This window comes from Panthera leo, chromosome C2, assembly GCF_018350215.1.
Source record: "Panthera leo isolate Ple1 chromosome C2, P.leo_Ple1_pat1.1, whole genome shotgun sequence".
In the NCBI taxonomy this organism is placed as follows: domain Eukaryota; kingdom Metazoa; phylum Chordata; class Mammalia; order Carnivora; family Felidae; genus Panthera; species Panthera leo.
Genome location: NC_056687.1, coordinates 98,130,906 through 98,419,263, shown reverse-complemented (window position 1 = coordinate 98,419,263; position 288,358 = coordinate 98,130,906). Strand labels below are relative to the sequence as shown.

At 37.0% G+C, this 288,358-nt stretch overlaps 1 protein-coding gene and 2 pseudogenes across 3 annotated transcripts; 1 reads left to right on the top strand and 2 right to left on the bottom strand.

Moving 5' to 3' along the window:
- Positions 1-102,822: 102,822 nt before the first annotated feature.
- On the bottom strand, positions 102,823-104,082 carry LOC122198497 (annotated as a pseudogene).
- Positions 104,083-137,075: 32,993 nt separating this feature from the next.
- On the bottom strand, positions 137,076-257,257 carry ZBBX (zinc finger B-box domain containing). 3 transcript variants are annotated; one of them, XM_042956166.1, is made up of 21 exons: positions 257,176-257,257; positions 255,713-255,793; positions 250,194-250,331; positions 245,352-245,465; positions 242,915-243,005; positions 235,833-235,881; positions 234,576-234,685; positions 225,547-225,642; positions 192,768-192,926; positions 187,044-187,218; positions 182,710-182,830; positions 175,332-175,441; positions 174,610-174,707; positions 173,361-173,440; positions 171,108-171,247; positions 165,384-165,691; positions 161,879-162,032; positions 160,977-161,093; positions 153,420-153,674; positions 139,152-139,290; positions 137,076-137,371 (listed from the first exon to the last, which is right to left on the bottom strand). In XM_042956166.1, exons 3-21 carry the CDS (start codon positions 250,259-250,261, stop codon positions 137,257-137,259), a joined length of 2,499 nt encoding a protein of 832 aa, XP_042812100.1. In that variant the 5' UTR covers positions 250,262-250,331; positions 255,713-255,793; positions 257,176-257,257; the 3' UTR covers positions 137,076-137,256. The 3 variants fall into 3 exon arrangements, with proteins under 3 accessions (XP_042812100.1, XP_042812102.1, XP_042812103.1); XM_042956168.1 differs by having other exon boundaries at positions 165,384-165,688; XM_042956169.1 differs by lacking the exons at positions 242,915-243,005; positions 245,352-245,465; positions 250,194-250,331; positions 255,713-255,793; positions 257,176-257,257 and adding an exon at positions 238,106-238,432.
- Positions 257,258-282,798: 25,541 nt separating this feature from the next.
- Positions 282,799-283,377, top strand: LOC122229315 (annotated as a pseudogene).
- Positions 283,378-288,358: the final 4,981 nt, after the last annotated feature.

Sequence of the window (288,358 nt, the reverse complement as noted above, 5' to 3'; positions counted from 1 at the left end):
GAGCCCAGTCATTCAACCAACTGAGCCATCCAGGCGCCCCCCCCCCCGCCACAACTCTTTTTATATTGCATGAGAGAAGGGAAGAAATGGGATTCATTATTCATCAGCTGTCCCAGCATATTAAATATCTCTCCAGAGCAAATAATTATTTTTGATATTTACTTAAAAATCTACCAGTAGTACAAGTGCAGGAACTAGAGGCATCATCAGATCCATTTTACAATTTTACATAAATCCTAAAGTGTTTGATATATGAAACAAAATCAAAACCATCTCCTTTCCTTTTACTATCCCTGAAGATAAAAACTATTTTGCATATAAATTATCAAAACTCAATCAAAATCGTTATTTCCCCAGCCTACATATGTAAGTCAGTTGAGAGGTTTCGGCCAGAAACATATTATCATCTAGATAATTTACTTGATTTAAAGCATGTTATTGATTTTTAGACCGTACAAAAGCATTGGAGACCAACCCAGATCATTCTAAAAAGGTTTCTAAATTTATCAGACTGTATTCATGGTTTTTTTGGTATGATATTTAATAACACTTTGTATCAATTTGCAGCTCATTTGCAGAGGTCATTTTGTTACTTTAATTATTAGAGAAGAATAATTGTTCTGTTGGTTTACTTACTTTTGGAGGTGGGATGGATAGTCAGAAGACCTTTATCCTTCTTTGTTACTCACTCTCAGAAAGGCCCACCAGGGGTCAGCAAACTTTTTCCGTAAAAGGTGAGTAGTAAATATCTTAGGCTTTGAGGCTGGAAAGGGAAAATAAAAAATATATGTAGGTGCTTATATGACCATTTAAATGTAACCATTTACAAATGTAAACACAATTGTTAGCTTTCAGGTACAGAAGTCCACTGGGAGCCCTCTCTTTTCAGGATGCCATTGCAGGATTGTTTCAACCAGCCTGCAAGACTCAGACAAAGGAATTCAGACTACCACTACACATATTAAGGTCTTCTAAGAAATCTCTAGTCCAGCATTGATGGTAATAAGAAGCAGGTCTGAACTGGAGGGCCTATCTGTATATCCCCTGACCTGGGTCTGAGTACAGGAAAAGTTCCCATACCATTCCCCAAGGCACCCTCTACTCCTAAATATCCCCTTCAAAGAAATCACCTCTGGCCTATGAACTTTTCATCTTCTCTAACTCAGACTGCACATGGTGATTATGGATCCACCTTATTGGTTTTTACTAAATCCGATGGGGATCCATGACTTTGTGACTCTGTGTCTCCTTTTTAGAGAGAGAGGGTAAGAGTATCTGCATTTGCCATAGGGTAGTTCCATCCTGCTAGGCAGGAACTGAGTGTGATCACTACAGTTATACTGAAATTCAGCTATCTATAGAAGGATAATTATGGGTGTTCCGTAACCAATGTTTGACCATATTATTCATTAACCTCTTATGTCTCAGCTCTAAATCCACCACTCTAGACTATGCTTTGTTAGTCTGGGGATGGGACTCTGACAATCATATTTTTCTTTGGACTGCTAGCTTTCAGTCAACTGGTGGGTACCAGAGGGAAAAGTGAAGGCAATGGCAACACTTGACTTCATCCTGCAGCCTCTTTTGGACTCAGAGCCAGCCTCACTGCATGCCTTCCAACAGAGGAGTAGTGGCAAAACCCTTCCTCAAAAGTCTGAATTCCTGTTTCATTGGGCCCCTGCCCCAAGATACCAGGTTCTGAGCAATCCAATCTCTTCCCTGGGGTGACGGCCGCTTTCTACTGTTATTACCCAAAAGTCCCTTTTCATTTTTTCAGAACCTCCATACCTATGTTCCTACAGCTCTTTCTATCAAAGTCATTTGTTAAAATGTTCAGTGTAGCTTTTAATTTTCTTGTCAGAATCCTAGAAGATGTAGAGGAGAGGCTAGATTGCAAATTTTGGCTAAAATTGATTTTTTACATTGATTTCTTAACTGATTTAACAAATTAATTGTTAAATTGAGGTTGTGAAGAGATTACTAATGGAAAAAATCAAGACAGCATATATTTTGAAAGTAGAGCAGAAGGCAAGTAGTAATAATCATAATTTCAAAAACAGGAGCTACACTGTTGAGTGTCTACCGATGGCCAACATTGTGGTAAGAGCTTTATGTTTATCAAATCCTCACAAAAGCACTGCAAGGCAGAATCACTATCTCCACAGGTGAGGAAACTGAGCATCAGAGAGTTAAATGATTTGCACAAAATCACAGAGAAAGTACATGGCAGGGTCAAAACTGAAGTCCTGTTCTATTTGATTCCAAATTATGCCACTCTACCTACCAAGGAAGATACCATTAGGAGGACAGACAGAAGGGTTATGAATGTGCCTAGTAAATGATACCACATAGCTAAGTAGGGACAAAAGAATAAAAAGAAATATTGATTAAAGGTTTGCTTCTTTGGCAGTCAATATATGTAACAAGTTTGGAGAAAGCAAGTAATGTATCAGTTGGACTATGAGAATAGAAAGTCCGGAAATACAAGAAACATGCTTGAGATCAAAGGGACATGCTCTATTGGGGACACTTACTTGAGTCAATTTGAAGAAGTAATTTTAATTTTAATACTGACTACCTGGGGAAAATTCACTTAAAGCCATATACCCATGTTCTGTTACAAAGACTAGAGTAGAAAAATTTAATTTTTAAGGGATTTTCTCCCACTTACTCACATGCCAGATTCTTTGTAGTTGGTCAAAAAAAAGCTCAATTAATTAAGGGAGGGATGTAATTCCAAATCTGGGATCAAGGACTTGAAACCAAAGGGCAGAATATGGGCATTCTTGGTTGTGGTGGCAATAGTAGGAGAACCAGCCTGGACATGGACTGAGAACAGTAATGTCTGTGGAAAAGATATTGCAGGACCACTGGAAAGGAAATGGATCCGGGCATTTTCCATAAGAGCATTGAATGGCAGCATTTGTGACATTAAGCATTTGGCTATTCAAATAGCTGTTGTGGATCACAAGATATGATATAAGGTAAATTATTCTAGAGTATAGATGAGGTCTGTTTCTACTGCTACACACCCTACATTCTGGATATATCTGGATAATTATCCAATGCATCATGGGCTTACCTTTAAGCACTCTCTAAACAGAATGCTGTAACCAAATCCTGTATCTGATAAACGTTTACTCATCTCTCATATCAAATAAAATTTTATCTATTTGTTATAATTGTCTTAGGTACTGTTCGTTGTTTCTCTGTGGTCCCTTAGTAGTTTGTCAAAAATCCCCTTAATTCTATATACCGTGTTGTACATAGATAATTATTCCTAGATTTTCCCCCAACACTCTAGCTATGAATAGGAAATTTGCCTTCTTCATTTTCTAAACCGTCTAAAATAGTGTCTTGCAAAAGATAGTTACAAAATGAACTAGTCTTCCCTCACCAATAAATATTGTTGAATAAATTAATAGAAGTGTTAATAAATTAAGTACACAAATATAAGTTGGCTACCTATTAAAAAGAACAAACTATTCTCCTGCCAATTAAATATAAAGACAAATACACAGAGGAATGAGTAATCACAAAAACCAGAAACAATTACTCTAAATGCCATAATTTTATCATTTTAAAATATAACCAATTAAAGCAGTGCCATACATTAATGATTTCTAGTAAATTAAGAAACTTGGGTATTCAACCATGCTATTTAATTACCTGTGTCCTTAAGTGTTACCAATTATGTATCTCTTTCATATGAAAAAATATGGCTGTAAGTCAGTAAAGCATCACTCCTTCTGGACAAGGAAAGTGAGTAGTTAATTAGTGAAGAAGATAAAACGGCTTCCTCTGGGATAAGCAAAGTAATACTCAGGAATACCTGGAGCATGGACTGAGACATGAGTAATTTTAGGTAAAATTTCTTGAACTAGTGATTTCTACAAATTAACACCAAAAAATTTAGGCTAACATATATTCTGGCAGGATGTGGACAGTGCAGGAAATTGAAAAATCCTCAACTAGATCTAGTTTAGTTGTATGGCTTTTGCTACAACCGAATTTCCTTTCTTCCAAGTTTTCAACATTAGTGTAATTAGTGTTCAAGTAGGAATACTACTGTTCTGAGTACTCCAAGGGACGAATGTATCTGATCCATGACCTTCATTCAGTGACATTTATTCAGTTAATCCTTCTTCAGTTTTGAGTACTTCGGTCCTCTTCACATGCCTAGTAATACTTTACCCTTTTCTTAAAGCTCAAACTGTTCAGTTGATCAAACAAAGAGATTGAAAAAGTAACCTTTTTTGGTTAAAGAGCCTAAGTCTTATACTATAAAAATCCTTTCTTCCTTGTCATACTCCTGTATCCTAATCTTTTGGTTTCTGACTTGGCAGTGGAGACAAGTGTGTTCTTTTCATGATAACGATGGTTGAATGAAGAGATACATATTCCTGAAAACTAGTTACTCCCTGGTGCTAGGCTAGAACCACAAGATCTTCAGATAGAATTAAACTCTCTGCCTCTAGCCCTTGACTAATGATTCATCCAGGCATCAAGATTTTGTTGAGCATCTAAAAAGCTTAAGAGCCAGTCCTTTCCAGAAAGGAGCAGCATGGTAGTACAAGAGCAGGCATGAAGTAGCAGAAAGCACCGAATGTGGGCTGAGGACAATAAAGTTGTAGAATTATATAACCTCTCCAGTAATGTTTGTTTCATCATCTAAAAATAAGAATATTAACATCGGGTTTATATAACGTGTTGTCAGTGCTAAATATGATAATTTTTGTAAAACATTTGGTTTGGCAGAGATTGCAATTTACCATAGCAACCATTTCCTCCTGGGCAAACTATATTTCCCAGCCTTCTATAGAGTAAGTTCTGGCCACACGCCTATGTTCTAGCCAATAAAGTTCACCAGAAATATTATGTGTGATTTATGGGAAGTATCCTTCCAGGGGGTACACTCATCTTTTCTTTCTGAGTATTGTTGGCTGGAATGTGCTATTCATGTTCGGTATAGCTCAAGTAGCCATCTTGAATCATGGGGTAGCTCATGAAGGAGAGTAGAGCAGCAATACAGAATCCATCCAAGTCTCTATTCACAATGTTCTTCTCCTCCCTCCTTCAGGACTACTTCCATGTGCAAGTAATAAAAACTACCTTTGTTTTATTTTGTGTGCTTGTTTGTTTCTTTGTTCCTATACATTCAGCACAACCTAGAACAAACTTATACAACTTACGTAGTCAATTTCTTACAATTTCTATAACCTCAGGGTGATTTTAGAAGCACAGAAATGGAAGGAAAGGATACCAGATAAAAGACTGTTACCTAAATGCAAAAAAAAAAAAAAAAAAAAATATTGTAGAGGTAGAATAGACAGGTAACACATTGGTCTTTAAAGATGGAGCGATATATGACTGAGACTTTACACAGAGTTGCAAGAAATATATGGTAATATTAACCGGAATAGGGAATTGACAGTAATAAAGCTATTGTGGAATAGAAGAATAAGTTGGGTTTCAGACATATTGAGTTGGGTGTGTTGGCATAGTGTCTTGATGAAAGTGTGAAGCAAATATCACAGTTTTATACTTCTGTATGGTGTAAATTCAGATTGCAGCGGATTTATTTTAATTACTAATTCATTCAAAAGTTTCTCTCAAGCACCTATTTTGTTCCAGGCACCATTTGGGGCCTTGGGATACACCAGTATTCTTGTCCTCAAGAAGGCTCACTGTCACAAAAAGCACATTTAATTTTCTTCTAGGACATGAAGATGGTAACTTCATTTTGCAGATTCTTCATTGTTACGGTAGCACAGTGATTGCGTTGATACCTTGGCATTATCCAATATCTTAGCCAAAACTTTACTTTTTCATGTAATTTCATCACATTCAATTTATTGTGTGGTACCACAAAGGAGCTAGTTGCTTAACCTTGAAATTTTCAACATGAAAGAGTAATAGAAATAAGTTTCAGGATGGAAACTAACGGAAAACAGTCTTACACATTCCACTGATTTTAAGCAATAATTTCCTGAGTAAAATCTGGAGCACACTTGGAAATTGTAGACATTAATAAAGCCTATTTCTTCCCCTTGCTAGCAATTTGGAGAGTGTACCTGTATTATTGCAAGCATAAATTCAGCCACAGAACCATGTAAACAGCTCTGTTAATATTTATTACCTCCTTTCTTTGTTTCATGAGGTTTCAGCAAAGGTCTTTATTTTGGTCATGGGAAAAAAATACTTAAATCCATATAATTTTGAGACTTCTGAAAAGTAAATGATTATTCTTCAGTAAAAAGCATATGTTTGTATTGGTTTTATTGGTTTATACTGGTTTTATTAATCACCTCAAACCATTTTTTACATTCTTTAACTATATTTTAGCAACACAGAACTCTTCAAACTGAAAATCAGTAATACTTCATTGCTGCAATTGTATAAGAGAAATATTAAACTATACTTTAGGACTAGCTTCTGACTAGATAAATGGTTTTGAACCAAGTCATAAACTTCAGATGACTGAGCAGCTCAGTTCACTAAAATATTTATGTCTGGCTTTAAACATTCCATAAAAATACCAACTTTGGTTCCCTGAACTCTTCTAACATTTGAAAGGTTTACATACCAGTTGCTTTGGGAGGATTTCAGTAAACTTTTTTAATAACTACCTAAGTTGCTTATTTTACACAGAAACCATAGGTCACAAATTCACACAAACTGACATAACACTGCCAGTGCACCAAGTTGCTTGTTGTGGGTTTAAATAATTAGGAAGGAAGCATTAATTTAAGCATTAAGATCAATAGGCTATTATTCACTCATTCAAATTGGCTGCCAATCTCATCATTTTTTGAAGGACATCACATGAGCTTGAGGATAAGTATTAATTTTAATTGCAATACCTGCCATTTATGCATTTCAGAGTGCTTCATCATTTTCAACCCCACAACATTGTGAGAGGCAACATTTAAAGAAAGTCAACAGTCATGGATACAGTTGAGAATATTTTTTTTTATGTTAAAGTCTTGATCACCATATTTCACATTACTTATGGAAATGAATGTGTAGCACCTGCTATTTTGTACTTAAAATATGTTTTCTTGGATACATTATTTATGTTATAATGTTCAGCTATGCCTACCTGATATGCCTATTCAGCAGTTAGTGGCTGTAAAAAACATGTATAAAATATGCATAGGTAATATTAATTTTTTTAGAAAACTTCAAGAAACAGGATCACAAGTTACAAACCACTAATTTATGTATATATGTGTTTAATATTGATTTGTTTTTTAATAATTTATTGAATTTGAAGAGGCATGTTTATGATAGACTAGATGTACTTTATGAAGTCTGAAAACAGATCAGCAGCTGAGTCAGACTGAGGTCAATGTGACATTTACCAGAGAAGACATGAGATGAAGGGCTGGACATTGTGGTCCAACTCCCAGCTTTGCCATTTAGTAGCTTAATGACCTTGAATAATCTTTCCATAGTTAAGACTATCAGTTTACTTCTTTGAAAATATATTCCTGCCAATATCACTCGAAAAATATGGGACTCAACTATGACAATTTATATCAAAGCTCTTTACATTCCAAGCACATGAAAAAATGCAAGTTATTAATAATAGCGCCCTGTTGTTGCCACTTTTTATGGATCACTGGAGAGTAATCATATGCCATATGTTCCAGAAAGGACAGTCAAGCTCATCTCTACTAATTACCTTGTGAACTTAATTTCTTCATCCATGACATCTGATTCTATTTATCTTCTGTCCACTGCTAGTGTGTCCTCATAGTACTTGTCAGGAAGATGACAAGTTAGTTGACTGTGATGGCTCACATAGTGATTTTAACCCAAAACTTCAGTTCTGAGAAACTGGGTGGTGCTCCCTGAGCTGATCCCTGGAATACATTCTTTAGCATCCTATCAGGGAAATAACAAATATACCTAAAAACGGAGATGGAATTATAACCCAGCTGTGACTCACCATCTCCATTTATCTTTTTCTACCTTCATCTTCTATTACTGATAGAAGGTTCCATTTCTACTGCCATCATTCTCTAATACAGGCCTGTGCTTGAGTTAATCCTAAAGTAGAAGTTAAGACATTCATGAATTCTGAATACGTTCCACTCATTATTCATCTCAGTACCTTTGCCATAAAAAAAATAATCATTTCAAGAGAACTAACCAACAGTGTTAAAAGACATTTGGTTAACTTCATATTTATTAGGAATGTGGCTTTGCCCAACTTCCTTTTTCCTCATCTTCATGGTTGAGAAATATCAGAATTTGAGGTCCTACTCAAATGTTAATATCTTACATTTTCCAAGATGCCCCTGTTGAGGCTTTCTCCAAAGGATGGGTTCATCAGTTAATTGTTTAAGAAGTTAATAAACCTTGATATAAACAATTTATGAAATAATCTTTTCAGTTACATCTTCTTGATCCCTAACAATGTATCTTTTCTTACATGTCTTTTTTTTTCTTCCTCAAATTTTTCCCTACTCAACTCTTTTTCCAAAACAAGAATCTTCTTAAACTGATTCCAGTGCCTCTATTATTATCATTTTCCTCGGGCCTTGTATTCAAGATGGCAATAACTATTTAAAAAAATAATAAAAATGTACAGTATATAAAACTTTTCCTTATTAGTACTAAAATAATTTGGGAATGCTGACATAAAAGGCTGATTTGCAAATTTTCAGATATTTCTATGATCATATTCTTTTATAAGCATACTATGTTTGCTATGTATCTATTTCAAGAAAGGCAAAAACTACTCATTTAATCTTTTCATAACAGTTATGAAACACTTGCCAGCTTTATAGAGGTATACTACATAGGGGCAAAATTGCAAAATACAATCTTTGCCATTTGAGAATACACAATATAAATGAATAAATTATACAAACACAATCACTCCCCATTGGCTACAGTTAATGACTTTTTGTTTACTACTTCTTTACAGGGTGCCTAACACATAACAAATACCCAGTAAAGATTCTGAATGAGCACATTCATAAATTATGTAACCAAAAGAGTGGGGTTAATTGTATATGGTCTGCAAAGAAAGAAAAAGGAAGATAGTCATATGAATTGGAGCCAAAAAATACCACATAGAGAAGAAGAGACAGAGAGTATTGATAACATTTGTCTAGGTGCAAAATGGCAAAATGCGTTTCAAGTAGAAATTATTTCAGAATGTTGCAAGATGGGAAAGTATTTCTATAGCTATTTAGGTCCACCAGTGAAGTTTTACCCCAGACTCTTACCCCAAACAAAGTTCTGAAAAAACCTCTCTTATACCCCATTTACTCCCACTTCCCATTGCCTGGACCTTCTGCTGCACTCTCTGGAATTCACAGCCAAATCCCTTCTATTCCCTTCACCTTCCCTGAATGTTTCCTTCACAGTCTTCCTGTAATAAACCGGGCTTTTTCATAGAAAAAGAAACCTTCTCAGGTGGTTTCTGATTTTCTTCCCTCATCACTCATACTAGTGAGCTTAGAGATGAGATAGAAATCAACCTTGGGGTACCTGGGTGGCTCAGTTGGTTAAGTGTCCAACTTCAGCTCAGGTCATGATCTCATGGTTTGTGAGTTTGAACCCCACACTGGGCTCTTTGCTGCCAGTGCAGAACCCTCTTTGAATCATCTGTCCCTCTCTCTCTGTCCCTCCCCCACTCACATGCTCCCATACTCTCTCACTCTCTCTCAAAAATGAATAACCATTAGGGGTGCCTGGGTGGCTCAGTTGGTTAAGTGACCAATTTTGGCTCAGGTCATGATCTCACGGTTTGTGGGTTCAAGCACCGCATCAGGCTCTGTGCTGACAGCTCGGAGTCTGGAGCCTGCTTTGGATTCTGTGTCTCCCTCTCTCTCTGCCCATCTCTACTTGTACTCTTTCTCTGTCTCTCAAAAATAACTAAATGTTAAAAAAATTAAATGAATAACCATTAAAAATAAACAAAACTTATTTCCCATGCTACTTCTAGATTTTCTTCTAGGCTTAGAAAAGAAAAAAGAGAGGAGAGGAGAGGAGAGGAGAGGAGAGGAGAGGAGAGGAGAGGAGAGGAGAGGAGAGGAGAGGAGAGGAGAGGAGAGGAGAGGAGAGGAGAAAAAAGAAAAAAAGCTTTTAATCTAATGTCTTAACATCATATTGCTACAACCTCTCCCTGTTGCAATCACTACGGACACCTTAGATCACATCTACAAAGATTTTTAGCTCCAATGTCATGGTTGGTTTATTTGGCAAAGTTCTCATAATTCTTAGTCATTCTAATATTCACACAGATTATATATTCAGTATCCTGGGTTCTGAGCTCACTGATGTCTTCCTTTCTAATAAAATAGTTCTTAACTTTTTCTTAGCTTCTCACTCTCATTAATGAGAGAACAAAGTTAATACCTTCATAGTCTCAATTTCTATTATTCTGTGTTCTCCTCACTCACTGTCTAATCCTTCTCATTGTCTTTTCTGGTTGATCCTCATGTTCTTGAGGTCTAGATGCCAAAATGCCCACCTAGCACATGGTCCTCATATACATTATCTTGTCTCTGTATGCTTACTTTTCAGATAATTTTATCCAATTTCAAAGCTCTTAATACTAATCCAAACACGACAATCCTAATAGCCAAAATGTTGACACTTTTACATGAACATCTAATATTTCAGTGTCAACGTGTCCAGAACAAGACTTCTGATTTTTTTCATTCAGACCTTTTCCTCCTCCAATGTTTCCTATCTTAATAAAAGTAAAATAATCTTTCCAGTTGCTTAGCCAAAAACAGTGAAGTTATTCTTGATTCTTCTCTTTCTCTCAAACTCTTCATTCAGCTATTAAACTCCACGGTCAAACTATACTGTATAAAATATTAATATATATTAATATGATATATAAAAATTATATCTAAGTGTTAGTTATTTTATAATTGTATTTATATATTTCATAACTATATATAAATATATATTCCAAAAACTTTCCCCATTGCTACTATCCTGATCTAAGACATCTTTCGCCTATACCATAAGCTCCTAAGTGGTGTCTCTGTTCCTGTCTTCACTGCTCTGCTCTGTAGACTAGTATCCAGAATGATCCTTTCAAAACTTAAGCCAGATCATGTTATTATTCTGCTTCAAACAATCCAATTTTTTCCTATTACACTCAGAATAAAAACCAAAATTCTTACAAAAATCTATAGGGTCCTGAATTTTTCTAGTTTCCCTATTGTTTATATGACTTGGTTGACTAATAGCTGACTAACTGCCCACTCCATTCTAACCAAAGTAGATTCGTGGCTGTTCTTCAATCATGCCAGGCCCCCTTCTACCTTAGGGTCTTTTCATTTGTTATTTTTTTTTTCCTGTAATACTACTTCCCTAGATATCTACATGTCTCACCCTAACAAGTTTCGCCAGGCTTCAGGCATCTGCTCAAAAGTCCCCTGGCGATATCTCATCTTCTTCTCCATGAGACCTTGCCTACCAACTATCTGAAACTCTACTTCCCCAGCACTTCCTAATCCCCTTCCCTGCTCTTTATTTCTTCATAAAATTTATCACCTTTGACATAATATACATACTATTTATTATATTTATTGTCTTTTTCTTCCCTGTTGAAATGTAAACATTTTGATAGAAGGAATTTTTACCTATTTTTTTCTCCTGCTATATCACCACTGCCTAATACAGAATCTGGCATATAGTAGATGTTCTTTGTTGAATGAATGAATGAATGAACAGAAGAATAATGAATGGTTAAAGATTAGGATTAGAGCAAAGTACAGACAACCTTCCTTACCAAATTAAAGAACTAAGATTTTGTATCTTATAAAGCTATCTACTCCCCTAGCTCTAGCGTTTTCATAATTTCTTATTCCTAAAATTGTCTCCAGGCTTTTTTTTTCTTTCAACTACCACAAACTACCAAAGCCATTTTATTTCTAAAATAGAATGTTTCCATGCCACTTACATTCTTAAAGCCTTTCGTTGGTTTCCTATTTCCCAGTGGAAATTAAACCCAGATTCCTTCTGGCACTTCAAGACAGAAATAAGACTATGTAAGGCAACATACCAGAAAGGTATTTTATTTTTACCAAGGCTGTCACTAGCACACACTAGAATAGTTACTGTATTCATTAGGAAACTCTACCTGGTCTAGTTAATACATAATGGTACCCTAATCTGTTAACTCAATTGTATGCAATAAAATTTTAATTGAGATTAATATTATGGGATTCAAGTTCTATGTAACTCTACATAGCTAACTGCATAATTATTAAAAAAAAACCACTTGTATTATACTATACAGTTCTCATATTAATTATAAGAAAGTGATGCAAATGTATAGTTAAGTGTGGCTAAGGAAAATTTCTATTCTACTCACAGTAGATTTTCTTCTTTCCCTTGCTTCCTTCTTGCTTTCCTTCCTTTTGGCATTCTTCTTGAGTGTGTCCTGTGCCCTTACTCTCTTCTGGCCCCATTGTACTCTGTCTAGAGGTGTATTCTTTGTATCAGTATTCTTATATCTATTTCTGTAATAATCTAAATCTTTACTATAAGATATAGCCTTTTAAAATTGTTCTGTTGAAGAAGATACTTTCTTTCAATGCCAATCATAAAAAAATTTTGCCACCTAGAATAGCTAAAATTTTATTGACCACCTAGAATAGCTCTTATAATTACATGATGCTTCAGCGCTAATTTTCCTCTGTTTAATTTTAATTCGTATTTCCTCATACATACTTCCATATCATCCCTGATAGAACCCTTGTCTCAAGGACACTACTCATCTTTTCTAAGACACTGGACAATACCACACTTCATTACCATCACAGGTGATTTTTCTTAATGTATACTATACTTGATCCTTTATGCTCAATTTCATTAGAAAAAAAAAAATCATGCTTAATACCCAGCTTGCACCATTCTTGCATTTACTTGTATTATTCAATAACTATATGTTCATACTATTAGGGATTATATATATTAGTCTCTAGTACTTAGCACCATACCAAACACATAATAAGCACCTCAAAAATATTTGAATTCCTGTAGAAAGTAAGAAGTGTGGGGGCGCCTGGGTGGCTCAGTCGGTTAAGCGTCTGACTTCGGCTCAGGTCATGATCTTGCGGTCCGTGAGTTCGAGCCCCGCATCGGGCTCTGTGCTGACAGCTCAGAGCCTGGAGCCTGTTTCAGATTCTGTGTCTCCCTCTCTCTGACCCTCCCCCGTTCATGCTCTGTCTCTCTCTATCTCAAAAATAAATAAACATTTTAAAAAAAATTTAAAAAAAAAAAAAAGAAAGTAAGAAGTGTGGAGTTTCTGTTACCACTATTGGTTGACTACGTAATTGAGACCAACATTCCCACTAAGGACAATTACAAAAGATCCGCAAAAAAAGAAAGCAAGATTAAATGCACAAGAGTACTAAGTACAAGGTGACTGAGCCAAAGGGTTAGAGACCTGTTTTTCCATGGGGGTATATGCTGATTCAGGAGGGTGAAGCTGACGGGTCAAGAAATTGAGCAGTTTCTTACCTAGTCATAGGACTAAGCCAACTGAAAAAGGTGTATAAGGCCTGCCAAGGTGGATAGAGATACTGTAGGCAACAGACTAAAATGGTCATATCACAAAAGAAATTATTTACATTGCCTTTCATCATAAGGACAAAATTATTTTTCCTTTTTTCTTTGTTCTTTTATTTTTAGTGTATCTATATGAAAAGATGGATGTCAGTTGGACCTGTTGTTGCAATCAGTTCATACTATATGTAAATCAAACCATCATTCTGTATATCTTACACTTATACAATGAAGTATGTCAATTATTTCTCAATGAAACTGGGGAAAAACAGTCACAAAAGAACATATTCTATATCATTCTATTTATTGAATTTTCAAGTATCAGACAAAACTAAATTATAGTGTTTAGGAATGCAATCAAAGAAATAATAACTATAAAGTCAAAATAGTGTCACCTTCATGGGTGGGAACTGGGGAGATGTCAAGGTTGCAGGAAAGAGACTTCTGGCATGCAGAAAAACTTTTAGTTTCTGAAATACCGATAGTTACAGAGTGCTTGCCTTGTAACGTTTTTGTTTTATGAACTCTTATATGTGCTTTATACTTTACCTCAAATAATTATTTATGAAAAAGAAAGTGATGAGCCATTGCACTATGTTATTAAAGGCAATTACATATTGTAGAGACAAAGAATAGCAACTAATTTTAAAAGACCATTAACAATGCCCAGGCAATCATGAGAGTATGATCCTTGTTTTCTTGGACTTCACTCTATTCTTTTCATGAAGAAGGAAGCAAGCAAGCAAGCAAGGAAAACATTCTTAAAGCACATGAAATCCTGTGTCTAGTGATCTTAGTCGCAAGTGTGGCATGAGAATGGGAAAAGAAGTTATATTCAGAAATGTGTTAGAACTGTCAAAAAAGATATGAGCTACATTGTGAAACAGATGTTATAATTCTGTGTTTTGTTATGCTGATGAAATTGCTATTCTCCCTTAAAAATAGAATATTTCAAAGAAAAGATTTGTGTGGGGGAGTGAGGAGATTGTGGTGGGCTAACTTGTAGAGAAAAACAACACAGCCAAGCATATGTTTTCTGTGTCTGCACCCTCACACTGACCCATACCTACCTTGCAAACTAATTTTTTTATAAACGCTATGCCTATATTTTATTTTTGTTCTTTCTCTGTTTCTTTTTAACTTAAATTCTAGTTAGTTACATACAGTGCAATAATGGTTTCAGGAGTAGAATTCAGTGCTTCATTACTTACCACACCCAGCGCTCATCACAACAAGTACCCTCCTTAATGGCCATCACCCACCTAGCCCATCCCCCACCTGTCTCCAGATACCCTCAGTTTATTCTCTATCATTGAGTCTCTCATGGTTTGTTTCTTTCTCTTCTTCCCCCCTTCCCATATGTTAGTCTGTTTTCTTTTTTAAATTTCACATATGAGTGAAATTATATGGTATTTGTTTTTCTCTGACTTATTTCACTTAGCATAATACATTCTAGCTCCATTGATGTCATTGCAAATGGCAAGATTTCATTCTTTTGGTGGCTGTGCCTTTATTTTAAATACAAAATACTTTCCCTGACATGACCTGCATGACATTTTGGTGTAATCCAGATTGTCTATCCCACAGAAAAGTCTGTCAGAGCCAAGAAGAAGAGTCCCATGTGTTGCTAGATACTCCTTTTTAAAGTAGGAAGTGTGACTGACATAATAGGCTATAATCCATATATTTATTTCTCCAAAGACTACATGTAAACCAATAGCTAAAACATAAGAATTTGAAGAAAAATATGCAGACATTACTTAATTGGTCCTTTCCTTAATTCAAACTCCCAAGTATTACTGCTTAAAAATCATTCTATTTAAAATGTGTACTTAAGGTTGGTATCATCAGAGAGTAAAACATAGTGGCCATAAAAACTCAGTGATTATTCTTATCTCAATTTCCTTCTGCAGCTGTGAAAAATAATATTGCTCGAAGATAATTCATGTCACAATCACAGCAAGATATCGAAGTCCTTAATTTTCACTTCTTCTGTCATAGCAGAACTTTAATAATATGAGATAAATAATAATCTCTAAATATTGTTATGCCTCTAATGTAAGTCATGTGTAGATAAAACTCTTCTCACTCACAACAAAAGCACTGTAAATATCCCATGCCAAAAAAATAACAAACAATTTATGCAGATACTTTATCCTTAAAGAAGGAGAACATAAATCCCTATTCTAATTGTGGGCTATGTATAGTGGCTTTCTTCCAAAAAGTATAGTATAGGGAGGAAGGAAAAAAGGCATACTTTACAACAGAGAGACTGGCAAATGCTCTGCCAGCCAGGTGATTATGTTGACAATCGGTAGTCACACAGACACATGCACCCTTGATTTAATGTAATAAGAATGGCACTTCATCTTTGTGGTCTTCCTTCCAAAAACATATACTCTAGTCTAACCATGAAAAAAAACATTTAGAAAATTCCCCATTGAGGGATATCCTACAAAATTCCTTACCAGAGTCCTCAAAACTGTCAAGGTCATCAGAAACAAAGAATATCTACAAAACCATCCCAACCAAGACAAGCCCAAGGAGACATGATTAGTAAATGTCATGTGGTATCCTAAATAGAATCCTCAAATAGAAAAAGGAGATCAGGGAAAAACTGAGGAAATCTCAATAAAGCATAGGTTAATAACAAAACATTAATAATCATAATCCCAATAATAATAATAATAATGTATCAATATTTTCCCATTAAATGTGACAAAGATACTGTATTAATATAAAATGTCATTAACAGGAGAATCTGGGTTTAGAGTATTCAAGAACTCTTTGCACTATTTTTGCAATAATTCTAAAAGCAAGAAAAGTTCTAAAATTAAAAGTTTATTTTAAGGGGCAACTGGGTGTTTCAGTTAGTTAAGTGTCCAACTCTCCCTTTTGACGCAGGTCATGATCTTACAGTTCATGAAATCGAGCCACACGCTGGTCTCTGTGTTGACAGAGTGGAGACTGCTTGGGATTTTCTCTCTCCCTCTCCCTCTACTCCTCCCCCACTCATGCTCTCTTTCTCAAAATAAATAAATAAGCATTTTTTAAATTTGTTTTAAAAATTGGGGGAGTTTATCCCAAGCTCAAGCTATTATGATAAATGGTCTAGAAACAGGCATATGAAGGATGTGTTCTTTGAATATCTGAATATTAGATTATTTGAGGATAGGTTATGTTTGAGGAATCACCAGTATATCCAAATGAGAGTTCCAGGACAAAATTAATAAATTAGGAGTGATAATTAAAATAGGGGTCATTGGGGCACCTGGGTGGCTCAGTCGGTTAAGCGTCTGACTTCGGCTCAGGTCATGATCTCATGGTCTGTGAGTTTGAGCCCCGCGTTGGGTTGTGTGCTGACAGCTCAGAGCCTGGAGCCTGTTTCAGATTCTGTGTCACCCTCCTCTCTGACCCTCCCCCTGTTCATGCTCTGTCTCTCTCTGTCTCAAAAATAAATGTTAAAAAAGAAAAAAAAAAAAAGAAATAAAATAAAATAGAGGTCATTATTTGAGATATAGAATCTGATATATTCAGAATAGAGAAGAATTAGGGTTAAGTAAGAAGAAAAAGGAGCTCAGTGAGCAAAGAAAAGGTGACTGACAAAGCTTCAATATGGCTTCCATTGGGCCAGTAGAAGAAAGAAGAGAAACCCAGAAAGAGTCCAGAAAACGGAGGAAAGAAAGGTACAACTAGAATGATACAAAGACATGGAAGGCAAGAAGGGAAGAGAGCTTAAAGACAAGGGGATGCTAATGACAGTCATGAAATGAGTGAGCAAGTAATTATGACAAGGATTATGAAAAGCTGGTAGTACAAAGGTCACTGCATGTTCAGTAAATTGGTAAAATGGAAGCTTGAGGCAAAGAACTGAGGAGTGAAAAGAAAATGGGGAAAATTGGTCAGTAATTTGGTAAAGTGCTGTCTTAGTTGATGCTACTATAACAAAATATCATTGATTAGGTAGCCTACACAACAGACATTTATTTCTCATGGTTCTGGAAATTGAGAGGTCCAAGATCATGAAGCTGGCAGATTCGGTGTCTGGCTGAATCTTCTCGCTCTATCCTCACATGAAGGAGACAGAAAGATCTTGTGTCTCTTCCACTTTTTATAAAAACAATAATCCCATGGCAGGGCCTACTCTCATGACCTAATTTAACCCTAATGACCTCCCAAAGGCCTTATCACCAAAACCATCACCTTGAGGATTAGGACTTGAACAAACTTTGGAGAGACAAAAACTTCAGTCCATAACAAGTGTTTCGTAAAATATAATTTGAAGTTTTCCTATTCAAAGAGTATCCTGGACCAGCTGCAACATCATTACCTGGGAGCCTGTTGGAAATGTGAAAATGCAGGCCTACCCCAGACATATTTAATCAATATGTGCATTTTAATTTTAGCACGATGCGCTGCTTATCTCAATGAACTTTAAAGTTTGAGGAACACTAGGTAATACTATTTAGCAACAGCAGGGAAGAAAAAAATACCTAATAACCTTAGAAATGGATTTTAGAATTTTTTTTATTAGATGAGAGGACACACAAGAATATTTGTAGATGAGAGAAAGAAACAAATGGGTAGGCAAAGACATAAAAGAAATAAACAAAGGGAATATAAGACTGCCCATAAGACTACTCATTATAACTGTTTTTTTCCCATCATTATTCAACTATCTCATGCCTGTTTCCCTGGGGCTTTTTTATTTACAGTAAGTGGAAGGGAGGATTCTAAGAGAAAGGGGGATTCACTGAACCTCTTGGCCTAGGATCATCCAAGGTCTTCTGTAAATTCTCTGAAACTCTGACTTATCCTTCACTCTCCTAAAAATAAGGATCCTGAGCAAGTGTCTGTATAAGGAATTAAAAATTCAGTAAAAAATGTTTTCTAACTTTGAAGACACCTAGGTAGCGTTAAATAGGAAGGTATTAAAAAAATACAGCTATTCCATTTGATCTTCCCTCCTAGAATGTACTTTACAATATGACTTTCCCAACTAATTGTTAACTTTTTTATGAGTCTCCACAGACTGACAGACCTGTCCTAATCTGCTAATTAGGAGGCCAGCAATGTGCCACTAGGTTTTTGTTGTTGTTGTTTTGGGGTTTTTTTGAGTACTTTCCCTAAGGAAGTATTTACTACCAAGTGTTTCTCTTTGAATGATCTGTAAATAAATTTTAATGAACAAGATATTATTCATAATGCTCCTAGGGAGACTTCATGAGCACTAGGACAGTTTAATAAAAAGCACATTTTCATTGACATCCACTGACATGAAGTAGAAAAAGGAACAAGAATCACTGCACTGGGAACTTGGAAATCAAAGTGATCAGCTGAATTCTATGACTTTGGCCTTCTGATTTCTTCTCTTGTAGTCAATGTTTTTATCAAAAGAAATAGGGAGACTGAACTAAATATGAATTAGCAAACTGGGAGTACTGAGGTCAGATTTGTCTCACATGAGTATTTTAACTTGTAGTACTTTACATTTGAGCAAATATTTAAAATAGGTAGATTTAACTCAATAATCTGAATTACATGATTTTTTTTTGAACACTGGAAAATATGGTATTATCTGCTTCATTTTTGCGTGTGACAATAATGAGACAAAAGTGATTAGCACCACAGGGGATTTGATGATGCGCTGCTCAGATCCCCTCTCCAGAGCAAACATAACCCTCCCTACACCACCATACCCATTCAGCTTGAACCCATATTCTACTAGGAAAATCAACTGCTGACAAGCTCATAATTGTGTTCATCTTTGAGAATTGCCCTTGGCCAGATGCAAGAAACTATCTAACTCAAGACCATATCCCCTCTCAGCAAGGGCTCTTAGCCATTGACCTGGTCTGGCTCCTTTTCTTCAATTGAGGACAATTCCTAAGGGCCATCCCAGCTCTGGAGATCCACATGAGATCAGATGAGTCTTTACTCAAATTTACCTTCTTCACTTTCTTACAAATGCATCTCCAAAGAGCACATCCCAGTAAGGGTACAAGTCATTCTCTTCTTCGAAGTCTGTTTTCAGGGACACAATGTAAGGCACATGTCTCCAATTTGCCCAGTTGTCATCACAAATTTTTTCCTAGTTATGTAAGCTAAAATTCTATCTCTATTTATCAACACTCTGCCACTGCTCTTTACCTCAGTAAAGAACGATTTACCTGTACTCATGTCTCTATCACATACGGGAAAAACTAAAGACATGAGGGTCACAGGACTAATATGCATCATTTTTTTATTCATGCCTCCCTAGAAATTAGAATTTATGATCCCAGGACTGGATGTTTTCTTTTTTTAAGTCTTATTAATTTATTTTGAGAGAAAACACGGGCACAAGCAGGGGGAGAGGTGGGGGGTGGAGAGACAGGCGAGACAGAGACAGAGAGAGAGAAAGAGAGAGAGAGAGAAAGAAAGAAAGAAAGAAAGAAAGAAAGAAAGAAAGAAAGAGTGAGCCCCAAGCAGGCTCTGTGCTGTCAGCACAGAACCTGATGCAGGGCTCCATCACACAAACAGTGAGATCAGAACCTGAACTGAAATCAAGAGTTAGACGCTTAACCAACTGAGCCACCCAGGCGCCCCAGGACTGGATATTTTCTAAGATCCTTTGCAGGGCCAATATTCTGTGGTATAAGACCCCACACCATTTCTCTATTGCAAAGAAGAGCAACTGTAGTACAAAGAAGTGACTGTAACTATGAAATTTCAACAGTCAGAAAGAGGCAATTGTATGCTCCAGCTAAGAGCAGAGTCAAGGTTTAGCAGTAACAACCAGGACCATAAAGAATAAACACAGGGGATATTCTATATGACAATTGTTTCAGGACTAATTATCTAGTGCAGCTGGAACATGTTTTTCCCTTTCTTCTAGATTATATAATAACCAGCGAAAAAGAACAAATGACCTAGTAATATATTCCCAGGATAGAGACCCTTGCTATTTCCAGTAAGTAGGTCTCTAGCCCATTAGCACTTACCAACATCTTTACAAATAACTTTCAAATACGAATGTTCATTTCGACAACAGCCCTGTCAAGAAGATATTTTTAGCCTCATTTACAGACAAAAAACCAGAAATTGGGAGAAATCATATCTTTTGCTCAGTTGGTAAATACAGAGCAGGGGCTGTGCATGCAGATTCCAAACTTAGACTATTTGACTTCTTCTTAATCATGGAAAATATAATCCATGAGATGTTAGTGTTTATCAGAATCACTCTGCAGTTGGCAGAATTTTCCAGACTCAGTGGCAATATCGAGGTAACCAAATAGACCTCATGGCAAATCTTGTGCTTATATGCTTTCATTTCTCCTCTACATATCCAGTCTAGTACACACAGACGTTTAGTTAGCCATGTAAGATTTGTTTTGTGAACTCTACAGTACTGTTCCAATATAAGGTATTGTCGTTACCACTATTTCTAATCAGCTCAAAAAAGATAAATAAAAGTCAGCCCCAAGAATAATTTATTCTAGGAGTGAACTCATTGCCTGGAAACAGTACTATTTTCCCTGTATCTTCAGCAAGATTTACAGGAAAAAAAACTGGACTGAAAAAGCATGCAGGGAGAAACTATACAATAAAACATATATAATTATTTTGAGAATTTCCAATTGAATATCTACATTTTTATCATGTATACATATGTGTGTGTATATGTGTGTATATGTGTTGTGTGTATATATATATGTATATATATATATATATATACATATATATATACGTTTCTGTATGCACAAATCAGATTACATAGTGCTACCCTCAAAAATGTTTATCACAGTTTTATCCAAGCAGTGACAAACATAAAATGATTCAAATGTTCAACATAAGAGAATCAGTTTGGTAGATATGTCACACCCACAAAATGGAACGTCATGTAGCCCTTAAAATTATAATTATGAATAAAGCTTCATGACACAAGCAAAGAGGAAATAGTACGAGAAAAAAAAAAAGCAGGATGAAATGTGTGCGAACTATGTGCTTTCAACTTGTTTAAAGAACAATTCACATAAAGCTGGAAAAAAATGTACTTATATAATGGACTCTGATAACCTCAGTATCCTTACCTTTAAAGTATTATAAAAACCTATTTCACTGGGCTGCTGAGAGAACCAAATGAGCCAGGGAAGCAATACAGCACAGTGGATGTATCTTGAGAGTCCTAACAGGAAACAGATGGCACTCTCAAATTGGGTATTTGGAGATAATTTGATAAAGGAACTATTTACCAAAATGTGGCAAGGGTATAAGAAAACATCGCAGAAAGTGGAATAATGCAGGACTTGTAAAAATCAGAGTACAAATCTCTCTCTTGGCTATGAGGGGGCAGCTTCCAAATTCCAGAAGAAGAGATATTTGTATTAAGAGGATTGGTCCACAGAAGCTTTGACCTTCTGTTGAGGATGGCAGCCAGTCTATGGCAACCCAACAGAAAGGAAGTCAGGACACAAGTACTCTAATAGCCTTCTCTTCCTTCCCTCCATACAGCCATATAGCTCTGCCTTCAGGTACAGAACAGAATGGAGAAGGGTGGAAGGGAGTCTGGGAGGATGAATGGAAGCTATTTCACATAGTTTCTATTTGTTGCTCTTTTGCATCCACTTTGGTCCTTCAATCAGTGAAAATGTGTGTCCCCATCACAGGGATCATACAAGGCCCCATCAACTACATCTTTGTGAGATCTGTTGTTTGAGATCCAAGATGAAGGATAAATTATCTTGTATGCTTATACTGGAAGAAACCCTGTGGACAGAAAGACATTTTATACCTGAAATATATGTCTACCCCTAAAAGCTTCCAGTAAAATCAATATGTCACCGATTGTTCTCTAGAAATGTGGAGGGGCACTGGGTGGCTCAGTCGGTTAAGTGTCCAACTTCAGCTCAGGTCATGATCTCACGATTCGTGGGTTCGAGTCCCACGTTGGGCTCTGTGCTGACAGCTCAGAACCTCGAGCCTGCTTCAGATTCTGTGTCTCCCTCTCCCTCTCTGTTCCTCCCCCACTCACACTCTCTCAAAACTGAATACACATCAAAACATTTTTAATAAAATAAAAAGGTGGGGGGAGAAAGCGATGAGGGGGTGTGAAGCAAGGAGAGGCGCGAGCTGCTCTGACATTCCCAATAAGATTGGTGTAGGATGGCTCAGTTCCTTGACCTAAGGCCTCAGGCCCCGTCAGGCAGCTTTACCTACTCAGCTCTCTCAGTTTCCAGGTTCCAATAACCACCTTTTTTCCTTATCTCTTCAGCCCTGGGGATGACATGCATCATCTCAGATGACAGTAAACAGACATTTTATTACACTCTCCTCAAATTACCCAATTTAAGTTTAACATCTGATATATTTTCTAGTACTAATAGGATAATTGGAACTGATCCATGGCCTCAGGAAAGATATTGTCAAAATAAAGCCCTGGCACTGAGTTACTTATATATTTGAGGAGTAGAGGGATAATCCCTGTGGCAGAAGGAAGTGAGTAATGGGTAATCCATGGCAGGTGGTAGTATTACAATAATTCAAATAATTTAAATTCCCCTTGCTGGAGACTTGCTATCTTAGCCAGTTTGGCTGCCACAATAAAGTATTAGATGTTAAAGACTAGATGTTAAACTTCCTGGAAACGGGAAGTCCATGATCACAGTGTCAGCATGATCGATTTCTGGTGACAGCTCTTTTCTTCTAGACAGCCACTTCTCACCATGTGCTTGCATTGCCTTTCCTTGGTGTGTGAATGTGGAAAGACCATGAGTTTTGGTAGCTTTTCCTCTTCTTATAAGGGCACCAGTCCTATTGGATTAGGGTTTATGACCTCATTTAATCTTTATCGCCTCCTCATAGGCCTTATCTTCAAATACAGTCACATTAGGGGTTAGAGCGTCACCGTATGAATTTTGGGAGGATGCAAGCTGTGAGATCACAGAAAATATATATATTGGTCTCTGCCCGCAAAGCTAAAACCTTCATAATTTCCCAAATGATCAGTTCATCGGAAGCATATCTTGCTCAAATATTGTCTTTGACCCCGTCCCTGGCATAGGGCTCCTAAAACCCTTGTAAATTCCTAAATGATAAAAATCTCAGGAACACCTTTTGTTCTATTGAGGTGACTGTGGGTGGGTTCTTGAATGGGAGCGGGTCACCAGAGAAACCAAACCACGATTAGAATCTTGGAATTTTTGTCTCTCCCCCATCCTCCAGAAAGGGGAAAGGCTCAAAACAGAGCTCATAATTGATCATACCTCAGTGAGGGAGCCTACATAAAATCCCAAAAGTGTGGAGCCTACATAAAATCCCAAAAGGCTGGCAAACAAACACATCCACACCAGAAGGGTGATGCACCCCGATTCCAGTGGAACAAGAGCTCCTGAGCTCAGGACCCTCCCAGACCTCACCCTATGTATCTCTTCATCTGGCTGCTCATTTCTGTCATTTATCAAATCTTTTAATAAACTGGTGAACACAAGTAAATGTCTCCCAGAGTTCTGGGAATTACTCTAGTAATCAAACAAAGTAGGAGGATCATTAGAACCTCTGACCCATAGCAGTTGGTCAGAAGCACAGGTGATAATCTGTGCTGTAACTGGTATCTTTAAGTGTGCTATGGGTGGTGTTGGGGGCAATCTTGCGGAACTGACCCCTTAACAGATCCCCCCCCCCGTGTTGTCTGACATTATCTCTGTATAGACAATGTCAGAATTTTGAGTTAAATTGTAGGACCCCCAGCTGGTGTCACAGAGAATAGTTTGGTGTGGGGGAAAAAACCTCCACACATTTAATGACCAGAGTAAAATGTTTTATGTGAGTAGTTAAGGAGACTCAGAAGGAAGAAACACACAGGAGAGAAGAACTGGGGTTTTCCCCCACAGAAGGAGGAAAACTGAGGTTTTTCCTTCTTTACACACATTCAGTCCATAACACAGAATGAAGAAGAGAAGGCAGGAAGAGCTCATGTAGCTATGGCACTGATAATAATGACCAAATACTGATTACAAAAGATGGTGGCATGATCTAACTTTTGAAGTCCTGGAACATGCAGCAAGAAGGAAAAGGAGAAATTAAGATATGTGACTATGAAGGTAGACAATAATAAAGCTTCTTTGGGAGCTTTGAAGAAGCTTTCATCTCTTAGTGCTGGAAGCAGAACAGGCTAGGAAGCAGGCCCAAGACCTAATCATAATGATTAAGCTGCAGTGCCAATTAAATGTTCCATCAGCTAACTAAGGGCATTGGTAGCAATGAGCAGGATGCTGAGACAGAGAAAAACATGTGAGCAATCATAGACAAGGGTGAAAACTTTGAAATTATAAATCATCTTGAGGCTCCCTTGTCAGCTGAAGTATAACCAGTCACCCTTTCTTTGTGATGGAACCAGCATTTCCTGAAATAAAAATCTTTCAATGTTTGTGATTGGGACAGTTGACTCATTGTCTCCAGACCCATAACTGGAATCAGATTCCTGAATAGCCCAGACACAGAAGTACAAAACTTGACCCAGCAAGAAAGAGCCTCTGTTAAGAAAGAACCACAGGAATTCATGAATCTGTACGGGCAGCAGTAAATAGAGTATGTGGGGAGTGGCATACATGAAACAAGATGAAATAAAAATCTTGATTGGTAACTTAATTGCCAAGAGTGGGCTCATCCAAAATTCAAGGTTCAGTGTGTTGACTCGAGTATTAAAAGTCTACTAGGTAAGGGGGGCCTGGGTGACTCAGCTGGTTAAGCATCTGACTCTTGATTTCGGCTCAGGTAACGATCTTATGGTTCGTGGGTCCAAGCCCCACATCGGGCTCTGTGCTCATAGTACGGAACCTGCTTGAGATTCCTTCTCTCCCTCTCTCTGGCCTTCCCCTGCTCATGCTCATGCTCTCTGTCTCTCTCTCTCTCTCATTCTCAAAATAAATAAATAATCAAAATAAATAAATAAACATTAAAAAAAAAAAGTCTACTAGGTTGGCTTAATAAAGCCTGGACTCAATAGTGGCCTATGGTTAATGAGAATGAAATTCCAGAACATTGGTTCATAGTGTAGTCTTCCTGTTTAAAGTGCTGTACAAAAATCAGTAGCATAAACATCACCTGAGAGCTTGTTAAAAGTTCAGAATCCTTGTCCCCAAACTACATCTCTGAATCAAGATCTGCATTCTAACAAGATCTCCATGTGACTTCTATGCACCTTAAAATTCAAGAAGTACTTCAGGTAAAGAAAATAATCCAAAGGCTCAACCTAAGAAAATTCCTCAGCTAACCATAGCCCTACTGAGAGACAATTTCCTGTCACTCTCTTGCACTTCTGCATGTCTTCTGAGCAGAAACACTGGCTGCTTTTGTTCTGAAATATTTTTGTAAGGATGTCTGTAGAGTGAACAGTGTTGGAAGATAGAGATAGTGCTCCTTCTGGAGAAAAAATCAGAAATGTTTACCATACAGTATATTAAAGTTAATGTCTCTTGTCATGGCAAAATACAGGCAAAATTGGTGCCAAAAATGATTTATGTTCCCTAACTTCAGAGGCCCTCTCCTATACCTCAAACCGCTACATGAGCAGGTATCATTTGTGCCTCTTCCCATCACCAAGGAACTAGAATAAGAAAATGCTAATGTTCTGATTATTGCTATTGCTATAAGTAATAAAGCCTTTTGTGTCTGCTATAAAAGTTTCATGTCTTCTGCCAGCATCCATGAGCAGGCTAACTTGTAAGCTTGCAAGCAGGGTAAAATATTAGACCCTTCCAAGTTCTAGACAGTTTTATCAACAAGGATCAACAAGGAGGAGATGCTGACAGAAGCACAGTTTTCTGGAAAGGAAAAACGAGGCCCTTTCAAGTCAATAAATGAAATTTGAACAAGTCTGTGAGATTGGTAGTGACTATGTTGACTAAATCATGCAACCAGACAATAAACAGTCTTCCAATTTATTGCTTGTTAATGAGGAAAAATTGGGAAGGTTACTGTAAGTACACTTGACCCTAGAAAAATGGAGCGGTATGTCAAAAACCCACATATAATTTTGGATTCTCCAAAAACGTAACTACAAATAGCCCACCACTGACTAGAAGCCTTACTGATAACATAGTCAATTAACATGTGTTTTGTGCATTATATGTCTTATATACTTTATTCTTACAACAAAATAAGCTAGAGAAAAGAAAATCTTACTAAGAATAAGGAAAATATACTTAAAGTACTATAGTGTATTTATCCCCCCAAAATTAGCATATAAGTGGAGCCCTGCAGTTCAAACCCCTGTGGTTCAAGCCTCAACTACAAGTAAATGGGTTCAGACAGCTGACCTAGCTGTTGTTAACTCTCCTGCAGGTGGCAGTATGTCCTCACCAATATGGTGATCAGTCTCGGAACTACTCCACTGTAATAATGAGTACTAAGATCTGTCCTGGATGGCAGCCTGGAGAAAACAAGTTACAGAGAAACCCACCTAAACCAAGAGCGCAAGCAGGGAAATCTCTGACCAGTATTGGCGGAAACCAGGTGAATCATCAGAATTTTGGGTGGTTTGCTTGGGAGGACATGGGGGTGGAACATGAAGTGTTTGTTAAGAAAGAAAGCAACTGCTAGGCAATCTTAGGATTCAACCCTTCCTGGAGTCTACCATGTTAACCTTCAATCCACTAGAAGACAGTAAAAGTTCGGCAAGACTTTTGCAGTAGGTATCGACTGTTTTAGAGAAGCCCTGGCCTTCACATTTCCCTGGAACAAACCCCATGGTATACCACAGATGGAGCATTGAATAGTATGCGAGCTCTTATTGCTCCAGATTGAGTTTAACTGCAGATGAAGATGACCCACTGGAGAATGAGAAACTGACTCAAAGAAATCTAGATAAATGTTTGCTGTCAGTCTCGCCATGTTGGGAAAGTTTCCTGGCCCTTGTGCTAAAAAGAGGGAGTAACTTAAGTGATGTTCTCATGACAACAGGAAAGAAAATGCCTTGGATTTTAAGATGGACTGCTTTTTAAAAATAACCATTGTGCAAATCAAGCCCCAGACAGCCAACTAACAAAGCCCCAGAGCCCCGGCCAGAAAGCAATGTGACTTTGGATGCTGAGTCAGTGTCCCCAAAGTAACTGACTGGCCTATATGGAGCTGTGAGTGGACAGAAAATATCGGTAGTCTGGTTGAGTTACTAGCAGCAGCAATACTGCTAAAAATCAAAGGTAAATGTGCCTTGCTCACTGGTGAAAGCCCCTCTCTCCCTCCCAAGCTCAGTGAATTTTAAAAGTAAGATGATTAATTTAAAAAGAAGGATGATTAAGGGGTGAGGCTGAAGTCTCCTGTCCCAAAAGGAACCAGAGTCTCTAAGCATCCATTTGAATATGCTTGGCAATTCTGATGAAGGGAGGAATTGAAATTTAACTTTCCACCACAATACAGGTTGGAGAAACCATGATTTTCTTGATATTTAACATGGTATTTAAGCTTGGGCTTTAGAATCAATCAGATCTTTAGCTTTTTGACCATGTGTAAGAAGTTAAACCTTTCTTTTTTTTTTAAAGTGTATTTATTTTGAAAGAGAGAGACAGAATGAATGAATGAATGAATGAATGAATGAATGAGGAAGAGCAGGGAGAGGCATAGAGAGAGGGAGACAGAGAATCCTAAGCAGGCTCTGTGTAGTCAGCGCAGAGCCCTATGTGGGCTCGAATTCATGAACCATGAATCAAGAGTTGGATGCTTAACCTGAACTACCCAGGTGCCCCACTATGTCTCACTTTTCCTCATTTTAAATTGAAAATCCTAGTAGTACCTATTTAATAAGATTATCTGTTCTCAGTCATTAGCCATCATTGTCATGTATATAAAATGTACTATAGATACAGTATTATAACATTGCCATTGAAAAATTAGAATAAAGTGCCCTACCATTGCTATAGTAAAAATACAATTTGTACCACAAATTATAAAATTAGTATGAATATAAACTCCAAAGATTTAATGCATTATTTTTACTGGTTTACATATGAATATAAATTTAGAGCACCTGAGAATTAAAATTTATAACACAGACCAATGTATATTGATGTAAAAAGATAACTAGGAAGCATTGCATAGGAGGAGAATAGCAAACTGCAAATTTGCAAGGATAATACGATCACATTAATACACATAGAAGCATAGAAAGAGAGAAATGGCACATGTCTGCATATGTGTGTAGAAAGTAATCTAGAAAAAGATACTATAGATACATCTGAAGATGAAATTAAGAAATATTTGTATTTTCTTTTTTAATTCTTATAATTGTTTAAATACTTTAAAACAAGCATGGTTTATACACACACACACACACACACACACACACACACACACACACACAGAGTCCATGTAATGTTTTATTTACCATAGAAAAAATAAATCTTTATTGCACATCTCTGAAAATCAAAAGTAATTGGGATATGTGCACAATATATAATCCTTCTATATTTTCTATTATTTTTTCACATTTCTCATACATAACTCTCCAAATCCTTCTGAAAATACAGAACAAAATCCCAATTTAACAGATAAAGAAATGACTCAGAAATATTTATTCCACTATCATTATTTTATGTAGTCCTCAAAAAACATCAAAGCTTTTTAGTAACACACAAAAGGTCAGGACAAGCACAAGGATTCCTGTTCTTAAATGCCTGTCCAATACTTTTCCCATTCTTCACAAGGATCAGCTTATTTGAGATTTACATGAAGGTACAGTGAGAAGAACTGAAGGAAACTGACATATCTATATGCCAGTAACTACATTCAGCTTCTGTTAAATAGAAGATATAGGGAAGAAAGAGTTAAAGCAGCTGTGATCCATTCATTTCCTGTACTGGTGGTTTACTCCTGTGGAAAATCCAAGAAGGCAGGACATCTAAGCTGATATCCTTGCCAACGATTTTCCAAACTGCTAGGTAATTAGAATAATGATATTTACTAAGTGGGGGATCTTTATCCATGGAATGTTCTTTATAGGATTTCCATGGCTTAGGAGTGTGGCGTTTAATGAACCACGGAATCTCTAGACATACAAAGCTTGGCTCTGAGGACAATGTTACATAAGCTACAGTATAAAATGGGGAGAACTAAAATCGTTCTGCTACATGAGAGACTATGTCTACTCTGGGTCAGGGAGTATACATCCTAGACAGGAAAGAAGAACGTAGGAAGTTGTCCTCCATGTTGGAGACATCTTCCTACTGCATCTGAGCCTCTCAATTGCCTTTAAGATTAATAACAGGCAGTATTTTTGATTCACATGAGACAGATTTGAAAATACAACTCTTCGTGTTAACTCAAAAAGAGGGTTAAAAAAGAACAAAAAAACCCCACACTTAACAGTACATTTCTCTAGATAACAGGCGTGACTTAAAAGTGTAAGGGGAAATGAATATATATGTAGAATCGACCATGAGCCAGGAGCTTTCAATATCTTACTTCCCTATATTACCTACCATGTGAGATAAGAAAAATTATTTCTGTTCATATAAAATAATAAGACAAATTTTTTTTAATGTGCAATCTTAGTGATTAGCCGGTTATCTGGCATGCCAAGCTAGATCCAATGCTCCACTGGTTACTGTTGTCTCTTTCAACCTTTTCCATGGGTTAAACTCAAAACCCAATTCATTACTTCCAAATCCTATGTGAAATCCCAAATGTATTAGAAGGAAATACTTTCTAGGTTTTGCAGCCCTGTCCTAATTCCCTTCTAAGCTTCATATGTCCAACAACTAACTCATTGCCCTTGGGGAGATGCTCACTGCTAGTTTCCATGACTCAGGAAGATGAAATGATTTTTCATCTAATAAAAGTCCCTTTGATGGCACTCAGCGCCCACTCGTGAAAAAGTCACTTTTAATTATACTTTGACATTTATTTTACGTTACACATACATACATACGTACATACATACATAAACCTCATGACTTTTAATGAAATAGATAGACATGGGTTTTGCCCTGGTAGTAGGTCAAATTGAAAGAGGTCATCTATAAAGCTTTTGAAAGTGTTTGAATGAAATTATCTCATGTTTCTTCATCTAAAAATAAAGTGATTCTTCTGTGCTCCATAGGTGGAAATTTTTCTTCTATTTTGACATATGATCCAGGGGGACTTATAATGATTCTGTAGAAAAATGAACTCTAGAGAGGCTAAGATGATGAATAATTATAAGGAACAGAGTTCTCTTCTTTTGATGTTGTTATTCCCAGTTACCTCTAATTCTGAATAAATAAATATTTCTGGGAACAAAAGGGCAGTTGAGGAGTAGGCACAGGTAAGAGTATACCATGTTATGCAACTCCAGGATTCATCTGCACGTGGGCATTATGCCATGAGGGAGAAATCCACAGGTGAACAGATGGCATCAATCTATATACAAGGTCATTTGGGCCACATTTTTATAATTACACTTAAAATAACCTAATTCGGGGCGCCTGGGTGGCGCAGTCGGTTAAGCGTCCGACTTCAGCCAGGTCACGATCTCGCGGTCCGTGAGTTCGAGCCCCGCGTCAGGCTCTGGGCTGATGGCTCGGAGCCTGGAGCCTGTTTCCGATTCTGTGTCTCCCTCTCTCTCTGCCCCTCCCCCGTTCATGCTCTGTCTCTCTCTGTCCCAAAAATAAATAAAAAAATGTAAAAAAAAAAAAATAACCTAATTCGTAGAAAAAAAGATAAATCTCTTGTTCCATGATTTACACTATTATCCAGCATTCACAGAACTTATTAGTGTTTAAATTAAAAAAAAAAGAAAGAAAGAAAAAAGAAAACCACACAGTCAACATACCACAAATGTTAATATGCTTAAAATGTTAAGTGCTTAATATACCAAGTTACAAAATGATGGAGAATGATACACTGCCCATATTTATGTCAATAGATGTGAAGTGAGGAAAAGTGTACATACACCTATATCTGCATCACATATGTATGATACAAAATGAAGACAGGAAGAAAATCTTCTTGTTTCTAATATACTAGTCAAAGTAGATTTGCCTCTTTCATGCAAAGTCACCTCATTCTCTCTAAGCACTTTTTGTTGAAATACAGCTAGCATAAAACCTATTTATCTTTTCTCTAGAGCCTACATCCTCTCCAGTTATCCCAATCCAATGAAAGCCATAACCATTTACTCAGACAGCCAATAGATGCTGGAAATCTCTACTCTTTCTCTGACTGCTTTCTCTCCATTTAACATCCAATCACCAAATAAGTCCAGAGTGGCTGTTTTATATTTAAACATATTTATTGTCAAGTTAGCTGACATACAATGTGTAGAGCTGACATACTCTTGGCTTCAGGAGTAGATTCCCGTGATTCATCACTCATATACAACACCCAGTGCTCATCCCAACAAGTACCCTCCTCAATGCCCATCGTCTATTTTCCCTCCCGCCCCCCTCCCCAACTCCCATCAACCCTCAGTTTGTTCCCTGTATTTAAGAGTCTCTTATGGTTTGCCTCCCTCTATGTTTGTAACACTTTTTTTCTTTCCCTTCCCCCATGGTCTTCTGTTAAGTTTCTCCACTTCCACTATGAGTGAAAACATATGATGTCTCTTTCTCTGACTGATTTATTTCACTTAGCGTAATACCCTCCAGTTCCATCTATGTTGTTGCAAATGGCAATATTTCATTCTTTTTCATCACCAGGTACTGTTCCACTGTGTATATACCACATCTTTTTTATCCATTCACCAGTTGATGGACATTTTGGCTCTTTCCATGATTTGGCTATTGGTGATAGCGCTGCTATAAACATTGGGGTACATGTGCTCCTATGAATCAGCACTCCTGTTTCCTTTGGATAAATTCCTAGCAGTGCTATTGCTGGGTCATAGGGTAATTCTATTTTTAATTTTTTGAGGAACCTCCACACTGTTTTCCAAAGTGCCTGCACCAGTCTGCATTCCCACCAACAATGCAAGAGGGTTCCTCTTTCTCCACATCCTTGCCAACATCTGTTGTTTCCTGGATTGTTAATTTTTGCCACTCTGACCGGTGTGAGATGGTATCTCAATGTGGTTTTGATTTGTATTTCCCTGATGATAAGCAATGTCCAGCATCTTTCCATATGTCTGTTAGCGATCTGGATATCTTCTTTGGAAAAGTGTCTATTCATGTCTTCTGCCCATTTCTTCACTGGATTATTTGGTTTTCAGGTGTTGAGTTTGGTAAGTTCTTTACAGATTTTGGATACTAACCCTTTATCTGATATGTCTTATGCAAATATCTTTTCCCATTCTATTGGTTGCCTTTTAGTTTTGTTGATTGTTTCCTTTGCTGTGCAGAAGCTTTTTATTTTGATGAGATCGTTCATTTTTGCTTTTATTTCCCTTGCCTTCGGAGACATGTCAGGTAAGAAGTTGCTGCAGCTGAAGTCAAACAGGTTGCTGCCTGTTTTCTAGGATTTTGATGGTTTGTTGTTTCACATTTCGGTTGCTCATCCATTTTGAATTTACTTTTGTGTATGATGTAAAAAAGTGGTCCAGTTTCATTCTTCTGCATGCTGCTGTGCAGTTGTTCCAGCACCATTTGCTAAAGAGACTATCTTTTTTCCATTGGATACTCTCCTGCTTTGTCAAAGATTAGTTGGCCATACATTGGTGGGCCCAGTTCCGGATGCTCAATTCTATTCCACTGGTCTATGTGTCTGTTTTTGTGCCAATTACATACTGTCTTGATGATTACAGCTTTGTAGTACAGGCTAAAGTCTGGTATTGTGATGGCTCCAGCTTTGGTTTTCTTTTTCAACATTTCTTTGGCTATTCAGAGTCATTTGTGCTTCCATACAAATTTTAGGATTGCTTTTTCTATCTCCGAGAAGAATGTTGGTGCTATTTTGACTGGGATTGCATTGAATGTGTAGATTGCTTTGGGTAGTATTGATATTTTAACAGTATTTGTTCTTCTAATCCATGAGCATGGAATGTTTTTCCATTTCTTTGTTTCTTGTTCAATTTTTTTCATAAGATTTCTATAGATTTTAGTGTATGAATATTTTACCTATTTGGTTAGGTGTATTCCTAAGTATTTATTGTTCTTGGTACAATTGTAAATGGGACTGATTCCTTAATATCTCTTTCTTGCTTCATTATTTTCCCCTTTCAACTCCCACAGCATCAAATGTCTTTTAATACTTATCATTTCTCAACTGGAAAAAAAGCAGCCTCTCAACAGGTACCTCTGTATCTCCCTAATCCCTCCTCCTCTTGGTTGCCAGAATGATTTTTCTAAAATCATATTCTGTGACTCCTTGTTTGAAATAAATTAGAAGTATTGGAGGCATTATATGCCAAAAATGCAGGTTTCTTATGTGATATACATTATTTTCTGGGCTCTGCCTATACTCACAGGCTCCATTCTGGGGGTAGGGGTGGGGATATCAATCTTAATTCTTAGGTTTTGAACAAATGAACATTATAAAAAAAGTTAACTCAATATGTGAATATTATCCCTCTCTCACAGGTCATATGAAATGTATTGTGGTACTCTAAGATTTTCATGGAGCAGGTATCAGGGATGTGGAAACAATATCTGTGAAGGATGAATTGGACAGAAGGAAAGGTTCAACTATGAAGCTACTGCAATACAGCCTTCGCCAATCCTATGCTGAGCTTTAAAGCAGATATTGCCTTCAGAGTTTTCCATATTGGGAGTGAGGGGCCAAGTTTTTGCCCCCACCCCCAACCCCCAAGTACCAATCATGAATATTATTGGCTGCGCCTGGAGAGAGGCACGACCTGACCTGAGTGAACAAGCTTCCTCCCAGTGAGGACAATTCCTGTAAAAGAATTTAGCTTTGAGTCTAACCTGTCAATACTAACCACCACTGGAAGAATGAATACCTAGGTCCCAAAGGGGCCTCTGGGTAGAGTATCCCACTGGCCACTATCTCTTACCAGAACTGCTTTATTTCAGTAGTTACTACGATTTAAAACTGCCCCCAGTATGACATTAACGAGAGCCAAATTCTAAATTTAAAAGGAGGATAAATGCTAATGATGATCATCCTGAAGCGGTAAACAGGTTGACCATGATTTCCAACACAAACATTAAGAAAATAAAAGTGAAATTTTTTTAAAGTTTATTTTTATGTATTTATTTTAAAAGAGAGAAAGTGCGAACAGGGGAGGGGCAGAAAGAGAGACAGAGAGAGAGAATCCCAAGCAGACTCCATGCTGTCAGCACAGAGCCCAACGCAGGACTCGATCCCACAAACCATAAGATCATAACCTGAGCCAAAATCAGGAGCCAGACACTTAACCTACTGAGCCACCCAGGTGCCCCAAAAGTGAAAATTGAAGAAACCATTCATGTCCAGTTGTACTGACTTACAGAGATAAATTGTTATTAGGGTGGATTTTTAGATTTCCTCTTTTCCCAGGATTTCTATAAATGAAGAGTGAGAACTTTGGCTTTCAAAGAGAACTCAAGAAACTGAACCATCCTTGACTTTTGGTCAATCCCATTAACATCACATACCTGCATTACGGCTCTCTACAAGAGATTTTCTGACATAGCTGTTACATTTTAATTACAGACCTCAATCAAAATGTTAAACTTTATTTCAGATTTATTTTCTATGCTGAAACCCTGGCTGAAAATATACAAATAAATATGATCAATTATTTTAATTAAACTAATTTTAATTAAATATTTTAAATAAGTTCATTTTAATTGAATATTAATTATTATAGTAACTATTATCATGTCCTATTTAATAAAACGCAATTAGGATTTAGGGGTGCCTGGGTGGCTCAGACGGTTAAGCATCCGACTTCGGCTCAGGTCATAATCTCACGGTTTGTGAGTTTGAGCCCCGCATCAGGCTCTGTGCTGACAGCTCAGAGCCTGGAGTCTGCTTCAGATTCTGTGTCTCCCTCTCTCTGCTCCTCCTCCACTCACACTATTTCAAAAATAAATAAAAACGTTAAAAAAATTTTTTAAAAATGCAATTAGGATTTAGGTAGAATTAATTTACATATCTTACGCCAAACATGCCTACAAACAAAGAATGCAGACAATTGTCTCTAAACGATTGTGTGAGAAACAATGTGAATGAGGGACATTTCCCTCCCAACATACACACACATTCCTCCACAAAGAGGAAATAGTCAGGGGCACCTGGGTGGCTCAGTCGGTTAAGCGTCCAGCTTCAGCTCAGGTCATGATCTCATGGTTCTTGAGTTTGAGCCCTGTGTTGAGCTCTGTGCTGATATCTCAGAGCCTGGAGCCTGTTTCAGATTCTGTCTTCTCTCTCTCTGCCCCTCCCCTGTTTGCACTCTGTCTCTGTCTCTCTCAAAAATAAACAAACATGAAAAAAAATTTTTTAAAAAGAAAAGAGGAAATTGTCAGTTGCCCTGCACTCTAAGTGCGTGGGAGAAAAAGACACTCCATAGGCTATACATGCAAACACACCCACTAAGGAAATGGAGTGCAATAAAACCACAGCAAGGGAATTTCGGAAAGCACAAGGAGTATGCAAATTGTTTAAAGTACTGAAATCACAGTTGACATGATATTCTCAAACTTTTAAGTAATGACAAGAAAATACTTTTCATTTTTTGACCTCTAAGAATAACACAATAAAAGCTACATTTTCTTAGCAATGTTCTATCTCTTGGTCTCTCTCATGCTTGTTCAAAGCTCACTAAAGCTGCTCAAAGATCACCAGTGATTATCTAACTTGCAAATCCAATAAACTTTTCTCTATCCTCATCTTATTTTCCCTCTCTGCTGAATTCAGAGCTGTGAATATATATATGTAAACACACATGCCTGCATACATACATGCATGTATTTTTGGTTTGGGAGTTTTTTCTTTGTTTTTAAGTTGAAGCAGTTATTTAATCATACATGGTAAAAAAAATGACTGAAAATAACATAATTAAAATCAATTGTAGTACAGCATATATGTATTTTTGGAAGAACATAAGACAATGGGACTTTTAAATTCAATTTAACTGCGAAGCTTGAACATGCTCTACTTCTGTAATTTAAAAAATTAAAAAGGAACCAGATTTCAAACCCTGAAAAAATGTGATAAACTCATGGTCTCCACTGAGGGCTGAGCCGGTTTATTACCCTATTTAGTTTGAGCTGACCCCCCATCTTTCATGATTGGATCAAACTTTCAAAGAAGCCTACATCACAGTCACTAATAAAAAGAGAGAGAGAGAGAGAGAGAGAGAGAGAGAGAGAGGGAGAGAGAGAGAGAGAGAGAAAGCCACTACATTTGATGTTATGTACCCAGAAGTCCGTATTCACTCTATGGATCACTGACCAAAGGCCACAAAATTTCCAAATTGAAACCATGAATGAGAAGAAATGTTAGCCGCTGACTGAGGCACCTTTGTCCTGTTTCACAGCAGCCCATGCCTCTCTGGTTTGATGTGCCTCAGCAATGTTATTTTGGGTTAGTTACTAGGCAACCCTGTCTGTGAGTCATGGGAGAGCACTCGGCAGCACCATCATCCGTGTCATGTTTCAATAGACTTAACATAATAGCTAAACACCAGTCACCTTTTTTCCACAAAAGCCCATGTCAGAAATCAGGAAGCTGGGTTGTGTAGGATGGTTTCATGTTGCAGGATTCATAATTGGCTTTCATGTAACTTCAGAAATAAATATCATTTAAGCTATTATGGAAACAAATGGCTTACTAAAATGGAGTCAATAAGGACTATGAAGTAAAAATAAATAGAAATTCCTAAGGTGGGATGGTCAATAAATAAGACTCCCTGGGAAGATTATTATCTCCTTCAAGTCTCAAGGATACAGCTTGGGAAACTGGCTACTGTTTTCGGTGCGCTGAAACAGCCAATCTGATTCTTCCCTTCCTGGTGTTTAGGACAATATACTCTGTAATCTTAGTACAGACAAAAGCCTTCTGTTACCTTTAAACAGGTCCAGTTATTCCTTTTGCTTAAAATTCTGTCCCATCCTAAAATAGAAAAGTTACTAGGGATTGTGGATTGGGGGCCTGAGAGGGAACAGATGGGTATGATAATAAAGGCAGATTTCTCACAGGCAGATCTTCAACTGCCCAATGGACACTGCCTGATCAACATGCCCCAATTGACTTTCAACATTTCACTCTGCTCCTCTACCAATTTTCTCCCTATGGGTACCTACCACCATCTATCCCATTCATGCTGGAAATAATCCTCATCTCTTCCCCTTCCTTCATCAGGGCCAGCTTCCTGTGCACATGAGCTGTGCAGGTTCACAGGGTCCCGTTCACAAAAGGGCCCCACACTTGGTCAAATACTCTGATGTCACCACAAGAAATTATGTTTTTTTCTTCTTAAAGTTATTTGTTTGTTTGAGAGAGCCTGTGAACAGGGGAAGGGCAGAAAGAGGGAGAGAGAGAGAGAATCCCAAAGAGACTCCACACTGTCAGCACAGAGCCCAGTGCAGGGCTTGAACCCACAAACCATAAGATCATGACCTGAGCTGAAATCAAGAGTGGGATACTTAACCAAATGAGCCACCCAAGTGCCTCACCATTTGGAATTCTTAATAGTTTAAAAATAATGTGCCCTCTGTTTTCATTTTTCACTGGACCCCATAAAATATTTAGCCCTTCATTCCTCACTTGAAATTAGCTGCCAATTCTATCCATTCTAGCTCCTAAACTAACCTAAAAACGTATCCGTTCTTTGGCATCCTAACACAGGAACCTGTCTGTGACAGATTTTAGGGAAAGTGTCTCCTTGGAAGTGAACAGTTATGACTAGGAAGTAGCAGAGAAGAGTAGGGGAAAGAACAGTCCAGGCAGTTGAAACAGCAATAGATAGTTCTGAGGTAGGAAAAAAAGAGGGCAGCTGGATAGAAGGGGCTCATAAACCCCGGATACTTTTGCTTGACTCCTTCTCCACTTCTCTCAGTCTCTCTCTGCATGTTAGCCAGATCTTGGACTTCTGGTTAGAATCCCATCCTCCTGGCCCCATGTACATCTGAATCTAAAAAAGATTTTACTGTTATTGTTCTGATCTGTGATACTGTGGCTTACAATTAGGACTTATCCCTGGAATCTCTACCCATCAAAATGCTCCACTGTTAGGGCTATCCTAATCCCTAAAGTAGGGGGTGGAGGTCAGAGCTTTATCTTTTAGCAATTTTACATGCATTACCCAAATATGAAACAAATTATTATTATCCAACCAGGAAAAAAAAAAAAAAAAAACACTATGCTTCTCTTTGGAACACAGGCTTCTCTCCTGGACTGCAACTCCCTACAAGCTGTTTATTTCTATATTACCACTATCATCGCGGAAAGGCTGAATTTTGGATAGAGTCCTTCCTTCTCTGTGTTCATGTAACCAGCTTGTATACTTCTACTTCAGGACCAGCCACATTCAGTGGATGTTTAGAAGGAGGAAGGAAGAGAAAGAGGAAGAAACCAGAATTCTGGACTCCTAGGGAGAAGGTCTGCAAATTATCAAGTGAAGATATTTGAAACAAAAACACCACCATAGTCACCAAAGACAGCTCACCTACTTCTATACAGTTCCCCCATATCTTTTCCCCACCAGAAATTGCCAGCACTTCCCTAAATGAGTTGGTGCCAGTCTTAATCAGGCCAATGTTTCTCCGGAGAAAAGCCTGGGCACTCTCCCTCCAGCTCTATGAGAGAAAATTAACCAAATTCAGCAAGATCAGCCACCCCAGCTTTCTGTGTGTCTATCTGCTCCCTGCATGGATAAAGGAAAATCTCAGTTATTCCTTCCTTTCCCACTGGAATTGACATATTGGCATTTATGCTGGTTCACTGATTCTAAAAGGTCAGGACAAGGGAACCACAACTCTCTCCAATTACCCAGAATAGCTGAACTCAGCAGACACTGGAAGAGTCCCTCCACGGACTCTTTTATAAGGAGCCAGTTGTAATCCAGTCATCTATGTATGTATGAGAGACTAAAAGACTAAGTCATTCTCAAAAATAAAAAGTAGATCACAAATGAAAGATCTCCCGGCTACCTCCTCCTCTCCAAGGAAAGTAATTCCAACTGGATAAGATGTTCTAGAATCAGGAATTCAAATGTATAATTACCACCCCAAAATAAAATGTTATAAATTCACTCAGCAAAAGACAATGCATTCATGTTTTTAACTGTACTCAAATTAGACTATGAAAGAAAAATAATTTTGCATTATTTTTGCATTTTAGCTCCTAGCTTACCATAATGAGAATGTTCGTAATATCACTAGGAACAATGTGGGGAAGAAAAGAAGGAAATCACCCCTCTCCATTACCCATGTAACCTTTACTCTGAATGCATTAATATATAATGTTAATAAATTTGGCAAATTAAAAGTTAATGTCAGTAATAACATTAACTGATTTGTTATTCGCATTTGCCTTTTTGTTTTGATGACATTTTCAAGGTTTTTTTTTTTTCCTTTTTTCTCTTTTGAGTTTAAATTTTTTGATTCTCATTTCCTATTTTTAATTTGATACCTTTGTGAAACTTTTTTTTAAATTTCTAAACCATGGAATTCTGTACAGAATAGGGATAACAACAAGAAGCCAATTTTATCTTTCAGACATGAAGATGTTTATCACCACACACACACACACCTGATCACATTACCCTTTGTTTTTATGGTCACACTACTTTTGACAATGCAAAGTGCATTAAAATTCATTTGCATTACACTGAACCATTAATGACTTAATATTAGAAATGTATTCCAAGGAAGCAGGAATACCTTACTCAAGGGCAACTGCTTTTGAAATTCCCTTGGCATTGAACATGTACTTGTGATATCTGTAGAGAGTATCTGTGCACTACATGTAACAGCATCACCTACTCTGGATGAGCGAGATAAACCCATCTGTGCCATTCCATGCTCATTGCCTAATGATGTGTGTCTTGTATTCCCTCCCACCTTATCCATATAGACGAGCGTAATATCTGTATTTTCTAAATTCTCCTAAAATGAATACTGGGTTTAATTACAGCTTAACATTTTTTGTAGAAAGCTAGCACTCATATAATGTATAAAGTTAGATTTACAGAACTGAGATGTAAATTTTATATTCTTATTTGCTATTTACACGACCATGCAGAAAAATGACTTCGGTATCACTTCTTTTCACTAATATCCTTATTACTAGTGTTACTTAAGTCTATCCACAGTGCCGTAAGCCCAAAGCCTATTAATTTTGCCTTTATTTTACTTAGAATGCTAAAATTAATTCTCAAGTATATAGAAATATATATATATTTCTTATATAGAAATAAGATGATAACAACAGTAACAATAACATTATAGCAACTAACATTTAAACAGTATTTGCTATTGGTCAGGTATTTACATAAATAAACCTTTTATAGGGGCGCCTGGGTGACTTGGTTGGTTAAGCTTCTGACTTTGGCTCAGGTCATGATCTCAGGGTTCGTGGATTTGAGCCCCGCATAGATTTCTGTGCTGAGAGCTCAGAGCCTGGAGCCTGCTTCGAATTCTGTCTCCCTCTCTCTCTCGCTGCCCCTCCCCCACTCGCTTGCTCTTGCGCGCATGCTCTTTCTCAAAAATAAAAAAGATATTTTTTTAAATACGCCTTTTATATACATTAGCTCATTTACTCCTATAAAGTTGGTACTACAGACCTTAACAGAATCTTCTGTTCAAATTTAATTCTTTGTGAAACAGTTGAAAGCTTACAGCAACGTAGGCTCCGCTATTTCTTCCATGATCTCCCTGCTTAAAGCAATGCCTACAATAGAGGCTTCAAAGAGCTCTGCAGTTCTAAGAAGGTATCATCTATGTGTGGCCTTAACAGTGTCATTTCCTACTAGCTAAGGGCTAATTGCACTGGTACTGCTCTCACACCCTATGTAGCACTCCCCAGGCAAACACTACTTCAAATGCATACGGCTACTTCCACTAAGACTGCAGTCCCTGCCAGGTATCAGTGCCCCTGCGCTGGCATTGCTGGCTCCATCAGAACATTAGCAGGGGTATATCACATGCGGCTACGTGAACTGCTGGAATTCATATGTCGAACGTGTCTAATTATATATCTGCATGGATGTTATTCTGGACATAGGATTTATTACTTTTACCAAAGGTTAAGGGTAATTACAGAATTACATGGCAAAGCGGGTAGAATCTTCTTCTCCTGTTCTGCATTGCTCTCCCTCACAGCAGGAATCCAAAGCATTGTAGCTTGTGCCCTAATACTTTGTAGGGTGTTGACATAAAAGAGCTTTTATTGATTTCTCTTTATACTTCTCCCTCCTTCCTACAAATCATGAGTTCAAAACTCTTCTCAAAACTGAGAAGACATATCTGAGGAGCAATCCCCCATTCTTCTTTTTTTTTTTTTTTTTTTTGCCCCATTCTTCTTCTAGAAGCTCATCTTTGGGAATCAAAGATTTCCTTTTTGGGCCAAATTTGTAGACTTAATCCCTCTTTTCTTAGGATAAGTTCCTTTTCACAAGGAACCTTTTCACAAGTCTCCCAGGTCCTTTAGAAAATATCATTCCAACTGACCTATGTCATTAGTTCAGAGTGTATGACGAGCCATCTTATCCAAGAAGTAACTATAAATTAGGTCAGATAATTTCACTGCATCAAGATAATCACTGCTGATTATTGGCAAAATGGTTTTCTCAAAAGCAATACAATCTATAACTAAGAATTAAGGGTTAACTTAACGTTTAATGACCATTCACGGCATAAACTATGGTGCTCACAAAACATACCTCCTGCTCCCCATCATTTCCTTGTTCTCTTGCATTTAAGCTCAGACATTTAATTAATTCTGGACAAGGATATAAGTGGAAGCCAATGCATAAAAAAGTAACACACACCCTCCCAGCTGTTTCCTCTCTGCCGTGACTGAGGTACCATGGTGCATGTATAATATGGTAGAACTTCTATCAGCCTAAAATCGAGATTTTTACCATGCACCGATTTCTATGATGTGAATATTCCCAACATGGCCAATTTCAAACTATTAATGTGAAGTTACTTAATGAGAACTTGGGAATATATGAACATAATTGGCTCTTAACCAGTTTAACTATGCCTCACAGACTACCATAAGTTCCAAAAGAAGAAGACATACTTGTAATTTAGGGAGAGAGGCAGAAAACATAGCCCTGCAAAATAAAGTAATAAATAATATTCAATATAGACTTGGTTGAGCTTAGACATCTGCATAGGTAACACTGTCTAAAGAACTGAAAACATATGAAAGTATGTTGCATTTGAGATAGTTAGCCTATCATGGAGAGAAGATTTCATTAATACATTAAAGATAATAGAATGTCTCCCATATCCACCCATAACAGTGGTCAGAGTGAACACAGATTCAATCAACATTTTACTAAATGCACATTATTTGTCAGGAGTAATGCTAGTGGTTTTTATATACCTTACCCCATTTCATCACAAAACCCATTATTTTATCCCTATTTTGCAGATTAAAAAATGAGGCATAGACAATTAGCAAGATATACAAAAGAGATTTGAATCCAAGTCCTCTGCCTCCAACCTCAATATGCTACATCTGGGATCACACTGTCTCTATGGTCTCAAACAAAAACAAAAACAACAACAACAAAAAAGAGGATACAAAGTTTTATTCTCCCAAAGCGTATCATAACATTCTTCAACAACTGGGTAATCACAACCAAAGAAGTCAGACACCAAAAAAAAAGTACAGAAAAGGTTTTGGAGTTCTTCATTTTTCTCCCTAACTTCAGTGCAATCAGTAAACGTTTAAGAAGCTCCTAAATGTTACTTTCTCCATATAAGCAAGGGAGTGGACTCTAAAAAAACAGTATTTGTTATTAATTAAAAATGTCTTTAGCATAAAGAATGATTTTTTTTTCTAGTTAACACAGTTTAATATTAGTTTCAGGTATAGAATTTAGGGATTCATCACTTACAAGAGCACCCAGTGCTCATCACAACAAATGCCCTCCTTCATACCTATCACCTGCTTTAAACCCATCACTCTGCCTGCCTCCCCTCCAGCAACCCTCAGTTTGTAGTCTGAAAACAACATTCCTTTTATAAAATCTCCATTTGCTCTTTGTCCATTCTAAACTCATGGGTTCACAAGACAGAAGGGAGATTTCTTTAGCAAGTGTCAAATATTGGTAATCTTGTAAAATATATGTCTCATTACAATCTTTTTTATTCATCATTTTTTTTTAATTTTAAATTTTAGGTGGTTAATATACAATTCAATATTGATTTCAGGAGTAGAACTTAGTGATTCATCACTTACATACAACACCCACTGCTCATCACAAGTGCCCTCCTTAGTGCCCAGCACCCAACTAACCCATCCCCACCCACCTGCCTCCATCAACCCATAGTTTGTTCTCTATCATTGAGGGTGTCTTGTGGTTTCTCTCTTTTCTTCCCCTTTTTTCTTCTTTGTTTCCTAAATTCCACATATGGGTGAAGTCATATGGCATTTGTCTTTCTCTGATTGACTTATTTCACTTAGCACAATACATTCTAGCTCCATCTATTACAATATAATAATTTGACACCCTATAAATCAGTCTCTATAGGATATTCTTACTGTGTAAGCCCTTAAGAAATTGATACTATGTAGAATCCTTAAATAAAATATATGCTCTGTTGCTGCAAACTGGGGACCCAGTTTCTGGAACCATGGTGGCCTACCAAAGGTCTCTCTTTTTCAATACATATTATTATAGTTTAACGATATTTAATTTTGGATATTAACCACATATATATATATATATATATATATATATATATAGCATATATATATAGCATATATATATAGCATATATATACAAATGAAGATGCTAAAAGTTCATTTAAATTTAATTATTTCTTTATTTTTAGGTTAAACATAACTAAAGAATTTAATTGACACCTTAAATTTTCTGAAAGAACAGTTGATTTTATCCTCACATGGTATTAGAGACATTTTTTACAATGTCTACCAAGAGCATCATTTTACAATTTGCAGAAGTGGCCTGCATTAGTTTCATTTTCAATGCAAACAGAGTAAGTTTTCTTATTCCTAAAACTCTCTTCAACTTCAGCACACCAAACAGCATATTAGTCTCACCTATGGGTAAGAAGACAGGATACGCAGTGGAAAGTTCATTACACTGTTCATTTGGAAGGTCTTCAGGGTGAAGGGTACGTAAGGCTGCCTGAAGAGGGTACAACTTGGCATAAGGTTGAAAATGCACTTAACAAATGAGTTACAGAAATCCCTCTTCTCTCTCTTCAGAATTTTTATCAGATGTTGTCACTTCTCTGAGTCTTCTTTCCAAAATTTTTTTCAGGCTTTAGGCATGCCAATCGGCAATGCCTTTCATAAAGTTATTGTCCTAAGTAAATGTTTCATTTTGGGATAGTTACTTACCCTCTTTCTATACACTGCCCTCTGGTACTTCTTAGACCAATAAACAAGTGGTCTAGAATAAAACTGACATTCAGCCCCTTAGATTCCTAGCCAAATACATCTTAACATCTCATCTTGACCAGAAGAAAAATAGCTTTAATAGCTTCTAATCGCTTAAATAGCTTTTAAATAGCTTTTAACAATACCCAATGACATCAGAGCAACAATTCTCCTACTGTCAAGCCGCCCAAGAAGGTAATGCATAAATGAGAACATAATATACCTTCCAAATGGAGTTAGTCTTGAGACTATTGAAATATTGGTATTTACAAGCAGTAGTTAATTTTTAGATTTAGCTTTGCACCATTATTCCCGTAGTTTATGTAATCCAATCATCTAAGACTCAGTTTCCTGAGATGGAAAATAAGAAGGCGGAACTGAAGTTCCTTTCATATTTGAAATGCTAGCAGTTAAAAATGATAAAGAAGGAACAGATGATACATCTAGGAGTAAATGAGACCAAAGAATTCAACAACTGAGAAAGATCACCAGCTACTATTCTGCTCCTCTCCCATCAGAAAATGCCGATTGATGCACTCCAATGGCTCATACCAAGCTCATAGTCACCTCACATTCAATGAAAAGGTCCCAAAGAGAAACAAACCACCATGCTGCACAGGAAAATCTCACACATACTAATCCACCTCATTCATCATAATCAGAAATATAATGGACAAAAAAAAAAAAACAAAACAACACTGGACATTTGAAGAAAATCATATTAGTGAAAGACTAAGATGAACAAACACAATTCATGATACTGAAGGAAGCAATGCTAATTCAGGGAGATTTTTAACAAATTTTAGTTTAATGACCTTAAAGAAATTAGACATTATATTTACAAAAGCATAAAAATTTTTAAAGGGTATCATATAAAAGACGCAATTCATTTAAACAAAGAATTATTTTCTCCCTCTCTTCCACCTCCTTTGCTTCCCCCAAAATAATTTTTTCCACCTAGTTTTGAATATTTGGTAAATATGTCTTAAATCCCTACTGGATATCAATCTCTAGGGATGTTTTCCTACACATCATTTTTTACCTCATCTTCAATCTCCAACACCAGCAAACAGCAAAAATTTAAGCTATAAGTGAAAGTATTCAATTAATGATAATTAAATCATTTTTTAAAAATGTTTAGAACCAAAAAGGACACATTCAGATTGATTAAGACCACCTAGTACCAGACAGAATAGATGAGGAGAAAAAAACAAAACAAAAGCAAAGGGGAGCCTGGATGGCTCAGTCAGTTAAGCATCTGGACTCTTGATTTTGGCTGGCTCCTCAGTTCCAGCCCAGCATGGGGCTCTGCTCTGTGCTTTACAGAACCTGCTTGGGATTTTCTCTGTCCCTCTCACTGCCCCTCCCCTGCTCACACATTCATTCTCAAATGTCTCTCTCTGTCTCTCTCTCTCTCTCTCTCAAATAAAGGTTGTTTTCTTGTTTTGTTTTGTTTTTTAAAGCAGAGATATTGGGGCACCTGTGTGGCTCAGTTGGTTGAGTGTCCCACTTTGCCTCTGGTCAGGATCTAGCAATTTCATGAGTTCCAGGCCCAGAAACCGGCTCACTGCTGTCGGCCTATCAGTGCAGAGCCTCCCCTCCCCCTTCCCCCACTTGCGCTCTCCCAAGAATAAATAAATACATACAAAAAGCAAAAATATGGCAGGAAATATTCTGGTAAAATTTCATAATTAAAAGTACAAAACTTTTTAGGGCACCTGAGTGGCTCAGTAGGTTAAGGGTCCAACTACGGCTCAGGTCATGATCACGCGGTTTGTGAATTCGAGCTTGGTGTGGGGCTCTGTGCTGAGGGTTTGGAGCCTGGAGCCTGCTTCAGATTCTGTGTCTCATCCTCTCTGTACCCCTCCCATGCTCATGCTCTGTCTCTCAACAATAAATAAACGTTAAAAAAAAATTTAAGTACAAAACTTTTTAAATAATTAACTGACCTTACCAGATATCCCACTAACAACATTCAAAATGATAAGTAAAATCAATTTTGTCAGTAGAACTCTATACCAGGGAAATTATGAAGTATACATGAGAGGGCATTTTCAGGCATGCAAAATAATCCTAAAATTCCCTGTAATGATAAATTGCTCAAAGAGATGCTTCAGAATAAAGAACAAGAATTCAAGACTGGACATGACATGAGACACAAGAGTCAGCGGCAATATGACACTGAATAAATGTAGAAAGTTTCTTTCTTTGGAATTCTTTCTTCTTGTCAACAGATCCTGTTAGAACAATACTTAAAATATTATTTTGAAGAAAAAATTAATAGCACAGGAATTCATTTTCTTACATGTGTACCAAATTGTTCTTATTAGAGTGAATGATATTTATAGAATCATACCATTATAAATGATGTATTGGAGTTTTCTGTTTTTACAATCTACCTATTGACAAAGGACAGGATAATTACGTTACAGAACAGAATGCATTGTCTTCAACTCTGACCATGTGAAAGCAATAATGTAACAAAAACCAGAATGGGAAGCGGAAAAAGTGGAAAGAGAAATATTTTAGAACAGAAGTCAATACAGACTGTCTAAATTTGATAATTCAAGAAACAGATTTATGAAAGATCATGTAAACAACCACAAAACCCTAAAAGTAAAAATATAATTATCAAAAATCATGCAGTGAGGAGGAATACAAGACATAATATGAAGGTACCAAATTTCTCATACTTAATGATGAGTCAATAGATATGATCAAAGTTAATCAATATAGGTACAGGTATAACATTAAATCAATTATAAGTCACTAGAAGAACCAAATTCAGAAATTCTTCATCGTTTTAAAAAATTTTTTAACGTTTTCATTTTTATTTTTTAAAAAGAGAGAACATGCACCTGTGTGGGGGAGGGGCATAGAGAGAGGGGGGACAGGATCAGAAGCAGGCTCTGGGCTGACAGCAGTGAGCTACAGAGAGCTCAAAGTGGGACTCAAATTCAGGAACCATGAGATCATTACCTGAGCAGAAGTCTGATGCTTAACAAACTGACTGAGCCCCCAGCCACCCCCCAAATTCAGAAATTCTTAATGGTTGCCGCTGAGCACCTGGGAAGAGGAATTATGAATGGGAGATTAAGGAGTGAGACTGTTATTATTTATACACTTTTATACCATTTGATATTTCTTTAACACACCTTATTCCATATTTGTAAATGAATACCTATGATAGGGGAATAAATTTAAAATGATAAAAAATATTAATAGCTTATATTGGTGAATTACTTTATAAAAATATACTTACACAAATTGTCTTATTTATGCTTAGCAAGTCTTAAGTAAGTAAGATTTTGATCACCAATTCCCTGTGGGGTCGTTTGGGGGGGGGGGTCCCACACCACCAAGCAACTGTCTAACATTAGCTGGTTGTGCTACAATTCAACTCAATTCTGACACTATCTACAAACAGATAACATCAGATCTCTCAGGTTGAGGGCTCTGACCTACAAGAATTCCTCCCCCCCCCCCAACCCAACTTTAACAGCCAATTACAAATCCAAGTTATCACTTCTGCTTCTGTCCAACCAGCTATAGACTAGAGGCTCCAATCCTTCTTGGGTTTGGTTAATTTCCTAGAGTGGCTCACAGAAATCAGGAAACCAGTTTATTCACCAGATCACCAGTTTACTACAAAGAATACCAAAGGATATGAATCAACAGCTAGATGAAGAGATACACAGGGTGAGGTCCAAAACAAGGAAGCTTCTGTCCTCATCGAGTTTGGGGACCAGAATGTTGTTACCTGTGCTCTGGTTCACTAATCTGGAAGCTCTGCCCTTTTGGGTTTTCATAAAGGCTTCATTACATAAGCATGATTAAATCATGACCTTTGGTGGTTGGTTCCACCTCCAGTCCCTCATCCCTTCCCTGAAATCAGGAAATGGGAGTGAAAGTTCCAACTTCCTTTCATTTGGTTCCCTTGGCAACCAGCTCCCACCCTTAGGTGCTTTCCTAGTCACTAATTAATATAAGAAAAGACATCTTTACTGCTCTCCCCTGGGAAATTCCAAGGGTTTTAGAAGCTCTGTGCCAGAAACAGGGACAAAGACACACAGTGACAAACAGAAAGATTCTACTATTCTTGTCGACAACTGAAGAAAAAAAAAAAAACAGTTAAAAAATGTTAGTGAAAACATGGAGAAATTAGAACACTTGTGCACTACTGATGGGAACGTAAAATGATGCAGCTTCTGTAAAAAGAGAATCTGGGTCTATATCCAAAGGAGCTGAAATCAGAATCTCAGAGAGACAACTGCACTCTCCTATTCACTGCATCTTCATTCACAACAGTCAAGGCATGGAAACATCCCAAGTGTCCATCAACAGATGAGTGGATAAGGAAAATGTAAGATATATGTACAATGGAATATCATTCACCCTTAAGAGACAAGGAAAGCCTGCTATACACAACAACATGGATGAATCTGCTAAAGGGAATCTGTAAGGACATTATCCGAAGTGAAGTAAGTCAAATACAGAAGAACAAATACTGCATGATTCCACTTATATGAGGATTCAAAAATAGTCAAGTTCATAGAAACAGAGTAGGATGGTGGTTACCAAGAGCTGAGGGGAGAGGGAAACAGGGAGTTTGTTGCTGTTCAAAGGATATAAAGTTTCAGTTATGTAACATGAATAAATTGTAGAGATCTGCTGTACAACACTGTGCCTACTGTTAACATAACTATATCTTCCACTTAAAAATTTGTTAAGAGGGTAAATCTCATCTTGTGTTCTTAACAACAGTTTAAAGAAAATGAAAGAATTAAGGACATATGGAAACAAAAAAGATTCGAGGGGGGGAAAAATAGGCAGCTAATTGACAATGCAGAGGCACAAACTCAGGTCCCCTGTTGTCAGTTTCTGTTGTTGTTTGCAATTTTTCTGGAAAAAAAAAAGCACCCTTTAAAGTTTTATTGTGTTTGTTGTTTTGTTTCAAGTTCATAACATAATTTGTAATAACTCTATCTTAAGCGATTCTCCGAGAACCAGTTTTAGAGACAAGATTCTAGTAGAAGTAGTTTCTTAGGGAAAAGATTACAGAAAACAGCAATACTGAACAGCAGTGCTGAGAAAGGGAAAAGAAGGAAATAAAAGGTATGCTATCAAGCAAGTTACAATTGCAGAAACCTGGAGTGGACTTTTGGGGGCACCCAGGAAAGAGCATGAAATACACACCTCAGAGTTACTCTACCAACTGGTAAAGAAGCTTGACTATTTCTCTACTAAATGCTCTTGATGAGGGGACATTAGGTTGGGGATGTTTATTACTTGGCTTTTCCTGCCAGCCTTACAAATAGGACAGGCTTCAGTGGCTCCAAATGGAAGCTGGGCCTGAAGTACAGATGTGGCATTGGGAAGGACATACGGGCAGATATCTGTTACAAACTCCCAACTAAATTGTAACATTCCTTGTCAGCAGAATCCAGATCTTGCTCTTTATCTCTACCACCTAGCACGGGACCAACAGTGAATAAACACGGCATAATTCACTGGATTAAGAAAACCCAAGCATTCTGAACTCATCACTGGCTTGACGGACTTATTTTACCAAAAGTAGAAAAGCTTTGTATATAGCCTGTCACCAATGCAAAGATTTTCCTTATGGCATGGATTCCTAGATGCTGTTTTATAACAAGCACTGGTCTAGAAATAAGTTTTTACCAATCTGTGGTAAAATAAGAAAAAAAAATAGTAATTTCAAAATTTTGTGAAAATTATACACGTTGGATTAAAGAATGTGATGAGAATTTAACTCCATCCTGTATTTTTGGTATTTTCTTATGAAATTACAGTCAGAGTAAATGATATTCTCTTTTTCCCTTTCAATGCCTATATGCTCCTCTTATTTTCCTTTAATATCCCGGGGCAAAATTTTTCTAAGTGTGATCACACATTGTGTAAATCAATTTTTAATTAAAATCACACTACTTTATAATATAAAAAAATCTAGAAACCACTGATATATAGACTATTCCTTAATAAGATTTTTGTGAACTCATATTACCTTATGAGTTCTTTTCCAAGACTAAAATAGCTTTAAAATCATTGATGTGATTTCTTAAGGTAAATATGGTTACCAGCACCTTTAAAAATAATATAAAATTTGTTTACTCATAAAGGAACAAAAAATTGAACATTTGCTTAGCTATTTTAAAATTACATAACCAAAACTTATAAGTTTATTTATTTTGAAAAAGAGAGGGAGAGAGGGAGAGAGAGAGACAGTCATGAGCAGGGGATGGACAGAGAGAGAGAGGGAGAGAGAGAGAGAATCCCAAGCAGGTGCCACAATGTCAGCACAAGCCCAACTCGGGGCTTGGACTCAGGAACCATGAGATCATGACTGAGCAGAAATGAGAGTTGGATGCTTAACCGACTGGGCCACCTAGGCATCCCATGGGTGAAAATTTATGTTGAGTTTAATTTTGTGATTATCTTTACTTCTATAGTATGTAAATAAAGTGTTTCATTTTAAACATGATACATAGGAATTTGTTGAAATGATTTACAAAGTAAGATATGTACATTTATTTGAAGAAAAATAATTATAGTCTTATTTAAAATCCTGGTGTATGCAAGATTAAAATGGTCATATTTTCTAAGTATAAGAAGATATTCAATGACCGTGAATATGTTTCTGAGATCATATCCTCCTCAACTCTTTTTTTTTTAAAAAAACATTTATTTATTTTTGAGACAGAGAGAGACAGAGCATGAACGGGGGAGGGTCAGAGAGAGAAGGAGACACAGAATCCGAAACAGGCTCCAGGCTCTGAGCTGTCAGCACAGAGCCCGACGCGGGGCTTGAACTCACAGACCGCGAGATCATGACCTGAGCTGAAGTCAGCCACTTAACCAACTGAGCCACCCAGATAACCCCCTCCTTAACTCTTTAAAACAAGAACTCTTTGTAGGCAAAAATGTGGTTTTGTCCAATTTCATGGATCTTCCTATATATAAAGTTGAAGTCCTGTCCAGTTTCTTTTCACGTATGGAATGTTGAGTATGATGTAAATAATATAGTTGAAAGACTTGGAAAAATGGCTAGCAACAATCCACAATATTTGGGAATCTGGCAGAGCTCTCCCAAAGTGATGGAGCCAGAGCCATCTGGAGACATTGGTAGATCACACTGTGAGGCTTTAGCCAAACACGTGCAGGCAGAAACAGGTTAAAGTGAACACACATACACAAACTTTCAACGAATAAGAAAGTTGGGGCGTCTGGGTGCTCAGTTGGTTGAGCGTCTGACTTTGGCTCAGGTCATGATCTCATGGTTCATGGGTTCAAGCCTCATGTCAGGCTCTGTGCTGACAGCTTAGAGTCTGGAGCCTGGTTTGGATTCTGTGTCTCCTTCTCTCTCTGCCCCTCCCCTGCTTGTGCATGTACTCTCTCCCTCTCTCTCTTTCTCTCTCTCATAAATGAATAAACATAAAAAACAAATCAGTGCAGAGCAATTTATAGCTTGGGACTAGGTCTTACTGCTGCTCCAACAGCTGCTCCAACTTTGCGTTTTTAAAGGGACATACTCAAAATCTCCTTTCCATTCATAGGTAATATTCTTGATTCACTACTTAGCAAATTCCAGGTTTTCTTGTTTTTTAGCAGCTCTGTTTTGGAACTTTATTCACTTTCTTCTATGTCTCTATAAGTTAAGTCTTCATGAAGCAGTGAGCCAAGACCCTTCCTTTCTCAGGAAGAGTATTAAGAGCGTATCATCACATGGCATCACCTCTGTTTATATTTCTCAGATACGTGGCACTCCTTTTCCTCATAATCAGCTGAATATGTCAGAGGCTGACAAAAAGGTCACTAAACCTTGTTTCTAAGCCACTTCCACATAATATTGTAAGTATTATGAATCCATTTATGGCCCTGCTTTTATGGTGGGGGGGGGGGGGTGCATAGAAATCACTATTACTATTAATCCCATATTAACTGGCAAAGTCACCTAAAAGGTTTCATTATATTCCTAACATATAACTTACTACCAAAGATTAAGAATTTAGAGCCCATTTAGTTTTGAAATAATGGATTTTAAACCACAAAAGGTACTTGAATAAATAGATATTTCTTATGAATATTCTAATAAGAAATTATGCTAATGGCAATTGCTAAAGCTAAAAATGGTTGAGAAGGAGACTAATTACTTATATGCCATGAGCAATGTGGGACAAAAATAGATGATTCTTCAATCTTTAATGTTCAGATATTTCATTGATATATTCTTGATGAGAAAGGAAACAAAGATTAACCTACAGGTTTAGAAAAATATTTCAAGAAGTAACAAAAATGTTTCAGTATATGCATAAATGTTATGGTTTTAACAAGTTTTATACAACCAATAGATGCTTTTATGAAAAATAATGACTTGGTTTTAAGTCACTAACCTTAAGAAACAGAGGATATCAAGACTTATTATAAAAGTAATATGTATGATATTGTTCCAAAGATAAAGCAATAGCAATAAATAAATAAATAAATAGCAATAAATAGCAATAAATAGCAATAAAACAAAAAAGCCCCAAAATACACTCACACACACGTACAGGTTCTTGATGACAAAGGTAATATAAAAATTGAAAAAGCAACGGCAAAAAATTTCCCTTTCAAAATATGGTATTTGGACAATTGTATATCCACATGTAAAAGAATAAATAAAATTGATCCTTCTTTCAGACATGCCAAAAAGTTAATTCCAGATGGACTGTCATTCTAAATGTAATATAAACATTAGGGGTGCCTGGGTGGCTCAGTTGGTTGAATGTCCGGCTTCGGCTCAGGTCATGGCTCGCCATTCACAGGTTCAAGCTCCACATCAGGCTCTGTGCTAACCAACAGCTCAGAGCCTGGAGGCTGCTTCAGATTCATTTGCATTCTCTCATTCTCTCCTCTCCCTTTCTCTCTCTCTCTCTCTCTCTCTCTCTCTCCCTCTCCCTCTCCCTCTCCCTCTCCCCCCCTCTCCCTCTCCCTCTCCCCCCCCTCCCCTGCTCATGCTCTGCCTCTGTCTCTCAAAAATAAATAAATGTTAAACATTAAATGAGGCACCTGGGTGACTCAGCCAATTAAACATCCAACTTCGGCTCAGGTCAAGATCTCACATTTTGTGGATTCAAGCTCCCCGTTGGGCTCTGTACTCAGATTCTGTGTCTCCCTCTCTCTCTGCTTCCTCTGTTTTTCTCTCTCTCTCAAAAATAAATAAACATTAAAAAAACTTTTTAAGGAAAGAAAATATTGGCAATGGTTAACACTGTCCAAATTTCTGTTTATCTAAAAACACCATGAAGAAAGAGAAAATGCAAAACACAGAGTGGCAGAAAATATTAACAACACATATAAATAGCAAAGTGCTTGTATATAATATATATATATATATTAGAAAAAATGTATAAGCCAATTAGGCAAAAAATCCAATAAAATGAGTAAAAGACTTGAACAGGCGTTTCACAAAAGAAGATATTCAAATGGCCAATAATATAAAAATGTGATGTCCATCAAGGATATGCAAATTAAAATCACAGCTATGGACCATTATATATATACCAAAATGATTAAAATTTAAAACTCTCAAAATACTCAAGTGTTGGAAAAGCTGAAATCAGCATTGTGATACAATGGACAAGTGAGTAGAGAAGGAGGAAGGTGAATTCTCGAAACCACTATATAGAGTTTTTTGGTAATATTGATTCTTATTTAACAAACATAAACCCTAGGGACCAAAGATTCTAATCCAAATTAAATATCCCAAATCGTATGCATGTGCTGCCAGTCACACACACACACACACACACACACACACACACACACACACAAGAAATGTTCATAGCATCATTATTTGTAATAGTCAAAAACCAGAAACAACCCACATATACTTCATTTGAAAAATAAATGAATAAATAAATAAATTACAGCATTTCCATACAATGAAATACAATAAGAGTAAAAATATGACATGGATGCATTTAATGATAAAGTTAATTTTTTTAAGCTCAAGCCTTTGACTTTTGCCTCCAGCGAAACTATAGCAACAGGAATGGTATTTACCCTTACACCTGAAGCAAAACAAATAAATAAAATCTAATTAAATATGTGAAACAATTTTCAAAGCACTACACTGAAGAACAGTAATCTCGGAAAGACAGAAAACAAATAAAGTGGGCCTTGCAATTGCCCCCAGCTTACTGACTAAAACAGGCTTCCAAGAAAAGGAAAACACCGCAGATGCCCTGAGCTGAAGAGACAAAGCTGAGAGTATGAAGGGATGCAAGATGGCTAGAATGTGCATCCAGAATACTAGAGAGAAGAGAAGGTAGAAAAACAAAAACACAGAGATCTGCAGCATAGCGCCCACTAGAGTATGCCACAGAGTATGGACTGATGCAAGTTTGTGAAAAAACTACCCAAGGCCAGGAAAAGAACCACCTCTAAAGATTAGAGTTCACAGTACCCAGAGGTCACAAAGGGCCAGCCAGGAACAGTGCCTGATCTAAGCAGTCAGAATGGAAAATCTCATAATTCATTAATACTGTAGAGTTTTCAAAAAGGTCTTGCCTAATTAGTGGAGAATAATTATCCCTATGGTAAATACTATTTTTATTCCCCCTAAGAAGTCTTAGAAGAAAAATCCAAGAGGATCAAACTGTTTCCAAGTCACTTTAACTACGTCCCAGAACAAATCTCAAGAAAATTTATAAAACTATGATAACAGTAGTAAGCCATGTAAAAAATGCAAAAAGTCTGGCATTCAATCAGAGATTATCAGCCACGCAAAGAAACAGTAATGCAACTCATTATGGAGAGAAAAAGTAATCAACGGAAACCATTCAGGACTGATCCAGATGTTAGAATTAGCAGACAAGGACATGAGAATAGTCATTGTATTCTATAGGTTCAAACAGGTAAGCAAAGACATGGAAGATATAGAACAGACACAAATTGAACTTCATTATATGAAAGTTACAATGTCTGAGATGAAAAATACAATGGCCAGGATAGAATTAAGAATAGATTAGATGGGAGAAGAAAGTATTAGTGAACTTGAGGACACACAACAGAAACTATCCAAAATGAAACAGAGAAAAATGAATGATAAAAGAAAGAAGGAAAGGGGGTGGGGAATGAGCAAAATGGGTGAAGGGAAGTGGGAGATACAGGTTTCCAGTTAAGGAATGAATAAGTCACAGGGATAAAAGGCACAGCATAGGGAATAGAGTCCATAGTGTTGTAATAACATTGTATGGTAACAGATGGTAGCTACAGCTGTCATGTGGGCAACATAATGTACAGACTGGTCAAATCACTATGCTGTACACCTGAAACTAATGTAACATTGTGTGTCAACTATAATTCAATTAAAAAAAGAAAGGGGCGCCTGGGTGGCTCAGTCGGTTAAGCGGCCGGCTTCGGCTCAGGTCATGATTTCACGGCCCGTGAGTTCGAGCCCCGCGTTGGGCTCTGTGCTGACAGCTCGGAGCCTGGAGCCTGTTTCGGATTCGGTGTCTCCCTCTCTCTGACCCTCCCCCATTCATGCTCTGTCTCTCTCTGTCTCAAAAATAAATAAACATTAAAAATAATAATAATAATAAAAATAATAATAAAAAAATTAAAAAAGAAAGAAAAAATTCACCATTGGCCTGTGGGACAACTTCAAGCCTTATAAAAAATGTGTAATTGGGAGTAGCCAAAAGAGGCAGATACAAAAAAATATACACATACAGAAATAAACACTAACATTTTTCCAAATTTGAAAAAAAATTATAAACCCACAGATGCCAGAAGCTCAATGGTTCTCTAGCATAAGAAATAGGGAGAAAACTACAATAAGGCATATCACACTGAAGTTGTTCAAAACCAGTGATAAAGAGAATATTCTAAAAACAGTCATAAAAATAAGACATGTATATACAGAAGAACAAAGATAAGAATGACTACATATTTCTTGTCATAAAAAAATGCAAAAAAGATGGTGGAGCCTAATACCTAAGGGGGAAAAAATGTTCAACTTAGAATTATATAAATGACAAAAATATCTTTCAGCAAAGGGCAAAATAAAGACATTCAGACTAACAAAGTCTGAAAGAATTAATCATGAGCAGATATACACTACAAGAAATGTCAAAGAAAGACCTTCCAACATAGGGAAAGTAGCGTAAGAGAAAAATATGGATCTACACAAAGGAATTATAAAAAAGGGAAACAGTAAGTAATGACGTGGGTAAATGTATAGGCTTCTTTTCTTTATTAAAATACAAAATATAAAAATGAGAGATTTTTCTTACTATTTAAGGCTCTTTAAAAGACCAGATACCCAAGAGAACTGAAATCATATATCAACCAAACTTGCACATAGATGCTTCTATAATAACTAAAATGAGGAAACCCAGATTTCCATCAACTGATGAATAAAAATGTATTTCCATACAATGGACTGTTTTCAGCAATAAAAAAAGAATAAAAATCTGATTCATACTACAACATGGATGAATCTTAAGAATACTATGCTAAATAAAGAAGACAAACACAGAAAGTCACATATCATATGATCATAATGTATGACATATCCAAAAAAGGCAAATCCATAGAGACAGTAAATAGTGCTTGCCAGGAGTCAGGATTTGGAGGAATAAAAAAGGACTGCTAATGGATACTGGGTCTCTTTTTAAGGTTCTGAATTAGATAATGTTTGCACAACTTTGTGACTATTCCAAAACTCATTGTATTGTACACTTTTGAAGGGTGAATTTTATGGTATGTAAACTACGGTGGGTCAATAGTGCCCCCCGCCCAACACTTTTTTTAAGAACCAACCCCTAGTACCTGTGAATGTGACTTTATCTGGAAGTAGAGTCTTTGCAGATGTAACCAGTTAAGGATCTCAAGATAAGATTATTCTGGATCTACAGTGGGCCCTAAATCTAATGACTAGGGTCTTTACATGAGAGAGGAGAAAGACATTTGAGACACTCAGACACACAGGAGAAGGCCATCTAAAAATGCAGCCAGAGACTGGACTTATGCCACCACAGGCCAAGGAATGCCAACGTATGTCAGCAGTCACTTGAAGCTACAAGTGTGAAACAGGTTCTCTGAAGAGTCTACAAAAGGAAACAACACTGTTTCGCGACAGTTTATTAGTTTCTGACTTTCAGAACTATGACAGAATACACTTCTATTGTTTTAAGCAACCCAGTTTGTGACAAAATGTTATAGCACTCCTAGAAAACTAAAGCATAATCTCTGTATCAATTTAAATGACTATGTTTGGAAACAAAGACAATTGTTTCCATAAAAATGACAACAAAGGACTGTTAGATAACATATATGAAAGTAAATGTATGAAAACAATAGCACAAAGTTTTATAGGATATAAAAACTAAGGTTTTTTAAAGTTTATTTTTATTTATTTTGGGAGCGAGAATGAGAGCAAGTGGGGGGGGGGGGGGGCGGGCAGAAAGAGGAAAACAGAATCCCAAGCAGGTTCCGTGACCTCAGCACAGAGTCCAACATGGGGCTCGAACTCACGAACGTGAGACCATGACCTGAACCAAAGTCAAGAGTGGACGCTTAACTGACTGAGCCACCCAGGTGCCCCAAAAGAAGTAGAGAATTGCAAGGTTCTTGTATTGGCTTGGATCGTGTTCCCAAAATTTCATGTCCTTCCTGGAACCTCAGAATACGACCTTATTTGGAAATAAGTCTATTACAGATTTAATCAGTCAATATAAAATGAGGTTATACTGGAGTAGCATAGGCCCTTAACCCAGTAGGACTGCTTTGCTTGTGAGAAGAGAGGAGACACAGAGACAGCCACACAGGAAAAATGCCATGTGACAACACAGGCAGAAACTGTAATGATGCAGTAAGCAACACCAAGGATTGCCAGTCACCAGCAGAAAAAAGCTAAGAAGAGTCAGGGAAGGTTTCTGACCAGACCATTATGGGGAACATGGCCCTACTGACACCTTGGCTTGGACTCCTGGACTCCAGAAGTGTGAGAAAAGAAACTTCTAATGTTTTAAGTCACACAATTTGTGGTATTCTATTACAACACCCCTAGGAAACTAAATACAGTTCTCACACTAGATGTGGAATCCTATATCATGAGGGAGACTGTGTTAAGTTAAAGATGCACATTGTAAATCCTTAAGGCATCACTAAAAAAGCACTCAACAAAATCCAATACCCATTTTTGTTAAAAACCCTCATAAAACTAGGAATGGAATGAAACTTCCTCAATCTAATAAAGGGCATCCATGATAAACCTATTGCTAACAACACATTTAATGGTGAAAGACGGAAAACTTTCCCCCTATGAGTAGAGTGGGAACAAGATAAAGTTATCTGCTATCAGGGCACCTGGGTGGCTCAGTCGGTTAAACATCTGACTCTTGATTTCGGCTCAGGTCATGGTCTCATGGTTCGTGAGTTCAAGCCCTGCATCAGACTCTGCGTGGACATTGTGGAGCCGGCTTAGGATTCTCTCTCTCCCTCTTCCCCACTCACACTCTTCCTCTCTCTTTCGCTCTCTCTCAAAATAAATAACTTAAAAACTTAAAAAAAAAGATTTAAAAAATATATCTGCTATCACCACTTCTCATCAACAGCATACCAGGGGAGCCAGCCAGGGAAATAGGTCACAAAATAGAAATAAGAGACCCTACTTATATAAATAAAGAATTAAAAATGTCTTTATTCACAGACAACATGATCATGTGTGTGTGGAAAAATGATAAAAGCCACCCAAAAAAAAAAGAGACACTTAAGCTAATAACTAAGTTAGCAATATTTGTTGAGCAAGGTTCATTGAGCTTCCTGCTTCCAGATATAGGATCAATATACAACAATTATCTGCATTTCTATATAATAATGATGAACAACTGATATTAAAGTTAAAATAAAATAATACCATTTAAAATAGCACCAAAAGCATGAAATACTTAGGGATAAATTGAACAAAATATGTTAAAGAACTGTATACTGAAAAATACAAAATATTGCTGAGAGAAGATAAAAATGCAAGTAAATAGAGAAATAACACCTGCTATGGGGTACATCAATCTCCACCAATATATTAATATTAGTACTACTAATTAATACTACTATTAATTCCACTAATAAACTCAATATTAAAGTCAGTCCCTCCCAAACTGACTACAGATTATAATTATAAAATCAGGAAGTGCTATATTGGCATTAAGATAGGTGTGTCAATGTACAATGAGCAAACCTTTTAGAATCTCTAAAAGCTAGAAGGAGAATTTTATTTGAGCCCCAGTTAGGACAGCTGCTGGGGAAACATACTCTTGACAGGGATGCAAGTACTCTAGAGAATGGATAGTTTTTATAGGGCTGTATACTTTCTACATCTTGTAAAACTCCAAAGTTTATAGATTAGCATATAGGCAGGAATCACAAATTTTATCACAGAGGAATCCAGGGAGGAACTCTGATCCATATCTCAAGGACAAGACGGTTTTCCTTTAGGTTATTCATTCACAAAGCAGATATACAATGTCCCTGTGGTGGGCCATAAATCAGGCTTTGGTTTGAACAAATTTATACACAGTCGTGTTGACTTAGAAATCAAAAATGGTTTTCCTTATATATCAGGCCTTTAAAAAGTTTTTCTCTCATCAGGTGTCTGGCGTCCAAAAAATCAAGGAAACAAAATACAGATATGGACAGCTGATTTCTGACAGAAAGAAAGGCACTTCAGTGGAAAAAGAACATTTTTTTCAACAAAAGGTGCTGGAATAATTGACATGCATAAGCAAAAAAAATTAACTTTGAGCCATATTTATATGATAAAAAAATTAACTCAAAGGTGACCATAGTTTTAAATAAAAAATAAAACAGGGGCACCTGGGTGGCTCAGTCAGCTGGGTGTCCAACTTCGGCTCAGGTCATGATCTCAGGGTTCGTGAGTTCCAGTCCCACGCCGGGCTCTGTGTTGACAGCTCAGAGCCTGGATCCTGCTTCAAATTCTGTGTCTCCCTCTCTCTCTGCCCTTCCCCCGTTCACACTCTGTCTCTCTGTGTCTCTCAAAAATGAATAAACGTTAAAAAATTTTTAACTAAATAAAGCTTCTAAAAGAAAAAAAGAAAATTCTTGTGAATTTGAGTTGGACACTATAAGCACAATCCATAAAAGAAAATAATTGATAAATAGTACTACACCACTTTTAAGAGACTGAAATGACAAACCAAGGAGAGGAAACAAAAATCTTAAAAGCATATATCTTTAAAAAAAATGACTGAATCCTAGAGCATACAAAGAACTTCAGAGTATATAAAAAGCTTTTAAGACATCAATCCTAAAACAAGACAACCCATTTTTTTAGAAGATAAAAAAATTTGGACACTTCACCAAAGAATATATACTGATGACCAATAAGCACATGAAAAGATGCTTAAAAATCATTAGTGATTAGAGAAATGAAAATTAGAACCCTAATGAGATGTCATCACCTACTTATTATACATAATCAGTAGGTAATGAAATATATATAAATATACATAAATATAAATATACATTTATATGTGTGTGTGTATGTAGATAGATAGATAGATAGATAGATAGATAGATAGAATCACTAACATTAAAACCCTGGCAAGTATATGGAACAATTGAAACTACTCATGGGACTATAACTGGACATAACTGCTTTGGAAAATAATTTAGCAGTTTCTTATAAGTTAAACATACGGGTGCCCAGGTGGCTCAGACAATTAACCAACTCTTGGTTTCGACTCAGGTCACGATCCCAGGTCATGGGATTGAGCTCCGTGTCAAGCTCTGTGCTCAGCATAGAGACTGCTTCAGATTCATTTTCTCTCTCTCTCTTTCTCTCTCTTTCCCTGCCTCTCCCTCTGCTTCTCTTCCCCACTTGCATGCACTCTCTCTCTAAAAAAAAACAAAAAACAAAAAAAAAGTTAAATATATAACTACTTCATGACCCATCCTTTCCCAGGTATTTCTTTACTCAAGAGAAATTAAATCAGATGTCTACATAAAGACATATACATGAATGTCCATAGAAGCTTTATTGGTAAAAAAGAAAAAAAGAAAAGAAAAAAAAATCTGCAACTGGAAACAACCCAAATGTCCACAAACAGGTGACTGAATAAACTGGTACACCCATACAGTGGAATGGCACTCAGTAATAAAAAGTGATCAATACATACTACAACACAGATGAGTCTCAAATAATTATGATGTTTAAAAAGGCAAAAAAGTCTCTTATTCAATGGATGGGATCTTCCAGAAATGCAAACTACACTTTAATGACAGAAAGTAGATCAGTGGTTACCTAGTCAAGGAGGGAAGAGGAGGAAGGAATTACAAAGAAGCATGAGAAAACTTTCGGTGATCAGTATGTCTACCATTCTTATTGAGGTGACGTTTTCATGGGTGCATATAGAAGTCAAAACACATTAAACTATATGATTTAAACAGGGAGAGTTTGGTGTATGTCTATTCTACCTCAGTTTTAAAAAGTCTTTGTACCTTTCTAAGTTATCTCTATGTGACAGCTGTGTATATAGTCTCCAGGGCTGGCTTGTTGGCCAGGACCACATCTCCGGACGCTATTCAGCTGCAGAAGATGTTCTTATTTGCAGCTGCATTCTGCTTCAATCAGGAATGAGTAGTTTCCTCTCCAGTCAGAACCACCCAGGAAAAACCAACCTGACACCCTGATCTTGGACTTCCAGCCTCCAGAACTGTGAGAAAATAAATTTCTGTTAAGCCCTCCATTCTGTGGTATTTTGTTATGCACCTCTAGCAAAATATCTAAGTGTTGTCCTGAATGAACTACATAGAAAAAGTTTAATGGATTTTATTATGCAATGTTTTAAAACACTTTTATGTAAAAAAATAAATAAAAGCAGAAGTTTAAAAAAAACACTGATCAAATTAGGCTCCTATCAATATGTAACTGAAATATCTGGATTGGGAATGTTATTATCAGGCCCCTTGCTCTCTATTCTCAACATTTATACATGCTATCTACTCTTGTCTCTTAGTGGGAATAAATTACTCAATCTGAGAGAAAGTCCAGGTAATAGAATGGACATCACATCCAGCAACCAAGACTCCCCATTTCCTCACCTTCATTTATTAAGTGACGATGGACAGTCCTTAACCTCTCAGAGTCTTGGCCACATACTAAAAATATCAGGACACGAATTCCTGTCAGAACTACTGCTAAAGCAAATGATTTGTTGGGAACACTTTCAGTCTGAATAGCCACACCACTATGTATGTTACCAAAATTTAAAATCAGACTTTATAATAACTCAAGATCATATAAATGATTTTTATAATGACTTATAATAAACATATTATGTCAAGATCTGTAAGAAATACTTTCTATTTAAGAAATATCTTTCTTTGAAAGACTACAGTTTCTGTTAATGTTTGATTTTATGCATCTTTCAATAAAGTTATATGGACAATATATGCATTTTTAAAATAGTGATTTAGAAATTCTCCTTAGTAATATTTCTAAAAACCACCATTCTCCATTCTAACCACAAAATACACACACAGTTAGCAAACACTGTCAGTGGATATTCAAAGATTTTATAGCATTTGGGGGCAGAAAGGACTTTTGAGAGCATGCTGTTTTAACCTTAAAATAGAAAAAATAAATAAATAAATTCCGGGGGATGGGGGGCAGCAAATGACAAATCAGAGATATTCTGCTATACAAAAGAACTTAGTGTGATGTTCTAATCTACAGAGAATTCATAGAGCAGTGAAAAACCGTATTTGTCATGAGAAAATGTTCAGATAAAGATGTTCAATTCTTACTGCCTCTAAAATAAAGAATTGTCATACAGAAATTATCAAAATAGACTTTTTCCTTTGGTCATATTTTTTCCATTCAATAGAATTCACATTTGAAACATAGCATTTGGTGTTGTACCTGACCAAACACAGGTGTTTTTCTAAAGGCATCATTTTCACTTTTGTCATCGTGAACAGTGTAAGTCCCATCCATTGTCATGTATGAGAACAGAAAGATAGCACCCATATCGATCCTATACAGGCAGATAATCTTTTAAACTAATAATCTCCATTTTTATCCAGTACTATTTCATGTGTTTCCTGGAAGCTGTTAGTAATTACAGTATTTTATTCTGTCGCATGGGAAAAGCATTGAGTACAAACACTAAATGTATTAATGTGCAGTAAAATACGAGGATTGATAGCTAGTTCATTTTTCCAAGAATACACTTATATTTCTGATTAATGACTCTAACCTGACTAGTACTTAATGCCTTGGTGGGATGAACAGAGATGAAGTAATCATGAAAAACCATTCATTTCTCGGTTACTTCCAAGAAAAAGAAAAATTAAGTTCCGTGAATCACTGCTTCTCATAAATTTAGGTGGGGAAAAAAAAAAAAAAACCTCTAGCTCAAATGCAGTATATAATGCAAGATCAGTTTTTTTTTTCCCCATATAAATGTTACTTATTTCCTAACCCCTTAGAAATATTTGTGTCCATTAAATATTGGGTAATCCAGGAGACATTGTCTTTTCATTGCTCTGTGCAAACGTAACTACATACCTCAAAGATCTTAATATATCACTTTCTGGAGGTTTGTCTGTTTCTTTCTGTGTTCGACGAGAGGAAAACCCCTGATAATTGGAGGGGAAATGGTCTCCTCCTGAGTACCTTGAAAATCATCTGGCTCCATCAGGCATGATGTGATTTGATTTGCCAGTGATTCACTATAAAATCTACTGCAATGAAACAATGTTCACCAACAACTGTGTTGTATTCGTAGGCAAACATTCCACATGACCACCATAATCATTTAAGTCTACAGAAAGCCTAGATTTCAAAACCCAACTGAACTTAAAGAATATAATAATGTACACTGACATTTTCATAAAGAATAAATCTATTTTATATTACCATAGTTATATCAGTGTACAGAGGAATTTCTGAGGCCAGATGGGCAGTTTTTCTTAGTCTACTATTCTTTTAATATCCGATCCTACTCTGAAGTAATATATAAGCCAAACTGTTTAAATTTTTTCTCTTCCCTTAGTTTATTTTTCAGAATTTATATACCATGTTAAAATAAACAGATTTCTCTAATACAAGTTTTTCTATTATTCTATCCATTCAAAAATTCTATAAGGTTTTAAAATGCATATGCTCTTATTTCTGAGAACTATGATTCCCTCTCAGGCTGGGTTTCCTCAGGCATTATTACAACTTTGCTTCTGTTGTGTCATACTTATAAGTACGTTAATCTCACTCCTGCTCCCATATACTTTACAAACAAACCATTATAAGTTTCCTTGGAATCTGTAAATGACTAGGTCCCTATTGAGAGATGAGAAAGGGTTGGCTTAGAGGGAGGAAGAAGTGACCCCACACAGATACACTGATTTGGAAAGAAAAAACCACCTGACATTTGGGGGAAGATAGGAACCTTTCAGGTAAAAAAACAAACCTACTTTATGTCTCAATTATTGGGATTGTGTATTAGTGGTAGCACAGTTCCCAGTAAAAGACCTCTATCCATTTAGACAAAGGTATATATTCTCGCCCTGAGTGGAAAAAACTTCCCTTAGAAATTCAGATTCTAAAAAAAAAAAAAAAATTAAAAAAAAAAAAAAAAAAAGAGGGCGCCTGGGTGGCTCAGTTGGTTAAGCGTCCGACTTCGGCTCAGGTCATGACCTCGCGGTCCGTGAGTTCGAGCCCCGCGTCGGGCTCTGTGCTGACAGCTCAGAGCCTGGAGCCTGTTTCAGATTCTGTGTCTCCCTCTCTCTCTGACCCTCCCCCATTCATGCTCTCTCTCTGTCTCAAAAATAAACGTTAAAAAAAATTAAAAAAAAAAAAAAAAGAAATCCAGATTCTATGGAGGAAATCATACAGGAATGCTAGAGAAAAAGGGTAGGGGTGAAATTAAAAACAATTTATATATTAGTATTATCACTCATCTCTTAACCATGACTAGCGTATGCCACATTTAAGTGGAATAGAACCTCACTAGGTGCCATTTCTAAGATGTTTTATTTAACTTTTTTAAGGTATATGCACTTGCCTTTGATAAAACGCAGACCATGTGACTGCAGGTTCAGTCATGCTCAAATAATTCTTTTGTTTAGTGTGTTCTCCAAATCTTTGACATATTGCCATCAGTGGATATCAGGACTGAATGCATTAAAACCTAAAAATGTTAGATTCTGGCACTCAGAGTAAGTAAAGGCAGGTAAAGGGAACCCTAAACTAAAAAGCAAAGGAAAATGATATTTAAAAGTCTATTATATTTCATGAATTATACAAATTGGCAACATTTATACAAGAGTTCTAATCAGCTCTGCTGTAATCTGCCTCAATGACTCAGAAGGCCACAGATGTGTAGAAAGAAAAAATCACCAGCAATAACCAAACTATTGCAATTTCAAGCAAGTGTTTTTTCAATCTATGGTCTATGAACCACTTGTATAAGAATCTGGAACTGCCCTGTTTTTGTTTTGTTTTTAAATGAAGAGTCTTAGGCTTCATTCCCAGAGATCTCAAGTTTACCTAGGAAGATGCTCAGGAATCTGCTATTTTAACCAGCTCAACAGATGATTGTTAGGTACTTTAAAGTTTAAGGCTCTGTACCCACCTAGTTGAAAGACCTCCCTATGAAAATATAGACAGCATCTTCTAGTTAAGACTACACAGCTTCCGTGACACTTATTTTAAAAAACCATCTAAAACAACCTTCCAACTCTATGCCCACCCCTCTCTCTCTAACCTAGTATTCTGTTTTTCTTCCTCTACAGCAATTATTCTTATCAAGTCTTTTCTAACTAAAAGCTAAAGTTCAGGCTGGCAGAGTCATGCCTGACTCAGTCACCTATATACCCAGTAACCAGTAGAGCAGGTACTCAAAAGTTAGTTGTTGACTGAAGAAATGAATACATCAACAGAAAGGACAACAGGATCCACTGAGCATAACTGAAATGAGTCCCATAACATGCATTTTATTATGGAGTTAAACTAGATGTTTGTGTGTGTGTGTGTGTGTGTATGTGTGCGCGCGCGCACGCGTGCGCACCATGCACATGCACGTCCAATTATAAATGACATCTTCACTTTGTGGATGAGAAAACTGAAATACAAAAACGTTGCGTGGTTAATTCTACTTCATTCTGCGAAGATGGCAGCCTTCCAAGGTGCCATTTCCACTGAGGATTTAGGATGCAATCAACTCCCTCATGACTCAAACCTCAGGAATAAGGATGGCCTTGGTGTCCCTTTCCCTTTCTGTTAAGAAACAGAAATAAAAAAGTTTGGTAATTTAGAAGAGAAACATAATCAGTAAACAACAGAGAAAGAAGGAACACACATCGGAATTCGTTCCCAAACACTTGCAGAACTTTTCACTAACTCATGGAACCATCCCGCAGAGTCCCAGCGCTGCTGCGAAATCCCATTACATTTCCTTCCTGTAGCACCAATAGGGCAATCATACACTTTTGGCCACATATTGTTCTTTACAGATGGTGTTCTCCGTAAATAAACTATAAGCTGCTACAGGAGTGAAGCAGCATATTTTACTTATCAGAATGTCACTTTTCCTGCCCACCAGAGTTTAAGACCATGTTAGGTTAGTCGTTAGCTTTCAAGAAATATTTATTGAACAAAAGAATTACAAACTGGACTATGCTGGGCTTAGGTAGGCAAAAAGAAACACCAAGCAAATGGTCCAGAAAAGAGTTAGAAATGAGAAAGAACTACGGGCAGCCTGGGTGGCTAGGTCAGTTAAGTGTCCAACTTGGGCTCAGGTCATGATCTCATGGTTCGTGGGTTTGAGCCCCGCGTCAGGCTCTGTGCTGACAGCTCAGAGCCTGGAGCCTGCTTCAGATTCTGTGTCTCCTTCTCTTTCTGCCCCTCCCCAACTCATGTTCTGTTTCTCTCTCAAAAATAAAAATAATAAATAATAAAAATAAAATAAAATACAAACAAATAAATAACAAGAACTATATTTCCTTCTGTTAAATGTTTCAACTGAATCAGGCTAATTATAGACAGAAAAGACCGTATCTGCTCAAAACTATGTTTTACTTTCTATTTTATTTTTTCTATATTAATGCTGTGTAAATAAAAGCTCTGCTTCTTGAAAGCAACAAATTTACAAGGACAACATGTAAAATGTCATATTCATAAACCTTGGTAATAATAGTAACTTATCCTCTCCACATTTCCTTAATTCACACTTGCATGATTTTCCTAGAATTTCTTCCCCCCGACCCCCAGGAGCTAATGCATTTTACTGTAAGGCATCGGGCCTTCATTTTTTGTAGGCATGAACATTCCTAAGGATCCACTGAAATTAGATTTCTCCATGATAAACTGCACCCCTACACACAACTGTTTATACAATCTATGATCATTTTCTGATCTCTTTGATCCTCGAATTAAGATTCCCACTCTGTCTTAGGAAAACTATTCAACTACAATTGCCAAATCAGGGTGGTTCATCATGTTCTATTGGAGGCCAAATGGGCCCTCTTTTGAAGTTTCTCTTTTCTCTGGTTCCCTGTCCCTACCTGCTTTAACATCGCTGCCAGGCTACCAGCTCAACTTTGACCGGAACCTCATTCATAGTATTTATCTGTATGTCTTGAAAATTCTCTTTTTCATCCATCATTGCCCATGATTCCACATGACTCAGAGGCAGGACTTTTTTATTCACTATGACAAATTATTTGCCTTGGAAATTTCAATCTCTTAGTCACTTTCCCTTTTAAAACAAAGATTATGTGTCAGTGACTGGTGAATGGGCATAGGCCAACTACTCAAGCTCTCCTGGGTGTAAAATTCTAAAATATCCACGTAGCATAGTCAGAATGGGAATTCCCACTTCATCTGAAAACAGCCATCTCATTGGCCAACCAGAACATTCTGAAGGGCATACACGCTGAATGGCATGGGCGTAAGGCGATAGTTGCCTAGCCACAGCAGAAAATATTAGAGATGGAAGACTGTATCAACAGCAGCTTCTCTTTGGTCCAGAAATTTATTTTCAAAATGACAGAGTTTCCTTTAAGTGACACCAAGAATAACATTCATGCCTTTAGATTTACTGGGGTTTTTTTTCCCTGCCAGCAAAATGAATCATCAAAGAAAATTAATTGCCGCACCATCAGTGTCTTATCCCATCTGTTTTATTGAACTTATTTTACTATCGGAAAGCTCGTATTTAAAAAAAAACACATATTAAAACATAACAATAAATTCCTGGTGTTAAAATATTCCTGCCTTTGCTATGAAACAGTCTGTGATTACTGGAATGTAAATTTGCTTATTTTTCACAAACCTCTGTCTCTCAGATTAAAGGAAAATGACAACTTTGAGCTTCAAAAATATGATATTTTAACTTTCTTCTGCGTCAATTTTAACAATGAATAAACATGGGAACATTCATGAAGAGGAGCAAATCTTAAACCACTTATACAATGAAGAATAAACGTAAGTGGTTCCAAGCATGAGAAAGTTGGCAGCCATCCATCCCTTCATCCAACCTGCACAGAAAAATGCATGTCTTTTCTTGCTTCAGAACACTTAAGTTCTAGGTAGATTTAGTAATAAACTGGAAGAAAGCATTCAGAGGCACCTGGGTGGGTCAGCTGGTTAAGCATCTGACTCTTGATTTTGACTCTGGTCATGACCTCACACAGTTCATGAGATTGAGCTCCACATCAGGCTCTGTGCTGACAGCATGGAGCCTGCTTGGGATTCGCTCTGTCCCTTCTCTCTGCCCCTCCCCCACCAAAAAAAAAATAAACCTTTTCTTTCAAAAGGCATTTGGTGTATCCATTCAGCATTCTAGACTTCAGCTTCTTCACCTGCACTGTAGAAATGTTATAGGCCCTTGTTACACAATGTGTGGCCTAAAAATTAGCACCACGGACATTACCTGAGAGCTTGTTAGAAGCCAGAATTTTCAGGCCCCAGACCTTCCTAAGAACTTCCAAATCAGAATACACCTTATAACAAGATCCCTGGGGGATTGGTATATATATTCAAGTTTGACAAGCACTGATCAAGATGGTTTCACCATTACCAAAAGGAAAACATACTGGAAAAAGAAAAAAAAAAAAAAAAAGAAAAGAAAAACAAGAAACTCTCCTGTATTTTCAAGTCTTCCACCTATTTCAAAAAAGTAATTATAGATCCAGGTTCTCTATTTATGGGAAAGCACATGTGGCCACTTGTAAGTTCAATCAAGAAATCAAAGACATAGCTTTACAAAAATTTTTATATAAAAATGGCAAATGACAATAAAAAAGGTTTAGGCTCAATAAGGTTCTTCAAAAATTTGTCCATTTGTTTCCTGTGACAGGAGAAGACAAAAACAGATGGACTTCTCCAGGAAGATAATAGGGAAAATTTGCCTAAGAGCATGCTATTGAAAATAAGATATAGAAGCAATGAAGTAGAGCATCGACAGGTAACAAGAAAACAAGCACAGCATAGGAAGGGCGTTTATTGTAATGCCTGGGTATATGCAGAATTGTCATAAATCTCAAAATTGATTTTCCTTTCTTCCAAGGAAACGGTGACTTGAATAAAACAAAGTAAAAAGGAAGAAAACGCCCATAGTCTAAAGTTGGACTAAGATGCAGAAGCGGCACGACTTGGAAACCGTGTTACAAGCATAACAATATTAGGACAATGTCATTGGAAGGGAGAAATATTCTCCTTCCACTTGCTGACTCTCTGAATTGTCTATAAGGTTATAAAAGATGTTAGTAATAATGGAGCAGATGCATCTGAATTGGTCAGAGAAAATGTCCCACCACATAGAGCCCAGAAAATTATAGCTATATATTTGTCAAATGTTTCAAATAGGAATATCCAGTTGATGGCTGTGGTTTGCTTAGGAATTTTTCAATGTAAGTGCTTTTTCTCGATTCTTTGGCTATGAACAGCCTATGGGTTTTTGCAAGAAATAATGTTTCCAGAAAAACCAAAGAAAGTGAGAGGGGAAAAAAAAGCACGCTTGGCAAAGCAAAGGAAAAAAGGATACTTTCTATAGGCAGCAACGATGCTTGCCATCGACAAACAGGTCTGTGGTAGACGGATATAAAATACCTTGTGCCGAGACTGTGTGGCAAGTTTTTGCCTCCCTTGCCTAAGCTGAGGGGTTTGGCATATCAGTTTGTTTGTTTTCATACCATCAGCAATTTCGGCAAATCAAAAGTCTTGGAGAAAGTTCTCACAAAAGATAACAGGGTCGGGGGAGGGGGCGGGGGATTCTAGCTCTCTTACATTCAGGTCAGGCTTTTCCCAAATAGAGACATAAGCAACTCAAAAACAGCAGTGAAAATGTTTAAGCCACACAAAGATGTTTGGGGAATATGGACTGTGAATGTCTAACAAGTTTCTAACATCCCCAGGGCAACTGTATAAAAAAAATCAATTCTTCATTTTTTTAAAAAAATGTTTATTTTTGAGAGAGAGACAGAGTGCAAGCAGGGGAGGAGCAGAGAGAGGGAGACACAGAATCTGAAGCAGGCTCCAGGCTCAGAGCTGTCAGCACAGAGCCTGATATGGGGCTTGAACTCACGAACCGCGAGATCATGACCCGAGCCGAGGTTGGACGCTTAACCAACTGAGCCTCCCAGGCGCCCCTCAATTCTTCATTTTTTAATATGTTCAGTAACTTTCTGGAAGTCTCTTTAGGAACTGACACAGGCCATTTGCATATGTAGAAAATGCGAAGGATGTGTATGAATTCTAATAGAATGAGCATCAAGGTTCTAGGGGGTCATTCTGTAGGATGTTTACAGGGCACATAGTGAGGCTGCATATGTCAGCCTCTTTGAAGACTCAATTTGGAACAACTTTACACAAATCATGGTATAGACCCCAGAAACCAATTATTGAAAATATCTAAACATGAAACAACAATGGTTCCTTGTAAGCAGCAAATCTTCATTAAGTCTTTTGGCATTGATTACATTCACATGATTCATTTTGAACTCTTCTTAGTAATGTGAATTTAATGCATAATTTCTGTGTAATGACTTTTTTTAATTACCACATAATCACAGTGAAAAAAAAAAGTATCTTCCATTTGGTCCATTTTATGAGGCTAAGCACATAAATCTATAAAATAATTTATTCTGCTAGTTGCTTGGAAACCTTATTGTTGATATGACAACCCCTGGCATAATAAATCAAATCACCACCTTTTTTTTTCATTTGCATGTATAAGTCCTAGATTTTTAGAAGTCCCCTTTCTTTTTGCTATGCTACAGTGACATCTACAGAAAGGAATGGAAAAAAAAAATGGAATGAAAAGAGCTTTCTTGCTTGTTTAAAAAAAAAAATACTTTATTATAAAGTACACTTAAACTCCCAGCTTTAAGAAAGAAGTTTAATGTTTCCAACACAGAATCTTTTATAAGTACCCTAAAAATCTCAGAGGGCCTAATTTATAGAAGCTTATAACTTGTGCCTCCTGAAAATCTAGCTAATAGCAATTTTTCAAGCAAAGTTAGTCATGATAATTCCAAAAAGAATTATTTCCTTCGTGAAGATTAGTAATACTGAATTTTTAGAAGATCAGCATTTGTAGTCAAGAATAACCACTTATCTTTGCAATTTTTTAAAATGCTTCATCATACATTTTGTAATATATAAATACAAATTATAATTTTTAAAATTTTCTTATCCATTTAAAAATAATTTGAACAAGTAAGCCTTTGTGTTTAAAGGGGGTGGAGGGAAGGAAGAACAATTTGAGTACCAATCTCTATATCAAATAGACTATGAGACTTTCTTTTATTTTTAATCCACCAAATACCTATCTCTTCTGACTACTCTCTTCTGACTTAGATCAAATGGAGAAGAAAATTATCTTAATTCCTATGTTCTAGTGTCCATAAGTTATTCCAACTGCACCTCGTTAGAAAGAACGAGAATAGAAATAATCCTTTTTCGTCAGGATCACTACCACAACACAGATGTTCAAGAGAAAAATGTCACTTTGAGGAGAACCCTTGAAACATCTCCCTTTCTTGCACGGCTTCACCATGTCCCACAATGACAGATCTCAATGTGACTTCTAAAAGGTAGTTATGCAAAGCAGTATAGCAAGGGCTTTCGTATTCAGGGAAAGGAATTTTTCAAAGAGTCCTTGTCATCAATACCTTCTCATTGACTAGATTTCCTTTACAAGTCAAATCAAGGGGAAAAGGATTTGTCGTGGTTCTTTGTCATCATCGTGCTGTTATGTACAGAAGAGCATGTACGTGCATGAGATGTTAGTGATTTATAGGGTAGTAAGAGGAGGCTGGCAAGTGTGGGGGGAATCAGCAGAGAAAGGAGAAGAATTGCAGTTCAAGAAAACAAACTAAATTAACTCAACTGACAAAACATCTGCTATGTACCAGGCTCTGTGTTCACCAGCAGAGGTACAAAGGAAAGTGGAAATGAGATGTTTAAAAACATGGAAATTATTCCCTTGAATGGTGATCCTAGAGGATTCAGTACAGATTTGTGTATGTGCCATATATATATATACATATACATACATATATATATATGTATATATATATACATACATATATATATATATATATATATATATATATACACACACAAGATAGCTAGCTAGCTAGACATTTTTCCTCCGCCAAGGAAGCATTATTGTTGTCTTTTGTATTTAGCTTTGCAGAAACAGATTTCTTAGAAACAGGTATGATTCATATTGTTTTATTATTTTAAACGCACAGAATTGGTATTTATTAGGGAGACTGTTGTCTCACCAAAAGCAACACTTCTGCTTTTCTGCCCCTGGCATCCCACATTTCAAAAGCATATGATTCAATATGTCAGAGGCTCTTTCTTTTGAAGAAAATCTCTTAATCCTGCCTTCATTTAAGAGGCAACGTGCTGATTCCAGTAAACCCTCTGGAGTATTCTGCACAGTATAAAAAGAAGTCCCCATGTCACGCAGCACTTCCACTCAACCTTCAGCACTGGTCACAATAAAGATCCCAATGCAACCCTAAGAAAATGCTTATGAAAATACTAGATGAAGTCAGAATCATGGAACACTGATGAGGGTGGAAGTCAGGGATGGATACGGGAGAGGTCCATTACAGTATACACAAAAGTATATTAAAGTTTTTTAAAGGAACATTCACATCACAAAAGTGATTAAAATTCTGACTTCATGATAATTGATCTATTTCACTTTCACTACAAAATTTAATGAATTTATACCACTCTTTTTAAGTTTATTTATTTCAAAAAAGTGTGTGTGCATGGGGGAGGGGCAGAGAGAGAGAATCCCAAGCACGCTATGCAAGGTCAACGTGGAGCCCACTGCTCAAACTCACAAACTGTGAGATCATAACCTCAGCCAAAAATCAAGATTCAGATGCTCAACTGACTGAATCACCCAGGTGCCCCTACACCATTTGTTTTTCAAAGATTGCTACATAATAAATCCAATCTGACATTCTATATTGGGTTTATACCTATGAGAGAGGAGCTGGGAAATCATGAAATTAGAAATGAGGAAATTAGGAATTATCTATGTTGTCGAACTTCTCTTTTTCAATGACTATCTGGCATAACCTAGAAAATGGGCTCTAGCACATGGTTGAGAGATCCTTGAAGTCTGAGCTTGGCAGTATGTAGCAGGCCAAGATCTAGGATAACCCAAGGAAACAAAACCAAAATCTTAAATTTAAAAGCTTTCCAAAACCCAACCATGCCTGCCTTTTCCCACTGACTATATTTCGACCCCTATTTCCTTATTTCTTCACCTCTCTCTCTTCTGGAACCCAGTTGGTCAGTTATTCTGACTCTTGTGCTTCTTGAAGTATTTTGTCATTTATCGATTGACCCTACATCCATGCTTCATGCTTAGATTTGTGCTAGCTCAGGGGTTCCTGGGGGCCCCCTCTCTCAACAGCCTTCTCTTCTTGCATTTCTCTGGAGTAAGGCCCTACTTTCTGGGATCTTCTCCAGCCGTGGCTCAGGCCACAGTGGTAGAGCTCTAACAAGCAGTATTCTCTCTGCCGGGGGCTGCATAAATCAACAATGTTAACCCGGGGAGATCTGAGTTGTCCTCTCATCTCTGCCCCTGTACATTGTTGGTTTATCTGGCAAAGTCGACAAAGCCCTCTGAACATCAGACATGCAGCTGTGATCCAAAAAAAATCCATTTTACTGATACTTTGTAGATATTCAAGGCATAAGAGAGCTGTTAGGAAAAATCACATAAGCAATTCCAAGTTACCACAGTAGACACTGTAGAAGGCCAGTGTTGATCTCCTAAAGAGTTCCCGTTTGGTTTGTGGGATGGTTATGGCCTCTAACTTCACTTATTTATTCCTCAGTTTGAGGATTAAAAAGCCTAAGTACTATGTGATAGTGTGCAATTATTCAAAACACTAGCACATTCAGGTATTCACCAAAATTAATTTGGATTCTGGAATTCATTCATACAGTTATTCAACAAATACTTCCTCAGTGCCAATTATCTGTTGGGCCCTGTGTGCTAGGCATCTTTGGATAACAAAGTGAACAAGACAGACACAGTCTCTGCCTTAATGAAGCTTACTGTCTTATACAGGAGAGTGGAAAATAGACTATGATAAAATGATCACCTGGTATACACTTTCAAAAAAAGATAATTACTATGAGGGAAAATTAGAAGGAGCCATAGGCTAGGATAAGGAGATACAATCTTGTCTAAGGTCATTTAAAAGGGCTTTCTAGGGAAAGTAACATTTTTGCTGAGATCTGAAAGGTGAGCAGGATTTAATTAGGTAGGGATAACAATGCATAGGAGAGAGATTTTCCTAGCAGGGGAGATTAACATGTGGAAAAGCACCAAAGGAGTAATAGGCCTTTGAGGAACTTAAAGAAGACCGGGGTGGCTAGAACACCAAAGATGAAGAGGAGATTTCATGAAGGATACAAATGCCCAGCAGAAGGGCTACAAAAATGGCAGAATGATCAAAGAAGCACTGGTTGGAAGGTAGTGGCAACTATGCCTATGTATGTGACTCATTTTTTTTTTTATATCTCTCCTATTCTAGCATCTACATGTATACCAGGTTAAATTAGGTCAGTTCATTTGTCTATGAGCAAAATCATTTTCTTGTTCATTTTGTTACTGATTTCCAAAAATCACCTTGAACTGACTGAAGAATATTCCACCCTATGTACTTCCTTGATCGTAATTTGCAAGTTTTCTAGTTATCAGTAATCAACACCATTCACTCATCCCCCACAGGTTCCTTGATTTATTGGCAAGACTTAACAGCATTTTAGTCACTGAAGTAAAATTGGTTATTATCCAGCAAGTAAAATGCTACTGATATTAGCTAACAATATCAGAAATATCTTTTTGTTAGAAACTGTAATAAGTACTCTGAGTGAACTTCTCACAGCCAAAAACGGATCCTAGGTATTCTGATGGTCAATTCAGTGGTCTTACTACCATTCCATGTTCCTCTCTCCACCATTAACCACGGTGAGATACATACAGTATTTAACAGGACAGGAACATGTCCCAGACCTAGGGATTGGTTTGGAACCCTCTTGTGTGAATGTCATGTATAAAGCAAATAGCCACAGGTACAAATTTATTGGTGAGGAAGACTTCTTGGGGCAGTACACTTGGCCTACTGTGTTCTATTTAGGACCACCAGAAAGAAATTCTAGAAAAAGAAAGGAAATGCATCCCCTGAAAAATAAAACTGAATTTCACCATGGCTGTCAGGATCCCAGGAGACTTCCCAAAAAATATATTCCTTCTTAAAAGGCAGGAAAAATCATTATTCAGGATTATTTAGTAAGTTTAATTATCTAAAGCATGCTTGACAAGACTGACCAAAAGAGCTTACATGCACACAAGCCAAGGTAAATGATTCTTCAAAGTAACTTTTCAAACTCTCCAAAGAGATGAAGTCACTGGTTACCAATAGTGACATTTTTGCTCTGTGATATAAAGCAAGGGATAGGAAGGAAATCAATGCCATATGGTCTCTGTTACAAAGGGATACCACATTCCATTGGACTTAAGAAAGGAGGGGTATATTTATTCAAGCAATAAACCAGATCTTCTACAGAGGGAAGGTATTTTATATGTATTGCACAGTTGGTATCTGCATTATCATGTGTGTTTCAGATACAATCAGCAATACAATTCCCATAAAACAGAACACCAAATACGAAGCATTTTCTGTCTGCACCTCATGACAGTTTGGAGAGAATATGAAAATGGGCTATAATCATGTCATTACACCTTCATCAAGCATTTGGAGAGAGAGAGGGTTTTTCCTAAACAGTCAACATGCCCTAACCACTGCCTATAGATTGTAGCTGATAAGCAAACAATTTAGCTTCCTCTTCTGGCCTAGCTACATCATCTGAAAAACAGAATTGTTTTTAAAGAGGTTCTTCCCAAGTCATATGTTTACTGAATCACTTGTATAATTACTGTGCTATGATCCCATGTACATTTTATTCAGGCATACCATATTACATATGGTTCTATTCATTTATTCGTTCATTTTTCAAACAATGTTTTCAAGTAACTGAGTAGGCAGTAGAGACACAGTTATCACAGAGCTTAGAATCAAGAGTAGGATTAAAGATATTCACTAAATTAAGTGCTCATGCAAATAAACTTCAATTCACGACCATGGCAAGTATTTTCAAGTGTTAAAAATGAAAGATTTTGAGGTAAGAGATTGGACTTTCTCAAGGAGGCCAGAAGACAACTTTATCTTGTGATACGCAGGAGTGGAGAAGGAAATGTTTCCAGTGGAAGAAAGGAGGCTAAAGGCAATTATGAAAGATTGAGAGGTCCAAGTGGGTTGTAAAGGGAAGAGGAAGAGCAGAGACAGTCTAGTTAGAGAGGAGATGGAGAAGAAAGTAGGAGGAGACCATTTGGGGCTTTGTAAACCATGATAATGGGGTTTGTTTTACCCCAAGGGAAACAGGTGAGTAACATAATCAGATCTGCATTTTCAAAACTCAGCTTCTCTGCATGTAGAATATTAACTGGATGTAGGCCAGAGTAGGTGCAAGGAGAATAATGGTCGGTTGAACCAGAGTGGTTCGTCCCATGACAAGAGAATAGAAATCAACAAAAATCTGTTTTGGTGATTTAGGAATTTCTGTATCATGTCACATAAACTAGTATATTGTGATCTCTCAGAAATTCTTGAAATATGCCTGGGCCACCACGCATTCCTGTATCAGCTTACATTGGAACTCTCAGCCCAAAGAGGTGGCTACCCTGAGCTTACCCTGAGGACAAAATTCTTTCTGGTTGGAATTATGTAATTCAAACTGTAGGTGCTATAACTACTTTGCCAAATTGAATGTCAGCACTCCCCTGGGGCTGGAGTGCACTTGATTTGAATTTCCAAACCCATCAATGACTTTTCTCTAATTCCATTTACTACACACTACAGCATCCCCAGTGCAGGTAAGAGAAAGATCAGAGCAGCTAGATTTTTAACACCACGTGTTGATGACTTTTTTACACTGGAATTTGGTTTGTCCTTGTCCTCTATGTGATATGTAAGTACAAAATTCTCTTAAAGTTATAGTGTCAAAAATAATAGGTTTCCTTCTTTCTCTGGTTTTTATTTGCTTTTTTTGCCTTGTTAGGAAATACATTTCTTAATGATTAATTGCACGATTCATTTTAAGTGCCTTACCTTTTTTCCATATATGTTAACACATGCTAAATACCTCCATGAAGGCAACTTCAAACAGTACAAACTCACCCCTTCCCAAAAAAGTGAATGTTAAGGGGCGCCTGGGTGGTTCAGTCTGTTAAACATTCAACTTCAGTTCAGGTCATGATCTCAGGGTTCTTGGGTCCAAGCCCCGCGTCTGGCTCTGTGCCGACAGGTCAGAGCCTCGAGCCTGCTTCGGATTCTGTCTCCCTCTTCTCTCTGTCCCTCCCCCAGCTCATGCTCTGTCTCTCAAAAATAATAAATAAACGTTAAAAAAAAAAGAATTTATTAAAAAAAAAGTGAACATTAAACAACTCTTGTCTCACTAAGGACCTCAAAAAAGTCACTTCATTTCTATGAGTTACGATTGCCATTATGTTCAAATTATTGCCATGTGGAATTCACAATCTTGCTTACATATGCATATTTTTTAAATTTAAATTTTAATTATTTAACATAGGACAAGACTGAGTCTTGCCAGGATATTTCAAAAGCATCCTCTCCTCAACAATGTTTTGTAATTCATTTACTTAGGAAATCATAGCTCAGATGCAGCATCTGGTTTTCAGTGAGTTTTGGCTTTTTCCCCATTTTTCCATCTGGATTGACTGAGGTACAAGTCAATCAAGTGTGGAGCCAAAGGTCTCACAGCAAGATACAATTTGGTCTAGCAATAAAGTCCAAGAAATTTCCTTACAAGCAGTGTAGCACTAGCCAATGATCCTTATGTATAGATCCCTTTTTATATATAGATGTTGTTTCACCAATTCTATTTTTAAAGTGTGGATTACTGCAGCCCAGCCACTGTTAAAACTGCACATTTGACTAAAGATCGCAGTCATAATAGCCATCATTTTAGAGCATCTGTCACATCGCACGTCCAAGTTAGCAGTTTTAATATTCTGCAGCATGGCTTTCTTTGGTAAGCATACATCCTGTCTAGAAGACCTCATTGTTGAACCTACCACTAAAAAAATGACCAGCAAATGTATCCTTCATAAAGAATAAAGTACAATATTTTGAGGAAGAGGGCCTAAGTTTCAGATCGAGTTCTAGCTCTGTGATCTGAGCAGAATTTTTAACCCCTCCTGGTTTCTTCTACAAAACAGGCGAAAATAATACTGTTATTCAAAGAAGTGTTATGAGAGAATAAAATTTAAATTGTGTTTAATAGACATAAAAATTCTTTAAATATCATATGCAGACAATGGCAATTTGTTACAATGGACTAGCTTTATGATTTTGCTGAAAATAGAAGAGATAAAAGATCATTGGCTAGTGATTATACCCAGTTCTTACTTAAGTGATTACATATGGAATTTAGATTGGTACCAGAACATACCATTAAAAATACGGTGGCATGACCTTTGTCATTTCTGATGGAGAGAGCATTTTATACCAAATGTTCTATGGACTCTTTCAACATTTCCTAGTTGTTTTTTTTTTTAATATTTATTTATTTTTGACGGACAGAGAGAGACAGGAACAGAGAGGGGGCAGGGAGGAACAGACAGAGAGAGTGAGACACGGAATCTGAGCCTTCAGCATAGAAGCCAACTCAGGCTTGAACTCACCAACCGCAAGTTCGTGACCTGAACCGAAGTCAGACACTTAACCACCCTGAGACACCCAGGCACCCTTTTATTTTTTCCAATTTTTTAAAAATCTTTATTTATTTTTAAATGGGGGGGGGGTAGCTTTCTTGCAGTTAGGTAAATCTTTGTGACTAATTCTGTAAAAGGGCTTTAAGTAGACATGACCTTTGTCATTTCCAAGTGGCAACATTTAGGTCCTGGAACACAATGTTCCAGTAACCTCTTCCCTTATTGTATTAGTTATCTAGTACTTCATAACAAATCACCCCTAAACTTAGCAGCATTAAACAACACACATTTCTATCTTGCCCAGTCTCTGTGGGTCAGGAACACCCCTGAAGCTAGGGCTTTTGCTTCAGGGTTTTCACAAAGCTGCAATAAAGAAGTCAAATGGAACTAGGATCTCAACTTAAAGCTCAACCGGTGATGGATCCACTGCTAATCCCACTTATGTGGTTGTTGGCAAGTTTCAGCTCCCTGAGGGTTGTTGAAACAAGGCTTCCGTTCTTTGCTGGGTCACTGGCTGCAGGCCACCCTTGCCATGTGGATCTCTCAACACGGCAGCTTGCTTCATCAAAGGCAGTAAGAGAGGAAGTCTGCTAGTAAGAAGCTACATTTCATAACCCAACATAAAAGTGGCATGCCTTCCACATTGTCATAGTCTACTGATCAGAGGCAAGCTAATCAAGGGGAGCCAGGAATATCAGAAAACAGGTGTCCTAGCAGGCCATCGTAGAAGCTGCCTGCCACACCCGCCAGAAGATGAAATAGCCCATGCCTGCTTGATCCTGCAAGGACTGTGGACAGAGCCTCCACTCACCTGTGCTGAATATGCCCTTCTTGCTTAGAAAACATAGTATTTGAATCTAAACCTATTCCTCTCAAACATTATCAGCCTGGCAGCGATCCTAAACTGTCCTATGTTTATGCCGTGTGAACACATACAAAACTATTTCCGTCCAAGCATGTGTTTTTACTCATGCATCCCATGTGGCCAGGCGCGGAGTGCTAAATGAGTGAAACTGGCATTCTGTGGCACATGAGTCAGGTTATTATCCATTCTCTCAGGGAGAAGGTGAAATGGCTTTGTAGGGCTAATCTGGTATGTTAGTCTGTTTTCAAGCAGAATCAGAGCTTTAAGAATGGTAAATGGCTACCCGTTGACAGATAAGAATCTATCCTGCTCTTGAAACTTCCAGTCAAGGAGATTCCTTTTTGTACTACAATACCCTTTAAGAGAAAAGTACACTATTTACATAACTCACTGAAAATGATGCCCATGATTTCCTCTTCAATAATTAGCAATCCCTATGTAATATTCTTTCATAAATGGTAACGTGAAAACACAATAAGTAACTAGCAATATTTAATGTGTCTATTATTTGCAGAAGCCATACGAAGAATTTTATACGTGTTATCTCCTTCAATCTCCAAAATGTATTCTTTAAAGAAAATGTTATTGGAGGAATCCAGACTGAGAAGTTAGACAAACTGTCCAAGGTCAAAAACACAGCTTTTATACAGGACTAGGATTCGATCACAAATTTCTAATTCCAAGTCCTTAGTTGCTCTAATACTTTCTTTTGAGTAAGATATACATTCAAATTTCATGACATTTCCAAAAATATTAGAGCCAGACTAATTTTGTCAGCTCAGGGCAGGTCACATGTTAGAGCTCTCCCTGCTTCACCCTTGCAAAGCTGTAGCTATCGTCAATTCATCAGCGCGGATGATCCTTTTACACATAACTCAGATCATGTCACTTCTCTGCTCCCATGTTTCCAAGGTCTTCTCCTTAAGCCTACAAAAGTCCCTAAAATGTCCTCCAAAGCTCAACCCAGTCTGCTCCCCCTCTTCTACCATGCTCTCTGATCTCGTCTTCTGCCCCTACCTTCCTTCACTCCACAGACCCATGCTCATCTTCCTTTTTTCTTGAACATGCCTTCCCCCTGCAGGGCCTTTGAATTTGCTGTTCCCTTGGACTGAAATGCCTTTAGGTTGTGATCACGTGGCCTGATATTCCAACTCCTGAAGGTTTTTGCTAAAATATCTTTCCCAATAAAATATTCTCTGAGCCCCTTTTAAAATGGTAACCGCTGTCTGACTTTGCTTGGCACTCACTGTGCCCCTTCTACAGCACGTAACCACCATCTGACCTATATTTTATTTATTCTGTGTCTCTCTCCACAAAAAAGTAAGATCCTCAAGAAAAGGGACTAATTTTTTGTCAATTTTGTTTGGTATTGAATCCCTAGTGCCTGGTATACAGAAGGTGCCAAACATCTGTTGAGATAGAAGAGAACAAATGAGAGAATGGTATTTGCAAGGCCATAATGCACGTCATAATACAAGTCTCGGCTATATTCTATCAGCAAACTCAGGAAAAACATGTATTTGAACTGTAAATTGGAACTATGATCTACAAAGTAAAAATGAACAAATTACTCCAGGGTAATTTTAAATAAAAAAGGAAAGATCTCTTGAAGCCACATTTTTAATTTTTAAATGGACAGATTGAGAGCTTACAGACGAACAAAGATGTAAGATGAGCCACCCAGATACCTCGAATATGAAGTGCTCCAAATAGAGCAACTAATAAAGTTACCAACACAAAATGTCATGTTCAGAAAAAAGAAGGAAAAAAAAAAAAAATCAAGATTTCAGTGTCATGAGTTCATTGTTCCTGTCAATTGAGAAGTGTAGGAAATGAAGCAAAATTTAACCAGTGACACCAGTGAACGAAGTGACAAGAAGACAAGGGAATAATAGCTCCACAGTAATGACTCATGAGCACTTCAACTCACGCTTGCTCTTTACCAATTTCATATTAAAACCTGATAAAGAAAAGAGTGCAATACAGTCACACAAGACCTTTAGGAGCTTTTAATATGAGCATCAGAGAGATCAGAAGTCAGAATCAGGAGTGATCCTTAAGTAATTTTTGAACAGTCATTAATTCCTCATGCTGCCAGAATTAGAAAAGAAGGCGAACCAAGACTGAGCTGGAGCTAGAATAACATTTTTGAAGGAGCATCACATTCCCAAACACTCGACCTGCTTTTTAACTACCTTTCCTTGGCACTCAAACCAGCCACACTTTGTGAATTTGGCTATCTCACCAGATGGAGTGTTCTCAAGTTCCTCTCTGCCACTATCTTCTCCAAGTAGAGTTGAAAAGGAAAAAAAAAAAAAAAAAAAAAAAAAAAAATCCAAAAGCTCGGCAGAGGGAACCATTCTTTTTATTTTGGCAGTGATGTGCAGCTCCTTGGCAGGCAGCACTGTTAGTTAACGTAGTTAGCACTCTGGAATTGTCTATGACTTTTGTCATGTGTTTAAGCTGATTAGCCCCCTGGGTGACTTTGGCTTTCCAGGCAGCATTTCTTTTGACAGCTTGCTGAGGGTACAGATGTCTGGACAGCAGATAAAGTTCTTAACCCTTATTTCTCATTTGGTTTCTGCTCAACTATTTTAACAGCGCCTGTGGACTTATAAACAGAAGGCAATGGTTTAAAATGTTTTAAGATGTTCACTTACGGGCTAACAACTATCCGCTACGGCAAGTTTGCATCAGTAGAGGCACAGTAAAATGTGACTTCCTTCACACTTGAACTTCTTTCACAGGCTAAACTCCAGAGTTCTACCTCTGCAATCTCAAATTGACTCCAGCCCTTTTAATCCTCATTGCCACTACCGTTTCTCCCAGCCCTATTACTTATGCCTGATAACAGAACTAGGCTACTGAGTTCTTCACGATACGAGCTCATCTTCAGGTTTGTATTCTATTGTTTCCCTGGAAATGATCAATGCTCCTTCCGAACTACAATATTTTCCTGGTTATGCCCACTGCATTCCAGGCTGTGCTTCTGTTCATGATTAATTCACCTCATATTTTTATATAATTTATTGTTCAAAAATCAATGTTTTACCATAGCTACCCATTTGTAAAATATCTATATCCTCATAATCTTACCAACTTTAATATATCAAGTCCTAGTTCTGTTTTTCAAATGCCTTAAAAATTTCATATAAAATATATATATATTTTATATATTTTTTCACCATCAAATTAGTTGTACACACTGCTAATGAAATTCATCTTCCAGAAGGACAAATCTTGATCGGCTATAAAATAAAATTCTAACCCAAATTCACTTAGGCTGTAATCACTGTAATTAACCCGTTATTTCCATAATACTTGTGGTGGCTCTGTTTTTCTACTTGAACTATGACTGATATAAATCCAAAGTTTAATAGCACAAATTCTTCAACTATTTCTCTTGTATTTATCTATTAGAAAAAGCAATCCATTTGCGTACACAAAGAAAATGGGTAGTATTGCTCAGTGTTTCACTGTAAGAGCAAAAATTAGAAAACACAGGACTATCTACCAATTAATGAAGTGGTTAAATGCATTATGAAACATTCTTATGTCATGGAATACGATGCAGCAATTAAAAATGTCTATATCTGCCAGTTGTAGTCACCAACATAGAAAATGTATCAATATATACAAGAAGTGAAAAATAACAAATTGCAAAAACTGCATACTACGTTCTATAACACTTAATAGAGATAAATGCATTGAAAAAAGTCTGGGAGATTTTGCCATGAACTGTTACTTCTTGAGAAGGATGTATATTTGAATAATGGGATTAAAAGGGACTTTTTCTTTTTTACTCAACTTACCTTTGTATTGTTTGAATTATTGAAAAGAGAATGTATCCAAATATTATGTACTTATTTAAAACAATATACACAATGACAAAAATCTGGCCTCAGGGTGGATTGCTTAATGGAGACCTGATGTTTATTTATCTATTAGATTATTTATGTTTGCTTATTTTTTACTTCACAACCACAACAGAGAAAACAGGTTATTAGAGCTGGCTAGAATGTTAATGTAATAGAAAGATATCCTCAAGCAGCACTGGTCAAATCCTGTATATGGTATAATCCTCAATTTTGGGTGCCACATTTCATGAGGGAAATTCATAACCAATGGAACTCTGGAGTATTCAATGCGATGGTTCATCTTACGTGTCAATTTGACTAAGCTAAGGGATACCCAAGTAGCTGGTAAGGCATTTCTGAGTGTGTCTGTAAGGGTATTTCTGGAAGAGATTAGCATTTGAATTAGTAGACAAAGAAGAACCCCACCCCCCACCTCGCAATGCGGCTGGGCTTTATCCTATCTGTTGAGGGTATGAACAGAACGAAAAATATCAGAGGAAGGGCAAATTGGCTCTCTGCTTAAGCTAGGACATATGTCTTCTCCAACTTGCAGATGTCAGCACTCCTGCTTTTTGGGCCTTTGGCCTCAGACACGGACTTATACCCTTGGTTCTCAGGACTGAATTTGGCCTGGAACTCCAACACCAGCTTTCCTGGACCTCTATCTTGCAGACAGCGTATGGAGGGACTTCTCAGCCTCCATAATTGCATGAGTCAATCCCTCATAATATACATCTTTCTGTACATCTCTTTCTATATACCTTACTATTTCTCCTAATAGTCACTGCAATAGACTATAACTAATACAGTCAGGAGCTAGAATCCACATGATATTAACAACCTTAAATGTGGAGAATATTTACAACGAACAAGAGAAGGTTCTATCATTTAGGAAGACATTAGCTGAAAAGCTGGAAAGCACCATAAACAAACTTCTCATGTGACGAGAGTACATGGTAAGCACTTTCAGGATGAATTACTTCATCTATGATTTTTCTTTCATTGTTGTAAAATGACCCCAAGAATCATGTGCTCTTATGGAAATATTAAAGGCCAGGAAGAAGAAAGGGAGGGGTCATTTTTCCTGCATCATTGACTAAGTGTCATCAATCAGAACCTCTACCTGTCTACAGTCAGCCACATGGAAAGAAGGCACATGGTGATAATATATAAACTAAAAATTTCTAAAACCTACTCAACTCTAAGACTTTAGACTCTCCAAATATCTCCACAAATTTACTAATCCACAAAAGAGAAGCCACCACCATCCACACTGTTGGAGAAATAGAATAACCCTATTTTGGAAGAACCAAAATCCAAAACCTGAAGTCAGGTTATCTAGTTAGTTGTTTGTTTGTTTGTTTGTTTGTTTCAAATAGCAGGTATATGCAGTTATGGAATCAAAATATTTTATCTATATATTAAACCACTTGTAATAACAGTGATGTTATTCTCAAGGTAAAAAAAAAATGTGTATGCTTTACAAATGTCATTTAGAAATCAGAAAATTAGTAAGTCATTACTTCCCATGTATGAAAAACCAATCTAAATGTACTATTATTAAAGCCTAAGGATATTATTATACCCTAAGATACAAGTGTTCCCTCATGGGAACATTTTTTAATTACTATTTTAGATTCTCATCTTTACAATTCAGTACCTTTTTCCCAGCTTCTATTATTTTTCCATGTACCCAGCCAATTCCTTTCTGTCACCATTATCTACTAGGCTTCCTCACTATGTGGAACTCATCATTATTTCCAATTCACATCCCCTGAGAAGATGGATTTAGGAGTTAGACAGTGATTCTACCATAGTAATTTATAAAGGTCTTCTTAGAATTGGTCCATTTTACATGTGCTAATGACCAGCCCACTGAGTTTGACATTATCCACTATTACTAAACCTGCAGAGATACTTCACAGGGTTTCAGCCTTAATAACGACAAAAAGGCAGATGGAAGGACCTATTCATAAAACCTCAACATCTAGTTTATTTACTAAGCAGTAAGTACTGACCATTACAATGATTCACTCCCCTTCACTCTACCAAACTCCCAAGGCTATTTAATAGGTTCTTCGGTATTTGCTTATTAATTTTAAATCCAAGCATTAGATTTATGCTGCATTATTACCACCTCTTAAATCTTAAAGGCTTGATTTATATCTTTTTATCTTCTCTATTGACATAGGCCTTATCCATCAGCTGTAAATTGTCATTCAATTTCAAATACATTCTCTATGAAGTTTGACCAGCTTTCATCTAAAAAGAGACACATCTTTCCCTCAGACATTGACAATAATCAACAGCTAGCCAACGACAAGAGGCTTGACTTCAATGGAGTTTCTAAATGATATATGGAGAATATGTTGAGATGAAAACCATTCCTTTGAGATCTAATTTGAGGTCCTGCTAACAAAATGTGATTCATATCATAATTTTAATTATATTTTTAAATTTAAATGAATTTTATTCATTTAATTTATTCATAAGACCTCATCCAAAAGTCTCTATCACTGAATGCATCTTTGTTCTTGAGTTTTCATTATTAAATCAAGATTGGGTTCAGGGCATGCAATGAATTCTGATACCAGCTACCCAGTATTAGGCCAATTTCACAGGCTAGGGGCACAATCCTCCATAAGACTGCCATTACTTCAGATACCAGCTGCAGGTTTGGGAGTCCCCAGGCCATCTTCACTTACGACCTGCAGGCTAAAAATTCAGGGTTCTCATCATCCCCTCAGATTTGATAATTCACTAGAAAGACTCACAGAACTCAGCAAAGCACTCTACTTACTATTATAGTTTTATTATTGCAAAAAGATAGAAATCAAAACAAGCCAAAGGGAAAGAGATATAGTGTGAGGTATGAGAGGGCTCTCAAAATGAAGCTTTCATGGTCCCCAGAGATGCATTTCCTGCCTAGCACAAAGATACGTGATAATATGCAGAGTACTATCAACCAGGAAAGCTCACCTGAGCCTCAGTGTCTATGGTTTTTATTGGAGTTTGATTATGTAGACATAATTGATTGAATCAATGGCCACTTGGCAGAACTCAATCTCCAGCAGGCTGACAGCACATGACTCAAAGCTTCAACTCTCCAAGTACGTGTTTGGTCTTTCCTGATGGCCAGCACTCATCTTGAGTCATCTTGTTAACATGAACAAGGCGTTCACCATGAGTCATCTCATTAGCATAAACTACCAGGTATAGTTCAAGAAGCACACCATGAATAACAAAGACAGCCCTATCACTTAGGAAATTCCAAGAACTTAGAAGCCATCCCCCAAGAACTGGGAACACAGTCCAACAAAATTCTCTATTCCTAGGACTTATAGGTTACTTTCCAGGAACCAGGGACAAAGGCTAACCAAATCCTTTATCACAAAGAATGGGGGTGGGGGGGAGGGAGGGAGATTTTGTTATGTTCATAGTTGTCTATTTCATATGAAATTCAAAATTTCTTAAATCCAGAGAAAACTCAGCACAGTACACCAAAAACAATAGAATAGACTTGATGTTCAACACTGACCACTTTGTTCTCTTCTACCACCTATCTTTCAATAGCCAGTGCCTCAGTGGGGAAAATGAATGTTAAAGGGAGGCTGTGTCCAACATGCATCTATCAGTTAGTTGAAAAGCCAGCAAGGCACAATTTCAGCCCACCACGTATCAAACCACAAAAAATTTCTTTCTACTGACTTAGTCAACCTAGCACTTTTCAGGACTTATGCTTTGATGTACATGAAGGTTTTTCCTATTGTAACAATAGACTAATGTTTTTATCTCATTGTACGATAGATTTCCACTTTTTTTCCCTTAGTTTTGGTTTTCATTTAATGTATTTTCTTTTTAATTTATGTAAACCTTTGAAGCACGCCTATTCCAAATAGAACAGCCCCTTTCTCCTGACAGAATCGTCCCCCCAAAAAAACACCATCAAAATTACTAGGAAAAAATAATACTCCAAATAAACTACATAACTTCCAAAAAATATACCTACCACTATTTTTTTCAAGAATATTATGGAGCTGTGATTTTTGCATACAGTTTTGTTCCCTAAAAGTGCACCCTACATTTTGGAGAATGCTTTCAATAAAGCTAAGAACCAGATACCGAAAACCCTGGAGATTATTTAGCCAGAAGCTCTTGGTAGCTGAGCTGGGTGAATTAGCAAGTGTTTCTACAATTTCAGGGATAAAGACAAAGCCAACAAATAATGTATGTGCTTTTTCCGTGGAATATCCATATTTTGCAATCAACCAAAGAACTTGGAGGTTAATCTAACTCCAAAATTAAACCATCTATAAAAAGGATTAAGAGTGAAATTAAGTATGTTACATGAGCTTTTCCACTGAAATGTAATCACTTAATTAAGGGAGGTAGTTCAAAAATCTGCATGCTTTTTTTCTTCTTGAAAACGAAGCCCCAATCTTAACAGAGTCAGCAAGACAAAGACTCTTATCTGAGGGACTGAGACCCACACCACCACCATCTCCTCCTCCACACACACAGACCTCTATCAGGCAAATGCATTAATATGCTTCCTTAATTGCCATCTTATATTCATCACGAAGGACTCGTCAGTTATTCGAATTTACAATGTCACTTTCAAGACGGATAAGGTAATGTTCTTACTGAATTCTTCGCATAAAGTCAATTCTAAATAAAGTCATATATGTTTAGGTCAAATCTCAAATTGGAATAAATCCTCCAAATTTTCCTTTGAGGGTGATTACTCTCATTACCTACCACCAATAGATCTATAATCTATTTTTGACTTAGAATGTTTTTGCTGGTTTTTTCATCCTAAAGTCCAAGAGTATAATGAATGTTATGGTGATTTATAAAAGCAAATAGAATACTATAGTTGTTTAATAAACCACAAAAATCAACTAAGTATGGTCAACATCATTACAATTATAGAACCAAATATCTTCCAGGTGTAGAAAACTCATCATTCACAATGCACAGTGGGTAAAGTGATTTTGCCTTTCAAAACAGACACATTTCATTCAGCATATGAAATTTAAGTTGGCAATTCTTACGTAAGTTGGGAGAATTTTAATTTGTATTCAAAAATGAGTGGCACTTGCAAACAAGCTGGTATATTGAAGTTGTGTACATCATAACTGTCTTTTATTGTCAGGAATGCACTTCTTGAGAATTACCCAGAGTAATGTGTAACAATTACTTTTATATTAGGTCTTGATCAATTGTACAGCATATTTTCTCAAAATTATCAGTCATAAAGAAAAGCCTTCAGCAATGATAGCCTAAAAATAGTTTATTGCAGTCACATTTACTCAATTCATTTATGTTTTTCATTCCTCTATATTCAGATGGTTTTTTTGCCCTCATTTTCTACATTGTCTCTAAAGCAATATACCTGCACATTCTTGATGTTTTACTCAATTTTTGTAACACAAAGTTTTCAATACTGAACACAGATAGGTAATTATCTAAAAGATATCTTTGCATTTATTTGCCAAAAGTCATTTTTCAGAAGTGCTTTGTTGTTGCAAATGATAGCTTATTGGAATACTATTTCCTCTTAATTAAAGAGCAGCCTGATTCCTGTGAGACTTTATGATAAGCAGAAGTAAAATAAGACTATCTAAAACCTTTCTCAGCCACACTGGTGGAAATATACTTAAAACTATGAAAGATCAAAAATTGTGATGGAGCACCTAGGTGGCTAAGTCAGTTAAGCATCCGACTTTGGCTCAGGTCGTGATCTCACAGTTTGGGAGTTCAAGCCCCAGGTCAGGCTCTGTGTTGACAGCTCGGAGCCTGGAGCCTGAAACCTGCTTCGGATGCTGTGTCTCTTCTGCCCCTTCTGTGCTCACGCTCTGTCTCTCCCTCTTTCAAAAATAAATAAACATTAAAAAAATGTTTTTTAAATTGTGCCCAGGGATGGAGGTATCAGTTTTGTGGAGCTAAAATTTATACAATGGTGTGGGTGGGGGGCATGAGGCAGGGGAGGCTCTATAAAAATAATTACAAATACAAGATTAGGCCAAGGAAGAAGTCAGTGAGGGACCGTAGAGCTTAGTATTCATTAGCTTCATGACAAACTCACTCTATTCACTAAAAACATATCTCTATACTTATTTTTAAACTGGTAAAATCACTAAATCTACATTAAATCTTCTATCACATTTCTACAGATTGAGAATTAAGAATTAAAATCAATTCCAATATGGAAAATAGGCCAAGTGGCTGCCAGAGATAAATGTTATGCTGATAAATAAAGCTATATTATGAAAAAAAAAATTGCTAAGCATGGAGATAAAACCTGATCATTATAAAATTCTAACCGTCACCTCCCCCTCTGCAATCCTTATGAGAGTGAAGACCAAACGGCAATTTTTCTTCGTTTTGTTGGCTGTTGTTTTTGCTTTGTTTTAAATCCAGCCAAAAAAATTAAAATCCACCAGCTCTTCCAAGAGTCAATAAATCTATGATCATACAGTGAAATCTGAGGTTATACAAACTTTGAAGGTGAAAGAAAATAAAGGTCATTTTTTGGAGCTAAACTTAAAGTCATATTAGGATTCTACCTCTCACTCCATTACCTGAGGATATAATTTAATTTTCCTAAGATTGAGTTTGTTCATCTGTAGCAGGTGGGCCATAACCCCTACCTGAAAGTAATGTTGTAACAATTAGAGTTGCTATATGTGAAATTTTTAACATGTGGGAGATTACATAAATAGCAGTTTCTAACACTAAACTGTCAGCAGTACTATCTTCTAAATTGTCTATAGGGAGTTTTGCTTAAAAAATACATTTATTAAAAATTGTGGATGTGGTGGGTCACCTGGGTGGCTCAGTCGGTTAAGCGTCCGACTTCGGCCCAGGTCATGATCTCACGGTTCATGAGTTCCAGCCCCGCTTCGGGCTCTGTGCTGACAGCTCGAAGACTGGAGCCTGCTTCGGATTCTGTGTCCCTTTCTCTCTGCCCCTCCCCAGCTCATGCTTGCACTCTGTCTCTGTCAAAAATAAATAAACTTAAAAGAAAAAACTGGGAGGGGCACCTGGGTGGCTCAGTCGGTTAAGCAGCTGACTTCGGCTCAGGTCATGATCTCATGCTCCGTGAGTTCGAGCCCCGCGTCGGGCTCTGTGCTGACAGCTCAGAGCCTGGAGCCTGTTTCAGATTCTGTGTCTCCCTCTCTCTGACCCTCCCCCGTTCATGCTCTGTCTCTCTCTGTCTCAAAAATAAATAAACGTTAGAAAAAAAATTAAATAAAATAAAATAAAAATTGGGGACGTGAAGCAGATAGCAGAGAAAACAAAGGGAAAGAGAAATATACAAAGGGAGCTAAAGAGGAGGAGAGAATGGGGAAAAAAACATGGCACAAAACTTGCAAGAATAAAGGGGCTCAGTATAAAATTTCTGCTGGTGGAATCTAATGACCAATGTCTAACGATTTACATCAAATTATGTTTTGCCTCTGTTGCATACCTCCTGCCCCCTCCTCAGGCTTCAAGACTGACCAATGTGATTTTTACTGTGGTCACATTGAAGGAAATGAAAGAAAGGAGCATCAAAAAGAGGTGTGGTACATCTTTCCATTTACATAAGTCTTCTTTTGGTTGCTTTCATTAATGTTTTGTATATGAATCCTAAACGTTCTTGTTAAATTCGTATCAAATTACTTTTTATGGCTTTTAAGAATTTCAAATTCCAGTTGTTCATTGCAGTTAACTTTTGTATATTGAGAGTGTATCCTGTGACCTTGCTAAACTCCCCTATTAGTTTCAGAGAGTTTTTGTAGATTCTTCGGGATTATCAGCATACACAACCACACTATCTGTGAATAAAGGTGGTTTTATTTTTTCTTTCCAAAAAAAAAAAATTTATACATATATATATGTGTGTGTATATATATATTTATGCACAACTGACCGATGCAACTTGACCAGATATAACTCGCTCTTACCCTTATTGTTACAGATGAAGTGTTTCGGGCTATGATTTTGCCCAGGATTCAAACCTGTCAGTTTGGCTAGACAGCTTAATCCAAAAATCACATTCAAGTGAAAGTTGGAATCCTACTCAAACATTTTGCCACACCCTAGAAGAAACCAGAGAAACTTGTGATTTCTGTTTAAAACACAGAAAGCTGGGAAGCACGTTGCTTCACCATTACAACCAAAACAACCACAAATGCCAGGCAATCAACAAATTCAAAACTTTCTTGAACCCATGAGAGAGATAAGGTCTCAGAGCCAATCACTGACCTGAAAAGTAAGGAGAAAAGCAGTCTCCAAGACGAAAAAGGATACAAGAACTTGCATACCCAGGGGGAGAATCTGCCTGTTGCCACAGGACAATAGGCCAAATTCAGGTAAAATTTTTAATCCATTTCTAAATTCCAAGTGAGGACAGGAATGAGAATACAGAATCCCTGGGAACCACAGACACAAGCTGCATTCAGAACTCCTCACCCATTCTTCAAAAACCCTACCCGAGCTCCACAGAAAAAGACTGGGTCAGGACATGAGGCCCAAGAGAACCTCCATTCCCGTCCAAGTGGCAGAGAGGTAAACAGCTGTGGCAAAGCACAAAGCCCTGCCCACACGCTTCTCATCTACCCCTCCCACAGAAAAAAAGGCTTAAGCATCTGGGGTTAGGGCAGCAAAAGATTGTTGCCTTTCAAGTACTTTAAAGAACTACAGCTGGGGGAAGGGAACAGAAAAATAATTTACACCTGGAGCTGCCTGCTGAGGCCCACACCATTAGCTATCTCAGCAGGGTTGTTGTTACTTCTTATCTTTTTTGTTTGTTTTTTGTATATATCCACAAGGTAATCTTAAGTTTTTTATGAGAAAATAAGTGAATTGAATTAGCTAAAAGAATTTTGGAAAAGGAGAACCAAGTTTGAGGTTCACAGTAACTGATATCTACAAACAAAGCAGTAGCCAAGACAGTTCAGGGCTGGAGAAAGGATAGACCCGGCGGCCCAATGGGACTGGATGGAGGGTTCAGAAAATGAAACACACCGGCACATATACAGGGGATCCTTGCCCAATATGGAGGGGAGGAGGTGGGTGTGGGAGTTAGGGGTGCCAATCCCCAGGTAGTGGAAAATCCACCTATTACTTTTTTTTTTTTTTTTTTATTTTACAGATAGAAAGTGAGTGTGAGCAGGGTAGAAGGGCAGAGGGAAAGAGAGACAGAATCTTAAGCAGGTTCCATGCTCACCAAGGAGCCTACGAGGGGCTGGATCCCATGACTCTGGGATCATGACCTGAGCCAAAATCAGGAGTCCGACGCTCAACTGACTGAGCCACCAAGGCATCCCTCCACTTATAACTTCTGAGTTATAGGCATCCCTCCAAGTATAACATCCCTCCACCTATAACTCCCCAAAGCTTAACTACAAATAGCCTAATGTTGATGAGGAAGCCTTACCAACAACATAAAACAGTCTAGTGGCACACATTTTGTATGTTATATGTATTAAATGCTCTATTCTTACAATAAAGCTAGAGAAAAACAATGTTGAGAAAATATATTTACAGTACTCTGCTGTAAAAAATACTCATATAGGCAGGGTGCCTGGGGATCCCCAAGATCTATCACTTGCTTCAAAAGTGTTTAGAATGGAGGAATGCCCCTTCTTGCAATTTCTTTTCCCGTTGCAACCTTGGAAGCCATTGTCTCAGCCACCCTCTGCTTCCGGGACCAACCAACACGGTTTTGTTTTCTTTAGCTTAGCTTCTAATGCCAATCAACCATAAACTCCCAGATTCCTCAGAATTATTCCTGTCAGGTGGAAGCTGCCGTCAACCACTTGATCAACATGCATCTGCAGGCCTCTACACTTACCTTTCTCTGAGCTTCTATTTCCACCAGGACGTTGACGTGGCTCTCGAAGGCATGGCACACTTCTGCGGGTTGCCGAAGCGCAAGGGCTCCCAAGCGTCTCTGGAAGATGCAAAACCAGCGCGGCGGCAGCATGCTCTTCCAGGACGTGCAGAGCCATCCCAGGGTGAGGGGAGTAAAACTGGACACTTGAGAAGCTGCCTCGGCGCTGGGGAAAGACCTGAAGTGGACCCTTTTGTATCTGCTTGCCGTAGGCTCTGCCTGCGCCGTATGAGTTCCTAGAGAACCACTTCCGGGAGGAACAGGTGAAACTCACCAGGAAGATGGCGACCACGTGACGAATTCTGCAGGCTGGCCGCCAGGCTAGGCTGGGCAAGTTAGGCTCACTCTCAAGCTTGAGTAGGAGCCTCCAGAACACAGAGTCTGTTGAGAATTCCCTCAGACATCCCCCTGACGTCAGGACTGCTGCCTGAACCTCTCCCTTCAGCTACTAGGCCGCTGTTTAACCACCTTGGAGTCTTCTTAAAAGCTGTGGACCAACTGGAAACAATAAAGCTTTTTGCAGGGCTGAGTGGGGGGATCTGACTACACGTGAATGCGCGCAAGTTCAAACCCATATTGTTCAAAGCTCAACTGCATGTTCAATTGATTTTCAGTAAACATGGAAGGAGATTCAATGAGTAAAGAATAGTCTTTCCAACAAATGGTGCTAGAAAAATTGGATATCCATAAGCAAAACAATAAGGAACCTTCACTCATGCATCTTGCCTTATATAAAAATTAAATGCAACTTGATCATAAAAATGATCCATTAAAGAACAGATTGATAGATTTAGACTTCATCAAAACTTAAAACATCAGCTTTTCAAAAGACAAGGTTAAATAGTGAAAAGACAAGCCATAAAATAGAGGAAGTATTTGCAAGCCATTGATAGAGGGCTTATATCCAAATTATATTAAGAACTCTCAAAAGCAAATAAGAATAGAATTATAAGAAATGGGTAAAAGACTTGAAAAGGAATTTTACCAAAAAATGTAGAAGGATGTAAAACAAGCACATCATCTAAATGATACTTAATATCATTAGGAAATAGGGAAGTACAAATTAAAAACAAAATGAGATACCACTATCCTTGTGATGGTTCAACTAAAAAAAATAAGAAGTGCTGGTGAGGGGGCAGACCCACTAGAACTCTCATAGATTTCTGGTCAGATAATAGTATACCACTTTCGAAAGCATTTTTTTAGTTTCTTATGAAACTAAACATATATTTGCCATATGACCAGGAAATCTTACTCCTTGGTATATATTTACCCAAGTGAAATGAAAACCTGTCTTCACACAAAAACCTATAAATAAGGGGGTAGGAAGGCAGAAGTGTCAAAAGGGCACCAGTTACATTTCAAACAGCCAGGTCCAGGTAACTCCCAGGGCCCTGAGATCCCTCTGCCTATCCAGAGACACCCAGTGACCTGGCCTGGGCAAAGCTCTTCTACCTCCACAGGCAGCACCAGCAGGAACTAGCAGGAGTCCCAGTGGCAACAGGCAAATCAAGAATCCAAAACAACATGGCAAGGCTCTAAGGATGACACTGTCTTTGGAAACACAGCCCACAATAGGCCAAGACCTGCATGCTAAACCTAATAGAGTAAGTGCTTGCTAAAATAAAAGATTCAAATAGGACCCAGAATCATTGCAAATATACTGGCCGTCCTACTATACAATAGTTTAGCAAAACATTACCATTAGGGGAAACACAAGATCTCTTTGTATTATTTCGTACCGTGCACGCAAACAATATTATCTCGATTACAATATACATGACAAAAGGGGCATTTGGGTGGCTTAGTCGATTCAGTATCTGACTCTTGATTTCTGCTCAGGTCATGATCTCAAGGTTCATGAGTTCAAGCCCAATGCCGGGCTTTGTGCTGAAAGTGTAGAGCCTGCTTGGGATTCTCTCTCTCCCTCTCTCTCTGCCAATCCCCTGCTCATGACTCTCTCTCTCTTTCTCTTTCTCAAAATAAATAAATAAACATTTAAAAAACATACACAAAAAAAGAAAACTTATACATAAATGCTTATGTAGCAACTTTATTTGTGATTGTCCCAAACTGGAACCAACCCATATATCCCTCCACTGGGAAGCAGATAAAATAATGGTGGTACATTTACATAACAGGAAACCAATCAGCAGTAAGAAAGAACTACTGATACATACAACAGTCTTTTTAAATCTCAAAAGCATTATGCTTAGTGAAATAAGCCAGAGTCAAAAAGATACATATTCTGTAATTCCACTTATGTTACATTCTCTCAGAGGCAAAATATGGGGGAATAAAAACCAAGGCTGGGGATCCGGTAGTTAGTAGTTAACTATCAGGGGTAAGTTGAATTTTGGAGGATGGAACTTTTTCAATATTTTGTTCTATATCTGGGTTGTGATTGTGGTTTCATGACTGTATGTTTTGGTTTTTTTCAAAAGCATACAATTTTAGAGGCTGGAACTTTTTCAATATTTTGTTTTATATCTAGATTTTGGTTATGGTTTCATGACCATATGCTGTTTACAAAAAACACTCAGAACTGTACAACAAAAGGATGAAATAAAAAACTTAAAAAAAAGGGTAAATTTTACAGGATGTAAATTTTACCTTAAATAAAGAAAATGGGAAAAAAAGAAAAAACACATTAGTTTGACCCCTGAATATTCAAGACTGATTATGACTATAAAAAGTGAGTGGTGCTGGGTGGCTCAGTCTGTTAAGTGTCCAACTCTTGGTTTCAGCTCAGGTCATGATCTCATGTTCATGAGTTCAAGACCCATGTTGGTCTCTGCACTGGCATTGCGGAGCTTACTTGGGACTCTCTCTCTCTCTTCCTCTCTTTCTGTCTCTGTTCCTCCCCACCCCCCTTGTGCTCTCTCTTTCTCAAAATAAATAAACTTAAAAAATTTTTAAATTAAAAACAGTGAGCCTATTATATAACCCATAAAAGTATTAAAACTGCAATTAAAGCATTTTTTAAAATCATCCATAGTCCTGCCATCCCGAGATGTCACATTCTTTTATGTAGTGTCTATGTACACATTTTAAACAGAAACATATCCATAATCATTTTACATTTGTACATTATTCCATTTAACTAAAGTATAACTGACTTAACCTTTCCTTATTAATGGACATTTGGACCACATTATAATGTTTTAGCATGATAAGCAAAACTCCATTCAACATCTTGATATACATACTCATTTTTTCTTTTGATTTTTTTCACTTGGGCTAAATTTCAATGCATGGAATTACAGCAAGGAGCACTTAATTTTTCTTCACCAGTTTGATCATTTTTCCAAAAAGATTTTTGCTTATTTTCCACCCCGATAACAGAAATTAGTGCAATTTTATAATATCTCATATCCACTAATATATATGTTATATATGTAAAATTTTCAACTTAATATATGTAAAATGTGGTATTTTGCTTTAATTTCCATTGTTCATTTGTATCACTGATTACATTATTTCAAAGGTTTGTTTCAAATTTCAAATCCATGTGAGACATAGTTTATCCGTATCCTCTGTGCATATATACTTTTAATATATATGAACATAGCAATTTTGCCATGGATAAGTGGTATTTTCCTAATGTTTCCTAAATGTTCCTTCCAGATTCATGAAAAATTATACAGGAATCTCTAAGTAAAAGGAAGCCTTTTGTATCACTGATTACATTATTTCAAAGGTTTGTTTCAAATTTCAAATCCATGTGAGACATAGTTTATCCGTATCCTCTGTGCATATATACTTTTAATATATATGAACATAGCAATTTTGCCATGGATAAGTGGTATTTTCCTAATGTTTCCTAAATGTTCCTTCCAGATTCATGAAAAATTATACAGGAATCTCTAAGTAAAAGGAAGCCAGGGACCATTGGTTTCATGGTGGCCACCATATGCTAATACTAGATGCTTAAAACTATTTGTTGGAAGGAGAGGAAGGAAAGAAGGGAAAGGAACTTACTCCCTCTATAAAGAGCCATTATAAACAAGGAGTAATCATCTTAACAGGGAGGTTCATGAGAAGTCTCTCTGTCTTTTTCTTCTCGGAATTAGGACACTTTGCCATACTTTTTCCCTTTTAAAACTTTTGCTTATTCAATTTTAAAATATACGTTTATTTCTAAGGTGAAGGTGAAGTATCATCTGTTAACTGGAATACTGGATTTCTCTTCAGGAAGATGTGACAACTCTCAATGTACTTGGTTTTGAGGGTTTCGATTGTTTATTTTGCAGAAAGGAAACAGTGCTTAAAATAGGCGAGGTTTTGCTATTATAAACCCAAACGGCCGTTTTGTTTTGATTTGTTTTTTAAACTTCCCCTCTCCTGTCATCTTACTGTGTGTGACACCAATCTTAGTCAAATGAGGTATTTTTGTTTGTCAAGTGAGATGGCAAATGTAACAGGTACATTTCTGGCAGAATAGCGGGAATAGTATTAAATCTATCTTTGACAAGGAGTAGCGACATCACAGACTGGTGGTTCCATATGAATTGTCCTACACAAAATCATCCTAACCCACCCCCTGCAGAATAGCTCATGAGATACTGGTGGTCCATCTGGAGCCCTCAGAGCCAATTCTACTAATGCAGGAGGATGGTGTGTACGTGAGTGCATGGCTGGGATAATCCTGGGTCACGATCATTGGTGATGAACAGTGAAGGTTTTCAGAGAGGCCAGAATCAAAAAACGCCTCCCTTTTCACGATGACACAGAGCTCTGTATGCCATTGTCACACTAAATCCCCACATACTACATGTGCAGTAACTTAATAAAATGAAAGCAAACACTATTTGGAAGATTAGCTATAAGTCACACAGAATTTGGCAGCTCCAATTTGCATTTGAATAATAAACTGTAATAAGCCCACCACATACCAAGTTTGCAGCAGACTAATAGTGGAAAATATATACTTAAGGATATTGCAATCCAGGTGACAAAGGATACAAATGAATGTTGGAGTTGGGCGTAAAACTGTCCCATGTTTTATTTGTCGATATTTATGAAAATGTGTAACTGGTTCACGATTTCCATTTCCTGCACTGAATTACACAACAGGAACTTATCAGAGAAACCAATTAATATCGACAGTATATTCCACTGTCACAATAACTGGTGGAACGGCTCAAAATAGCAAGTAGCCCTCTTGAATCTCAGGGATCTCCAGAATGACATACTTTCCAAACTTAACCTCAAAGGTAAAGGAGAAAACAAATTGGGATTACAGGAAAGCAATCACAATAGAGAAAAAAAAATCTGAGATTAAAGGCAATGTGGCTAAAGTCTGTGGGATCAATGGTACTACCTTTAAAGAAGTTACTTGGAGGGAAAGCATGGGGAAGAGATGCAGGGATTTTTTTTTTGACATAAGTAGTGGATATTGGGAAAGATTTAGTTCATTCATGCACAGATTCATTTATTAAAACATTCATTGAATAGCTGCTGCTTCTGAGCCCTCTGGTAAGATCCTGAGATACAAAGATAAATACTATAAAAGATACATTTTGAAAAGACCTTACAAGTCAGTGGGAAAGACGATGTGTAGAGAGATGTTGTAAAATACGAAAGCCCTATAATAGAATTATGTACAAGGAAAACGTTTATAAGACTTTAAGACGGGCACCACACTCTTCTGGTTGGCTGTGCTACCTAAACTAAACCTTAAGGATGAATACATTTTGTAAACGTGATCATTTTGTTACTAGCATCGGGAAAACAATTCACAGTGTATTTATAAACGTTCTTTATTTTAGCCCTGAGAGTCAATCACACATTCAATATTTGTGACAAAAACTATTAAGAGCACAAACATTTCCTCTTCCGTGGGCTGACTCTGAAGACCTGAACTTCGATTGACCTTTCACTGACACAATCACTTTCCTTTGTTCATTTACTGCCCAGCTGTTTGAATTGGAAGACCTGAATAAACAAGCCTGATTCTTCACCTTGGACCAGGTTAGAGCCTCCAGATAACAAGGCTCTAGTGGAAAAGGCAAAGCATGCGTGCTTCATGTTCTCAGGATTTTAAGGTCAGGGCTGGTGATTTTTGGCAACCTCCCCCCAAAAAGAGTGTTAAGGAACTCGTTGAAATTATAAAGGACAAAATAAGAACTTTTTGGACAAAGGCTACCAGTGATTTTCACACTTTATTCTCTCAACCTTATAAAGATTATTGGTACTTTTTTGGGTTGAGAGATGTATTAAAGCAATGGTCGTGAAGTTGAAAATTACTACAATTGGAGAAATCACGACATATTCAAGAAGGCCTCTTTTTCAATTATTTTTGGTATAGGGTATTGTGTGATATGCAAGTGTCAAGTTGTGAATCCAATTAAATTGCCAAAAATCCTGGCAAGACAAAGTCCCTGTCTCAGATTACATAATTCCAGAAGACTGAAAGTCATAGAAAAGGCTGAGGTTTTAGAAGAGAAAACAGATTCCTGTGCAGCAACTTGAGAAAATTTCTGTCTACATGTTGGCATCTAGACAGTCTTCCTTATACTCGCCTAGTTAATATGAAAATATATGTCTCCCAAACCAACGAATGTCAATAAGGAATGTATCCTACTCTTCAGAGGTTTCAAAAATAAAACATTTTTAAAAATAAAAATTACCCAGGACACCTGGGTGGCTCAGTCAGTTAAGCATCCGACTCTTGGTTTCCGCTCAGGTCATGATCTCACAGTTTGTGGGTCCGAGCCCTGCCTTAGGGATCCACGCTGCCAGCACAGAGCCTGCTTGGGATTCTCTCTCTCCCCCTTTCTCTGCCCTTCCCCACTAGAGCTCTCTATATCAAAATTTAAAAAATAAATAAATAAACTAAAAAAATATAGATACACTCTTATGTGGATCCTGAGAAACTTAACAGAAACCCATGGGGGAGGGGAAGGAAAAAAAAAAAAAGAGGTTAAAGTGGGAGAGAGCCAAAGCATAAGAGACTCTTAAAAACTAAGAACAAATGAGGGTTGATGGGGGGTAGGAGGGAGGAGAGGGTGGGTGATGGGTATTGAAGAGGGCACCTTTTGGGATGAGCACTGGGTGTTGTATGGAAACCAATTTGACAATAAATTTCATATATTGAAAAAATATATAGAGAGAGAGATAAAAATCACCCATTACTTCACCACAAATTTGAAGTATACTAACAAGTGAATTCCAAACACACACACATGCACACATGCACTGAATCACCCTGAATTACACATCTCACAGCAACAACTATAAATAGGTGCAAATATTTCCAGAATATTGTCCATTTTATACAGGTATGCACTTGAAAAAAATGGACTTTATAAAGCATAGGTCTAAATAGGTCCATCTAGACCTACCTTACTTTCTGGTTATGTACTTTACTTTGAAATCCTTTAATGATAAACAATTTTTTTTAGTCTATTTTTTTTTATCACAAACAAGAGTCTAACATTTTATCACAAACAAGAGTCTATTGCCATTTCACGTACAAACTTCTGGAGATCACATGTATAATGTCTAGGTAATATAGAGAAAAGATCATAGTCTTTAGAGTCATAAAACATTTTATTTCAATTAGTTATATCATTTGCAATTTAAACAATTTTGGCCAAGTAGAACCAAACTTTCATCAATAGATAGGTGGCAATAATAATCCTTTTACAGGACTGTGAAGATGGGATGAGATAAAACATACAAAATCTATTTTTTTGAAACAAAATACTAAATTTATTCAAAATGGATGAAATAGAATAATTTCAGCTATGGTTTCCATTCCATCAAAACCTATTAAAACCTTCCAAAATTTTCATAATTCAGTCCTAGAAATTCTTGGAGCTGTGAGAATTTCCTGTTAGAAATGTGACCTCTACGAAAGCTCCCAGGAAATTTCAGAAAAATATAATCTTCTGTTTTAAAAGTTGATTGATTTGCCAAATGATACAGCCAAGTTTGCTTCTCTAAATGCTTCTGATAAGGTCGGGTGCGCATGGCAGACTCTAGCTATATCTTCACAGGATGCTCCTTACTCCAACGCAAGAGTAGCTTCATTTATCATTTCACCAGCACCTGACCCGAGAATATGTGTTCCCCGTACCCTGTCCATGGATTTCTCTCCCAGAGTCTTCACCAGGCTGTCTGTGTCGGCATTGGTCTTTGCCCTGCTGTTGGCAGCAAAGGGGAACTTCCCAACTTTGTACTCTATACCCTCTTCTTTCAACTGCTCTTCTGATTTTCCAACCCAAGCAACTTCGGGGTGCATGTAAATCACAGATGGGACACAATTGTAGTCAATGTGCACAGCACCACCAGCCACTCCTTCAACACAGATAATGCCTCCATCCTCCACTTTGTGAGCCAGCATTGGACCAGCAACCACATCGCCAATAGCATAGATATTTGGAATTTTAGTCTGGAATCTGGCATTGACTGGAATTCTACCTCCAGGCTTTAGTTCAATTCCAAACTCTTCTAGTCCCAAATTCTTAGTAAAGGGTCTTTGGTCAATGCAAACCAAGAGCACATCACACGTGATAACTTCAGTTTTACCACCAGAAGCACCTTAATAGAAACATCATTTTTTCCATCTGATACCTTGGTAGCACCAGTAACTTTTGTATTCAATTTAAATTTAAATCCTTGTTTTTGAAGGATGCTTTGAAAGTTTTTAGATATTTCCATATCAATTTTAACTCCACCAACATGACCTAAAAACTCAACTGCTGTCCCCAAGTCTTTGCCAAACTGAACCCAATTCTACACCTATTACTCCTGCACCAATGACAACCATCTATTCTGGAACTTATTTTTTAAAGATAAAGCACCTGTAGATGACACTATTGTATCTTCATCAATCGTGATTCCAGGAATAGGAGTAACTTCTGAACCTGTAGTTATAAGAATGTTCTTGGTATCGATAACTTGAGTGCTGCCATTGGCTTTTGTAGCGGTGACCTGATTTTTGACCATTATCTTTCCATATCCATTTATGTGAACAACCTTATTCTGTTTGAATAAGTGGGCAATTCCACCAGTTAAAGCTTTTACCACTGTACTCTTCTGCTTGATCATCTTCTCTAAATTCAAGTGAACTTCAGACATTTCAAATCCCCTAGATGCAAAATCTTTTCCATTGGTCATATGGTAATAATGACAGTTATTTAATAAAGACTTACAAGGAATACAACCAACGTTCAAGCACGTTACACCAAGTGTTAAAAACTGACAACCTTCTTTGGATATGTGAGACTTGGAGTATAACTGTCTCTGGATAGCATGTTAGGTGAATGTAAAGGTAAATGCCAACTATTTGAGGTACTTATTCCTTTATGTTAACCATTCTTATATTGCTATAGCATGTGTTTCAGATGCTAGGCCCTGGCCAGTCTCCTGGAAATGTTTTTAGCTCTTGCTGAGTTTGTCACCTGGTACTCATATTCGGACTAAATATAATTTCAGGTCCCATTCTCTGCACTTTGTCCAGACACAGTTATCAGGGCTTTCTTTTCAGACATGAAAGTGTTTTGGCTATCTATTGCTGTGTAATAAAGCACCTCGAGGATAAATGGTTTAAAACAATAACAATTTTATCTTTGATATTTCTGTGGGCTTGCTGTGCTCAGCTGGGTGATTGTTTCTGTGTCATGAAACATGGGCTGGGCTATAGTCATCTGCGGGCTTGGTTAGGCTGGACCACCTGAGATGGTTGATCACATGACTGGCAGTAGAGGCGGGATCCCAGCAAAAACAAGTAGCCCATCTGGCCTATCAACCAGAGCACCCTCACATGGGCTCTACCTGGGTGCTCACAGTGTGGTGTCCAGCATCTAAGAAATGTTTCAAGAGTGTCATTTCAAGGTAAAGTCTTCATAAATCTAAGCCTGTAACTGGCACAGCATCTATTCTGCCATATTCTATTAATTAAGGAACTCAGTGGCCAGCTCAGAATGGGCAATCAAGTCAACCCGTCAATGGAAAGAGTGACAAAGAATTTGTGGCCATTTTTAATCCACCATGCATGGATATATAATAGCCAGATTGCAAAAATATATCATTAAAGTCCCAGATAGTGGTTGTTATATAAAGTCATTGGCTTTTAGGCGGGTATTTTTCCTCTTTTGTACATTTGTCTTTGAATTCTGCCTGAAATTGTGTAATCTTAGGATGGATTAAATCAGAGTAGATTTCCCTCTACTCCAGGACACTTTGATGACTCTTTATCCTCTTAGATCTATTTCTCCTGTCTAACACAGCATTATTTTCCTAATGAGAAAAGAAAACTGTTAGGAATAAAGTTTATCAATATCATTGAATGTAAATTCATTATTAACTCTTAGATTAATCATCCAAATTGACTTGGACCCTATCAATAAGAGACTGATGTTGGCCACTCTGCTTTAGAGTAACTATGGACCTAAGGCTTCCTTCCCATCTGAAATAATATGTACAATCCAAAAAAAAAAAAATCATTGAATGTTCTTCATAACTTGGAAACCTATGCCAAACTAATTCCTTACCAAATATTTTACAAAGAAATTTAAGATCCATGGCTCTTCAAATGCATACATGTAATCTGCATCAGTTCTAATCAAACTGAAATTTGATAAAACAAATTTTCTTCCTGGTAGATGTAGTAATTCTTATATTGCAGAGTCACACCATCTGTTGTAACAACATCATTTTGGGGATTTCTTGGAGAACATATTTACAAAATCACCCTATATGCTATTAAAATGGAAGCCACAATGGTAGAATTTAAATGCATCAAATTTGATGTTTATCATTGCCTAAAGAAAGCCTCAAGCCATCTCTATCTGCCAAAGGAACTAAAGCAGTGGTTTCTAATATAAATTAATCAAGAGCTGTCACAGAGTCTATACCATCTGTCATCACATAACCCCAAGTCTTCACTTAGCACTGAAGCTCAGGAGTTTTACTCTCTCTAGATTAACTCATTTTGGGATTCCATAGTGTATGCAATCAGTAAAAACTGATACATGCACACTGCAACACTCATATTATGTCTGATATCAACAAAGCCATTCCCAAATATTATCTCACTCTGCTAATTGTTAAAGGTACTATGGCTGTTATACATTCTTCCACTTGACACCGATCACATAGCGATATCATTAAAACTGTCCTGATGAGCATTGCCTTCCCACAGGTTGTTTCTTCAGCCATTGAAAAAACCCATTTTGTTTGTGGTATGACCAAGAGAACAGCTCATAAGAGACACCTGGGCACCTGTTCACTACAGTTCCAGATAAGAATCTGGAAACTAACACAGAGATTCAGTTCTATTTCATCAAGATTCAGACATTACACTGATTGTTAAAGTCAAAAATGTAATTTCTGGAGCAAGAAGAAAACTGAAAACCAGTCTAATCATTTTGTAAAAAGTCCATTTACTGTGTAAGCAGTTCAACATACCACATCAGTTTACTAGTTATCAGAGACACTACTTAGTTAAGATTTCACCCTCATGTATTTAAAATCACCTGCAAAGCTTTTAATAAAATAGGTACTTGGGATTTATATCCCCTGTGTTTCTGATTTAAGCATAAGATTTGAAAGTAAATATATAACTTAAGCAGACCCTTAGCCACAGGGTAAGTGTATCAACAATTAATAATTACCAGGGTGGCGATATCAGGGATAGTAAAGTGACTTTCATTCATTCAGTAATAATTCAATTTTAGCATCACCCATTTGCTAACCCTGTTGATAGAAGAAGCTCCTATGGTATCAGGATTTAATTTATGCTAGAATATTTTAATCACCAGCTTATCAGAAGGCAAACTTACTTAAAACTCATTTAAAACTTTTCTTTAAGTTTATTTATGTTTATTTGGAGAGGACAGAGATAGCACAAGTGGGGAAGAGGCAGAGAGAGGAACCCAAGCATGCTCCCTGCTGCCAGCATAGAGCCCATCATGGGCTCGAACTCACAAAACCACAAGATCACGACCTGTGTGGAAACCAAGAGTTGGATGCTTAACCGACTGAGCTACCCACACACCCCAAAACTTATTTAAAACTTAAAGAAGTTATGCTTGGGTACCTAAATTTTATTTTTTAACAGGAAATTATCACTTTCTAAGGCTAACAAATCGATACTATTAGATTTGCACAGCAAAAGAGTCTTTGTCAAAATGGCTCCAAAATAAGAATAGCCATCCCAAACCTTCCTAAGTTTATACAATTTCTATCACTGTTTTTTCCTTGAAAGACAACCACAGCAAAGCCATTTCATTGACTATTGTCATTATAAGAAAATGCCAAAACATCAATCAGGTATTAACATACAGTATAAGAGCAAAAGCTGCTAGCATATTGAAATACATGCAATGCACTATTTTTTTTTTAACCAGTGATGCTTTCCTTGTGATGCAAGAGAAGCAATTAGCCAAAGACTACCTGATGGCACTAGATGTACACTATTAAAGAAAAATGGTATCTACAGAATTGAATTATACAAAGATGGGCATAAGAGCACTCCTTTTTAAGGAGTTGGAATGTCCACAGTCAGAGCTACAATTCAGCCTTTCAAATCACTATAGAATGCAAGCCTTTTTGTGATGTACTTTCTAAATTTTTTTACACTTCTTGAAGCATAGTTGATCTACAGTAACCTATTAGTTTCAGGTGTACATCATAGTGATCCAGTATTTTTATATTTTACAAAATGATTCCCATGAGAAGTCTAGTTACCATAATTATGTCACCACCTATACACTGCTAGAATTTACTGCCCTGTATTTGTGACCACATGCTCTCCCTCATACTTGGAAGAACAGTCTCTAAGATTCTAATGTTGAATCTTGATTCTTCTATCCTTTGGTTGTTTCCAGATCATGCTGTAGCAAGTTCCATGGAAGATCTAACTCATCACTTTCAGCCTGTAAAATTACGTAGTTAGCTCCATGGAACCCTAGACTGACAGGTAACAATGAGAGTATATGCAATAGGAAAAATTCCAAAGAATTATGTTCTATTGACAAGCTGTCAAAACAAATGATATCCCCCCAAAAGATTACACTTTAAAAAATTAAGTTGTTATTAAGGATAATAATCATCAAGTCTTGCTGTACTATGAGCATTGCATTATAATATTGTTTGCATGAAAATTGTAGGAAATAATACTGACATGTAAGGATTACAGTAAGTGTCCAGATATACGATATAACAAGTTACATAGTCCCTGTTTCTGTATAGAAAATAGGTAAAATGCCTTAGTTATTTATCCATATTAATTTTCAAGGAACTTATCAAAGAAAAACTTTTTTATGCCATTATTTTCTTTGATAGCCACATGTTAAACAAGGGAGTCAAGTAATATCAGTAGAGTTTTTATACTTTTTAATATAAATTTCTATTTTCAGGTTTCTCTCAGACTTATCTATGAAATCATTAATTTTTTTAACGTATGTGTGGGCAAATATATTTCATCATGATTAATTTCATTTCCTTGGTCTTGGACCAACATTCTAGCTAAGTTAACTCTGTTTTCCATCTCTTTAAAAATGTATCTTTCACTATATTTTTATTAAAAAATTTTTTCTTTCAGTTTTATTAAAATAATGACATATAGTACTGTATAAGTTTAGTGACAGCATAACTTGACTTATGTATATTACAAAATGATTACAATGAGTTTAGTTAATATCCATCATCTCATATAGATATATTTAGAAGGTAATTTTTTTTCCTCGTGATGAGAACTTTTAGTATCTACTTAGCAATTTTCAAATGACCATACGGCCGTGTTAACTATTATCATCTGTTGTACATTACATCTGCAGTAGGTATTTATCTTATAACTAGAAGAATAAAAGAATTTCTATCTTTTCTTAATATTTATTCTTGAGAGAGAGAGTGTGAGCAGGGGAGGGGCAGAGAGAGGGAGACACAGAATGTGAAGCAGGGTCCAGGCTCTAAGCTCTCAGCACAGAGCCCAATGTGGGGCTCAAACTCACAAACCGTGAGATCGTGACCTGAGCCAAAGTCAGATGCTTAATCAACTGAGCCACCTAGGTGCCCCATAGGATTTCTATCTTTTTATCACCTTCATCCAATTCTTCCAAACCCCACCCCCACCTCTGGTAACCACAAATCTGATTTCTGCAAGGAAAACTTCTTGAGTTTAACATTTTATGGTTTTGTACATATCATTATTTCTAATAACACTACCTTTGCCCTACTTAAAATAAGGATTTCTTTTACATGAGAAATCCTACATGAACTATCACCATCAAGACTCATTTACCTAAGATAAGGCACTTGTTGGATGAAATAATAAGAATGATCATTTCTCCATCTCTCAACATGCCATTCTTTGACCAATTATCCTAATCAGTACTACTGAATTACTAATCAAATGATACCTCAATATTTTCCTCAATCATCTTTACCCAGACTGACTGGCCTTAGAAGATATGTATAAACATGTACATGCACACACACACACACAAACACACACACACACACAAATACAAACAACACACATAATCTAGATGTTTCTGTCTCTAACTCCTGTCATAATCATTTTTACCATAAGGGTTCGTCTTTTCTGGTTCTCTAGGACTGATGGAGCTGGACTAAGGTAAATGTCTGTATCCATAGCACAAGTATTGCAGCACAATCTGTAAGTACCATATAAGTTTCAGTGTATTTATGCTATTTTAGAAAAATCTTGCTAATCAACCTTGAAGGTATTATTTCCAGGAATAATTGCTTGATAAAAACAGGGCCATTTGAAGGATCTGTTCTAGAAGATTGACATTGATTTTTCTGTAATATTATTAGAGAATTAACCAAGACCCAAAAGGGAAGGAAAACATAATAAGCCTTTTCCAGGCATCTTAGTTACTTGAAGAGGACATATATCTGGCATGACAAAAATAAATTTTCAGAATTGCTTTCCCTTTGGTTTGCTCTATTTATTTACATGATTTAATGAATGTGAATATAAGGGCTTTATTAATCCTAAAGAGAGAGAGACCTCCTTTTTCTTATCTGTTTTGTTACAGACACATGAATATCCTATTATGATAGTGTAAAACTTTTATTTATAACATTCTTGAAACACTGGGGGTGGAGGCAAGAAATTTAACAGTAATTTTACTTATTAGATTTGAAGGTGGAAAAAACAGATTTGAAGGTGGAATATCTCCTTTAAAGGGCAATTAAAAATTTGTCTAGATCCTGTGACTATAAGGAATGTTCAAAAAGTGAAAACCATAAAATAACAGAGGTTATGTTTTAGGAATTGGAAGCTTAAATGAAAAGAATCTTGTCTAAATGGCCCCGTTTAAAATTATGTCAGGTTTCCAGCCAAATAGTAGAAATAAAAATACTTATCTGATCTGAATGGAAACACAAAGCTTTAAAACTCACTGGGCAAAAGCATGACTGGTTTTTGAGTTAGGTATTTTGAGCAATTCATTAAAACTTCAGCCACTGGAATTATTAATGACAAAATGTACCTTCAAAAGTATTCTAGCCCTATCTGGCTGCCAGGGGTTATCTCTGTCACACAGGATTCAGAAGTTTGGGCAAGTCTTTCACTTGGTTAAAAAAATGAAAGTAAAGATCATTTAGTAGGAGTGCAGGCAGATTCAATCTTTCTGGAAAGCAATTTAATGGTATTTATTTTAAAACATAAAGCTTTTTAAGTGTGTGTTCACTTTGATTTTGTTTGGGTTTTCCAAAATGAAGAGAGAGAAAGAAAAAAAATACTGAGACAAAGTTTCAGACACTGTCTGGTATGTGATTTCAGGAAGCACATAAGAGACTGGGGAAGCGAGATGGGAGGCAAGGGAAGCCAGGGTGTGTTGATGAGTAGGTTACCTCTGTGGGCAACTGGGATTTAGTCTCACTGGGGACCATCTGAGAGACTGGAATGTACCTCATTATACCACTGAGAACTCATGAAGTTGGCAGATTTACCTACCATCTCTCATTCTTTGTGGATTGAGGGTCACTCCAATGAAATAAAGTCTCTGGTTCATCTGGCTCTATGATGCCAAGTAGGCTAATTACCACATTGACTCTTAGGCCACAAGACTCAGGATATCCTCACACTGCATGGGAATTATATGCAGATGGCCACCTGGGTAGACAAAGAAGACATGAGTACGGTTGTCTGCTATGCCCTTTGACCCAGAAAATCACTTGTAGAAATTTGCTCTTCCATCATGCCTCTCACAGTGAGAGATGAATCCTAGCAAAATTTCAAATAGGCTTTGTTATAGGCACATGGTTATGTAAGAAGTCAGTGGATTTTTGTTTAATGTTAGATTCTGTCAAGAAGACATTTCGTCCTACAATCAATTCAAATTTCTATCAAAATTATGGTCTATTAACTAATCTGTTTTATGAACATATAATCACAGCACATCCTGCTATCATGTGATGCCTGACAATATGACCAAATGAATATTCTTAGGAAACTGAAGAGAATCTCCACAGAGTTGCCAGATTTAGCAAATAAAAACTGTGGGACACTCAGTGTACTGTTTTCCCGGGCTACTATATCAAAGTGCCACACAGTAGGTTCCTTAAAACAAAAATTTATTTTTTCACAGTTCTGAAGACTGAAAGTTTGAAATCAACATGTCTCTGTCTCTCTATGCAGCCTTCAGAGAAGGATCCTTCCTCGATTCTTCCATCTTCTAGTGGTTGCTGGCAATCCTTGGTGTTCCTTAGCTTATAGATGCATCATTCTAATCTCTGCCTCCACCTTACATGATCTTCTCCTCTCTATATCTCTGTGTCTGTTCTTCTTATAAGGACATCAGTGATTAAAGGCCCACCATCATTCAGGATGACCTCATCTTAACTTGATTACGTATGCAAAAGCTTATTTCCAAATAAGGTCACATTCACAGGCACAAATTTTGATGAAACCTATCTCAACACTGTACACCCAGTTAAATTAGAATTTTAGGTAAACAATGGATATTGCCCCCAAATATTGCATGGGGCATACTTATATTAAAATTTTTTGTTTACCTAAATTTTAAATTTAATTTGATTTTTTTTGGGGGGGTGGAGAGAGAGCACACACATATGTGCATGTGCACGTGAGTAGGGGAGGAGCAGGAAGAGGGGTAAGAGAGAGTCTTAAGCAGGCTAAGTAGGCTCCATAGTCAGCAAAGAGTCCAACACAGGGCTCAATCCCATGACCCAGGAATCATGACCAGAGCCAAAATCAAGTCGGATCCTCAACCAACTGAGCCACCCAGGTGCCCCTAATTTGATGTTTTGTATTTTTATCTGGAAAACTTACTCATAAAGAGTATTCAGACTCTTCAGCATTACCTCATTTCTACATGGCTTTTGAACAGACTGTTTCTGAAACTGGAGCTTGAAATTAATAAAAAGCATCAAAGATTCTCAGGTTATCCTGAGGCTTGAAGTCTAATCCACTTTCTTTAAATAATTACATAAGTATACGGATTAGTCTTATTTGTTGTTTGCCCCATTTTCCATTGGAGTCTGAAGTTTTGATGAATTCCGCTTAATAAGTATTGAGCTATTCACAATATATAAACATAAGTGTGAATATTGAGTATGGGCACTCAGTCAGATGGTAGAAAAAGAGAAGATGTGCTTCCTGCCCCCAGAGAACTTACAAGTTAGTTCTACAATTTGATTTTTTAATTTTTATTATTTTTTTTAAGTAGGCTCCGTGTCCAGCACAGAGCCCAACACGGGGCTTGAGCTCATGACCCTGAGATCAAGACCCTGGGATCAAGACCTGAGCTGAGATCAAGAGTCAGACACTTAACCAACTGAGCCACACAGGTGCCCCACAAGATAGCTCCAGTGGTAAGGAAGTCACCTTCCAAACTGCTGCCAAGACAGAGTATGTACCACCAAAGGTGTATAAGCAAAGTAGAAGGAACCTCAACTAATTGCTTCTGCTCTGGAAGGCTCAGGTCAGATTTCATGGAGAGATAACTTTGGAATTAGGCCTTAGAAGATCAATAGGACAGAAATGTGAAGTTGGATGGAAGATAATATCCTCAGTAGAGAGAATAACTTGACCAAACATCGGAATCTGTTTAAGGATAAATGAGTTATCTAATTCAGTGGTTCTTAAAGTTTATTGTCTATCAGAGTCCCCAGTATCCTGAATTCCTGGAGTTCCATCTCAAAGAATGCTAATTCAGTAGGTCCAGGATCGTTCATTTTCTTAAAAAAAAAATTCCCCAGGAATTAAAAAGTGTAATATAGACCCAAATGGGCAATATCTCAAACACAAAGTTTATATTTGGTTCACATCACAGTCCTAGGTCAATTTGGTAGGCTAGGGTCAGATTTGGTAGGAGTATATTGGCAGAGGAAATCTATTTTGTATTTCCATAACATAAGTTATTTTTAGATCCACTCAATGATGTGAGAACTTTTTTAGCCAAGATGATTTTTCATTAATACAAGTACCTTCTTTCCTTCTTTTCATAAATAGTTAAAAAAAAAAAAAAATTTCCTGTTACTCATTCCCCATGAAACAGTTAAAAAGTCAAAGAATAATTCCCATTCCAAACTAATTTGTAAATGCCCCATTACTGATGGTTTCCAATTAGTAACACAAAATGAAGAAGACCTAATGTCCTCAGTTCTAAAACACGAACAAAACTGTGCTAATTGGTTATTTATTTTAGCTTACTGATAGAAACGAGTCAGGAGCACATGAGGTAAGTTGCACTAAAATAGAGAAACTGGCTAACTTTTTATGTAAACCACTTAAAAAAGTGTCTAAAAATAAGTGTAAATCACTAAAAATACCAGTGTGAGTCAAACTCCAGGAAATGCAGACTGTTGCTTGTTGTGTCTCTGCATTTCAAATGATGTTTAGGAGAAGAAAAAAAAACCTACTTCTCAAAAAAGACAAAATATGCAACTCTACACATAGGAATGTGAACTTTTAGAGAGATGTTTCCTGACACCATGGAAATGCTGAAGGTGTCTAACTAGAAGATTTCTTGTTCTCTTGATTTTAAAAAGGTCTCACTGCATTTGTATGCCATGCATCATTTTCTCATAAGCAGAACACCAAGAATGTATTAGTCTGAAAAGGTCAATGAACTACCTCTCATCTACACACTTGGTAATGATAACTACCAGTGCCTGCCCTGTTGCCTTTGGTCCCTAATAATTGTGATGGATGGAGAGGGATGGGGCCTATTGTTAGCAGTACCTCTACTATATTGGTAACCAGTCTGACACTTAAGAATGTCACTGGAGATATCCAAGGTCACAAGGCTTCCTAGTGAGAGAAGCATGGCTTGAACCTGATTTGCAATCCTGATTAATACTCCCTTGGTCTTCTTATCACTCTATAAAGTTCCAAATTATTTCAGGAAAAGCTTATCCTCAGGAAATAATGTACCAAGTAGAGAATAGGCAATTGTTCTATTTGCTTCAGATTTGTGAGAAGTATTATTGGGTTGGATTATTTGTGAGAAGTAGTATTAGATGTGGGTTAAATAGCTGAGAAGCAGTTATTGAAGATATGCAACCATTGTTAGGATTTAATATCTCTGTGGTTTTGTTTTAAAATACTTAGTAAGCTGAACTAATCAATATGATCAAGTAACAGTCTATGAAATTCTATTTTAAAGCAAAGCTGTTAAAGAATCCAAAGATAAAATCAGAAACTAGGAAGCCCCTGCTAGTAATCCCCTTTATCATGTTAATGAAATTCAAACCAAATCATGATGAACATTCAGAAATGAAGGGTTTAAAAAGGAAAATGTGAAAATTGACTCTGCAGAGTTTCATTGAAAATCAAGTCTTAATAGCTATGTTTTAAGATCATGAAAATGGAGGGTTATTGGACAGGCTTTTAACCATCATAGCAATAACAAGGTATCACTGTCATCAAGTAACATTGTTTGCAGTGAAAAGTGTGATGCATATTTTACCATTCTTAGTTGAAATAAACTGTCAGTATTATTATGCCTCATAGAATCAACCCGATAGCTTCCTATTCAGACCATCTTAAGGAACCTGTGGCTTCAATAATTCTCAACTTTGAAGGTTCTTCAGCAAACAGACACAAAAGCTGAATTTCTAACAATAGGGAATAGTTAATTGGATTATGATGTTTCCTTACACTGGCATATTATCTCATGAAGAGTTTTTATCGACAAGGCAAAAATGCTCATGATCTAATATTAACCGCAGAAAAATCATAAGAATTGAATTAGTTTGTGAGGGCTGCCATAGCAAAACAACATAGACTGGCCTAAACAAAAGAAATTAATTACCAGTTCTGGAGGTTAGAAGTCAAGATCGAGGGGTCAGCAGGCTTGGCTTCTTTAAGGTTTGGGCCTGCAGATGATCACCTTCTTGCTGTGTCCTCACATGGCTTTTCCTCTGTGTGGGCTCACACCTGCTGTCTCTTCCTCTGCATATAAGAGCACCAGTCCTACTGGATTAGAGCCCCCTTCTAACAGCCTCATTTCAATTTAATCACACCTTTAAAGACTTTGTCTCCAAATAAGGTCACATTCTGAGGTACTACGGGTTGGGACTTTGCCACATCAATTTTGGGGGAGACAAAATTTAGTCCATAACACCAATTATATATAGAAAGGTTTTTCTCAAGTTATATGTGTGTATATTTTATGATAAAAACTAAAAGGAAATACAGCAAAAACTTAACAGAATTAAATGAGTAGGGAGAGGATTTTTTTTCTAATTTACATCCAAGTTAGTTAACATATAGTGTAATAATGGTTTCAGGAATAGAAGTCAGTGATTCATCACTTACATATAACACCCAGTGCTCATTCCAGCAAGGGTCCTCCCTAAAGCTTCTTGTCCACTTAGCCCATCTCCTCATCCAACACCCCGCCAGCAACCCTCAGTTTGTTCTCTGTATTTAAGAGTCTTTTCTGGTGTGCCTCTCATTCTGTTTTTATACTATTTTTGCTTCCCTTCCCTTATGTTCATCTGTTTGTATCTTAAATTCCACATATGAGTGAAGTCATATGATATTTGTCTTCCTCTGACTTATTTCACTTAACATAATACCCACTAGTACCATCCATGTTGTTGCAAATGGCAACACTTCATTCTTTTTGAAGGACAAGGTTAATATTATTTTCATCCTTATATTCTTCTGAATTTTAAAGCAATGCATGCTTATTTAAAGAGGAATGACCACTTTCTCACACCATTCACAAAAATAAACTCAAAATGGATAAAGGACCTGAATGTGAGACAGGAAACCATCAAAACCCTAGAGGAGAAAGCAGGAAAAGACCTCTCTGACCTCAGCCCTAGCAATCTCTTACTCGACACATCCCCAAAGGCAAGGGAATTAAAAGCAAAAGTGAATTACTGGGACCTTATGAAGATAAAAAGCTTCTGCACAGCAAAGGAAACAACCAACAAAACTAAAAGGCAACCAACGGAATGGGAAAAGATATTTGCAAATGACATATCGGACAAAGGGCTAGTTTCCAAAATCTATAAAGAGCTCACCAAACTCCACACCCGAAAAACAAATAACCCAGTGAAGAAATGGGCAGAAAACATGAATAGACACTTCTCTAAAGAAGACATCCGGATGGCCAACAGGCACATGAAAAGATGCTCAACGTCGCTCCTCATCAGGGAAATACAAATCAAAACCACACTCAGATATCACCTCACGCCAGTCAGAGTGGCCAAAATGAACAAATCAGGAGACTATAGATGCTGGAGAGGATATGGAGAAATGGGAATCCTCTTGCACTGTTGGTGGGAATGCAAACTGGTGCAGCCACTCTGGAAAACAGTGTGGAGGTTCCTCAGAAAATTAAAAATAGACCTACCCTATGACCCAGCAATAGCACTGCTAGGAATTTACCCAAGGGATACAGGAGTACTGATGCATAGGGGCACTTGTACCCCAATGTTTATAGCAGCACTCTCAACAATAGCCAAATTGTGGAAAGAGCCTAAATGTCCATCAACTGGTGAATGGATAAAGAAATTGTGGTTTATATACACAATGGAATACTACATGGCAATGAGAAAGAATGAAATATGGCCCTTTGTAGCAACGTGGATGGAACTGGAGAGTGTGATGCTAAGTGAAATAAGCCATACAGAGAAAGACAGATACCATATGTTTTCACTCTTATGTGGATCCTGAGAAACTTAACAGAAACCCATGGGGGAGGGGAAGGAAAAAAAAAAAAAGAGGTTAGAGTGGGAGAGAGCCAAAGCATAAGAGACTCTTAAAAACTGAGAACAAACTGAGGGTTGATGGGGGGTGGGAGGGAGGGGAGGGTGGGTGATGGGTATTGAGGAGGGCACCTTTTGGGATGAGCACTGGGTGTTGTATGGAAACCAATTTGACAATAAATTTCATATATTGAAAAAAAAAAACAAAAAAAAAATGAAAAAAAAATAAAGAGGAATGAATCAAATTACTATTTGAATCAATTACAAATGAATCATTAAAAATAGCAGGATTATCTGATTAGAGGAATACTGTTAACGGTAAACCAAAGGACTTCCATACTAACCTATCTATATCAATGATTATCTTTCTTTTTTTTCTTTCATTTCTTTTTTTTTTTTTTAACTATGAACTATTTCTTCAACAAAAGTCTTAGGCAGTAGCTCAAGATATAATATTGGCAAAAGGAGAACTACTCTAGTTGATGCAAGGTCATTTTCTTTGTAAACTATAAAGAATTCTGTTGACCACAGTAAATTTTTAAGTACTTTGAGGGCATAGACTAAATCTTACTCATCTTTGAAATTTTAGTCCCTAGCATAGTGCCTTCAACTGAATGTGTACTCAATAAATGTATCAAAAGACAAGACACTCAACTATCTCATAACTATTCTTTAAATAAGAAGACAACAGAAAGTATACTAGATTTGAGTCAAAGTAATTTTGTTCAAGCACTTGTTCTGCTAAATATCACATGGGTAACTTTCAGCAATCCACATAAGTTCTCTGTGCTTTGGTTTCCTCATGTATTGGTAACAAAGAAGAAAAATCAATTTTCTTAGCTGGTCTAGGTTCAGGGAGAGAATTGCCTTTGTTTAGCAAAGGTCTGTGATAAGACACTAAGACACTTGGGATAAAAGATAAGATTCTAAGAACAGGAGCCAAGACAGGAAAAAAAAGGAAAAAAAAAAAAGAAGGCTTAGTTTCTTTGCACAAGAAAATGAGATAAATAGATAAATTTGGTTGTTTGGCTCTTACTATTGAAGGGACACTGTGAAGAGAAAAAAAAAAAGTCAAAGAAGAAATAGAAAGGGGAAGAGAGAGAGATGACAGCAAGATGGTGAGAGTGTGGGGGAAATGTGAGATATTCCAAGCATTAGAAATCTCTGTGGCAAGCAGGAGAAAGGTTTAATGTACAATTTTAAGTTGTTTGCTATGTAAGATGCAATTCTCTTACACTGGAGAGCTCTCTGTTATTGTTGATGGTAAACATTGGGAGATGTGGAAGAAGAAGGGATGACTCATGAGAAAGAGCAAGTCCATCTCCAGAGTGGAGAAAAAGAACTAAGGCAACCAGGAGAAGGCAAGGCAGGAAGAATTTACAAAAAAACACTTTAGGAAGGACTTTGGACTTCCACAAACCTGAATCGATCTTGTAAAATCTTAAGTGGTTTTGAGTTCTGAAGTGATAGCCTGGGTCATATGTTAAATGGGATCATTAGGTACTACTGCTGACTTTATAGATTTACTTTATCAATCAAATGAGATAATAACAGCTGGTATTTATACAGGACTTACTATATATGCTAAGCACTTTTGTAAGTGCTGTAAATATTTTTATTCTTTTGCCCCTCACAATGTCATAAGGCTCCTATTGCACATTTTTTTCTGCACTTTATAGGACAGTAGAAGTAACCTGCCCCAGTTCACGTAGCTAATAAGTAATTGATAGAGGCAGCATTCAAAATCTGTACTAACTACACTGTTATAGCCCAGAGTAATACAATAATGTGTGTAAACTGAACTATACTGTAAGTAATGCAAAGCATCTGTCTGGCACTTAGATTGAGCAATCCCAGCTAGGAAGAGAAAGAGTGGGAGAAGTATATAGGAATTGTGCCACCTGCCTTAGTAATCACCTCACAGGTGTAAGTTGTATAGGCTTTCCTAGGATGGCTTGAAACATCCTTCTGCTTAATGTCATGGAGATTGTGCCTGACATCAGAATTCAGCCACAAGGAGTGATTGGAGTTGAAATCCAGTATCCAAGCCACATGCCCATTGGGCTAAGCTACTCAAAGGGAACACTTTTGTAAATCTCACACCTTTGTAGTTTAACAGTGGGTCCTGCTTCTTCTCCCTCCTGACCTAACCAGCAGCTACCCATTATTAGAGATTCCCCTTCAACCCCCAGGGTCTCTCTACTTCCCCTTAGGCTCCTTACCCCATGCTCATACTGACATTCTGCTTGAGTTCACCCTATCATATACCATCTCTCCCTCCCCACCCGCTCGTTGTGTGTAAGTCTCTTAAAGCCAAGAGCTTTTTGTTTCCCAAGCCCAAAATGCCCAGAAAACTGCTAGGAGCACAGGTCTTCAGAAAAAGTGGGTTTTTTTTTGTTTTTTGTTTTTTTTATTTCAATAAAGGAATGAAGAACCAAATAGATTCTCCTTGTGAGCAATGTGCTTGGCAACTGTAAGTCACATAGCCTGGAAGTGATTTTGTGTGAAAATCCTGAGCTGAAATTTAGTTTTAGCCCTGACTCTAACTAGCTTGATAACTTTGGGCAAGTTACTTAACCTTGCTGGCCCTCAAGTTTCCTTATAAAATCATTGGTTTGGGTTAAATTGATCTTTCAGGTCAATTCTAGCTCTTAACCTTCTATTAGCACTGTTTCTCCTCTGTCATAAGTTTGATTAATGAACACACAACCCTTATAACTCATTGGTCTACTAGGAAACTCAGGCAAAATGTTTGCCTTAAAATCATTATTTTTGTTTGTTTTTCTTGGTCCAAGTTCAAATATTTACAGTCCTAAGGCATTAATAACTTCTTTTCTATTATACTCTCACTAAATGTGTTCTTAGCCCCATGATCCAGCTTGTATGTCCTTATTACTAATGGCTCCACATACAAACTATGTGGCATTAAAAAAGAATGATTTTTCTATGATAGCTAATTGCTCCAACATTTCTTTTTTGAAATACTAAAAAAAAATAGTAATAGATGAGAGTGAAATGGCTGGAGATTTTAATGCCTTAAGCACTTTAACCTTATCCAACAGCTCAGGTCGATCTGCTTGGCAGACGTGCCAACAGGAGGGAACATAGCGGGTGGGAAACAAGATATTAACAGGCTCAAATGCATGGCAATTAGCAGTCCATTATCTCCACATCAGGGCTAGATTGGTTTCCCAATAAGCCTCTGAATTAACCAGCCATCACATTCCAATGCAAATCAATTAAAGACATTTTACTGTATCATTTTCAGATTTCTTATAAGTAAATTTATTTATATTTGCTTAATTCCATGTATCTTTGATAAACTGGCATATTTAAAGGTCTTGTACAGATATGATATATATCATTTCTGGGTGATTTCAAATCACAGAAGAAAAACAGTATGAATTTCCGCTTAACCTAATTTCATAGTTAATAATAATAAAAGTTAAAAATAGCTGTTGATAGTGGTAGTATATAGTTTTAAGCCTGGCAAATATATATTTGGGAAATATTACAGCATAAATTACATATATAATCATATAAAATGTTCCTTTTGAAGTCTGTCACTTGTTATAACATTTCTGTAAATGACAGCACCATCTTCCCATTTGATTTAAAACTTGAGAGCCATGTGCCACTGTTCTCTCTCGTCCATGACATTCAAGCTATTGCCAGTACAGACTAATATTCCTTTCTTTCCACCACTAGAGACATGATGTCCTCTACTATGTTTACAACTTCCTTTCCACCCCCACAAAGTCTTCAGCAAAGGGGAAACTTTGAATATACATCTGGATCCTTCCCTTGGAAGCAGTGTCGTTCTTCTGCAGTTACAACTGAGCAAGTACAACTGAAAACAACGTGTGTTGCTATGGAATAGGCACAAAGAGAAGGATGAGACAAGGCAGAAAGAGGGTGGATTGGGATTTAGACCAAGTTAAAGCACATATCAGAGGGCCAGAGAGCCCCAGCTGAAAACTGAGTTTCACGATGTGATTACAACTGCTTCTTTGCCTCTGCATTGCTATTACCACCACTGCTTAATTTTTTAATGCCTGCTACATATTGAACACTTTGAAAAACCCTATGCAAACAGTACCTCTTAGCTGTACCTCACAAATGATAGGAATAACTGTTCGTATATTGCATATGGGATAAAAAAGGATAAGAGAGAGTAAGATGGCTCCAACATATTCCCTGCCTCCAGCCTTGATACAGGTATTGAAGCCCCTTGCTAACGGGCTCTCCTTGTTTTGTACCTGCTGAATAACACAGAAGCTAAGCCCTGACAATGTGATAAATAAATGGGAGATTAATCCAGCTTGGGCCATAACACACCACTAGCCAGCAAGACTGATTTGACTATCTGGGTGTCTCAAATTTTCTTTCGTCTCTCTCTGCACGATGCATCTTCCTACTCAAACTACAGCCTCAGTCAAGACCACTTTCATCAAGGCATCTGGCATTCTATTCAGTTTTGTAAGCCACATGAACAGAGAGTCACTCTATGCATCCCCATGGTACCTCATCAGCTGGATCCTCTTCCACGAATTGAGGATCCAGAAAACACATTAGGGATTTGGACACCAGAGGTTGTTGGGTGCTTTGTTATAGATACCAGGTGTTGTTACCTGAGTTTAGGGGAACAGAGTCCTAATTACCTACAAGCCACCTTTCAATGTAAAGAGCTATCCAGGTGGATGTAGATACCTCATAAGGGGATACAGCTTGCCAAACAGAGTGCAAGCTGGATTTTATCTCACATTCATCCCCTTGATCTGGCACAACTGCACACCCATACATAGCAACCCTGACAGTGAACTTGGTGAAAATCCCACTGGAGGGGCCAAGCATTGCTAAATAACAGTAATAAATAATAATAATAATAATAATAATAATAAATTTGAACCAAATTTTCAAAGGCTTCCTGGTTTTCAATGTGAGATGCCTTTCTGCAATAGCTGTATGGCCAAGCCAAGATCTGGATATAGACAGAGGATAGATAGATAGATAGATAGATAATAGATGATAGATGATAGATGATAGATAGATAGAATTAGAGATTTGTAATCTCCACATACATACCTTTTTTTCATAAGGGTAGTAAAATGCCATCATAGCATTTTTCTGGACTCTTGTGAATAATCAAGTGATGACATGATGTGTTTCTCATGGTTAGTAGGCAAAGGCAAAGGGTAATTAATCTATAAAGTTGTGACAAAGCCCATCTCCTGAGACTCATGTGACCCAAGAAAACCTGGAAGCATTGTTACACCTTACTGGTGAAGACTATTGGGCAGACCTAGCATTTACTATCCATAATCTCTTGTCAAATTATTAGAAAACATGCTGAGAATAATGGATATAATCTTGTACTATATGTCATCTCTCTCTCTCTCTCTCTCTCTCTCTCTCTCTCTCTCAAACACACACACACACACACACACACACACACACTAGATTATAAGATTCTTGAGGAAAACAAAGTGGTTTTCTACACCTTTGATTATCTGTGTCCAGCATAAACCTCAGACATCTTAGGCATTCAGAACACAGTGGGTAAATGAGTGAATGGATGACATAATAAATTAATAAGGGCCATGGTATAAATTAAAAAAAGAAAAGAAAAAGAAAAGAAAAGAGTTTATAGGACTATCTTAGCCCACCCACCCCACATTCCATAGATAGAACCCCCTTATCTCTATTACTTCTTGTTTATTGGCAATAACTTACAACAACAAGAGTAAATCCCAGGAGCAACACTTCTGTAAGCTACTCAGTGTCCGAGAAATAGGATTACAGATAGGTTGTATGTGAGAATTGGGAATGCAGACCTGCCAGGGTTTAGAAATGGTTGTCTAGAGAGATTATTGCAACCGTTCTTGGATTTAACCAAGGGCCATAACATTTTAAATAAACAAAGTAGCCCAACTGTTTTAGTGGAGAACTGGTAAAGCCCCTATTGCCTTTTCCCTGGACTAGCACAGACATATAGACTCAAAACCATTCTTCCCACTAACATCCTTGCTCCACAATAATACATTCTCCACAGAGAAGCAAGAATGAACTTTTTGAACCTTAAATTCAATTTTGTCCCTAGACTCCTTAAAACCTCACGATAGCCAACAATTGCACTTAAAAATGCAAATACCAGCCTATCTTTCTGCTCTCATTTTCAACCAGTCTCCTCCACTTTCCATTATTTTCAGATGACACATATCTTCCGTATGTTTCTAGAAAATTCCAAGCTCACTCTTGTCCATGTATATTGTTCTGACTAGCAGCGTCTTCCCCTCCTCATTTCATTCCCTTATTCACGTGGCCTGCTTTTTTTTTTCTATCCTTTAGATCTCAACTCAAATATCACCTCTTCATAAAGGACTTTCTTGACTACCTAAAGCAACTGCTCAACTATTCTTTATCTTTCTTTAACCAAAGAAATATGAGTGGAAGTGGCATGTGTCACCTATGGTCAGAAGTTTAAAGAGGGGCGGCTATATGATTATCTCATTCTTTTTTCTTATGCTACAGTAACTGATAATGTTCCAGATGGGAGAGATTTCATCAGACTACATCTCTGAATGACGATGATGTGGAACAAAGCCTCAGTGAACTGACCATGATATATGGCAGGAGTTGTATTAACTCACTAATTTTAGTAGGATGTTTGCTACCGTAGCATAACACAGTCTATCCTAACTAATACAATCTCAGAACCCTGCTTATTTCTTTTATATCTCTAACCACAATTTATAGTTACTTATCTTTTTTATAGTTGAACTACCCTACTAGAATGTAAGCTTCATGAGAGCTAGAGTCCATTACATGCCTACACAAGATCAATACACTGTAGGAGCTAAGAATTTGATGAATCCAGGTCCTGTACACTATACATGTTGCTCACTGGAAGGGATGCTTACAGATCTCCACTGATGAGTCTGCAAGTGGCACTTTCTGTTAATTGCCCAAACTCTTGCTCTAGAGAGAAGACTTCAGGAAGGACAAAGTGGAATTTCCTTTAACTGTCTCCAAAGCAGGGGCTAGCCAATCCTCTGGTAGGCTGACTCCTGTACACATTCTGGGGTTCCTTCCTGTCCTTCTTCGGGAAGTAGTTTGCTATTCAGATATCTCAGCACCAAGTCCTCTTGGCCCTAGTCCAGTATAACTTCGGATCCCACGCAACAATTCTGAAACTTTTTCATAAGTGGACTTCTTTAAAACTCCGTAGCAGCCATGGACTCTTTCCACAGTACAAAATTATGTAAGTTTACAAGTTCATAGTACTCAAAAGTTCTCTGGAATTTCTTCGGGGACACATTCGCCCATATTCTAGAGACATCGAGCTAAGAAATGGACTTCAACCTAATTCTCTAACCAGGTCTCCACATATCCCATTGTTTCTGGGCCCTGTTTTGATGATCTCTTCAATATTTTTGATCTTCTCTTGCTGGGGTCCTACCTTGATCTTACTCCACCTTCTGTTCTAAATACAGAACAGCTCAGCTAACTGCTATGCCCTTTTATTTCCAGTATGTCTGTAGAGGTTGCCTGTAGCTGGGTGATGGCCCTTCTCTCAGCTCCAGTGCTTGTTCCACTAAGGAAACACATGTTCCATCTAGGTCCTGGACTTTCCTGCTTTCTACACTTCCACTCCAAATACATCTTCAAACACTCTAAAACTAGAAAAAAGCCTCTGATATTGAGTATTTCTTAAATTAAAAAAAATCCATTTGTTCAGCTTCTTACAACTGTGAATGAAAATAGGTTGTAGAGTCACTTCACACATTGAGAGGTTTCCTCAAACTCTTTTCAGCAAAACTAGAAGCTACAGACTTAAAGTCCTTCTTAAATTGATGAAATAAAGTGCATCATCAGAACAATGACTCAGCTTCTGAGTCAAGCTGAGCTTTTCGAAAACAAGGTGCTCGGCAGTCTATTTTATGGATTTGTGCATTATGCGGCACTAAGCGTGTACACAGTACTATTCCACTCAATTAAAATAGTCATAAGAAGGATTCATTTCTCACTATAGAGCACTTAGAATTAGAACAGTTGCTTTTTAAACATTTTAGATGAGAAATCTTCGGTGACAAAAAAATCTTACATAAAAGAGTGACAGAAGTAGAGATTCTGTTGCTGAAACTAGGGTAGGGGTCACAACCTTGCCCCCTGATGCCCTCCATGCTCAGCGGTCTTCTTGAAACCACCAATTCTCCATGTAGCAGAGTTTGAGCCACGTTGACATGAAAATGTTTCTTTCCATGTTGCTTTCTGTGCTAAGCTGCATATGACAATGCAGGAGATAAATACCTCAACAAACAGCGCACTTAATGCTTTCCATCTTCCACTAAATCAAAAGGAAGACAGCCCATGACCCCATCACTCATTTTGCTGGAGGTCCCTGGTGATGACAGTTTTTCCAGGAATTCGAGAAGACAAATAAGTGCATGGCTGTTGTGCTGAGTGCCACACTCCTGCCATCTATGGCTGGCTTCAGCTTGTCCCCATGTATCATGGGAATCCCCCTTGCTCTTTTTCCATCCTGTCATCATTATTTAATATATAACTTGAAAAATACTCTATTGCTTCCTGTCCCTTTAGGACAGAATATCAAGTCGCCAGAGCTTAGGAGAATACACTGTTTCCTAATGTCAAACCTTAAGATAATGTTAGCATGTAGTAATTCAGAATCTTCCGTCTTCGGGCTATAAATTGCCTGGATACAGAACTGAATGATAGTTAATGAACTTACTAATGAGAAAACCCAAAAGACAATTGTTTCCCTCTATATGTGGGCTATTTCTGCCACATAAGTTTTGCCAGGAATGCTTTTCATCCCCCTCCCAGCTACCCTGGTTGAAATGACAAATTCTAACTCATTCTCAAGGTTCAAATTAAATATCATTTCTGCGAAGCCTTTCTTAATGCAAATCTCACAGATGTGAGGTCAATCTACATTCATTAGTACAATTACGTATGTGTCTATCCTCCCTATCAGACCATAAATTCCTTGAGGCAGGATTCATACTTTATTCATTTATGCCCCAAAGGCTACTTCAGGGCCTAGCACATAATGGATTGTCAAAAATGTTTATTAGGCTGATAATACTGACTATTGTTATAAATGAGATGCCTCACAGAATTGTTTTGTGAGCAAGTATACTCAGAAAATCTGATGATCCAAGTGGTACCTGATCCTATAGTCAAGGAGAGAAAGGACACACAGTAACTTTAGCCTCCTGACTACCACCTCCCGATCACTGACAAACTACACTTTTGGAAGAAAAATAAACCCTGTAACTCTAAGAGTATAAATTTATCACATGTCTAGACTTTGGTTTTGATATTTTGTTCATCGAAGACTTATTGAATGTCTACTAGTTTCAATGTAGAAGATTAAAAAAAAATTAAGAGAAACACATTTTTAAGAATTAAATTATGACTTCACTATAATAAAACTATGTTCAGATATTTTACTAAGGAAACCTTAGGTTTAATCCTAGTACCTAAAGTTAAAATTTATTCCATAAATCAATAGTAAACTATCTTTTAAAAGTTCACTGAAGGAGAAAGAAGTAGAAAGGAAGTATTGTACACATGGGTACATTTAGACTCTGGAATTGGAAGGCCTATATTTGTAATTTAGCATTCTCACCAGCCCTGTAACCCTGGACACATTATTTAACTATTTTTGTGCTTCTGTTTCTTCATATGTAAAATGAGGACTAATAATAGTACTTACCACCTGAGGTTGCTATGAGGTGATGAAAAATGCTTACAATACATGATAGATGCTCGATATATGTTAGGAAATTACTATAGAATGTTTCTTCTTTCAGCTGCCTACCTTACACCTTGCAAAAAACAGAACAGACCAAAAGTTTTTCACTTGATCAATACTCACGAATGAATAATGATATTCACTAATGAATATTCCTTGTGCCAGACACACACCAATAACATAGTTAGGAATGGAACAGCCATTCAGCTGTTATAACTTATATTAAAGTTAAAGCTTATATTAGAATATAAGCTTTCAGGAAGTTTATATTCTAATGGAGGGTGCTATTTATATTCTAATGAAGGATGCTAGTAAAAAAGGTGAATAAAGGCTTCCTGTAGTAAAGGTCAGGAAGAAATTCATGTGCAAGGGGAAGAATGAAGAGGTGTATGGATCCTTCAGATACAATGACCAGTGAAACTTCTCTGAGAGATATTTAAGCTGAGACCTGAACCTGAAGAAGGAAAACCATACAAGAATCTAGGGGACCTAGGAGTATTACAGAAAGGAGAGTCCTAAAGCTAGAACCTTCTTGAGTTCAAACAGCAGCAAGCAGGCCAGTGTGTGCAGAACAGGGTGAGTTCAAGGAAAAGCAGTAGGTTATGAGGCCCTAGAGTCAAGCAGGGGCCTAATCACAAAAGGGCTTGATGGCCACCGGGAAACTCTGACTTAGGTTTTGTAACTGTGATACAAGGCCAGTGGGGGAGTTGGCACTGGGGAGGAATATGATCTGATTTTCACTTTTAAAAGATAATTCTGGCCGTTTTGCAAAGTAGAGATGTTGGGTGAGATGGGTAAACTGGGTCAGGTGGGAGTGGCGGAGGCAATTAGAAGACGTAACGTTCAAGGCATATTTTAAGTTGGAGTTAACAGCACTTACTGCAAAATGGATGTGAGCCTGAAAGGAAAGGGGAGATTCAAAGGTCACTCCCAGTGTCCTTGGCTGGAGCAGTTAGATGAACACTGCTGCCATTTACAAAATGGGGAAGACCAAAGAAATCAATTTGCAAAGAAAAGTCCACAACTCTGTTTTTGGCATGTCAGTATCCTAATCTGGAGTTAAGGGTGACTATTAAGGTGACCTTGTATATTTCAGGTTGGATAGGGTCACTAAGAGAGAGTGTAGATATGTAAGAGTTTACAAGATTGGGCCTTGAACACATTGACATTTCAGAAGCTGGGAAAAGAAGGCATTCCAGACAACACTGTGAAGTAGCAGTGAGAGAAAAAGAAAATCATGAGAGTGTGGTGCCCTCAAGGACATGCAAAGAACAGTTTCAAAGACTATGGAGTCGTCAACCACATCAAATGAGGCTGAGAGGCTATGGAGAGCTCTGAGGAATATAGAGGTCACCATTGACAAGAGCATTATGATCAAATGGTGAGAACAAAAGCCAAACTTCATGGTCAAAAGGGACACAGGAAATGAAAATGGTATTTAGACATCCCTTTCAAGGAATTTTACCATGGAGGGAGCAAAAACTATTGTGAGGGGATTGACTAATGATATAGGTTCAGAGAAATCTATTTTTCATTGGAGATATAATAGCATGCTGTCCCCTCTTTAAGGAACTTTCTGGATTGAGCCAAGAATGGGAATTTTATCTCCTTTATAAACAAATCTCCCACCACATTTGTGGTGGGTAGTTCAAAGATTATCCATTTCAAGAAATTAGATGCTTCACCTGGATTTGAACTCTGTACAGCTGGGGTTCCATAAAGAAAATTGAAAAACAGTTTTCTTCTTCTGCGGTAGCATTCATGCTGACTGCTGCTGTAACATCAAGTGGAATAATTTCTCTAAACATAATTTTAAAAACTGAAGCATTTCTATTTCTACATTCTAAAACAGGAAATACCATAAAATGAAACACTGACCATTTGGTATGACTGTAGTCTATCATTATTGTTTATAGAAAAGGAAAATAAAATTCCATCTATTTCAAAGAAGTGTCAGTAAATCAGATGCTTTAATTCATGAGAAGATAAGGAATATTTTTTTTAGAAATATGGATTTTTAGAAAATTAGATTGAGACTGCTTTTGACTACCTTGATGTCAAAATTGTCTTTTACACAACAGTGCTGTGAACTATGTTTCACTAATACCAACTAAATGTGTTTTTAATGATGTTATAATAAACCTAAAATCTTGAGAGGAGAGTGATGCTGTCAAAGTATAATTGTTTCAAACTTGGAAAATAAACCATCTACCCCCAGGGCAAGGTTTATTTGCAGATAAATGGCTTGTTTTCACCTTGGCATTTATCCGATAGCAGGAGGAGACATATCCTTGGTAAAAGTTCTGTTATCATTATCTTTTATTTTAATCACAAGCATCTGGTTGAGGTTTAGTTCCTCCCTTATAAAGAAGAAAATGGGGCCATTTCAAGAATCAATAAAGGGGAATCTGTGAGACAGGCTTGAGCTCCCGTCAGAATCATCTGGCCCCGGATGCCAGACAAGCCAAGGGAAGGCACCTGCCACATTTGTAATATTGCTTTTGAAAGTCTGCTGAGACCTCTAGAGAACATTCTGCTCCGAGGGGAATTCAGTGTGAAATTTCACTTCATAGTTGTCAAGTAGATCAGTCCTGGGAATGAAAAAGTGTCTATGATGAGGATATTAGAGAACAAAATTAGAATGAAGCTCCAGGTTACTCATTTCCAGTACTGGCTCTTCGAGCAAAGAGTACTATTGACACGTGAGTCACAAGTGAGAGGATGGCCTTGAGGAGGCCTGGTAAGAGCTTGAAGCTGACAGTACTACCTGCACAGTTCCCACACCATCAGGGTGATCCTGAGGGAGCATTAGCCCTTAACACCCTTTCTTTTCTGTCCCTCTCCTCACACCCACCCCAACATCATAACTCTGTCCTACAGACTTCTCTCTTTGACACTCCACTCCTTTCCTGAGGGTTTTTCAGAGAATTCCATGGCATACCAGACCCACCTCACTTTTGAAATCACAGCTCCTGGACTGCTGAGAGGCAGAGACCATTTTTAAAACAAATTGTCGGGGCGCCTGGGTGGCGCAGTCGGTTAAGCATCCGACTTCAGCCAGGTCACGATCTCGCGGTCCGTGAGTTCGAGCCCCGCGTCAGGCTCTGGGCTGATGGCTCGGAGCCTGGAGCCTGTTTCAGATTCTGTGTCTCCCTCTCTCTCTGCCCCTCCCCCGTTCATGCTCTGTCTCTCTCTGTCCCAAAAATAAATAAAAAACGTTGAAAAAAAAAATTTAAAAAAAAAAAAAAAACAAATTGTCCTTTCTTCTCTCCACTCCCTCTCACCACGGCCTGGTGACAATTGTTGGACTCTGACCCAGCCCTGAGCCCTCCTTAGGCAACTTTGTTGTCTGGCTTGAAAATATAAACCAGACCAATCTAACATCTCTCTCTGGATTTGGAATTGAAAAACCAATTCAAGACTGAAGTAGCTGTCTGAGTGAAACTGAGAGGGAAACCATGAGACAGAGGCCTTGAATGAACCATAATAAGTTAAATCCTTGAGCAGAAGCAGAAAGGATGAGTGAACAGAAGCAGCCAGTCAGTAGGGAAACATAGAGCTAATGTGCCCCCCGAAAGTAGGAACCCATGAGTGACCAAGGCCACCTCTTCTAAAGCTCCTGTTCTTAGATTTCCATACAATTCAATTTCTTAGTAAAATAAACCCACTCTACTTTCAGTATCTTGATTAGGTTTCTGTACTTGAAGAAACACACATCTAACTAGAAGTCAGTGAGCAATGTAGCCAATTGCTTGAAGTTGGATAATTTTTTAATAGCTTTCAGTGAATTGAGAAAGAGAACCTATCTTCCTTCATGGTTCTCTGGAGTCTGGTCTTACAGCAAAAAAGATGTAAATCCAGCCAAACATCTTAACAACATATAACATTCTGTGACAATATAAATCGTAGAACACCAGCCTGAGAAGGGCCCAGAGATTTGGGACTCTAGGCCATAGATCTCTAACTTTTGTGGCAAAATTCTTTCTTCTATCTCATAGAGACTCCCTTTACATAAAAAGTATCCTGGCAGAGATGCTTTTGTTGAAGAACCCAGTCCTCCTTCATACTCCTCCCCCCAAATCAAGAAACCTTATGAGTCCCCAGAATTTGGCTTGAAAGCCTTTAATCTCTCATTTGATATGTCAACTACAAAAGATTTAAGCACTGCTTTATGTGAACATCTGTAATCTCTGGCTCTCCTATACTAGTATTCAATATTCCTATAAGAAGAAACTATTTCATATTTGTTCTCTGTGTATTGTCATAAAAATTTCCATCATAGGTTTCAAAATATCCTTATATTGGAACATCCATTTGAGACAAATATTTCATATCACAGTATTTTTTAACAGAGTGCATTGAAAGTCCTTGCCAAAGCAGATTGGATTTGGGCATCAGCCCAAAGACTGAACTTTAAAGAGATGTGGAATGTGTTTCAAGAAGTCCTAAGGTGAAAACCTGAAGTTGAATAATGATGAGGTCTCTGTTTGTGTAACTAAAGCATGTCTTTCGGACTAAAAGAGAGGTATGGTTTATACATGAACTTGAGTGATTTAAGTATAGGAGTGTCTCTTAAATTTGATTTGTTTAAATCTCAAAAGGTTGGTTTCTGCCACATATTTCAAACCACATCAACTGCAAAATGCATATATTCTGAAAGTGAGCTGTGGTGGACCAGTAATGAAAGTAACACTAGAGGCTGTGACAGACAGCCAGGTGCCTTCAATATCCACCTTCCCCTGTAACGCAAGCCCAATTTTCTTCTGGGTAGCAATGTGCCCACTTAAGCGACTACATTTCCAAATTCCCTAGCATCTGATGTGGCTAAGTTCTGGCCAATAATGCGCAAGTGGAAATGTTGTGTGAGCTTTCCAGGAAGTTAAAGGAAGTTACCTCAGTTAGGGGGTGTCTATTTCACGCTCCCCACTTTCCCACTTCTTGACGCCTTGAACTCAGATTCTGACGGCTAGATATCTGCCCCCGTCTTGAACGACAAGGTGACCTTGAGGATAGAAACAACACAGTCAGATATAGTTGCCACACCAGCGTTACACTGCCTATTCCCTGACTTTACATACAACAGAATCATCTATGCTAGTCTACTGTTATTTGGAGTTTCCTGTGATATAAAATTAAGCCAAATCCTGATTGATTCAATGGCCTAACTTACCAGGGTTTCTTTCAGGGCTGTGGTGTAGGTGAGAGGAGAAAGTAAATGGGGTAATTACTTTTGAAAACTTGAATGTGCATCTGTTCATCTCCTGCCTGCACTTGCCACTTTCACTTTTTAAGTATAGAAGCTGTTGACGAAATCTACTGTCACTTGGATGAACGACAAAATGTTATACTATAAAAATATGACCATTAACTAAAAAAAATGTGAAATGATATCAAAATTTACCCTAAAACATCTCTTTCATACTTAACTTATGAATAAATAAGACTTAATTATAAAATAGGGATGAAGTACATTTCCCCTTTTGGAAATGTTCCTAAGCATTTGTATCTAGAATAATGTATATTTGTTTTCTGGATAGAAAGAGTGCTTCCTTCTGGCAGAAGCAAGAGCATAGAGATGCTGAGAACTGTTTCCATAACTGTTATTGCATATTACATTTAGTTGAAAAAAGAAATACAAGCTAACCCCATCAATCAATTAATTCTTCTCATTTTAAACATAACTGTCACCTCATGGAGAACATTAAAAATATCCTCTCCTTTTCCTTAACTATGGAAGACATTTGCATTAAAAAGGGAGGATTTTATTTCCTTAGAGTTCATCTATGCCTGCTGGTTATTCCCCAGCTAAAGTCATAATCCTGTTTGCAACATCATAATCATTTACCCAGCAAACAATCAGGGTGTCACTAACAAAGAAATATGACTTTAGGTGGGGGATAAACTACAGGCACAGATGAACTCTGAGGAAATAAAGATTGTTTTCATGAAAATGTGGCTAGTAATAAATAACCAGGGATGAAAACTATGATGAAACAGAATATCCTATAAAAACAGATTTGGGGAGGTATAAATGGTATGTTTTTACAATTTATCCTCTCTGAAAGTATGATGATCAGAGTGTTTATAATAAAAGTACCAGTGCAATTTTAATATTTAAAAATTCTGAACTTACACATGACGGAAGAAACCTAAACATAGGAGATGTTTCAAAAATAATATCAATAAAATAAATTTAGATATTTAGCTTTCAACATAAACAACTTTATATCAGTCAAATTGTCCAACTCACTGAAAACTTTCGCCACTTTAGATATTACATTGAGTGACTTTTGTGTATCATTAACTTGATCCTAATTCACTAACTGATCCATCCATTAATGTGCCTGTATATTCAATGTGTAGAATTAAGTCGTGAAAAGTGATGGTAATAATCATGAGAGTGCTTTCCAATTTCGAAAGTGTTTCCGCATTCACTACTACATTTGTTTCTCACAATGTTCTTCTGAACTAAGTATCTTTTTTTTCTTCCATTTTGTGATGTAGAAACACATTCGAATAAATGATCTGCCATCTAGTAAATATATAACCTGCTAACCTGTGTTTCTCTCATGAGATGTATATGTGTGTATGTGTATACTGTATACACATACATACATATACTGTCTCCCCTTGGGAAAAATTAGGGACTAAGATGGTTTATCATTGGATCTGGCATGTTCATTCATTCATTCATTCATTCATTACTGATGACCAGTAGTGAGAGCTAGGCATATGCTAGAGGTTAAGTGCATAGTGGTGAGCAAAATGGATATAATCCATGTTTAGTTGAAATGTAAGGTCTACTTGACATACATTCAAAATTCACACCAATACATTATTGTGCTATGAGGCGCTATGAAGGGAAAAGTAGGATGCTATGAGAAAGAATAAAGAGAAAGAGAAAGGAACACGGGGACTTACTTTAGACAGAAATTAGAAAAAGTCTCATTCAGAAGTACATTTTGAGGGGCGCTTGGGTGGCTCAGTCGGTTAAACGTCCAACTTTGGCTTAGGTCATAATCCCGCGGTTCGTGAGTTTGAGCCCCGCTTTGGGCTCTGGGCTGATACTGCGGAGCTTGCTTGGGATTCTCCTTCTCTCCCTCTCTCTCTTCCCCTCCCCTGCTCACACTCTCTCTCTGTCTCTCAAAATCAATAAAATTAAAGGAAAAAAAAAAAAAAGATGAGATAAGCATTGCTCAAGATCTTTCCAACCACTGAATCATAGGGACATAGAGACCTGTTTTTTTCTGAATCAAGAAATTACTTAAAATATCTGAGTGCCCTATTACAGAGATGGAGTCATTTTGTAACAGTCATTTGTTCAAGAGAGGTTTTCTTTGCACTTTACATATAAGGCACAGCACTGAGTGGTCTTAAAGGGTAGTGCACCCCATTGGCCTGTCTAGCGTGACACACTCAGAGTGTACTAGATGTGAATGACAGTAAATATCAAACAATATATTTAAGCTACCAAATATAACTTAATGTCAATTTGTTTCCATTCTGTGTATCTCCAGAGTGATAAAATTATAGAATTTCCTATTACTATTACACCTCGAGGCATGTCTGAGTCTAAATCCCAACGTGCATACAAAACCGTGTGATCATTTGTCCAGTGGTTGCTAGAGGCACACTGTGGTAACTCTAGTATTGGGAGTATGGTTGTGATTCTTCTTGAATGTCTGTAACTCTCTGGATTCCACAGTCAAAACTAGGTGTGTGCCTTTAACAGTGATTCTAAGCCTGAGCTTCAAAATGAGAGAACACATTGAAACTGCTTCAGGCAAAGGCTCTAATCTTATTTAGTTTTTATTTCCTCATTAGACTAATGGCAAAGGAATTAAGGAACTTTTCTAAATGTGTGGATATGGGAAGCAAATAAAGGCAGAAGGGAGCCTGCTCTGCCACCGAGGACCCTCATGTTTAATTTCAATGTCATATTGGAAGTCAAATGACAAAGTCAACGGTCTATGCATTATCTCAAGTTCTGGCCAGAAATGCATTCATGACAATTCTCAGATTTATTTTTATTTAAAAATTTTTACATTGTAAAAGGTAACAGTATCTTATAAAATCTCTTTCTGAGCTAGTTTATAAAAGACTCAAACCAAGACTCAAGACAGAAGGAATAGCAGTGGTCCTTCTTCCTTAATGAGAATAAGACAACACCTCCTTCCACGTTGAGAGAAACACTGGACTTTTATAAATTGCACCTAGGGAGCAATTTTCTTCTTCATCAGAGGAATGAAGATGTCCCACAGCAAAGGAGGGTAGGGAGAGTAGAGAAATTTTAAACCTGAGCAGACATGCTAAAAACAAAAATAATGTATTTTCCTTCCCATTTTAACTGATGAACAGTTAACTTCAAATACAAAAAGTCAGAGAGCTATCAGCCTCAGGACAAGATGACAGAAGGGCCTTTAACATAAACGACGCAGATTTGAAGGTGACTCACTGTTAACTCCCTGGGATGGGGACAGAGGAAGTGCTAACAGGAGAGTGAACACTTTGGAGGAGTCACACTCTTCATTTTAAGATACTAATTTCTTTCAGGAAATTTAATTTTGATAGTATGAGTGGATTTCCTTATTGTTTATTGTTCATTTATGTGAACCACTTTAATGAAGTGCATTTTTATATTGAAAGGCATAGAAATAGGTGTCTTCACCATTTTCTATCCTGCTAGTAGATGACCAGTACAATGTATTGATCCCATGGAAAAATTATCAGAGAAATTACACTAAACAATCATCACTCTTCTATAAGGGGCTATTACCCAGAATCATAGGGAAGAAAAAAAGAATCTGAACCTTGAGATACAGTTAATGCTGTGATGATGGCATAGCCAACCTGCAGGTATGTTTTCCTGATGTCAACAATCTCTTTAAGGGGAAACTGTCCTAAAGCGTCACAAAGTGACAACCATGAAACTATCCCTCCCCACGTCTCCTTCTGCTCTTTTCTTAAACCCTTGAATTATAAGATCAAGTAAAGCACTGGACACCCACCAACCCCAAGATCTACTACTACTAAGACTAGCAAAACACCTCTGCATGTGTTATTTTCTCTGGGTGTCACAACAGTCCTACAGATATATTTGTATTAGTCAGGGTTGTCTAGGGAAATAGAATCAATTGTGACAGCTAGCAAATCCAACATCTACAGAGCAGGCCAGATGGCTGGAGACCCAGGAAAGAGCTAATGTTGCAGTTTGAGCTCAACCTGAAGGCAGCGTTCCCTCTTCCATGGAGGACCTGAGTCTTTTTTCTCTTAAGACTTTCAAGTTGGGGCGCCTGGGAGGCTCAGTCGGTTGAGCGACTGACTTTGGCTCAGGTCATGATCTTACAGCTCGTGAGTTCGGGCCCCGTGTCGGGCTCTGTGCCGACAGCTCGGAGCCTGAAGCCTGGTTCAGATTCTGTGTCTCCCTCTCTCTCTGCCCCTAATCCATTTGCATTCTGTCTCTGTCTCTCTCAAAAATAAACAAACATTAAAAAAAAATTAAAAAAGAAAAGACTTTCAAGCTGATTAGATGACATCCACACACACCACTATGACTAATCAGCTTTACTCAAAGTCTATTGATTTAAATGTTGATCTCACCTCAAAAATGCGTTCACAGAAACATCCAGAATAAAGTTTTAGCAAATATCTGGGTACCACAGTGTGGCCAAATTGACAAAAAATTAACCATCACAGTGACCCGCCCAAAGTAAGATGTTTGTGGGAGGTGGTGGGGGCGGGTTCTGTGTTTTCTAGTATAAGTTTTTGTGTCATACTAGAATGACAAGTGTTATGTCTGCTTTATTTTGGGTCTTCTTTTTTCTCTTCTGGCAGCAACTTTTGAAGCTACCAGAACTTGTGTGAATTTCAAAAACCCTAACCGAAACAAAACGAAACATAACAAAACGAAACAGTAATTACCAAAGCAAAACACGGATTCCAGGCTCAATTAATGCTATGGCCATCAAATGTATGCTCTTACTGATGACATAATTGTTTAAAATATAATTCAACCATCCAATATTACTTTAAATGCAATCATGTTCTAACCTATAATAGGTTCTAGAGACACAATTATAACTGTTCGTTTTTAAAATTCACCAAATTTTACTAATATTGTGTGTAATATAGATCAGCGTTTGACATACAATAAATCGTTTGGAAGAAAAAGCCCTTGAACTTACAATTTCACTGATTTTTATTAGTCTGCCAATCTTGAAATATCAGAAACATTAACAATCAAATCTCCAGCACCGGGGACAAGTAATCACTTGGTCACTTTTTTCAGCTGTTTGCTTTACTCTGGGTACCAAATGGAAAACGTAATGAACAAATGATCATTATCATTAGGCACTCTTTGATTATGGGAGTGTGATGACGTGTTGCCGGTCAAGAAAATCCTCTTCCTCCTCCTCCTCCGTGCTGCTTTCAGAAAGTGTCAGCAAAGACTGAATTTCAGTATCTTTTTCAGAAGAGCTGGAAATACATTAAAAGATCAATACACAATATACAGAACCAGGTTTCAACTCTTCATTCATCTTCTGATCAATACTACATGCATTGAAGTCATTGGAGGCAGGCAGATGTGAGGGGGCTGTCTCCGACTGGGGCCATAATTTTCAATGTGCCCAATATACCAAGCCTCCTTTTAATGAGAAATTCTCATCATTCTCCCTCTCCCGAGAAATAAAGCCACAGTGGAACCAAGGGGAGACGATTTTATGCTCTCTGGTTGTGTCTTTCACTGATGATTCAGAAGGCACTTCAGAAACTTGCCAAGCCTCAGGTCATCATTAAGAACATTCATCATTACATTGGCTGTGCAATAGAATCCCAACGAATAGATTGCCAAATAAATCACCTCTTTTGCGTACTGTAAATTAGGACTATGTGGATAGCCAATCAAGATATGCCAAAACCAAACTTAATGGCAGCAATTATTTAGTTATTTTATCTTGTTACATTTTACTGTGGAGACGAACTGGTAGAAAGTCTAGTATACAGGTGTCAGGTCTAGGGAAGGAAGTAGTGTGGGGGAGCAGAAAGGAGTTTGTGTAATTCAGATTTTTTTTGTCCAAGTTATCTAGAATTTCAGCCCATGCTATGCCACTAAATAATATAAAATACTTCATCCTGTGATAGGTATCTTTTTGGATTCTTTTTTATGACCCACAGAGGCTAAATCAGCAAGTTCCTAAACTCTGATCTGTGGGCTAGGGCAGATCTGACTGAGATAAAAATTTTCACTGGTCTAAGAAGGGAAAATAAGGACAAGGTAAGGACTTTTTCATGACATTTTTAATTTTAAAGTACTGCTTTATTCTGTTTGTGCCCCTTATATTTTTAGTATTAAATGTCCTTTCTTTTATGAAATGATGCCGAGGGTATGTGGCAGGTTTAGTTACTTTGTTTTAAAAGAGCTTTTTAGGGAAAAAATGGCAACTTTATATTGATCTCTCTTTTTAAAAATGGAAGTGGTGTTAGAAATGCAAAAATCCAAGGGCCACAGCTAAATGATTCTCTCCTTTAGAAAGATGGAATAATAATGGACTCTTGATTCCCTTTTAATGCAATATTAGACTTCAAACCAATCAAAGGAATTTACAGTTCAAGGGACTTTCTATTTTACATTTATCTTAATCCTTCTACAAGGATCCTTCCTCCCTTTTCAAGAAATTCCAGCACGTCAGTAATAGACTGACATGATAAACTACTTTTTTGAAGCATTTATTAGTATAACCTATGTTCTTTACAAACTGATCAACCCTAAATGTTTTTCATGTGAGGAAAGAATGAAATGACTTAATTTAAAATATGCTATCATTAACAATCTTGACCTAATTTCAAGAAAGAATCTTCTCGACATTCTATTCTAAAAGTTTTATTCACATTGAGTAAGATTCTATTAGTGCAAATTGTTTGAATTTATTAAGTTAATTAATGCAAGTAAAGCAACTGTTTTTCAATATAAGGAGAAATGCTGAAGGATTATAAAATTCCCAATATCTTTTCGTTTTTCTGACATACATTGTCCAGCAGAGAATTATCTCTTCACATTAAAGCAACAACTTCATAAGCCTTCTACTAAATCCTGATAATACGTCGACCAAGGACCCAAACATTTTACAGAGAATGGCCATATAAAGCACCCACGTGAGCGCAATCTTTTTTCATATAGTAAAGATAACTATTTGGGGCTTGTCAAAAATTTCACCATGTATGCTGTCATTACATATGAGCTGCCGGCTTGACCTACCTCTGTTCCTCAACTCCCCAGAGGCCTCCGGCACTTGAGCTTTTAAGGAAATCTCCAGTAGTCTGACTTATGTCCAGCAAGTGGTTGTTGAAGGCTGGTAACTCTTCTGAGGTTAGACTGTAAAGTTTTTCTGAAGGATCTGAAACATTTTATGTCAGCACATAAATTCAAGACACAAACACAGCATATGGTGCTGAAAGTTTACCCAGCATAAACTATAAGCATTACAAAGAAGGTCAGTACAGATTTTTAATCACCTCAATTTTCTAGTATATGCGGGATGAGCAGAATATGAAGGAAGTTTGCTCTAAGCTTCTAAATTAGGGCATGGGTATCAAGTCACCTTAATCAGATGGATTATGTTTTTGTTTTTGTTTTTTTTGGGGGGGGGATTGCCCCAATTTGTTTTTAATTTATTGAGAAATAATTGACATGTAACATGGTGTAATTTTAAGGTGTACAATATGTTGATTGGAACATTTATATATTGCAAAATGATTACCACCATAGTGTTAGCTAACACATTTAAGATCTACTCTCTTAGCAACCTTCAGGTATCTAATATTATTAGCTATAATCACCATGCTGCACATTACATTGCAGAATTTGTTCATCTTTTAACCAAAAGTTTACACTGTTTGACCAATATTTCCCCATTTCTTCCACCCCCTAGCCCCTGGTAACCACTATTCTAGTCTCTGTCTCTGTGAGTTTGGGTTTTTTAGATTCCATATGTAAGTGATATTATATAGTATTTGTCTTTCTCTGAGTTATTTCAACTAACCTAATTGATTTTTAAATATATACTACACTTAAGAAAGTGTTAAATGTCCTCAGAATTTACAAAATTGCAAAGAAAGTCACAGGATCCTCTTTTAAGGCTAGAATATCGTGCAACTCCTCAATTTGCCAGAACGTTAAACACCTTATTGTTTATTTTTGTCTTCTAAGAAATAAAAGCTTTACCCCCATACAGTCTGAGGTGAAGGTTACTTTTGGCAAAGCTGCCCTTTCTTTTTCTGCTTCCTTTCTTTTCTGCTACCCTTTCTACTTTCTGCTTTGTTTGGATAGATAATAACCATTTGTATGTGAAAGGGGAGAAGACTTAAATCTTTTTTTTTTTTATTTTTTTTTTAACATTTATTTATTTTTGAGACAGAGAGAGACAGAGCATGAACAGGGGAGGGTCAGAGAGAGGGAGACATAGAATCTGAAACAGGCTCCAGGCTCTGAGCTGTCAGCACAGAGCCCGACGCGGGGCTCGAACTCACAGCCCTCACGGACCGCGAGATCATGACCTGAGCCGAAGTCGGCCGCTCAACCTACTGAGCCACCCAGGCACCCCAAGACTTAAATCTTTTACATGAAGCAGGCCTATGATTTAGCTCATGTAAGGGCAAACAGTGCAAGTTAAATAAGCAAATGCATAAGCAAACATATTTTATATAAACTACCAAAAAGTCAAGTACAAAAATAAGTATGATTACTGTATTAGAAAGACCATGATGCCTTCTTTTCGTCATTGATGAAGTTGGAAGAGCCATCTAACTTTTACCTAAGGTTATGGTAGCATGACTTTTAAAACTGTTAAAATTACCGGGTGCTACTTTTCCCCTTACTCTGATGAAAGTGCAAGCAAATATTCTCCTGATCACAAGGACCACACTCCAAACTATGTGTAACATTCACCTGGACTGAGAGAATTATTCTATGGTTATGATTATGATTATTTCTTGGATAGTATTTACTTGAAGTTTTTGAGCAAGCAGACATTCCCCTGCTGGAAGAAACTTCGATTATTCCTGCTGCAAGACAGTCCTCAATACCTTTACAACTGGAAATGTCCTTAAAATTATTTAGCCCAGTGACTTTCAAATTATGATACCTGGAGAAATACAGTAGTCTTGGGGCTGAGGCTCCTGTTCCACAACCCCAAAATCATCCAAATGGCTTTACTCGGTCTGATTTAAATTTGGAGCTCTGTAGAAGACTAATTTTGAGAAAAACAAAAAGATTCTTCAGCTAGAATTTTTATTCCCTCCCCAGTTGTTGGAGATTAGGAAACCGAAGGTCCCCGAGACACTGGTTGCTTGTTGGAAGTCACACAACCAGAGAAGAAGAAATGCAATTAGCCCTAAGCTCTTCTAGCTCAGCAACGTCAGAAATCTCTATATCTCAGAATCTCATTCTTTAGCGTGGACTTCTATTTTTCTCTTCTCTTTTTCCACAAGGTAAAAAAGACAGGTATGCATAGCACCCTCACTTGCCCCAGTGATAGGGACTGTTACCCATGAGAAAGCAATCAATTCAGGATTTGCAACTGGTGCAACTACAGAACTGAAACCCAATAACGACTCTTAGATCTAAAGAACACCACCAGGAGAGGTACCCGACCTCTGCAGGGCAGTTCAGTCCTGACTGAGCAGAGCTAATTCGGATGGTGTAGACAGAATGGGCCTACTTTTATATAATTGTTCATTCTCAAAATGATATTTCCAAGTACCATGTGAAGTTAAGAGGGGCAAAGGTGACATCACCTGATTTTCAGGGCAGGGAAAAATAAAACTGCCTATGAAAACTCTATTGTGGGTTAGTGTTAAATCTAAAAGATCAATTATACAAAAACCTAAGATTTTCTAATATAAAACCAGGGAAGACTGGATTGACATTTATAGTGGAAATTCAGCTGTTATGAATTTACTTTATAACTGTCTAGAAAGTGGACTATTGAGGAATGGATTGAAGTTAAGCCTTTTTCTATCCCTGGAGTAATAGTGTATGTTCTCTGATCATTGAAGAACCTCTTAAATTTGATAATAAAGAATGGCAAAGGGGAAAAAAATGACTAAATATAAAGTTTTAAGGTGTATTTCTAAAACTCAAGTCATTTAAAATATACACATAAAACTTTATTCTACAGGGAAATGAACATTTAGATGAGTAAAAGAAATGAAGGAAAGAAAAGTGGGAACAAAGAGACAGGATAAAAACTTCAAAGAATAGACACAAAGCAGACAGGTTACGTTCCTATAAGGAACCCAAATCACCACCACCACCACCATCTAAAGGACTATTAGCAGAGATACCAGTGACATCCCCGTGTTTAGGAGGCTGTGACAACCAGGACACTTACCCTGTAGCCTGTGAGCCCCCTCCCCAAACCTTCAGACTTTGGTTTTTCTCTCTCTCCATCTTTTCCCTTCTGCCATTGTGTCTCGCCTTGTTTATCCCTTCTTACCTTCTTCCTTTTACCTTCTCCCTGCCCACACCCTCTGCCTCTTATGCAGTCACAATACTGATTAGGAGTAAGGATTTGACATTAGTTAAGTGCACTGTGGTAGGGTGGTGAGACAAAGGAATGTGGGGCAGACTTGCCCAGGTTCGCGCCTGGTCTCTTCTGAGCACCCAAGGGAGACCCTGGGTAATTATTACGTCACCTAGAGCCTCAGTTACTGTATCCACGAAGGGGAGATTAAAAATCATACCTGCTTCATTTGCCTTCACAGAGTTGTTATAAAGATCAAATGAAGCAAAATTACATATAAAAACAAGTAGTGATTATTACTCATTGAATGGCTTCATATTCCTTATGTCAGAATTTTAAAAAATATGTTGACTTTCATTTATAGGTGGCACTCATTTTTTTTCTTGAAATTGAAAGGTGACCCAAAGCAAAAAGATTGCCATTCCAGTCCATCTTAACCTCTCTTTACAAGGGTTACTTACTTAATCTGCTAACTATAAACCCTGATTAGCCCCCATACAGTGTAATATCTTACTTGATGGTCAACTTATGAACAGAGGTTCCAATTATTCACTATCTCACTATTTTTTTCTCCAACAGTATAGCTACATCAGTTAGTATCAGGTAGATTTTTAGTCTTTCTTATTTAAGAAAATTACTTTCCTCTTTTTAATTGCTTGGCTCAGTTAACTACTGTGGACTTATACAAACATAGGATTGCCATGGGAATTTAAGTCTTAAAGTACAAACCCTTAAACCACAAGTCAGAATAATTTTGAACAAATGAATTATTTTTAACTAATGAAAACATGAATGCCTTAATGTGCATTATTACTGATACTTTCTCATACTGCATATCTTCTGATGTTTCCCAAATTTCTTCAGGCTATGACAATATTCAAAAGTTGACAAAGTGACTTGGCAAGTAAGTTATATGGTCATGTTGAACCTACTAAGGAAGTGATGATAGCTTTATTTACAAAGATATTTGTGGAGGAAATAATTATATGGAATGAGCTAAAGCTATCACCCTCACGGTGGCCAGAAGAAAACATCATTGTAGAATGAAAACAGCTTTTAGATGTTTTTGACTAAAAATTAGACTTACCAAGAGAACCTTACCTATATTGTATGTGGAAAGTACCAACCACTGGTTCCTTAAACAATTTAAGTTTCTTTTTCAGGATTTACTATGTGCTAAGCAATTAACTCTTAAGAGAGAATGTGTGTGTGTGTATGTGTGTGTGTGTAGAGAGAGAGAAAGAGAAAGAAAATTTTCATAAATATAATATTTAATATATCATTAAATTCAATCATTGAACAATTTTATGATAGGGCCTATTGTAGCCATCTTTCATACACAGAAACTGATGCAAAGTGAGATTGTGAAAGTCATTTGCCCAATGTCATGAAGCTAGGAGTTAGAGGTTTCAAATTTCAAAACCAGGCTCCTGGACCCAGAGCCTGGCTCAAAACTGCCCGGCTTTCCTGCCCCCATCTCCTGATTCAGCAGGAAGTTGGTCTGCAACCTGTACACCTGCCCTCTACCCCCGCCCGCCCATTCGCCTGCCCTGCCTGCTTCTGAAAGGGCTCTCATATCAGCCACAGCAATCTGAATGGGGAAATATTTCACTGAATATAGTTATTTGCTGTCTTTTCTTCTCCCAGTTGCCTGGCGCAGTTGTTTTCCATAGAACTTAGAGGAAATGGATGTATCCTAGAGCTAAGAGAAAACAAGTCACGTTTGCTGCTCACAAAATGTCAGCTTTCACAGGCATGTGAACACATTTACATTTGTATAAGAGTCAAATTGTGTAGCTGTGCGTCTGTGCAACCAAACCTCATACGGAGTTTTTCCAGGCTGCACCATAAGTAGTGAAATGTGGGTGGAATTTTTCTGCCCATTGATGCTAAACAGAATACAAAAGCCTTGTACAGAAACCGTGAATTTTCTGGAATAGCAGCTGATGACACCACAGCATCTATCACCTCACTGACTGTTTTGTTGGGTCTGATGTGCCACCCTCTTCCTTCCTAAGCTCCAGGTGAATGTCTCCAAAGCTGTGCATTCATCCAAAGCCAATCTTCCCAAACATAAAGAGAGCTGTCCATGGGTCAAGTGTGTGTAAGTGATTTAGTTCTGCTCCTGGACCATCAGCAAAGCCCTGGTGGTTCACAGGCCATGCAGTGTATGCTGCCTTCATATACGAAAAGTTACGCGCTCTAGTGAAAATACTGGCATCAGTGTATGGAAAAATGAGTGGCAGAGGGAAAAAGTGAAGTATGTAAGAACAAAAGTGATAAAGGAAATAGGGAAGCTGGTGGTTAGAAACAAACACAAGAGACTACTGCTTGTTAAGTCTGGTGTTTCATTTGTAAATAATGGAACTCACCAATTTATCAAAATAAGAAACCCTTCATTTTCTGATTAAAAGCTGTATAGTTATCCTTTTAGATCTAGTTCAGGCCTGTCATGCTTCATTTAAGAATTAGTCTTTAACGTGAGAATTACCTCCAAGGAGACTGACATTTGATTTTTAGTATTTTAGAGGAAAGCAAATGGATTGGGTACAGATGGATCACAGACTCTCATCCCTCAACCCATAATGAAATTAATAGGAAAAGCAGAAGAACTAAACTAAAATAAAATCATAAAAGGAATCGGACAAAGAAAGGAATGTAAGTCCACATAATAAATTTCAACAAGGGACAACCAAATAAAGACTCTCTGTGGTGTAGCTGGGTGCCACTGCCATCTATTCACTTTCTTCCCCAGCCGATATGAACACTAAACTAGTAACAGGAAAAGGAGAGTCATCGAAAGCACTGACAAGTCTCACCAATACCACACCAATTTGGAGAAAAGTAGGTGAAGGGGAAAGAAGAAGAAATAATTTGAAATATTTGTAAAACCCCTAAGTACCCACTGGAAGATCTTAGCAGAGGCAAGAAAATTACAAACCTGCAGGTGTCCCCACAGGGACAGAACACAGCTGAAACCAGGTGCAATGAAATTTAACGTAATCAAGAAGAAGACTAGCGAGCCCAGGCCTTCCAATAAAGGAGGATAAGCTCCCCAGCCCTTCATCGATCCTCCCATGCCTTTGAGCTGGCAAGATACAGAAAACAATGCAATAACCAATCCACAAATAGTAGCTCCAAAGAGAAGACTGACATACCTTGGTACAGGTGGACAGCATTTTAGGGAAAATGTAATCTCACTATATCAGAAAAGAACATATGAGCAAAGCTGCCCACAATAAGTATGAACACATAAGATACAAAGAAATGACAGCAACTAGCTATGCAGATGAACAAACTAGAATCCAAGAATCCATGGCATGCAAAGAATGATAAAATAAAAGATCAATCTGGTAGAAAACAGACAAAGACCACAAGAAAATTCCCCCATGAGTCCTTTAGCTACAAAGGAAAGAATGAAAATGATATATATTTTTTAAAGTGTAAAACTGGGGCACCTGAGTGGCTCAGTCGGTTAAGCATCCAACTCCTGATTTTGGCTCATGAGTTGGGGCCCTGCACTGAGCTTGTGCTGTCAGTGCAGAGCCTGCTTTGCATTTTCTCTCTCCCTTTCTTTCTGCCCTTCCCCAGCTCATGCTCTCTTTCTCTCAAAAATAAATAAGTTTAAGAACAGTGTAAAATTGTTAAGGAGCCAGTCTAACATGGTGGTGTAAGAAGACCCTGAACTCACCTCCTCCCATGAACTCACTGAATCTACAGCTACACAATTCCTCCCAAAGAACTGAGGGCTGAATGAAGAGCTTTTGCACAATAAATAAGAGGGAGACCACACACAGGAGGGCAGGAGATAGGGATATAGTCATGAAGGGAACCCCATCCCCAGTGTGGCAACCTGCAGTGGGGAGGAATATCTCTGAGGGGTCCATGTACATACTCTCTCACCTTGGAACACATGGAAAAATAGTGGTTTAAAGGGCAATGTGACTGCAAGTGAAAGAAATCTATTTACTAACCTTAGTGCATCTGCTAAATGGTGGGAAACTTCTAGAAATCACTCTGGGGTTGAAAGGACCAGCAAGTGCCATTTTTTTAACGTTTATTTATTTTGAGAGAGAGAGCACACATACGTGGGGGATGGGTGGAGAGAAGGAGAGACAGAATCCCAAGGAGGCTCCATGTTGTCAGCGCAGAGCCCAATGCAGAGCTTGAACCCACAAACCATGAGATCTTGACCTGAGCCAAGATCAAGTATCAGACACTTAACTGACTGAGCCAACCAGGTGCCCTGAAAGTGCCATTTTTTATGTCCCCCCTCCACCTTGATAGCACAGACAAAAGCAAGGTCCAGGTACTATAGTTGGCCTGCTCGAACTGACCCAACAAGCCCGGGCCCCTAGCTTAGAACAGCTGCAGCCATTTCCCGAAGACAACCCCACCGTGGTACACCCTGGGCCAACTCCACTCATGGGTATGGAAGAAATGCACCTCAACATAAGAAAGATCGTATATGACAAACCCAAATGTTAACATTATACTCAACCATGAAAAGCTTAAGATCAGAACAAGGATGCCCACTGTTACCACTTTTATTGAACTTTCATGTTTCATTCAACATATTCAACATTGGAAGTCCTAATCACAGCAAATAGGCAAGAAAAAGAAAAAAAAGTCACCCACATTGGAAAGGAAGAAGTAAAATGCTCACTATTTGCAGATGGCATGACACTGAATATAGAAGAACCAGGATTCAACCAAAAAACTCTAAGAACTAATAAATGAATTCAGTATAGTCACAGGATACAAAATTAATATACAGAAATCAGTTGCATTTCTATACATAGTAAAAAGATATCGAAAAGAGAAATAAAAAATAACCCCCATTTACAATTTCATCAAAAAGAATAAAGTACCTAGAAATAAATTTAAGGAGGTGAAAGACCTGTATTCTGAAAACTGTAGGATACTTATGGAAGAAGACAGCATAAATAAATGGAAAGATACAACATGCTCATGGATTAGAAGAATAAATACTGCTAAAATGTCCACTCTACCCAAAGCAATCCAAAGATTCAATGCAATCTCCATAAAAATACCAATGGCATATTTATAAAACTAGAACAAAGAATCCTAAAATTTGTATGGAACCACAAAAGATCCCAGATAGCCAAAGCATCTTGAGAGAAAAGAGCAATGCTTCAGGTGTCACACCTTTTGATTTCAAACTACACTACAAAGCATGGAAACAATAGATCAATAGAAGAGAACAGAAAGCTTAACATATACATGGTTAATTGAACTATGACAAAAAAGACAAGAATATACAATGGGGAAAAGACAGTCTCTACAATAAATGGTACTGGGCAGACAGCTACACACAGAAGAATCAAACTGCACCACTATCTTATACCACATATAAAAATAGATTAAAAATGGATTAAAGACCGGGGCGCCTGGGTGGCTCAGTCGGTTGAGCGGCCGACTTCGGCTCAGGTCATGATCTCGCAGTCCGTGAGTTCGAGCCCCGCGTCGGGCTCTGTGCTGACGGCTCGGAGCCTGGAGCCTGTTTCAGATTCTGTGTCTCCCTCTCTCTCTGACCCGCCCCCGTTCATGCTCTGTCTCTCTCTGTCTCAAAAATAAATAAACGTTAAAAAAAAAAAATGGATTAAAGACTTGAATGTTAACACCTAAAATCATAAGGCTCATACAAGAAACCATAGGCAGTAAACTCTTTTACACTGGTCTTGGCAATATATTTTTGGACTAGTATCCTCAGGCAAGGGCAAGAAAAGCTAAAATGAACAAATGAGATTATATCAAACTAAATGGCATTTGTACAGCAAAGGAAACCATTAACAAAATGGAAAGGCAACCTACTGAATGGGAGAAGAATATTTGCAAGTCATACAGCCAATAATGGATTAATATTCAAACTACAAAAAGAACTTACACAACTTAGTATCAAAAAAGCAAACAACATGGGTGGCTTAGTCAGTTAATCATCCAGCTCTTGGTTTTGGCTCAGGTCATGATCTCATAGTTCGTGGGATGGAGCCCTGCATCAGGCTCTGTGCTGACAGTGTAGAGCCTGCTTGGAATTCTCTGTCTGCCTCTCTCTCTGCTCCTTTCCCACTCTCTTTCTCATAAACAAACAAACAAACATTTTTTAATTAAAAAAAAAAAGCAATGCATTTAAAAAATGAGCAGGCCTGAACAGACATTTCTCAGAAGACAAACAGAAGGACAACAATCACATGAAACGATATGCTCCATATCACTAACCATCAGGTAAAGGCAAACCAAAACCACAATGATATACCACCCATCAGATTGGTTATTATCAAAAAGACAAAAAAAAAAAAAAACAAGTGTTGGTGGGGACATGGAAAAAAGGAAACCCTCGGACACTGTTGGTAAGAATGTAAATTGGAGCAGCTACTATGGAAAACAATACGGAGGTTCCTCAAAATAAGTGAAAATATAACTACCATACAATCCAGCAATTCCATTTCTGGATATTTACCCGAATAAAATGAAAACACCAGTTCAAAGAGATTATCTGCACCAATATGTTCATTGCATTATTGCAATTATTTACAATATTTATTTACAAATATTTATTGCACCATTATTTACAATAGCCAGGATATAGAAGCAACCTGAGTGTCCATGAATATATGAATGCATAAAGATGTGAGATACACACACACACACACACACACACATGCACACACACCAGAATATTACTCAGCCATAAAAAAAGGAATGAAACCTTGCCATTTACGACAACATGGAGGGCAAATACCACATGATTTCGCTTATATGTGGAATCTAAAAAAAACAAAACAAATGCATAAAACAAAACAGAAACAGTTTCATAGATATAGGAAACAAACTGTTGGTTACCAGAGAGGAAAGGAGTGGGAGGAGTGAGCTAAACATGTGAAGGGGATTAAGAGGTACAAACTTCCAGTTATAAAATAAACAAGTCATAGAGATATAATGTACTGCATAGGGGATATAGTCAATAATGTTGTAATAACTGTGTGTGGTGACAGATGATGGTAAGTGAACTTACTATGGGGATTATTTCATAATGTATAAACACACTGAATCACTATTATGTACCGCTGAAACTAAAAGGTTATGGTAAGTCAATCACATTTCAATTAAAAATTAATTAATTAAAAACAGCAAAACTAATCTCAAAGATCAAACGTCATGTCAGATGTTAACAAGAAAAAAATTTTTCAATGATCACCTGTTCCTGGATAGGATCCGATACCAGAAAAAAACAAGCTATAATGAACACTACTGAGACAAGTTTTAAAAATTAGATAGGCACTGTGGACTAGAGTAGAGGATCATATTGTATCAATGTTAAATTTCCTGATTTTTGATCATTGTATTATGATCCTTGAAAAAATGTCCTGTTCGTGGGTAACACACACTGACTGATGTATTTTTTTACACTCAAGTATTTTTTTTGATCAAGCCTCATAATGTTTATAACCTCCTCTCAAATGATTCACAAAAAAGTACAGTGTGCGTGTGTGTACGTGTATACATATATCCAAATAGCACAAAAGACAAGTAGTGAACTCGGTAAAGAGTATACAGTAATTCCTTCTACTATTCTCTCTCCTTTTTAAATTTTTTAATATTTATTTTTGAGAGAGAGAGAGAGAGAGAGAAGACAGAGCATGAGTGGGGGTGGGGAAGTAAGAGAGGGAGACACAGAACATGAAGCAGGCTCCAGGCTCTGAACTGTCAGCACAGAGCCTGATGTGGGGCTTGAACTCATGAACCATGAGATCATGACCTCAGCTGAAGTCAGACACTCAACTGACTGAGCCACCCAAGCGCCCCTCCTTGTACTATTCTTGCATTCTTGAAAATTTTCCATAAGTTTATAATACATCAAAGTAAAAATTTACAAAAAGAAATCAAAGAATACCTTTAGAAAGCTAATGTATTAAATCAGTCAATAAAGAACGGATTATAACTGTAGCTGAAAATTAAAATCCCAACATAGAAGACAAGCTGAAGGTAAAGCAGTAAATGCAAAGGAAAATAAAACTGGTTAAAAGAGTTGACAAAAATGTAAGTACATTGTACAAAGAAGATCCAACACAGACAAAATAGGTTCGTCAGCAGGATAATCCCATATGGAACAGAAAAGCAATTCAAATATATAACAGCAGAAAATATCTCTGAAAATAAGGAGCAATTTTTCTATAGATAGAAAGAGAGCCCACTGCTTTAAGAAATGCTGAATTATTGATATTGAAACACATTCCTGGTCCCGTTATTGAATTTCAAAGATTAAGAAAAAATTCTTCAAACATCCATTCAGGAAAGAAGCCTGTCACATGCAAGAGAGAGAGTGAGGAAAAAAATAAAGGTGACCTCAAACTACTTCATAACAGAATTCAGACACAGATAACAATGAGTCAGCATATACAAGGTTTACAAGAAAAATGCCTCAACTATATTACCTTCAGTCAATTTGCCGTTTAAATATAAAGGAAGCACTCATTCTCAAACATGAAAGAACTTGAGTAATAGAGCTACAATTAAATTCAACCAAACAAAAGTAAATGGAAAAACTGTGCTAAGTACCAACTTGCATCAAAATGAGGCACAGAAGACAGTGGAGAAATGTCTACTAAATGCAGAGGGAAAAAAGTGTGATCCACTAGATTAATCTAGCTAATTTGCCATTCAGCCGTAAAGATGAAACAAATTCTCAAGAATGTCACAATCGAATCTTCTAGAGCTGAATCAAAATAAAAGGCTCAAGGGGTGCCTGGGTGGCTCAGTCGGTTAAGTGTCCAACTTCAGCTTAGCTCATGATCTCACAGTTCATGGGTTTGAACCTCCAGTTGGGCTCTGTGCTGACAGAGCGGAGCCTGGAGCCTGCTTCAGATTCTGTGTCTCCCTCTCTCTCTGCCTCTCCCCTGCTCATGCTCGCTCTCTCTCTTTCTCTCTCTCTCTCTCTCTGAAAAATAAAATAAAACATTAAAAAATATATTTAAAATAAAGGCTCAAAATTGGAAAGCCAAAATAAAAATGCTGGTACTGATCATCTAATCTTTATGAATTTTCACTAAGAAAAAGGAAATAAAAGGAAACCTTAAAAAAATGAAAAATTGTAACTATAATAGCAATATATTCAATAGTATTTATAATCACATGTGGCTAAAAAACACAACAAATAAGTCCTCATCTTTATTATAGGGATTTCATCATTATTGTATAAAACTAAATCATAGATAATTATAAATGGTCTTGATTGCTTACTATTTCTTTTTTACCTTTTTCTTAATTTTTAAAGGGATATTTACATAAAAGTACAAGACAGACTATATAAAATTGCCAATATCCCACTGTTTCTTGTCTACAAAAAGCAATTTCATATAGTTCAACTTAATATTTTTGTGATGAAAAAGTACCTGAAATCTATAATTTCCATTAGTTTCATTTCTATTTATCTTTTGTTTTAATTGAGTAAATATGTAACCATTTAAAAATACGTAGAGCCTAAATTTATTTTTTATAAAATGACTACTGTCTTTCCTTCAATCTATTCATCCTTCTAACTATGTATTTTTATATGTATACTCATGACATAAGCAGATGTTTAAAATATTAATACTTGCTCATCAAATAAGATGGTTGTTTTCATATAAAGGATTTCATATTAAGGATTAAGGATTAAGATTTTGTGAGGATTTTGGCTTCCCTTTTAGTATTTTTTGGTATTTCTTGAATTTTTCAAAGCCAAGATATGTTCTTTTTATGCAAATAGAAAAGTTTTTTATTCTGAGGTGAACAGAGGAGGATATCACTAAAAACCAACCAACCAAACAAACAAACAAACAAACAAACACAAACCAAAAAGCAAGCACATGTGGAAGTTTCTGGCCTGCTTCTTGGATGTGCGGCAGGAACAACTGCATGAACAACTTCCTGATGAAAAGAGGACTGATTCCCCTGGGGTCTGTTACTGAACCAGACCCTTGTATGTTCACGAATATGGTTATGATTTGCTAGACTACAATCACTGAGATTTTAGGAAAGGGAATGCAGCAGTCTAATTTCTCCTCAAACTGGTATGCCAGTCAGCAGCACTGGCATCAAATGGGTACTGGTCAGATGTGCAGAATCCTGGGCCCCATCCCAGAATCTGCATTTCAGTGCATTGGCACTGAAGCTTGCCAAATACTGCTTTAAAAGATCTAACAGCTCAATCCTCCAACAAGGGTGTTGGGCAGTAGCTTTAATAAAGCTACAGAGATTAGCCACTCAGCAGGTTTGTAGAAAGAAGAAAAAATATATATTTCGTCCACATGAAGTTCCTTATGCCACATTTTTTTTTAAACAGAGACAGAGCATGAGCAGAGGAGTGGCAGAGAGAGAGGGAGACACAGAATTTGAAGCAGGCTCCAGGCTCTGAGCTGTCAGCACAGAGCTCAACGCGGGGCTTGAACTCATGAACCACAAAATCGACCTGAGCCGAAGTTGGACACGTAACCAACTGAGCCACCCAGGAGCCCCTCCTTATTCCATTTTAACTGTGTATTATGTAGGCTAAGGGGGCCATCTCTGGTGTGGGCATCCACCCATTTGGTAACATTCTCAGGGAGATGTCAGAGGATATCCAAGGAAACAAATACAAAGGTTAACAGTTATATGAGGGAAAAAGGGAAAGCCTTGTTTTCTTGGAGGATGTTATAAAGAATCAAGCAGAGGGGCGCCTGGGTGGCTCAGTCGGTTGAGCGTCCGGCTTCGGCTCAGGTCATGATCTCACAGTCTGTGAGTTTGAGCCCCGCGTCGGGCTCTGGGCTGACAACTCAGAGCCTGGAGCCTGCTTCGGATTCTGTGTCTCCCTCTCTCTCTGCCCCTCCCCTGCTCATGCTCTGCCTCTCTCTGTCTCAAAAATAAATAAAAACATTAAAAAAAAATTAAAAAAAAAAAGAATCAAGCAGAAGGCAGAGTTAACATTGTCTACAGTAAAAAAAAAAAAAAAAAAATAGCATTACCTGCAAGATTTCCCAGCACATTTAATTCTTTTTCCAAATTGTCTAAGGTTTGCTTATCAGCAGTGTCATCTAAGAAAGGCTCAGTGTGGTCAGTAATATCAATGTATTCAATTTCTGAAATTTCAGAAGCAGCTCTAGATAACGATCGAACAGCTGCACTTCTTGATCGAGGGTGGGAGAAGAGGCAACCGGAGCTTTTTTTAACAGAGTTGGAGAGGGGTATATGTGCTGTTGAAGGTCTCTGTGATATCTCCCCTAAAATGAAAAATAAAAAAATTTTAATCAACTGTTTTAAAATTTCTGAATGAATGCTTAAAGATACAAAATACCATCCCTTTGAACCTAGAGCAGTTAATGCCAAGTTACTTTCCCTACATCATAAAGAACACTTTGGGGTTATTTTGCTCTTTTTTTTTTTTCTTACATTCAGAAAAAGACAAGTTAATTTTAATATTAACTGAAGCAAAACTTCTGTGAACGAAGTCAATTCCAGAACAATTCAATATCCAATTTTATAATCTACCCGATAGCCATCCAAACTGTGCCGTTTCTTTTTTTCTTTTCTTAAATATGTGTCCTGTTTCTTAAATTCTAGGATTATACCAAACTCTGCCTTTTAAGAGAAAAAAAAAACCCATAGAATAGACATGGTACCACTTCCTAGTGAACCTAGTGAATTTTATTTGATGGTGCTTAACATTCTTCTACTAAAACAAATATGGACACAAAATATTAGTATGAAAACGCTTTTAGAAAAATATAGGCTTTAAAGAAATTGAGATCATATTTCTTATTTTCCTAAATATGAGTTCACTCTCTGTTGCTTTATAGGGCAATTAGTGGAAAAGTTTCAGAAACATAGATCTACCTCAGGTTTATTACTTTGTTCCACTAAGGCAGTCACAACTTTGTCCTGACCTATTTCAAAGGCTGATTTAGTTGGTTTCTTCAACATGTGTGTTTCTTTCATAGTAAGAAAAAAATCCTTTTAAATCTTACACTAATATAAATTAATTATAGATAGATAATATAGATAGATATCTATAGATACATGTATCTATAGATATCTATACATATAGATACATACAGATATATATAAATATAGATATAAATAGATATAAATATAAATAGCATATATATATATATATATATAGGCACATATCTATATCTATGTATAGATACATAGATGTAGATAGATATAGATATCTTTTGGTACTGTTCACAAGATTCTTTAATGAAGGCCAAAGGAATATTCAAAGTACAAATTTAGAAATTCATAGTACAGGTATATTTTTATATGTAATGAATCACTATTTAGATTTAAATAAATATATTTATGTTAAATATAAATAATTTCTAAGATAACCTTGTATTCCCTTAATACAAATTGGTTTTGGGTAAAAATTGGGTTCTTTAAAGAAGTGCTATTATCATTATCATGAAAATCATGATTTGACTGAACATATGCCATTATAACATTATGTCCACTCGAGTCAAAGGAAAATGTAAGATTCAGAAGAGTAACTACAGGCAGTTGCCATGTATCAAACGTTTACTGACTACTGAGTTTGTCTTTTTCTTAAACTTAAAAATCTACTTGGAATGTAGCTAGTACCCCAAGAAGCATCCTAATGCAGTGTGTAATTATATAAGCAATTAAAACTGACTAAGGTAAGTCCCAAAGGGCACCAATTTTAATGAACATTTCAGAAATCAATTTTGAAAACATTTTTTGTTGGAATGAAATTATGAATAAATTAAAATAAGAGTCTGACCTTTTTGTGTCTATGCACACAGAGACAATTCTAAAGAAAATGTATTGACAAAAGTGTGTTTATGTTTTAAGACAAATAAATGTAAATATCCCTGTGGATTACTTTAATGACTAGAATTTGGAAATAATTTCCTCTATTACCTATAATCCATAAAAGTACATAATACATAAAGTACACAAATACATAACAATACATAATACAAAAAAAAAAAAAGCAAACTTGCCATTCCTATATAAGAAAGCAGTAGTTAAGAACGGCAATCGTGGAAGCACAGGCCAATGAGCATAAAGTAATTCAACTGTACGCACTGAAACTTCTACATCTATGGAGAAACTCCACCTTCCTATGTATATTGTGCTGTGTCCCAGTCAAGTAAAATTCAGAGGAATGAAGAATTCTGATTAAAATAAAACAAATAGGGTTGCCTGGGTGGCTCAGTTGATTAAGCATCCAACTTCAGCTCAGGTCATGATCTCACGGGTTTGTGAGTTGGAGCTCTGTGTGAGGCTCTATGCTGACAACTCAGAGCCTGGAGCCTGCTTCAGATTCTGTGTCTCCCTCTCTCTGCCCCAACCTCACTTGCACTGTGTGTGTGTGTGTGTGTGTGTGTCTCTCTCTCTCAAAAATAAATAAACATTAAAAATTAAATAAAATAAATGGAAGATGTTACGAGGAAGAACTGGACTTCTGCCAACACAGGTAAATGTGAGTTGAAAAAATTTAACATAACATAGATGCCCTTCAGAAAATTCAGAAGAACACAAACATTTGCCAAACTCTTGTAACAACATCTGGTTGCCACAGTATTAGAAGTTAATTGATGCCAACTGAGAAAAAAAAAAAAAAGTACACTGGGAGTGGGTCAGATTTATGCTTAGCACGCAGCAAACAGACAATTTTTTCCTATGGAAAATATGTTTAAAGTGTAATTTAAAGTACCTGAAACACAGTGACAGAGGAAGCTTCAATCTGATCCTTAATTTTATTCCTTTTTTGTTGTTTATTTAGGTGAGTACATCATTCTTTCCACAAGCTTATTAACATACAAGCTTATTAATGTTATTGCCAGGATTAAGATTTGAAACACCGTTAAGACTGGCACTAACGATGGGGTGACTAGGAGGTTCAGTCACTTAAGCGTCCAACTCTTGGTTTCAACTCAGGTAATGATTTCACACTTTGTGAGTTCAACCCCTGCGTCAGGCTCCGCACTGACAGAGCAGAGCCTGCTTGGGATTCTCCCTCTCCCTCTCTCTTTCCCCTCCCTCACTTGCTCTCTCTGTGTCTCTCTCTCTCAAAATAAACAAATAAACTTAAAAAGAAAAAAGACTGGCACCAATGGAAAATGCCATGATTGAAAGGATCATTCCATGATTTTTTTTTAAAGTCTAGTTTGTAGATTACACACATCAGAAATTCCTTTTTGAAGCAACTTGTGCCATTACTGGCAGTGTAATCTTAGGAAACTAGAAATTACCACTGACCACAGTTATACTCTAAAAATAACTAGAGAAATTGTCCTTGGTATTAGCGAAAGAATATATATGCTGTATGATCACTAATGAGACCAGCCCAAATATTGGAAAGATAAAAGAGAAGGATGCTTTGTGCTCTATCAACGGGCATAAGAATGCTGACACAGATATGAAAGCATGAATCACTCACTGAAAACTATCTAACCAATAATCGTCATTGTTATTCTAAGTTAAAACATTAGAACTGGATGAAACATGAGTAGAGCAACACGATTTCTGTATAGTGTTTCAATTACAAATAACATCTGAGCAAAGAGCCACTATTTTATTCCCGAATAAAGTGTGCAAAACATCATTGTCTTTTGCTATTCTTGTTCCACTGTGTAAATTACTAAGAATTTATACATAAAATATAAAAATGTATTTTCTACGAGTTCTCACACCTATACGTACATTTTATTTAGCAGCATGGGTTAATAGAAAGAAGGCTAAAGTGGGAAGCACTTGTCTAATCTCACTCAATTAGAAATCACCTTGTGACCTGAGATATGCAAATGCATATTTCACCTGAAAATTTAGGAGCTGGACAGAATGATGCCCTAAATCCCCTCTAACTCTGAGAACCTATGAATTAATACCTAATCTAATTAAATTACAAAATCTTTTCTCAAATCCTAAAACTGCCAGGCACTGTGTCAGGATCAGAGGACTCAAAATTGAAGGAGACACTGCTCCTACCCTCCAATTGTACTCCAGACTAACACAACTGATAGCAGTCCAGTCTAACACAACAGGATAGCAGGATAGTCCTGCTATCCTGCTTCGCTCATGCAGACACACTTCCTGAGTGCTGACAAAATGCCAGGCTGTGTTCTATCGCTGAGGATACACCAATGAGAAGGACAGGGTAGGTCCTTGCTTTCTTTCCAACCAAACATAGGATGAGCAGAAAATTAACAAGTAAAATGATTTCACCTAGTAATAGGTTCTATGAGAAGGACAAAAGAAGGCAAAGGTGATTGGGGGTCTCAAGGGACTAGGTAAAGGGGGGTTCAGAAGGCCTCTCTAAGGAGGCAGCATCTGGGCTGAGATGGAAAAATGAGAAAGAATCAGTCATATGAAAAAGGGGGGGAAGTTGGAGAAAGAGGCTGCGGACCATCCCAGGTTAGATGGGAGAGCAAATTCCGAAGCTAACAAGCAAGAGAGAGCGTGGCCTGTGTGAGAACAAAAAGAGAGCCAGCGTAGCTGCATTGTGGGAGAAGACGTGGTTAGGGGAGACAGGCAGGACCAACTCAGTGCCGCTGTGTGATGTCTGGTAAGAAACAGTTTTGTCCTGCTGTCTATGAAACTATAAGATGCTTTTAAGCAGGAGACTGACAAGATGCAATTTATGATTTAAGTTTACAGAAAATGTGATCAGCTCCCTCTAAACTATAAACAAGCTTATGACTATAAACAATTCACCCACTGACTATAAACAGTAGAATTTGATGGAAATTAATTATGGAAACTTGTTTTCAGGAAAGGCAAAAAGTTAAATTGAGAGACAAATGAGGGATGATGGACAACTGGCTTGGGCTCATCTTGGGCAACTGTGGTAGAAGCGGTTAGATTCAGGATCAGTATTAGAGCTGAAATCAGCAGACTCTAGGGATGAAGAGGCTGCGGTGGGCAGACGGAGGCAAGATGGCTCCTGACCTGGACACTTCCTGATGCCTATATGGTTGTGCGGAGACAAGAAGATGGGGTGGGGGAGGAGGAGGTCTGGGCAGGGGCGGGGGATGATCAGGGGGCTTGCTGCTAAACACCGCTGTATTTCACAGCTCTCAGAGTTTTACGTTCACAAACTTAAAAATCTTACAGAAGAATTCCTTTATACGTTGGCATCAGTTTAGAAAATATGATTTTGGTAATTCATAGCTTAGCCAAGAAATTTTTAGTTTTATGTCAGCCTACTGCTTCTGTTCAGAAAGTCATTTCCCTCTGCCCCTAACTGGTAAATCTTATTCATTTTTTAAGATTCAGCTGAAATATCACCTAGTCCCTAACACTTTGGTGATCTACCCTTTTCAACGGCAAAGCAATTACTTTACCATTTCTATTCCTAAAAGGCTGCACATGTACTACCTCTATCATAACTGATCACATATGCTATTATTAATCGCCTGTTGGTCTCCAAAAGTATGTCACCTGTAGTCCTTTTATAAGATGTGTACTTTATATGCGGTCATTTATGTGTTTACGTTTCTGTATAGCAGTTTTCCCTCAGTATGGTTTTTGGACTGTGTACATCAGCATAACATGGAATTGTTGATGAAATAAGTGCAAATTCCTAGACCTTATCTCAGCTTTAATAAATCAGAATCTTAAGAATGAGGTCGAGGGGCCCCTGGGCGGCCCAGTCGGTTAGGCGTCCAACTTTGGCCCAAGTCATGCTCTCTCTCATGGTTCGTGGGTTCAAGCTCCATATCTGGCTCTGTGCTGACAGAGCCTGGAGCCTGCTTTGGATTCTGTGTCTTCCTCTCTCTCTGCCCCTCCTCGTCTTGTGCTCTGTCTCTCAAAAATAAATGTTAAAAGAATTAAAAAAAAAAAAGAATGAGGTCAAGAAATCTATATTACAAGAGGTTTCCCAGGTGATCATGTTCAAACTAACATTTGAGAACCTCTGCACTAGACTCTAAGCTCTTGGACTGCAGGGACCAGGGTATATTTTGTATCACCAGTATCTGGCAGTGTCCGGCCTAAAGTAAGTACTCCTACAAATGTTTTTGATAGTAAATTATTGATTTCAACAGAGCACTCCAAATTGATACTTAAAGGCATTTGGCTACTTATTTACAAAGATTTGTCTTGGTAACAAATTCCTCATAGCATGCATGTGAATTTGTTAAAACAGTTCCTTTGACTGCCTCAGAAGGAAGCAACTAGAATTTTTGAAGCTGCTCAAGGCTTTGATGTGAGAATAGGTACCTAAATACAGAGTCAGAAAAAACATTTATCATAAATGGATGGTTTTTCCAAAAAAAACAAACCCAAAAACAACTTTTAAATCTGACAGATTCTCAACATAAGTGCATATGAAAAGGATCTAAGCTAGCCAAGGAGTTTTAGTCATAGGATTTAGGGCAAGAGAGGCATATCGATTTTGCATTTTTGGACAAATCACGTGTAATTAAATTTCTGGCTCGAAGATGGCCTCAAACGAAGGTAAATAACCCATTTTGTTCCTCCCAAACCTGTGAGCCCCCAAAAATGAGGAAACATGACTCATGCAACTCTTTTCCCTCGGGGCCCGGCTCCATGCCAACATACTCAACACATGTCTACAGAAAGTGTCTTAATTCATCAGTCATCGACAGCAACTGCACATGACATTGAGCCTAAAGCAAACTTATTGCAGCAGGTATTACTGGATGCCAATAATGAGCTAATAAAACTACTGATTTTAATGATGTCAAAATTCTCTGCATACACGCCCTAGGAAAATATTACCATGAGACTCAACACGTCAAAAGCGTTATCCTATAGACAATCTTGCAGTTGTTTTGGTTAGAGAATGGAGTTGAACTGAAATCAAGATTCCAGGGTTAACACATTCAGCACTAGGTTTAGAACACAGGTATCTTAACCACAGCTACAAGCGGCAATCTTAACTTAAACCATTCCTTTCACAAATGGCTGTGTCCGATTATAGTATGAACTAAGTGGGGTGCCTGGGTGGCTCAGACAGTTAAGCATCTGACTCTTGGTTTGGGCTCAGGTCATGATCTCATGACTCACGAGTTCAAGCCCCACACCAGGCTCTGCACAACCTGTGAAAAGCCTGCTTGGAATTATGTCTCCCTCGCTCTCTGTACCATTCCTGCTTGTGCTCTGTCTCTCTGTCTCAAAAATAAATACATGTTTAAAAATAACAATAATAATATGAACCAAGTGAATGATATGCAAAATCTAGTATAAATACAGTTTCCTGAGAGTGTAACAAAACCAAGTATGTATTTTACAAGGATTGCTCAAAATACACAACATACCCTGAGCTACACTTAAAAAAATATTATTCACTAATACATTGTTACAAAAATAACTAAAGTTAACTCATGTCTTTGAGAAGAATCAGGACCACTCTTGGTTTTTTGGTTTTGGAGACAAAATGTAAGACAGCCACTTAAAATGAATAAGTTTACATTATGAAACTGCAAAGACGAATTTTCAGGTACCTAGTAAAGTGCTGAGACAAACTAAAAAAAAAACAAGAACAAAAACAGTGAGCCATCAATATGGCGCTGTGGCCTTCAGGCTGTCCTTACCCCTCTTTCGCTGTGTTCTGCTCGTGGACAGGTTCAGGGCAGTCTGCACAACACCCAAGACAACTGCGTGATCAGCCGAGGCACTTATGCTGTGGCCTGGCATCCACTCTCGGTCTCCTGATATGGGAAAATGGTAAACTAATTTCAATATTGAAAAGGAGGAAAATTCATGTTATTGCTTTATTTTATTTATTGTCTTCCTGGATAATATTTAGCTAAGCAAGGACCATTCATAACAGTGAGGCATATATTATAAGAGACAGAATCTCATAATGATACAATAAACAACATTAGATTTGCATAGCTTAACAAAAAGAAGCAAACTCTAAATTGCAAACATATTAGACACACACACGCGCACACACACACACACACACACACGTTTGAATAGAAACAAGTATTTTTTCAAGTATGTAACAAGATAACTTAAAGTATAATAGTTTCTACATGAATAAATACATTTGAATTCTTAGGAAACCTAAGAATATTGGTAACTTTCAGAAGGAAACTACAGATATGTCTCCGAAATCTCACAGATCCTGAGATTTGGAGATTTGCTTTTAAGATGGTATTTAGGAATCATCATACAATACTTAACAGTTAATGAAGTGATTCAAAGAATTTCTCTTTCACTATTTAGTAAGGGCTACATTCTAAATTCTAAAAATAATCTTTCCTCAACCTCATTATAGTTATGTCCTCTCACATTCTGATAATGGCCTCAAACACAAATATGCAGCAACTCACACAGGGTTAATAATTTCAACTGGAGAAGAAAATGACTTTATTCATTGAACAGAATTACCCAGTATTTCCCAAAATGAGGATGAACTGTTTTAAAAAAAGTGTCATAAAACCGTTAGGTTGGTCCACAGGCCATCTGATTTCGTGTCTGAATTTACCTGCAGTTGTAATCCTAGTACTGGAATAGCTGCATTCTAAGCTATGAGAAGGAAGTAAGTTGAGTCTCTCATTTTTATCAAAAACAAAGAATCTTTCAAGTCCTTGATATTGTTCAGTTATAGGCTTACTTCTGAGGGCTATTTCTCGTAACAACTAGGAAACAAAATATTCAACAAAATTAAGTTTGCTTTATCTCATCAACACAAAGCAGCACATTCATTCATTGAGCACCTACTTCATTCGTGGCACAGATTCCAGCCCCATCAAATTTAGGGTCTAGTAGTGAAGACATAGACAATAACACAGCATTTATATATAGTAAAAGTTGTGAAAAACATCTAAACCACGACATAGTAATTATCTGAAAGTTCCACCGACCCAAGGAAGACAGAAGTTGACAAAACAAAATAAAGGGTTTTTTTTTTCTCCTTTCTTATATTTTATTCCCTTAGTGTCTTCATGTATAAGTTACTCTGGAAAACAGAATGCCCCCTATATGCTGTGCTTTTGCATTAGTATCTTTGCCTGTACAGAAACTAATTTCAAAGATGAAAGCAGAATACTGAGGAAACAAATCTGGTCATAGACAAAATCTAAGTTAACAAAATACTTATTGTGAAGCAAATATGCATGTAGGAAACTGCGGTAAGAGCGAGCGAAGTAACTTGAGAAGTTTATACAGCTAGAAATTAGCAGAATTAGGTTCTGGCTGATTTGAAGCCTGGGATTATTCCCCCACCCTATGAATTCATTTTACGACATGCTTTCATTCTAGGAAAGAATATTAATGGGACTAAAACATACATGAGTCTAGTTAAGAAACAGATTAGAGATTCAGAAGTGAGACTCTAGATGGGCTTAAAATATAATCAGAGTGCTCTCAGTATTTAACAGCTCCCTAAAGGATCTAATTAATGCCCAAGCACAGCCTGTTTGAAGGGAGTAAACAACACAAAATGTATTATAACGTTATCCAAATTTATAAGTCGTATAAATGACAAAATATTACAAAACAAAGATAGTGACCGATGAAGCATCTCCTTCAAAGACAAGTCCAAGTTGGCTCTGCTCATGACATCTCCCTTGGCCCTCCCAGACACTGATTACCAGTTTACAGCACCCTTCAGCTTTAGTGCAGCTCTTAATTGGATTAGACAACTGCCACTCTGGAACAGTTTTTTTAAAGCACCAGTGACCAGATAAGAACAAAGAAAGGGGGGTTGCTTGCTTGTTTCCCAAACTCAGAGAGTTAACTACTGGTTGGTGGTTTCCAAGCCAGAACCAAGAGCTCCCAACTAGACCTTGTTCTTCCTGGCAGCCTATCCCACCCCACTGCTGCTGCCCTACAACTTGGTACTTCATTCCATAGATTCCACCTTTATGAAGGACTCAATATCTGAAAACTGACGTGCAGATTCAACTATCTTGCACCCAAGTGGAAGTCAAGAAATTCTACTACTAAAAACTGCCCCTATTGCTCACTCTTAAGTTTTCGACTCCAGCAAAAAAAATTTTAAAGTAGTCTCTTTAAGTAGCTTAAGGAATGGTTTCTTCTAGAGCAGGAAGAAAAATTAAAACAGTTCGTGTCTAGTCATCAGGGATGAAAATAAAGTTGATTCTACCACTGTGTATAAGGCACCATTCTCTATGACATGATCATTTACCAGTTTTTTTTTTTTTTTACAAATGTAGTAGAAGGGATAAAAATATGAGTAGTAGCTTTTTAACATTTCAATTTTAATTATGAAATACTCTAAATATGTAGATATGTAATAGAACATGACTTGATCACACAGTTTAATATCAGTAATTTAAAATTTTGCTTTAGCTATCCATACCAAAAAAATCAGTCTTTAGAGTGAATTGTATTATTGCATTGAAGTGGACATACTCTATTCCAATGCATGTTTTTGACTATTATTATGCCTGAACGTATCCATGAAAAATTACATTTGTCTTCAATGTTTCAAAACATATTGACTTAACTCTACGTGTCCTTTTATATTTAAATTTTAATCTCATATTTTTGAGATGTATCCATGTAAATAAAAACAGTTCTATTTCATTCATTTTAACTGCTAGATTGCTTTCCATTATACAAATTACCACAGATTACATATCTGTGAGTTTGGCCCAAATGCCTTTTATTAGGTTACGGAAGACAAGGTCTCCCCCTGGGGCAAAGATCAGGCAGGCTTGCACCCAGTATACAAGAACTGGGGTCCATATGCTCAGGATTCCTCTCCCACAGCATAGGACACTGCACACGCAGGTGGACATCAGAAAATTAGAGTTCTGTTCCAGAAATTCACTCTATGATTGCTTTTCCTCATTGTGGGAGGTGGAAGAAACGCTCATCTCTGATGAGGCTTTACTTTTGAGAATCTATTATTGGCTAAGTTGTGGGGATGTCTTCTAGAAGGGATTGGATTTCTTTTGGCAGACATATGAGGGCTTCGATAGACACGGATTAAAATTAATGTTAATTTGTTGACTTGGGGCTTCTAAGTAAGAAATGTATACTTAAACTGTAAACCTACACTCAAAGAAAGCCCAAGATTTCCGTTTTTCAGGGAAGATATTTCTGGACCTGGCCCAGATCCTCTGCAGAAATCAGTTGCCCTTCATCTTGTTGCATCTGTGAGTACATCTCCCAGGGTAGTCCTTCAGTGACTGAGGAGACTTCTAGGGATTACAAGTTTTTGCAAAGATCTCAGCTCAGTTTTGCACTTCAGCAGGGAAGAAGGCCCATCACAAAGTGGGCACAAAAATCCAATCCCCCCAGCAGAAGTGGCAGCAGCTCAACATTCCTTCTTCTATGTCGTTGGTCCCCCCACTTCAGTTTAGGCACCGCGGAGATTCATTTCAAATGACTTTGAAGGGTTGTTCAAATGTCTGACTTGCCTAATTTCCAAAAAATGTATTAGGTAATCATGATTACCTAAGATTTTTAATATATAGAACAGAAATTCAAATACAGTTTCCAAACTTGGCAATAATGCAACAATGAGCTACTTTACTTTTCCTCTAAGATGAAATACAAACTAAACCCATATATCTTTATTAGCCATGTTTTTGAAGGAATTACCTTTAAAACCTTATACTTACATTAAGCCACAAAAACTGGTTCTATCTACATATCTGCATTTAATTCATTTAAACCCGGGACTATACAGTAAAAAGCTAAAAGGATTTCTTGTACTAAATTATTCATAATAATAAATTTCATTTAGAAAAGTAACAGCTCTCTTACTATGGTGCATGAGGTGGGCCTTAGAGTGTTATTTGTCATAGAAAACCCGTTTGTTATCATGGCATTTACCATATTAGAATTTGTCCTGTAAGTAATTAGCATTCTTTCCCATATGAGTCGTTCTTCAACTATCTCACGATAATATAAGGTAGCACATTGTAACTTCAATAGGTAGTAATGTTTAAGAATGTATTGCGTCTTATGACATTTCTTACAGTATTTTTTATATAATAAACATAATAGAGACTTACCAGTGGTGACTCTGTAGTTTTAGAATCTTCAGGGTTTGGCCTCTCATGCAGATTGCTAAATTCCAAGGATTCTTTGATGTCTTGAGATAATTGCTCCTTAATGGAAGGTTTTTCTAAACCTCTGCTTGGCAAAGAATCCTTGCTCTCAAGTGATATGCAGGAATCATCAGACTTTTGATTACTTTCCATATCTATAGTTTTCTCCTTGAAATTTCTTTCAAAAAAGCTGCTTTCCCCCAACTTTTCAGTGGCAGGAGAATAAACATCAGGATCCACAATGGTGTCAAATTTTGTATCTGAAGTTACTGCTGTTGAAAACAATTATTTACTAAGTTAAATACATTGATTAAACTGTCAATAAATGAAAACTTCTATGGTGTAAACTCTTATCAATAAGCACTATTTTGTCAACATCTCTTTACTGACATATCAGTGTTAAAATACTTTTACTCTGCTTATGTTCATGAATGATAATCATAATTTACTGACACATTCAAACCTTGATGAGCTAGACTAATGGAAGGAGGCATGATTTTATTTTGTAATGAAAATTTGAAATTGATGCACATTTTTATTTCAGCCTGTGGCTCAATTCCCACTTTCCTACATCCTCTCTCGGCCAAGTTTTACAATAGCAATTTATGAAAAATAATACAGAGAGAACCTTATTTCCACATTTTGCTTCTCTTCCTTAGAATGGTTAGTGATAAGGTGAGGGCAAAGGGAAATGTGCCAGATGCAAGAGCAGTACCAGTTAGGGGACAAAAAAACCTTTAAGCTGGGACACCTGCCTCTGGAAAGCTACAAAATGAGCAAGATTATATTAGTCACCACCTCATTATGTCTGCTTTAAGTAAACGACTTGGTTTAGAGCATTGGTTTTCAACCTGGGTGCACAATGGAATCATCTGAAGGTACTCTTTAAAATTGTCAACGTATGGACCTGACCCCAACCAATTAAATCAGACACTGGAAGTGGCATTCAAGCACTGTTTCTGTCTCCCCCCATCCCACCCCCACCCTGCCAAATTCTTCAGGTGATCATAATGTGTAGCCAGGACTGTGAAACACTGGTCTAAATTTTATGAAAAATAAAAATTATTTAATAATTTTTATATCATACTGCATTCATTTTAAATAAAAATATGTATATCATTAGCCAGATTGAATATAGCTTCATCTGATTGTCCCTATACTCTTTCCAATATAAATATCTTATCTCTATAAATAGATGGTATAAAATAGTAAAGGCTATGACTAAAATACTCTCCAGTGATGTAAATTCTGCCTTGCTGCTCAAAGGACTTACTCGTTGCAATCAAATGTTTGTATAGCTGGGCAATCACACATAGTATTTAGAACTTCCATTTCCAACAACTATCACTTCTTAAATCACACAATTACTACAAGAAAGGCAGTTACTTATACAACACAGAAATACTTTTACAAGAAAAATTTTATAAAGGCTCTTCAATTTAATGAAACTTGCACAATAATGCTGTATTTTCCTTGAAAACTTGAATAGAAATTAGTTGATTTTATGGTACAAAGAGATGCCATTTTCTATATGTAAATGTCTACAACTAACCTCTGTAATATTTTTGCAAGATTGCATAATTCCACTACTGCTGAAGAGGTAACAAAGCAGCCTTTTTATTAATCTTTAAAATCTGATGCAAAAAATAGAGGTGTGATTTAATTTAGTGTATTCAATGGAAGTCCCATTAAGTCATAAAAACTAGACATCTTGGTTCAACATTTGAAAATTAATCTAATCTGTCACATCAACAGGCTAAAGAATAAAAATCACAAGATCATATCAATAGATCCAAACCAGAAATAAAAGGGAACTTCCTCAACTTGATAAAGACTACCTATAAAAAAGCCCTATAGTTAACATCATACTTAATGATGATAAACTAGATGCTTTAACCCTAAGATCAGGAACAAGTCAAGGATATCCCCTCTTACAACTCCTTTCCAAAATCCTTCTAGAAGTTCTACCTAATGCAATAAAACAAGGAAATAAGTATACGGATTGGGAAGCAAGAAAAAAATCTAATCTCATTCACAGATGACATGATTGTTTATGTACAGAATCTGAACAAATCCACAAAAAAACTTCTGGCACTAATAAGTGATTATTTCAAGGTTGTAGGATACAAGGTCAAGATACAACAGTCAATCACTTTCCTATATACCAACATGAATAAGTGGAATTTGAAATTAACAACACAATACCATTAGCACACAAAAATGAAATACTTAAAAGAATGAACTTAACAAAATATGTAAGATCTATATGAGGGGAAACTAGAAATCTCTGATAAAAGTAATCAAAGAACTAAATAAATGGAGAGATAGTCCATGTTCACAGCTAGAAGACTCAATATTGCAAAAATGTCAGTTCTTCCCAACTTGATCTATAGGTTCAATGCAATCCCAATTAAAATCCCAGCAAATTATTTTGTGGATATTGATAAACTAATCCTAAAGTTTATATGAAGAGGCAAGAGACCCAGAAAAGCCAACACATTGGCTTTTGAAGGAGAAGAAGGATAAGAATTGAAGGAGAAGGACAATGTCAAAGACCAACACTACACAACTTCAAGAATTACCGTGCAATTATAGTACCCAAGACAATGTGGTACTGGTAAAAGTATAGAAAAACATATCAATGGTACAGAACTGAGAACCCATAGATAGCCCCACATAGATATAGTCAACTGATGGAGACAATGGAAAACAATGGAGAACAGTGTTTTCAACAAATGGTGCTAGAACTGGACATTTGCATGCCTGCACATTAATCTGGAACAGATCTTTCTCCCTTCGCAAAAATTAGCTCAAAAGAATGGTAGACCTAAATGTGAAATGCAAAACTTTAAAACTCTTAAAACATAAAAATCTAGATGATCTTGGGTATGGTGATGACTTTTTAAGACACACACCAAGGGCAGGATCCATGAAAGAAACAATTGATAAGCTGAATTTCATTAAAATTAAAAATCTGTTCTGTAAAAGACACTGTCAAGAGAATGAGAAGACAAGCCACAGACTCAGGATTTGCAAAACACATATTTGATAAAGTAGTTATCCAAAACATTAAAAAATCTAAAATCTGAACAATAAGAAAATGGGCCAACGAACTTAATAGACACTTCATCAAAGAAGATAAATAGATGGCAAACAAGCATATGAAAAGATGCTCAACATCATATGCCTTTAGGGAATTGTAAGTTGTTGAAACAACAATGAAATCCACTCCACTATTGCTGGAATGACAAAAATCCAAAACACTGACAATACCAAATGCTGGCAAGGATGCAGAGAACAGGAAGTCTCATTCACTGCTGGTGGGAATGCAAAATGGTACAGCCACTTTGGAAGACAGCTTGGTGATTTCTTACAAAACTAAACATGTTCTTGCCATACGATCTAACAATTGCGGTCCTTGGTATTTACCCAGATGAGTTGAGAATTATGTTCAAAAAAAAAACTCACACATGGATGTTTATATTTATAGCAGCTTTATTCATAATTGCCAAAACTTAGAATTAACCAAGTTGTTCTTCAGTAAGTGAATGTATAAATAAATTGTGGTATTTCCAGACAATAAAATATTACTTAGCACACATAGACACACACACACACACACACACACACACACACACACACACACACACAAAAGGATCAAGGCTCCTGGGTGGCTCAATCAGTCAAGCCTCTGACTTCCACCCAGGTCATGATCTCACAGTTCGTGGGTTGGAGCCCTGCATCTGGCTCTGTGCTGACAGGTCAGAGCTTGGAGCCTGCTTTGGATTCTATGTCTCCCTCTCTCTCTGCCCCTCCCCCCACTCAGGCTCTCTCTCTCTGTCTCTCTCTCTCTCTGAAAAGTAAACATTTTTTAAAAAGGATCAATCAAGTCACGAAAAGACATGGAATCACCTTTAAGTGTATATTACTAAGTGAAAAAAAACAATCTGAAAAGATCACATGTTGTATCATTCCAGCTATGTGACATTCTGGAAAAGGCTTAATCATAAAGATAGTAAAAATATCAGTGGTTGCCGGAATTAGGTGGGAGGGAGGTAATATAAAAAGGCAGGGCACAGAGTATTTTAAAGGTACTAAAACTATTTCTTTATGATACTATAATGATGAATACAGGTTATTATAAATTTGTCCAAATCCACAGAATGTGCAACACCAAGAGGGAACCCTTGTGAACTATGGACTTTTGGTGATAATGGTGTGTCAATGCATGTTTATTGATTGTAACAAATGTACTACTCTGGTTGGGACATTGATTGTGAGAGAAGCTATGAGTTTGAGAAGGCAGAGTGTGTGTGTCTGTGTGTGTCTGTGTGTGTGTATCGGAACAATCTGTATTTCCTGCTAAATTTTGCTGTGAACCTAAAATTTCTCTAAAAAATAAAGTCTATAAATAAATCAAGCATCTTTAAAGTCACACTTTTTTTTAAATGTTTATTTTTGAGAGAGAGGCAGAGAGACAGAGCAGGGGTGGGGAGGTGCAGAGAGAGAGAGAGACAGAATCCGAAGCAGGCTCCACGCTCTGAGCTGTCAGCACAGACCCCAAGGTGGGGCTCGAACCCACGGACCACGAGATCATGACCTGAACTGAAGTTGGATATTTAACCGAATGAGCCACGCAGGCTCCCCTAAAGCAACACTTAATGGGTATTTATATTCAGCATTTCCCCAAAGGTAACTGGGACACAACGTTCCACGTAGATCAAAAAATATCTTCTGGACTAGGTCTGGAGCCCTGTAAAGTCCTAAATTCCCATGTGGATATAGCTCATAGTTGGTCATAATAATTTATAGGCTTATTGGCTGAAGATGTCAAGTCCAGCAGGATGACCACAAATCACAGTTCTCTACCATCTACTACCCAATCAGAAGGGAATCATCAGTTTTATAACTAGTTATTTTAAATAATGCTCTCAAGTATCTCTCAAGTCCTTCACACAAGATATATTTATTAGTTTTTCTGAAAATACTAAATAGATTAGAAATAATATTTGAAAAGCAGATTAGAAGTAATCTAACCCCTATGTTTTAGGTTAGGAAAATGCGATCTAAGAAAGCAGTGACATGTTCAAGGTCACACAATGATTTAAGGCAGAAATGGAAATGAAATCTGACTTCCAAGCCAGGATAATTTACTGTGACTATCTTTAAATGGTGCTCTCACCATCTGGAAATTGAAACCAGACATTTGCACACAGCATCCTAATCTATAAATTCTAAGGCAACTACTAGTAATAATGTAGATATATAAACAGGATGGTTTGTTTTGGTTTGGTTTTATCACTTATGTAAAACTTTACATCAAAACTGAATATTTGGGGAGAAGATTTAACACAAGGGAGGGCAACAGGATGCCAATTAGATTTTTGTCACTAAAGGCATATCCATGTAATCTTTTAAATGCTGCTTTCTCAGTCCATAATAACTTTTTTCTTCTGGATACACTGGCAGTTTTTTTCTTCTGGATACACTGTTGTCCACTGACTGAAAAGGGTATTTGCTAGAAGACTATATATTTTCAACCAAGGTTTTCTAAGCACCAAATTTTGTGGGGTTTAAATGAACAGCAGAATAGGTAAAGCTTTTACATAGTGAAATACCTACCTGGTTTTATTAAATTACCAACATTCATTGTTAATCATGTTGATCCATAAGAAAAAAAAAAGTTACCTTTTGAGTTATTTTTACAGGAGGAAGAGCTGTTGTTCAGATGAAGATGTAAGAGGTCTGCTTTTCCCTTGGTGAAAACATGACGTTGATGAATGTCATTTTCATATAGAAAAGTATTCTGATAATTATGAAACGTGCAACTTTCATGTTTAGGGACAGCAAAAGAAAAGAGTTGAAAGAAAGGATAAAAAAAGAAAGTAAAAAGTCCCAGCTTATTAAAACAAATACAATACAACCTTTAAGGAATAGGTTTGTTTACATTAATTTAATATTTTTTTTAACCTTACTGTGGACACATTCTAAACCACAAGTAACTAAATAGTATTTGGGTTTAAAGACACAGGCAACTGGACCAAATCAGATTTAACTGAACAATGTCAACAATGTCAATTAAGAGCTTCCTTAAAAAAATATTCTAGGGCACCTGGTGGTTCAGTCAGTTGAGCATCTAATGCTTGATTTCAGCTCAGGTCATGATCGCAGGGTCAGAGGATCGAGCTCCTCATGTCAGGCTCTGTGCTGAGTGTGGAGCCTGCTTAAGATTCTCTCTCTCTTCCCCCCTCTGCCCCTCTCCCCCTGCTTGCGTACACACACACACACACACACACACTCTCTCTCTCTCTCTCTCTCTCTCTCTCTCTCTTTAAAACAAACATTCTGAAATATGTTTGGTTCCTTATATTCTTTCTTCTAACAATGGAGAGTTACCTTTTCAGGCTCATTGAAATCTGATGAAATCAAGGTTTTAGTACTTACATAAACTTTTCATTTGAACTATCAGAGTCAAATTTTCAGTTTTTAATGATGATTACTATATACTAACATATGTACAATTTAAAATTTTTTTTAACATTTATTCATTTTTGAGACAGAGAGAGACAGAGCATGAGTGGGGGAGGGTCAGAGAGAGAGGGAGACACAGAATCTGAAACAGGCTCCAGGCTCTGAGCAGTCAGCACAGAGCCCGACGCGGGGCTCATCTCACGGACCGTGAGATCATGACCTGAGCCAAAGTCGGACGCTTAACCAATGAGCCACCCAGGCGCCCCTAACATATGTACAATTTAAACATTTTCTATAAATTGAATAATATATTTAATAATACCCGATATTTATGTAAGCTTTACATAGCACCACCATAAAAGCTCCTGGATTATGCTCCTGTGCCACTTATGATCCTTTATGATTCTTCTTAGGAAAGAAGAAACTCCACGGACACCTCCAAACCCAAAGTGCAAAACTATTGCCAAACCATCATCAGTAACTTTCTCTGGCTTCTACAACATGGAGGTCAAAGCAGAACTTGTAATAGGATATATAAAGGAATCAAATTAGCATAAATGTCATTCATTTCCTTAGGGATACAGTAATCCATACAAATCTCTTATCTACTGACCAAAAGGTTGTCTCCTGCCAAAAGCACATTTGCTTCTAGATATGTGAGTCTATGTGTTCAAACATGGGGCTTTTCAGGTCCAAGAGCATCACTTAGGCCCACTGCTACTCCAAAATGCTGACAGACTCTAAGTTGATCTGAACATACAAACAAAAAATGGGGTTGGGGCTACTTAGTAGGAACTTCACTCTGCTGTTTGCCCAAATTAAAACTTTGTAGTCAAAATACATGAAACTCTAGCTAAGATTTCAGCAGCAAAGGAGACTTGGAGTACTTTTTAACATTACTAACAGAGCTAGATGTTATTTTTCACTTGGAAATGACAAAATTATAAAAATAGTTACAAAGTGAACTGTTACGCTTCATGCTTCATTTATTTAATTCATCACATAGTAAACTCTACCTAGAAAGTAATCTATAGACTGGGACATCTTTTTATCTCTCAAACTAATCATTAATATATCTGTTTTTATTTAGGGTTCATAGAAAATGGAAATACAAAGAAAGCTCATACGAAATATATCATCCTTGGTAAGCCATTTCAAATAATAATGCTAAATTTAGAAGTATCTATTAAATAATCCAGATATTAGGTCAGAGTATACACATATCATTATAGTCACTTTTCTAATTATTGAATATTGGCAAATGTTAGAAATATTGTGCACAAATTTAAACATGGCTTTAGTAAAATATATTCTAATATCGAAGTCATGTTTTTTTACACCATGAATTTCTCATTTAAAGAGATAGTTGAATCGCTTCTTGGCCTTTTGGCTAAGATCAAGTGTAAAGAGATAGTTGATTTCTTGGGTAGGTTTTTAATAAACATCAAAAGCGATTTAGAAAGATCTTACCTTTGTTGACTGTCTACATCTGCTAACTCAACTTTGTAGGGCACTGTGTTTCCTGGTTCTTCAAATTCCTCTTCATAAGTCTTATTAAATGTATGTAGTATAATATTAGTATGTTCAATAAATGTATTATATATTAACCATCTAACTTGTACATAATATTTAGAGAATTTTCTCCCTACAAGCAATGTCACGTGCTTTCTGACTATGTACCATAGAACAATTCCAGGAGAACTAATGCAATAAATATTTGTTGGGGGCATTGGCTGTGTCAGTCATGTCATTACTACTATCACACCTAGAAACAACAGTTAACAGGTGTTTTACTATGTAACTACTGAGTGCAAAGTAGGCTAGTGACTGAGGTGTTTTTAGTTCTCTGGCCAGCATATTACAAGGTTACTCTGTGCATCAACTAATTAATGCCAAGAACACACACACATATGTAAGCATGTGTGCTTATTTGTTCAGTATCTTAACAATTTATCCAGAGGGGAAATAAAAATGTGGTTAGGAGCGTGCGTGCATACACACACACACACACACACACACAGAGAGAGCAGAAGCTATTAACCTGAAGAAGAAAGTAGTATTTAGAGAGGTACTTCCTCCCTTCTAGCCTTTTTCTGTGACAATCACAGGAAGAGGAATATCGAGGACAAGTAGTACATTCAGCTACTAGATGACTGGAAAATCAGAAATGTGCTGAGTTTGTCCCAACTTAAACCTTCATCCTAAAGCTCCAGCTCTGACTGGCTCAACTTTCAGGTGATTCTATTTTGTGTCTTCTAGAGGTTTGTATTCAAGTTATTACACTAAATCCCTTAAATCTTAGTACTATTTTTTCTTTAAATAAAAAACAATACTAGATGACATTCAAGAAACTACATATATACAAATTATATTAAATAGACACCATATAAAGAGACTAATTTTTGTTTAAAAGACTGATAACATAAAGGGCTAAATAAAACAAGCACTAAACTACATTTCTATAAGTTAAGAAAATAAAATGTCTTCTCATCTCCCACACTACATGTTTCCAAAAATAGCACAATATCAATTCAGCTCACAAATTTACTGCCTACATTAAAAACAATACCATTTTATTCCTATCAGCATGTTTAAATTCAAACTCTTGTAGATTTTTCCCCAACAATGCTTAATTAAAAAAAATTGTTGAAAATAATATGTAGTTATATGTTTTGAATTTCTTGTTTGCTCAGTAATAGGGTAGTCATTATGCACTTACATCATCCAGTTCAACTATATTTAGAGATGGCTCGGGTCTCTCTATGTTAAATTCTTCTACTGGCAGAAAAAGTGCTGGGTATTGTTTGGTCTCCTCAACTAGGAAATAAGATTAGGAAATAATGTCATTAAAGGATATACTTCACCTGATAATTCCCTATCTTCAAATAACATAGTCAACAATAAGAGAATAATGTTCTCTTGTGCACCCACACTAATACATATATGCTGTCAGTTTCCCGAGCTCAAGTAAAACACACATTTTCTTAACATTCAACGTTTAAGTACAACCACTTAGGGATGCCTGGGTGGCTGAGTCAATTAAGCATCTGACTCCTGATTTCAGCTCAGGTCATGATCTCACAGTCGGAGACTGAGCCCTGCATTGAGCTCCGTGCTCCACCAGGCACGGAGGAATTCTCTGGCTAGGGATTCTCTCTCTCCCTCTTTCTCTGCCCCTCCCCTGCTCACACTTTCTCTCAAAATAAATAAACAAACTTAAAAAAAACCCAACTATTTAATTTAAGGCAAAGTAGATCTATCAAATGGGAAGGAGAGTGTGCTTGATTTTGAGCTACAGACAAAGGGTGCAGAGTCCAGTTGAGGCTAATATAGTAAAACGAAACAAAACAAAACAAAACAAAAAAGCAGATGCTAACAAATGCTTAGTGTTTGAAATTTGAAATAATAAATTAGAAAATATCGAATCAAGACTGAACTAACCATCACTGTCTTCATCACGTTCATTCTGGGAACACTGTGCCTCACCAGCAGTGTTACATTGAGGTATGAATGCATCTGGCAGCATGTTTCGAAGTTGCTCCTGTGGAGTTCTACAGAACGAGAAGCAATTAAAAGACTAAAATACATTACCTGAAACTTTCCCAGGCAAGATCTTGATTTATTTCACAAATGAATGAGTATGCAAAACTAATGATGAAACCAAAGCTATACTTCTGATTCATGGCAGAAAAGTATGATTGTGTAACAGAGTCTTCATCTATTAAAATAATTTCGTAAATCAAATTAACATCATACAAGAGTTTTCAATTGCATGTCCTACTGCTTTTCATTTAGGATGAAAATCAAAGTTAAGACAAAAGTTAAGTGTTCCTACAAGCCACATGGAGGCCCTGACATACCACACTATTCAAAAAGTTAATTTATGAATGTGTGTTGTGCATCACCGCTTAGGTATTATGTTGATAGGTCCCAAGGCAAACTAAAGACATTTTCCTGAACTTTAACCAAGCCAGCAGGGTGATAAAATATGCTTTCCCAATATCAGTGTAGTGTGCTCCAGCTATGGCATCTATCACCCAGTTAAGGAAGTTTGATATGGCCCATCTCATATAGAAGGCAACAAAACACAGGAATTCTCAGAGGTCAGGATTATGCATTGGTTTCATAGGCTATTCCCCAATTCCTGGTAAGGTGGCACCTTTTAGTCAAGAATATAAATAGCTACAGCCCTTCCAGACCACGCCAGTTCATGGAGTCCCCGTGTAAAAGTCAGGACCTTCTTAATGATATTAACAGGTAGCATCGACACAAAGCTTAAAATGTACGAGGCTCTGTTCTAACTAACCTGGGGTATGAAAGATTAACAGCTATATTAATTAGGCACGCGTATTATCTTAATTTTACGTATGACAAAACTGAGGCACGAAGAAGTAAACCAACTTGTATAATCATTTAGGTAGTAAATACAGAAGAGGATTTGAACCCAAGGAGTGTGCCTCCCCAAGTCAATGTTCTTAACCATTACTCTGTATGGCCTCTCTCACAATTTGCAAAGGCAGTAAAATTTGATAATCTGACAATCTATGGCTATGTGAATTTTCCCAATATATATAATGTATATATCAGCACACTCCAAAATATTTATATATTACTCAGCTTTGTGTCTTGACAAATTTCATGAGCGTACCATCTTACATCTATAATTTAATTAAGTAATGGAAAATATAAAGAGTAAAGGTCAAAACAAACTGGCACGTGGCCACCAGGAACCTGTTTCCAGTTTGACACGGATATAGTATACAAAAAGTTCAATCATAGATGCACGTAAGTTTACTATTATTCAGATACTCCTTCTTCGTGAAGTAAAAATTTATTTAATTTCATGAGCAAAGCCCTGAACCAAAGGCTTATAGAATCTAGACAACAGAGTACTGGAACTATTGACTGTTTATTCTAAATTCAGTATTTTGCAGATGAGAAAACATAGACCAAGAGAGTTTAAATGATCTGCCCATGAACAAACAACTAGTTACTCAATGAAATAGGTCTGTATTCTGGATATTGGGACCCTGGCACCAGTGCTTGCTCGAAAGATCATGCCATGTAAATAAAAGGATGAAACGTCTCTTAGAGTAAGACTCCCTCACCAGATTTTCCTGAAAATGTAAACAAGTATTTATTGAACGCAGACTAACTGACAGGTACACACTAATGAGCTTCAGACCTAAAAGACTGGTATGGGCATGACACTTTATAAGAGCTATAGACAGCTTGGACAGCAGTTCCATAGGAATAAGTAGACTAGAACAGTATATGAATGAACCATAGGCCACAACGGGATACAACCATACACCTCGAAAAATGACCAGCACCAAACAAACAAACAAACAAAAAGCCCCAAAGATACCAGGCACTGGCAAAGATGGAGGGCAACTAGAACTCATACATTGCAGGAAGGTGTGGAAGCTGTGCAGTCACTTTGCAGACAGCGTCTGGCGGTATATTTATAAAGATAAATATACACATAGCAATCTAGCCAGCCCGGCCCCAGGTATTTACCCAAGGAATTAAAAACTGATATTCAAACAAAAACCCATTTGCAAATGTTTCTAACAGATTTAGTCGTAATTGTCAAAAGCTAGAAATCAGCAGGATGTTCTTCAACAGATTAATGGATAAACTGTACATCAGGATGATGAAATTCTGGCCCACAATAAAAAGGAATGGATTTTGATTCACCAAAGAGCACGGATGGCTCTTACATGTATTTTGCTAAATAAAGGACACACAAGGCTACATTATTGCATGATCTCACTTACATGACATTCAGAAAAAGGCAAACGTATAAGGACAGAAATGGATCAATGGTTGCCTTGTGTTGGAGAAGAAGTGTTGACTATAAAGGGGAAGCAAGAGGGAATTTGGAGCTGATGGAACTGTGCTGTTTGGTGCTATGATGAATATTTGACTCCAGGCATTTGTAAAAATCCATAGAACTGTACACAAGTTTATGCTATTCAATTTTTTAAAAGTACTCAGGATGTGGACATAACCCAGGGAATGGCAGAGCTACTCTAATGGAGGTAGGAAAGAAATGAGCACCATGGCCTCAGAAACTTTGGAGAAAAAGTTTTTGACTAGATACTGTAGTCTAAAGATAAAAAACACTACATACAAATAATGCACTCTAGTTGGTAAATTTGTTTCTCACAGTAATATTAGTTTGAAATTCTGGAACAACTGTACACACACACACACACACACGGACTGATAAATGAGTAAATATATCATAGATAATGAGAGTCAGGATTCTCATTGTAGGTGAAAGTAACCACAAATAAGCAAAGAAAGGATGTGATGCTGGTTTGGAGTCAAGTAGGAGTGTACTTCATGTTTACCTCAATGGATACCCAGGTATATAGATACAGAAATAAATTTGGCTATATGAGTATAGTGGTAAGTACACATACATATATTTCCTACATGTTCTCTGAGATGACCTAGGCTCTGTGGTACCTGTGTAGCCATGAGCACCTCTATAATCTAGATCTTGGTTTCTTAATACCATTTTCAAAAAAAAAGGAATCAAGATTACTTGGAGAAGTTATTTCTGGGCTAGGGCACAGAAATGCATGTTGGGTGCCAGAAAATGAAGGTATATTAAAAGCAAACAAATCAACAAACAAAAAAGGATGAGGATGCATTGAAAGAAGAGGGGAGTCAACCTGAAACAGCTCTCAGGGGTCAAGGCAGGAACTATTTGAGTCACAAAATAAATAACAATAGTGTTCAATATTAATTAAAAAATGCATATCCATGAGTCCACACAAATAAACAACTGAATAAACAAATGAAAGGGGAAGTAGGGATATTCTTCCTTGAAGAATTCTAATTAATAAATATAGAAGAAATGAAGGAAATAGAAAATCACTAGTTATTCTGCTGCTGGAAAATTCCACAGGTAAATACTAAAATTAGTAGAGGAGAATTTAGGTAAAAAGAAGATTTTGTATCATCTCAAGGCATCTCCCCTAAAACATTTATTAATCACTCTGATATGAATGTTTGTGCCCCCTCTCAAAATTCATGTGTGAAAATCCCAATACATAATGTGATGGCATTAAGGGTGGGGTCTGTGGGAGGTAATTAGGTCATGAAGGCACAGCCCCCATGTGGGACTGATGCCCTTATAGAAGAGTTCCGAAAGAGCCATGTGAGGACACAGCCAAATAGATGCCTCCAGGAAGCAGGTTATCACTAGGCTCTGAGTCAGCCAGTGTCTTGACCTTGGACTTCCGACCTCCAGAATTCTAAGAAATACATTTGTTGTTTACAAGGCATCCAGTTTATGTTATTCCATTGCAACATCCCAAATGGACTAAGAAAGAAGCTGGTACCAGAAGTGGGGTGCTGCTAAAAATGTGGAAGCAGCTTTGGAACTGACTGACTGATGATGGGTAGAAGCTGAAAAGGGTTTAAAGTTCATACTAAAAAAACCTTATATAGCTGTGAAAGAAACTTTAAAGGCAATTCCAGTGAGGACTCAAAAAAGAGGAGAACTGAGGAAAAGCCTCAATCTTCTTACAGAATATCTAAGTAATCCTGAACAGAGTATCAGTAGAAATAGGATGGTAAACACCATTCAGCTGAGGTTTCAAATGTAAATAAGGAACATGTTATTGGACAGTGGAGGAAAGGCAATTTTAATTAATAAAGTTTCAAAGAACTTGGCTGAATTGTGTTTGTGTCCTAGTGTTTTATGTAAGATAGAACTTAAGAGGGATGAAATTAGTTATGTGGCTAAGGCAACTTCTAAGCAAAGTATTGAAGGAAAGGCTTGGATTCTCTTGACTGCTCATAGTAAAACGCAAGGGTGAAATGACTTAAAGACAGAATTATTAGTCAAAAGAGAAACAAAACTTAAATATTTGGAATATTATCAGAATTTACACATTGAAAAGAATGAGAGGGCCTATTCAGGAGAGAATAGGAAGTGTATGGCCAAATGGTCATCTGATAGGAAGATTAGCCATCTAAATAGAAGCCACATTTTCCACTGTCAGAGACAATGGAAAAATGACCTCCAAAGGCAATTCAAAAATCATCGGGGCTATACCTCCCATCCCAGGCAGAGAAAGCTGCAGGCCACACAGCAGGGAGACCCCATTAGAGCAATGCCCAGTGAACCTCTAGGGGCAAGGATGCCCCTGTAACACCAAGCTAGCCAAGCCACATGATTCCCACCCAAGAAAGTCACAAGCATGTGACCCCACACAGAACCATCATAGGAATGGGGCCACCCAAAGCCATGGGGGCAAAGCCACCCAGAGCCTTGGGGTCCCAGCCTTGCCTAGTAAAGCTGTGGGGGCACTGCCTCAGTGTGTGTGAAAGGTAGGACCCCTGCTCTAGTGTGTCTGGAAGGTGGGACCTCTATCTCAGTGGGCCCTGGAGTGCAGAGCATCAATGGAGAGGCTAATTCTCAAGACTTAAGGTTAAATAGAATTTGCTTTATTGGGTTTTAGACTTGCTTAGAATCTGCTACTCCTTTCTTCTTTCCTATTTCTCTCATTTGGAATGGAAATATCTATCCCATGCCTGTCCCACCATTGTACTTTAGAAGCAAATAACGTGTTTGATTTCATAATTTCACAGTTAGAGAACAATTTGCCTCAGAATGAATAATACATTGAAACTCACTCATATCTGACTTAGATGATATTTAGATGAGACTATGAACTTTAGACTTGAGATGATGCTACAATAAGTGAAAATCTGGGGCTCTTAGAATGGAATGAACATATTTTGCATATGAGAAGTTCATGAACCTTGTTGGGGCCAGGGCAGAAAGCTCTGTTCTGAATGTTTCAAGTGTTGTAACCTTAACTCCAAAGTGATGGTATCAGGAGGTGGGCCTTTGGGAGGTGATCAGGTCATACGGACAGAGCCCTTATGAATGGGATTAGCGCCCTTGTAAAAGAGATCTGAAAGAGACCCCTTGTCCCTTCTGCCATGTGAGGACACAGTGAGAAGATGGCCATCTATGAACCAGGGAGCTGTCTCTCTCCAGATACTGCATCTGCTGGCACCTTTATCTTGGAATTTCCAGCCCTAAACACTGAAAAATGAGTGTTTGTGTTTATAAGCTACCTGGTCTATGGTATTCTGTATAACAGCCCAAGACCTTAATCACAAAAGGAAAAGAATGAGTGTGCAGCGGAGCAATTCAGTGAGCACCACGTTAACCATGGGCTCAAGGTTAACATCCTGGTAATAAGATGCACTGACAGCATGATCCCGTGATACCACACTGAGAAGGGCACATCCTCTCTGTGTTATTCTTCCTCCAAATGCATAACCTCAATCTAATTATGAAAAGGCATCAGATAGACCCAAGTTGAGTATATTCTATAAAAAATCTGGCAAGTACTCTTTAAAAATGTCAGGGTCTTGAAAGACAAGAAAAGACTGAGGAACTATAATGGATAAGGAGCTATGACAAAGAAGGCAATGTGAGATCCTGGATTGGATCCTGAAGTAGAATAAGGACAACAGTAGAAACACTGGTGAAATCCAAATGAAGCCCGTAGTTTAGTTAATAATATTGTACCAACGTTAATTTATTGGATTTGATACATGCACTATGGATATGTAAGATGTTGCCATTATGGGAAGCTGAATGAATGATATGTGGGAAATCTTCATACTGTTTTACAACTCTTCTGTATGCCCTATTTCGAAATAAATTTTTTAAAAAATTGCCACATGAAAAACAGTTAAAGGGGCATGGGGGGCATATATTAACCTGTCAAACAGAAACTTCAAGGAAGACATGAGGGCTGATTTCAAAAATCTGAAGGAATGCCACGGAGAGGAGGAATTCAAGTTGCTCTGTATTGGCTTAATTGGTAGAATTGAGACCATGTTTAGAAACCAGTCAGAAACAAATTACAGCTCACTAGGAGATACTACAACAGGCAGAATGTTCCAAAAATGGAATGGGCCATTCCAGGAGATAGTTTTGTATGAATGAAGGTGAAGCAAGGGCTTAATGACCCCTCCTCAGGTACATTCTAGACTGGTCCTCCAACACCTTGCTCCTCAAAATGCAGAATTACCTACACAAATATCAGCTGAGAGCTGTTAGAAATTCAGAAATGCAGAGTGCCAGGCCCCACCCAGACCTACGGAAGAAGAATCTGTATCTTGCCACAGTCGGCAGGTGATTCATCGGCACAATGAAGTGTGAACAGTACTACTATAGGGCAAAGTGAGCCTTTAAAGGTACCTCCCAATACAGATCTTATACGACCATAAAACAACTATGAATGACTCTAACATGTAATTAGTAATAATTTTAGTCCAATATTTAATAGCTTGACTTTTAAACAATTTATGAAATGTCACAGGTAATGATATACTCTTTGAGTAAAATAATTGAATACTGTTAATAACACTATAATATTAAAGGTATAATTAAAAGTAGATTCTGAAAAATAGAGCCTCACAAGTCTATGCTAATGTAAAAAATGAGAGCAATACCTTTTCAAAGTAATCTTTCATTTATTGCATTATTTTTGCTATTATTCTTAAATTCTATACCATATTTGTGTCTTTTTCTCACATACACATTTGCATTTTTTATAGCAAACTCTAAATGAATGATACATCACATACATAAATAAAATTTAAATCCTTATTAGAACAGTAGAAGCTTCATAGGGATTTAATATTGCTTTAAAATTATTTATGCAAATGTGAAGCACACATATAAAACTGCTACAAAAAAGCATGTCACACAAGCCAGGAACATAAACAGCTTTTATATTTCTTATTAATAATGCAAAATTTCAGAAAATACCTTCTGTGTTTTTTAAGCCATAATTTTTCCATATACGAAAGACTGTCTTCTTTAAATTCAATATTGAGTGGTTCTCTCCAAATTTTCAGATTAGTTTGTACTTCACATTCTCCCAATGAGTCTATAAAAATAAGTATAATGTGCAAAATTAATGTAAACTTGTCTATAAATTACCATGTCTCTCAAGATATACCAGTCACCAATTTTAAAGCAAATATGCTTTGATATTTATCTATGTAATCAATAGTTCTAGGCTTAATAAATGCACAAGTATTAAATGTTAGCAATTTATTAAAGGACTGTATAGACACTTTTCTTCAATAATCCCTTGAAATGAAAGAATCTTATGATTCATAACATTTTTAAAAGCAACTAATTATTTTAAATGATAAAGATAAATACAAGCAGATTCATTACATATTCTATAAATGCACACACACATAAAGGTATGTATCATAGCCACTGACAATAATATTTACACATTATGGGAAATGGAAAATAAATAACTCAGAATGGCACCTGGAGGAGACAACTGTCCTCATGAATTTATATCTCCATGGCAATTCACTTCCAGATGCTTAAGATGTTTCTGAAGTACTACTAAATTAAAACCATTATTCAGAGATATTTAAAACTGATGGAGCTTTTTGGGAAAGAAAGCAGTATAAATCCAGGATTACCAGTCTTTCCACCCTCTTAGATACTACCCATCTCTCCAAACTGACCATCCTGTTGGAGGAGAAGAAAGAGAAGTAGTAAGGATGGGAAAAATTATTTTTGAAGACTGAAACTAGAGAACAGTCCCAACCTCATACCATAGCCTTTAGTGAATAGCTTCCAGAAATAGCCTAATACCAGCAAGAGAAATAAACCAAAAGAATGTAAGTCACACTGTCCCTATTCTCCCCACAAAGTAGAGCTGTGTTGAAGAAAGCAATCGGAGGAAATTCTGAGAAACACCATCAGAATGCACTAAACTGAAAGAAAAGAAGTTAAGGACATGAGCAAAAGGAGATCCCTCCACTACAGGTCCCCCTTTCCAGGGCAAAACAAAGTATTTCTTGACAGGATAGCTGAAACTAAAAATGAGGACACGCTTTTTTGTTTGTTTGTTTGTTTGTTTAGTCATAGAGAAGAGCCACTGTGCTTGAGAGATGATCCCCTAGATCTGTCAGGCGATGAGTAGGAAGAAGGTATAGCATCTGGCCTGGGATTCACCCTTCTCCCATTATCAACGGTACATTCCCAGGAAATAAAGATGGTGGGTGACCAGGGTTAGTTTGCTTGTTAAGATGTTAAGAACGGGGCACCCGGCAAATAGATTAATGATATGTATGGAGAATATTATCTGTTTAATGCATTTAACAGGATAGCCATTGTTTAGAATTGCCTATAGCAAACAAATCTAGAACACATGGATCTATGAAACTCATCTCCCTTGAAAAGTGCCACATACGTAACTTAGGTTTTGGTTTGCTCCCTCGTTTCACGGTTCTCTAGCTACCTTTTGTGAGAATTTGTGTGAGATGCCCCTTTGTTCATATTAGCGGGATGTTGGGTGTTTTTCTCAATAGACAGTGCCAAACTCTTAAGGTGAACATATGTTTTGATGTGTTTGATGAGGTGTTTGAGGAACAGCCAGGCAGCCAGTGGAGCTGAAACAGAGTAAGCCAGGATGGGAGTAACAGGAAGTGAGATCACAGAGATAATGGACTTCAGATTACATTGAACCTTCTAGGCCACTGTAAGAACATGCCTTCCACACACTGAAGGAAATGAGCCTTGGGAGTTCACATAAAATGAATTCAAGTTAGTAATCAATAACAGAAATAACTAGAAAACTTGGGAATTCAAAACGTGTTACTAAGCTAAATGGCCAAGAAGCATATAAATAGATACTCAATAACACTTGTATTGAGTTACACAGAGTAAATATACCATTTTATCTCTAACGGACCAACAAAAATTTTAAAATCTGACAAAGTGTTGATGATAACAGGAGGCAACCAAACCTCTTAAATACTGCAGGGAAGTATAAACCAATATAAAACCTTTGGTAAATAATTCAGTTTTATCTAGTATAGTCGAAGACATATACATCCCATGACCCACCTATTTCAATCCCAGGACCAGACATCCTAGAAATGTGTGCACATGCATAGCAGGAGACCTGTACAAAAATATCCATAACGGCATTGTTTGTAATGGAAAAATGGGAATCAACTCCCCAAACCATCAACATTTAAACAAATAGTGGTATTTGCATATAAAAGAAAACTATCAAATAGTAAAAATGAATAAAATACAACTATGCACATCTTCAAGGATAAATCTCAGTAAATAATAGTGAGTGAAATAAACAAGGTGCAAAAGAATACATATACTAGCTTTCTGCTTGCTACATCCAAATTTAACAATATATTGTTTAGAGATACACATATGCAGTAAACTATGAGGAAATTAAAAAAAAAAGAAGAAGAAGAAATACTCAATCCAGATCAGTAACAATCTCTTAGGAGAAAAGAAGAGAAAGAATGGTGCTTACTGCTTTGTTTTTCTCCATAAGCTATACAAATTTTGTAAATATTTATTTTTCTGTATCCATTTAATGTCTTGGAAAAAGAAAAGCATTTATAAGCATATACATATAATAAACACATAGTCATATATAATACTCTGGGGCAAAAAAAAAATCACATCTATCAACAAAAGTCCTCATCTTAATGATTTCTCCTGAGCAACCACTGACACAACATTTCTGCATTTATAAATTTATTTTAAGGTAACTGTACAAGTAAATGAATAGCCGATATGGTGATCATAACTTATTTTACAACAGTGAGAATCAGAAACAAAATATCCATCAAAAAAAATTCTGATTAAATACATAATGGCATACAGAATATTATACAACAGTTACAATTATAATTGATGTATAATTGCATTTATATGTAAAGTCATCCGTGACAGAATCTAAGCAAAAAAGTTACAAGTAACATATATAGTGTCACCCCATTTATACTTGTGTGTGTTTGTGCCACTGCGTCTATTGAAAAATATGTAACAACATGTTAACATTGATTATCTCTAGATGGTTGGATTGGGTTATTTTCACTTTCTTCTTGGTTAACTTTTTGTTCTAACCAAATCATTTAAAATAATCATTATATTATTCTTATAATGTAGTTATATCCACTATGAAATTTTTTTTCTTCTTTGACCTTATCTGATTTATCAGATCAGTCCTTTTATTATTTTAAGCTCTATGTCTTTCAAAGTAGACAATCAGAAAGGTACGTTTATAGAAGACTTAGTCCCTTTCAGAGTAGAAAAGTAAAAAATACATTAAAATATGAAAGTTCATATAAGAAGCACATAAAATAACATAGGCAATGAAAGTTATATTAAGGTACATGCTACAAAGAGAGTATATAAATAAAATCTTGGAAATATTAACAAAATTGATGTAGCATGAACAAGTGTGGGGAAAAATATTTCAAGGAGAACATTACTCAGCAAAAACTCCAATTCTAATTGGAAGGTGGTATGTGATACCTTGACATAAAGAATGAATAATCAGGAGAATTCCTGCCCTGAAAAAAAAATGAAATAAAAATAATAAAATTGGATACTGTCAATGAAGAGGAAAGCTGATTGAAATTTATTACCTAACATTTTATTTTCAGTGAAAAGCTATTAGAAGTCTCTACAAGATTCTGAGTAATAAAATTAATAAACCAAATACTCTTAAAAGTATGATGTTCCTCAAGAGACACCAGGAAATGTAAAGCAGAGACAGTATGCACCTCAGTCATCCAATTTTCGATATCTAGAATGTGGGTGCAAAAATCATCAAGGAAAAATAAAAACAAGAAATATCCCCTCAAACAGAAAAGAAATAAGATAAATCTTAAGTTTATAGGAATTCTTGAAATATATTTTTTCAAGACACATATAAAAAAAGTTATTTACTTCTTTATCTCACAGATCCTCTTGTTTTATGTATAATTACAGCTCAATAAAGGAACGGTTGTCCTGACAAAACTTTCTTCCAGGAGTTGGGGAGCTGAAAGCATTCAATTCTCCACTCATCTGACAGTCTGAATTTACACAGGAAACAAATGCAAATCTCCCCAGCGCTCAGGTCAGGGTTCCATAAATATTAAACCACTAACCGCTGATTGTACCGTGAATACTCCTTTAAGGAGTTATATCGAACTGTTATCCCAGTTCTAATAGTTTTTGAACACTGCAGTTATACTCACAGAGAATGGAGATAAATAAAACAAACTCAGCTTTATTTTAGAACATTCATTTTATAAAAATAGCTGTACCTGCTTTTGCCGCACGTAAGTTCTGACTCTCGTTGTCATCATGGTGTCCAGTTCTCCATTGATTTAAAGCTTCCTGAAAGGACTGGGAAGAAGCCTCTTCATCAAATGACCCTTCACACAGGAGCCTATCTCTTGGATTTGAACATTCTGCTCTTTTTGTGGTTGGAACGTCTACCTAAACCAATTAAAAGTCCATCTAAGTGTGCTTTACTAAATTTTCTGTATCTTAAAATACAGGCAGCGTTAATTATTAGGCATTTTGAATCATAGATTACTTTTAAACTTAAAATGGAATGTTTTTAATTTGTACTTATTTATATGCTTTACTGATTTCTTTAAAACTGTATCAGCAATTATAAATGGTGTCTTCAAAAATTGTTAAAAACTAGAGCTTTCAACTGAGGATTTATCATCATGTCATTTACCAGTGTTCTCCCTGGAAGGCGGCATAGCCATGAATCTCACTCCTCTACTCCTCCAATCTGCTCTCTGCAACCCCTTCACAGGAGAGAGAGATTTTTTTAATGCTTATTTATTTTTGAGAGAGAGACAGAGAGAGAGACAGAGAGAGAGACAGAGCGTGAGCAGGGGGGGAGCAGAGAAAGAGAGGGAGACACAGAATCGGAAGCAGGCTCCAGGCTCTGATCTGTCAGCACAGAGCCAGACGCAGGGCTCGAGCCCACAAGCCTTCAAGTTGTGAGATCATGACCTGAGCAGAGCCACCCAGGCGCCCCTAGAGCAGTTTTTTTTTTTTAATATGTGAATCTGATCATGTCACTCCTATGTTCAAAACCTTCCAATGACTCTATGAAACTCTTATGAAGCCTCCTACTAGGACCTACAAGACCATAGGGACCTCATAACCCTTGTTTGTTTGTTTGTTTGTTTTTACTTCACTTCCTTCAATTCCTACTTCATTCCACTGGGCTGTAGCCCAATTTACATTCCTGCAGCTCCTGGAGCCCATGAAGCACACTCTGCTTGAGGGGCCTGCCCTAGCCATATCTAACACTTGGAATGATACTTCATATTTTCACATAGCCATTGCACTCATTTCAGCTGGTCTCTGTTCAGCTGTCACCTACTCAGAGAATAGGTGATGACCCTACAAATATACCCCCTTGGTGTCCCCCAGTTTCAATTCCCTTATTTGCTATATTTTTCTCCCAACAGCATCTCTGTGTGAATTTACTCTGTATGTTTATTTATTGTCTGTCTCTTCCCATTAGAATGTAATGAGATCCAGCCCTTTGTCTTTTTCTTCAGTGCCAAGAACAGTGCCTGGCACGAAATAGATGCTCATTAAAAGTCAGTTGAATGAACGAACAAATTAATTAATGTATATGAAACATTGCATGCTTCTTAGCATAATGATGAGGAAAGGGTGAATTCCGTACAAAATAGAGATCCTCTGTGAACACACAGAAGAAAATAAAGGCAGCATTTGGCAGTTATCCAGTCAATCAGAGAAAACAGCCAAATTAAGAAAATAAAGCAAAATAAAGTCCACACCGATGCTGAATTAGCAACGTGGATTTACCTACACTGAGCAAATTACTAAATCTCCATTGTGTATCTTCTAGATACAAAAGTAGAATCCTCTATGTTCACCCCTTAATTGCAAAATAAACGGGAAGACTGCTAGAGTATAATTGAGAAAAGAGTATTAAATATGTGTCCAAAATTTTAAATATTAACAAAAAGCATCTGGGAGTCTGAAGACACTGTGCCAGCTGCTGGCCACAGAAACACAGGTTAAAAAGTCCACAATAGAAACAGGTGCTAGAAATGGGTATTTAATTCAGATAAACACGATTTTTACAGGCAAAAGGTGGCAGGGATAGTATTCCAGAGACAGGAAATGGTATATATGCTAAAACATGGAGTCAAACAGCACAGTGGCATGGAATTGTTAGCAGTTTTCACTGCAATAGTAAAAATTAAGATATGAGTAAATATAAAGTGTAAAATGTACTCTGGGGCAGATCGTAAAGGATCCTGCTGCCAGACAGAGGAAATTAGACTTACACATAATGAAAACACAAAGCCACAGAAGAGTCCTACACAGTAGTGTGGCAGAAAGAGAAATTAAGGATTAGTGAGTTTGGATGCAAGGGAACCAGTTAAAATGTTACGGCTAATTGGTAATATCTATCAACATTACAAATGTATGACCCTCTTCAACTAGGAATTTCAGGATTTTATCATATGGATACACACACAAACACGCACACACATGTGCAAAACAGTATTTTTCAAAATTATTCTTTATGCTATAGTTTGCTCTGGCAAAAAACCCAAATAGCATAAATGTTGGTGAGTGGAAATTATATATTTTAATTTAAAATTTTAAAATTTAATTTTTTAGATTTTAAAGTCATTTTAATATCTAATAAATGGGGTGTTTTGTAACCACTATATGGAATGAGAAGGCTATAGAATGTACCTATATAAAAAAAATCACATTGTTAAGTGTAGAAAGTATATTTTCAGAGCAGCGTCTAACATATTAATATTTGTGTAAAGAAATACATAAAAACAAAATTGGAATCATTATTGACTTCTAGAAAGGGAGAGAATGAAATCCATTTTCCACGTTATAAGCCTATTGCACTTCAAGAAAAAGCTAATTTCAGTATTTGGAATAGAAATGAGGATAGAAGTAACCAAATATTCAAGACAGTTTTTAGATGCTAAACTATATGAGACATGGTAACCAACTGGACATGCAGAGGAAGAAGAAAAGGGACTACAGAAGATCAGAGCTCTTGGCTCACCTGGAAAGCTAGAAGATATGCTGTCACCCATGGTGACATCTATATAGGTTTCAGAGGAGAGGTAAATTTAGTGTGAAGATAATGAATTTTAGGGACACCTGGGTGGCTCCGTTTGTTAAGCTTCCGACTTTGGCTCAGGTCATGATCTCGCAGTTCATGGGTTCTAGTCCACGTCAGGCTCTGTGTTGGCAGCTCAGAGCCTGGAACCTGCTTCCGATTCAGTGTCTCCCTCTCTCTCTCCGCCCCTCCCCTGCTCGCTCTCTCTCTCTCTCTCTCTCAAAAATAAACATTAAAAAATGTAAAAAAAGAAAATATTGAATTTTAGAAGTGAGAATCCAGTAACCAGTATGTGAGTGTATGTATTTGTACTGCACTAATGAAGAAACCCTGAAATCTCAGTGCTTCCTACAAAATGGTTTAAATATGCAGTGATTCCAGGAAGTCTCCAGGGCAGCTCCTTTCCCACCAATGAATTGGAGACATAAGACATTTTTATTTTACAGCTAAGCCTTCGGAATACTTGGGTTCCTCACAATAGTGGCAGGATAAGAAAAGTCAGAGGATTGGACATTGGCTTTTAAATGTTTGAGCCCAGGGTACCTGGGTGGCTCCGTAGGTTGAGTGTCCAACTTCGGCTCAGGTCATGATCTCCCGGTTTGTGAGTTCGAGCCCTGCGTCAGGCTCTGTGCTGGCAGCTCGGAGCCTGGAGCCTGCTTCGGACTCTGTGTCCCCCTCTCTCTGACCCTCCCCCACTTGTGCTCTGTCTCTCTCTGTCTCTCAAAAATAAATAAATAAATAAATGTAAAAAATAAAAATAAATAAATGTTTGAGCCCAGAACTGCCCTATGCCACTTGCACTCAGAGCCCAACACGACTCTGCCCAGTTCTGAAGGGACTAGGAAATTTGAAAGAGCACATGGAACCCAGTGCTGTGTATTCATTATCCCTCTAAGCCACATGATATCCCTGCAAGATATGTTATACTATCCCCACTTTCTAGATGAAAGAACACATTTTAACAAACTCCCCCAGTGCTTCTGATGTTTGTTATAGCTAGAGAACCACTGTTCTTTGGCCCAGAAGGACATCAAGCACATAAAGGAATTATCTCTTCAGTGTGTGCACTGAGTCCAGCTGCACACCCAAGGCTTGAGAGTAGTGACGTCCAACCAGAAGTACTCACATCACGATTACTGAGCAGTTGTTAAAACCACACCTCTGGACCCACCCAAAAAGGGGCTGACCTTGGTCATGTGTGTTTCTTTAACGTTTTTCCAGCTAATTCTAATGTACACATCTGGATGAAATCATTGAATTGACAGCTTTTAAGTTAGGACAAGAAGTGGAAGACCTTCATAGCATATACATCACCTATGGGGACAAGAGGAGTAAGCTTTCTAGTAGGGCTAGATACTTAGTTCCTCTCTGCCTCTGTCGTCCATTAAATGGGGAAATAATAATGGAAAACTTATATGATTATTGTGATTATTGGATAAATTAAAATATTAAACACAATGACTAGTGTAAGGTTGTTAGCTGTTCATTTATCACCATTTTTGTTGAGAAGATAAATTAGATAAAATGGCAGGCATGAAGGAGAAACCCTCAAAACCACAGCTTCTGTGTAGTGGCTAAAAGCAAGTAATTTGGAGACAGCCTAAATTTAAATCTAAGTTCCACTATCAATGGAACTTAGGCAATTTATAAAAACTGATCTTTGTCACTATTTTCTCATCTGATTAAAAAAAAAAGAAAGAAAAATTAAGAAAGGACAAAAAGAGAGAATACCTGAGGGGCTCAGTCAGTTAAGCGTCTCACTTCGGCTCAGGTCACAATCTCACAGTTCATGGGTTCGAACTCTGAGTTGGGCTCTGTGCTGACAGCTCAGAACCTGGAGCCTGCTTCTGATTCTGTGTCTCCCTCTCTCTCTTTCCCTCCCCTGCTCACACACACTCTCTCTCTCTCAAAAATAAACATTAAAAAATTAAAAGAGAGAGCGAGAAATAGAGAATACATGTAAAATATATAGAACAGTACCTGGCACATAGTCAGTCCTCAACACATTACTGTTATAATAATGAAGCTAAAACTTGTTCAGTGATTCTTCACAATCACCTGTGACAGGTCTACTAGAAAGTAAAATCGATGTAAAAACACCTACTTTCCTGGACAGTTCAAACACTGTTTCTTTGTTGGGAGAGAGGTCCTACTAGCATAACGCATGTTTTCTTTCATGTTCTGTAGGCATGGGTTTGGAACTCAACAAACTGAAGTTCAAGCCTGACTCTATCACCAAGTAACAGATGGGTGACTTTCGCCAAGTTTCTCACTATTTCTGAACTACAGTGGAAACAAAGGTGAGTGGCATCTATAAGAGTGAGGATAATTACAGAGATTCAAGTTTGAGGAAGCTTGTTTCTCTAAAGAATCAATACAAGTCTAATATAAAATACAGAACTGAGCTGATGAAAACTTACCTAGTACATCATGGGATCAGTAGCCAATCTGAATAATGACTAAGAAATTGGCATGAATCCAATTGTAAATAAGTATAAATTGCCTGTCATCTAAAACTTGGCAATGTTTTGTATTTTTAGCCTCTCTGAAATCCTGACTACAATAAAATTGTTATATTGCATTTTGTGTGTGTGTGTGTTTCTCCCAAATACTCATTCATTTCCTGACATGGTGGAAATGCCCAGAAAGCAACATGGTCAAAGAATCATTCATAAAAAAAAATCACTATTCAGTGGAATCAAAGTAGTCCCCTTAAAAGGATTTTTACAGTCAAGATATTTTTCATTTGTAAAAAGAAACAAATTCAAACATTAAATAACAATGTGGTAAAATAATCTGCAAAACTCCGTAGCTCTAGCTACGTCTATAACTGACAGTCTCCATGTTCATGTATGACATGAAAATATCTACTATATTTTACTTAGCTTACCTCAGAATTGCTCCCCTGCAGAGGAAGAGATCTGGGTTTATGCTGACTTTTACTAATCTCTTTTACAGAATTATTCTCCCCTTTCTGTTCATCTGGATTAATATCCTTGATAAACCGATGGGCAACATCCAATACATTGGATAATATTTGAGATTTTGCCTGTTAAAAAAGGAGCAAAATATGACTTAAAAGACTAATACGTCAGCCTAAGTAACTTAGATACATTAAATCATATTTTTATTATTCTAGGATTAGTAAAATTCAATACATTTTATTTAATATTTCAAAACACAAATTAACATTGATATCATCCAATATAATAGTGATAACTGCCATCTATTGAGGGGCTAGTTTGTGCTCTTATTACCCTAAGGATCTTAAAAACATGTCATTTAATCCTCACATCAACTCTGAAGCATAACTATTTTTGCCTCTGTTTTAAAGGTAGAGGAATAAAAGCTCTGATGATTTAAATAATTTAGGACTGGTCACATGGTGAGTGGGTGGCATGGTGAGCTGGGAAATGACCCCAGGTGTGTATAATTCTAATGACTCATAGCCTTTCCCCTAGGCCAACACCAAATAGATAGGTGTGCTATTTTGTGCACAACATAGCTAAAGAACTAAATATAGCTAATCTAATAGGAGCCTGAATAAGCAGTAATGAGCATCCCTTGTTGATAAAACATCTTTAGCAAGTATTAGGTATTCAAAAGTGCACATCAGGAAGTGCCTCTATCTGCAGGTTCCCTAGTAAACTCCAAGTTGTTCCTCATATCATATCTTTGCTCATGAGTTTCCCTTACCAAGGAGGCCTTCTCTCCTCTACCATCTTCTTTACCTGGCAGACTCCTACTTCTCCTTCTAGATTCATCCCAAGTTATTCTCAAGGTCCAGGAACCTTGCCTTGCCTTCTTCCCTCTGGCTGTGTGAGGTGCCCATCCTCTGTACCCTCTTCATACCCAAAGTAGATCTCTACCAGCTCACACAATACTTATTTTACATCACCTTTTGATATTTATCTATTACATCATACCACATAAGTTCACAAAAGGAAAAAATAACGTCTTCTTAAATATTTGTATGGAGTCTCTGTCCTCTCTTCGCCCGCAAAAGCAGTTCCCTTAAATATTTCTATGGTGATCACAGTGCCTGGCATATAACATACAGTAAAAATGAGGTGGTGGGAGGAGGGAGAGGAAGAATTGCAGAATAAAATATATAATTGAGAAAAAGATTAAAAAGAAACCTTTCCACATGCTTTCAGAGTAACTGAAAAGGAACAGACAACTCTTGGAAAGACCCTAGTCTCTGAGAGTTCTCTTATCAGCAACTACCCTGGTCTGCCCAAAGAGTCTGCAGGATTCTGGATCCCATCTGAGCTTGAACCAAACAACTGCCAGTAAAAATATTACTTTTCACCAGGATGAGGCTCTCTGAAAACCTGGTATTAGAAAACCAAGCAATAGGTCTTACTCCATTAGCAAATGTCCTCAAGACAGAGAATAACTTCAGCAAGGATTAGAAATAATTATTTTGTACCTTTCCATGGAAATATTCCTATTTTTAAATTTTCATCTAGTTACCTATTTAAATAACTAAGATTACACTGAAACTTTCCAGTTATGACCTTTTTAGATCTGTTAAAATTCACTGCAATCTCATTCTGGAATAAATCACTTACGATAAAATTAATTAGTGTTATTTCACACTGAATTAATGAATTATATATGAAAAATGACTAATGTGGGGGCAGTAGGCTGCTCAGTCAGTTACGTGTCAAACTCTTGATTTCAGCTCAGGTCATGATCTCACTATCCATGAGATCAAGCCCCGCATTGGGCTCTGTGCTGATAGTGCAGAGCCTGCTTGAGATTCTCTCTTCCCCTCTCCATCTGTCCCTCTACCACTTGCATGTATATGTATGCAGTCTCTCTCTCTCTCTCTCTCTCTCTCTCTCTCTCAATAAGTAAACATTAAAAAAAGAAAATGACCAAAGTGATCTATGATACACACACACACACACACACACACACACACACACACACACAGATGTATAAATACCTGTGGCATCTGCTCCAAATTTTCCCAATGATCATCAAAAAGCCTATACAGATCTATATAATCCTTATTTTTAAAAGAAATTCAAAAATGGTAATGCTTTACCCTTACAGAAATATCTGTATTTTAACAATTTTTTTAAAAAGGTGTAATCCCTTATAAGTCTGATTTTAAATTCCCTAGAATAGAGATCTATTGATTTCAAAGATGATTAGAATGTCTAGTTTTCATTTTACACATTCTTAAAAGTAGTAAAAACAATAGTATTGATTTTATAAAAAATTATCAACACAGAATTATCCAAATATATTAACACAAAACAAAGATTATTCCTGTCCTAAAACGAATCCTGCTATTAATGTTTCAATTAATTGCTATAACATTTTCAGGTAGGATATTAAGGGACTCTGAAATGGAACACACAAAAAAATATTTCATTTTTAAATTTACTGATAAAAAATAAGATTAACATCATGGATAATTAATAAAATAAAGTGCTACAATTGATTATCTTAAAGTTCTGCTAATTTGGTAAAAATAAAATGCCAACAAATGGGAATTTTCTTTCCTAGAGTAACTTACATTTAAATATTACTTTTCTCAGAGGGGCCTGGGTGGCTCAGTCAGTAAGCATCCAACTTCGGCTCAGATCATGATCTCACGGTTTGTGAGTCTGACCCCAGCATTGGGCTCTGTGCTGACAGCTCAGAGCCTGGAGCCTCCTTTGGATTCTGTGTCTCCCTCTCTCTCTGTTCCTCCCCCACTCTCATTGTCTCTCCCTCTCTCAAAAATAAAGATTTAAAGAATGAATGAATGAATGAATGAATGAATAAATATAAATATTATTTTCTCAGTTATTAGAGTGGTATATGTCATCTTTCTTATTCTTTAAATATGCACAGAAAGGGAACAGATATGATCCCTATTACATAGACAAGGAAATTCAAGCTCATAATGATTATGTTAAAGCCAAATGGATACAAAATATTGGAGCTTGAGTTAGAACCAAGGTCTTCTTCCAGCCTCCTTCTCTCTTCTAAATTACACTAACACAGATAATGTGTTTTATTTTTGAATTCCTGAGACTTACAATATATTAATAGTTCTCAATAGATATGAACATTTCTCCTTCCTTTAAAAAAAACTATAATTCCAGGGGTGCCTGGGTGGCTCAGCTGGTTGGGCCAACTGACTTAGGCCCAGGTCATGATCTCACAGTTTACGAGGTCAAGCCCCACATCAGGCTCTGCACTGACAGCTCAAAGCATGGAGCCTGCTTTGGAATCTCTCTCTGTCTCTCTCTCTCTCTGTCTCTCTCTCTCTCTCTCAGAAATAAATAAAACATTTAAAAACAAATTTTTTAACTTAAAAAAACACTATAAATCTATACATAGTTGCTTATGCAGGTATTAGATTGTTTATAGTTTTTGTTTCTAACTTATTCTGCTTACTTATTTTCATGTTTTGCTAAGCACTAGGAAACTCAAGGCAAAAACAGATTCTTCTTTACTTGTGGGGAGCCATGTGAACTTTGCAAAAACAAAACTTACAAACAACAAAATGAAAAGTAATTTTCACTCTAGAAGAGTAAAATTATTGGGTAATTTTATCCTATAAAACATCTATCTCTTAAGAGGCATAAAATTTAACAACATCATTAACATTAGAAATTTACCATAGTGCTATAACATACCATTTTATAATACTTATAACTTCCTAAGTATCAGAAAAATATATCATATATATGTTAATGATTTGCAACTTCCTTTACCCAGATTAGTCTCCCATACATACTCTAGAGAAGAATCTACAACTAACTACTAGATACATCTCTCCACAAACATAGATTCTCCCTTTGAATCTGGGTGGAACTCTGTGATAGCTTAACAGAATGTGAGAAGTAGTGATGAATTTCATTTCCAGTGGCAAGGCAGTAAGAAAGTACCCCTTTTACTGTTCAGCAAGCTTTGTAAACGGATTACAGTGATGTTGGAAGTAACACATCTAAGACGGTTGTGCTACATATTAAAGTCCCCAAAACCAGAGGGAGGGGATGTTTAAAATGAGATGTTGTAGGAACATCCGTGTTGAACTCTAGGTGAGTAAAATTAAACTTTTACTCTTTTAAGCCACTGAGATTGGGCTCTTCTACTTCAGCAAGCATTACCCTAATATGTAGCTTCATATTTGGAAACTACTCCTAAATGGATATTCTGTTTCAGCTAGTGGAAGGAAGGAAGGAAGGAAGGAAGGAAGGAAGGAAGGAAGGAAGGAAGGAAGGAAGAAAGGAAGGAAGAAAGGAAGGAAAGAAGGAAGGAAAGGGAAAGATAAAATTTTTAAGTGTTTCCTATTAAAAAACACACATAAATATATTACTTCTATGTCTTGCCAAAATTTTCCTCTCTCCTTGGAAAAGCTAGCTTTCCTATTATAATTCTATTTAGCATTTTAGGTCCAGATCAAATGTCATCCAGTTGCAATGTATATCAATGGCATTATAAAAAATAGTTCAGAAGGGCAAATTATTTAATCTCTTTGAAACAAGTTTTCTTCCTCAACTAACAGCAGCAGAATTTATATATTTTCTATGTGCCCTTATAATTCCTTCCGCACATCAGTACTAGAACTTTGTTCCTCAGTGTGTAATCTATAAATCAGCAGCATCACCATCAACTGGAAACTTGCTGAAAATACAAAATCTCAGGTACCACTCAGGATCACTGAATCAGAACCTGCCATTTAATATGCAACTTGAATGCTCATTAAGGTTTAATAATCATTGTGTCAGAATAGTTACCCTCAGTTGTGTTACAATTGGTTGAATACATCTGTCCTCCCTTTTGTGATTGTGAATTCCTTGAGACAGGGGACCGTGTCTTATCCTGCCTTATATACCATGCTTTATATCGCCTTCTTTTGATTCTTCTCCCTGCGGCCCTATTCTTCACACTTTGCAACTAGAACATTGCTTGACGCTGGTTAAGTACTTGAGAAATGTTGGTTGAATCAAATTTTGCTGACTTACTGAGATAAAAGTGCCTAAAAGTTCTATTTGAACATTCCTTCCATATACTCAAGCTTTCTAAGTCAATGTCAACACAGGCAAAATCAATGGCACTGTTAATAATAGCACAAAAGGGAGAATCATTTACCTCTCTAAGCCTAAGTGTTCTGTACCTATAAAATGAAGACAATATCTACCTTGCAGAACTGTTGTGAAAAATATACATCCTGTATGAAAATCACCTAGGAGAGTGATGACACAAAGTAATGCATTCAAATGATTGCTACCATTTTATCTAGATCACAATATACCACTTCTCTGTAAGTAAGAGAAATAGTTCAAACATCCAGAAAACAATCTCTATCCAATTCAGTAGGCAGAAGTGGGACTTTATGACTATGGTATAGTGAAGAGGTCAGTAAATAAGTCTATCCCCATAAGACAAATGTTGAACTGGATAATTTTTTTTAAAAAACTGCTTCAGGGCTCTGAAATCAACCAAAAGCAAACACCAAGTTGAAAAGTATTTTCTCAAGAAGAACTACTATGACATTACTGGAGAATACCAAGGATCTTCTTTACATGGGGTCGCTCCTATCTTGTATCTCCCTTCCCAAGTTGGTCAATGTTACCAGGGCCAGACTGGCCTTGCTAAACAGGAAACATGCTTGATTCCTGGCAGAGGGCAGAATCTTAAAATTACAGTGGCATTATCAATAAGCCAGCAAATCTGGTTATAAATGAACCTACAGCTCTGACAGCCTGAGGCGTTAGTCCCAGTTAGGGTGGGAAATGGACCAGTCAAACATTTAGTGGGATGATTCAAAACGAGAAAGCTATATATTAGGGCTACTCAGGAAATGGAAATCATAAAAAAGAACCAAATAAAAATTTTTAACTATGACCTAAATAGAGAAACAAAAGATTTGAAAAGGAAGAAGAAACATTCAATGTACTTGAAGGAAGATAGAGATAAACTATCTAATTTGAAAAGCAAAAGTAAAAGATTAAAGACCTATGGGGTCTTACAGACCTACGGGGCAGCATCAATCATCCAACATATATTTAGTGAGTGTATCAGGGAGAGAGAAATGAGAAAAAAAATGTATATATATGAAAAAATGATTGTCACAAACTTCTCATATATGATACAAACTATTACCTTAAAAATCCAAGAAACTCAACAAGCCCTAAGAAAGGTAAATATAAAGAGATCCACACCAAGACACATCATAACTAAATTATGGGAAGCCAAAGATAAACAGAAAATCTTGAAAGGAATGAGAAAAATTACTTATCACATATATGAGCACATAAATATGAATAACAAACTGATTTTTGCATCTGAAAAAAATGGGAGAGCAAAAAGCAGTAGAATGATACAAAGTGCTGAAAGGAAAAAACTGCCAAAAGTTATTCTATATTCAGGAAAGCTGTCCTTTAAAAATGAAAGTAAATATAAAGACGTTCCCAAATAGGCAAAGTAAGAGATAATTCATTACAAGCATATGTGTTTTATAAGAAATACTAAATAAAGGTTTTAAGGCTGAAAGGTATTAAATCTAACAGAAGACGGATCTCCAGAAACATAAATATATGGGTAAAAATAAAACGTATTTAAATATTTCCTTTTTCCTCTTTTTAACTTCTTTTAAATACATAAACTTCTTTTAAATACATAAAGTAACATGCAGCAGTAACTTTGACACTATATTGTGGACTTGTAACATTAATATATAATATATAACCCACACAAAGAAATGGAGAGCAAATAGAGCTACAAATAGAGTCAGGTTCCAATATTTTACCAAAGTTAATATTAACATGAAGTAGTGTCATATAGTGTGATACCCAGAACAGCCACTAGATAAGTAAACACATGGACACACATACATGCACACACCCACACACACTCAAAAAAGTAATTTCAATGGCACAATAAAAATATCTTTAACACAAAAGAAAGTAGTAAGGGAAAAAGGAACAAAAAAGACAAAGGCATATAAAAAACAAATAACAACATGGAAGATGTAAATTTAATTACATCATAATTATATTGAATGTGAATGGACTAAACACACCAATAGAGACCAAAATTGTCAGACTTGGTAGGAAAAAAGTAGAAGACCCAACTATATTCCATTGATAAGAGCCTGACTTTAGTTAGATTCAAAGACAAATAGGTTAGGGGCGCCTGGGTGGCGCAGTCGGTTAAGCGTCCGACTTCAGCCAGGTCACGATCTCGCGGTCCGTGAGTTCGAGCCCCGCGTCAGGCTCTGGGCTGATGGCTCGGAGCCTGGAGCCTGTTTCCGATTCTGTGTCTCCCTCTCTCTCTGCCCCTCCCCCGTTCATGCTCTGTCTCTCTCTGTCCCAAAAATAAATAAAAAACGTTGAAAAAAAATTAAAAAAAAAAAAAAGACAAATAGGTTAAAACTAAAAAGATGGAAAATATGGAGAACAAACAGAGGATTACTGGGGAGGATTACTGGGGGGGTTGTGGGAGAGGGATGGGCTAAATGGGTAATGGGCATTATGGAATCTACTCCTGAAATCATTGTTGCACTATATGCTAACTAATTTGGATGTAAATTTTAAAAAAATAAAATTAAAAATAAATAAATGAAGTAAAAAGATGGAAAATATATACTTTGAAATTAAGAATCATAAGAGAGCTGGAGAGTCTATATTAATAAAACAAAAAATGCAATAGCACAGAGGGATATTTTATAATAATAAAAGTCAACAAAACAGGAAGCTACAGTTATATTTATGATCAATTATATCTACAACAGTTATATATGTAACAACAGAGCCCCCAAATACATAAAGGAATAGCAGATACAACTAAAAAGAGACAAAGCCAGTTAAAAAGTCCAATTAGAAACTTCAAACCCCCTCCTCAGAAATTAATGAAATAGCTAGGCAGAAAATCAGTAAGGATATAAAAACTTGAATACCACCGTGAAGTAGCTTAACCTAAGAGACATTGAAAGAACCCTTGACTTCACAATATCAGAATATTAATTCTTTCAAGTTCAAATGGGACATTCTTTAGAAGAGACCAGTATTAATAAATTCATAAGAACTGAAGTCATACAAAGTATGTTCTCTGACCTCAACAACAACAACAAAAAATTAGAAATTAGCAACAAATAACTTTGGGAAATCACAAAATAGTTAGAAATTGAACAACTTGCTTCTAAATAACCTTACAATAAAAAATAAATCACAAGGGATATTAGAAAATAACCTGAAAAGAAAGAACCTTAAATTGATTAGAAATTAAACATATCAAAATATATAAGATACAGTTAAAGTAGTGGTTAATGTGAAATTTATAGCTTCAAATGTTTGTTTTGGAAAGGAGGAAGGCATAAAATCAATAGTCTAAATCTAATCCTCACTCAAGAAAGTAGGAAAAAAAATGAAAGAAAAAAGTCCAAAAGTAGGTGGGAATCAGAAAATAAAGATCAGAATAAATGAAATATAGCAAAATTAAAAAAAAATCAATAAAACTAAAATTGAATTTGTTAAAAAGACTTGAATATGTATAAACTTTTAGCTAAACTAACAAAAAAGAGTAAAATACAAATTAACAAAATCAATAATGAAAGAAAGAACATCATTCCAGGCCTACAGAAGTTAGAGGAATCTAAAAATCTCATGCCAATAAATTAGACAACTTAGATCTACTGGATAAATTCAATGAGAAACAGAAATCACCAAAATTGACTCACTAAATAACAGGAAATCAGAATTGAATAAGGTAAAGAAAGTAATAATTCAAAATCTTCCCATGAGAGAAAAATCCCAGACTCAGATTGTTTCACTGGTAAAGTTTGTTCGATATTTAAGGGAGAAATTACACCAATCTAACACAAACACTTTCAGGAAAAAAGAGGAAGAAATAATTCTAACTCATTTAATGAGGCTAAAGTAACATAATGCCAAAGTAGACGACCACATTTCAGGACACTAAAACTACAGACTAATCTCCATATGATCATAGATGCAAAGTTCCTTCACAAAACGTTTGCAAATCTGATCCACAAATACATAAGTTATGAATCATGACCAAGTGAAATTATATCCAGTAATGCAATCTTAATATATAAAAATCAAGTATTGTAAAAGCCATATCAATAAAAGAAAAAAAACCATGATAAATGTTGGGACGATGAAAATGGGGAGAAACAGAAAATACAAAAGGACTTCCTCAAATTGGAAAGAGCATCTATGAAAAACCTACAGCTAACATCACAATCAACGGAAAAGACTAAATGTTTTGCCCTTAATCAGGAACAAGGCCAGGATGTGAACACCTGCCACTTCTATTTAACATTTTACTGGTTATTCTAGCTAACACAAGAAGATAAGAAAAAATAAATATAAAAACTTCTAGATTAAAAAGGAAGAATTAAAACTATTTTATTTGTAGAGAATATGAATTCTCCATATGTAGAAAATCCTAAGGTATCAAAAAAAAAGCTACTATAATAAGTGAGTTTATTAAGGTCACAAGATTCAAGACCAATATTCAAAAATCAATTTTATTTATATATACCAGCAATGAACAACCCAAAAATAGAATTAAGAAAGAATTATACATAGTAATATCCAAAAGAATAAAATACTTAAGAAAATGTTTAACAAAACATGTATATGACTTTGACACTAAAAAGTATAAAACACTGATAAGAAAAATTAAATAAGATGTAAATAATGGAACAAAATAATGTTATAGACTGAAAGACTCAATATTGTTAAGATGGTAATCTTTTCCAAATCAATCTGTATACCACACAAAATCTTTAACAAAATCCCATCAGAATATCTCTTTTTTTTTTTTTAATTTTTTTTTTTAACGTTTATTTATTTTTGAGACAGAGAGAGGACAGAGTATGAACGGGGGAGGGTCAGAGAGAGGGAGACACAGAATCGGAAGCAGGCTCCAGGCTCTGAGCAGTCAGCCCAGAGCCCGACGCGGGGCTCGAACTCACGGACTGTGAGATCATGACCTGAGCCGAAGTCGGAGGCTCAACCGACTGAGCCACCCAAGCGCCCCAGGATATCTCTTTTCAACACTTGATAAGCCTACCCTCTCATGTACATGGACACAATGACATATCATCTCATACCCATTAGGATGGCTACTACAAGAAAACAAAGGATAACAAGTGTTGATAAGCATGTGGAGAAATTAGAATCCTTGTGCACTATTAATGGGATTGTAAAATAGTTTAGCTGCTATTAAAAAAATGAAATTTCCTCAAAAAATTAAAAATGGGCTTAACATAACTACCAAAGCCATTTCTAGATACATATTCAAAATAATGAAAAGTGGGGTCTCAAAAGAAGTGTCTGCATTCACATGCTCATAGAAGAACTATTCACAGGAGCCAAGAGGTAGAAGCAATGCGAGCATCCATCAATGCATGAATATATAAACAAAATGTGGTGTGTGTATGTAGATATATATATATACACACACACAGTGAAATATTACTCAGCTTTAAAGAAAAAAAAGAAAAAGTGACACATGCCACAATGTAAATGAACTTTGAGGAAATTATGCCAAATGAAATAAGCCAGATACCAAAAGACAAATATTCGATAACTACACTTATATTAGATTCTAGAGTAGTCAAATTAATACAAAGTAGAATGTTTAATGGGTATAGAGTTTCAGTTTTGCAAGATTAGAAACTTCTGAAGATTGCACAATAATGTGAACATACTGAACTATATATACTTAATATTGATTAAGACAGTAAATATTTTCATGTATATTTTATAATTAAAATTTTTTAAATGTATATGAAACATAGAGGATCTAGAATAGCCAAAATAATTTGAAACAAGAACAAAGTTGGAAAACTTATATCACCTAATCTTAAAGCTTCTTATAAAGCAACAGTAATCAAGAGTGCAGTATTGGCATAAGGCTAGGCAAACAGATCAAAAGAACAGAATATAGAGTCAAGGAATAAGCCCTTATGTTCAATTGATTTTTAATAAAGATGTCAAGGCACTTCAGTGGGAAACGGCAGTCTTTTTAACAAATGGTGCTGTGACAATTAGATAGCCATAGGCATAAATATGAATTTAGACTTCTACCTCATACCAAATACAAAAGAAAATGTATCATAGACCTAAATCCAAGGGCTAGGGCTATAAAACTCATGGAAGAAAATACAGGAGAAACATTTTAGGCAAAATTTTTCAAGGTGGCACTTAAAACATGATCCATAAAATAAACAATTGATAAATTAAGGCTTTGTCAAAACAAACGTGATCTGTGGACACCATACATTCTGTATCAAAATTCTTTCAGGTTTTGCATTTGGTTTGTGTGTGTGTGTGTGTGTGTGTGTGTGTGTGTGTGTAATAATTGACACTCTTATCCTAAAATTGACAATATTATTCTAAAATGCACATGGAAATGCAAAAAATATAGAATTAATATTTTTAATATGCATTTAAAAAGTCAAGCCATAGACTAGAAGAAAATATTTGAAAATCGTATTATCTGATAAAGACCTACATCCAGAATGTATAAAGAACACTTAAATCTCATTATCACAAAGACAAACCAGGCAATTTTTAAATGGCCAAGGGGTGCCCGGGTGGCTCAGTTGGTTAATGTCCGACTCTTGGTATCAGCTCAGATCATGATCTCATGGTTCGTGGGATGGAGCCCCAGTCCGGCTCTGCACTGCAATGCAGAACCTGCTTGAGATTCTCTAACTCTCTCTCTGCCCCTCCCCCACTCATGTTCTCTCCCTTTCTCTCTCTCTCTCTCTCTCTCTCTCTCAAAATACATATACATTTAACAAAAAATAAAATAAAATGGCCAAAAGATTGGAATAATCTTTTCATCAAAGACATATAGAAGGCTAATAAGCAAATGCAAAGATGTTCAATATCATTAGTCACTAAAGAAGTATAATTAGAACCACAATGAGATGGCATTAGACACATACTAGAATAGCTGTAATGCAAAACACTGACAATACCAAGTTTTGGTGAGGATGTGGAGAATATGAAATCCTAATAAGTTGCTGGTGGGAAATGGAAAATGTTACAGGTATTTTAGAAGATAGTTTGGAATTTCCTTAAAAAGTTAACAAATACTTATTTTGGAAGTCAACAATTCTGCTCCCAGATATTTAAGAGCAATGAAAACAGTCTACACAAAGATCTGTACACAAATAAATATTCATAACAGCATTATTCTATGGTGATTCAGTAAGCTGCTTGCCTATTGCTTTATTTTTTAGACCAAACTCCTTTTATGTTTTAGCCCAAACTTCGAAACACCAAAAGCCTAAACAACCTATATATCTATCAGTTGATGACTGGATAAACAAAATATGATATATCTACACAATAGAATATTATTTAGCATTAAAAAGGAATAAACTCCTACAATGAACATGCAATAATATGGAAGAATTTTATGCTAAGTAAAAAAAAAAAAAGGCAGACACAAAAGATTACATAGAAATGATTCCACTTTTATGAAATTTCTAGAAAAGATAAATCTATACCAACAAAAAGCAGACCTGTAGTTGCCTTGGGCTAGAAGTAGGAGCAAGTGTTGATTGCAAAAAAGCACCAGGAGATTTTTTTGTTGTGATGGAAATGTTCTAAAACTCAATTGTGGTGATTGTTGCACAGGTTTATAAATTTACTTTAAAAAGTATACACAGGGGGGGAGGGGTGCCTGGGTGGCTCAGTCAGTTAAGCATCTGACTTTGGCTCAGGTCATAATTTTATGGTTCATGAGTTCAAGCCCCACTTCTGGCTCTGTGCTGACAGCTCAGAGCCTGGAGTCTGCCTCAGATTCTGTGTCTCCCTCTCTCTGCCCCTCTCCCGCTCATGCTCTTTTTCTCAAAAATAAATAAACATTTTTTTAATTATGCACACTTGCAATGTGAATTTGATAGTATGTAAATTAAACCTCAATAAAAGGAGTTTGGACTAAAAAATAAATCAGTGAACAAGTAGCTTTCTGCATCACTATGTCTAACTGCAGCAGAGACTTGTATTAAAGTGAATACGCAATTTCAAGTAATGTCCCCTTCCATGGTAATTTCTCCCTGACCCACAGTGGTGCTCATCCCCACCGGCCCCACCACAGGAGACACAAATTACTCAACATATTTCTGTCCTCTGGGCCACGGTTCATTGAACAAGGAGTAACCACTTAGTCTTCACTGAGTTCATGAAAATTTAGATTTGGAATCAACGAAGCAACATTTGTTCTGTCACTGACATTCTCTTATCTAATTCACAACTTGTTAATTATAAAAAAAGAATAAAGCAGATACACAGGAAAAAAATAAAGTGGAAGAAGAAGTGTGCCTTGGCTCTCAACAGCTTTCTAATTTCTAGTCCTGGTTCTTAGTATCACTCAGCTGCGTCACCCCTACTCCCATGCATCTGTGAGGCCTTTAACAACAGGAAAAATTCTTTGTTGCCAAAGCTAGTGCAAGGAAATCTAACTAAGGATCAGTGCTTCCTAACTGTGGCAAGAAAATCGGAAAATGTGGGGAGGTGTTTGGGTTTTCATGCTCACTGGAGAGCATTACTACTATTTAATCGGCAAAAACCAGGTTCAATCAGTACTCTGAAATCTGAGGGATGGTGGAGCTCAAGAAAACAAGTTCCTGCCCAAAATACTCAAGAACATCCCCATCGAGAAATAGCTAACACAGACCTAGCATTCAATTAGCAACATTTTTTTAATTACAGAAACCCAGTAAAAAGAAATCATAATGCCACCATATTAACAAGTAATAAACACGGGTGCCTGTGTGGCTCAGTTGGTTAAGCATCTTGACTCTAGATTTCAGCTCAGGTCATGATCTCATGGTTCATGGGATCAAGTCCATGGTTGATGCTTGCAGCAGTGTGGAGCCTGCTTGGGATCCTCTCTCTCCCCGTCTCTCTCTCTGTCCCTCCTCTGCTTGTGGGTATGCAAGCTCTTTCTCTCTCTCAAAATAAATAAACTTAAAAAATTAAGAAAATAATTTCAACGTAATAAACAGACATTTCTTCCAGTTAATGAGTAGTACTTCACAGAGGTAACCACTATTAACAGTTTGGTCTATATCCCTGCAGTCTTTTGTCTCTGCTTAGAAGGTTACATCTAGATTTGCAACACAAAACACATTACCTTTCACTTACTAATATAACAAATATCATCTTAATAAGTAACCAACGAACAAAAGGTAAAGTTATTGCAACAAAATATGAAAAATAGAGAACTATGCATATTAAGTATCAAACCCTGTACCATATCTATTAATAAGATATCATCAAATTTTAAAGCTCAAAGATAATTGTATTTCCATCCTCTAAATATTAAAATTTATACATAACAGTACTAATAGGTAGCAACAGGAAAGGGGGGGGGGACTGAAATGAATAAAATTACCTGTGTAACTTTTCTACATGCTAAAAATGTTTAAAGATAAAACCAAAACAGCCTTCAGGGCGCATAGTAAATCACATATCTCACTGTAGGATAGAAGCTTAAACTAAAGCCAAAGAATGTGATTTACTGCCAGCATTTCCAGATCCCCACCCCCCAATCCTTCACTACACTGTGTGATGGTAGGATTTCATCTGGTAACTGTTCTAAATTCTCACCTGAACTTTTTTCTCCCTAGAATGATATTATCTTTCAAATTACACTGTAGAAGAATTCATCACTCTGACAATGTATCATTAATCAAAAGTAAAGAGGGTTGATATTTTATAGCATTTTGGAATGGATGGCACCTTGTAGAAGTTTACGTCTAAGAGTAAAAGTTTTAGTTTAGTTAGAAAAATGATATACTTTATGGTAGTGTCAGTGCTTCAAAACTCTTAAGTACCATCATCATCCCAAACCCTGGCCATCCAGCAATAAATATTAATGATCATGTTGACATATCCATGCCTCCTTATGTGATCCAGCAGTATCAGCTCAAAGAAATTCACCTATAATGTAGACCTATGTTACTTCCTCAGTTTGGGGGAAAAAAATGCTGGAATGTCTGTTTTCATGGTGTTAACTTCCATTGATTTTCCAGCTGCAAAATTGTAGAAGAGATTTATTGCAACCACAGGCTTTTATTAAAGCCTGTTATTTCATTTGTATTTGGTAGGCATGTAGTTATAGAGATACACACATACAAACAGAGAAAATGTTGTGTTAAGCAGAACTTAAGAACCATTATGAATTCATTGGTTGCAGTGACCGTGGAATAGAGGTGGAAGTTGGATACCTTTTAACCATTAAATTATTTCAGAAAGACAAAATTATGCACTAAAGGAATTTAAAAATTGTATATGCTATATATCATATTACATATATAGCTTTTTCTTTGACCTGGCTTTTGAGAAAACAATTTCCTCCCAAATCAGCAATATTTTCCCAAGTACAACTTGTTCTGGTTTCTTTGATGTGAATTACCTCATACTCAAATGGTAAATAGGGGAATGATGTCAGTATAACTATGGAGTTTTATTGATTCTTAAGTATTTTTTTTCCAGCACATTACTGTTTTGAGACAATCATGGTCAAGCGGTCTCACAATTAAAGCCAAAACCTAAGCAGTATAGGAAGACCTTAAGAAAAAAGCTGAAAATCTATATAGAGCCTCCCCTGTGTGAAGAATTATTTTAATGGCTTTAACAACCATGCATCCACTAAGTAAAGCTATCTGAAAAAAAGAAAAACATGAGTGCAGATAAAGAAGCTATAAAGATACTCCCACTGATTTAAAACAATGGATTATTAAGGAGGCAACAATTTGAGTCAGATTTGTCCATTTTGATGAAAATGATCTCTGTTAGAAGTGGATTGCTACTAGGATCTTCATCACAGAGAAGGAAGCACAAGTCCACGACGTATATGTGTCAGTGGTATCGTTAACTGTTTTTGCTAGGGCTCTGGTTACAAAATCTCATAGGATTTGAGTGGCCTTCCCCTAACCCTAATTTTTCCTGAAGTTAAGTGGGCAATTTTCCATAATGGAAAGTTTTTCAGAAATCATATATTATGGCAGAAGTGCATGTACACTGAATATAATTTGTAGTAAAATAAACTTTTTCATTAAAAATCATAAAAATGTTTGCCTAAGATTTATTTATCCAAAGAAACTTCTACAGGTTATTTTGCCATCATATTTCTCTTCGAACACATTCGTGATGACAGTATAAGGATCTCCTAAAGTCAACAATAACAAATCAGATTACATCATTTTGAGTTGGGAGCTACATAGAAAGGAGGAACTAGTAACTACAACAAGAGATAAATTCCTCAGAAAATCATGGATCTATGAAAATATGTAGTAAATCCATTAAATTTAGTAAAAATAGTAAAAATACTTTTGCAAAGTAAAAATTTACTTATGAAAATTACACTAAGCGTGGATGTCCTAATCCATTAAACAAAAATGAAAAAGATGAGCTTTTTTCTCTCAATTCTTCCACCTCACTAAAATATATCTTCTATTCTTACAAAAAAAGTGTTATTTTGCTTCTCTGGTGAATCCGTCTTTACAGATTGTCTTAGTTCAAGTTTGTTCCCTAAAAATATAGGCTTTACCATAGAGCCAACTATGAATTCTCTATGAAAGTCAAAGAAGAAAACATCCACAAATGATTTCATCAAAGGTTTCATCTAGTGTTAGGATCAAAAGAAAGTTAACTTTAGGGCAACTAGAAAGACAGAGAAGCAAGTGATAGGAATTTCCATATAGTAGAAACCGGAAAAGAAGAACAATTTGAGTAGAAGTTCCCATATAAATACATGAAGATACAGGAGAAAACTAAATATTTACAGGGTGAAAGAATGTTGCAAGGGGGAAACTCACAACAGAATCATGTTTTAAATACAGTTCTGCTCATCACATTTCTAAAAACAGATATGGTATTTGCATGAGTGGGACAAAAATATCAATGGTATAAAAAATCTGCGTATTGCAAGCGAGATAAAAATCAAATTCTGGAAGTGTGAAATTCATGTGGCTGAAATGTATTGCTTATTCCAGCATCATTTAAGTGGAACTTCTTGCTTATTCTACTTTAAGTAGAACTTAAAGGACCCCTAGATTTACTTTTCCTCTAAAAGTTTAATGAAAACCACAAATTTTGCTAATCAAAGATTCATGTATTATCATTCCTCCCTGACTCATAAAGAGAGAACAAAGAGAAATGAGGACCGGGACACATGCTCCTAATTATAAATGCAGTTTACTGAGACAGCAGTTCAAGATGGCTGTCTAGGAAGATCCTGAACTCACCCCTCCTCCCATGGACACACCAAATCTAGAGCTACGTATAGATCAATTCCCACCAAAAAGACCTGAAAACTAGCTAAACAGAGGATAAAAGGGCCACAATGACACAAGTAGTCGGAACAGAGATGCAGTGTTGCCAACATCCTCATCCTTGGCATGCAGACCCACAATCGGGAGACATCTCCCAACTATGGAGTTTTTCCCTGAGGAGTAACAGGGTTCATATCCCACATCAGGCATCTCAAACCCTGGGTCTTCTGGATGTAAGCCCCATTGTTTTTCAGAGCCAGAGAGATGGGCCCCTAAAATGTCTGGCTCTGAAAATCAATGGGGCTTACATCCAGGAGACCCAAAAGGTTATGGGAACAGAAAGTCCACTCTTAAAGGGCTTGCATGCAGACTCACCCTAAGACCCAATGCAAAAGTAGCAGTTCAAAAAGCAGAAAGCAAAAATCTATAGTAGATATAAAACAGATAATGAACAAGGAAGCTAAACATAACACTAAAGAAAGTCATCAAAACACAAGAGAAGAAAGCAATAGAAGAAGAAAGGAACAGAGAGAAACTAGAAAAACAGCCAAAGAACAACAAAATATCAATAAGCACATACTTATCAATAATCATTCTAATGTAAATGGACCAAATTCTCCAACCAAAAAACATAGAATGATTGAATGGATTAAAAAAAAAAGACCCATCTATATGTGTCTATAAGACACTTACCTCAGAACTAACAACATATACAAACTGAAAGTGAAGGGATAGAAAAAGACATTCCATGCAAATGGAAATGAAAAATAAAAGCTGGTGTAGCTATAGTTATATCAGACAAAACAGACTTTAAAAAGTCTAATAATAGATAAAGGCATTACATAAAAATAAAGGGGACAATCCAACAAGAGAATATTTGTAAGTATTTATATACCCAACATAGAAGTACCTAAATATATAAAGCAGGTATTAATAACCTAAAGGAAGAAATGGACAGTGATGAAATATACCCCACTTACACCAGTGGATAGGTCATCCAGATAGAAAATCAATAAGGAAACCTTAGCCTTAAATGAAACGTTAGACAAGATAGACAACAGATATACACAGAACATTCTATCCAACAGCAGCAGAATAAACATTCTTCTCAAGTGCACATGGAACATTCTCCAGGATAGATCACATGTTAGGCCACAAAACCAGTCTCACAAATTCAAGAAGACTGAAATCATACCAAGCATTTTTCCACCCAAATGGTATAAAACTCGAAATCAATTACAAGAAAAAACTGGAGAAGTCACAAATATACAGAGATTTAAAAACATGTTACTGAACTGATGGGACAATGATAAAAATCAAAGAGAAACTCAGAAATAACTTGAGAAAAAAGAAAACTGAAATGATATTCCAAGATCTATGATACATAAAAAGTGTTCCAAGACAAAAGTTCATAGTGATGCAGGCATGCCTCGAGAAAAAAGAAAAATATAAAATAAACAATCTAACTTTATGCCCAAAAGAATCAGAAAAAGAACAAAAGCAGCCCAAAGTTGGTAGAATGGAGAAAATAACAAAGATCAGAACAGAAACAAATGGATAGGGAGAAGAAAAACTATTGAAAAGATCAACGAAACTAAAAGCTGGTTTGTTGGAAACATAAAAAATTGGCAGACTTCTAGCTAAAAATCACCAACGAAAAAAAAGGACTCAAATAAATAAGAAATGAAAGAGAAGATACAACTGATATCACAGAAATACAAAGGATCATAAGAGAACACGATGAACAATTTACACAAATAAATTGGACAACATAGAGGAAATGGATAAATTCCTAGAAACATATAATCTTCCAAGATTAATCATGAAGAGGGGCTCCTGAGTAGCTCAGTCAGTTGAGTGTCGGATTTTAGCTCGGGTGATGATCTCACAGTTCATGAGTTAGAGCCCCACATCAGGCTGGCTGCTGTCAGTGTGGAGCCCACTTTGCATCCTCTGTCCCCCTCTCTCTCTGTCCCTCCCCCACTTGCTCTCTCTCTCTCTCTCTCTCTCAAAACTAATAAACATTTTATTTAAAAAAAGATTAATCATGAAGAAATAGAAAATCGTAACAGATTACCAGAATAAAGAGATTGAATCAGTAATTTAAAACACTCCCAACAAACAAAAGTCTATGACCAGATGGTTTCACTGGTAAGCTCTACCAAACATTCAAAAAAAGATTTAATAGCTATCCTTCTCAATCTCTTCCAAATTATTGAAGAGGAAGGAGTACTTCCAAATTCATTTCATAAGGCAAGCATTATCCTGATATCAAAACCAAACAGGGACACCACAAAAAAAGAAAATTACAGTCCAATATCCCTGATGAACATAGATGCAAAATTTCTCAACAAAATATTATCAAACCAAATCCAACAACACATTAAAAGGATCATATAACATGATCAAGTGGGAATTATTCCAGGGATGCAAGAATGGTTCAATATCTGCAAATCAGTTACCATGACTCACTGCATTAACAAAATGAAGGATAAAAATTATAATCTTCTCAATAGATGCAAAAAAAGTACTTTACAAAATTCAACATCCATTTATAATAAAAACTATCAACAAGGTGGATGTAGAAAGAAAGTATGTCAACAAAATTAAGATCATACATGACAAACCCACAACTGACATCATACTCAATGGTGAATGAAAATTGAAATAAGATTATCTTTCCAGTCTTAGAAGAAAAGCTTTCAGCTTTTCTTGGAAAACAAGATTGGAAACAAGACAAACATGCTCATTCTCATCACGTATATTCAGCATATCACTGGAAATCCTAGTCACAGCATTAGGCAAGAAAAAGAAATAAAAGGCTACCAAATTGGAAAGGAAGAAGTAAAATGATCACTATCTACAGATGACACCGTACTATATATAGAAAACCCTAAAGACTCCACCAAAAAACTGTTAGAGCTAATAAATGAATTTAGGAAAGGAGTAAGATACAAAATCAATATACAGAAATCTGTTGTGGTTCTACACTAATAATAAACTCTCATAAAGAGAAATTAAGAAATCAATCCCTTTTATACCAAAATGAATTGCGCCAAAATGAAAAAAATACTTAGAAATAAATTTATACTAAGGAAGTGAAAGAACTGTACACTGAGAACTGTAAACACTGATGAAAGAAACTGAGAAGACACAAATAAATGAAAAGATATTCTGTGCTTGGATTGAAAGAATTAACATTGTCAAAATGTCCACACTACCCAAAATAATCTACAGACTCAATGCAATCCCCATCAAAATACCAAAGATATTTTTCCCAGAATTAGAATAAATAATTCTAGAATTCACATGGAACAACAAAAGACCCTGAACATCAAAGATTCGTGATTTACCAAAGCATTCTTAAAAAAAAAGAACAAAGTTGGAGACATAATGCTCTCTGACTTCAAACAAACTACAAAGCCACACTAATCAGAACAGTATGGTATTGGCATAAAACAGACTTGTAGGGGCGCCTGGGTGGCTCAGTCAGTTAAGTGACTGACTTCAGTTCAGGTCATGATCTCACAGTTTGTGGTTTGAGCTCCACGTCAGGCTCTGTGCCAACAGCTCAGAGCCTGGAGCCTGCTTCTGAATTCTGTGTCTCCCTCTCTCTCTCTGCCCCTCATCCACTTGCAGTCTGCCCCTCTCTCTCTCTCTCTCTCTCTCTCTCAAAAATAAATATTTAAAAATTAAAACAAACAAACTGACTTGTAGATCAAATAAAAAGGAGAGAGCCCAGAAATAAAGTCACACATATATGGTCAATAATTTATAAAACGAAGTCAAGAATATACAATGGGGAAAGGACAGTCTTTTTAATAAATGATGTTGGGAAAACTGTACAGCCATATGCAAAAGAATGAAACTACACCATTACCTTACCATATACACAAAAAGTAACACAAAGTAGATTAAAAATAAGACCCAAAGCCACAAAACTCCTAGAAGTCCTAAGAGAAAACACAAGCAGTAAACTCTTTGACACCTGTCTTGGTTTTGAATTTTTGGATATGACTCCAAAAGCAAAAGCAACAAAAACAAAAGTAAAGGGGCACCTGGGAGGCTCAGTTGGTTAAGCATCTGACTATGGCTCAGGTCATGATCTCATGGCTCATGAGTTTGAGCCCAGCATCAGGCTCCATGATGACAGCTTAGAGCATGGAGCCTGTTTCGGGTTCTGTGTCTCCATCTCTCTTTGCCCTCTCCTCTCCATTCTCTCTCTCTCTCTCTCTCTCAAAAATAAATATTAAAAAAAAATTTTTAAAAGCAAAAGTATATAAGTGGAACTAAACCAAACTAAAAACTTTTGCACAGCAAAGGGCACTATCAGCAAAATGAAAAGGCAACCTTCTGAATGGGAGGAAATATTTGCAAAGCACATATACAGTAAGAGATTAATATCTAAAATATATGAAAAACTCAGTAGCAAAAAAAAAAAGAATCGGGTAAAAAGTAGGCGGAAGATCTAAATAGATACTTTTTAAAAAACATATAGATGGCTAACAGGCACATGAAAAGATATTCAACATCACTCATCATCAGGGAAATGCAAATCAAAACCACAATGAGATACCACCTCATATCTGTTATAATGGCTCTTCTCAAAAAGACAAGAAATAAGTGTTGGTGAGGGTATAGAAGAAAGGGAATCCTCATACATTGTTTTATGGAGGTTCTTTAAAAATTACAAAGAGAGAGTGTTCTTTAAAAATTATAAAATTACATTGCCGACCAGCATGGCTCAGTCGGTTAAGTGTCCAACTCTTGATTTCTGCTCACGTCATGATCTCGCAGTTTGTGAGACCAAGTCCTGCATCAGGCTCCATGCTGCCAGCTCAGTCTGCTTGGGATTCTTCCTCGCTCTCTCTCAAAATAAATGAATAACAATTTTTTTAAAAAAATTACAAAGATAACTATCATAGGATCCAGCTATTTATTCCACTTCTTGGTATTCATCCAAAGAAAATGAAAACACTAATTTCTAAAGCTATATCCACCCTCACATTCATTGCAGCTTTACATATAATAGCCAAGAGATGGGAACCTAAGTGTTTACTGATCGATTAATGGATAAAGAAGATGTGGTATATACACACACATATATGTACATAAATGTATATGTATATATGTATATATATACATACATGTAATATTATACACACACACAGTGGAACACTACTCAGCCATAAAGAAGGAAATCTTGCTACTTGTGACAATATGGATGGACTTTGAGGGTTTGATGCTAAGTGAATAAGTCAGGCAGACAAACACTGTATGATTTTACTTACATGTAGAATCTAAAAAAAAAAAACAATCAAATGAACAAACAAAATAAAACAAAGCTCACAAATACAGAGAACAGATTGGTGGTTATCAGGAGGAAGAAGGTTGGGTAAAATGGATGAAGGTGGTTAATTTCATGGTGAAAATGAGAAGTTATTGTGGTGATCACTTGTAGCATATACAAAAATGGAATTATTTTCTACACCTGAAATGAATATGATGTCACATGCCAATTTTATCTCAATTAAAAAAAATAAAAATAAATGTGGTTTACTATTTGATAGTAAATGTCAAATAAAACTAATCTGGACTTGATATATATGAAATAATGAAATAAAACACACTTAACACAGGAAAAATATTTCAAAATAAGACAATAAAGCATATATATATATATATATATATATATATATATATATATATATATACACACACACACACACACACAAGAAAGCAATGTGTGTAGGGGCGCCTGTCAAATATATATATATCTTATTATTATATATATATATAATAGATATATATATAAAATATATATATATCTATTATATATATATAAAAAGACAATAAAGCATATATATATATATATATATATATATATATATATATATATACACACACACACACACACAAGAAAGCATGTGTGTAGGGGCGCTGTCAAATATATATGTATATATTTGACATATTGTCAAAAATTTTTAAATCACTTAGTATCCAGAAAAATAATAAAATGGGATGATCTTCGTCTAAATAGCTGTGCCTTTCAAATTTTATTACAACAGTAAAAAATTCTATTTAGAGAGCAATCTTAAAAGTGAGTCAGATTAGGAACAAAAAAAATAACATAGGAAATACACACCTGCAATCTTTCCATTTGCAGTTTTGATGCCATATAATTATGCACTATATTAATTATCTTGGTAAGTACTTACTATTGTTTTCAACTAATGTTACATGTATACATCCAGATGAGTTAGCTGCTTTCAGTAATTACTCACATTTGAGCTACATGAGAAAGAAATGATTTTCTATGCAGTGCTCTGAATAACAGATTTTGAAACATAGCAGAATAAACTCCCTAATAAATAACAATCAATACTTTGTCATATTTGGTTTTTATATACAGTAATGCTGTTACATCACAATTGAACATTTTTATTTTATAAAGACCGGTGAACATAAATTGCTGTAAACCTTGTCAGATTCCATGAAAAAACTTTAAGATAGTATTACTAGCACCTGCAAATATCCAACAACAATGTGATTGATTAAAGTTTTGGACATGTAGTTAGACTAATAATCTTTATGGTCCCCTCCAAAATTGAGATTCTATTATTCTCTATTTGGATAATGAGGAGGTCTGTATTTTTCTAAAACTTTAGTTCACTGTTTTTTTTTTTTCACATAAGCTTTCCAAAATATATATTACTACAATAATTTCGAAGACAGCCCTAAAACCGAAAGTAACAACTTCATTAATTCTTTAGATGCATGATCATTAATATACTTTGTTTTCTAGGTTCTAAATTTAGATCGGTGTTGAATTTTTTCAAATACGATAGCCTGACTAATAAAACCTAATGTCTGGAGCACCTGCTATAAGCTGAATATTTTTATATCTGTTGTCACTTAATCGGATCCTCACAACCACCCTGCAAGTTTCTGAGCTTGCATATATGAGTTTTATCTTACAGATCCCCTTTGCATAAATATTACAGAAACGCCCTTATTTCCCGTTGGGATTGACTTGAACCACATCTGCATTACACCCTCACACTGTATTTACCTTCTGCACTATATCTGCTGCTCCGTCACTTGCTTTTGTAATACACTCCCTAAACCATTTATGTTCTTCTAACTCCTCACTGATGATAAGAGAAGCCCTACTCTCCCTTTCCATATGTCTTTCAAATGTCATCTTTTCCTTTTCTCTAGCTTCTCTTAGTACTAGCATTGAAAAAGTCATCACAGATGTGGTGTCACTGAAGTGTTGGCTATTAACTGTCCCATATCTAGGGCTTCTCAAAACTTCTTGTCAATATTCCTCCGAAGAAGATACACAAATGTCCAATAAGCACATAAAAAGATGTTCAATATGCATAGTAATCAGGGAAATGTAAATCAAAACCACAATGAGATATGACTTCATGCCCAGTAAGATGCTAGAATCAACTGTGTCTCCCTCTCTCTCTGTCCCTCCGCTGGTCACACTCTGTCTCTCTGTGTCTCTCTCAAAAATAAACAAACATTGAAAAATAAATTAATTAAAAATAAATCTTAAAAATGATGCTAGAATCAAAAAAGTGAGACAATGGAAGTTCCTCAAAAAGTTAAAAACACAAATACCTTATGATCCAGCAATCACATTACTGGGTATTTACCCAAAGAATACAAGAATAACAATTAAAAGGGATAGCTGCACCCCTATGTTTACTGTAGCATGATTTACAATAGCCAAGATATGGATGCAGTCCAAGTGTCCAACAACTGATGAATGGATAAAGAAGATGCGAATGTTAGCCATAAAAAAGAAGGAAATCTTGCAGAGAGTATTATGCTAATTGAAATAAGTCAGTCAGAGAAAGACAAATACCATATGATTTTATTCATACATGGCATTTAAGAAACAAAACAAACAAACATAAGGTGGGGGGGAAAGGAGGAAAATCAAGAAACAGGCTTTTAACTATAGAGAACAAACTGATGGTTACCAGAGGGGAGAGGAATGAGGAAAAGGGTAAACTAGGTGATGGGGGTTAAGGAGTGCACTTGTCTTGATGAGCATAGGGTGATGTATGGGAGTGTTGAATTACTAGATTATACACCTGAAAGTAATATAACACTGCATGCTTTTTTTTTTTAAAGTGAGACAAAAAAAGTGTTGGCTAGGACACACAGAAATCAGAACTTTCAAATTCTGTTGACTGGAGTCTCAAATGGAGCAGCCACTTTCAAAAATACTCCAGCAGCTCCTCAAACAATTAAAGACCGAGTTATCATATGAACCAGGAATTCCACTATTAGAGACAGAGCTAAGAGAAATAAAAACATACGTCCATGTAAAAGCCTGTACATATGTGTTCACAGCAGTACTGTTCATAATAGCCAAAAGGGGTAAACAACCAAATGTCCATCCGACAACGGATAAACAAAATGTGGCGTATCAATATATACAATGAAATGTTATTTAGCCATAAACATAAAAGTACAAGGATGAACCTTGGAAACCTTTTACTTTTACTGAGTAAAAGAAGCCAGTCATAAAAGACCACATATTTATACATTTCAATTTATATTAAATACAGGCTAATCTACAAAGACAGAAAATGGATTCGTGGTTGCCAGAGGATCGGGGAAAGAAGGGTATCAGGACATGTGGTAGTAGCAAAAGGGTATGAAGTGATGAAAATGTTCCACAATCAAACGTGTTGATACTTACACACTATCTGTGAATATACTAAAATCCACTCAACTGAATTGATAAATGGATAGTATGTGAGCTGTTTTAAAAATATTCTTGCCAATGGTGCCTATGCAAGTGTCTTCATTTATCTTTCAGGTATCCCACCATTTTGTGTTTTGAAACTGCCTGGTAGGCAGTGCCTACCAAGAAGTCTGCCCGGGTTAACTGAATTTGCAGTCTCACAAGGCTATCATCGGAGCAGTCCTGGCATCGGTCTACTGAGAAGGATAAGAACAGGGACAACAGTTTGCTGACAGGACAGCATCAGTTGTTCTTCTTGAGTGGCAGTCTTGCCACAGTTCATGCACAAGTACAGCTCGGATACATGAGGATGACGTCGTCTTAGAAGCCTTATCTTCCACCAGGTCAGTCCTCATCTGCGCGGCATCCAGAGTCCCACAGCAGAAGCCACGGTACAAAGCTCACCACACTCAGAGACCTATGGCTTACTCCAAGTATTTACGTTCTCACATTTGAATGCAAGTTGGCAATCAGGACTCGTGTTTACCATTAGTATGTTGTCTAGGGACATACTTGACATTACTACCTTCATCTTTTTCCCAGGAAAAGAGCTAAAAAAATGAACTCAAGTTCAAATTCTCAGACTTAAGAGGAAAGGCTTTTGCTGGTCCTTCAACAGAACACAAAACATACCATAAACTCCTTTAATTACCCAGTCTTTGGTTTTCAAAATTCAGAGAAAAATATACTTTGCTAGTGAAAATATCGTTTTAAATTATGTCAGGAGCTTGATCAGATCATTAGGGATTCATTCACGTTTCAAAAATTTGATATATGTGTGTCAGGTACAATGTTAAGCACTGAGAATACAGTGATGAACAAAACAGAAATAGTCCCTTTCCTCACAGGATTTGAAACTTATCAGAAGATATAAAAGAATGAATAGTCAATAACAACATAGTTAAAAAAAAAACCCTTTGATAGAGGACGTATGAAGTGACAATCATACCAAAAAACAATAAACACAGACTGTTGGCACAAGAGGTATTTGTTAATAACATGATTCATATTTAAGAAACAGGAAAAAAAAAAGAAACAGGAGAAAAACATGCCATGAATCAGTTGTTTATACATGTTTAAGTATTTTGTTTTTTCTTAGTGTAATATTAACTAATATTTATAAGTAGCAAGTTTATACAAAATATTTGTATTACCTGGACTCTAAAATCATGAGAACTTATGATAATTCTTTGTGAAGGGAACATTTACTCCCCGTCCTTACACATCTCTCCTATTGCTGAGACTCTGGAGAAGGAGGTGAACATGCTCACCTCGGCCCCTCCTTCATTCTCCCTCTGAGCACAGCCTGTCCAGAGAAGGATACATTCCAATCTAGATATCCATTAAGAGGTTTAGTGGGTTGGCTCTGCCACGCCAAAGGGAAATGTCTGCAGTTTAGGGGTGGGGGTGAAAAAATGTTCAATTCCAGGAAGAATCAGGAAGCTGAATTTGTCTGGACATTCACACCACAACCACTGGTTCTGACTGCAGCAATAATAAAATTGATATTTTGATTTCTACGTTTTCACTCTAATATCTATTTCTTCCTTGGTTCAGAATCTGAAAAATGAAGGAAGAGATATTATACACTGACCTTCCAAAATTGCAGCACACTCTGAAATCAGGCCAAAAATTATCTATAACCCCACTCTGAATGACATTATTGATGGGTCAGGTTCCCCAGGAAACAAATTCTGAGGTTTGCCTGCCTGCCTTTCAGTGGGAAGTGCTCTGAGGAGAACAAGTGTGATGTAAAACAGAGGCAGATGTGGGCAAAAGGGAAAGCTGGGTTTGATGTAGTTGCCAGCTCCACGGGAGGAGCTGTGATCGCTGTCAGAGCTGCTCTCAATCGAGGCAGGGGTCTGCTGAAGTTTATGCCCGCACGCAAACCAGATACGGGACCACGGAATGGGCTGCCCCAGAATGGGAGTGTAAGCTTGGAGGAGGAGAGATCCAAATGCCATCTATCTGCAGGCAGCACTCCAGGCAGCTGGGAAAGTGAGTATCTCAGTTCTCAAGAGGAAGAAATCAGTGACACACCATTGCATCTATAATACGTGTACACACAGCATCTGTAACGGGTCCACTGAGATCATCCAAGTGGGTAACCATGATATTATCCAAGTGATGAGCTATGATCTAAAAATACTGTATTATTCTGAACATTAACAGAATAATGATAGTGTGAGCCTAAGAGCTGATATTAGTCATTGTCAACTAAAAGAAAAAGACTACTGTAAAGTCAGTAAACACAAGTAGTAATCTGAAGATGTTCCCATAAGTATTTTCAAGCAAACATGTATCCCCATTTATATCTATATAGGCATATCTTTCTTTGGAGATTTGAAAAAAAGTAAAGAGGCTATGTATAAAGGCTTTATACCAGAAAACATGGAAAATTCTACCTCAGTTATCGCTTCTCTCTTAATGAGAACACCCCCTTTCCCAAGGTCTCTCCTTTATGGTTACAAAAAATCTCCATTTCAATTGAGAAAATATACATACCAGAATCTATTCATGATTTACCTAATCCAATCTCCCTTTGCGCATGTCATATTTCATAATGGAATATGTTTTGTTTGCCTTCTCCCCCATCTTCTATTATCTCTGATTAACCTTGTCTCTTCAGTTTGATTGTTGTTAAAAGGAAACAGAAATGCCTGATAGATTAAGACCTTATTTTTCATCAATGTGAGGCTTACTCACTGAAAAACACTATTGTTCCAACCCTTAAAGTGTTACAAATCATTCTAAATATAGAAATAGGAGATTCATCCTAGTAATTCCTCTCCTGCATTTACAGTTTATTTTGTAGATAATTAACTATGTAACAGAGATTGGAGAGGTAAAAAAAAAAAAAAAAGCAAAAACAAACAAAAAAACTTGTGTTGGAATCACTGCCAAGTATAAATCAATCATAAATCAAAAGATAAGCCCTTTGAAATTATGTCAGTCAACATGGAAATGGTAATAGTTTGCCTTTAATTTTTTTCAAGGATTTACCTCTTAAGTAAAAGAAGGCATGCAGTACAAAATGGTCTCTGTTGGGGTGCCTGGGTGGCTCGGTCGGTTGGGCGTCCGACTTCGGCTCAGGTCATGATCTCACGGTCCGTGGGTTCGAGCCCCGTGTCAGGCTCTGTGCTGACCGCCCAGAGCCTGGAGCCTGTTTCAGATTCTGTGTCTCCCTCTCTCTCTGCCCCTCCCCTGTTCATGCTCTGTCTCTCTCTGTCTCAAAAATAAATAAGTGTTAAAAAAAAAAATTCAAAATGGTCTCTGTTGACCGTGAACTTTGTAAAGATTCACTGGGCTGTAGGATGGTGGCTGAAACAGTTCATAGCAATCAAATTTGGCTATGCTTTAAAATACCCAGAAATGTCAGCATAAAGAATATAAAGTAGAATGGCCATTAGCCAAGAATGCTTGCTTTTTTTTTTTAGTATTTATTTATTTTGAGAGAGAGAGAGAGAGAATAGGGCATGGGGAGAGATAGAGGGAGAGAGAAATCCCAAGCAAGCTCCACGATGTCAGAACAGAGCCTGGTGAAGGGCTCCAACTCACGAACCATGAGATCATGACCTGAGTTGAAATCAAGAGTCAGATACCAACCGACTGAGCCACCCAGGTGCCCCAGAATGCTTGCTTTTGATATAGCAATGCTTAATAGTCAGATATCAAACGCCTGCTCTAACTTCTCAAATTTGGTATGAATTCAGCAGTCAACAACAAAAAAATCTCATGCCTTTGACAGTTGCCAAAACAGTGGGAAGCTAAAAATACCATATGACTTATTATTGAGGGCTAAACAAGAGAGAGACACCATTCACTGCTGACCAGTGGTCATCAGGCCAGGGCAGAAAGCAGCATCAAGAATCTTAACTCCTAGGGAAAGACCAGAGAGAATGATAGAAACAAGGAGAAAAAGAAACAAGATGACTGCAAAAAATTAAAGGCCAAACAGAGAACGGAAATAAGAAGAAAATGGCAGACAGCTAATGGGACAGTTGGTTAAAGTCAAGGAGTGACGGCAGAGAATGGGTAAGACATGTTAAAGAAGAAAAGTGAAGTACTAACCAGAGGAGCAAATCTCTTAGAGGAAGGTGTAGCTACCCATACTACATCAGCTAGTCGAGGCCTCTTACTGTCATAACAGCTGGTGGTCAAAATAACCAGAAGGTGTCACCAAAATATAGTGAGGATGTGTTCGCTGTACTCTTTACTAAGAAGGGAGGGATTATGTTTTACTTTTTGTTAAAGCTTCCTTAAAAAAAAAAACAAAAAACATTTTTTAATTTAAGATCTTCTGAATGAATAAATGGTCAAATTTACATGATTACCTGGAGAAAATCTCCTGCAAAGTATTTCATTAATTAGCAATCTGGGTAAGTGAAATCATGTTATATAAAAAGAGTAACAATATACATTTAGCTCCCAACATGTGGAGTTTCTCTAGACTTTTTTTCTAAGTTTAGCCTCCTAATTTGATTTCCTCAGTAGGCAATGAACTTCCCAGGACTATCCTCGAAATAGCATCAAGTTGCAATTTTGGCCTTCACAGAATGGAGAGCAACACAGAGAAGTAATATGAATGTGGAAAATATTCTCTATCGGTGTTTAACTTTAAAACATATGCATAAAGGAACCCCTGTATTTGAAACCTCTCAAGAATTCACTGTCACCTGCTATGCTGTTTGATTCGTATACATATTATAAAATTCACTATGTTAACTTTCAGAGATGAACGTGTCTTCCACAACTTGAGATTCACTAGGAACTTAAATAACATTTTTACTATTTCTGACTTACCAATCTTTCCTCCCCTGCAATCGAAATTTGTAAATATGATGCTGGTAGTATACAACAGTATAGGATACAGAGTATTTAGTCAGTAAATATTAATTTTCTCTTCCTTATCCATTCTGTATTTAGAATTATATAAGAATCTCATCTACAAAGATGATGTTCTCCTTTTTAAGATATAGAAGACAGCCATTTTAATGACATTAATATGGAATAGAAAAATGCTAAATGTTTAGAAAACATACACTATGTTGTGTTACTAAGCATGACTCGACACTTATCATCCCGTTTGTCTCTGGATAACAATAAGGTATATCACAGCAAAGTTTGACTGCCTTTTGAAATTTATTTTGAGTATGTGTGTGTCTGTGTGATGTACATGCGACAGAGGGAGAGGGAGGAAAAGAGAAGGGGAAGAGGGAGGGAGAGAGAGAAGAAAATCAGACATAGATAAATCTTGAAGGTCAAATACTGAAGTTGAGAGAAGGAGCCGGTTCTCTTTTTTGTTTTGTTTTGTTTCTTCCATACAAGCTGGCACGGTACCTAATTCACTGAGTGACAACTCAGAAAACATGCTGAAAAAAATCACTGAATGGACAATTCCTAATATGAGCTCACAAGGGGTATATTCTTCACCTTTAAAGTGGCGTGCCTTTAAAATCTATATTATTTGTATGTTAATAATCACATTCACATTTATAGACATTAATTTTCATTTCTTTAACTGTCCAGTTGTACAAAACTTCCTGAAGCAGTAGGCGTTTTTTAGTTTTGTTTTCCTTCATCATTCTACCAGGAGGCTACCAATGAGTAGCCAGCCATTCAAAAGTAACTGAATTTGGTAAATACTGATATGAGTAAAGTCTATTTTATGTTTTGTGGCTATTATGACTTGGGTCATCAGTATCCTTGAGAGTTACCAATATAGTATTTATACTGAAGTCACATGTAAAAATTGAAATCTACCAGTGATCTTTCTAAATACAGATCTGATCATCTCCTTCCTTTTGCCTACAAGATATTAAAATCTTTAACCCATTACACTAGGTCCTCATTTACCACTTTTATCCTCAGGTCCTTAAGAGTAGGATCCTAGCATTATTCTTCTGTTTAAGGTACTGCCTAGCACATCCCCTGCTTTCGAAAAGGCATTCAATAAATATTTGTTGAGTAAATTACTGTGCAATGAATGAAATCTATGACATAACAGTCCATTGTTAAATGTAACTGGCATAATATGTCATATATATATTTAGCCATATTTATCACTTAAATCTTAGAATTTTTAAACCATCTGACAGAGTTTGAGTTTAAAAACAATGATTATACAAGGAAAAATAAAAGCTTCTACTATGTAGAAAGAAAAGTAGAAACCTGAGAGATAAGCTTATTTAAATGATAATGGATGAGGACAAATGAAAGACTAAATTAAAAAAAAAACATGAAAAGAAAATATAGAGATTTCTTTTTATAAACTATATAGAAATAATACTGAAACCATATGTTCTTTTTAAACCACAATAGATACAAAATGCTGTCTAATTTTTAAATGTCAAGTTCATAGATAAAATGCATGATCTAAAACTCTAATCAAGCTAATGTTTCAAGAACTATATTAAAACACAGTTTAAATAGCAAAATAGAACCCAGATTAGCATTCAGTAAAATAATTTTAAGATATATGTAAAGACTGTACATAATAGAATTTTAGAAATTAATATAAATCATCCTAAATTCTAGATAACTAAACATGTTTTAAATGTCTTCGTGCTGAAACATTTTATAAATACACTACAAGTAAAGCATTTTAAAAAGCGATACCTGCAAAAGAGTTGTTCTATGGAGCTTCAGTGCCCCCTTCTGGTGAATTTTAGCAAAGCAACCTGAGCAATAATCTTCGCCACACTCAAGGCATACCTTAAAAGACAGTAAAACATCATGCAATATTATAAAAATGTGAGTTTGAGAAAACGTTTGCATAAAGAAGTCATCGTTCTCATCTTTACTTCTCCAATGACATATCTAGATGTCATAAGAACTGAGAAGCTCATGGAAACTGGAACAACCACTTGACCCCATTAAGATGTAATTGAGGGGCACCTGGGTGGCTCAGTCGGTTAAACGTCCGACTTCACCTCAGGTCATGATCTTACAGTTCGTGAGTTTGAGCCCCGCGTCGGGCTCTGTGCTGACAGCTTGGAGCCTGGAGCCTGCTTTGGATTCTGTGTCTCCCTCTCTCTCTGCCCCTCCCCCACTCATGCTCTGTCTCTGTCTCAGAAGTAAATAAACTTTTAAAAAAATTTTTTTTTAAAGGATGTAATTGAGAAAAACTAACTGTAAACTCTAATTACTCTCATATCAAAATAAATATAATAGCTGCAAGTAGGTTTTAGATATGTATTAGATGCATATATGTATCTACAATTTCTGAACAAATCATAAAAAACGAGCAACCTCAGGCCAAACTTCTTGACCTGGCAAAGGCTAAACAGCGTAATCTCTGAGTCAAAACTACTTCATTTTTATAAGTTTTTAATCTCACAATGCATACAGTATTTTTCCCCAAAAATCTCCACATATTTTTTGAATGGCATTACGTCACTGGTGATTCTCAAAATACGGTTTAAAAAATATTCTTAGGGGGCGCCTGGGTGGCTCAGTCAGTTAAGCGTCCGACTTCACCTCAGGTCATGATCTCACACTTCGTGGGTTCAAGCCCCGTGTCAGGCTCTGTGCTGACAGCTCAGAGCCTGGAGCCTGCCTCAGATTCTGTGTCTCCCTCTCTCCCTGCCCCTCCCCTGCTTGCACTTTGTCTCTCTCTCTCTCTCAAAAATAAATAAACATTTAAAAAAATTTTTAAATTATTCTTAGAAGATTCCTCAAAGGAAAGAAAGTATAAGAAAAAGACCTCGATGCAACTACATCAACACATCAGCAGTTTTTATGACTAGTGAAATGATTACGGACAAGTTTGTATTTATCTTTCAAAATCTGTACACTGTTAAACTGTATTTTTTTAAGTTTCTGGATAAATTGATGTGATGTCCCTATACCTACGAAGGCATCGAGTAAGACTTAAAGAGGAAAGAAAATGGAATTTTTGCTGCAAGTGCACTTACTGCTGTGCAGTTGTATGGCCACATCAACACCCTTTGTGAGCTGAGAAGAAGCAGTCCAAATGTCTAAGACCCCTCATTTTCTTCAGTTTGGCCTAGGTTAAGAATGCTAATAGCACAAATAAGGAAGTGTGAGGGTTTGGAGGGATGATGTCAGAAAGTCTATGTCACATGGCACAAAAACAGACACATAGACCAATGGAATAGAATAGAAACCCCGGAACTAGACCCACAAACGTATGGCCAACTCATCTTTGACAAAGCAGGAAAGAACATCCAATGGAAAAAAGACAGTCTCTTTAACAAATGGTGCTGGGAGAACTGGACGGCAACATGCAGAAGGTTGAAACTAGACCACTTTCTCACACCATTCACAAAAATAAACTCAAAATGGATAAAGGACCTGAATGTGAGACAGGAAACCATCAAAACCCTAGAGGAGACAGCAGGAAAAGACCTCCCTGACCTCAGCCGTAGCAATCTCTTACTCGACACATCCCCAAAGGCAAGGGAATTAAAAGCAAAAATGAATTACTGGGACCTTATGAAGATAAAAAGCTTCTGCACAGCAAAGGAAACAACCAACAAAACTAAAAGGCAACCAACGGAATGGGAAAAGATATTTGCCAATGACATATCGGACAAAGGGCTAGTATCCAAAATCTATAAAGAGCTCACCAAACTCCACACCTGAAAAACAAATAACCCAGTGAAGAAATGGGCAGAAAACATGAATAGACACTTCTCTAAAGAAGACATCCGGATGGCCAACAGGCACATGAAAAGATGCTCAACGTCGCTCCTCATCAGGGAAATACAAATCAAAACCACACTCAGATATCACCTTACGCCAGAGTGGCCAAAATGAACAAATCAGGAGACTATAGATGCTGGAGAGGATATGGAGAAATGGGAACCCTCTTGCACTGTTGGTGGGAATGCAAATTGGTGCAGCTGCTCTGGAAAGCAGTGTGGAGGTTCCTCAGAAAATTAAAAATAGACCTATCCTATGACCCAGCAATAGCACTGCTAGGAATTTACCCAAGGGATACAGGAGTACTGATGCATAGGGGCACTTGTACCCCAATGTTTATAGCAGCACTCTCAACAATAGCCAAATTATGGAAAGAGCCTAAATGTCCATCAACTGATGAATGGATAAAGAAATTGTGGTTTATATACACAATGGAGTACTACGTGGCAATGAGAAAGAACGAAATATGGCCCTTTGTAGCAATGTGGATGGAACTGGAGAGTGTGATGCTAAGTGAAATAAGCCATACAGAGAAAGACAGATACCATATGTTTTCACTCTTATGTGGATCCTGAGAAACTTAACAGAAACCCATGGGGGAGGGGAAGGAAAAAAAAAAAAAAAGAGGTTAGAGTGGGAGAGAGCCAAAGCATAAGAGACTCTTAAAAACTGAGAACCAACTGAGGGTTGATGGGGGGTGGGAGGGAGGGGAGGGTGGGTGATGGGTATTGAGGAGGGCACCTTTTGGGATGAGCACTGGGTGTTGTATGGAAACCAATTTGACAATAAATTTCATATATTGGAAAAAAAAATTTAAAAAAAAAAAAAAAATGAAAGTCTATGTCACAGAGCCCACATTCCCTTTGATCCTTTCTCATTTCCCCTCTCCCCACTTAGCGTGCCCACTACCATTCTTCCCTTCCTTCCTCTCTCCACCTATCAAGGAATCCTAAGCAGAAAGCAGCTAGGGAAGAGTGGCGAGAGGTTGACCAAGCTCTTCTACCTTGCACTGGTGAGTGACTGACTGAAATGTGCAATACAGTGATGCCTCCCAAACTGTACTGTGCATATGAATCACCTGGGATTTTGTTACTGTGAAGACGGGTTCAGGAAGTCTAGAATGGGACCTGAGATCCTGCATTCTAACAAGCTCTCAGGTAACGTCCACGCAGCTGCTGGTGTGCAGACCACACGTCAAGTAACAGGCACTAGAATGTATAGGATGTGGAAAAGTAGACTAAATTCTTATTAAAAATCCAGCAGGAGGATGTCTAGATGGCTCAGTCAGTTGAGCATCTGACTCTTGATTTCAGCTCATGTCACGATCTCACGGTTCGTGGGTTCAAGCCCCACATCAGGCTCTGCGTTGACAGCACGGAGCCTGCTTTGGAATCTGTCTCCCTCTCTCTCTGCCCATCCCCCGCTCGCTCACACTCTCTCTCTCTGTCTCAAATATAAACATTAAAAAAAAAAAAAAAAAACAGGAGCCCATTAATGTTTTAAAAGTGTATTACAAGTCACCATTTGATGACTCTGTTACCTACAATAACGTGGCCAGATTTATTAAATATAAGATGATTAACACAACATTAACAATAACAACCAAAGGTTAAAAGAGCAAGAAATTATGTACAGGTAAACAAAACTAAAAAGGAAGGTTAGAACCACATAACAACATCCACACTGAGCATTTATGCACTGTTCTAAGGGCTTTGTATGTTTCATCTCATTGAATTCTCACAACAACCCTATAATAAGGTTAACGCGACCATTGTGTCTCCATTGTGAAGATGAAGTAACCAAGGAACATAATGATTGAGAATTTGCCCAGTCACACAGCTAATGAAGCCAGGATTTTAATCCCACAGTCTGGCTCAGAGCTCAAGCTCTCACCCATGAACCAAATTACTAAAAATCACATTTACCATTAACTGCAGCACTGATCATTTATTGAAAAACCTTGATAATATCTGCAATTAAATAAAATCCAGTATGTCAAATGATTATCAAAATCAAATGCATTTTTTTTCAAATATGATTAGCTATACAGAACTGGATTTTTCATTCAAGTGAAGAAAAAAAAAAACACTATCCCTAATATCAGAATTAGTCCTACACTTTCAACTCACGTTTTAAGAACTAGTTTCTTACAGAAATGATGATTAAAACATTACCTAGATCCATAATATTTAAGTGTAAAATCAAATAAAAAGCTATAATTTCACATACATACATGGCGTACTATCATATTAATGTAGATTTCAAAATGTATTCTGCATAATTTTCATTTATTTGCTAATATCTTAATAAATTTCTTAGACATACTTGGCACTGTTTTCACAAGGTAATATAGAAGACTGGAAATCAGCTTCAACATAGAATTCTAAGCCAAGTATTTGTTAACAACAGATTTTTAATGAAAGTAGCCAAACGGATGTTGTAGACTAGAAGATCAAAGCTGGAATTGCAGAGTAAGCTTATATATTTTGTTATACAAGCATATTTGGATTTAAATTGGGTTAAAATGACCGCCAACTGGAAAATCTTTTTAGGCAGTGTGTATAACTGGCAGAAATGTACTAAAAATGTAGATAAGGACTCCATTCCACCACAGATGCTTCTTCAATGATGGAATACCCAAGTGCAGTTTTAGCAAATATCTTTTTAATTTGATCAAGCCTAGATCAGTTGTGCTAAGCCTTCAGAATCCCTTTGAGTTTAATTAAATTATCTGCATTTGCCAAATTAATTTGTAATTTTTAACTATCCATTTCGCTTTTACCATGTACAAGCAGCCTAAAGCTACTGGAATTTCTTTTAAAAATACAAAATTTGAAGGTTGGGTTTTATTTTTACCATCAATGTATGTGAATGCATTATGAGATATGAAAATGTGCCAACAACGAAACACACACAATTTCCTGTCTCTTCTCAATGTGCCAGGCACAACGCTAACTACTCTTGATACTTGCATGCATTCACCGTTATCTTCAATAATTCCGAGGTATAGACTACTGTTATCTATATTGTCCCACTCTCACAAATGAGAAAACAAAAAATACAGTGGAATCAAGCCATTTCCAAAGGTCACATAGCTAATCACAAGTAAAGTTGAGATTCAAACCTCCAAAATGCCAGCTCTTAACCCTTACCTCCCATAAACAGTTTTCCCTGACGAAGACCCTATCGTCAGATACAAGAAGGTTTACTCCACACAACCAGCATTACCATCCAGAATGATGGAAGCTAAGAACACAAGGTAACTTCAGGGTTTACCACCACCATGTTTCACTTCACTAGATGTGTCTAACTTGAATTTTTAAATAATTTATTTCATTTATTGTTGTGGGACACCTCGGTGGCTCAGTCAGTTAAGCATCTGACTCTTGATTTGGGCTCAGGTCATGATCTCGTGATTTGTGAGATTGAGCCCCACTTTGGGCTCTGCACTGACAGCATGGAGTCTCCTTGGGATTCTCGCTCTCCCCCTCTCTCTGCCCTTCCTCCTTCCTTAAAATCATAGCGAAATTCTTTAAGAATGTATAGGGTCTAAATCCTTGCTTATATTTATAACAGTTTTCAGGCAAATCAGCCTTTTAATCACTACACACATTGTCACTCTCATCTGCTTTCCAGCCAAGGCATGTGCCATTTATCTTATCTGGAATGTCCTCTTCTTGATTTTCCTTCTCTTTGGAAAAACAGATCCTTTGTTTCCAGCTCAAGTTTGACCTATGGATGTCATATTCAAATTCCAGAGCCTTTAAACAGTGCTCAACATAGAACAGGATTCACAAGAAGTATTGATAGCTTCTACATAAATACTTTGTTCTCATCATGAACAGTGGACCCCAACAATTCAATTCAGCCAGTAAGTCCCTTTTAGCTTTCATATTTCCAACTTCAGGAATATTAACATTGTTTATATTTTTTAAACATTTATAAATAGGTATAATTTGTGAAGATTTCTTAAATTAGTGCCCATCATTAGAGATCAAATAAGATAAGAAAACAGCATGTTGTAATATAAGAGCCCTGTACCAAGAGACAGGGTTTTACATTTAATATTGCAATGAGCTCTTTATTAGACTTATGGTATTCTAACTCTCCCAGACCAGCTAAAACTGCCATGAAATAAGGATAGCAACATAGTCTCAAATCAGAAATGATCACGGCCAAATTCTCTGAAACTATAACAAATATCAGTTATAGTAATCTACAAATATTAGTTATAATCATAAAATTCTTTGGGGGGAAAACTGCTTCTTAAGTGTAGTATTTTAAATTACAAAACATACTGGAGTACTTTAATACTAACTAAAAGGAAGATATATCTGAAGATTTTATTACAGAAAAAAAAATTATTCCTTTAACAAATGTTTGTTGAGTGCCTACTAAATTGCAGGCATAATTCTAGGTGGTGGGCACACAGCATTGACCAAAAGTAAATCCCTACTCTCATGAACTTTACACAGGTGGGTGGAAAATAAATAAATAAATAAATATATATATATATATATATATATATATATATATATATATATACACACATACACACACACACACACATATATATATACACACACATACATACATACATACATATGTTACGGAGTAATAAACATGTGGATGCATGGAGAAGCTCCAAAAAACTGGAGAGGCCAACTCAGCTGCTGGTCCTTTACAAAGGGCTGCCAGGGCAGGCGACATCTGAATCGACCCTCATTATGAGACTGTTGGGAGTGGGGAGGAGAGATATTAAAGGTGTAATTTTGAACATGGTAAGTTAGTGATTACTGTTAGACATCCAAGTAGAGGTGCTAAATAGGCAGTCTGAGTTGAAAGTTAGGGGAGAGGGATGAGTTAGAGATGTAAATTTGGGAACCATCCATGTAGAGATGGTCTTTAAAGCCAAGAGAGTAGATGAAATTACCTATAAAGAGTTAGTAGATGGACTAGGGAAGAGGGCTAAGGACTAAGCCCTGTGGCACTCAACATTCAGGGGTCAAGCAGACAGAAAGCCAAAAAAGACTGAGAAAGGGCACCTAGCAAAGTAAAATGATACCAAGACAGAATTGTGTCCTAGAGGAAGCTAAGTGAAAAGTCACAGAAGAGGAAGAGTGCATCGAATATTACTGATAGATTAATATAAGAACTGAGAACTGGTCACTGTATTTAAGAATATGGAAGTCACTAGTGACCTTGATAGGAGCACTTGCTGGCATAGTGGAGACCCAATCCCGAATGGAGAGGAATCAAGAGAGAATGAGAATTTGGCAATTCCACTTCTGGGCATATACTCAAAAGAACTGAAAGTAGAAACCAGGCAGATATTTAAACTCTTGTCCATTGCAGCATTATTCACAAAAACCAGAAGGTGGAAACAACCCAAGCGTCTAGCGATGGATGAACGGATAAACAAAACGTGCTATTTACATACAATGGAGTATTATTCGGCTTAAAAAAGGAAGGAAATTCTGACACACGCTACCATGTGGAGGAACCTGAAAACCTTAGAGCGAGTGAAATAAGCCAGGTACAAAAGGACAAATACTGAATGATTCCACCTCCATGAGGCACCTAGAATAGTCAAATTCATAGAGACAGAAAGTAGAAGGTTGGTTGCCAGGGGCCGACGGGAGGGGCGAATGGGAGTCATGGTGCAAGCAGCCCAGTTTCAGTTCTGTGAGATGAAAAGAGTTTTGTGGATGGATGGTGCTGATGGCATCCCAACCATGTGAATGTGCTGAACGCCACTGAACTGTGCTCTTAAAATGGCTAAAATGGTAACTTTTAAATTATGGTGTATTTTACCAACTTTTTTTTTAATTTTTTTAACGTTTATTTATTTTTGAGACAGAGAGAGACAGAGCATGAACGGGGGAGGGTCAGAGAGAGAGGGAAACACAGAATCTGAAACAGGCTCCAGGCTCTGAGCGGTCAGCACAGAGCCCGACGCGGGGCTCGAACTCACGGACCGTGAAATCATGACCTGAGCCGAAGTCGGACGCTCAACCGACTGAGCCACCCAGGCGCCCCAACCATCATTTTTTTTTTAAAGTTCACAAAATCAGCAATGAGAAGTTAGAGAACTGTCAGAACCCATCTTTTGGGGTCTTCAATTTCCCTTTACAACTTTTTTGCCTTAAAAACAACAACAAAAAAGACTTGCACACAAATGTCCCAGCAGCCTTAAATACAGTAGTAAAAAACTGGGAACAACCTAATGTCATTCAATATGTCAATAAATAAACAAATTTTGGTATACTAATACCATGGTGTACTACTCAGTAATTTGAATGAACAAACTACTAATAAATGTAATAGTATGGGTGAATCTCCATGTGGAGCAAAAGAAGCCTTAGGCAGAAAAATATATACCCTATTGTTCTATTTATATAAATATAACCCTAAGTATATGGTGCTAAAAATCAGAATAGTAGTTGGCTTTGTAGTGGGAATTAATTGGAAAAGGCGCAAGGGAACTTTCTGGGGTATTCTATTATCTTGATGCGAGTGTATCCATTTATCAAAAGGCATCTCACTATACATTTAAGATCTATTTCATAGAAAGTACATTATGCCTCAGCAAAAAAAAAAAAAAGGTGAGAGAACATGGTGAGAGCAAGTGTAGACAACGCTTCAGAAGTTTTACTAATAAGGGTGCAGAGGGCGATGTGGGGGTCAAAGAAGAATTTTTGTTGTATTTTTGGTTTGGAAAGGACTGCAGCATATTTGTGTGCTGCTGGGCATGACCTTAGAGAGAGAGGACAAGAATTAGGAGTTATCCTTAAACGGGAATGAGAAGGTGAGATACAGCTCTCTGGACAGGTGCTGGCCGGATGGGGCAGCATGCACACTTCCCCCTTAGCAACGGTAGCCAAGGAAAAGCATCTGGCTTACAGAAGCGGGCTGGCTTGGGAGAGGTGAATGAGGCCATGTGAACGTTATGCACCCCTATGTTATTGCAGTGCACATACCAGCACAGCAGCTTTGTTCTCACACTGTCCACAAACCTTCCCTTTTATCTTGGATTTTTCACTTTCAGAAGAACTGGCCATTTTATGATTAAGTGGTTGTTTCACTGGCTCTGGAAGAGAAAAAAAAAAAAAAAAGGTCAGGCCAATCATATCAAAATATGATATTCAGTTTTATGAATGTAATGAAGTTGTGCACCATGAAGTACCGAAATTGTGCACATTTCTAAATTCTCAAACGTTATGTCAGTATTAATTGCCCAATAACAATGGTGTGTAGCCAAGTCCACTCTTTCCAGGAAACTGGGAAGGCCACATTTCCCCTCCCAGCCCCCTGTGACCACGGGGCCCCACATTTCTGCCCACACCCATTCTATTTAAAACTCACTTGAACCGGACACATGAAATTACAGAATGTTAAAAACTACGCTCTTGATAGAATCCCTATGGCATCCTGTCCCATTTTCAGATCAAACTAAATGAACCTCATACAGAACAACTTCTATAATAAATGTTATATATATTTTTAGAACCTGTTCTGCCAAACTATCTTAACCATTCAAGTTAAATGTACTTATCCTCTATAAAAAAAAATTTCCTTTTGGAATTAGTGAGGATTCAAATTGATTTTTGGGTTTTGCTATTGTGCAATAATTCATTAAAATATAAAGCCATTTTCAATAGTCTTTTACATTCCCAGGATGAAATTTCAATTTATAGTCTTACATTGCTAAAATATCTTCCCGGTTAAAAAATTGCATAAGTTTGGGGCGCCTGGGTGGCTCAGTCGGTTAAGCATCCGACTTCAGCTCAGGTCATGATCTCGCTGTTTTTGAGTTCGAGCCCCACGTGGAGCTCTGTGCTGACAGCTCAGAGTCTGGAGCCTGCTTCAGATTCTGTGTCTCCCTCTCTCTCCACCCTCCCCCACTCATGCTCTGTATCTCTCTCCTTCAAAAATAAATAAACGTTAAAAAAATTAATAAAATGATGTAAGTTTAAGAAACAATGCTATCAAAGTCCTCACCATTGAAAAACGTTCTTCTTATATTCATATTCTAATATTTTTGACATAAAATAAGGCTGCCCCCCCCCAGAAAACAAAATGAATTTGAATATCAAAAATAAAGACTCATCATTTTGGTGTTTAGAATCTTTATACTGCATGAGCAATTCTAGCACTTTAATTTTCTATGCAATCCAAATGTAAAAGAAAATAAATTCTATCTTTAGCATCTAATAATACAGTGGTAAACTGTTTACCTTGAAGTTGCTCCTTTAGTAATTTTAATTTCACTTTTCCAGCAGAAAGCTATATTAATGAAATACATATTATTTGTCAGGGATACGATCTCTTATTCAAAGAAAGTTTAAGTTACTATTATTAGAAATATTAGAAAGCCATAACATTTTAGTGCATCTTGAGTGAAGCAAACATTTTGAAAGAATAATACAATCGTAATAGAATATCACTATTAAAGCATATATAGAACTTTTAATTAACAGAAAATTCAAGGGGTGCCTTGGTGGCTCAGTCGGTTGACTCTTGGTTTTGGCTCAGGTCATGATGTCACAGTTCATGGGATTAATGCCTGCATCAGACTCTGTGCTGATAGCGTGGATCCTGCTTGGGATTCTCTTTTTCCCTCTCTCTCTGCCTCTCCCTCGCATCTGTGTGCACATGCTCTCTCTCTCCCAATGTTGGAAATATATAAACCATTTTTTAAAACATGCCATATTATGTTTTAAACAAAAATCCTTATATATCATCACGATATTATTTTAGAAAAGCACTAATATTCAAATATTGTAAAGGTTCTGTAAGCCTTTTCTATTTTGGTACCTTTCTGAAACATACACAGTCTAATATTTGTGTAGACCAAATCTAAACTGAATTCGCACTGAGCTGCTCTGCTTACATAACTGCAGAAGCCAATATTATCTTATTTGTCTAATTCAGAGAACCACATGTTTAAGCATCACAGATTTAACCTTCAATATATTCGCTGTGATCCCTGACTTCCCTAAGATGTAGCCAAAATATTGAGTAAATAAGGTTCGCTTTACGTGTTTCAAAGAGTCACTTAAAATCCTTGGATCTTAAGATTTTAAGACATAAAACAGACTCACCAAGTGTACGTACTTGCCTTGGTCTTATTGAAAACCAACATTCAAAGTACACAAACGAGCATGGAGGAATGGTGCACACTGATACAGACACTGGCAATTCATGCCTAGTTTTCAATTTGCAATTTGCATGCTCAATTGCCCACTTTGTCCATGAGAATATGAGAACAACGGCTGCCTCTATGTCGATGGCTGTACCAACTGCAGTCATCTTTGAAAATTCAGGCATAATTATTCTCAGTGAATCTAGTGGTTTTGCCTCGAAAGGGCATTTTTTGTTCACATTCTTTAAGTGGCTGCTCAGATGCTATGTACCAAACATAGCAGAAAAGAAAACAGGATTGAAATAATCAATTTCTATGTGAATCACACTTTTACTTCTAAACTGGAAATGTTATACAAGTTACAGATAATTTAATCTCATTTTTCATAGCAAAATTGGCCAATATTATTACCTTAGTGGTACGTCTGAATTGCAACATGATCAATATGGTTATAGACTACCTGGGCAGAATGGAGATGCCAAAGCAAATTGAATCCATTATTAGGGAAATTTTATAATTTGTTTTTATTATTATGAATATTTTTCTGCTCTATAAACATGGCCATATTTACTTCAAATGATTCAAACTGCATAAAAATATTTCAGTGAACAAACTGCTAGCTGCTATGTTGAGGCAAACAGAATTTCCTCCTAAGTCTGATTTTTATCTGTTTGGGAAAGAGTTGAGGATAGAGTAGGGCTGGACCTGGGATACACACATAACGCACACACATCCATATGTATATACACGTACATGCATACATGTATGTATGTATGTATATGCACATACGTGTATATTCAAAACATCAGGAATCCAATATACTGAAGCCTATGCGGTATTCACCACTTATGCCTCCACCGGTAGATGCTGAAGGGGTACCATTAGGGTACAGGGCAGTTGAGTGGCAGTACCATACAGACATATCACCTGGGCCATCAGACTCAGGCTATGCTGTCACCATCAGCCTCCTTGGCATTGACAATGCCTCCAAACACCCACCAAGGTCCTAATCTGCCATGCTGGTCCCACACTCCTCCCATGAGCCACCTTATCAAATATTCTCATTTGTAATCTAATTAGCTACTTAAACATTGCCATTTTCTATTGCTTGTCCTTCCATCCTGCCATTGCATAGAGCCCTTATTAAATAGCCATTTGTCTTATGTTTTAAACCCTTCCTAAAAACATCTCTTGCAAAAGTTCACATTAACCGGACCCGTCTTTCCTCAGACACAACTTTTTTCCAGAGAACTCTCCAGAGGAACTTAATTCCATTTCTACTCCCTCTCACTCATCAGGAGAGAAGAAAATTTTTCTCCCTGTTTTCTCTTCAGTGCTGCTTCCAGAATATTGCTCTGATCTCACCATTCAGCAAAGTTGCCTCTACTGAAGCTCCTCGCCATTCGTTTATTGTCTTTATCAACATCCAGGATCCTCCTCCACCATAACTTCAGCAATCTGCTCAGTATTTCTCTCCATCACAGTTCTGGGTGATGATCGTGCAGACTTCAATGTTCATGTTCACCTGACATCCTGATGTTCAAAACCCTCCAATATGCTGACTACTCTGACCATCTGAGTCCCTCTTCAGCCACCTGACCATTATGACCAAACCTTAAACCTAAGCAGCAATCTGAAGGGTCACACCTTTAAAAGCCCAAAACTCAGAGTTTCTCAGTGCTAACCATGATCACCTTACCTTCTTCCTCTTAGACCTCCCATATCTACCAACCATTGTGATGAAATAATCCTGACTGGATCCCCCACAAATCCATGCTCTTATGGCACTTCAGCAGTCCACTTACTCATTTCATGTTAAATCTCAATCATGATTCCCACAGCGCCTATGTCAAACTTTCTTCATTCCAAAAGACTCACATTTACCCCATTTCCCTTCCTTATTGTGAGCAGATGATCTTGCCTTCAAATTTACTAAGAATGTTGAGATCTTCCCATTAAAATCTTTCCACAGCTTCCTGCCTTACCTCTTGTCAAATGCAATCTCTAAAAATTTACCTTTACTACCACCTATTTTCTCTTCCATCTTTTTTATCAGATAAAATGTGTTCTCTTTCCATTGGTTAAGGTCTCCTTAATGAGCTGTCTCTTCAAAGACTAACCTCCAGCAATTGGCACCTCTCTCTCTTGCATCTTCAATCTTTCCTCCACTAGTGAGTCCATCCCTCAACTACAAACTGGCTACATCTCTCTGATTCTGAAAAACAATACACAGTTGACTCTTGAACAATATGGGGGTTGGGGCACGATTTTTTGATTCCCCCCAAACTTAACTACTAATAGCCTACTGTTAACTGGAAGTTTTACAGATAACATAAACAGTCAATTAGCACCTATTTTGTATGCTATATGTATTATATACTGTGTTCTTACAATAAAGTAAACTAGAGAAAAGAAAATGTTATTAAGAAAGTCATAACGTAGAAAAAAATACATTTAAGTGCTGTACCTACATTTATTGAAAAAATCTGCATACAAATGGACCTGCACTGTTCAAATCTGTGTTGTTCAAAGGTCATCTGTAATAAAGTCTTTCCTTGATCCTGTTAAATCTTTGAGAGGTCGCGCTCTGTTCTCATTCTCGGTGCAACATTAGTCTTTACTCATTATCACCCACCTTTCTTTTTTTAACTGCTTGAAATGTATTTTTCCATCTAATAACCCAAATATCAAATCAGTGTTTTTTTTTTAATTTTCATTCTCCATAAACATTTTTTAGTGTGATCTTCAGCCAATGTTACAATTGGTTTCAGACATATAACTTGAACATTGCTTAAAACTCTATGAAGTAGTTAGCAAGTATTGTTATATATGTTTACAAATATGGTAACAGGAGCTCAGAAAAGTTAAGTGACTTGCCTAAAATCATAGAGCTAATGAAATGAGTCAGGATCTTAATCTATACAGACTAACAAAGGATTTCTTGACCTTGATACCATCGACATTTTAGGACAAATAATTCTTTGTTGGGGGGCTGCCCAGTGTATTATAGGGTGAATAGCAGCACCCCTGGCCTGTAGCTACTACCTATCATTAACCAAAAACCACAAACCAAAAACTCTCTTGGTGGTGATAACTAAAAATGTCTCCAGACATTGCCACAAACATCTCCTGGGGGGCAAAGCTGTCCCCTTTTGAGAAACACTGGTCTAAAATCACAGTCAAAACTTTTCTCACCACACAATGTATAGAACAATGTTGACGTCTCCATACTTTCTAAAATCACCCTCCTTTACCTTCGTTTTTTATGAAATCACATTACTTTGATTCTACTGCTACCATTCTTCCTCTTCTCAGGCTCCCTTTACTGGAGAGCTGGCAAATTAACTTAGAACCAGCCCGGAAGCCTGCATTCCAAATCTTGGCCCTGACACTTGACCTTGAGCAAGTTAACTTCTGACACTTGACCTTGAGCAAGTTAATTTCTTTGATGTTAAATTACTTCATCTGTGGAATTGGAAAAATAACAACTGCCTCTTAAGAGTGATATAAGCACTTAATGAGATAAAACAGGAAAGCAGCTAAACTGTTGACTGGTATAAAATAGATAGCGAATAAATATTAAAGTTCTCTTTTACCTCCATATTCCTTGAGCTTTATCCTTCCCACCTGCCCTTTCTGAGCTTTATCCTTTATACCTTTCTTCTCCTTTTTATAAGTTCTTAAGAAGCACATTTACTCCCTTGGCTTCAACTAACACATGAGAATTCAAACAAAATCCTAAATCTTCAAAATTGCTAGGCAGAACTTAAATGTCCTCAACAACAACAAAAGAGATTTAAACAGGTGAGGTGATAGACGTGTTAATTAACCTTATGGGTGAAATCTGTTCACAATATATACATACATCAAATCATCATGTTGCACATTTTAAACTTTCTTAATTATACCTCAATAAAGCTGGGAAAAGAAGGAGAAGAAGGAAGGAAAGAAAGAAAGAATGGAGGAAGGAAAGAAAGGAGGGAAGAAAGAAGGAGGGAGAGAGGGAGGGATCTCTAAATCCCAAACTGTTTTCCAACCTCCTTCTTTATTCTACTTCCTAGTCAATCCAGCCTGGAATATCAGTTATACATTTGAATTCCTCCTTTTCTTTCTCATTGCTTTTTTGGTTCCATAGTTTTATTCATTTTACTTTTGCTACATTCGAATACAGACTCTTCTCATTTGACCTTTAGATTCTTTTAATAGTCTTCTAAATAGTCCATTGGCCTCTATAATAGTGGCCTCCAAAGTAGCATGTATGCATGCTTGAGGGAGCTCAAGAAAAATCCAGAAAGTAGAAGAGAATTTCTATTCATGTTTATGTCATCCTTAACTAATGTCTGTATTTTGTCTCACAATGCACATGATATATTAGTAAACTATTATGTATATAAATAAATTCTATTCATAAACAAATAAAAAGTTCATGTATAGAAAAGTCCATGCTCGGGGCGCCTGGGTGGCTCGGTCAGTTAAGCGTCCGACTTCGGCTCAGGTCGTGATCTCACGGTCTGTGAGTTCGAGCCCCGCGTCGGGCTCTGTGCTGACAGCTCAGAGCCTGGAGCCTGTTTCAGATTCTGTGTCTCCCTCTCTCTGACCCTCCCCCACTCATGCTCTGTCTCTCTCTGTCTCAAAAATAAATAAACATTAACAAAAAATTAAAAAAAAAAAAAAGAAAAGTCCATGCTCAAAATACATTCTTGATTTATGTGGACATGATCAAAACAGTTTTGATATCATTTGTTCTATACTCTGTATTTATAAACTCCAAATGCACTCCATATTTAAACAAGATCAGCCACCTTAAGTCATTACCTTAATCTTAACTATCCTCCTGCTCAAAAACTGTCCAGGAATTCCATTCCCACAGTGAAAACGTCAAGACTCCTAACTCTGGTATTCAAGACCTTCCCTCCTGCCCAGTCTCACTTTCTACACCCACCTTCTACAGCTCTCCAAACCCCATGTTTCCACATCTTTTGACTCAATTATGAGGTTTGTGGGGACTGGCATTATGATTTATTCATCATTTTTTCCTTACAAAGACATCTAGGAGACTCTCAAATATTTGTAGAACTAAAGTATTTTTTCCCAAGCACAGATGGTTCATATACTAAATAGTTATGACAAAAATTACATACTGACTTAATCTATAAATATTTTCATATGCACATTATCTTTCACATTGGATGAGGATCTCCTTGTGAACAAGGATAATGCACTATATGACAAAGGAGGCACTTAACAAATACTATTGAATAGATAAGTCAATAATGACAAAGTCAGCATTTTTAATGTGTTATAGTTCAATAATATCTGAAACATGGAATGCTATCTCAGAAAGATAATGAAAAATGGGAAGTGGACTATAAAACTTTTAATCCAAAAATTAAAGAAACATATCTCAGTAAGAGAATGACAGTAAAGAACAAAATGCTTTTTTGAAGCCAAAAACGTTAGAAGCACCAAGTAAGATGTTTGTAGATGCCAACTGGCCCAAAGAAAGTTGGATGACAGGTATATAAAAAATAAAGAGGAGTATATAAGCTAAAACTTACAAAGTCACGGATCTTGTGCTAAACAATCCAGAAACAAAACAGCTTTCCCTACATAAAGTCACTCATCTGATTTTAATCTTACATATAATCTAATGTTATATTTTACAACATACAGTTAAGATAAAGCAATTCTACAGCTGGGAAACCTGAAGGCAGCTTTTCCTCAGGTCTCCACACATGGAATCAACAGTATATGAATAATAATTATTATTCAAGTAGAACATAAACACATGAAACAAATGTGATCTAATAAAAAGGCAGGAAAAAAGTCTGTCCTTCGTTACATCAAATAACCTAGCTTTCACTTTAATATAAGACCACATAGTTGTATTTCACATACTTGAAACCAAAACTGAACTGCATGAAAAAAATTCAGTTTAGAAAAATTCTACTCAATATGAATTTTTTAAAATCAACTTATAGATGAAAAACAAATATATCTGAATAATGAAAGCTACATATTAACCCATAAAAATTAATCACAATCCAATAATATGTGAAGTTATTAAAATAAGATTAGTGGGTTCTTAAGTATGGAAGGGAATACAAGATCTAAAAATTAATTTATATCTCTTTACTGGGTAAATTCCCTGAGAATCAAATGGTATTTTCTTACCTTAATAATATTTCCTTTACTTTGTGACATTATGTGTGATTGATTACTCAATTTTCCCACTTGCCCAGATTTCCAGTGATATCCACTTGACCTTCAGTATATATAAACAGAGGACAAAATGTAATTACTAAATACATTTCTCCTTTTAATGAAAACAAATATATTTTCCCTGTTTGAAGAAATGAAATTCAGTCATTAACATGTAACAGATCACCACAAAAGGAAAATGAAATATCAATAATGCCACGATAGCCTTGGTAATTCTAAAATGTAGCTCTACCATATTTGGAACTTTTGAGAAGAAATGAATAAAAGTAAAATGTCCAAACACAGATGAAGGATTTCATTTTTTAGACATTTACAATGACTAACGATACATTTACTGATTTATAGGAAATTTTGCAGATTGCCATGCAGTTTTAAAAGCTAAGGGTCCACAGGTATAAAGAGGAAAAGGAAGCAAAACAATACCGAAAACAGCAGATGCACTAAGTGATGAATCCCGTATTTAAGACTACAGATCAGCTCCCACACTGAAAGGTAAAGAGAAGGCAAAGAAGGCGAACTGTTTAGCTGATGGCTTTCAAAGCACTTTTGAGTCTCACAGAATTTTTTGAAGTCAACAGGGCAGAAATCCAATTCTCACTTAAAAAATAATGAGACAAAAACTTGGCCAAGGTCACAGAGACAATAAATAATAAAGTCAAGGTCAGAACACTGAACTTCTATCTTCCTGACCAATGAGTGGCAGGTTCTCATTCTGGCTATAACATTTATTATCTTTGTGGCCTTAGAAAAACACTTAAATCTTATGAAAACTCCATCAAGCTTTAGAACATTTTTAAAAACATCCCCAGCTAATGAAAACACACTCTTGAGTCTGATTTCAGGAACTCTGATTCACAGATATTTCATTATCCATTGAGAAGAGCAAACTAAGCTCATTGGATCATTATAATAACAGCAACAAAATATACAATATACTTTGTCACCTGGGATGACATATGACATTGAGATGCTTGATTAAATCAATGTTCTGGTTATTAGAGGGAGTGTGTGTATGTGTCATGAGTATTTTCCAAAGAGTCATACTTTAAAGATAAATACTACTGGAGATATAGTAAATTCTGAATTTTCTTTAATGGTTCAGAAGATATTTCATGGATATTTGATGATCATCCCTTGGAGCACCAAACAAAGCAAATTTAATATACAAAAAGCCTGGCAATATTTAGTACCAGCCAAAGCACATGAGACATGAACTGTCATTCTCTGTAGGAAAAAGTTATACATTTTTGAAGCCTATTTGAAAGACAATTTCTCCAATATCTACCAAGATCTAAATTGCATATATACTTTGACCTAAAATTACACAGGTAAGAATTTAACCCTTTGATACTCTTGCATATGTAAGCAAAATATATATATAGAAGCATATTCATGGCAGCATTTATAATTATAAAATAGGGAATATTTAAATAAACATGTCAAAAATATGCAAAGAAATATTACATAGCCATTAAAAGAATGAGCTCATTTGTGTACTGATGTGGCAACAGCACTAAGATATATTAAGTAAAAAAAAAATAGAGTATGAATCATTTTATAGATAACCTCATTTGTATAAACATAAATGACAAGTCAGATACACACACACACACATTCATACACACACACACACACACACATGTATATACATATATGCTTATACAAAGATAAGATATTTGTTGGGGGGGGGGGGACCTTAATTATTAAAAGCAGTGCTACAAATGGGCTGGGAGTAGCCCAGAGCAAAGAAGATATCATTTCCATTACATAACTATCAATTCTGTTTGATTTGTGTCATATAGATTTATTATTTGTGTAATAAAGGACAATTCTCAGTAAGATGAACACAGATATAAAGCACAATAGTGGAGAGTGCTCATTAATAAAATTTCAGCTAAAGCACATTCATCTAAAAATATTTTAAACATACTTGAGGGTTTGAATGATTCTTATATACGAACATGTAAACTCTTGCCTCCCAAAAGTTTTTCATAAATAAAAATGACCTTAAACATAAACTGGTGATCTCCTACGGATGGCACTTTTATGACAGTAAAGGCTGTGTTGCTGTGCTAAACATCTCAGGCTACGAATGGTTCAGAAGAGTCATGTAAGAAGAGAAATAAGAAAGTGTAAGACCAAAGAACATTCAAACAACAAAACAAAAACAAAAAAACAAACACAAGTAATGGTAATTTTAAAAAGCAGCATGCCTTCTATAAAGGACACAAATAGAAAAAGTAGGAGAAATTTAATACTGTTTGTTCAACAGGAAAAGCCAGAAATCATTCATTCAAGGCAGATCTTTGTTGAAATGACAAGGATATATGAAACATTTCCTTACACAACTCAGTTTATTCCTCTCAAATTCCCTAAAAATGTCACTTACCCTCTTTCTTCTTTTTCTCTGCTCCAAATTGATTGGAATTCCTGTAGTTTCTTTTCCATTTGTTGGTTCTCCAACTCTAACTGTATCTTCTCCATCCTCAGTTCCTGAGCATTTCTGAGTATTAGTTAAACACAGAATGTTCATTTGTGGGAAACAAACAAAAACAAGGCAAAATAATTTTATATAATCTTTTGCCCTTAATTAAAATTATGAATAGTAAATAAGTGATGGAGTATCCTAATTACTTCCTTTGCATTCTGTGAAATACAGTTTCTAAAGTTAGCATTTGCCTCCCATTAACATTCTCCTTAAGGTATGCAACTCTTCAAATGTCAGATTTTTGTTTTTCCTATTACACTGCGAGAGATTTCAAATCATAATTCACTTTCCATATGAACTCTGTCTTTGTATATGCACAAATATCTATACTATATAAATAGAAAGCAAAAGAAAAAACATTTTCTAATTTTCATACTGTCTTTCCTCTAAAGAATTCAAGTAGTTGGAAGAATACTGTTTAAAGTATCTAATCTTTTCTCTACAGAATACACATTTTTGCTGACCTGATTATCTTAGAAACCTTCAATAAATTTCTACCTCTATGTTGTATAATACAAAGAAAGAAAGAGAATGAGAGAGAGAGAGAGAGAAAGAGAAAGAAAGAAAGAAAGAAAGAAAGAAAGAAAGAAAGAAAGAAAGAAAGAAAGAAAGGGAGAAAGCAGAGCCTGTTTAGGGCCTATTAGGGAGAAAGTACCCATTAAGGGCCTCTGTACAGGAGCTATTACATTAAAGGGATTGAATGTGAACTGGGCCAAGTCTCACCTATTGTTTCCTCTGAAAGAAAGCAGTAAAAAAAGAACTTTTTGAGGACAGACGAGAGCCCCCTTACAGATTCTTGTGCAAGAGATTTTGATAATAATACCTGAAGCTCATCGAACATTTGACACAAGCCATTTTCTTCATTTTACAGTTCTGGTCTCTTGTCAGTATTAGTTACTGTGTTCAATAGGTCTATGCCAACCTAGTTCTCTAGCTTTTATTATCTATCATGAGTTTAAATCTCTTTCATCGTTATTACATCAGTGTTTGACTATAATCAAGTAGTGTGCGTCCCCAAGGATTCAATGACAAGCAATCAAAATAAGAATAATTGAAATGAGAAAAGGCCACTAACTTATATAAACAGTCACCAAAAAGCAAGCACCAAAGCGGACGCAATCCAGAGAGGTACATGGAAAGTTAAAGGAGGCAAACCACTCTGCCAGTGGGTTTAGAGAAGCTGGTAAAGATACTGATGGAGAGGCACTATTTTCACTTTATCCATTCCACAAGGAGTACTTCAGCCCTTAGTACAAACAAGGACTGTGGTGACAGGACATGTAATAGGAGGTGAGAGGATATGAGACCCAGTGGAGATTCCAGTACAGAGAGGAACACAGACACACATGAAGGTAAACGAAATATGGTTATAATGGTGCTGTCACTGGAGAAGAACCTGGAGGTACCTGAACACACAGGGCACATGCCCAGCTGAAGGGATGGCAAGAGCAGTTCCTGGAGAAAGTGAGGTCTGAGCTGAGCCTCAGGGATGAAAGGACCTTGGGGAAGTCAAAGGGAAGTGGTGAGAGCAATGTTCTAAGAAGAGAGAAAAGTGTGGGCACAGGGAGAAACAGGTGATATGTGGGTCAAGGCACCAGAGGTTCCATGTGACCAGGCATTCTGTGAAGGAGGGGAAAGTGGCAAGAAATGGAATCGCTGATGTGGAGGGTGACCACATCATGAAGGGCCATGTAGGCCATGATGAGGATTTGTATTCTGTAAGTGATGAGAACCATCAAAGGTTTTTAACAGAATTGATTTTAGAAAGATCACTCTGACTACAGAATGGAAAATTAGAGGGTGTAAGGTTGAAAGGCAAGTCAAGGCCGCCAGTTGGGATACTATTTCAAGAAGCCTAATAATAGAGAGATGATGCTGGTCTGACTGGATAGAGACAATGGAGAGAAAAATGGGAGAATTTGACAACTCTAAGGAAATAGAATTAACTGGACTTGGAGACTGACCAGAAGCAGGAGACTCACCAGGAAAGAGAAAGGAAAGAATCTAAGACAATCATAGGGTTCTTACTTGGGCAACCAGGAGGATAATGATGCCTAGATCACTTTGCAATGGAATGGGGACATAGTTTAGGATTGATACCTGAGCTGGTCTCCCCGCCCAAAGTCTCAATGGCCCACAACACTTTTCACATGGCTTCCAGAGGAAGAGTTTGAAGAGTACAAATGTGATTGTGTTACTCACTTGCTTAGAAAACTTTTAATGTTTTTGAAGTCCCCAATGTGGTAGAGGAAAGGAATGAGACCGGAAAAAAAAAAAAGAAAAAACCAGCTTACTGACCAACTGTTCAAGTTGATGGGATGCTATGGGTCTGAAATAAGACATGCGTTCCTCCTGGAAACAGCTTCAGACACAGAGTGGGGTGGAGCGGGGTGGGGAGGGGCATGTGGTGCAGGTAAGGCCACTGAGGAAAACTAAGGTTGATCCTGCAGAAACCAGGTCAACCCAACAAATGCAAGGGCCAGAAATAACCTACTGAAATGAGCTGAGGGCTGGGAAAGAGGAAGACAAATGTTGGAGAACACCAAAATGTCAGACAAGGTCAAGATAATCATTAAGATAGTATCAAATGAGCAGAGGCTTGGAATAAGGAAAGGGTAAGAAAGGGAACTCCAAAGATATTAACATAGAGTGGGTGTTCCTGTCCTAGCTTTTGTAGGTTGCTGATCATGCGTGGATCAGAGACCTAAAGGCCATGAAACAGTGATTCCCCCTCCCTTCCAAAATAAATTCCAAACTCCTTAGTGTGGCATAGAGGTTAATTTACTATCTATACAATCCTTCCCTTCTCTACAACTCTGTTCTCTGTCCCATAAATTGCTGCATGTGTCTGAAAGTTCCCAAAGTATGTGGCCTCTGTGCCTTTGCACAAGTTTTCCCCAGTAACTACCCAAATAACTGCATCTTTCAGGCAAAGCTTGGTGACCTCCTCACCCCTGCCCCAGCAGTTTATGCTTTCTCATCATACCATGCTTCACAACATACTGTAAATGTGATTCTATCTATTCACATCCTCCACAAGCTACCTGAGAGCAAAGGTTGTGTCTTCTTACTTTTATGTCCACTATTCCCTATCACAGTGTGTAGAACACATGCAATTAATGTTTGTTGGATGAATGGTTTATGAGTATATAAACACAGACTTGAAACATATGACCATAATCAAATTATGTACGTCCCCTTTTCTTTTTACACAAAAAAAGGAAAATTGGTAATAGTAGCAATGGGATTGCTCTCCCTCCCACCAAAAAATGGTAAAAATAATACAGATGATACTGAACAATAGGAGTTTGAACTGCATGGGTCCACTTACACACAATTGTTTTTGATAAATACAGTACGGTATTGTCTTTTCCCTTCTTTATGAATTTCTTAATAACATTTTCTTTTCTCTGGCTTACTTTTTTGTAAGAATACATTATATAACACATATAACATACAAAATATGCATTAATTGACTATTTATACTACCCATAAGGTTTCTAGTCAAGAGTAGGCTATTGGTTGTTAAGTTTTGAGGGTGTCAAAAGTTCTGTGTGGATTTTTGACTGTGCTAGGGGGTTAGTGTCCCCAATCCTTGTTGTTGTTCAAGGGTGAACTGTACTGAGATTGCCATATATTTGTATAACATTTTCCAGCTTACACATGCTCTTACACACAGTTATCTCAAAAGTGAAGGAAGAATTAGGAAAGTCTGAAGACACTGAATAACCACAGGACTGTTGATCTGATTCAGGGAACTCAAAATAGATTAAAAATTGACAGTCTGGGGGCACTTGGGTGACTCAGTTGGTTGAGCGTCCGACTTCAGTTCAGGTCATGATCCCACCATCCGTGAGTTTGAGCCCCGCGTCAGGCTCTGTGCCGACAGCTTGGAGCCTGGAACCTGCTTCATATTCTGTGTCTCCCTCTCTCTCTGTCCCTCCCCCACCGCATCTTGCTCTCTCTCTCTCTCTCTCTCTCTGAAAAATAAAAACATTAAAAAAAAATTTTAATTGACAGTCTGTCCCCAACCCAGACTGACTGACCCTTACTGATTTCTGAGAGTAAGGCCTTGGGAATTTCCAGTGACACTAGATGATCTCAAAGGGAAGCAGTATATTGAAACTTCCCATACCCCTGCCATGTCATAAAATTCCCAAGATACCAGAATTGCCTGGTTCTAGCTGAATGTGTTCACAAGGCAATCCAAGACAGATGGTACCCTTCCAAGACAAAGATGAATTCAACATACTGTCCCTTAACAGGTGAAGTGCAGGGATAGTTAGTACCCTCTATTCTCTATTTAAAGGTCTCTCAGCCCAACAGTCTCTGTAAATTTCAGGGTCTTTCAGTTTCTTTAGGGTGATTCTTTTTAATTCTGAATAAGTGTCACAAAACTATTTGTAACTTTCTGTTCGACTGCTTCAATAGTCAATAAACCCAAACTTCATTTATCACTTTTCATTTTGATATTGTGGCAGAAATAATTTTAGTCCTCATTTTTTAAACTATTAGGGATTTAAAATATTTCAAACCTACTCTCTTACCGATGTAAAGAAAATGGAGGAAAGAACTCAAAAATTTAAGTTCAACTCTACACAGCCTCATATAAAAAAATATTTTAAATTACAGAAATGTTAGCAATTATTTTTATTTAAGTAATAAATATATATACACTTACTTGTATTTTACTTATTTGTATTTTAGTTTTACTTGTATTTTACTTACTTGTATTTTACTTACTTGTATTTTAGTTTTACGGAATTTCCAGGTTTCCCCCATGGAAGAACTACAAAATCTTTGGTGTTCATGATTACTGCCTTTTTTTTTTTTCCCACTGTCTTGATATTACCTAAAAATTATTGTGATTTGCAAAAACGTCTGAAAAAGTAGCAGACAAAAGAATAATGTCAGAGTAAAGCAGTTAAATTACAAATTCAAAACTACATACAATTCAGACAGGTTTTAAAAACAGAAATTGTTATGAAGGGAAAAAGTTGCATCAAAGGCTAAACAATAAATACACATATGCTAAATATAAAAGTTTGGCAAATATGGATATACTAATGAAGTTATAAATATAGCATATATGATGGAATTAAAATTTTACCAGTAACTATATAGCAAAAGACTGTGGAAATAGTCAATTGAAAGTGAAGAATGTGGGGTGCCTGGGTAGCTCAGTCGGTTAAGTGTCCGACTTCGGCTCAGTTCATGATCCCATGGTTCGTGGGTTCAAGCCCCATGTTGGGCTCTGCTGAACGCTTGCTACTTGCTCAGAGCCAGAAGCCTGCTTCAGTTCTGTCTCCTTCTCTCTCTGCCCCTCCCCCACTCGTGCTCTGTCTCTCAAAAATAAATAAATGTAAAAAATAAAAAAATTAAAAAGGAAAGTGAAGAATGTACTCATTAAGACAAGTGCATACTCTGTCTCTTTCTATGGTAAAGAGTATAAAAATATAAATCAGGTTTTGTTTTCATCCAAAAATAATATCCAAGGCTAAATATAGGAAAAAGAAAAGAACCTTAGAGATACAATCCAAACTCAAAACCTTTTTTGTTCATATGTGGTAATATAAAATGAGAATTAAGGTATGTAATAATTACCCAGAGGCATTCTAATATCCTCATTCATCAAAGAAAATTTTAATGATGCTCTTTGCCTAAGATCAGAAATTAGCATATTTAGAATTTTTCAACGAGAAATGAAACAAAGAAGATTTTCTGCCTAACTCCAAGTTAACCAGAAAATTAAATTATTCAGAACACCCTATTTCCTGAGTATCCCAATTATTCATGGTTCTATAATAATTTAGTCTGTAATGCTGAATTACTGAATCACATGCACAACCATTAGGTTTTTATACGAATAAAAATTTCCAAATTCTGAACGCCCTTAAAGAAATATGAGGGCCATTGCCATAGAGTCCATAGTCTTAAATGGACAAACCATTTCATGCTGCTGGTTTTTATATGTGTTCCTATGTACTTAAAACCCCTATAAATATTTCCTAAGCTCTGCTATATGCAAAGCACTGTGTTAAGAGGCATGGAGTCAAGGCCCAAGGAGATCTGTTGACTGGCTCAAATGGCATAGAGTCAAAAAGGGCATATAAGACCTACATATAAAAGCCACAAAATAGGGTAGAAATTATAAAGTCCATAAAACTTACAGATGTGATAAGAAGAGAGAGAGAATTCAAGCTGGCTAGCATTTAAACTGGCATTTTGAGGAGAATGGGGGCTTATATAAAAAGATATGGACTGGATGAACACTTCACACTATGAGAAAGAATAGCTCTTGAATGGGGACTAATGACTGGCTCCATTTGGTTGATATTCGGGTTACATGGAAGGGGAAAAGTAGGCATAAATTTGGACATTTAGGCTGCAGCTCAATAATGAGTGGCTTTAAATGCCAAGTTAAGATGTTTGGAATTCAATATGTAACTAATAAGAGGCACTGAAAGTTTTAGAGGGAGAACAGAAAATAAGTCTAGAAGCTTTGCTCAAAAACTTAAGGAGAGAAGGCATCAGAATAGGAGTAACCAAATGGAAGGTTATTGTCACATGGAAGTCTACATAATCAAATGTGCAATTCTTCAGTTTTGTTCCTTTGGGACACTATATCATAATTTCAATGATGCAACCACTGATCAAGACATTTTTGGAATACCTCTTTGAAACCTCCTGCAGAGTCTGTCATATACCCAACAAACATACAAATCTACTTTGTTGTGCCTCATTTAAAACTAAAAATTATAGCACTATATGCTAACTAATTTGGATGTAAATTTAAAAAAATAAAAAATTAAATTAAAAAAATAGATATTGTTTGGCAGGAGTGAATACTTTATTCATTCAAATCTAGTTTCAAGTTATTCTAACTCCAAAAAATCAAATCTACCCTGAAAGCGTAGATTTTTACTACCTTGGAGAAAATTCTGAAGGAATTTATTTCTGAAGATAATTTCAAATAGAATTATACAAAATAATTTTATATTGTAAGAAAAGTAGTAGATGCATCATAAGACTAAGTGTATTTGTGCCTTCAATAAACACTTGTGGTTTTTTTTTTAATTTTTTTTTTAAGTATTCACTTTTGAGAGAGAGAGGGAGAGAAAGAGAGCCGGGGAGGGGCAGAGAGAGAGGGAGACACAGAATCCAAAGCAGGCTCCAGGCTCTGAGCTGTCAGCACAGAGCCAGACACGGGGCTCAAACTCCCAAAAACGCGAGATCATGACCTGAGCTGAAGTTGGATTGTTCAACCAACTGAGCCACCCAGGCACCCCCAGTAAACATTTATGTAGCTACTCCTTCCTGACCTGTTTATGGGTACTGATATCACAATAGTAAATAAGATACAGTGTTTTCCCCCAAAGAACTCAAAATCAAAGGGAAAGCCACACAATGACAATACCATGGAACATTCCAACAGAAGGAAATACTTAGGAGGGACATTTAACTCGGACTCGTTTCTTAAGTACCAAGTCCTCTCTCTCAAAGCTAAAATGAATGTCAAAGAAAAATAAAGATAACCCCTGGAAAACTAAGATTTGGTTTGCTTTTGCGGAGGGAGGATACATCATCTTCTATGCCTTCCTTGTAGGTAAAAACTTTGTCTCACTTAAAAAAGACTTTTCAGGAATAATCCTACTCAAAAAGAGTCTCTATCTCTTTTTGATCATTATTTGGAAATCCAACTGCTGGACCCTAAGTCTACTGTGATAAATTTTTCAAGAAAACTTTCATACTGTTATCATTGCCACCATTATCAAAAAATAAAGTCAAAAATTATACGTGGGTTTTTAACTGTGTGGGGTGCTGGTGCGCCTAATCCCCCACATCTTTCAAGAGTCAGCTGTATATGTACGTATGCATAAAGCTGAACGTACACATGAAGACTGAAATGAATAAAAAAGTCTGTAAATTTCATTAGGATGAGATGATTCAGATGTATAGCTCTGCTGATAATGTGATTTAACCAATAAATGGTCTTATTTGGGGGCATTTCACTTCATTGAATGCAATTAGTAAGGCTCCCTCTCAGTTAAATGTTTTATCAAGTCACACACATAAGCCAATTTTCTCGTATGAAGAGAAAAGCAAGATTATAATTGTGAGTCATGCTGTTCCGCCTGTTTCCTTTCGTAAAACCAACAGAGAATTAGTCACCTTTCTTGGGACAGCAAGGAGATAATAATGTCAGCAGGAAGAATTGCAAAGCACAAAACTTTAGTCATTTAATGGAATCAGGGAAATAGAGATAAACTCCCTATTATGCGAACTTTGTAGTTCCACTTGTCCTTAGGTGACTCAATTTTTTTTCTGATAATTAAATACCAAAGGTTTAATAGTTATTTGGAAAATGTTCTTGTTAACTGACTTATTAGACTGCATCATTTTTCTGTCCCCAACCTGTTTCTCCCCACAGGTGTACAGATACTATGACCCAATATTGTCCATGATGGTTTGATTCTCCGTCTACATAAGTCCTCATCCTGGGAATGCAACTCAAGCATCAAGGCCAGCTACCACAGAATGGAAACAAGGAAATTATGATGATTTATACTCCTAGAAACTCAGAGTATTTATCAAGAGTTGCCATAGTCTTCTAGAATTTGCCATGGCACCACTGGCAGAATGGGAGGTTGGGGAAACCACTGTTTTCAAGATAGGACAGTTTTTGTAACTGAAAACTTATCTAAGATTAGCTGATTAGTCTAATGACCTGAAATTATCTTAGACTTGAAAATTCAAAAGCCAATAAATAAGAATTTTTCCTTACTTTGACACATTTTAAGGTCCAAAAGCAAACTCTCTTGGATGGACTAATATGTTTGCCATAGCACTTAGAAACTGGATACCCAAGCAAGAAATATTAAATAAAAATGAATTTCAATAAAAATGGTAGTTTTAAACTCTTAAAAAGAATTGTATCCTTATTCTACATATATGTATATATTCAAATATTTTTAAAAATCTAAGGAAAAGACTGATAATACATGATCCCTGGCATAATGTCTTGTGCTTTAGTGGCCCAATAAATAAATATATGCCATTTTCTACTAGCACAGGCCATGAAAGTAAATCAGGTGCTGACTTCTCAGCTGCACTTAACCTTTCAGCCAACCAACACAGCCGATAAACGCTGCTTCAGGGTATTAAATAGTGCCCATGGCACCCATTTTTTTTTTTTTTTTACCTTATATGTGAAGGTTCCCTTGAGAGCAATTAAGAAAGTTTACTTTCACTCTCAAGGGGCAAGGTATCTTTTTAAAATAGTTGTCAACTAAAAATGATAAGTAATGTTAAAAGATGCTAGGTTTAAGTTCAGAGGACCTTTGTGTTAGAGTGGTCTCTGAGCATGTTTATCCATGTATTAAATGATAAGAATTCCACCCCCACACAATTTGCAGGATATCAAACAAAAGGACTCTAATTTATGGTCTGTAAATCAGCGGGCTCCTTAAGGGCCACCAGAGAGCTCAGGGTTCAGAGAAGGGGCAGCGTTAGAAACTACCCTGAGAAGGGAATGAGGGAACATCAAGGTTTTTTTCAAACCACAGCTTCTCTGACTTCATCGGTTTTCATAAGGAGCCTCTGAGTCAGATTTAATATAAAGAAACTCCTCAATAGCTTAAAAAATGTTTTAAAGGCACAACATAAATCAATACACGATTATTATCAACTGAAAACTTCATATGATTACAAATAGCAATGAAAGTATTTAATTCATAAATCAAATTCAGAATCCTAAGCTCTTTTATATTTATCTATCCTACCCATTCTCATACAATCCACCATTATCCTAAGTGGTCTCTTCTGAATATCTTAGAAATGGGAAAATTAAGGAAAGATTGGTGACAAAGCCAGAATGTACAATTTTATTCCCAGTCCTGTTAGCTCTTAAGACTTGAAATCTAAATTGTTCTACATCCTTAAAATGATGAATTCATATCATTCATATTCTTCTCCCTTTCATATTCTTAACCTGTCATTAAAAGGAAATGTAGAGAAAGAACTGTTTGGCATCAGATTACCTTCTAAATTTTACAGTAATGTTTTTAAACACCGGTGAAAACCTTTTGGGTTTCAAATTGCCTCCATGTAATACAAGGTTATAAATTTCTTCTCTAAAACTTTTCCCCTTACCCAGAAGGAAAAAAAAAATTACTCATCTGCTCTGTTTGGTACTTGAGAGCTTCAATTATGCATTCTAATTTTCCTAAGCATTATGCTTTATTTTCCACTTTTCTGCTCACCAAGTTTTATTCCATTCATTGCCAGGTTGGAAGGCCACCTCTACAATGCAGATTTCTTCCATCAAAAGTGAACTTCTCTTTCTGTAAGAACATCATGCGTATTACACTCATTTGCTATTATATGCTTCCTTGTGCTATTTTTTCGGCTTTGCTTTTATAGGTGTGGTTTCCGTGAGCATCCCAAATATTTGAGGGCAGTCCTGCCACTGATCTTTGAATCCCCAGCAATTAGAAGAGTGCCTACATACAACATACTGCCAATAATAATATGCTAACTTTTAAATATTTAGCTTTTTCCTACTGCTTTGAATTTATTGGACAATCTTATGAAAAAAAATTAAACAAACACCCTCTTTCCCACTTCAAAATCTTTTTGTTTTCTTTTTTCCATGTATCCTACAAGACTCTGGTGAACATTCAACAAATATAGGAACACCTCTTCTGTGCCAGATATCGGATTAAGCTCTGAGAAACAAGGTGAGCCAAACAGGTATAGTACCAATCCTCACTGAACTTGTAGTCTGGTGAAAAGAATAGGAAAAAATTAAAAAGCAAATAAAATAACTGTGGGAAGTACGAAGTGTTTTGAAAGAAATAGACAAAAGACTTAGCTACCTACAAATAAATGTGTAATACAACTGGAAATATCATGGGAGGTCAGGCAGGCCTCTATGTAGGTTATAAAATAAGGTGATACAAAATAAGGTGGGGTTTTTGTTCTTATTTTTGTTTTCATTTTCCATAAGCATACAGTTTGCATAGTTTTAATCCTGTGTAGCTTCAAATTTATAAGACTTCTTTTTAATGAGTCTTGCTAACTCTGGATTTTAAAAGTCAGGCTACAAAAAAAAAAATACATAACTGAACCCATATATGAGCACCTCTAGTGCCGATTTGGGGACAGAAGAAAAAAAAAAAACAAAAACTCCCACAGCTTCAGATTTCTTAGGAATCTGCCACCCGTCACCTTGGGAAGCATGGACTTCTATAATACAGCGGGTGCCTGTGGCCACCCAGGCAGAAAGCAAGCTACAAGAGGGGATGTCCTACTGGATTGCCACAGAACCAAATTTCTCATAAGGCACCCCTGACTTCAAAGGATAAAAAAAAAAAGGGTAGCGTTTGAAAAGGTCAGGTTGTAGAGGGGGTATAATTGACAAGGCCCTGGTTTTCTTGCCTGGGGGTTCACTCTCGGTTCACCTCACGGGCTGGAAAGTTCTTTGTTTATAGAAAAAGACTTTTATCCTGAGGCCAAGGCCGTGTCTTGCAGCCCGTGGGCCTGCCACTGTGTCGGGCACACGGCAGCGCTCAGCAAACACCTACAGGGCTGGCGCCCCAGCCCCACCCGGAACCCGGTCTACTTTCCCGCCGTCCCGCCATGCGTCCCGCACCCGGCGGACCTGTCGGTCGCCACTCCGCCCCGCCGCCCGCCCACCATAGTCATCCGCAACCTGCCGACCCACCTGGAGACCCCAGCCGCCTGCGTCACCACCGCCTGCAGGAGCTATCCGGAGCTTCCGCCTCGGTCTCCTTGGTTACCGCGTCGCCTCGGTAGCCATAGCAACCAGAACACTTGGTCCTGCCGCCATTGACCAGCAGAGGGCACAAAGGAGCCCTGACGCGAGTAGGAAGCAGGGAGAGGAGCTGAAAGGAGAAGAGAGGAGAGAGAGAGAAGAGAGTGCAGGAGAGCAGGGACAGGGAAAGGACCTTCTCAGAAAGGACAGGGCTGAGAAACCCAGCAGGCCTTGAAGGCTTTCTGCCGGAAGGGCTTCTGCCACATTCCAAGCACTCTTCTAAGAGTTTTATCTGTAATATTTAATTCATCCTCTTAACGGCCCAACTTATACCTAAGAAAATTAAGGCACAGAAAGTTTGAATAACGACCCAAAATTACAAAACTAGAAAATGGCAGACCCAAGAAGAATAACCCAAGCAGTTTAGAACTCCCATATATGTGCTCTGTTCAACTGATTATCAAAGGTCACAATAGGTAAAACCAATACTAGAATCTAGGGCTCAAGAGCTTTCTTTATACCCAAATATATGACCCATGGTGTGTGCGAATCTAATATATAGGGAGAGAGGGAGAGAGAGATAATCAACCCATGCTTCTCAAACTTTTCTGTTCCAGTCACCTGTGGTGAAATTTTTTGCTTCCTAAATATACTGTAGTGTTTTTTTTTTAAATCTCTATTTTATATGCTTCAAGTAGGATATGTGGTTGGTTCTGCAGTCAGTTGGTGCAAAAGCTTCTATCTCATCCACAGTGTTATCTATCTTGTAACTGGAGTAATAATCTCAACTATTATGGTTAAGATACTAAATTTGCACCACTGTTTTCCACATTAATGTGTCTGCCAATACACATTTAAGAACACATCTAATATCTTCCCCCCGCAAATTCAGTTGTATAAGACAACTAGCATAGATAAGAAAAAAGACACAATGATGTGGCTATGATTCTGGACTTTGAAATTAAGGCAGACCTGAGTTTGAGTCCTGGTCCTGCCACAACTTACCTGTTGTGTGACCTTGAGTGAGATATAAAACTCAGTTTGATTGATTAAATAATAATACACTTAGTGCATACATAGTATAGTATGGAAGAGTAAATGAAACAATGTATATTAAGTCTTTAGCACTAAACCAGGCCCACAGTTGGCACTGAATAAATGGTTAAAAAAAAATGGTGATCCTGGTATAGCTACAGTGATTGTCACCTAAGTGTTCATGGCATAAATTCACCAACTCCTTTCGTTAAATCTAATACAATGACAACTTTCAAATGGACATATAATATTACTAGAATTTTCTTATGCAGGACTGTTTTCCAGACGTGCTCTTCAAATTACCAGGAAAGATATTTTCAGTGTGTATCCATTCATTTGTCCATTCATTCATTAATTTAACAAATATTTATTGAAAGTTCACTCTTCTTGGGGCGCCTGGGTGGCTCAGTCGGTTAAGCTTCCGACTTCAGCTCAGGTCACAATCTCACGGTCCGTGAGTTCGAGCCCCACGTCAGGTTCTGGGCTGATGGCTCAGGGCCTGGAGCCTGCTTCCGATTCTGTGTCTCCCTCTCTCTCTGCCCCTCCCCCGTTCATGCTCTGTCTCTCTCTGTCTCAAAAATAAATAAATGTTAAAAAAATTTTTTAAAAAAAGAAAGTTCACTCTTCTACACCTTGGAAATACTGCAGTGAAGAAAACATAGCACCCCTGTTATCAAACTTGTAATTTAGTAGGGGCAGAAAGACAATATAAAATCATACAAATATATGTCAAGTGCTTTGAAAAAAAAACAAAGCAGAATAAAGAAACAGAAAATAATTAAGATTTCACATTGAGGTTAGATGGTCAGGGAAGTCCCAGAATGCAGGGAGAGAGGAAGACATGGGACAATCAGGGCCAGGAACATTCCAGACAGAGGGAAGAGCAAACCAACTTCAGTCTGGACCCAATCAATAGCGGTATTTTGCATAAAACCTCTGATCACTTCTGTACAGCACATTTTTACTTTAAAAAGGAATTCTTGGGGCGCCTGGGTGGCTCAGTCGGTTGAGCGTCTGACTTCGGCTCAGGTCACGATCTCATGGTCCGTGAGTTCGAGCCCCGCGTCGGGCTCTGTGCTGACAGCTCAGAGCCTGGAGCCTGCTTCTGATTCTGTGTCTCCCTCTCTCTGCACCTTCCCTGCTCATGCTCTGTCTCTCTCTGTCAAAAATAAATAAACATTAAAAAAAAATTAAAAAGGAATTCTTACAATGTACTTACTGGTGCAATCGTAAAATTAAACTCATAAAAATAATGTATACAATATTCTGGTACTTGTCAAAAGCTTTGGAAAGACATTAGCTTACTTATATTTAGAGAAATAGCTTAGCTTATGCACAGTTATGCAAAACAAAGCAGAGCCAAAAAATAAGCTAATGCCAAGTTACAGGGTACACTGAAAAATCTGAAGAGCTTGTCTTTCAGAACCATGATTAGTGACAAAATGAAATGAAACATGTAAAAACAATGACACCTCTAGAGATAGGATTTCCTCTCTGCTGAAGCAGAGTGCATTTAACTGACACCGGCAATTCTGCAAAAGTTTACCACATCTATATCAGGAGCACAGTATTCCTGATGGTTTTTGCAAATTCATGCCTATTGCACCCGTGTGAAGACAAGATTTGAAAGCAAGTTTTCTGAACTAAGGATATTTGATGTAAAAAGATAAAAATTACCCACATTGATAAAACCTAGGTAGGACACACACTCACTGAATTCAAAGGGCAGCTACAAGGTCATGTTTAAAAAGATATTCTCTCTCTCTCACACAACACACACACACACACACACACACACACACACACACACACACACACACCTGCGTTAAGCAAGCCCCGCTCATTAAGTAACCTTATTTTGTACTTGGTAGCCTGCTGTCTGGAGGAAAATCGTGGCAGGCTTCGGAACTTTCTGGTCACTCACAGGTAATAAACGTTCTTAGAAGAGTTACAAAAATGTCCAGTTCCAGGGGCGCCTGGGTGGCGCAGTCGGTTAAGCGTCCGACTTCAGCCAGGTCACGATCTCGCGGTCCGTGAGTTCGAGCCCCGCGTCAGGCTCTGGGCTGATGGCTCGGAGCCTGGAGCCTGTTTCCGATTCTGTGTCTCCCTCTCTCTCTGCCCCTCCCCCGTTCATGCTCTGTCTCTCTCTGTCCCAAAAATAAATAAAAAACGTTGAAAAAAAAAAAAAAATGTCCAGTTCCATATAATCTTCAAACCTCTGCATGTGATGTAGTGTTAAGGTTCTTCCCCTTTGCGGTGGCTGGGCCTTCTGAATATAGGGAGGCCTGCAGTCAAGAACGGTTACAAAAGGCTTGTGTCTCTGTTCCTCATCATCCATTCTTGCTTGGGTCTTAGTAATTACCTACATTGAAATCACGGGAAAGGGTTTAAAACAGAAAAGTTCTAACCTGACTGGTACTGAGCCTGCCACGTGTTACGAGTAGTCCATTCTCCAGAGACCATCCCACCCCCATTGACGGAGGCCCTCTCACCTGCATTCCTCTAGAGACAGGTGATGCCTTCTCCTAACACCTTACTGAGCCCCAAGGCCTCAAGTGATCATTCTTGCTTCTCCCTGAGGGGTCTCAGTGATCCTACTGGACAGAATTTTAACTGACCCATTTTCACTTACATTTTTGCATGTTCCATGTCTGACCTACAGGAAATCCTCCTGCATACTTTGCCCCGCCACCCTGTGAGCGCACAGGACAGCCAACACAATCCCCTCTCTTTAGCTCAAATACCAACAACCAGCAAGCTTAACAGTTGAACTTATGACTCCACAGATGGAAGTCAAAAACCGGTCTGCTGGATCTCCATTTGCGGGGACCCCAGTGATGCATGTCTTACCAGATCTGAAATGACAGGGACTGTTAACAGACATGTCCAAAACATGAAAATAAGGTAAAGGAATAATTACATGTCCTTTCAATGCCCACTGTAAGAGCCCACTCAAAGATAACCTTATTCTCTAGGAAAATAAACCTTTGTGTGCTTATCATTTACTATTCTATTCATAAGCCTGGGTAAAGTTACACATTAATTGGTAGGTTTTTTCATCTATATCTTTCATATCATGTGCATCTAGATGCAGATAAGATCCTTACTTTAGATAAAATAATTCCAGAGGTTGTGGTTTCATTGCCCTGTAGTACATTAACTAGTTCGAAATCTAACCTAGAAATCCTCTACCAATATCTTGTGTCAATGTCTATATATAGGTAGCCTCTCAAAATTTTTCTAAACATTTATTTATTTTTGAGAGACAGAGAGAGACAGAGCATGAGTGGAGGAGGGGCAGACAGAGAGAAGGAGACACAGAATCTGAAGCAGGCTGCAGGCTCTGAGCAAGCTGTCAGCACAGAGCCTGATGTGGGGCTCAAACCCACAAACCGTGAGATCATGACCTGAGCCAAAGTCGGATGCTCAACGGACTGAGCCACCCAGGCACCCCAGCCTCTCAAAATTTTTTGAACCAGCTTTACCATTCTAGTGGTTTCTTTTGGAGTGAATTAAATAAACTGTGGAGCATATACATTCCAGATTTATGGAACATGTTCTTATCTACTATAACTGCACGTTGATATTACCAGGCCTTTCTCTTTTGAAGAGAGATGGGATACAGCATACAAGCAGCTTTCCAAAAGTACTCTCAACCTTCACTCTACTTCTTGGCTCCTCAAACCCTTTTCTAGGCAGGAGTTGGTAGTCGGTTCAGGACTACAAGTTTTCTCCCATCTCCACTGTACAAGTCCTGCAGTATAACCTTACTTTGAAATGGAGCATCTTCTTCCTTTAAGCCCTGGCAGGCACTGAATATAATAAATCCTATTACATATGGATGGGATTTTTCAAATTGTCAAGGACAGTGAGCTTTAGAGGCAACATAAAATTACAAAAAGATTTCTCAGAACCCTGAATTAGTATGATATAAATATATTTAAGAGCATCTGAAGGGCTCAACTTAAAGAAGGAAGAAGAAACGTGTAGTTAGGAGGTGACATTGTCCTTTTATAACTTTTCTCAGCATTGTAATTTCTGGCTGTCACCAATGACACAGAACTCTTCAGCAAATAAATTTCCCTAACACAAGGCAATTATTACTGATGTTTCACAAGTCGAGGAAAATCATCAGGGCATAGGATAAATTTCTGCTTCCTGCAGTGTGCAGTTCTTTCCCAGTTGAAAAATAAATGTACAGGCTTGTTGGACGGGCACAGCTTCATTCAGTCAGCCTTTATTCAATACCTGCTCTATCCCAGGCACTGCCCGAACATGGATAGAAAGAGGAACAAAGACAGCATCTCCACCCTGGAGGAACCCACTATCTAATGAGAGACCTGAAATTGATATGTAATGTAATATGTAAATTGTAATGTAATATGTAATGTAATGTAATGTAATATGTAAATATGTAAATTGATATGTAATGACAATTGATATGGAATGTAGCAAATATCATATTTACAAAATAGGGGGTCGTGACATGTTTGTGGCATGGCCAGAATCTCTGGGTCGTTCAAACACAGTATATATGGCAGAGAGGTAAGGATAAAAAAAAAAAGTGCTGTGGTCAAATTTAAAAGCATCTCGGACATTATACAATTCACAATGGAAACCCCAAAATTATTTTTAAAACAGAAAATAATCATCCTAGTATGCTTATAGCAGCATCCTTCAAAGGTAATTCTGGTGGTAGCGTGAGGACAGAGCAAAAGGAGAAGATGGAAACAAAGGGGCAATTTTAAAATACGGCTATATTAGTCAAAGGTAGAAACAGTGAGCGTAGAGTAAATCAATACAGAGGTGACAGGCCAAATGAGACAGATTCAAGAGATTTCATAAACTCTAACAGCACTTGGAGACTGAAGACTTGTCAAGGAATAGAGAACAGTTCACAGAGAGTAGGAACCAAAGAGGTGATGTAGAAAGTAGTTCCGTTTTGAAGTTTTTACTTCTGTGATAGCAATAAGAATTAATAAAAAAATAAAATATAGGTCTGATATTGGGAAAGTGATTGGGCTGGTCATATATATTAGAGTGGCATTAGCACATGGAGGGTAACCAAAGATAAAGGAAGAGTTTACATACAATTCATGTAAATAGGTCCCAGAGTAAGCAAATCTAGAACTCATGTCATAAGGTACTTGGAAAGACACTTTATTTGAGCATAACATTATTTTCTTTCATTTTTTATTACTGCACCCTCTAATTTAATATGAGGTTAATATTTCTTGCTTCCATCCAGGGATTGATAAACAATACTGGTGCACACCAATAATCCCCTACTCATCCCCTTCTCTTTGCCTGGAAGTAATCTGTGCCCCGTGGCAGCCATGTTTTATTGCACAACCCAACCCACTCTTACAATGGTTTAGCAGACAGGAGTCCAAACTAGACCAGTCAGATTCACTCTTGCAAGAGTGTGAAACTGAGACTAAGAAATTCTTAGGGTTGCAATATTTGGCCATTTGGACCACAGGAAGAAGAAAGAAAGAAAGAAAGAAAGAAAGAAAGAAAGAAAGAAAGAAAGAAAGAAAGAAAGAAGAAAGAAAGACAAACAAAAGGGGGGAAAAAGACAGGAAGAGGGGATTCTCTGGGGGCTCTCCTTTTCCTAAAGAGTAGCTACATCCTAGCCCTTGGGTTTCAGGATACACCCCTGTATCCTTAAACTAAATTCTCCTTTGTAACTTAAACTAGTTGGTTTTGGTTGTTCAGAAGAAAGAAATTTGACTGAAATGAGTGCCAGAAGAATTGCAATAAAAAGTAACTTTCTTTATAAGTCAAGTCCAAGTGTAGATTCCCAGAGAATTCTTTTAAACATCTGTAGAATATTAATCCATGTCTCTCATAATTTTAAATTAATATTGCTATATATGCAAAGATAGGAAAGCCATTTGGCATTCTTTTGAAGCCATTCTCTCAAAAACTGCTAAAATCTCTTGTTTATTTTTTAATCAGTTTCATTTCTTAGTTTATTTGCTTTAAGTTTAGCTGTGCCCGTTTTGCTAGCAGACAATTATTTATAATTGATGTAGCTTTAGGGAAAAGCTAATCTTAAAAAGAAAAAAGCTGGCATTTCAGAGAAAAAGTCATTCATTTCTGATCCTTGCCAAGTTTTAATAAGTGTATCCTACTGTCTTCTGGAGATTTATGCACTGTTAGCTGTTCTTCATTTGGAAAATTTGCATTTTTCTCTTATGCACTCAAGCTGGGAGGCACAAAACAAGAGTTACAAGGTTTGTTTGACATGAGATGTCTAACAGTAATTTTCTTTCATCAACTTTATTCTCCTACAGTTCTCATCCCCAAGGGCAGATTTTTCATCAGATTTCGTGAAACATTTTATAACCACCTTACCTTTGCAGAAGTTGCTCTCAAAACATTCCAAAGGAGCTGTCACAATTCTCTCCCATATAGAACAAACTAGATTTACTATTCTTATGCCCACTTTGAGTTAACATGATCTATGTACCCATGTTCACACTAACTCAGAAAACCATATACATCTAATGTGAAACCATGGACAATCACCAGATACTTACTGAGGATCTACTCTATACCAGGTCCTTTGATATATAGTGGCTACAAACATAAACAAGACAGAATTTTATTGTCTTTACAGGGAAAAAAAATAGTCTAGATGAGAGACACAGAGAAGAATTCAGAATAACAACTGCTAAAACTGTGTGAATCTGTGGGAGCAAAGAACACTAACCCAATAGTAGAGGCTCAAGAAAGGCTTCTTAACACAAGTGATGTCCTAGCTAGGTTTGGCCCAGATGGTTGAGTAGGAGCTCCAGACTGGTTTGGGTGGGCTGGGGGGATGCTGAAATTAGGGAACATTCTGGGTAGAAAGAAAAAAGAACATGCAAACTTCCCCACAGTGAGTTAAAATATGGTAAGTTTAAAGAATTTAAAAATTTCCAGCATTACTGAAACATGAAAAGGGATTAGGGTAAGTGGGGAAGGGGGAAGAAAAGAAGTGGGAGTCATACTCTGGCAAAAGGAGACTGATTTAGAAGTTATTGCTATAGTCAAGTCAATTACATACTAGTGGCCAGGCCTGGGCATAAGAAGCAATATTAAAGGGAAAGTGAAAGGATCCAGTATTCACACTGAAAAATTCATTAGTGGACTTGGAATTGACTAGATAAAAAGCTGAGGAATGAAGGGTGATCCCACAATTTATGGAAACGAAGACAAAATTTTTGCACTTACGCTCATGAGATCTTGGTCTGTAGATTTCTTACAATGTTTTTGTCTGGTTTTGGTATTAAGGTGATGCTGGCCTTATAGAATGAATCAGGATTCCCTCTGCTTCTATCTTCTGAAAGAGGTTGTACAGGATTGGTATAATTTTTCCTTCAATGTTTGGTGGAATTTACCAGTGAATCCATTTGGGCCTGGTACTTTCCATTTCTGAAGGTTATTAATTATTGATTCAATTTATTTAATATATACGGGCCTATTCAGATAGTCTATTTCTTCATGTGTGTTTAACACATTTTATTTTTCAAGGAATTAGTCCATTTCATCTAGGCTATGATGTTTGTAGGCCTAGAGTTGTTCATTGTATTCACTGTATTCATTGATTATTCTTTTAATGTCCAGTAGATCTATAGTGATCCTCCCCTCTTTCATTTCTGATGTTAGAAATTTGTGTCCTCTTTTTACCTTAGGTGGCCTGGGTAGAGAATTATTGATTTTGTTGATTATTTCGAAGAACCAACAACTGATTTTCTTAATTTTCTCTACTGTTTTCCTATTTTCAATTTCATTAATCCTGTTCTAATTCTTATTATTTCTTTTCTTCTGCTTACCTTAGATTTAATTTGATCTTTCTAGTTTCCTAAGGTGGAAACTGAGATGACTGATTTTAGATCTTTCTTTTTTTTCTAACGTATACATTCAATGTTATAAATTTCCCCAAAAGCACTGTTGTATCCCACAAATATTGATAAGTTATGTCTTCTTTTTCATATAGTTCAAAATATTTTTTTCATTTCTCTTGAGATTTCTATTTTCACCATGTGTCATTTTGAAGAGTGTTGTTTAATCTCCAAGTATTTGGGGGATTTTTCAGCGATCATGCTTTATTGATTTTTAGTTTAGTTACACTGTGGTCTGAGAGCAAACATTATATGATTTCTATTCTTTCAAATTTGTTAATGTGTGTTTTATGGCTTAGAATGTGGTCTATCTTGGTGAATGTTCCATGTGATTTTAGAAGAATGTGTATTCTGCTGTTGTTGGATAAAGTAGTCAATAGATGTCCTTTATATCCAGTTGATTGATGGTGTTAAGTTCAATTATGGCCTGATTGATTTTCTGCCTGCTGGATCTATCTATTTCTGACAGAGGGGTGTTGAAATCTCTAACTGATAGTGGATTTATATATTTTGGCTTATAGTTCTACCAGTATTTCCCTCACATAATTTGTCACCCTGTTGTTAGGCACATAAATGCCTAAGAGTTACATCTTCTTGGAGAATTGACCCTTTTATCATTATGTAATGCTTCTCCTTATTCCCAATACCTTTCCTTGCTTTGAAGTCAGCTTTGTCTGAATTTAATGCTCCTGCTTTATTTTGAGTAGGTTAGCATGTTTCATATTTCTCCATCCATTTACTTTTAATCTGTATGGGTCTTTACATTTATTTTTTTAATTAAAAAAATTCTAATGTTTATTCATTTTTGAGAGAGAGAGAGAGAGAGAGAGAGAGAAGCAAAAAGGCGGGGGCAGCGAGAGGGGAGACACAGAATTCAAAGCAGGCTCCAGGCTCTGAGCTGTTGGCACAGCTCACCATATAGTTGGCTTTTGTCTTTCTTTTTTATTTTTTAAATTGTTTTAAGTTTTTATTTGAATTCTAGTTAGTTAACATACCATGTAATATTAGTTTCAGGTGTACAATATAGTGATGTAACACTTGATAGGGCACCGGCGCTCATCGCGATGGGACTCCTTAATCTCCATCAACTATTTAACTTATCCTCCCACCCAACTCTCCTCTAGCAGCCATCAGTTTGTTCTCTATAATTGAGAATATTTCTTGGTTTCCCTCTCTCTTTTTCTCCCCTTTGCCCATTTGCTTTGTTTCTTAAATTCCACGTGTGAGTGAAACTATATGGTATTCGTCTTTCTCTGACATATTTCACTTAGCATTATACTCTCTAGTTCCATCCATGTTGTGGAAAATGGCAAGATTTCATTTTTTGATGACTAATATTCCATTGTGATATACATCACATTTCTTTATCCATTCATCTACCTATGGACACTAGGGCTGTTTCCATTACTTGCATATTGTAGATAATGCTGCTATAAAACATCAGGGTGAATGTATCTCTTTGAATTAGTATTTTTATATTCTTCAGGTAAGTAACTGTAGTGCAATTGCTGAGTCATGGGGTAGTTCTATTTTTAATTTTTTAAGGAAGCTCCATCCTGTTTTTCAGAGTGGCTGCACCAGCTTGGGTTCCCAGAGCAAGAGGCTTAGGTCACTAATTTGTTCTTCTGCTTCTTCCAGTCTGCTGTTCATTGCATCAAGCCTGTTTCCAATCTCATTTATTGCACTCTTCATCTTTGATTCTTTTTTAACTCTTTTATCACTATGGTAAGGGTCTTACTGATGTCTTCTATTCTTTTCTCAAGCCCAGTGAGTAACCTTATGGTTATTGCTTTAAATAATCCATCAGTCATGTTACTCATATCTATTTATTTCGATCTCTGGCAGTGGCCTTATCTTGGTCTTTCATTTGGGATAAATTCCTCCATCTTCACATTTTGTCTAATTCTCTGCCTTCTTTTATATGTTAAAAAAAGCCAGTTATGTCTCCTGCTCCTTCTTCAGTGTGGCCTCTTCTCTCCCTTTAGTTGTGGAGTTTGTTCTGTCAGTTTTCAGGTCAATTTCTAGGATATTTAGGATGATTTGATAGTTATCTAGTTGTGTTAGCGGGACAAGGAGAGATTAGCGTCCTCCTCTGCTGCCACCATCTTCCTCTCTCCCCAGGTTTTGTTTTTCAATCCACTCTGACATTCTCTGTCTTTTAATTGGTACATTTAGACCACAGAAATTCAAAGTGAATATTAACATAGTTGGGTTAATATCTATAACATCTGGTGCTTCTTAAAATTTGTTACTCTGTTCTTTGTTCTTATTTTTGTCTTCCACTTTTTCTTTTTGTAGTTTTAATTGAGCATTTTATAGAATTCCATTGTCTCTCCTCTCTTAGCATATCAGTTATGCCTTTTTTTAAAAAATGTTTTTTAGGGTCTCCTGAGTGACTCAGTTGTTTCAGCATCCTACTTTGGCTCAGGTCATGATCTCACAGTTTATGAGTTCAAGCCCTATGTTGGGCTCTGTGTTGACAGCTCAGAGCCTGGAGCCTGCCTCAGATTCTGTCTCTCTCTCTCTCTCTCTCTCTCTCTCTCTGCCCTTCCCTACTTGTGCTCTGTCTCTGTCTCTCTCAAAAATAAACATTAAAAAAATTAATGTTTTCAGTAGTTGTCCTACTGCTTGTAATATACATTTACGACTCATCCCAGTCCACTTTCAAATACACTGTAACACTTGATGGGGAGTGTGAGTACCTCATAATAACAAAATAATCTTAATTCTTCTGTCACTTTCATGGTACCATTGCTGTCATTCATTTTATTTATATATAAGCACGCACACACATACACACATATATATATGCATATATACTATACATATATAAGCATATATATGTACTGTAAGTTTGCAAAGTTAACTCTTACCATTTTGAACAAACTGTTAACTGTTAACTCAATTTAGAATAAGAAAAGGAAAAATAAAAGTTTTTCTTTTACTGTCACTTGTTCTTTCTCCAGTGCTCTTTTCTTTATATAGATCTGCTTCTTGCCTATATCATTTTCTTCCCCTCTAAAGAACTTTTAACACTTATTTCAAGGGAAGTCTACTAGAAACAAATTCCTCAATTTTTGTGTGCCTGTAAAATTCTTTATTTCTCCTTCTTGAAGGATAATTCTGGGTAACCACCTTTTTTTTTTTAGCATACAGTTTTTCCATAGGCTTCTCTCTCCCTCTCTCTCTCTCTTTTAGTTTCAAAGTTTTATTTAAATTTCAGTTAGTTAACATACAGTGTAATCTTAGTTGCAGAAGTAGAATTTAGTGATTCATCACTACATACAACAGTGCTAATCACAAGTAGGTAAATTCTTAAGGATACAAAATTCTAAGTTGGTGGGATTTTTTTTCTCAACACTGTAAATATTTAAATCTAGACACTTGGGTGGCTCATTTGGTTGGGTGTCTGACTCTTGATTTCAGCTCAGGTCATGATCTTATGGTCATGGGGTCTCTGACAGCCCCATGTTGGGCTCCCTACTGAGTGTGGAGCCCACTTGGGATTCTCTCTCTCCCACTCTCTCTCTGCCTCTCCCCTTCTCTCTTTCTCAAAATAAACAAATAAGCATTTAAAATATAATATTTAACTCTACTCTCTTCTAGCTTGCAGTTTCTAAGGAGAAATCAATATAATTCCTGTCTTTGCTTTTTTCTAGGTAAGGTGTTTCTGCCTCTGCCTTGTTTTAAGCTTTTTGTCTTTGTTTTTGATTTCTATAATTTGAGAATGATATACCCAGGTATAGTTACTGGTATTTACTCTGCTTGGTATTCTCTGAGCTTCATAGATCTGTAGTTTTGTATCTAACATTAATTTGGGGAAATTCTCAGTCACTCTTGCTTCAAATATTTCTTCTGTTCCTTTCTCTCTTCTCTGTTATTTCCATTACATGTATCTTGCACCTCCATAGCACTTGGAAATTCTGTTCTTTTTTTTTTTTTTCAGATTTTACCCCTTTGTTTTTCAATTTTAGGTTTCTTTTGAGATATCCCCATGCTCAGAGATTCTTTCCACAGCCATATGCAGTCCAGTAATAATCCCATCAAAGGCATCCTTCATTTCTGCTACAGTATATCTGATTCCTAGCATTTCTTTTTGGTTCTTTCTTAGAATATGTATCTCTCTGCTTACATTGCCCATCTGTTCTTGCATGATGTCTACTTTGTCCATTAAAGCCTTTAGTGTATTAACCATAGTTGTTTCAAATTCTCAAGCTGATCATGCCAAAACATGCCTGCCATATCTGAGTCTGGTTCTGATACTTGCTTTGTCTCTTAGAACTATGTTTTATTTCGTTTTGTTTTTGCCTTTTAGTATCTTTTTTCTTGACAGCTGGACACAGTGTACTAGGTAAAAGGAATTGCTGTAATGCCTTTAGTAATGCGGTAGAAAGTGTGGAAGGAGGGGAAACAATCAAGTCCTATAATTGTTTCAGTCCTTTGTTGAGCCTGTGCCTCTGGACTTTGACTTCTCATATGTTTCTCAGTTGTTTTGCTTCCCATTTAAGGGGGACAGGATGGCTAAAGCCAGCTAAAGTTGGGCATTTCCCTTCACCCCCATCAGTTAGGTTTTAATAAAATGCCATCAGGTTAGACTTTGGTTAAACAATTTCTCCTGCAGGTAGGCTTTCTTTAAAAAAAACACACATTTATTTATTGATTTTGAGAGGGAGAGAGAGAGAGAGAGAGAGAGAGAGAGAGAGAAAATGTGCATACAAGCAGGGGAGGGGCAGAGAAAGAGAGGGAGAGAAAGAATCCCAAGCAGGCTCCACACTGTCAGCACAGAGCCTGATGCTGGGCTCAATCTTACAAGCCATGAGATCATGACCTGAGCTGAAATCAAGACCTGAGCTGAGTGGAAATCAAGAGTCAGATGCTTAACTAACTGAGACACCCTGGTGCAACCCCTGTGGGTAGACCTTCTTTAGAACAGAATGTTTTGATGTATTTGAAGAAAAAAATTCCCCTCCCCCTACTGGAAGCATGAGGGCATGTTCATCCAATATTCTCTGTGAGAACCTGGTAGAATTTCAGGAGGCAAAGCTCACAAAAGTGTGGCATCCTTCCAATAAGTGCATCTCTCTGGAGTTTTTAACTCTGAGTTAAACTGCACCTCCAGGAATTCCTCAATCACAGTTCAAGTTCCTCTACCCTGGCACTGGTTCCCAAGTTTCTGTTCCAACAAACTGTAGTTCTCTGTATTTGCCTATAGGTGTCTACAATTTAGAGGCAGTGGTTTGCCCGGTGAGCATACTTTTCTTACAGATCTAAGGAGCATTGCTGAGTTTTCAGTCTGTTCAACTTTTCACTTGTTAGGAATGAATGGTGATTCCAAAGCTTCTTAGAGGCCCGATCAGAAACTGGAATCCTCTTTGTTTTTTCGATAATTGATATGTCTAAATCATATCTTCAATTTACATGTACTCCTAGTGAGTTTAAGCATTTCTAATGGCCATTTGTATTTCTATTTCTGAGAACTGTTTCTTTTCAACATGATTAATTTTTAATCGTTACCATTTGGTTTCTACTGCAAATAAGGCTATCTTTTCTTTTACCCAACTTTATTGGGGCATATATAATGTACCTACAATAAATTATACACATTTTAAGTTTACAGGTCAATGAATTTTGACAAATGTATCTGCCTGTATAACTACCAATAAACTCAAGATATGGAAAATACATATCATTTCAAAACAGTTCCTATTTGCCTCTTTGCAGTGAATACTCCCAGAAAACCATTAACCTTTTTGCTACTATGCAAGTAGGATGGAATAATTTTTCCTGTTCTAGGATTCAGTATAAATGTAAACATGCAGTTTGTACTTTTTTGTGTAAAGCTTCTGTCACTCAGCCTAATGTTTCTGAAATTTTTTCATGTTGTGGTGTGTATCAGCAGTTTATTCCTTTTTGTTGCTGAGAACTATTCTATGGAATAGATATACCACAATTTGTTTATACATTCATCTTTTAATGGACATTTCATTCTGTCTAATTTTTGTCTCTTATGGATAAAGCTGCTATAAATGTTTGTGTACAAGTATGAGATTTCCATTTGCCATCACTTCTTTTATGAGCATGATCTGGAAATTACATGGGTGGCTTCAGTCTTTATCCCATAAAACAGGGCTTAGTCATGTGACCATATGTGACTGCAAAGGAAGCTGGAAAACTAGTCTGTAGCTGGGATGCCAGGTGCCTATCTAAAACTCAGAGTTTCTATTAGCAGTTGAAGAAAGAAAAAATGGAAATGTCAGGGATTGACTTCACATGACAGGGAGAAATGAAATCCAACTTCTGGATTTTGGGTGAATGTTGGTCCATTAACTGACTTAACATGTTAAATTTGAGATGTTAGGTGTCCAAGTGGATGTTCACTATACCATTCTGGTATATTTCCATCAAGGATCAAAGCTGGAAATATAAATTACATTTGGTATAATTTAAAGCAATCAGATGGGATGAGATCATGAGGGAGTAAATGTAGGATATAGTTTCCTTACAATGATGCAATGATTTCACAAAGTGTTACCAGAAACCAAACTAAGTGTAATTATAATGAACCGAATGCTAGTTAGCCTAAAACAAAACAACAAAACATAAAAAAAATTTTAACCCCTTTCCCTAATAATATAGTAAACACTTAGGGATTACATTTCTAAGCCTCTCTAAAAGTTGGATGTGTCTTTATGACTAAATTCTTATCGCTCAAGGGAATGTTAGTGATAGTGCCCCTACCAGTCTGGATGCCCATTTCCAGACTCTTACAATGAAAATTAACTTCTGGGGTGCCTCAGTGGCTCAGTCGGTTAAGCATCTGACTCTTAGTTTTGGCTCTGCTCATGATCTCATGGTTTTGTGGGTTTGAGCCCCATGTCAGGCTGTGCACTGGCAGCACAGAACCTACTTGGGACTCTCATTCTCTCTCTCTCTCTCTCCCCCCTCCCCAACTCCATGACTTGCACTCTCTCTCTCTCTCTCAAAATAAATAAACTTAAAAAAATTAACTTCTATCTTATTTAAGCTACTAATGTGATTTTTTAGCACCTAGGGTTAACTGATTTATGAAGCATATCCAATATTTTTTTATGCTCAGTTGAACAGATCTCCATTTCCACCTATTTTATTCATTTTTATTGATTTCACCAAAATCTTTTTTATTTTTTGTCATTCCTTATTTAGGTTTAGTTGACAAAAAAAGTTTTAGGTTGCTAGTATTACTAAACTGCTCAAGGAAATAACGATATTATCTCGCAGAATATTAATGAACATTTTCTTCATGTACTAGCGATTCTTTCCAGTCATTGCCTCAATTAATTCTTGATGCTAAAGTTTAGAAAAAAGCTAATGTGGTTGTCCTCATTTCACTGAAGAAAACCGAAGCAGAGATATTAAATTATTTGCCCATAATAGCAAACCAAGTTAGTGGAAAAGGTGGAAGTAAAATGCAATTATCTCACTTCTGTTTTTATTGAACTATTGGATTACAAGTCACAACCAATTAAAAACAGGATACAAGAGCTAAGCAGCATAACCTTTTTATCATGGAGACAGCCCCCAAAAACTGCCTGTCGGCACTTTGTAAAATGTTTCTTACTTTTAAAAAATGTATTTTGCTAACCTTTTTCACTGTTAAGTTTACATATATATATATAGATATAGATGAAAATATGGAAAAATTTTAAATACAGAAAATATTTTCACTGCAAGTTTTCTACACATATCAAAAGCTGTTTACATCTGGATGTCTTGTCTTCCAGCCCTTTCTCTATCCATATCACTAACCATTTAACTGTCACATAATTGTGATCAAATATAAATTCAGATGGCATCTCATATATATATAGTGTTTCTCAACACAAGTGAAATTCAACAGATATCCATCAGGTGGAGTTGTACTATAACTTAACATTTCAGGGTTTCTCAACTTTTTCATTTTAACTTTTCCCCCAGCTCTGATAGAGCTCATGGCCAAACAACACTTGCTATCTGTAGATTTTTAAAATATTTTATTTCCAATGGAAATTGTTTGGAGATGGCTGACCTGAGAATTATTTTCTTTTCTGATTGTATAAATACAAGCCACATACAAATGGGCACAATTTAGGACTTAATAATACTGTCAAAGAATACAGTTGCTTATTTCCCCAAAAATATTCAGACTAATGAGATAAAATAGAAAATAACAATTAACTTGGTTAAAAAAAATGCTGCTCTGTCCTTTCATCTCTCAAACTCATGGGTTTTTTTTGTTGTTGTTTTTTTCTGCTATCAAGAAGAGAGGTAAGGGAAGCCTAGGTGGCTCAGTCCACTGAGCGTCCAACTCTTGATTTCAGTTCAGGTCATGATCTCACGGTTCATGGGATTGAGCCCTGTGTCAGGCTCTGTGTTGACAGCATAGAGCCTGCTTGGTATTCTCTCCCTCCCTCTCTCTATTCCCCTATCCCACTCATGCTCTCTCTCTCTCTCAAAATAAATAAACATTAAAAAAAATAAGAGAGGTAAAGTATCTGATATTTTAATTCCTCTGAGACAAAATGCTATGTGCCCCAAACACCTTTTTCATTGGTGTTGATCTATTCTTAGAGGTGCCACAGAAAGCTGCTACAAGTTTGACATATACTTAGGGAACTAGCTCCTCAAAAAAAGATTTGCCGCTATACACATAATCAGGTCAAGCTCTTTCCAGCAGTATTTCTGCTGTAACTGTGCATAAATATCCTATAAAGGACCCAATCATAGAAATTCTGATTTTGTCAGTCTGAGGTGGACCTCAAGAATTTGAACATTTTACAAGCACCTGCAATGGATGTTCAATTATCCCTCTAATTTGAGTTTATCCTCTGAAGGGAGACTTAAAAATTTCTTGCTAACTCATTAGGGGTCATTCCCCAACCCACTCAAAAGTACACCATGTACTCACATCACTTAGAAGAATGAAGGTCAATATTGTGGTGGGAAAATGATGACATATGAGGATGTATAGATTGGACTGGATGGGCATTTTCTTGAGCTCATTAGAAATTACTAAAGTCCTTTTTTTGAGAGGCAATAACATTCTTGAATATTCCACTTTGGCCTCATGCTTTGTATATAATAAGAGTTATCAATTTTGATACTAGCTGGTTTCACTTCCAATGCTAGTCTTTTTATGCATCAATAAAGTAGTGAATTCTCTTCTGCTGGGTTTACAACAAGAACAGGCAAGATTGCCAGTGTTAGAAGAGTAGGCTGATAGAAAGATCTTAAAGATCATAAAGAACCCTGAGATAAGAATTTGAATCTTAATTCCATATGCAGTAGCTGAGGAAAAAGGGAGGAGGTTCTTAAAATTCAGGACTTTTACATTTGTAAAATATCAGTAATAGCAATTTAACTACTTTATCAGGTTGTAATGAGGTTTGCAAGAGCGCCCATAATAAAAAGACATTGGGAAATGTGAAATGCTTTGAAAATCACAATAACCTTGTTTCTAATGATCCATTTTCACCTGCAAGTCACCATCCAAACGCCACTGGCTATAAAATATGCATATGTAAGAGACTCTTAAAAACTGAGAACAAACTGAGGGTTGATGGGGGGTGGGAGGGAGGGGAGGGTGGGTGATGGGTATTGAGGAGGGCACCTTTTGGGATGAGCACTGGGTGCTGTATAGAAACCAATTGGACAATAAATTTCGTATATTGAAAAAAATATGCATATGAATTGAAGGCTGAGAATCTGTCAAATGCTCACCAATGATCAATTAAGTCAATACTGAACACCCTCTTTGTTCTCAGTGCAATGCTGACTCTGATACAGCCATTAGAGATATGTTCATTGTGGTCCAAGAGATTACAATAGAATTATAGAATATTAGATTTCAGAGACAGACACCTTACAATTGTGTTCCTTGATCATAAAACTCACATGGGGTACTTGCTAAAAACTCCAATTTCCTGGTGCCCCGCATCAGATCTACTGACTCAGAATCTCCAAGAGTCCTGAGAACCTGTATTCTATAATAAATGCAAAGATATTGTTATGACCAGAAGAAACCTGGGAAACTGTTTTTAAGAAACTTTTTTTCCAAACTCCTACATGATGAAAGTATCGCTCAGAGAACATCCTTTAACACTGGTTAAGTTCACGTTTTATTTTTTTTTCTTTGTCTTTTTGAAAAAAAAAATTTTTTTGAGAGAGAGAGAGAGAGAGAGCATGCACATGTGCAGGGGAGGGGTAGAGGGAGAGCAAGAGAGAGAATCTCAAGCAGGCTCCACACTCAGCACAGAGTCTAACACGGGGCTGGATCCTGCGACCCTGGGATCATGACCCGAGCCGAAATCAAGAGTCAGTTGCTCAAGCAACTGAGCCACCCAGGTGCCTCAGGTTCACATTTTCAATTCTATTATTGGTATTTCAATCAATGAAGAGTTGGGAAGACAAAGTTGCATACAAGAAATAGCAGCAAGCACTATAATTGGTGAGTTTTGTAATGATATACATTAACGCTACACGCTGGACGCCTTTGCTCAAAGTCATGCGGCAGAGATGTACTTAAAAGATGAAAGTGTCTAATTCCAGGTTAATATTTGGTCTGGCTAGCATGACACTTCTATGTGCTTCCATATTGGTAAATATCAAAAAGCAGGAAGCTTTTTACTTTCTTATTTTTATGACATCAATCAACCTATGTTAGCATTTTTAAAGCACCTGCCATGCTCATGACAGACACTGGAGAAGGGAAGAGGAGTAATTACAGGTTAGCTTCCTCCAATCACATGTGTGAGCCTCCTCAGAGCAGGCACCATGACTCCTTTTTCTCTGTGCCCCCTTTGCTCTGGCACAGAGATAGAACTGCACTTCCTTCCCCAAATCTAGAGGGTAGACAATGGACTTGAGTCACATTGTAAGAGGTTTTGAAAGGGCTGAAAGTCAACACGTTGTTTTGGGTGGTCCCCCTTTTCCATTCTCTTCCACTCAGCACAGGCTGGGCTGTACTCAGCAGGCCAGGGCCTGCTCCCTTACTGTGACCCTACCGTGTCTCATTGTTCCTTTACCACATGATAGCTAAGTCTAGATCTATGGCCTGGCCTGAGCCACACTCAAGAGGCAACATTAGCCAGCTGTCTCATATCAGGGCACACACTTTCTTGATCTTCTTTGTATCTCTCTTTGATTCTGGCCCACTTTGCCCTTTTGCCCATACATATCCTAAGTCACAAATTTGAAGAGCTCGTGCAGAAGTGTAGAATCAAGAGAGAAAGCCATGTGGCCCACTTTGGTTTGAGGGTTTGGCTCACTTGACATAAAAGGAGCCTTCTGCATGGCTTACCCCCAACTCCTGGAGTTCTACTTGAAGACTGGTGTCCAAACCTCAGTGAAAATAAGGTATTCCTTTGTCTTGCTTTACCTCTTTATAGCTTACTCAGGGATTCCCTCAAGAGGAAGTTAGTTGCCAGGGCATGATTTCAGAACTCCTCCCCCTCCTGGAAAAATTTCTGCTTAATAGATCCCACGCTAACCCACACAAAAATACATTTCCTGAATGTAGGTATACTGGCATGGTGATCCTGGGTCTGTTTGCCCTCAGATCCATCTTTGTTCTCTATTCTGTGCTGTCGTGCAGAACCGACTGCTGATGGATGCATTTCCCTGGCTCTGTGTCAGCCGCTCCCAGCTGTGCTCTATTGCTGAATGTAGAAATAAATGACAATGTAAACAATGTAAAGAAGTCTGGCTGCATGGTTATAAGCCAGGGTGATTGGGAGAATCGGGACTACTATGGTGCACAACTCCAGGGGACAGCATTCACTTTGAAGTACGACTGAATGGCATATAAACACAATTGTGCAGAATGTGGCTTATGTGGCCATTTTCAAGGCATGAGTCAAAAGGCTGTTAGCACTGGCAGAGATAGAAATGAATGGGATCAGAGTTTCATGGATGATAATCTTACAGTCAGAGTGGAATAGTAGAAAAAACACTGGATTAAAATCACCAAAACTGCAAGCACCTGGGTGGTGCAGTTAAGCACCCAAGTCTTGATCTCGGCTCAGGTCATGATCTCATGGTTCATGAGCTGGAGCCCCGCATCAGGCTCTGCTCTGATGGTGTGGAGCCTGCTTGGGATTCTGTCTCACCTTCTCACTACCCATACTCCACTTGTGCTTTTCCTCTCTCTCAAAATAAATAAATAAACATAAAAAAAATTTTAACCACCAAAACTGGAACTGTTAATAATATCTAGATGATAGAAGGAAGTCATCACAACGAGTAAAATCACTGAGGAAGAAAGTATGTATAAAAATATAACCTAAGTGCTCTGTCGGTTAAGCGTCAGACTCTTGATTTCAGCTCAGATCCTGCTCTCATGGTTCCTGAGTTCAAGCCCCAGGTCCAGCTCTGCACTGACAGCTGCGGAGCTTCCTTGGGATTCTCTGTCTCCCTCTCTCTCTGCCCCTCCCCTGCTTGCTCTCTACCTCTCTGTCTCTCAAAATAAATAAATAAACATTTAAAAATATATATAACAGGGGCACCTGGGTGGCTCAGTCGGTTAAGCGTCCGACTTCAGCTCAGGTCACGATCTCGCGGTCCATGAGTTCGAGCCCCGTGTCAGGCTCTGGGTTGATGGCTCAGAGCCTGGAGCCTGCTTCCGATTCTGTGTCTCCCTCTCTCTCTGCCCCTCCCCCGTTCATGCTCTCTCTCTGTCTCAAAAATAAATAAAACGTTAAAAAACTTTTTTTTAAATATATATAACAAAAATAACACTGAACTTGGAGCAAGGCAAATGGGCAGAATAAGCAGGAAAAAAAAGTAAAAGAAATGCAGAAGTAGGAGAGATGAATCATCTGGTGCAGTCCTTTGAAAGTCAAGGCAGGAAAAAAGACCAAACGTGTGTACGGGACAGGGTAGGGGTCTTCAGATGATGAAAAATGAATGCAGTCCCTGGGCATTTACCGGTAAAGACACCGTAGGGAGACCATGTGCTTGGCTGTGGAGTAAATTCCCTGTTACAGACGGATTTGCCCCATAAAGTACCATAATTAACACTAGGTTGCATGGGCTTGTGATTGACAGCAATGTTGATATTTGTATTTACCTGAAAGCAAAAGGTCTTAGACTTTAGGCTACATAAATATCACCTAGGGACTTGTTAGATATGCTGATCCCTAAGATCAACCTCACAAGGGTCTGATTCAGATTTTCACGAGCCTGCTAACTCAGTGCTACTCGATGACGAGCTTTGAAGATGAGCACAAGTTTCCAAACTATCTGTTATCCTCCTGGAAGAAAGAAGTACTGATAATGAGAATAAGAGACTAGAAACTTCATGAACAATCTGACATTGTTGCAACATCCAAGCCCCCATAATTAGTGGACTCGTCTCGTTGCACAGAGCATAGGACAAGAATTTCAGTCCTCTACAGGTTAAGAAAAATAAAAAATAAAAAAGACCTTTCTCCCAAATAGTTTAAGAAGCCCTGACCTAGATAATTCTGATTCATATATTCCATAAACCAAATTTCAAAGAAATATGCTACTAAGTTCCAAGAAAATCTTAATTTGATCACATTTCAAGCATATTTTATGTGTATAACAAAGGAATATTACTTATATATGCTTATTCATATATTTTATGTTTTTATTTGTTAATATTTACTTATTTTTGAGAGAGAGAGAGAGACAGAGCTCGAGCAGGAGAGGGGCAAACAGAAAAGGAGACACAGAATCCTAAGCAGGCTTCAGACTCCAAGCTGTCAGCACAGAGCCAATGCAGGGCTCGAACTCTCCGAACCATGAGAACGTGACCTGAGCTGAAGTCAGACATGTAACTGACTGGGCCACCCAGATGGCACCCCTATATTTATTTTTATATTAAAATGATATCCAAATGAACTGTTATTTTTTAACGTTTATTTATTTTTGAGAAAGAGACAGAGACAGAGTGTGAGCTGCAGAGGGGCAGAGAGAGAGGGAGACACAGAATCCGAAGCAGGCTCCAGGCTCTGAGCTGTCAGCACAAAGCCTGACGCGCCCTCCAACTCACAGACTGCGAGATCTTGACAGACCGCAAGCCAAAGTCAGATGATTAACCGACTGAGCCACCCAGGCGCCCCCAAATGGACTCTTATACAGTTTGAAATAAGTGGGTAAAATTGGGATCACGACCCTAGAGATTTTTGTTATTTTTTATACTCCAATTTGACTTATTATTAAGAAGTAACAGCTCATTTTATTCTGCTCTGCTTTGTTGAAACTAGTCATGAATGCCTGGGCATGTTATAAATATTTATGCTTTATGAATAAGAGTGTGCAAATGACAAAGTTCTTTCAAAATAAACACAATGACGCGGATACACTAAAGTCTTCAAATTTTTGTCAATGAACATTTTAATCGGAAAAAATTACATGAACAATTTTTCTTGCCCTTTTCTTGATAAGAGCAAAGGATGATGAAAAACAGATATCACAAATATATCCAGGAAATTTAAGCCAGCATCACTTGTCTCTGCTTTTCACAGGACTTAAATAAAATATCACAATAATGTCAGATCTGGTTGTCGTTATTGTAGAAGAAAGACCAGGGAGAAAGGCACTGTCCCCCAGTCTCACATGGTAAGCACAACACTGTTTACCGTTTTTTTCCCCTTTCCTAATCATTAAATCCTTGAGTATCTCATTTATAAACATGAAAAATTCAGCGACTTGCTTGCAGAACTGATGAGATATTAGTTAAGCACAAAGATTCTCAGTGGTAGAAATTTGGCTCCTTTCCATCACCGCCTTCTACTTCTCACTTGTTTTCCCTGGTTCCAATTCCTTTGCATTTTCCAGGGTTGTTTTTTTTTTTTTTTCCAGCTACCAACTGAATTGCTAAATTCCATTTGGGTAAGCAAGAGAATTACCTTAGGTTTGCAAAGATACAAAGTCACGTCATAAAAATGATATGGATGGCCCATAATGCTCTTTGCTTTTTTTTTTTTTTAATTTTAGGGAGAAAGAGAGAGAGCACAAGCAGGGGAAAAGGACAGAGGGGAGAGAAAGAGAGGGAGAGGGAGAGGGAGAGCGGGAGAGAGAATATTCTAAGTAAGCTCCATGCTCAGAGCAGAGTCTAGCACAGGGCCTGGTGCCATGACCCTGAGATCATGATCTGAGCCAAAATCAAGAGTCGGAGGCTCAACCCACTGAGCCACCCAGGCACCCCCATAATGCTGTTTTAAAAATAAATAAATTACTTCCTATCCCATTACAAGATCTGTGTGCATGCGCACGCACACTCACACACATTTTCCATGTCAAAAAATTATCAAATATATGTTATATCCTTATTTTATCTTCCTTGAAACACTGCCCAGTCTCATATATTAATATTTTATTCCCAAATGTAACATGTCAAAGTGAAGAGTTGTGTTGACCAGCAAGAAGTCAGAAGGAAAGAAATGCCCCTGCTTCCAGGAAAACTATTGTTAGTACAGCAGCCAATAAACAAAAGGGAAAGGCAGGAGGGAGCCTTTTATGAGGAGAGAAATGCAGACGATGACAAAACTTATAAGGCTAAGAAAAAACAAATCATCTTTAGGAGAACTTTCCCTAGAAATGTCTTTGCCTTTCAAGAGGAGAAATGCCCTGCTGAGTCAGCAGAGTTTGGTGGTGGGTGTACTGGGGTGGGGAGGGGGGTTGGATCTTATGTGGTTTTCAAAACACTGAACTCAAACGCCCTGGCAAAAAAAGAAAAAAGGCTGTGTTGCACGTAAGATGAGAATGACTTTAGGCTCAGGAAATTGCAAATTGAGGATGAGGAAAATCAAGCACAAGGGTTGCAGAGAAAAGAAACGGAGCACATTTGGGCTGGTAGCATCCTGATGTAGAGGAGAAACAAATCCACAAAGTTGGTCGTGTGCCCATTTCATCCTGGCACTTTGCTTCATGAATGTGCTAGAAAAAGTGGCAAAAAAACTGAACGAGCTCTAATTCTCGTTCAGTCGTAGAGCTGTTCAGTCAAGCAAGAGAGCAGATAACGAATACCTACACTGAAAAATTGATTTGTGGATTCTCAAATTCTTCATTTTGTTTATGTTTCAGAAATGTATGGATGTGTCAGGATGTCCTAGTGGGGTTTTTTTCCCCTTTCAATATTTTATCACAGCGAGAAGAAGTGACTTGACTATAACTGAGAAATGCAAATTAATTTTATCTTGCCATGTAAAATATACTATTGTCAGTCTACAACAAACGTAAAAAAATAAGATTCTCTGAAGTGGATAACATAGTCAATAAGATGTTTTTACTGTGGGAAATAAAAAGTCCCCAATCCTTCAGAAAAATATTCAGTCTGGATTTTTATGAACTTTAAAATTATAGGGCATAACAAGGATGCATAGAAAGGGCACTCCTCTTACACTACTGGTGGGAATGCAAACCGGTGCAGCCACTCTGGAAAACAGTATGGAGGTTCCTCAAAGTTAAAAATAGAATACCCTATGACCCAGCAATTGCACTACTAGGATGCAAAAATACGATTTGAAGGGGCACATGCACCCCGATGTTTGTAGCAGCATTATCAACAATAGCCAAATTATGGAAAGAGCCCAAATGTCCATCAATTGATGAATGGATAAAGAAGATGTGGTTTAGCTTTCCTTTTGTAACTGCAGCTGCACCCATGAGTATGCTCAGGCTTCAGAAGAGGCTTGCCTCCAGTGTCCTCCACTGTGGGCAAAAAGCAGGACTGGTTGGACCCCAATGATACCAATGCAATTGTCAATGCCAAGTCCCATCATCAGATCCAGAAACTGATCAAAGATGGGCTGGTCATCCAGAAGCCTGCAGCCGTCCATTCCTGGGCTCAGTGCTGGAAAAACACTTCGGCCTGCCGGAAGGGCAGGCATATGGGCATTTCTAAAAGAAAAGGCACTGCCGATGCTCAGAAGCCTCAGAAGGTAACCTGAAGAAGAGGATGAGAATCTAGGCCAGCCTGCTCAGAAGATACCATGAATCTAAGGTTGACCGCCACATGTATCAGAGTCCATACCTGAAAGTGAAGGGTAACATGTTCAAAAACAAGCAGATTCTCATGGAACACATCCACAAGCTGAAGGCAGACAAGGCTTGCAAGAAGCTTCTGGATGACCAGTCTGAGGCCCACAGATCTAAGACCATGAAAGCACACGAGGGCTGTGAAGAATGGCTCCAGGCCAAGAAGGAGGAAATCATCCACACTCTGTCCAAGGAGGAAGAGGAAAACATAGGAGAAGTGGGAAAAACAGGAGAGAGGGAAGCAAACCACAAGAAATTCTTAACTATGGAGAATAAACTGAGGGTTGATGGAGGGAGGTTGGGGGAATTGGGCTAGATGGGGGATGGGTATTAAGGAGGGCATTTGTTGTAATGAGTCCTGGGTGTTGTATGCAAGTGATGAATCACTAAATTCTACTGCTGAAACCAATATTACCTTATATGTTAACTAACTAGGATTTATATTATTTATTTTTTTTTAACATTTATACATTTCTGAGAGAAAGAGAGAGACAGAGAATGAGTGGGGAAGGGGCAGAGAGAGAGGGAGACACAGAATCCGAGGCAGCCTCCAGGCTCTGAGCTGTCAGCACAGCGCCCGGCGTGGGGCTCAAACTCAGGAACTGCGAGATCATGACCTGAGCCGAAGTCAGGCGCTCAACCGACTGAGCCACCCAGTCACCCCATTAACTAACTAGAATTTAAATAAAAACTTGAAACAGAGGGGAAAAAACAGAAAGAAAGCAAAATTATAAGTCATAAATTGTAATATATGTTGTATTAACTAGAAAATATTTTCTACACTTAGTGAATTTATTATGAAATATGTACATATCAATTGTATAAAGATTTAATGAGCATTTATTATCATGACTGGCTGGTATTTACTACAAACCCTTCTTTTTTGGTCTAAGGAACTATGATAGCACATGAAAGAAGGTTTAATTTTAGATATCTGATAATTGCAAACTTTCAGCAAAATTTGAGAATGTGAGACATCATAAATACATTTTTCTTAAATAGGCAGGGATTATTACAGGCCAACTTGACTTCATTCAAAACCTATAAAGAAACAGTTAATTGAGAGCCATTGTTAAACTGACGAAAATGAGCAAATCTCAGACATAAGAAAAAGTAGTTTACAGAGATAATCCAAGTAAAAGCAAAAGCTGCTGAAAGTTTAATTAAATCACTACAGCTATTATTCACTCAGTCACTCAATAAATATTTTGTGAATACTTTGTAACAACAAATATTTTGTTAATATCACACAGTGATAACTGCCATTTATAGAGTGCCATTATGTGTCAGGCATAGTACATAGGCAGTTTCAGAAAACTTAAGAAATTAGGTAAAGATTTCAAAAATTTTAAGGACAAACCTGGTCCATATTAACCCCAGTCCATCTGCAACTGAAGCCAATGTTCTTTCAACCATTGTAAGTTACTTCCTTTTAGTACCTTCTATAGCTTGTACTCTAGGGCTGGAGATGGGGACATAATTAAAATTCCCATACAATGTGGTAAGTGCTCTCAAAGATCAGGAAAGTCTGACTAAAATGAGATTGACTGAGCTGGATGTTGAAGCATAAACTGGAGTTTCCTAGGTAAAGGAAAGGAAGAGAATTTCCTATGATGGGAAAAACAACAACAAAACAAACAACAACAAGAACAACTACAAGAAAACTCCAGCATATTCACGATCAGGGAGGCTATCGAAAATATGGTATAGTCTCACCAAACTCCACACCCGAAAAACAAATAATCCAGTGAAGAAATGGGCAGAAGACATGAATAGACACTTTTCTAAAGAAGACATCCAGATTGCCAACAGGCACATGAAAAGATGCTCAACATCACTCCTCATCAGGGAAATACAAATCAAACCCATACCGAGATACCACCTCACACCAGTCAGAGTGGCTAAAATGGACAAATCAGGAGACTATAGATGCTGGAGAGGATGTGGAGAAACGGAAACCCTCTTGCACTGTTGGTGGGAATGCAAACTGGTGCAGCCGCTCTGGAAAACACTGTGGAGGTTCCTCAAAAAATTAAAAATAGATCTACCCTATGACCCAGCAATGGCACTGCTAGGAATTTACCCAAGGGATACAGGAGTGCTGATGCATAGGGGCACTTGTACCCCAATGTTTATAGCAGCACTTTCAACAATAGCCAAGTTATGGAAAGAGCCTAAATGTCCATCAACTGATGAATGGATAAAGAAACTGTGGTTTATATACACAATGGAATAGTACGTGGCAATGAGAAAGAATAAAATCTGGCCGTCTGTAGCAATGTGAATGGAACGGAGAGTATTATGCTAAGTGAAATGTTAGGCAGAGAAAGACAGATATCATATGTTTTCACTCTTATGTGGATCCTGAGAAACTTAATAGAAGACCGGGGGAGAGGGGAAGGGGAAAAATAAAAAAAAGTTACAGAGAGGGAAGGAGGGAAACCATAAGAGACTCTTAAAGACTGAGAACAAAATGAGGGTTGATGAGGGGTGGGGGAGAGGGGAAAGTGGGTGATAGGCATTGAGGAGGACACCTGTTGGGATGAGCATTGGGTGTTGTATGGAAACCAATTTGATAATAAGTTATATATATATGTATATATATATATGTGAAAATATGGTATAGTCAACAAACATGCATTATGTGTCTATTGTGAGGCAGAATCTACACTATTTATTGGCATTAAATGGATAAACAAAATGAGGCCTTGGACTCAAATATTTTACTATTGTATAGAAGGATAGATCCTATAAACAACTAGGTATTCTAAAGAATCACAGCTGACAATATAGGATGATATACAGGGGCCACAACAGAAAAATTAGTTTCAAAAGAGAAGTTCAGTAAAGACCTCTAAGAGGTAACACTTGAGTAGAGTCTCAAAAAAATACCTAAAACTTCTCTAGGCACTTTCTGCTTCCAAGTATGACGTAGAAAACCTTAGCTCCCATGGGAACATAAAAAATATATATATATGGATAATTCAAAAACCATACTTCTGTGGGACTATCAAAGAACAATGGAAACATGAAAGTCTTGATGAACTGATTTCCAGAGAAAGATTCCTTCATAAGAGAATAGTGTGTCCTGGGTAGTCTGGATGCAGGGAGAGAAGACAGCTGCTTGAGATCCAGAAATTAACTGGGTGGACACAAAGCCAGCTGAGCTACTGGCAATGGTGGGAAGTTTGGGAGTCTGAAAAACTATCAAGTACAATGATTTGCTCAACACAGCAAATTATCTGTACCCCCTCCCACATTTACTAAGAAAGATGCAAGTGAAGGCAGGACTGAAAAACAGAAAGAAAACATACCAATCTGTCCCATCTCCCACATTCTCCCTATGCCTGAAATGGAGGAAACCAAAAGAAGTTACCTGAAATCCCACATCAAATCCTGGTAAGAACGAAGATACTAGCCCTTCCTCAGGAAACTGAATGTTGGGGCTTGGGCTGACCAGAAGTGAGCTGCAACTCAGTCCCAGTCAAATGAATCCTTGCTGACATGTGAATAATCTCCTCACTATAGCCAACAGTTGAGAGAAGAAATGAAAGTTTCTGGATCAAAAACAAACAAACAAAAAACAGTATTATTTTTCAAAAAAAAAGGTATTATTTTTCAATTCTCACTTTTCTGAGAAGTAAAGCATAAAAAGAAAAGCAAAGGAAAAAAATACACCAAACAAAAGCATTAGTTGACCTATGGAACAATATCAAGCAGTCAAATATATGTGTAATTGGAGTCCCAGAAGGATAGGAAAGAATTAATGGGGCAGGAAAAAAAAAACTTACAAAATAATGACTGAAATGTCTTTTCTTATGATTAAAAGCACATAAACTAGAAACCTATGAAGTTCAGTGAATCGCAAGTAGAAAAAATTCACAGAAAGTTCACCTAGGCATATCACTGTCACACTACTGAAAGCCAAATGTAAAGAGAAAAATTCTAAAAGGAGCCAGAGTAAAATGTGTAACACACACGGAGAAATAACAATCTCATTAGAAGGACTGCAAGGCAGACACAATGGATTGATATCTTCAAGGCACTAAAAGAAAACAACCAAAATATAGTGTCAGGCTAGACTCCTATGTCTAGCAGAAATAGCCTTTAAAAATGAAGGTAAATTGCATATATTTTTAGACAAATAAATAAATAATAAATGAAAGCTGAGAGAATTTGTTGCCATAAAACATGCACTACAAGACATGCTAAAAGAAGTTCTTCGGATTGAAAAAAATGATACCATTTGGAAATTCAGATCTGCAGGAAGACTTGAAGCATGCTAAAAATGATAAATCAGGAGATAAATATGACTCTAATTATTTTTCCTCCTCTGATTTCTTTGAAAGACATCTGCCTACTTAAAGCAAAACAACGTTCATATTGTGGGGTGTAAGATGTAAGAGTAATATACATAAGAATTATAAAAATGATCAAATGGGGATACTGGAATTATAATTTGGTGGGCTTCCAAATAACATTAATTTAAGATAGAATATGATATGTTAAAGATGTATACCAAGAGCAACTACTTAAAAAAAATACAAGATAAAATAAAAATCCAACAGGTTAGATAAAATAGAATACTAAAATATGCTAGATCAATTTAGCAGGAAAGTAAGATCAAAGGAAAAATAGGAAAAACAAATAGAAAATAAAAGTAAGATGTTAAACTTTAAGCAACCATACCAATAGTGGGGCACCTGGGAGGTTCAGTCCATTGAGCGTCTGACTTCAGCTCAGGTCATGATCTCAGGTTTCATGACTTAGATTAGTGAGTTCGAGCCCCGCATTGGACTTGCTGTTGTCAGCACAGAGCATGTTTCAGATCCTCTGTCTCTCTCTCTCTCTCTGCCCCTCCTCCACCCATGCTTTCTCTCTTAAAAATAAACATTTAAGGGGCGCCTGGGTGGCTCAGTCGGTTAAGCGTCCGACTTCGGCTCAGGTCATGATCTCGCGGTCCGTGAGTTCGAGCCCCGCATTGGGCTCTGTGCTGACCGCTCAGAGCCTTGAACCTGTTTCAGATTCTGAGTCTCCCTCTCTCTCTGACCCTCTCCCGTTCATGCTCTGTCTCTCTCTGTCTCAAAAATAAATAAACGTTAAAAAAAAAATTAAAAAAAAAATAAACATTTAAAAAAGTAAAGAAATGTGTTAAAAAATAAAAACCATACCAATAGTTACATTAA

Excerpts from the sequence above, each read along its gene's own strand:
- ZBBX (XM_042956166.1), bottom strand. The coding sequence starts at position 250,261 with ATGAACACCAAAGATTTTGTAGTTCTTCCATGGGGGAAACCTGGAAAT. Across the intron at positions 161,094-161,878 it reads TACTAGGATTACAACTGCAG|GAGACCGAGAGTGGATGCCA; the intron begins GTAAATTCAGAC and ends TTCCCATATCAG. Across the intron at positions 139,291-153,419 it reads TGTGCTGGGAAATCTTGCAG|ATCCTTCAGAAAAACTTTAC; the intron begins GTAATGCTATTT and ends AAAATGTTTCAG.